The 288,358-nt window shown below is 41.5% G+C and overlaps 2 protein-coding genes and 1 long non-coding RNA gene across 3 annotated transcripts; all 3 read left to right on the top strand.

Annotated features, from left to right (window-relative positions):
* The first annotated feature begins 128,928 nt into the window (after positions 1-128,928).
* LOC144260332 (uncharacterized) lies at positions 128,929-154,483 on the top strand. The gene is made up of 3 exons (XR_013345011.1): positions 128,929-128,952; positions 129,274-129,378; positions 154,316-154,483. It is a non-coding gene; the product is annotated as an uncharacterized LOC144260332 (long non-coding RNA).
* Positions 154,484-160,781: 6,298 nt separating this feature from the next.
* Positions 160,782-199,077, top strand: RIPK2 (receptor interacting serine/threonine kinase 2). Its single transcript, XM_077808936.1, has 11 exons — positions 160,782-160,960; positions 166,332-166,485; positions 176,089-176,244; positions 180,705-180,862; positions 188,447-188,496; positions 188,700-188,861; positions 193,734-193,819; positions 193,978-194,073; positions 194,796-194,901; positions 197,137-197,316; positions 198,424-199,077. The coding sequence occupies exons 1-11, from the start codon at positions 160,782-160,784 to the stop codon at positions 198,774-198,776; spliced, it is 1,680 nt and encodes a 559-aa protein (XP_077665062.1). The 3' UTR covers positions 198,777-199,077.
* Positions 199,078-210,709: 11,632 nt separating this feature from the next.
* LOC144260330 (Y+L amino acid transporter 2-like) lies at positions 210,710-249,623 on the top strand. The gene is made up of 10 exons (XM_077808935.1): positions 210,710-210,765; positions 217,224-217,731; positions 222,490-222,615; positions 228,019-228,163; positions 229,066-229,189; positions 230,007-230,110; positions 239,427-239,523; positions 245,153-245,302; positions 247,905-248,088; positions 249,277-249,623. Exons 2-10 carry the CDS (start codon positions 217,227-217,229, stop codon positions 249,366-249,368), a joined length of 1,527 nt encoding a protein of 508 aa, XP_077665061.1. The 5' UTR covers positions 210,710-210,765; positions 217,224-217,226; the 3' UTR covers positions 249,369-249,623.
* The last annotated feature ends 38,735 nt before the right edge of the window (positions 249,624-288,358 follow it).

Genomic DNA, 288,358 nt, shown 5'->3' with positions numbered 1-288,358 from the left:
TTTGTTTGCAGTACTGATGAGTTGGATGGTAAGTTAAGACTGGATAGTATGGACAACATCCTGTTCTTGTCATACATAGTGAGGGAAGGATTAAAACGTTAGCAGTTAAGCAAAGTGTCCACAGGCAGGGCAGAATGGCCCCAGAGAACCTAAGGGCAACATGCTCTTTATAGAAAGCATCATTTTAGGGAAAAGAGCTACTCCACTCCATCTGTGGCCACTGGGTCTGGGTTCTTTTGAAGACTTTTTCCCAGTTAATTTTCAGTGAACAATAATGTGTTCTCTTTCTGTAGGCTACACTTACACATTAAGGGGCACAGTTTCAAAGTACTGCATTGAGTCTTAGCTGTTTGACTCCCATTAACATTAATTAGATTCATACAGCAAAACCCTTTTGTGCAATACTCTGAGAACATATAAGGAAGTTAGCAGAAGTTTCCCCAGTTTCACAGGCTTTCACATCTAAATCCCAGTGTAGGCACTGATGCAGAATTCTACCATTTCCAAACACATAATCAGCTTTGCAGCAAAACTATAGAAAAACAAAGCTATTTTGTGTAACACTAAGAACACCAACAGTAAGAGCAGCCTAATAATTTATACTAAGTCTGCATTTGCTTTGCATCATGTGTAGTCACTTTACATCTGTGTAAACTGGGTGTAAAATGCTACCATTTTGATTTAATAGTATCTTAAATTCAACTAACACTTGTGTAAATGACTTTATCAGGGGAACATATTAGAGAATTAGGCCCTGAATAAACATATTTGTAGAGGACTTGGATGAAGACAAAATGGTACAGTAGGATAGTGTTAATGCACTGGGGCTTCATTCAGATCTCATTCACATAGTTGTAAATCCAGAGTAACTCCACTTTCTTCTGTGAAGTTATTCCTTAAATGTGCTTAATTATTCACTTAGGAGAAATATTCTTTTGGACTTTTCCCCCATTTGACAACCACTATCCAGCTTTGTGTAATTCATCTTGGATTGGAAGTATTAACCTACACTGAATTAACAGGGGTATTGCAGATCAAGAGACATGTGCTTTTGCAGAGCTGCACAGGGAAACTTTCACATCTCCTGGCATTATGCCTTGCTTCCATCACTGTTATTGGTGTGTCACTTTCATGAGCACTTAAAATTTAGCAAGGAAATATGAATGTCATTATGGTGATATTACTGCTACCACAGAGGAGGAGAGACTGGCCTTGATCGCCATATTAATGTGCCTCCTAAAGTTCCACAAAAATGTGTGTGTGGGGGGAGGGGAAATCATGAAAGCAAAGAAGTGTACTAAAATACATTAAACAGGTCAACACTTCGTACAGTGATGTGGGCTGACTTAATTGGCTTGTGTCACTAGAGAATAAAAAAGAGCAATGCAGTTTCTGAGCAAAATACTACAGTAGGTAATTACTGTAATTGGATCCAACCTGGCCCTGAAGCAGCTTCATGAGCAAGTATATAAAATAACAATAACAGCAGGCTGTGGTAAAATAAGATAGTTTACTCAATTCCATTCTGTTTTGTTCTTCATGAGCCTGGTTGCAAAACAGACTTTAATGAACTATCAAAGGGCTATGTAAAGTTGGGTTTAACTTATGTGAAGGAGGGAAGAGTCATGCCTACTTCGTTGGAGCAGCAATAAGGGCTGTTCTTTGGTACATCATTACTGCACTGAACTAGGAGTAGTAATGTCCCAAAGTATTAGACTTTTGGTGTGCTAATGCTATTAGAGAAGTGTTATAAGAATGGCTGGAGAGTTTAGTGATTAAGTAGTGTTATTTTAATTATATATTAGATTACTGGGCATTATTAAATAGGAAGTATGGCATAATCATTGAACAAGAAAGGAACATTACATGGATGAGGCAGTATCTTTCTAGGAGTAATGGGACAGAACTTCAAGTTGAGAAATAGTGTGATTTGCTTCTGCAAGATACTTAAATGGAAGTCGCTTTCATGATCAGGGGAAAAAGAAAAGGAGTACTTGTGGCACCTTAGAGACTAACCAATTTATTTGAGCATGAGCTTTCGTGAGCTACACTTTGAGCTGTAGCTCACGAAAGCTCATGCTCAAATAAATTGGTTAGTCTCTAAGGTGCCACAAGTACTCCTTTTCTTTTTGTGAATACAGACTAACACGGCTGTTACTCTGAAATGATCAGGGGAGTAATTCTTCCAAAAATGTCTATTCAAATTAGTCAGTAATTAACCTAACAGCTCTGGAAAACAGGTCTTAGAGAACAGTTGACTAAAGGGACATGCTTGTACAAAGGATACTTAGATGCAAATATATAAAGGATCTTTAGATAAAAGATTGAGAAGAATAACCAAATGAGAAATTCTCAAGAGTCCACCTGTCAAAGCCATAGAAATACTGTGATGGGGTGGACTAGGCCCTGAGTCCCCTTGCTGCAGGCCTCTCAGCCTTGCCACATCCGGCCCCAGAAAAGGGCAGTGAAGAGAGTCCTCCAAGCTTCCTAAAGCAGCAGCATGGGATGCAGCCAATCAGAGAGGGGCTGCAGGGAGCTGTCAATCTAGGCCCAGCAAGCCCATATAAAAGGAGCTACAGTGCAGAACAGAGTTCGCTTCTTTGCTGGAGCTGGAAGATGCTGGATGGTGTGCCTGGCGGGCTGATGGAGCCACAGGGCCTTGGACAGAGCAGTGATGGCAGAGACCAGTGGAAGTGAAAAGGAGCTCCAAGCTGGTGGCTGGGACTCAGCCAGGACAAGGCCCTTAGGTAATGGTGAAGAATTTGCTGGGGCTGCAGGGAAGTGGCCCAGGGAATCATAGTAGCAACTCAACTTAGTTAAAGGGATATGGTGGGTGGCTGCTATCTTTAGCACCCTCCCCCCACTAGCCATTGATGGAAGTGGCCTGGAATTTGATGAACCCTGGAAGAGGAACTGACCTGTTTAAGTGGCCCAGCTGGAGAGCTTGGGCCAGAAAGGCCCAGAGAGGCAAAGAGTCTCCTGGGAGGGAGCCCTTGATGATGTGGCCCCACACCAGGGCCAGAAGTGCTTGAAGAGATAGGACAATTTGAGAGCCCCGAAGGAGCTGAGAGACAGTCCGAACCAGGGTACTGGGATAAGTCCTGCTAGGCAGGTTGAGGTTCGAGCCTAGGGATAGGGCTGCAGATAAAGGGACCTTATAGAGGGCAATGAGGTAGGTCCCCTGTTGGACTTATACCCTGGGAGGGGTTTCATTTCTTTCTCCCATACAGACTGTGACTTGGCCAGAGGACTGAGTTGCTGAAGCCTCCATGGAAGGCCAGAGAGAATGTGAAGGCACGTGCACTCGGCCTACGGGGTGTTCACAAGAGAGGAGTGCCAACCAGTTACACAGGCCCATGACTATTTGCAATGAGTGCCCTTTTTAGAATGGCTTGTGCTGAACTATTTTGCTCAGGCATTACAGTGCTCCTGTAAAGGATGACATGGGAGAGGTTGAGGGATGGCTCAAGATTTCTTCCCTTCCTTCTTACTGCCACCTAGCTATTTGGAATCCTGGTGAGTGGGATAATTGCAGCCTACAAAAGGTCAATTTAGCCCTTGTTACAGGGCACAAAAGCAGCATGTTGCTCTGGAAAATAAGTGGATTGTAGAGTACAGTCAGGAGAATTCATCAGACTGTCAAAGTAGAGCAAAACTACTGTGGCTAAGAGTTTCATCATGTTGGTAGGTAATGCAGTAGTAAGTCAGGTCTGGTTAAAATGTGCATAGAGCAAAATGTCAACTGTAGGATACAACACAAGTAGCAGAAGCTGAGAAAGTCAAGCTGCGGCAGCAGAAGAAGGAAAAGTGTTTAGGAAAATGGGGCAGATTTAGTGAAGGCAGCCAAAAGGATTAGGACATCCAAAAATAGTCCTGAAACAGGTCCCAGTTGGGAAAATTTCTTAAAGATACAAGGATACCAAAAGACTAGAGGGGAATTTTTTAAATGTAATCATACAGAGCTTTTATCTTTCAAAGTAGCATAGCATATAAAACAAACGAAAATCAACCCACTTTATGTTCACCACTTACATCCTTGGACACTTAGGACTTCATTCAGTCCCTGTATGGGAATAACCTGAATAGAAGAGTGGAGACCTCAGGAGTTTCAATTCATACTTTCTTTTGAATTCCATTGGGGGGATAATGTTTATTTTCCCAGTAGAAAAAGTGGGACGCCCTGATCCAGAAAAGCATTTCAGTGGGTCAAGTGGATGGGATTATTCAATGCGACTGTGCACGGGATTTTCAAAAGCACCTACGTGATTTTATTCTTTAGTAGGACAGAAATTGATTTATTTTCCCATTGACATCAAGGGGGGTCTTTCCACAGATTTCAGTGGACTTTGGGTCAGGCCCAAATCTGGATCCAAACTTTGTCAAGGTGCTAAGTGCTCATATCTAGAGATTTGTGGCAGAGACTGGAGCCAGCCACAAAGTTTAATTCCAATTTGGATATGACTTTCCTTGCAGGTCAGGGATATTTTGATTCATAGGTTTTATTTTGGTTTGTCTTTAATTCTTAGACTTTAATCAGAAAGAAATCCGGACTAATATGATTCAGACTTAATATCAAGTATAAAGGTTGGCTAGATCAGAAGAGTCAACAGTTAATGTAATCTTTCCAAGGTGGAAAAGTTCTTGGATGTTTCATGAAAGAGTACAATATTATGTTTACCTATGTCAATGCCTCCTTATTTCAATAGTTGTTGTTTAAAAAAAAGTAAAAAATTTATGAGCTTTGTTTGAAAAACGAGTATTATCTCTGGCAGGTAACTCTCACACTCATGCCAGCAATAGTGGGTGTCATTTAAAAAACATATTTATAGCTCTGGGGCACTTTCAGAAGAAAAACTGGTCTAATTACCTTAATTTATTTTTCCCTGGAGTTTGAGATAATTTTAGCTCCTATTATTCTGATAAAATAGTAAGAATCATTTGTTACTTGCTTTTCACTACCAGATATAATTTAGACTGCCACCTAAATAAAAAAGAGAGCAAGGGGATGATCCTAGCCTGTCCTCCGCCTTTCCTCCCACCTGCACACCCAGCTTTCCCCTTGATTATTCTGTAAAGAGAGCAGAAATTCTTTCTGGGGAAATAAGCAGAAATGTGGTCTGAAAAACCTACAGATCCTGGAGGAATGTGCCAGAGGCCAGGACTATCTGTACTGGATCTTCTCTGCCTCCAGACCCATCACCCTTTCTTGCACAGAGTTGTGCTGCAAAAAGATTCTCCTGCCTGCATTATTGCTCCGAATACTTCTTTCCTCAAATGGCATTCTCCTGCCTGGAGGAGGTGAATGCCATAGTTAATCCAGACAGCGACAATATTACTTTGGGGAATCCCTGCAGTGAGAGTAGGGGGATGATGCACTAGAAAAGAATGGCTGCTGCACTAAGCAGCTTCCACAGCTCATGTCACACCTTCATCTCCCTACACTGATCCCCATCTATGCAGCATCTCCCAGCAAGGAGGGGGGGAAAGCACCACGGACTCAGAGTTCCTCTGCAAATTCATAGATAGTGTTGGTGAAAATGCTGATAAAAAAAAAAACAACATAAATCTGACACCACATTTACGTGAAGCCAATCTGAAAGCATTTGTCTTTTGTTAACATTAAGAGGATTAGCTTAAATTAAGTTTGGTGTTTGAGAAAGATAGTCCAGACTGAGATGTTGGACAAGTTTCTTTCTAGAGTGAATTCTTTCAGATTCAGTTATAACCCTTGATAATAAAATGCTGACAGACCTTTAATCAAAAGGCGCAGTGCTAGGAGGTGATGTTGTAATGCAGTAGTATTCTAATACGATTTTCTCTGTTATCTCCTCTTTCTTCTCTTCTGAAATATAAGCCAGATCCTACCCTGGCTGACATCTGATGCAACATCTTAGGATACATCTATACTACTGTAAGTGGGGTTTCGATAAGCTCTCTTTTGACATCTAGTGATGAACAAAGGGGAAAGACTTCAGGAACACACCATGTTTGCATGGACATGCCTACTCTGCCTAGGTGCACAGCATGATGGAGCTGCTTTGCCAAAATGATCACTCTTGGCTGGTGTTGGGTTACAAATCATTTAACTATAAAGTGCAGAGGTTATGAAATGTTGTTATCCTGATTGTATGAGTAAAGGGAAACAGAACTGTACTTAACCTTCCCTGATTGAGGGGTCAACTGAACCCTGCCAAGGGGTGGGAATGCCAAATTCCAGTGAAAGAGTGTGCGGGGTGGGGAGGGGGCAGGTGTTCCTATCTGATGGTGTGGCCTGTGCCCAAGGAGTCCTAGACACCATTTGACCTTCCCCTCTCCAGTGTTTAAAGACAGAGTTAATTACTCTCAATTGAGACTCGTTGTTTCTGTTCGGTGATTACCAGAGCTGAATCACTGAGAAGCATGTCCAGGGGCTATGCCTTAGAGCCGGTATCGGCACAGTGGTGAGAGGAAAAATGATGCAAAGGCTGTACTGACAGTGAGATTCCCTGCTAGCCAGTGAATTCACAAAGAAGACCTGGGTTAAGTGGTGGAACCTCAGAACATGGCCTTGCAGAAGAGCCAATAAGTATCCAATGGTGGCAGCAGGCAACCAGCAGCAGCTGAGTAAAGCAACAGAAGCCCATGGCCAGCAGCAGCAGCAGAGAAAAGCAGCAGAAGCAGTGGCAAACAGCCAGTTGCAGAGGCGCACAGTGACCCCAGAGACATTGTTCAATTGCCTCCCCCCTTTATGGGATGGAAGGTTAACCCCTGTGAACTCACCTCTGGGCTAACCAAGGACAGCCAGCTGTCAGTGGGGTGCAGCAGAGGGAGAGGGAAGTGATGTGTTCATTTGTTGGACTTTCCCACTGCAAGGTGGGAAATTGAAGCAAAGGACACTGCCCAGTGCACTGTGGGTTTGGTTTTTGCTTATGGTCACATGCTTTTAATGTGGTTGTGGTGTTTTCCCAAACTAATTCTTGGTTCCCTTTCCCTTTAGTAAACATTTTCATTTGTTATACACACTCAGTGCTTGCAAGTGGGGAAGTATTGCCTCTTAGGTGCTCCCAGAGGTGTTAAGTTTTCCCAGATCAGTGGGAGGGAGGCTCGAGATGGTTCTCTTTTGTATTGTTAAGAGGAACCCCTAGATATTGAACCCAGCCCTTGTTGCTGCTGAGTCCCCCTGGCAGAAGGGTGACATTGAAGTCAAAGATTTGATTGAAGCTCAGGTACCGATACCTGCTCTAACAGTAATCTACCTAGCACTGCTAAAAATAGCAGTGAAGTCACAACAGTGTGGGCTTCAGTGCAGGCTAGGAATGCAAAAACATACCCAGGGTTTCAGGTGGGCTTCTACAGTCCACACTGAAGTCTGTGTCACCATGGCTTCAACACTATTGGTACTCAAATTAGCTAGATTAAAGCTGGAGTGGCAGTGCCTACCTGAGCTATACTCCCACCTTCAATTGCAGTGTAGACATATCCTTAGTTATACTAGATGGGGCCAAAATCTGACCCTAGGATTTCAATGCGTTAAGGCCCAAATTTTCAAAAGCAGGTACTTATTTTGAATGCCCCAGATTTTGAGAACACAACTTATGACGCTGAGGACCTGATCGTCAGAGGTGCTCAGCACCCACAGCTCCATTTGTTGTTATTAGAAGCTGCAGGTTGGAGCACTTAAAAATCAGGCCAAAGATGTCACATACTGGGTGCTCTAGAGTGGAAGCATCCAAAATTAGATAGTGCTTTCGAAAATGTAGCCTCTTAATAACAAAGTAACGAGTCTCTTGCCAGTTAGAGCCACATGTTCACCTGTTTTTGGGAAAAAAATCAATTCTGCCAGTCTTTTTTAAATCTTTTAGTCTGATTCTAATCACAAGAAATCAGTCTTTATTCTGTTCAGATTTGTACTGGCTAGTGATATACCTGACAAGCAAATATGCATGCAGTTTCTAAGAGACGTTGGTACTAGTTCAGGAAATGTTAACTCAGATATTTAAATGCCTATTGTGTATTGTTAATTTTCCACAAAAGGCTTGGGGCACAGAAAACCAAATGTGAACTATTTTATTTTTAATAACCAATCAAATGTGTTTCTAACTGCAATTTAAAAAAAAACCATCAAAGTCCAAGGTCTGATATCATGTACAATCCTATATTTCCTTTATGCCAGTAACTCCATTCCCTTTAGTGACACTCATATAACTGAGAGCAGAATCTGATGTAGATCTCTTTTCTTTGATGAATTCCCTGGAAAAAATTATATTGTGAGTCAGATAATTTTGTTATATGACATTCTTGTTAAGCAGTAACATCTGATGCAACGTGATATTAGTGAACAGTTTGAAAATCTAAATTACAACCAAAGAGACAGTTATTAGAGCACACCAAAATAGCTCTTTAAAATATCAGACCAGTTTCATATACTGACAACATCATGTCACTAGTGAAAGTGGACACTTCTGAATTAGTCGTTTTCTCCCCTTATAGGCAATAACCTTTCATTTTTAGTTGGCTAAACAATTAGACAACTGAAAATTCTATATGGGCCTATTCTGACTCATTTATAAGGCAGAGAAAATAGATATCTGAGTTCTTCTTCCTTATGTTATGGACACATTTGAGAAACTAAGAATGAGCTATTGTTACTGGCTTTTCCCCCCACTTTCTGGGTTATTTGTCCCTGATACAAGCAGAAGATTGGGGAACCTACCCCAGAATGCTCTATAGCCCACTTACTTGCAATGTGGCTGCAAATTCAAATCACTACTCTGAATCAAGCAGAATGGAGGCTTGAACCTGGATTTTCTACATCCCCAGGGAGTACTCTAATCATGGGTCTATAGAGTCTAAGTCGGGGAGAGCACAACCTCCTACATCATTTAAGAGGTGGTGGTGGAGCCATACCTTCTTTATTTTTTAATAGTATTTCAAGTTTCCTCTGCTTTTAATTTAAAAAGGTAAAAAGTGACCAAAATTTAAACAAATGTTTTGTTCAACTCAGAATGACTTTTTCCAGCTTTTTTCCCTGAGAAAACTAAAATTTTCTGTGTCAGGTTGATCTGAATTTTTTTTCCATTTGACCAGTAAACTGGAAAATCCATTATCCACACAGCTGTTTGAGTATCGATAATACACACAAAAGAATCATTGCATGAAGTAACTGTCTGTATCATGAAGCAAAGGAAAATGGATAAGCTGCGTGCTATTACATTGCTCTTTTTAGTAGTTCAAAGCCTCCTCGCTGACAAACTTCCATGTTCCCAATTAAGATTTGAATTTAATTTCTCTTGTAACGCCTGGTACGTGTACCTATTACTTTTTCTTTTCTAGCTTTGACATAGTCCTGAAGCTCTCGCTATTACTATGTAGTGGCTTTGAAATGTAGTTATTGTTCGGAATCATTGCACATGTTCCCCCATGTAATTCAAACTAAATGAATATAGAATTAAATTACCAGTCCAAAGCTTGTGCAAGTAGCAGTAAAATGGTAAATTATTCTCCTCCTTTAAAGCAAACTATCCAAAAATTCAATAGGGAGTTTAGTATGCATTATGTCTTACTGCATCTTAGAAGATTTAAAAGGGGTTATCAAACGTTATAGCTGAATGACTTGATATATTGGCCCCACTCAAGAGACGTAACTGTAAACTATTGTTATTCTATTACTTCTATTTGGGGCAGATTAATAAAAATGTGACTCATTGCTTTACAGTTTATTAGATTTTAAGACATTTCACTATCTAGATAGAGTGTGTGGGTTTTTTTTAATTTATTCTTTGACTTGTAGGATTTTTCAAACTCAGTGTTGTCTGGCCCGAGCCTCTTAGAAAGTTCTAAAGGACCTTAGACCATTCAATATTTCATCAACTATCTAACCATATATAGAAGCCTGGTACCAAACATAACATAGCCATTCTGAATTATGGGATATCAAGGCCCAGATGCTCAGCTGCTATTAATTGGCATAGTTGCATTGCCTATGCCAGCTGACGATCTGGCCTCTAGCTTTTTAATATCTTGATTATATATCCAAAACTGGGTAAATTATGTCATAATGGGCTAAACTTTCAAAGATTCTGTGCCAGATTTAATACCAAGTGTGAGTGTAATTTACATTCACTAAACATTTTCAAAGGTAATCACAGCAGTGGAACGAGTGAGTTATCCCCACAAAATGCATCACTGATGTGTGGCTATAGCAATGCATATCCTATGGAATTTTCAGACAACTGCACAATGGTACAAGTGGTCATAGAGGCCCACATTGTTCATTCCAGAATTTGTACTCATGGCCGTCTGCACATAGTGAGCAGCTCACACTCTGAAACCTATATTGCCTCATTTCCCCACTTCATTTTATGGAACAGACAGAGGCCAGCAGGAATTCAGTAAATCCATTTTCCTGAAGGGTTTGTCATTGTGAGGTTCCATAAACATTTTGGGCAATCTCAGTGATTCAATGATTGCTCTGGAGGAGGAAGAGGAAATGATGGAGGAGGCAGCCCACGGGAACCGGACATCTGTAGACTCAGAGTATACTCTGAAAATAGGGTATATATGGATGGAGCTATATGGACACATTGGTCAGAAGTCTTGAAAAGTTGCATATTTGACCCTGCACCCATCTATCCTATGTGCCTTTAAAGAGTTTTCAGTGAACAAAGTCCAAATTGGAAACAAAAATCAAAACCAGTTATTTTTTCAGTGGGTCTGCAAACACTTTTTTAATGGAAACAGTGAAATTGTGCCATGTGAGTGAAAAAGACAGGAAAAACACAACTCACTTCTCCTTAAAAGATTGCACTGAAAATTTGTAAGGCTATTTGGTTTTGTACCACAAGTACATGCAGAATGAAAATTGATAGAAAGATGTACATAACTTAATAAATCTGGATCTCTTTAAATATACTTTTTCTTGCACACCTTTCTTCCTGTAATAGCTATCCTGGCCCATTAGGGCTCCATCGTGTTCCCATTGAAGTTAAATGACAAAAATCTCATTTCTAGGGTCAGGTTCAGTGGAAGTTATTATAGTTACTAATATATCTTATTTCATTTTATTTATTCTTTGTGGGGTTTTGTTATTTAATGTTTAAGCAGCATCTATACCACCTATTATGTTTTCAGATCATGTTCAGAAAATATAAGGACAACTGGCTTACATGTTCACTGAATGATTAATTTGCATGGAAATATAAAGAAGGAAGAGAAAGCAGACAGAGTGCAATACAAGTTTTATTGTATTGCTAATTCTTCATGCTTTATCCACAGGGGCAGCAGACATAAGTCAGACCTTCAAGTCTGAACTTAACTGTTCACATTGTTTTTCTGAAGCAGTAAATGAGACACGAACGACAAATACCCTGAGAATTCTCCACAGGTCAGAGGTTGCTCTTTGATAGCTTTACTACATACCTTATTGCTCATAAAGTAACCCAGAACAACGGTAGAGGTGTCCTGGGTGCATACACCTGTCATTACATAATGAAAATCGAAGCTAAAAGGTTGGTGCAGCCTGATTTATTTATCTTAATTTATAAAAACTATACCTCAGACAATTACAATGTACAATAGGAAAAAAGTGAGAACTACTTTTCTTCATCTTTTACTAATATAATGCTCCTGATCCAAATTTCATTGTCAGATGTTAATTAAAATAACTTTAAATTCATACATACTTGAAACTAGATATTATTTTAGGCTCTGATCCTGTAAGCTACCTTGCTTAGGTGCAAGGGTCTTCCCATGCAGAAGAGCTTCATGATATGGGAGTACTTTTAATATTATGTGAGCTCCTAAAAATTGTATATGTACATCTCTATCAATTTTTATTCTGCATATACTCGTGTTACAAAACCAAATAGCCTCGCAAAGTTTCAATGTAATCTGTTAAACTGATTGAGGAGCGAGTTGTGTTTTCCTGTCTTTTTCACTCACAGGGCACAATTTCACTGTTTCCTTTAGAAAAGTGTTTGCAGCAAAGTGTTTGTTTCTAAGAAAATGTTTTTTTGTGTGGCTATGGAATGAGTGAATGTACTGGTGGCTTTGTTTTAGAGTTTCAAATTATCAGTTTCTTTCCTGCTAAACCCTCTCTTCTTCCATCCTCCCAATCATCCAAGCTCATGACTTGCATGGTTATCTTTCCCTCTCCCCTCTCATTCTCTGCTCACTTCTAGACTACATCCAAATCTCACCACATTTTCACCTTCAACACTGAAAATCTGTCTCTTCCATTATGTCCTGATGACAAAAATACCAGTCCAGGCTCAGGTCATCTTCCTCCCTTCTCTCCAGTCTCTCCCATATGTGGCTGCTAATGTTATCTTCCTTGTCTGTTATTTGACCAGGTAACACGCATCTTTGAATCACTCCATTGGCTCCACCTTAAACTTCGTATTAAGTTTAAATCTCTCAATTTCTAAGCCCTTCACAACTTATACTTTGTCTCCTAGTGTGTTGATTTGTTGGCCCCCTCCACAGGGCCAACAATGTCTGTCTTGATTCCCTGTTCATTTCCTTCCCCACTACTGCCTCTGTATCTTTTTTTCCTGTTCCACATCTAGAGCTGGGCAAAAAAGATTCAAACTTGCACTTTGCCAAAACATGCATTTTGCAGGGCACCAAAACTATGTATGAATTTGGGTTGAACTTAGTGACTAGTTTTGGCCTAAAAAGGAAATTGGGGGCAACATTCTTTTTTAAAAAAAAAGTCTAAATGGCTCATTTCAGCCATTTTGAAACAGTTTTGACTTTCCATTTTGAAACTTTTTTTGACCACTTTGAACTGAAACATTTAAAATTTTCATTTCAAAATTGAGTCTAATTTCAAATTTTAGCTTTTAAAAAACAAACTGAAAACACTGGGCAATGCCTGAAAACAACCCACAGTAAATCATGAATTGAAATGATTTTTTTCATTTCAGTGATTTTTTTATCTAACCTTTAAAGTAGCATTATTAAATAACTTGCACTGACTCAGCATTCATTAAAGCTGAGAGGAGATGTGTTTTAATAGCTCAAATTATGGGTGATGTAATAAATGTTTGGTAGAATAAAAATGAAAAAATAGAGAAAGTAACCTCCTGTAGTTCTCTGATTAAGTACATGCTGGATATCCTTTAACTAGAATAACTAGTACTTAGGGACAGATTTGTAAAGGTATTTAGGCACTTAAAGATGCTGATAGATGCCCAGTGGGATTTTTTAAATTGTCTAGGCAAGCTTCTATTTATTTCTTGGGAGCTAGGTGCTATGCAAATCCCGCTAGATGTCTAGGAACCCAAACACCTTTAAAAGGCTAGTTCTTACATGCATGCTACCATGATTGGCATCATAAGAATATCTAAAATAGATAGGACTTGATAGAATAGAAATAATCTGAGCTACTAATAAATTCATTAGAGAGCATGTCATCTGGAGGAATGAACCCAGGTTCCATCTGGAGATTTACAGATTAGCAAAGAAGAAGAAGAACGGGCATGGGCATGCTGAAGGTTGAGGAGATGATTATGAGGTACAGGAAGTTATAGGCCAGGATTTGTATTTTAAGATAAAGATATTGGGGATTGGGAGGTAAAAATGGAGGCTATAGGAAGAGAAAAACAAAATAGAAGGATATGGTTAGGGTGGAATGAGGAAAGGATTAAAAAGAAAATATTGAATAAAGGAGGGAGAAGAGGGACGATAAACATGTCATAAAGGTTGTGATGTCCATTCTGTTTTTTTTTTTCTCCTGCTGATAATAGTTCACCTTAACTGATCACTCTTGTTATAGTGGGTATGGCAACACCCATTTTTTCATGTTCTCTGTATATATTGTGGCAAATTGCCAGGACAATTATGATGGGTCACACACTTCCTCTTCCTGGGGGTGGGGGTTCAGGGCATAGTTTCCTGCCCCTGAACTAGGGTATCTACTGTCCCACTAGTAACCCAGACAAGGGTAGTGGAGAGGGAGGGACCCGGGCCCGCCCTCTACTCCGGGTCCCAGCCCAGGGGCCCTAGGGATGGTGGTAAACCACTTGAACTAGTGCTTCCTTCCCCTGGGCTACTTCCCGCTCCTGCTCTTCAGCTTGTGGGGCTTCCTGCCCTCTCTCTCTCTGCACAAGCTGGGTGTCCCTTTACCTAGGGTCTTGGTCTTCTAGCCAGCCACAGCATTTCTCCAAACTCTCCTCTACTTCAACTCCTCCCCCTGGCTGATTGAAGCAGGGGGTTTTTATCAGGTGACTAGCTTCAGGTGCTCTAATTGGCTTCACGTGCTTTTAATTAATCTATAGAAACCTTTCTTTCCTCTACAGGGAATAAGGCTTCTCCTCATCCTGGGACTTAAATATCTCTCTTATATCATTCTCCTGCTGCCTTCTAGCCATGCTGTATCACAATATATATATATATATATCTTCCAACTGTATTTTCCACTGCATGCATCTGATGAAGTGAGCTTTAGCCCATGAAAGCTTATGCTCAAATAAATTTGTTAGTCTCTAAGGTGCCACAAGTCCTCCTCTTTTTGCTAATACAGACTAACACGGCTGCTACTCTGAAACCTGCAATCATAAAGTTATTCATCCTGAAACATGCTTGTGCATTTGAGATATATTTATCTGTATTTTAATGATATCTAAGCAGGTAATCATCCCTGCCTACAGTGCTGCCAATTGAAATCGGTGCAAAAGCCACAAGTTCCAACTTTTGCATTGTAGAATCTTTTCACCTTTCAGAGCATAGAACTTGCTGAGGAACAGAAAGGGAGACATACTACAAGGGATGCACTAGATTAATGAGGGAAACACACTGTGAGGGAAAAAAGATAGCAAGCACGATGTCTTATAAATGTATTGTGAACTTCTTAAATGGTTAACGAAGACCACTTACATATCTCCCCCAGGAGAATGGGGTAGTATCTCTCTGTGGGGATTTTCTAGGTATGTGCTCTGGAAAGATCCTTTATGAAAACCAACACAACCAGTACTCTCAAGCTTGAAAACACGTGACTCTCCATTTCTTTTATGTTCCTGATTATCCTCTTAATGCACACGAAGTAGGTTTCCTGAAATAAAATGAGATGTTCGGCGTAGTTATTTATAGCAGAATGGAGTTTGAAAATACTTTTAAGTGTGGTATTGACCTTTGAATTAGTCTATTGTACACAAGTTCAAATCAGCAAGAAAGCAACCTTTTATCACACATCCTATCAAATGCAAAACAAAAGCCAGAGTACCTTAGAGGCTGCCTCTCTCTGTATGATACCAGGGTTTGAGCTAACAGCCCCAATTTAAACAGGAGGGAGCTGAATAACAGGGTGTTTTCAGTGATTATTCCTTGACACTGGAACTGCCTTCCTCCCACCAGTCTTCCAGAGCTAGAATTATGTGGCCTTCACATCACACTACATAGTTCCTCTGTTCATCCTAGTGTTTGTGAGGTGGGCTGAGTGAGTGATTAGTTGGAAAGTCCTAGACTGGACGAATTAGGAGGTGTTTACATTTAGACAATTACTATGCATGTAACTAATCAAATGTTGTGTATATATGCTGAGAGCTGTGGATAAGCACACTTTCAACATATCAAGATAAAATAAACAAGTTCTAGTTTTTTACATAGTTAGGTAGGACTGGCTAACCTGTAACACTAGAGAAAAGCAAATTGCAACAGTGATTTGCAATATGTGATTTCTCCTTACAATGTCCAGCTCATGCCAATGAATCTTGAACTGCAAACTATTGCTGTTTTTGTTAATTTCATGTTTTTCACACCTATCACTATTTAATTGTTTCTGGATTCATTGCCAGACAGAGGACCCTTCTCCTTTGTTACAAAGGAGCACAGGACATGAATGGTTCCACATAAATGCTTTTACCAGTTCCACACACATGGTCTGCACACAGTACACAAAGTCCTTCCACACCTCTTCCCTACTCCAAAATTACCTCTTACATCCCTTAAGTTTGTGGCTGGCTGGCTTCACTTGGGAAAATCTGGACACTTCCAGACAGCTACAGCGTCACAGGAGCCAGCAAACAGAGCTGTAAACAGGGAAGTTTGAGTGGGAGCTTGTAAGGGGAGTTTGTATTGCCATGCTCGTTTGGGGTTTGTTTTTGCTGTGGATGGTGGTGTTTTGGTGTGGTTTGTTTCCCAGTGGGAAGGCTATGACAGATTCAGAGGCAGCAGTGGTAATGACCCAAGTAGTGGAAGACACAATGAAGATGACTGGATGTGGAAGCTGCGGTATGTACATGATCCTGGAGTGGGTACCTGGAAAGAGTTTCGCCTGTATGAAGTGCCACCTGATAGAGCTGATGGAAGAAAAGATCCGAGGATTGGAGATGCAGGTGGAAAGTCTGGTTGAGTTTAGAAGGGGGTTCGAGGAGATTATGGAGCAAAGACAAGAGGCGGCTGATGGGTAAAGCTCAGACTTAAGATGGAAGCAAGACCAAAGAACTCTGAGGGGAGACTGCTGGGTGAAGAAAATGGACAGTGGAAGCATGTGACTAAGAGAACTAGGCAGAGGAAAAGATGGGCTAGTGAAGGAGAAATAGAGCTCAAGAACAGTTTGCAGAGTTGGAAAATGAAGAAGGGGCTCAGCAGGTGGTCACTGAAGGTGGAAGGGCAAGGAAGAAGAGAAGAGCAGCTAGCCCTATAGGAAAAGGAGAAGAGTCAATGGAGACAACACCAAATATGAGCCCCAGGAGGATACAGGATGGGATTACATTGAAGAGGATTACAAGGGAGAATAGGAATGGAAAGAACTTGCAGCCAGAGAGACAGACCAGAGAATCGCACCATCACCAGGAAAAGGCAGGTCTACATGATCGGGGACTCCTTATGAAAAGAATGGACAGGCCTGTAACCAGAGTTGATCCAGAGAATAGAAGGGTATGCTGTCTTCCAGGTGCTAAGATACGGGATGTAGACTTGAGGTTAAAAAGGATCCTAAAGGGAGCAGGAAAGAATCCTCTAATTATCCTTCATGTGGGAACAAATGATATGGCTAGATTCTCACTGGAAAGTATTAAGGGAGACTATGCTAGGCTGCGGAAGATGCTTAAGGAAATCGAGGCTCAGGTGATCTTTAGTGGGATTCTGCCTGTTCCTAGAGAAGGGCAACAAAGGTGTGACAAGATTATGACCATCAACAGATGGCTCAGGCAGTGGTGCTATAAGGAGGGCTTTGGGATGTATGGCCACTGGGAGGCATTCATGGACTTCATCTGAGTAGGGAAGGAAATAGACTTCTAGGATGGAGGCTGGCACAACTGATTAAGAGAGCTTTAAACTAGGAATTTGGGGGAGATTGTTGGGAGATGTCCAGGTAATCTCCACGCCGGATTTTAACATTGAGAGGGAAGAAAACAAAGTAAAAAAGGATACAGCCGTGGGTAGGAGAATGGACATAAGGAGGAAGGGCAGTGTGGATACCAGTCTAATAGGTCATACTGATGGTAGAATGTCTGTGCCTAATAGCGTACAGAATGTGAGCGAGGCCAAACAGCAAAAATTAAGATGTTTGTACACTAATGCAGGAGCCTAGGTAACAAAATGGAGGAACTAGAGCTACTGGTGCAGGAAGTGAAACCAGATATTATAGGGATAACAGAAACATGGTGGAATAGTAGTCATGACTGGACTACAGGTATTGAAGGGTATGTGCTGTTTAGGAAAGACAGAAATAAAGGTAAAGGTGGTGGAGTAGCATTGTATATCAGTGAGGAGGTAGAATGTAAAGAAATAAGAAGCAATAGAATGGATAAGACAGAGTCCGTCTGGGCAAAAATCACATGCCTCACCTGTGATAGTGCTTGGGGTGTGCTATAGACTGCCAGGATCTAATTTGGATATGGATAGAGCCCTTTTTAATGTTTTTAATTAAGTAAATACTAATGGAAACTGTATGATCATGGAAGACTTTAACTTCCCAGATCTGGACTGGAGGACAAGTGCTAGTAATAATAATAGGGCTCAGATTTTCCTGGATGCGATAGCTGATGGATTCCTTCACCAAGTAGTTGCTGAACCAACAAGAGGGGATGCCATTTTAGATTTGGTTTTGGTGAGTAGTGAGGACCCCATAGAAGAAATGGTTGAAGGGGACAACCTTGGTTCAAGTGATCATGAGCTAATTCAGTTCAAACTGGATGGAAGGATAAACAAAAATAAATCTGCAACTTGGGTTTTTGACTTTAAAAGGGCTGACTTTCAAAAATTAAGGAAATTAGTTAGGGAAGTGGATTGGACTGAAGAATTTATGGATCTAAAGGCAAAGGAGGCCTGGGATTACTTCACATCAAAGCTGCAGAAGCTATCGGAAGCTTGCATCCCAAGAAAGGGGAAAAAATTCATAGGAAGGAGTTGTAGACCAAGCTGGATGAGCAAGCATCTCAGAGAGGTGATTAAGAAAAAGCAGAAAGCATACAGGGAGTGGAAGATGGGAGGGATCAGCAAGGAAAGCTACCTTATTGAGGTCAGAACATGTGGGAATAAAGTGAGAAAGGCTAAAAGTCAAGTAGAGTTGGACCTTGCAAAGGGAATTAAAACCAATAGTAAAAGGTTCTGTAGCCATATAAAGCCCCAGGCCCTTTAAATTGCCTCCAGAGCCCCGCTGCTGGAGCCCTGGGGTAGCAACTGCGAGGCTCTGGCGGCTATTTAAAGGACCGGAGTGGTAGAAGCAGGGGAGCCGCGGGCCCTATAAATAGCCCCCAGAGCCCTGGGATAGCAGGGGCTCCGGGGGCTATTTAAAGGGGCAGGGCTCCAGCTGCCTTTGCCACCCCAGTCCTTTAAATAGCTGCTGGAGGCCTGCTGCTTCCCCAGGGCTCCAGCAGCTAATTAAAGGACCAGGGCAGTAGAAGCAGGGGAGCCCTAGGCCCTTTAAATAGCCCCCGGAGCCCTGGGCTGCTGTTGCTACCCCGGTTGGGAGTGGGGGAGGAAGAGAAGGGGAGGCACTTACCTTACAGGGTGGGCTGGGGCTGGCTCTGCCCCCTCTCAACCCTGCCCCTTCCACGCTAGGCCCCGCCCCTTCTGGGGGCCAGAGCTGGCCCCAGCGTACCAGTAAGTCACTCGACTTACTTTCACCCTTGGGAATGGGCCATAGTTTAGAAGGGTGAGGACAAGAGGAATCATGTCCCCACTCTATGCTCCCTCTCGTCCACACTTTCTTAATAAGACAGGAGTCTTCATGGATAAGGAAGGGGGTGCTATTCTTGCACAAGTGGGGGTAGGTACCTGTCAGCAAAGCTTGGAACTCCACTGAGTAGGCATTTTTTACTGCAAGCCACCCCACCACCACCACCATTCCACCTCCAGCTGTCTCAGTAGACCATCCATCCATCCTACGCTGCCCGCCCCCGCCAAGCTTCAACTGGCTACAACATCCCACCTCTTGGGAACTACATAATATCCTTCTGAGTGGGAGGAAAGGAACTCGACTACACACAGCAAATCTGTAAAAAAGGGGCTCCCTGTCTCACCAGGAGGTGAAGGGAAGAGTTCTTCTCCTCTAGAACTTACAAAAGTTCACTGGAAAGGAGGCCTTCCCCTGCTGCATGTTAGGAACTCAGCTTTAGGAGGACCTTGCAATACACAAAGGGCCTGAGATAATTGACAGGGGCTGTTTGCTTGCCCCAATTCCGTTTCCTGCCTCCATCCATTTCAGCAAGAGAGTGCAATGATTTTCTCTGAAAAAGAGTGCAGTGGGTATTTTTATGTTCATAATACTACTTTTCATTCTCCTCATGCTCCAAAGTGGCTGAACAGCTTATACACAAATCTCCATAAAGACCATGCCTGTAAAATATCAGACCAAAAGGTAAAAGGTTCATCAATTTATGAGCAACTGAAAACAGGGCCTTAGACTGGAGTCATACATGCAGCGGTTTCTTTCACTCTCTCAAATAAACTGATCTACATTATGTTTAGCATTCTGTTACCAGGTAGCATAAATGGTAGGAATGTTATTACAGAAATTGCTGTAAAACACTGCAGGATATATTTGTTATAACAGTAGCTGTTAGTGCCCATAAAATTGTGTCTGTCAGCATTTCCATGACGAACCTCTTCTTTTCTGGAGTATGACAGAAAAAATGTCTGTCTGCCAGTTTGTGATCTATCCTTGCATTTCAATATTTCAAAAACAGATTCAATTTTCACGTTAAAAAATTCAAGCTATTAGTGCAGGATTTGAACTATTGTATGTGTTTTTATTTACCTTTGTACATGTAAAATTGAAATATTTTTTCCATGACACATTGAATACCCATCTTTCAAAATGCTGCTATAAAAATATACCAGGATTTAAAGAAAATGAGCATTAGGGTCTCTAAAACGCATTTCAGTTAGAGGACTACTCCAAAACATGTAACCTAATAGAATATCACTAAAAGTGCTCCATCAAAAAAAGCAGATTAACTACAAAAAGGGATTAAAAATGTTTTCCTGTCAAATCAACGAGCCTTAGTTGGATGGCAATCAGAAATTATGCTGGCTAAATGTCACTGAATAATACAATAAAGAATGCATTGGTAAACAACTATTTAAAATCTGTGCACCGGGGAACCAGAAGCTAATCTCAATTCTTTAAAAGCAGACATAAATGATAATTTTTTAACATGGAAGTCAAGAAACCAGCAGTGAATTTTAAGAATTGATACTTGTACACTAAGGGCCTAATACTACACAATTAAAATCAATGGGAACTTAGTCATTAACTTCAGAATGTCAGGATCAGGCCCTAAAGGATGAGGTTAAATCAGTGAACAAATCGTTACTATGGGAAAGGGTGTATTCCCTCCATAGTTAAGGTTGAAACGTGCTTTTCATTAAATGCCAGATTTTGACTCTCTTCTATAATCCTCAAAAAAGGTAATTTCTACTTTAGATTTTGCATGGATGGCCTATGCTTAGCTGACAGTGTAATCCCTCCCCCGCAAATCTCAGCTAATTATAAAACAGATGTTGAACTAATTGCGAATTCTGTTCTTGAAAACTTCTCTACTTTATTTTTGCCATGACTTGTTGCACAACTGCCTTGTCCTAGAAACATTTGAAAGATATGATGAGATGTAGTGCCTAGGGCCTTTTTAGAGATGGGAATGTACCCCTTCTGCCAAATGGAGTCGGCAGCAACAAGGACTGGGTTCAATATCTAGGCGTTCCTTTTAACAATACAAAATAGAACAGGCTCAAGCCCCCAACCCATAATCTGGAAAAATTTAACACCACCCCCGTCTGCTTCTAAGAGGCAATACTTCCCCACTGCAAGCAGGGAGTCTGTGTATAACGAAAGAGAAAGGGAACCAAGCATTAGTTTGAGAAAACGCTACAAACACATTCAAAAGCATGTTTCAGAGTAACAGCCGTGTTAGTCTGTATTTGCAAAAAGAAAAGGAGTACTTGTGGCACCTTGGAGACTAACCAATTTATTTGAGCATAAGCTTTCGTGAGCTACAGCTCACTTCAAAGTGAGCTGTAGCTCACGAAAGCTTATGCTCAAATAAATTGGTTAGTCTCTAAGGTGCCACAAGTACTCCTTTTCCTTATTCAAAAGCATGCAATCATAAGCAAAACCCAACCCCACACTACATTTGTCTTTTCCCGCAGTTTCCCATCTTGCAGTGGGAAAGTCCGACAAATGAATGTCCCTTTAACATGTTACTCCCTTCTTGCTCCACTGCACCCTACTCATGGTTGGCTGTCCTTGGTTGGTGAAGACCCAGAGTTCAGAGGTGTGTTTCCAAGGGTTCGCCTCCCACCCCAGAAAAAGGGGGGGAGCATCGAGCAACATCTCTGTGGTTGCTATGCTCCTCTACAACTAGCTGTTTGCTGCTGCCACTGCTTTACTCTACTGACGCTGGTCACAGGCTGCCACTTGACTTTCACTGCCACTTCTGCAATGCCACGTTCTGAGGTTCCACTGCTTAACCCAAGTTGTTAGTGATTTCAGCTCTTAGTGAATTCACCGGTAACAGGGAACCTCCCTGCCAGCACAGCCTCTGCATCGTTTTTCCTTTCACCCCTGTCCCAGCACCAGGTCTAAGGTGTAGCCCCTATACCTGCTTATCAGTGATGCCACTCTGGTAATCGCTGAACAGAAACAATGACCCTCAATTCAGTCTAATTAGCTCTGTCTTTAAACACTGGAGAGAAGGAGGTCAAATGCTGTCTAGGACTCTTTAGGCAGAACCCACTACCCCTTCCCTCCTCTGGCATCCCTACCCCTTGCTTAGCAAGTAAGGTTTAGTTGACCCCTTAATAAGGGCAGGCTAAGTACAGTTCTGCTGCCCTTTACTCACACAGTCATTACCCCTGCACTCTACTAAAGTGATTTGTAACCCAACACCAGCCAAAAGTGATCATTTTGGCAAAACAGCTCCATCATGCTGTGCACCTAGGCAGAGTAGGCGTGTCTATGCAAACACAGTCTGTGGTTGAAGTCTTTTCCCCCAGTTCATCACTAGATGTCAGAGAGAGCTCATTCAGACCCTGCTTTCATCAAAAATCCTTGTGGAAAAGAAATTTGCTCATGAATTAGGAACAGTCACTCTGGCCCAGATCCACACAAGTAATTAGGTGCCTAACTCCCATTAAAATCAATTTCCCTGTACTTCCCTCTGGGGAAATGAAGACTTAGTAATGCAATGTCTCCTGGGTGCTCAGAAGATTCCAGGAAATAAACTCCTGCACACATATCGCATTCCACATGGAGAGGGTGTGGAGGGAAGTTGATATTCTGTAGTTCTTTTCTCCCATAGTTCTTCAAAGGGCCCCCTTGGGCAGAGAATCGAATAAGCTGGTGTGGCCCTCCCTGCATCAGGAGAGAGGGAATGGGGAATATAAGAATGGCCGTACTGGGTCAGAACAAAGGTCCATCTAGCTCAGTATTCTGTCTTCTAACTGTGGCCAATGCCAGGTGCCCCAGAGGGAATGAACAGAACAGGTAATCACCAAGTGATCCATCCCGTATCGCCCATTCCCAGCTTCTTGAGTTTAGAGCTCAAGGTGATCTTTTTGGCCATGACTCTCCCTGTTACCCCAATCTCCCTTTTACCCCACGCAGCTATTGTAGGAGCAGGATTTTATAATTGTACTATAAGAATAGAGGTACTAATGTATGTCTTGATTTCATTTTACCAGCCACCCTTTTTGAATAGCAGAAAGGAATGACCCTCTGGGACATTGGTAGGAATTCATCTGACACACTGCCAGTGTCTGTACTGATGTTAAGGCAGGGACAGACCAGAACAATCCTTATGACTGATTATGGTCACCCTTTTGTTTTAGAGTAGCAGCCGTGTTAGGCTGTATCCACAAAAAGAAAAGGAGTACTTGTGGATTTGTTAGTGTCATAAATATAAAGGGAAGGATAAACACCTTTAAAATCCCTCCTGGCCAGAGGAAAAATTCTTTCACCTGTAAAGGGTTAAGAAGCTAGGATAACCTCGCTGGCACCTGACCAAAATGACCAATGAGGAGACAAGATACTTTCAAAAGCTGGGGGGAGGGAAAAAACAAAGCTCTCTCCGTCTGTCTGTGTGATGCTTTTGCCAGGGACAGAACAGGAATGGAGTCTTAGAATTTAGTAAGTAATCTAGCTAGATATGCATTAGATTATGATTTCTTTAAATGGCTGAGAAAATAAGCTGTGCCGAATAGAATGAATATTCCTGTCTGTGTGTCTTTTTGTAACTTAAGGTTTTGCCTAGAGGGATTCTCTATGTTTTGAATCTAATTACCCTGTAAGGTATTTACCATCCTGATTTTACAGAGGTGATTCTTTTTATTGTTACTTCTATTAAAATTCTTCTTTCCAAGAACTGAATGCTTTTTTCATTGTTCTTAAGATCCAAGGGTTGGGTCTGTGATCACCTATGCAAATTGGTGAGGATTTTTACCAAACCTGACCCTGAGGGGAAGGCTGGCACCCCTAAAGACAGGACAATTGATTAAATCGGAACCAGGACAGGATAACCCTCTCGGAGGTGTTTTGGAATGTTTACATCAAAAGATACACCAGTTAAGGAGTAACCTGTCACAAAGTGACACAGCAAAATCCATAGACTTCAACAGAGAAAAAGAACTATAAGTACAGGGTGCTTTGCCATGGAATTTTGGGTTCGTCTTGCCACTACTCCAAGAGCATCAGATCGCGACCAACAAAGCCCGGCTCCCCTCTGAGACAATCTGGCTGGCCACTAGATTGATCCAGACTCCAGAATGGTAACTATAAAAACATCAACTGGTAGGATGGTATGCATGATGTGTATGTGTGTATGACTGAAAAGCATATGCTAACTGTTGTATTTTCAATAAATATGGCCTATTTGCCTTCTCTCTTATAAAAGATCCCATGTGCTTTGTGTAGCATAACACTGTCATTTCTGGGTTAGTTCCTACTGAGTGTCACTTCCCCTTCCAAGACAAGCAGTGCTCCCTGTACACCTTACTTGTCTCTGATGGCAACTACTTCCACCCCTCAGTGGATTCCTTCATGTAAGAAGGAAGACAGTACTGGAGCCTGGCCCTCACTTCTATCAGTCTGACTCTTCCTCTACTAATGCTGCTGTGAGGGAATCCTGGACTCTCCCTCTCAGATGTCGGAGCAGGTGACAGGATTTATTCCCGTTTTGGGGGAGAGGCTGATGGTGATTCCTATAAAAATAATAGCACTTAAATTACATTCATATCAGGCATTTACTGAGCCTGACCCCCCCTCCCCCCCCGCACACACACACACACACTTTTTGCAGGGTGAAGGTCTGGGATAAAATACTTTCAGGGGGAGATTTTTTCAAAGGCGCAAATGGAAGTTAGGAACCCAAGTCCCATTGAGTCTCAGTGACCACCAGGTGTCTAATTGCCTGCCCTTTGTGTCACTGCAATCCCCCCTTCCTCCCAAAAAATTAGAAATTGTTGTTTTGTTCTGTTAGCAGAGGAGATAGCCACATCCTGCTCTTAAAGCTGGACTGATAATTCAAGAAATGAGTGCTGTATTCGTGGAGAGGGGAGTGTGTCACAATGCCTTAACACTGCACAAGCCCCAATATTTAATTTCCAGCAAATCTCTAATTAACATTCATATCTGAGGAATTAGCAACCAGATCGGTGCCATTCATACAATTTTTATCTTTTCTGTGCAGGTGAAACAAAATCAGTTCAGTTTTACATTCCAATTTTGAGCTTATTACATAGAGTACACCACTCACTCCATCTGCTATTGGGAGACCATGATACTTGAGTCATAATGAGGAGTGTGTTAAAAAGGATACACTTAGAATTAATGGATGTCGGTGGAGGTAGGAGCCCAGGGTCCTGTAGCTTTATTATAATAGTGCTATTTGTACCTTTGTATATGACAGATATGTATATGACTATTCAGACACATGGAAGAATTTCTCAGAGCTGCTTTTTTAAGATCTCTGGTCTCAGGGATTTATAATGTAGCCATTAAAAGTGTCTTGCAAAGTTTGCGTTTAGGATCCTGCCGCGATTTAAAAAAATAAAAATAAATAAAAACTTTTTTGTCAAAAGTTATATATAAAAATAATTTCTGTATACAGTTGTATAGCATAGGAACTGCGTTGAGCCCTGCCTTCAGGCCCAGCAGCTGCATCTATGCAATAGAGAAGAATGTTTCTGCTGGAGCAAGTTGAGATCTATCATATGAGGAATCCACAAGGCAATGGAGTTCAGATAAAGCAGTCGCAAGGGGGCCTGAGCCTGGAAAACATGGGATAGATTGTACTTTGTGTGGAGAAAGAAACAGAGAGAGGCAGATGGCCAGATCCTCCATGGCAGGAGCTACAGCGTAGTTCCCTGGCAAGTTACAGGAGCTAAGGAAGCATGATCTGCAGATTTATATCTTTACTGATCCTGATCTTCTTTGTTATGTTCAAACTACAGCTAAAGGAACAATATAGAAACAATATTTTAACTTGGATTTTTTCTCTTCCCATTTCCCCCCCCAGGAATTTTCAGTTATTTTGGCAAAACCACATATACTTCTCTTGTTCCATGTCTGCAGCTTCTGTTGGAAGGAGTGGGCTACTATGTATGGAACATGGGGAAAGGAGACAGAAACCAGATTTTAAATCCTGGCACCACTGACTTCAGTGGAACTGGGATTTCACCCATAGTGTCCAGACACAGCTTGACCATTGACTTTCTGGGTCACACAGAACAAGTAATTTAGGGCCAGATTTTCAAAGTTAAGCACATGCAAACATTTGTAGATGCCAACAAATTTCTAAATATGTGCCAGCAAATCAAATATCTGTGTGGAGACAGGTGGGCAGTCAGGCACCTGAAGGCTATGTGTGCACACAAATCTGACCCTTAATCTGAACAATTTCTCTGAGCCAAGTATTAATATTAGTGGCTGTGGGAGTTCTCTGAATGTATTAAGAGTACTATATGGACCCTAACTCTCTAGCCCTCTTTTTCTGTTAGGGAAGAGAGAAGCATTGGTTTAGTAAGTAGCTTTTGATAATTAAACTTTAACTCCTCCTTTTTCCCTCAGATCTTCACCCCCTACTGTATCTTGCAGTTTGCTGCATTTTTTATTCTTCCCTTGCTTTTAGCTTTAATTAAGTGAAGGGGAGAGAAAGTGAACAAATGCTTAGCCTCAAACATTTTGTAAATTCCAAACTACAAGAATACCGATCATGCCAAGTTTGTGGCAATTGCTTTTAGCAGCTTTAATTTATGGACTGTATGTAATTGGAATGTGAACAACACGGTCTGTCCCACTGGAATATTACACAGATGAAAAATGTGCTGTAATAATAACAGGATAAATAGAACAAAAGAGTAGTGGAAGAATAGCTGCAGTGAACAGATTATTATGTAGTATAGTTATATGCCATGTAGCAACAAAACCATTTATATTCCCTTATGAGTTTGTAGAAATGCTGGGGAGAGGGAGAGAAGGGGAGAGTAATTTATGCACATGTTGCAGTTTTAATTGTCAGTAGATGATGACATCCATTGAGAGGAATAGCTGTAGACAGATAAACCTGATTAATGATCAGTCACTTTCAGTGTCAATTTTCTTTATCATGGTCTTTGCACCAGTTAAAGCTATCACTAGTTATCATCATGACTATTTGAATCATAAGTAGGAGAATAGTAACCCTCCCATTAGATAGTGTATAATTTCAGTGACCATAGAACAAAATGTTACTTTTGCCACCTTATCCAAATGAAAAAATAAGAAAAAGGACCGAACCAGACCTTAAGTGTGTAGAGGAATCTTTCCTGGGATGATGGGATGCCTAGATAGAAGGTGGAGGTCAGTTCTATTGAATAAAGGGGAAATAAGACAGAAATTAGTTTGTGTTAATGCTTTCTAAGACATGCATTTATATATTAGGGGTGCTATATAGTCAGAACTGATTATTAAAAGTATGCATGCTGCATACCATGATCACTCAGAACGTCACAGCAGTACTGGGGAGAGAACTCAGGTACTCTTGTTCCCACAACACAGGCTGTAGTATTTGTAATGAACACTTCAGGACCCATTTATACTCTGAAAACACTGTCTGAGCTATGAAATACTTATGACTATTCAATACATTCCCCAAATCAGGAAAGTTATGTGACTTTTTTTTTTTTGCAGACAAATATTTGCTTAAATTAATATATTCATAAATATTCTCAGCTCATAAATAATTGGATCCAGAACAAGTTCTAGTTGGACTAAAGTAAAATGGGAAAATATTGTAAAATGTGATCCTGAACTGCTTAATTTCAATGAATAATTTGGTAGTATTGGAATAACAGATACATGGTTGAACCCAGAAAATAACTGAAGGTCAAATTTTGCTGTCACACACACCTCTGTAGCCCCATTGATTTTAAAGAAGTAGAATTTGGCAATAAACTACCAAGAGACAGGGGTTCAGACAAAATGAAGCAGGAAAAGAAACAGCAACAGTACTGATGAGGGGAAATGTTAATAAATAAATTATACAAGCATTATGGTTGGCATAACAGAGACAGTTTGACTGAAAATTAAGGACAATTTAAAGGCGAGCAGCTAGAGAAAATAGACTGGGAAATAGCTATGAGGTAAAGAGAAGCCTATAAGGCCATCAACAATTTTGGTTTACATCATTCTTTATCAGACCAAGATATATCACTGTGATCTCTTCAGAAAGGCTAGAACTCTGATTAGGGGAGCTTGATTAGTTTAGACTTAATTTTGACAAATTTGATTGTAATAAGAATTATCCAGAGACAAAGGATGGGACAATTTAGAGGAAGTATAGCCCAGAGTGCAGGGATAAGGTTTTTTAAACAGTATTTATTAAATAGACAGTATAGACAGAGGTTACTCTGGACCTTTACTTAAGAAATGATAAATAAGACTAAAAAGACAGTACATGAAGTTAGCAACCTAAATACCTTTGTGGATCTGGGCCTTAATGACTATTTTTATTATATTAAATACTAAAATAGTGGAAACAGAACAAAAATTTGACTGTTGAAAAGCAGATTTAGCGAAATGTGTCATTAGGCACCATTTTAACTTGCCATGGATTGAACTAATCATATGGGGCCACATTGTACCTGAGATGGCCTTGGAAATGCCATGAGGTGAACCCTATGACATTAACTTCATATGATCCTTGGGTGAGAATGGGAAGTTTGGGGAGAAGTCAGCGGCCATAGGCCTGCAACCTAATGAAAGCCAAATATCTGTGGGGAGCTATCCTCAGGCCCACAGATCACAAAGCCTTTGTTCTGCTTTTCACGCCCTCCATGCTGAGTTTGGCTTAAATTCCCATCCCCGTGACTGCATTGCAGCAGCTGTGGTGGAACCAACCGGAGTTAACTCTCTGTGTGTGTGGTGAGGAGAAATACATGAATGCATTTGGAATTCTAAGATTTTCATGTACCGTTGCTGATAATTTAATGAACTATAATTTTCCTCTAATAACTTATTGCAGAATTGTGATTTGGCTGCCATTGCTATTACTCTTGGTTGGTTTCCCCGAGTGTTGATAATCATGAGCAATTTCATTTTTCACATAGATCTGCAGATACTGCCTCTACCCCACCTTCAGCAGTGTTACTTTCTTGTGGTAAAATTTTGGAAAGACAGAGGATATTTTAATTGGGTCTCCTGAGCAGTTCTAATAACAATCTCATACTCATGCTTATTAACACTTATTATAGCGAAATCAGTCAGTTCTGTATCTGCTCTGTTTCTAAGACAACACAGTACTGCACATCCACTGTCTAAATCCCATGAGATCATATCCTTATGTAGATGCTGATGCTATTACCTTGTGTGTACCTCTGTTTCTCGCAGGATTGATTATGGTTTGGGGTTTTTTTTTATAATCTGGACTTCCTAAAACTGCCTGGCTAAATTATAGTCCCTTATGCTTCCACAGGTCATGTTCTTAAAGCAGTGATGTGTATTCCTGTTTTACAGTGGAGAAAGGGAGTATAATGAATTCTGGAAGGATATTATTGCTAGGTAGCTCTGGGGCTATGTGAGCACAGCAAGCACTACCAACCCACCACAGCTCCTATCCTACCTTCAGATCCCTGCCTTTGCATCTTGTGTGGCCTACTGACCAGTGATTTATGAAACTCAAGATGTTCCAAATAAAGAACATTGCTCATGTACACACACACACAAATAAAATGCATTAAAAATGAAATGCACATCTGAATCTTGTTCGGACCCAAATGATAGGTCACAGAGTGTGGGAAAGGGAACTATCTTGCAGCTTCCACTTCCATATATAAGCACACATATATAGGCTTCTTTCTCTTTGCAGTCATGTCAACAAGCAGTTATCAAGCCCATGGCTTGGCTGCACAGAACCCCATGCACTTTGACCCTCTCCCCAGGCTCTTAACAATCCTCTCTCCAACACTCCTATTCATCCAGCCAGGCTCCCAACTATCCCTAAAGAATCTAACCTTTGATGCTGATGCTGTGGGGGGCCTAGCAAATATTTCAATGCCCGCTTGACTCCAGGGCCAGTCTGCACTGAAATCTTATTCACCTTAAATCACAATGAACTGTGTCAATATTAGATCATGTTGTAGTGAATAGCTTTGGGTCTTTCTTTGATGTGAAAGGTGCTATACAAATTTAAATTGCTGTAATATCTTCAACTAGCAGTTTTGTTGGTTGTGGGTAATCATCCACAGTCAACTGCTGTCCCTGGAGCCTCTCCAGCATATAATGCTCTACATAGAATTCAGCTTCCTGGCAACATCTTTTTTTCCCCAGCTAGCTTTCTGTGAGAGATTTCCACTCCAACAGAGCTTTTAGTGTTTTTATTGGCTTTTACTATGTGAGAAAAGTGTCAGCAGATTTTTTTGACAATGCCAATTAGGTCAACCTACTCGTGTTGAGAGAGTCCCTGACCAACAGGTTTGTGCAATATGCACAGCGAGACATCGCTCTCCTCACTGAAAACTGTCAAAGTATTCCTACTTCTCTCTGTAAGAAAGAAGCCTGGTGTCATGCTGCTTGCTGTGAACCACTTATTAAACGGCTTCTGGCTGCCAAGCCGTAGGTACTGGTTTGTGTGCTCATTTTTAAAACCAAGTGACACAGTGCTGTCTTTGTCCTGGGTCTTGTGAGAGCATGGCCTCCTAAGCTCAGAAGAATGAAAGCACATCCAGTAAGTAAGCAGCAACAACAGGGGGTTCATGTTCACCTGACTGTGGCTATATGACTTGCAGCCTAAGTTATGCAATATAAAAGGTACTTCTGAGTAAAAAATGACATATGAAGGTGGTGTGCCTGCATGCTGTAAATGCACTCTTCTATTCTTTCATTTGTACTGAGCTGTGATGGGGTGCCTATGCCACACAGGCATAGAAGGGGTTAATCATGCCCTGCCCCAGAGGCAGCAATGGAGGTGAGTCCTTCTAGCAGCCCAGAGAGGCTGCATAAAGCACAGCCAGTCAGGAACAAGTTGCAAAAAGCAACCAATCCAGGCCCAGCAGGCTTAGGTAAAAGTGAGCTGCAGGGTAGAATAGGATCAGTTGCTGCTGGGAGCCCAGTGAGTAAGAACTGCATCCCTGGAGGACTGAGAGTACTATAAGCACCTTGGACAGAGCCATGGCTGGCTCCTGGGACTGAGTAGCTGAGTGCTCTGCGGTGAGGGCAAAGAAGGTGCTGAGGCAGTGAAGTGGCCCAGGGAAATAGAGCAGCATTGACAGAGGTTTCTGAGGAGTAGCAAGAGGTTGTTATTTACAGGGTCCTTGGGCTGGGGCCCAGTGTGGTGGGCAGGCCTGGGTCCTCCCAACTTGCTGCTGGGGAAGTGGCTGGACTGTTGGGCAGATGCCTTTCCCCACACCCACCCTCTTTTGGGTGCTCCATAGGGATGGAAAAGATTGCGATGTTGCCTGATACTTATGTGAACAGCACAAGCAGAGAATGCTTCCTTCTGGAGCACCTGTGCAATAGCCACCCAGAGTGGAACCCTACATGTGCTTGTGGCTCACTGTGGAATTTACCAACCCCATTACGAAGCTATTAGGGGTCCCTCTTTCAAGTCCAGGTGACTCCCTTCAGAATTAAAAATCTACCCAAATCAAGGTAGAAATGACAGCTCCATATAGAAAACTATATATTTACAAACACTTGAAACAATTTCAAAGGAAGAATAATTCCCCCCCCACACACACACACACACTATACTGTAAATTGTGAATGTGTGAATCATTTTGACACTTCCTACCAATAGCAATAGCACTTTCTACTTTTTTCTACAACAGGCCAAAGTCATCCCTGAATAATAGAATTTAATGACAATGTAATTACTCCAGAGGTGAATTTGGACCATTATATTTAAACATTTTGAGGTGTTTCCTGTTGAAGTGAACAATTCCTCCATGCCATTCATTTAAATTATTTCTCTTTCTCACTTATGCACATGGCCTGAATCTATCATTCTGATTCTACCAGAGTAGTGTCAAGTGGTGGCCTTAGTATAAATTAGAATCAGGCCCACACAGAGAGGGATCAGCAATCATATGTGATAATCAAAATTAGATATCTTGGAATTTTGAAAGTGTTTTCAAAAATTTCAAAACAAATGAAGACCCATCTGTACTGTACCTATAATCAAATCAAGGGATAATTCATGGCTAAAGGGCTGGCTGAGACTGTAAATTCTTCAGAGCAGTGATTTTGTCTGTCACATTCATGTAACACTTTGCAAAAAGAAAATCTGGTTGGGTCTCTTACCATTATGGGAATATAAATATTAAATGAGGATGGATAGGGCGTAACCATGCCTCTAACAGAGTTAAAACTTTTGGGCAGTCCAAAGTTCATCCTAGTTATGAGGGTGTAATTAGTTACTAACTAGACTACCATTTTTAACCATGTTGTAACTAGATCACCTGACATCCTGCAGTGAGTTCCAGGTTGGCAAATTTCTGCATCCATGTGGAGCCCCATTGATTTCATGGGCTTTTTTGCAAGATCAGGGCCTAAAGGCAAGGAAAGAAACTCAGAGGGTCTAAAATTTCCCTCTATGATCCACTGAGTCATATAATTAAAATATATATATATTTCTCTGCCATCTTTGGAGATGTTGTTAAAATGTTTAAAAATTTAATAAACAGCTTCACATGGTATCAACACAGTTTAGTTTAAAAGCTTCAGATCTTTCAGTCCTGCATACAGAGACATCAGAACTTGAAATAAACATATTAAAAGAAATGCAGGGACACTACAGTAGTGAATGCAGAAAACTATTTGTACACAATCAAGTTAGGTAATGATGCAAAAAATTGCTCCATAAATCAATCAGCCCTCTATGCATGTTTCATTAAGGGATAATATAACTGTGCTATCATTTCACTAAAATTGGCAAGGCTTCTCAGATTTTATTTCCATCCAATTTTTTTTAGCAGAACTCAGCACTTTAGAAACAAAGGAAAGAGAAAATCCAATGCAGATGTACGTTTTCATGATGTTTAATGCATAGCAGCAAGGTTGCAGTACATTAGTCATCATGGCAAGCAGCCTATATAGAATGTTAACTAAACTTTGAAGACAAGCTGTATTTCTTCTAAATGCTCATGCAGATCATTCAGAGTGGGCTAAATATTCCAAAGAACTGCTTATGTGAGCAAGTCCTTGTTAGTACACTATAGGCCAAAGTTTGCCCTAAGTATGTGCAGCTCCCAGTGAGACTAAAATATAAATGTACATTCATACTGAAGGGCAACGTTTTGCCCTATGTGCACGTATTGCCTGTCCACACTGACTTGTATGACAGGAATTCTTTATTTCCAAAGGCTGTAATGATTGTGCAGAAGGTAGTGAACTTAGCAAGTAATACCCACTAGTAGTGCATATTTTCACCTCACTTCTGACTACCACTGTGCAGTGTGAACTTGATCCTTTGAGGTACTGAGCCCCTTATGGAACGTGCTAAGCTTCCTCAGCTTGCACTGATTTCAGTAGGGTGACACCAAAGGTGATTGTGCAGACACACTGGGCCAGAATCTGTCACTTTCAAGATCTTTCATGGTGGGAGTGAGATGAGATTCTAAATTGGCACAAATAATTTTTAAAAAATCATGTAGCACTCCAAATTGTGACCTACTACACTTTTAAAAAAAATCTTTACAAGGCAGAGTAAAATCCACAAAAGAGCCAGTGATATAACCATCTTACAGGTCCCTCACTGAATTACTACAGAACTCTTTGCAGCAAAATCCTAGTGACTTTTCTCAAAGATGCAAAAATACTATTGCCACAGAATGAATCATTTCCATTTCAGCTCTTGGTAGATACTGGAACTGATGAAAATAAGCAATTGACGTGATTATGCTTTTAACACTATATAAGCTAACAGTTCTACACTAATTTTTGCCACTGATGCCTTGTTATTTGTCAAGTTAAAGGAATAGGTTATTTAGTCACATGTTTTTAAACATTGTGTTCCCTTTCTGTAATCATCATCTTTTTCATTCTCTGGAACTGATCGTATCTTCCTCTGTTCTTTATTCCAGTTCTACAATAAATATATTGTTTTTTTCTTCTATTGAGAGCTGGTTGGAATTTTTCTGACAGAACACTGTTTCATCAGAAAATGTTGATTCGATGGAATTGACATGTTACATGGGAACATGTTGATTCCATCGGAACTTTCAATAGAAACTAGGCAGGCAGGCTGGCCAGCTTGTCCAGAAAGCTGCCTACTTACACTGCCCAGGGCATAAGGCAGTCCCAGGAGGCTGCTGCATGGAGGCAGAGCATGCAGAGTTGGGCAGCTGGGAGCATGGAAAAATTCTGTTTTGGTTCTTCTGAAATGTAATTTAAGATTTTTTTCCTCTCTTGAAGTTTTGAATGTTTGGCTTTTTTTCCTGTTCTACAAGACTTCTTTCCAAAAAAAATTGAATTTTTTGCAACAGAGGAATTCCATTTTCCAGCCAGCTCTACTTCTATTTCTGTTTGTTCCTCTACATTTGTTCACTTCCTTTCTGTATTGTCTACCTGTCTTGTTCTGTCATGCACGTCTTCTTCTTTCCTGTTATCCTGGGAGTGACTTCTTTTTTCATAACCCCATCTGTACTGCAGCTCATCTTCTCCTCTTTCTTGTTCCTTTTTCCCCCTTTGATAACTTTCTTGCTCCTGATTCTGCTTTAACTATGGGTATATCTACTGCAGTAATTTAGGCATACCTAACCTAGCTTTGATCTAGTAGATCAGAGCTAGCTTAAGTAACAATAGCAATGCATATGTGACAGAATGGGTGGCTAACCACCTGAGTAGGTACCCAGGGTGCTCAGAAGTGTTGTGCTCAAGAGGCTAGCCCATGTTGCAAACCCTGCTGTGAGGGCTGATAGTGTTACCCAAGATAGCTTGAGTAACACTATGCCTACAGAAGCTGAAATTACACCTCCTGATTGCAGTGTAGATGTACCCTATGTCTCAACTTGTACGTGGATGGGACATTCCAAGGAATACCCAAAATGCTGTAGAAAGTGGTGCTGAAGATTCCGTAGATTCAGATTCTCAGCCAGTACTGAACAAAGGAACCAGTATGATACTAGGGACAATATGCCCCCTGGAGATGTTTTTTAGATGATATATAAAATTGAAGATCTGATCATCTATGGCCAGTAAGGGCCCAATTTCTACAAATAAGTGTCAGTGTTATGCCCACAATATATGTCCATTCAGGCTTCAGATCTAGTAGCACCTTTTGCAAGAACAGGGATTTCCCCTCCAATGTCCAGAGCATGTTCCAAGTTGGATGAATATATTTTGCCTAACTAAATTCCCTGTGATAGGATATGTTTAACTTCTTGTCCTAAGTAAACATTTCATGAGTAGTGTTCTAGCCATGTGAAGAGTGAGAAGAGTCTCTGGAATTTTCCAGCACTTCATCCCACCTACCAAGGGTCCAACTCCCCAGCTATGACTTGCCAGGATAGTTGTGCTCCTCTGGGAAAATGCAGCTAATCAGAAGTGTGCTGCAAAATGCCTCAGGAATGGAACTAGAAGAGATGGGGATAGTACGGTAGGGGACAAAGATAAGAAAATGGAAGGTGTTCGAATAGATGTAGACAAGATATAGGCAAGTATGTGAAAAGAAGTGGGGGGAATGGAGCAATAATGGGTATAAGTAAGACAAAGGGAAATAGAAGGCGAAGAGCTATGGACAAAATACAGAAGATGGGCATGGGGAGGGAATAGATGAAAATAGAAGCTATAAATCTGATTTTTTTTCTTAAAGTGGAATTATTTTATGGCCATACTGAAAGTAAATGGAAAGCCTTCCATTGATTTTGGGGGGAGATGGATAGGACCCTTAATATCCTTGGAACTGTTGTAAAGCACTGATGTAACCAGTCATCTGGATAGTAAAGGTACTGCTCCACTGATAGGCAGCATTGCCAAAAGAGTTAATTAAGACTATTCCAGTTCAGAATAGTAAATTGTCAGCTTTCAATTATCCCCATGTTCTGGCCTAAACCCTTCTTTCCATGGACAACTATAAAATAGTTGGACAAGCACTGTACATATTTTGATATTACAGATGAACAATTTCTTCTTTCTAAGATTAGGATTATTCTCATCAATTATTCACAAGAACTTGTTGGTGATATTTAGCATTGTAATACACAGAGAATACTAAAGCCAACTGCTGACTCAATAGTGAAGAAATAAAACTGGGACATATATAACCCAGACCAATATATTAAGTATGCTGCTTTCGAGGGAACTACCTGCAAGATAAGGAAAAAGATGTTGGGAAATTTCCTGTAATTATAGTCTTAGCTGAGAAGGAGGTTTGACAGAATCAAGGGTTACTCCAAGGAACTGGGAAAAAAAGAACAGAAATGATACAGGTAAACTTCTTAGGTATCCTTCCAAGGTCGGCTATGAATCAAGAAAGAAAAGGACTAATCCTGTTGACCAACCACTAATTCTTTCCTCTCTGAATACCAAAACCTTCTCTGAATGTGATGAGGATCCTTGCTTGAACAGAAGGGTTAGCAACTTTTCAGGATCAAAAATGACTGGGTTTGTAAGAAGAGCTTTAAATTGTGAAGAAACAAGTAACTGAAGGAGACTTCATTTTTTTTAATGCTCAAACAACCAGAGTTCATACAGACAAAAAGATAAGGATCGTGATGGTCCTGTGGGCTAAAAGAGAACAATGGGAAGTAAAAGCAGCCCTCAGTGGTGAAAGAACAGGTAAAGGACTATTTAGAAAAGCTGGACATGCACAAGTCCATGGGTCCAGATCTAATGCATCCAAGGATGCTGAGGGAGTTGGCTGATGTGACTGCAGAGCGACTGGCCGTTATCTTTGAAAATTTGTGGTGATCGGGGAGGTCCCAGATGATTGGAAAAATGTAAATATAGTGCCCATATTTAAAAAAGGAATGAAAGAGAACCTGGGGAACTACAGACCATTCAGCCTCACTTCAGTCCCTGGCAAAATCATAGGTTTCAGAGTAACAGCCGTGTTAGTCTGTATTCGCAAAAAGAACAGGAGTACTTGTGGCACCTTAGAGACTAACCAATTTATTTGAGCATAAGCTTTCGTGAGCTTTATGCTTATGCTCAAATAAATTGGTTAGTCTCTAAGGTGGCAAAATCATGGAGCAGGTCCTCAAGGAATCCATTTTGAAGCACTTGGAGGAGAGGAAGGTGATCAGGAAGAGTCAATATGGATTCACCAAGGGTAAGTCATGCCTGACCAACCTGATTGCCTTCTATGATGAGATAACTGGCTCTGTGGATATGGGGAAAGCAGTGGATGTGATATATTTTGACTTTAGCAAAGCTTTTTATATGGTCTCCCACAGTATTCTTGCCAGCAAGTTAAAAAAGTATGAATTGGATGAATGGACTATAAGGTGGAGAGAAAGCTGGCTAGATTGTTGGGCTCAACGGGTGGTGAGCGACGATTTGATGTCTGGTTGGCAGCCGGTATCAAGTGGTGTGCCGCAGGGGTCGGTCCTGGGGCCGGTTTTGTTCAACATCTTTATCAATGATTTGGATGATGGGATGAATTGCACCCCCAGCAAGTTCACAGATGACACTAAGATGGGGGGAGAAGTAGATACGATGGAGGGTAGAGATACGGTACAGAGTGACCTAGACAAATTGGAGGATTGGGCCAAAAGAAATCAGAGGTTCAATAAGAACAAGTGCAGAGTCCTGCACTTAGGAAGGAAGAACCTCATGCACTGCTACAGGCTGAGGACTGATTGGCTAAGCAGCCGTTCTGCAGAAAAGGACCTGGGGATTACAGTGGACAAGAAGCTGGATATGAGTCAGCAGTGTGCCCTCATTGCCAAGAAGGCCAATGGCATATTGGTCTGTATTAGTAGGAGCGTTGCCAGCAGATGGAGGGAAGTGATTATTCCCTTCTATTCGGCACTGGTGAGGCCACACCTGGAGTATTGCGTCCAGTTTTGGTCCCCCCACTACAGAAGGGATGTGGACAAATTGGAGCGAGACCAGCAGAGGGCAATAAAAATGATTAGGGGCTGGGGCACATGACTTACAAGGAGAGGCTGAGGGAACTGGGGTTATTTAGTCTGCAGAAGAGAAGAGTGAGGGGGGATTTGATAGCAGCCTTCAACTACCTGAAGAGGGGTTCCAAAGAGGCTAGAGCTCGGCTGTTCTCAGTGGTGGCAGATGACAGAACAAGAAGCAATTGTCTCAAGTTGCAGTGGGGGAGGTCTAGGTTGGATATTAGGAAGCACTATTTCACTAGGAGGGTATGAAGCACTGGAATGGATTACTTAAGGAGGTGGTGGAATCTCAATCCTTAGAGGTTTTTAAGGCCCGGCTTGACAAAGCCTTTGCTGGGATGATTTAGTTGGTGTTGGTCCTGCTTTGAGCAGGGGATTGGACTAGATGACCTCCTTAGGTCTCTTACAACCCTAATCTTCTATGATTCAATGGGAAGGCTCTGTGGAAGGCTGTTCTTACTCCAAATGCTATAAGAAAAAGTGAGGAGATGGGACAAAGAATGGGATAAATGTGTTTTGCAAATGCTAGGAACATATATAGCAAGGTTGCTGAATTAGAAACATATGTTGAGGGAGAAGTGTGATTTAATTGAAATGACAGACTTAGTTAAGCCAACTTATCAGTTGGAAGATTAAATTACCAACATATAGAGTTTACAGACAGGCTGGGTAAAATAAAAGTAGGTGGAGGGACAGCAATATGAGTAGGGGGAATACTGAGTAAACAAAAATAAACGGTACTAGGATTTTGGCCAACACAGCAGGGACCATATGGAGCAAAGTGAAGAATTAAATATGAAAAAGTTGGTCTGTAGCTGTAACCAGAGACTTTCTGGAAAGGATGAGAAAGCACACCAGGAAATGTTTGCAGATAAAGGAAGTCTACAACAATGCCAATGCAGTGATCATGTTAGGAGTTCAATTACCTAAATGTTGACTGGGAAGACAGTGGGAAACCTAAGGAAGGAAGCATGACCTGAAGGGGAGTGCAGGATTGCTTCTTTACAGAGTATGTGTCAAATACCAGCCAGGCCAGATGACAGGATATACTGGATGTAGTAGCTGGAAATGAGCCAGACGTGACAAATATTGTGAAAGTTAGGGATCCTAGAAGATTTAATGATCACAATATCAGGTCTGAAGTGCTGATAAGGCTTTGTAGAATGGGCAATAACAAAGATACAGTACTGCATTTTAGAAAATCAGACTCCTAAGGAATGTGAAATAAGTTAAAGAAAACTGGTGTGACTTTAGTACCACCTTGGGAGGTGGGGGTGGGAGGGATATAGAGAAGTATTTAAAAGACATTTAGCAAGGATAAAATCAAAATACAGACCTGAAAAGAAATCAGACAGGAAAACAGAAAACAATGTGGCTAAGTAGGAGAAGTACAAACCAGTGTATCTATGCTGGGGCATAATTTAAAAAAATGTTCTCTGCTAACACATTTGTGCATGTGGATGGGATAAAATTTAGTCAAAATTTATTCACAAGACTAAGTGTAGCCTAGGAGAGCCATTGTTTATTACTCTCTGGAATCACACGGGGTAGCCCTGCTAGCATTACCTGGCTGGGCAGTAAAGAGAAGCTATATTCTGAGGATCCTTAGAGCAGAGAACAGAGACAGTCTGGATGCTCCTCACCCCTGCATCAGGAATAGAGGCATCATCCCCCAGTTACTCTGGGTATAATGAAACTCCACTCTAAGTGAAGTCAATCTATGAAAAACTGATTTCATAAGAGAGTTTACTTACACCAGAATATCAATGAATACAAGAGAAAGTCAGGTCAAATATTTAGCTACTAACTATTCTTAATCATAATTCAAGGAAGCAAGACCATATATCTCAAAAACTCAGCATTACCTGATGAAATGTGCTCTGCATTATCCAGATGACTTACTGCTAATAACCATTCTGCAGATTTCTTCAATTATTAGCTGTTCTCCAGTCTTGCACAATCAACCCCTTAGCCATAATACTGTTTTTTAACAAGAATATTTTATGTGCCTTGCATAGATCTGGCAAGTCAATTTCCCTCCAGCCTTGTTCCTGCCTCTCATTTTGGGCCTACAAATTTTGCAAGTATGCCACATTCCCTCTCACCCAAATAATGCCATCTTTAACGCTTTTTCAAGTGACTAGATTTTGAGTTGGTATTGTCCCTTATACCTGAAGAACTGTACAGTTGTTACAAGGGCATACAGTGACAGAGCTAAGGGGAGTTCACTGTCTCGCAGTGGCTTTAGGTGTCTGGTGCCTTTTCAAGCTAACAGGTATAATTGAAGGTGGCAACACCAATGATCCATTGCCTCCCAAGCACTCTGTGCTGGGGTATGCTGAGCCCTTTGAGGCCCCCTGCTGCAGACCTCATGGTCCTACTGCACCCTGCCCCAGAAAAGGAACAGTGAAGATGGGTCCTCCAAGCCTACCTAGAAAACTTGCAGGGAAGCAGCCAATCAGTGCACAGAAGGCTCAGATAAAAGGAGTTGCAAGGGTTGAGCAGGTTAGTTGCTGGCTGGGACCAGAAGGGTGAGGAAGAACTGGAAGACTCTGAAACTCTCCAGGTGAGGACACCTGCGGGGAGACCTTGCTCAAGCAGGGAACAGACAATGAACCTAAGGACCATAATCCTAAGGTAACAGATGGAGGTGATGGGACAGAATGGGAAGCAGCCCAGGTAAAGCAGCAGCAACTATCAAAGGAAGCAGCACATGGCTGCTATTTGTAGGATCCCTGGGCTGAGACCCAGAGTAGTGGGCAGGCACAGATCCTTCCACTGGTGAAATGGCAAAAGCCCTGAGAAGGAGACAAGTTTCTTTTGGGAGCACAAGAAAGGGGCTGTGAGTTTAAACAAGCCCAGGGACGGGGCTGAAGACCCTGAAGAAGGTCAACCCTTTGTTGAACTTTGTTACCCCCAGAAGGGGACTGAAGTTAAGAAGTGGCCTGTCTGGAAAGTTGGGAAATTACAAAAGGCAAAGAGTCTCCATGGAGAAAGCTCTGGGGGCACTGCTCTATAACAGGGTAGGGACAGACTTAAAGCTAGCCCAAAGGGGCTGAGAACTGAGCCCAGAGACAGGACCTCAGATATCAACAAGGGCTCAGTGATAGTCCTGGCTGGACCTTTGTTACCCTGAAAGGGGGTTGTTTGTACATATTGACTGTGTCTGACTTGGCTGGAGGGCTGGGCCACCAAAGACCCACCTGATGAGGTTAACAGCTGACAGGGGGCACCGGGAGCAGAGAGAGAGGGGGAGTGCAGGTTTGCATCCAGCCAACAAGAGGTGCTCATGAGAGTGTCCTTTATCACACTCTGCCACTGTGGTATCCTCCTGCTTGGCAATATCTAAGGTGCCAGTCTGATCTTACTCTCATATCGAAGTTAATGTGGCTACAAGCATTCACAAGAGTTTGCCTGCACAGACCAGATTAGAGAACCAGGACTATAATCATTTCCAAACTCTACAACACATTTATATTCCAAAGTCAACCCTAGAACTTCATTTTCTGCTTACATTTAAGCATGGAAATTAATCATTTGGGACCGTAATTATACATATGATGCTTGGGGAAAGCATAATAAAATTCAAAGTACCGCATCTTTAGCCTGCATTTTGGGTTTAGACATGTTAGATAATACTTAATGAAGCATTTTATATCCTATTAAAGCTTTATGGTACACAGTACCTCATACTTCAAAGAAGCTTAGCGCCAGTATGTAATTGTAACTTAAAAAGTTACTTATGCAATGTAAACACCTTCTATAATTCCCTTTCTAAATAATAAAGTGGATATTCTAAAAATATACACATCACTGTATGGCAAGTGCATGTTTGTGAAATATGGTCAGCAGGCTGCATGCACATATAGATACAGCTGTTCACAGAATGTTGATATATGACCTGCACAAAAGTCTCCGTATGCAATATCTTTGTCACATAAAGCACCAGGATTGATCATATGCCAGATAACAGATTTTTCTATATTTATTAATGTACAAAAAACAGATTTCCTATTTGTAATTTCTGCCATCAACACATTAGCACCATTTGTCAATGAAGTATTTTTTTTCTTATGCAATTTAACAAAATTATTTCAAAAGCCTTGGGGCCCAAACTCAGACTGTGCTCAGTTAGGTGCAAGGATTGTATCTTTACTCCAGGAGCATGGTATGTAGCTCAAGTTCTCGTCGCAGTAAAACACTTGTGCACATGCTTACGTCTTATTGGAGCTGATGTAGCAACACATCTTTACACCAGCTGAGGATGTCGCTCAGGGCAGGTCTGTACAAACACTTAGTTCATGGCAGGCTGGGGTGTAAATCTTACATGCACTAGGCTGTCATGCACTAAGTGTCTAGGTGGACTCTGGTGTTGTACACTAAAAATTCCCTGGTGCACTTTGATCTACCCTCCTTTGAAATGGAAGTAGATAAAAGCACACTAGATAACTTTTAGTATATAGCAGCAGGGTCCACCTGGTTAGTGCATGTGGTAGATTTACACCTCAGCTTCCCATGAACTATGTTCATATAGACAAACCCTCAGAGGCTCAAGCAAATGCAGAAAGTACAGGGGGGCCAATGGAGGAAGGAAGGGCAAGAGTTGTGCCAGTATAACATATTTGCTTATAGATGCTGTTAGGTGGGGAATAATTTTTGTTTTATTTATTTGATTAAAACTTATGACCTCACTAGGTCACTTGCAACTGATAGCAATAGTAGGCTGCCATCCTCTGAGGGCCAAACACTAATGGGAGATGAGGCATATATTTTGGCAGTAGGTTTCACAGCTATTTATTGATGGCAGATGGAATGTCTATTCCAGGATCTGAGTGGAGAATGTACTCTAGAGTGTATTTTCTGCCCTGCTCCTGCCTGCCCTTTTTTGCCTTAGCCCCTCCAATCTGTCCTAGTCATAGTTCACAACCCCCAACCGGTCCACTTCCTAGCTCCAGTTTTCCTGCACTTCCATCCCCTTGTCCCAGACTCTACTCCCTGTTCCTTATCCCAGTCTGTTTCCTGTCCCCTCGCATGTCCCAATTCCCTTATTCCAGACACTTCCTCTCAGCACCCCCGCACCCTGGCATTCCACTGACACTACTTTCTCTTCCTCCTTGTTGCTGCCTGGGCACCAGCAGTGGGAGCATTAAGAACACACAAGAGAGCCGCACTACTACTTTCTGTTCCTCACTCCAGTGCCACACCTGTCTCTGGCTGCCAGGAGCAGCAATTGCAGGACAAGTCCTTCTCAGAACCTGCAGTCCTGGTCTGGAGCATACTCAGTGTAGAGGGAATCTTTAGGGAATTTTGCTGCCACAGTCTAACAAATCTCTACTGAGCATGTGTGAACTGAGATTTTCAGAGATTTATAACTTGGGCTAAGTTTCACAGGGATGACAAAAGGCACATCCTTAACATCAGGGCAATCCCCCTGTGAAATTTAGTCCTTGCTCCAAAGCATGAAGATGCTAAAGGTTCTCAATGTGATGTTTATAGGGATTTTTAGCATTGGCAAAACAACTTATTTTTCCCTAACCTTGTTCTGAGAAACAGATGAATGCTTTTGGCTGAAACTTTCTTAAAACTTAAGCCTGAGGCAGACAGATGGTGTGGGGAACTTCTGCCCAAATGTTATGTTTATAAGTAAATTAAAACAGGGTCTTATAATGGACAGTACTGGACAACCTTAGCTGTCAGCATTACTACAAGCTCCACCTGTAATATATATATTACAGTTATATATTATTATATATATATATATACAGTTATATATATAACTGAAAAGATATTTTAATTTTAAAATATCTCCCTCTTTATGCCACATAGAGGTACCTAAGTGTACATAACTGGTGCTCTTGCTCTGATATAAGAATTCTGCCTCAATCACACCTTATAGTAGATGCCAGTTGTCATAAAGATAAAGGGAAGGGTAAACCCCTTTAAAATCCCTCCTGGCCAGAGGAAAACTCCTCTCACCTGTAAAGGGTTAAGAAGCTAAAGGAAACCTCGCTGGCACCTGACCAAAATGACCAATGAGGAGACAAGATACTTTCAAAAGCTGGGAGGAGGGAGAGAAACAAAGGGTCTGTGTGGCTGTCTATATGCTGCTTTTGTCGGGGATAGACCAGGAATGGAGTCTTAGAACTTTTAGTAAGTAATCTAGCTAGGTATGTGTTAGATTATGATTTCTTTAAATGGCTGAGAAAAGAATTGTGCTGAATAGAATAACTATTTCTGTCTGTGTATCTTTTTTGTAACTTAAGGTTTTGCCTAGAGGGATTCTCTATGTTTTGAATTTAATTACCCTGTAAGGTATCTACCATCCTGATTTTACAGAGGGGATTTCTTTACTTCTATTTACTCCTATTTCTATTAAAAGTCTTCTTGTAAGAAAACTGAATGCTTTTTCATTGTTCTCAGATCCAAGGGTCTGGGTCTGTGGTCACCTAGGCAAATTGGTGAGGCTTTTTACCAAACCTTGCCCAGTAAGTGGGGGTGCAAGGTTTTGGGAAGTATTTTGGGGGGAAAGACGTGTCCAAACAGCTCTTCCCCAGTAACCAGTATTTGTTTGGTGGTGGTAGCAGCCAATCCAAGGACAAATGGTGGAATATTTTGTACCTTGGGGAAGTTTTGACCTAAGCTGGTAAAGATAAGCTTAGGAGGTTTTCATGCCGGTCCCCACATCTGTACCCTAGCGTTCAGAGTGGGGAAGGAACCTTGACACCAGTATTACTCAGCTTTCTTTCCCTGGGAGGGAGGGATAGCTCAGTGGTTTGAGCATTACCTGCAGCAAACCCAGGGTTGTGAGTTCAATCCTTGAGGGGGCCATTTAGGGATATGGGGCAAATATTGGGGATTGGTCCTGCTTTGAGCAGGGGGTTGGACTAGATGACCTCCTGAGGTCCCTTCCAACCCTGATATTCTATGATTCACCATTCTCTCTTGAGGTGATACTCTAGCATAGAGTCTGAATCTGCAGCCCCCGCCCCCATACAATAATTACCAGTTACTCAGGAGAGTAGTCCTAATGACCTCAGGCCTATAATAGGCATCATCTATGGCACATAGGTTGGTCTAATAACTTCTTGTAGTAAAACAACCAGAAAATAAATGTCTTTGCACAGTCACTTGACAGGCTCATTTTGGACCAAATGTTGAAGTTCTAATTTTTATTTGGCCCTAGTCAGGTAAAAGTTCCAGTGAACTCATTACTAGAGGTAGTTCTCAATTGGGGCTTTTGCCTGAATAAGGACTAAGTAGACACTGAAGGTGAAATTCCCCCTGATACAAAGGGTGAGCATAAGCCAAGCACCACCTAATCTCTAAATAAAATACATAGGCTTCTCAGATATTTTACTATCTTTTTAAACTTGCATCCTATGGGACTAAGCATTTTAAGTGCTATAAAGAAAGTAGTATGAAGGTTACTGGGATTCATCAAACTATTGATTCATCTAACCTTCAGCAAAGGCCAGTACCTGATGTGTCCGACAAAAACTTCCAGAGTCCACCTAATGATGAGCTCATAATGAGATTTTATCTACGTCAGCTGGAAGCAAGATCAGAGGACTTTTACATCAAGTGTTATAAAGGGTATTTAATGAATACAGAAGGTGGATGGTTTCTTGTTTAATTACTGTTAGAAAATTGTTCTTTTCAGGATGTTTGTTTCTGTCCACACCATACATTTTACAGAAAAAAGTCATTTAATTTGCATCTCCCCTTTGTATCTATGCATTCCTGGTCCTCTTCAATATCTTCAGCTGCAGGCAGATCAGCCTCAGTGACATTGCCATCACAAACAATGAAAACAAAATCCAGTGAAGCACCTATGTGCAAAATTCAGGAACCAAGGCTTCAGGCTGATGGAAGTAAATGCTGAGAGAAAGTGTTCTGTTTCTTTAAATGAGCTGCTCTTTCAACAGTTGGACACAATTATAGCATTGTCTTTCCACAGAGTAAAGCAGAGCAACCTAAGTCACCTGAGAATTCATCTATCCTAATTGTGTGTGTCAACTGAGAAAGACTAGGATTGAGGGATGGAAAAGCATGTTGCTTTGTTAAAGTAAGTGCTTTTAGTAAATATGCATGGAAAGGAAAAAGAGCTCCCGGATAGGCAGCCCTGTGCTTAAAGCAGGGGCCTGGGAGGCAGGAGACAAGTTTCAATTCCTGACTCTGATTTGATGTGTGCCCTTAGGCAAGTCTCCTAGGAATACATTTTCAAAGACCTTGCACCAGCCCACAGCAAAGCTTTCTGATGCTTCTCTCAGAAAATAGTCTAGACAAGAGTATAGCCACAGATTTTTGGAGTGCATCCCCTGCCTTTTCAACTCTGACCACCACTAATCTGACTGTCGGTCTCCCTCTCTCCTATAAACTTGATTCTTTCCCTGAAGCCCTTCCTCTGTCTCTCTTGCTCCAGTAAACTGGGTGTGGGGCTAGAGTTCCATTCCTCAGCTGCTGCCTATTTTGAGCAGTAGTTCCTGTTCAGTCCTCCTGCTGCTGGGCTCTCTCCTCACGTGCCTCTTAGCTTACACCTGACTTGGCCACAAGTAGCTGCTGTACTCCTAAATTCAACTGGGTAGCCCCCTCACAATTCTGAAGGCAAGTACCTATCCTGTGGCCCAGACCATTTGTGCATGCCCAAAGCTCACCCTTCTATGCCCTTTTGAAAATCTCATGCAAGCCCCTCCCCCTCCTGCACTATAAAACAAGGTCTCATGTAGGATTTGTGTCTAAAGTTTTTGAAAATTTAGGTTTTAAGCTCTGCCTGAGTTTCCCCGTCCATAAAATCGAAAAGCTTTAAAATGATCAAATAAAAGATAAGTGCATCCTGTGCTAATTATGATTATTTTGTAGCATTCAAGCTCTATTTATTTTAGGTTAACAGCGTTCTTGGAGGATCCGTATGTGATGTTAGTTGTGTCTAAATAAAATGGAGGTATCTTTCTAGTCAAATTCTAACAGAAATGGCTGTGCCTGACAAAGGATTGGGATGATTCATAATTCCTAGTAACCTCTTGCCGACTAACATCCTCTTTGTGCAATCACCAAGGAAAATCAAACTAATGAACTACTGAAAAATAAAGCAAAGGCACTCCTAGCAATTCCTGCTCAATGCGTTTAAATTAGAGATGGACCTGAGCTGCATAATTTGGATACAGATTTTAAACCTTATTTCAAAATGTGGAGGCATTTGTAACTTGGGTTTTGATTCAGGCTCTTTTCTTATTTCAACAATTTCATTTATTAATCCCTGCTACTAAATGATTTGGACCTCTCATTATCAGAGTCACATTGCTATAACTGGTGATAGCTAATAGCTACACTCATTAGGGTCGTATGATGGTTTTGTTCAGAAGCACTTACATTTTTGTAAGAAAAATTGACAGTAGCTGAACATTATCCTGCATGAATCATTCACTTAAACCTTTCATATTTCACATGTAGCTGTTGCGTGAGGAGCTAATCTGTACTTTCCCCCTTATTTGTGGTAGTAACTAGAGCTGATCAGAAAAATTCAATGGAACCATTTTCCATCAGAAAATGCAGTTCCACCTAAATCAAAACACTTCATGAAATTGTGTTGATTTTGTGGAGCAGAAAAACTGGTAAAAGGTTCCAATAATGTCAAAATGTCCCATGTTTGATATTTCTGGAATGAAATATTGCAATTTTTGATTTGTTTTGAAATGACTTTTTGTTTTGAATTTTATTTTATGCTATACTAAATACTGTAAAATTTTAAAAAGTCAAAATCAAAATGTTTAGATTCTGTTGAAATGAAACATTTTGGTTTATCTAAAATTTAATGGGGGGGGGATTTTCCTGTGGGAGGAAAAAATTCAAAATGTTAAGATTTGGGGGGGTTATTCTTACTCAAAATGAAACCAAATTTTGAAATCCTTTGTGAAACAGGATTTCTGTGCTCCACAGAGCTCTAGTAGTAACTCCAATGTGAACATTTTAGATGGTGGCTCTCCTCAATGCTGTTGGATGTTTTCATGGCAGAAAAACAACTTCCATATGTGGCTGGCCCAAAGATTCTGTCCACCTTATCAGGCACAAATCTGGACAGATCAGTAGCTACCAGTAAGAGGTCCAGATATTATGGTGATATGCTTACTTGGCTCCCATAACAAGAAAGATTCCCCCTCTCCGTCCATGACTATGGCCACCCTGGACAGCTATGCTTCACTGGAACTGTGAAATTATTGATCGGTGAATGGGATGTAAGAGACCTTTTGCAGGACCAAGATTCAAGTTGTGTCTACACTGGAACTAGAATGAATAATTTGCAGCTTGAGTTGACATACCTGCACAAGCTCTGATCGAGCTAGCACACTAAAAATAAAAGTGTAACCACAGCGGCAGCCATAGGGCAGTCTAGTCACCCCATGTACATATCTAGAGTCTTGGATGGGATCGTCCTCACAGTGACTAGCTGTTCTGCTATTCACTTAGCTATGGCTACATTTCCATTCTTAGAGCGCTAGCTCAATTAAAGCTAGCATAGTATGTCTACTCAAGTGGGAAATTACACCCTCAGTTCCAGTATTAGACCTACTCTTAGACAATAGAGATTATCCGCACAAGGGAAAAAGAGGACCCTGGATTTCACCACTTTCAGAACTAAATGTAAAACTTAGCTTGCCCTTAGTAACTTCTTCACAAATCCATGCACAATGAACCCACATCCTTACACAAGCAGAAACAAAGAAGCCAAAAGTACATAAACTAATCAAGCTATTTCTCCTGCAGGTTGGGGGAAAAAGAAAGTGTGAGCAATTGTTGATGTTTCTAGTTTCAGATACCTTGTAGGTAGCAACTACACAAGCCTAGAACTATGCAACTCTCTTCCGGCTTGCTGCTTTCATTGTTTCATCCACTTTTCCATTCATTTTCCTTTTTCTATAATCCCATTCATTTGCTTTTCCACCACTCTAACATTCCCTTCCATCTGTTTAATCTCTTCTATTGTATGTCCTTAATATAATAGCCTTACCCATATAGACAAAAGTACACATTTTCACCTACAAGTCTTATTGCTTCCATGGACATATCCGTTTTCAATCAGGTAAGATGGTTAAATCATGACTTATGAATATTTATAGACCTATTTAATTGTATATCTCATCACTTTTTACAACTTAGTCAACATTTGACATTCACTTCTTGCATCTTTACATTACAGCAACTCACCCAATCAACCTGTAAGTATCAATTTTAATTCCTGCCCCCACAATAAAAAAAAATATGGAGGTGCTCTAAAGAGTGCACTGCTGAGATAATGGTAACTGCAAATTCTCCATCAACATGAACTTTCTATTGATAGGATGCTGATGGGCCCAACAAAATGCCTTCTCTCAGTCTCAGTAGTAAATATAGCATTAACTGTGTGTTAATACAAGCGTGTTATGATGGGTCTCTAGCTTTCAGATCATTCTTGATACTAATCTTTCCAAATTCTTACATCAGCTTTCCTTACCTTGAAACCTATTTTAAGAATGCCAGATTGACTAATGTAAAATCTCTACACTTGACAAGGTCAAACTTTTCATGATTCCCTCTACATTTATTCTGATGATGTATCTCAGTGCTGCAAATGAATTCCATGCCTAAACGCTTGTACTCTGCTTCAGAAGATTCCATCCTTGTATACTAAACAAGAGATATGGACAATTTTTATGATCTCCACTATCTTACTTGGGGGGGGAAAGAGAGATCGGGAGTGAAATCCTTGCTTCTCTGAAGTCAGTGGTAGCTTTGCCATTGACTTCAGTGGGCCATTATTTCATCCCTAGAATCAATCACTGCCAAATCTCTAGCAGCATTTACTTTCCTGTATGTATTAAGCAATTTTAATTTACCCCTTTACAGAATAACATCACATAAAAATGGTCAAAATGGGGCATGACAATAAAGGAAGATTTTATTTGGCATCCAACAATACTGGCTCATGAACTTGTCAAGAAATACAACCTTCCACTTTCCCACTGTTTACATTGCCAGAATTTAGAACCTTTGTTACTGTACCTTAATGAGTTATTTAGATTATTTGATTTGAAACATTAGCTGGTCAAGGTCAGATTTGGTTTATTAATCATAAGACTAGGCATCTACAATCAAAGAGCACAAACAGAAAAGACTAATTTACCAGTTCGGGGGTTCTAGACCTGCCCCCACACTCATCCAAGGGCAATGACCCTGAGAATTTACATAGACTTTCTTCTTTGTTTATCCCACACCACAATTTTTGTGGTTCGTCCAATTACAATTGTATGTTTACCTTGCAGTTAATTGTCTAGACAGTTTGACACTGAGCCAGCGAGCGTTAAACAACCAGCAGGCTAAGTGACCCAAAATCAACTTTTAAGGACATATTAGAGAAGTATTAAAATGGTAAACATCTACAAGAAATGGCCCTAAGTATCAAAGCCAAGTTAAATAGACGAGAGTTCTGTATTGTTAGAGAATTAGAGGTAAATACTAATTGTATTTGTCTGTGTTTACCTATATCTTGTTAGATGTTATTAACAATGTAACCAGATTAACTTGTGGATGCTAATTCCCTTTCATGTCTTAATTACATTATATTATGCACGTGGGTGATTCAGTTAACCTTAAGATCAAAGATGTAAAATATTGCAGGAAATATTACTTGCATTGTCTTGTGCTTAAATGGTCTGTGCCATAATGGAGTGCCTTGAGAGTTTGAATGGATAATTGCCTTATGTTAATTAATACTACTAGTTTATCTGTGTATACATAGGAAATAGAAGTTTAGCTTCAAAGCAACAATATTCACTGCCACTTCATCTGGAAAGGCCCCTCCAGTGATCTTGCTGTCAAGAGGCTATTAGCCCACTAGAGAACTATAAAGGAAGCTTCAGGCCTGATCCTTGCCATCTCAGATCTGCTTAAACTTTGTCCGAGGAAGTTCAAGCTGCAGACTGAGGTCTCCAAGTCAATTTGGATTACCCTAATAATTCTCATGGAAGAATTTGAACAAACTCTACACATGGACTGGCTACTGGACCGTAACTTACTAAATTGATTCTGGAAGAACTCTTACAAAATCAGCTGCTCACCATTTCTGCTATGAAACTGACCTAAGAATTTTATTCATATCTGTATGCATAATCTTTTAACCACAGTAACTTTCTTTTTTTTAAATAAATCTTACTTCAGTTAATAAGACTTGGCTGTAAATATGTATTTGGGTAAGATCTGAAATATTCATTGACCTGCTGGGTAATGTATCTGATCTCTTGGGATTGACAGAACTTTGTGAACAAGATTTTAAGTAATCCTCACCATATTTGACTTGGCTGTTTGGGTGGGAGCCAAAGGCTGGGTTGCTTAATGGAAAATGTAATTTTGGGCTTCGTGGTAACCAGTAAGGCATTACAGAAACTATTTTGTGACTGGCTTGGTGAATCTAATTATAAGAATAAGGCACCAGTTTGAGGGATCATCTAGCCCATTCTTTGCAGTTTGGCCTGACTGAGCATTCTCAGGATGGCCCCTCCAGTGATCATGGTCACACAGTTATATTTTGATTATGCCTTAATAAAATCCAAATTTCCAGTGTACAAAAGGTCACAACAGGTTGTTTTACCTACTTTAACATGGTTTTTTTTCTCTTTATAATGGTTTTTATCTACTTATCCCTTTCTTGAGGTTTTAATGAAAACCTCTAACTTGTAATTCATGCTGCTTAGCCAAACATGTTTTACCTAGCAAGCACATATATTATTAAAAACTTTAGACAATTATTACAAAAGGTTATGCTCTTAAACATATTTCCACTTAACAAGCAGTTTAGCTCTTCTTTGATAATTTTATATCTGCTCTTAAAGCTTTGCACAAAGCAATGCTAAATGGCAGTTTTCTTTTTAGCATAGCCATGATAAATGCTTAGGTTGTAGGCCTCCATATAGCAACATTACAAAACACATAGGCCTTACAGAGAACAACCTGAGAAGCATCCTCTCCTCCTATTGCTTAAAAGGGGCTGCCCTGCTCATTTTTTATTAATGCAATTTATGCCACTATAAATGCACTGTGGATAAGTCCCCTATGGCCAGAGTAAGGCATAAGTAAGAAACAATGACATAGGTTCTCCCTCAGAAAATGAGCAATAAAGTAAAATGTATACAGGAGGCTCAAACTGCACTTGGAAATACATAATTTACTGACCTAGAATATAATTTATCTTTAGTGCTGTCGATTAATTGCAGTTAACTCATGCAATTAACTCAAAAAAATTAATTGGGGGAAAAAAATTAATCCCGATCAATCGCAGTTTTAATTGCACTGTTAAACAATAGAATTCTAATTGAAATTTATTAAATATTTGGGATGTTTTTCTACATTTTCAAATATTGATTTCAATTACAACACAGAATACAAAGTGTACAGTGATCACTTTATATTTTTTTTACAAATATTTGCACTGTAAAAATGATAAAATAGTATTTTTCAGTTCACCTCATACAAGTACCATAGTGCAATCTCTTTATCGTGAAAGCACAACTTAGAAATAGAGACTTTTTTTTTGTTACATAACTGTTTTGTTTTTGAGTGCAATCTAAAACTTTAGAGCCTATAAGTCTATCAGTCCTACTTCTTGTTCAGCCAATCGCTAAGAGAAGCAAGTTTAACATTTACTTGTTAATTACACTGTCATTTGAAAGTGAGAACAGACGTTCACATGACACTTTTGTAGCCAGAACTGCAAGGTATTTCTGTGCCAGATATGCTGAACATTCGTATGCCCCTTCATGCTTAGGCCACCATTCAAGAGGACATACTTCCATGCTGATGATGCTCATGGAAAAAAATAATGTGTTAATTACATTTGTGACTGAACTCCTTGGGGGAGAATTGTATGTCTCCTGCTCTGCATTTTACCTGCATTCTGCCATATATTTCATGTTATAGCAGTCTCGGATGATGACCCAGCATATGTTGTTCATTTTAAGAACACTTTCACAGCAGATTTGACAAAATGCAAAGAAAGTACCAGTCTGAGATTTCTAAAGATAGCTACAGCACTAGATCCAAGGTTTAAGAATCTGAAGTGCCTTCCAAAATCTGAGAGGGACGAGATGTGGAGCATGCTTTCAGAAGTCTTAAAAGAACAACACTCCAATGCAGAAACTACAGAACCCAAAAACCACCAAAAAAGAAAATCAACCTTCTGCTGGTGACACCTGATTCAGCTGATGAAAATGAACATGTGTTGGTCTGCACTGCTTTGGATCGGTATCGAGCAGAACCCATCTTCAGCATGGACACATGTCCTCCAGCTACAACAGTGCAATGCAAATGCTTGTTCCCACTTTCAGGTGACATTGTAAAAAAGAAGTGGGCAGCATTATGTCCTGCAAATGTAAACAAACTTGTTTGTCTGAGCAATTGGCTGAACAAGAAGTAGGACTGAGTGGACTTTGTTTTAATTTTGAATGCAGTTATTTTTTGTACATACCTCTACATTTGTGAGTTCAACTTTCATGATAAAAAGATTGCACTACATACTTGTATTAAGTGAATTGTAAATATAAAAGAAATAATATTTTTCAGTGCAAATATTTATAATAAAAATAAATATAAAGTGAACACTGTAAACTTTGTATTCTGTGTTGAATTTGAAATCAGTATATTTGAAAATGTGGAAAACATTCAAAAATATTTATAAAAGTGGGATTCTTTTATTAGCAGTATGATTAATCATGCGGTTAATCATGATTAATTTTTTAAATCATGCAATTAATCACACTTAATTTTTTAATTGCTTGACATCCCCATTTATCTTCTAGACTTCATTGGCCAGATTCTGCTCACAGGTACATCAGTGTAACAGTGGTAATTTGCAGGGGTTCATATGCACAAAAACAAATAGATGAAATAAAAGCCTGATTAGCCCAGTGTAAACTATTATTGTCTCTATTTCTTCACATAAGTGCTGCATCAGACCTTCCCCTGTCTCCCTTCCTCTTTAGATATGTTTGTATCTGTGTATAGAATAAATAGCTGTGGGAGCTTAGGGTGGGATTTTCAAAGGAACATAAAGTGATAAGCACCTAAATCCCAACTGGATTGAAAAACCTCATCCTGAATATTAGTTGTGATTTAAGTACTAATGAGTTATATCTCCCAGTTGTTGGCCAGATGGGAGGCTACATTTTAGCTGTTTATCTATTTCAACTGGGGGCTGGACTGATGTATGCTTATTAGCACAACTGAGACTTGAACCAAGAATCCTGTAGTCTAATGGCAGAAACCAGAAGCCAAATGGCAACCTACCTGTGCAGATTGGAGCTGTTATTTAGTTTGTCTCAGCTGAAAGTCTCTCTTTCCATATCTTACAGAAAGAAAGACTTGTTAAGTGTGTCCTCCATTTTTGTTATTTCAGACACTGTAGGCTGCGGTTAAGAATTCAAGGAGAATCTTCAGAGTGAAGCTAATGATTCTGATGGGGATTTCAATGTGAATATGAATTCTGCTGTTATAGACACAGAAAAAAAGACTAGTTAAATGCTGATGAACTCAGCAGGATTCTGATGATGTAACTTATGGGTTACCACAGGGTTACAGTATTGTGCGGTACCATCTATTGAAACTGGATACAGCACTGAACTAATTAGGATAAATTACTCAGCACTGTTGGAGCTAAAAGGTCAGAGCAGCATACTTTCCTGACTGAAACTGAGGTGTGGTTAGTGAGTGAAACAGGAAGGAGCAGAATTTGCTGGTACACAAAAGGATTTATAATCTCTGCTGTCCGTCATAGGAGATACTCTTAACTGTCTGCATTGTGATGCTATAAGGCTGGTAAAGTACCTGCTGCGGCTATCTCCCCTTATAAGCTTTAGCCCAGTGATTAGGGCACTTACATGGGATGTGGGAGATGCAGGCTTAGTTCCTCTCTGCCTGATATGGAGCAAGGAATTGACTTGTGTCTCCCACATCCCAGGTGAGTGCTCTAAGTGCAGGGCAGTAGAGTCAGTCTCACTCATTCCCTGGCCTAATTGCTATTTGTTGTCATGAATGACCATGGGCTTCTCCATACAGCAAGTTAGTGTGTGGCAAGTTAAGATGTCAATATACAGCACATGAGTTTGCAGAGCAGTAACATCTCATGTGGACCCTGCTAAAGCACACCAAAATTTCTGTAGTGTGCTTTGACATATTCCCACTTCAAAAAGCAGTAGGTCAAAGAGCACAATGATACTTTAATGTGCTGTAGTACAATCCACGTGGTGAGTTGGTGGATAGCAAGCTAGTGATCTGTAGATTTACACCTTGGCTTGCTGTTCGCTAACTCATTGTGTAGACAAGCCCTTTGAATTGCCACTATGAATGAAAAGAAAAATAAGATACTTTAAATAACTGGAGGTTTTCCAAACTCTTAAGCTTTGTCTTCTGGACTCTTGTAGAGTAGGAGCTGGAACTGCAAACAAGGTCCCAGACAGCAGTGTTTTGCTGGCTTTGCATTTCTTGCCAATGGACATTCTTTGGGTGCAAGGAAACTAGTCAAAGGTTGGCACAGGCTGTTTTTTTATGTTATGACTTCCTCTCCCCAAGGTGATCAGTCTTGGAGATTCTGGAACATCAGGAGTCCCTCATGTGGCTTGTTGACCTGAAAGGTGAGGCTTCTTGGGACTTCTAGTTTCCAAATTCACTTACTCCACCTTTCAGTGCCTCCTGCTAAGGTCTTTGGACAAATCAGGTGTGAGACATACCTTGGAGCCATGCAGGTTGGTCCAATCATGTTCAAATTAGGTCATCCTTAGCTAGTGTTAATTTTGGAGAAGTCTTGCTTAAATCAGCAATTTTAAGACTATTTAGTATTTTATATACCACAGAGCCTGTCACTCACATCAAAAGTACAAACACATTAGATGAATACATTAGGACACTGGCATGGTCTTATCCAGGCAAAAGGGTCTTGAGATGACAATATGCCACTTGTTTACAGAAACCTCAATATCATCTAAACACAGCTGAATGAAAGAAGAGCTCTAGTAACAATCAGCTGCACAACATCCATCCATCCATCAGCAAAAATAAAGTAAGTTTGTTCAAACTTATGATCACTTTTATCACCTCCAGTTTCTTCTTAGAAATAGAGATTTACAAGTAACTTCCCTATTTTGGAAGTGACCTAGCAGTCAAACAGCTTCTCTTCTGCAAGCTTCATCCTGATAGATGAAAGTTACTTTAAAACTCATCAACATGAAAGCTGGACAGAAATTTTTCCAGTGGAATGTTTTTTTTTTTTCTTTCAGAAAATGGCAGTTCATCAGAAATGAAACATTCCACAGAAATGCGTTGATTTTGATTAGTCTTCTAGTGGAACCCTGCATAGCAGGAGACCAGGCTTTCAGCCATGGAGCTGGAAGCTGAGAAACCTTAGACTGTCTCAAGGATTCCAGGCTCCCTTCTGTAGATCTGGGCTTTCAGGCAGAATTTTGTTTTGAAATTTTCAAAATGAAACATTTCTATCACTTGGAAATGACATTTTTTGGATTTTCTCTTCCACAGGAAATTTTGAAACTAAACTTTTTCATTCCAAAACACATTTTAAAAAAAATTAGAATTTCTCTTGGAGCAGAAATTCCAACTTTCATCTAATCAACTTGAAACCCACTTTAAACATAAAATTGTAATATTCCCATATAAGCTATTCCTTACACACTTTCTAGGTGGGATTCCAAGAGTCTCACATGCCCCATTTACATTTGGGGTCCTAGGCAGCCAGATATCCACTTTCTCTACTTGCCACTTCTGTTTCTCCTTCTTCCCTATAATTCATAATCATTATATTATGGTGGCACCCACAGGCAAACCACGATTGGGACTTGATTGTGCTGGGTGCTGTACAAACATGAGAAGAGTCTCAGACACAACGAGAAGTCTGTCAGCTACATTTGAAGTACCAGCACCTACTTACAGCCCACTACCAGGATTTTCCCAGTGAACTCCATCAAGGGCCTGAACAGATTCCACACAGCCTATTCCCCATTGCCCCTTTGGGGTTATATAAAATTAGAAGTTTATGATCCCACCACCAAAAGGAAAAAATAATTTAAGCTATGTTTCAACGAATCCAAGGTGGTCTGTCCTCTACTACAGCAAGAACCAAATACAAGAGGAATTTTTGGCACTTAGAAAGCTGACAATAAGAGATAAGATGTATTGTTTCTTGTTAAACTGTATTTAACGGTAAGCAATATGTATCACTAAACTGAGAAAGCTAGGAGCTTGATCTATTCTATTTTGGAACTGAATAAGGAGTGTTTTTTAGGTCCAAGTTCCTGAAACGGTCTGCCTTTTTACATAAGGCACTATTAATTTTCATTCAGATCTTTTTTTGACCATTCAGCTGCAGTGGAAATAAATCATGTTGTTATTCAGATATGAAAACAAGATTTATCTACCTGGGGCATAATAAATCTTGGTTAAAATAGAAATTTTCTTTTTTTTAACTTAATGATTCTGTGTTTGAAAAATGTTGAAAAATGACAAAAATCAACAAAAGCCATATAATGTTGATAATGTCCATAAAGCACCTCATTAAGCCTAGTAATTGCATCCCATATGGTACTGACTGTGGGATTGTATAGTTTCCAGAGACATCTGCAATTGCTCATGTTAGGGGGCTTATTCCTTCACCCACTTACTTCCCTGGTCCTTCTCACATGAACAGAGAGCAACAATACCCGAAGTCCAAAGGTGCAAACAATTCGATGTTTATTGGGGTGAACTTCCAGCAAGCATGATTCCAGTTTCCTTCCTCAATGTCCCCCTTCCCAGCTCTGACACCACAGAGCCTTACACCTGTGTCCCTGTTCCCATTCCTGCCCTTAGCCAAACATGATTCCAATTTCCCCACCCCCATTTCCCCCTTTAGCAAAACATGATTTCAATTTCCCCACCCCCATTCCCTGTTCCCATTCCCCCCACACACACACCCACTCACTTCCTGATTGACTGTAGACTATATAGTAAAACTTGAGTTCTGCTTAGCTATACCTTAACCAATCATTTTACTGAAATTTAACTAACCAATCCTAACATATTGTAACATGATTATTTAACCAATTATATCCCACCACCTTAATTAGTTTACACCCAGCAAAATTAATTATACAGCAGATAGAAACAATCACAGAACCAGACAGAGATTATACAGACAAACAATAGGGAAATGGGGGCTACAGTGATAGAACAACAAACAAATGAGGATTTCACATCCCAGCTATTGATAAGTGAGTTCTTGTCAGACAGGATGCTATCAAACTAAGTTTCCTTTTACATCTTCTAGGCACTTCCCTTTCTCTGGAGGTGATAGGCATGATCAGGACAGGATTGTATTCCTAACAGCCCAATAGCACCTTATTTCAATGTGACTAGTTTGGAATGTGAGGATCTGACCATTCGCTTCCCAACTTATGGCTGCCTCTGCTGCTTAGCCAAAGGCCTTAGCCTAAGAACAGGGCCTCAGACTGTCACAGTAAGAGAAGGCCCTTACACCGGCACACAGTGATTTTGATTCTTTCTTTCTTTTATACCTCTATAACTAGCTAAGTGATAAGAATACACCTAAATTCTTAGAGTATAGGCCTTTACAGACGGGCCTGAATATCTATATCCCAACAGCTTGCATAAACAGGGCATGTTGAGGACAGAATTTCAGTCAGTCGTCCTGATCTAGCGCAAAATAATTCTTTGCTTTCCAAGCTCCATAAAGAAGCTTGTTCCACGTGGACCAACCTAAGAAACTAAGTGAAACAGGTCAGCTAGCATAGATGCCTCAAAGAAACAACCAAAAAAATCTTGGTTAGGAGTTGGTGCAGGTAAGTTTGGTGGGGATGGAATGAGGAGAATTAATGCAAATAGGCTCCATACTTCCTATATCCTGATATTTGATCCATGTATATTGGCCCACATTTTCAAAAGTGACTGTTGAGTTAGCTTGTCTCATTTTTGTGGGGGAGCAATAAGACACCATAAAAGGCCCTGCTTTGGGGAAAATTCTGAGCAACCACCCTCTGAAAATCAGGACCCTTTAACATGTTTAAAGTTCAGCATCCTAAAACTGAGCTATCCAAAATCATTTGTCACTTTTGAAAGTTTAGGTCATCATCTTCTCTCCTTCCCACCTCCATCAGCCAGGGCAAATTCAGTTTGATCTATCGGCCCTTTAAATGCTGACTTAGTCTGTCAGAGATGAACCAACTCCCATGTTAGACTACTAGAAACCACCAGGCTATTCTGTTTGGCTTGCTTCCCCTCCCCCTTCAGGCCTTCAGAATCAGTAGCTCCATGGCTGCAGAGCCTAGAAAGCTTCTTTGAGAAAGCAGTCACAAAGGCAGCCTTTATGGGATACAGTTTGATACATTAACATTTTCTCAAGGGACACTGTCAAGTGGCTCAAGCCCAGAATTCAACCTATCTATAAAATTCACAACAGGACGATCCCTATTTGATCCCCCAACCCTCATGTCCCAGTTGAAGGGCAGTTTGCCCCAGGGTTCCAAAGCAATGTTGCAACCTTGGTACATGGGTTCACAGCATCACTTATGTTTGGTCTGGCTACCCCTCCATCTCCAGAGGGGCGATGGGCCAAAACTGGGCGGAGCTGTGTCTTGCTTTAGCCATTGCAAATGTTGGGAGTTATACTAATATGGGGGGGGGAGAAATTCTACAGAAACAGTAGAACTACTATTGTATGAACTAATTGGGGCTTGAGTGGCTAATAAAATTGAAAAGTAAATAAAACTGAACATCTCAAGATTATAGGGGGTATAGTGTGTAAGTTAATATATAAATCACTCAGTGGACATACCAAATGGTCACAAATATATATAGCAATGTGCGTGATTATTCTTTGTTTGACAGAACTGCAACTCTTCTTTGCTGCCAAATCTCTGTCTTTTCAAACCTGTACATCCACTTGAACATTGGCTAAAGTCACATTTGGTGGCATAAGATCAATGTTCATAAGACTGGGGTTCTACTGTACTTAAGTGCTATCAGTCTAATCCTGATTTTACTTACACCGATGTAATTCCATTGTCTGCAGCTGAGGTTACTTCTGATTCATGCCAATATAAGCAAGATCAGAAACAAACATTTTAAGTATTTCAAATGTATTGTCTTCTCCCAGGAAAACAAATTAAATAAATGTAAGGCCCATATTTTTAAACCTGGTTGTCTGAAGTTAAACACCCACATTTGTATTTAAGCACCTACATAAAAGTGGCCTTATTTTCAGAGGTGATGAGTTCCCACAACACCCACTGAAATCAATTCATACCTTTTCAGGTACTTAGAAGAATGTACATTCAATCAAGGTCAAGAATGAATACATCAATCTCCTATTTGTACTCCTATAGGTGAAGTTAAACCAGCATTTGTAGTTGCAGACTTTACGGGGTGTTAGGCTCAACACCCCTGAAAATCAGACCACTTTTAATTAGGTGCCTAAATATGGAGTTAGATGCCTAACTATAGACACTTAGATTTGAAAGTGTTGGTCACAATTGTCTCTGTTTGGCTCAGGAATAGACTGATATATATTATTCCTGTGTGTTCAGTGACAACATTGATACTTTTCAGAGTAGAGCCATGTTAGCCTGTATCCGCAAAAAGAAAAGGAGTACTTGTGGCACCTTAGAGACTAACCAATTTATTTGAGCATAAGCTTTCGTGAGCTACAGCTCACTTCATCGGATGCATTCAGTGGAAATTGATACTGTGGCATTGATACTGTGGCAGTAAAAACAAAAGAATATATAGAGACAACTGTGCTAATTACAGCTGAGTTTAATGTTTATTAGCTCAATTACAATTTCTGCAATCTGATTCTGATTTGACTACATTGAAAACTGGTGAAAGATACTGTGAGCATTTCAGCAATACTTGCTAACTAAAACATAATCGCTTGGAAAAGAAAGCTACTAGAAAGGCACTTACAAACAGGAGTGACTGGAAGAATTCAAAATAATAAAAAGCTGGCTATGTCCTTTTAAACATATAGTAGATGTCTGCATTTGCTGTACCATAATTATGTTTCTCAAAAACATGTTTATGGAAAGTGATAAACATGATCCTTACTTAATATACTAGGGAAGCTGTGAAATGGAGTACAAATCTCTTAGGTGATCTTGTATTTGCATGTTAAGAATAGGACTATTACTATATATCATTATATTTCCATTTTTACTACCTGAACTCCTCTTTTAGTTCAATATAGTCTTTGTTCCCTGTCCTAAAATGTTGTATAGGGCAGTTGTATGCTGCTAAACAGCTGCTGTGTTCCACCTCAGAAAGGGTTGTATTTCAGTGGTAGGTGAAATTCTTCTATCTACAGTTCAGTGGGTTAAAATGCTTTGGGATCCTCAGGGATGAAGTGATGAAGACATGTGCAGAAGCTATTATTTCAAGGATACAACTTTATTTGCCAGGTATTAAGCTGAGACTGAATCTTTACAGCTGAGTTGTTAACCTTTGAAAATATGAATTTAAACTGCAAGCACTGACTTAACCTTGCCTATAGGAGAGCAACTGATACTGCAGTAATAAAGAATTACGTGGCCTTCGCCTCCCCTCACAAGGCAAGGCAAGCATTTTATGCTTCAGTCTGTGTTTTTGTTCTATTTCTTTAGATTTGACTGTAGGCAAAACAGTAATTCTAGTGCAGGGGTTCTCAAACTGGGGGTCGGGACCCCTCAGGGGGTTGTGAGGTTATTACATGGGAGGTCACGAGCTGTCAGTCTCCACCCCAAACCTCACTTTGCCTTCAGCATTTATAATGGAGTTAAATATGTAAGAAAGTGGTTTTAATTTATAAGGGGGGGGTCACACTCAGAGGCTTGCTATGTGAAAGGGGTCACCAGAACAAAAGTTTGAGAACTACTGTTCTAGTGGTTAGTTAAATAATACTTCAATCCCTTTGTACCCTCCCCCGCCCACAAAAGACTGTCAGTGGGATAGGTCCCTCCTAGCCTTGTTGTCCTGACTTGTGAAGGATCTCCCTCCAATAGCCTCTTGTCATTCATTCATCGTAAATCAGCAAACACAGGAGCATGACCAGGAAACCCACAGAATCCACTTTGTGGGGAAAACACAGAGAAACACACAGACATGGAGACCAAAGGCAAAAAGGCAGGTAGACAAGCTGAGGAGCTGGAAGATGGCAGGAAAATGACCATTTCTGTGGATTTCAGCAGTGCAATCAGATTTATGTGGTATCTTTGCAAAAAAAAAAAAAGGAGACTTTGCAGCCTTTACACAGCGGCATAACAGCAGTGTATATGGAGCCTGGGGCGTGGTGTTGGAGCAACCAGAGAGGAAAAGGGAGAACTAATTTAAAACAACCTGAAATGTTCACAAACATTCGGTGTTGGGGTTGGGGGCAAAGCAAAAGTGGGGCTCTTCATCCAGGCTACTTGATGGACTCATACCGTGCTATCTCCTACCAGCTCCAGGGTCAAGAGACAAGTCCAAAGCAAACATGAGCTTTAAAACACATGATTGCTAATGGCCTGTCTGCTGTTGCATTTTATTCTTTGAGTTGGGAGACCTCAAAAGGTTAGTCTAAGTATCCAACCTCTTCTGGGCTTGTCTGAATTCAGCCTGATAAAGTTCATCCATCATCAGTAGGGGAAAAATAAGTTGTTTAGCTGGTTTACTGGGGTGACTATTGTGATATATGATTAAAAACAAAGACTCAGATCTGCCCTTATTTACCCAGATGAAATTCCAATGGGAGTTTTGTCATAGAATCATAGAATATCAGGGTTGGAAGGGACCTCAGGAGGTCATCTAGTCCAACCCCCTGCTCAAAGCAGGACCAATCCCCAACTAAATCATCCCAGCCAGGGCTTTGTCAAGCCTGACCTTAAAAACCTCTAAGAAAGGAGATTCCACCACCTCCCTACATAACCCATTCTAGTGCTTCACCACCCTCCTAGTGAAAAGTTTTTCCTAATATCTAACCTAAACCTCCACCACTGCAACTTGAGATCATTACTCCTTGTTCTGTCATCTGCTACCACTGAGAACAGTCTAGATCCATCCTCTTTGGAACCCCCTTTCAGGTAGTTGAAAGCAGCTATCAAATTCCCCCTCATTCTTCTCTTCTACAGACTAAACAATCCCAGTTCCCTCAGCCTCTCCTCATAAGTCATGTGTTCCAGCCCCCTAATCATTTTTGTTACCCTCCGCTGGACTTGTTCCAATTTTTCCACATCCTTCTTGTAGTGTGGGGCCCATGTATCAGAGGGGAGAATCCAGCCTTATTAAGTGGTTTGTGTTTGACTTTTTTATTTTTTATAATGCAAAATAAAATACATTTCAAAACAAAGTCATTTTGAAAACAAAAGGTTGAAATGTTCTGTTCTGAAAATGTCAAAATGGAACATTATTGAAACACTGTCATTTTTTGGAGGGAGGGTTTTTTTCTAAATGAAATTTTGTCAGAATTGAGACAAAATCGAAATCCTATGGAATGTTTCAATTTTGAAATTGCAGAAGTTCCTGCAAAATGGAAATTCAGTTCCTGCACAGCACTGCTCTCCGTGTGTAATATACATGATCGTATGTGTGTTTTACATGCATCTGTCTGAAGTTTCTTTTTAAGTTATTTATTTTCCTAATCCAGTAAAATAAATACAATGAACAGTCTGGCACTTATCCATATTGTATTATTGTTTTAATAAAAATATAAGGTTTTCCCTTCAAATAATGTATAATGCTTCATAACTAATTCCAATAGCACAGCATATCAGATCTGAAAATAAAGTAGTCGAGAACACAAGCACCACCTCCAATATATATATTTATAGAATCATTTTATAAAAATAAGGAAATCTGCCATAGTCTAAAGAGATGTGGGACGAAACCTTGGTTTCATAGAAATCAGTGGCAAAACTCTCTTTGACTTCAATAGGGCAAAAATTCACCTCTGAACTAGCAGTCTTGTTATTGGTTTTGGTATCTTTATCCTTATTAGATCCAATCCTGGGTCCTGATTATCTTTTAGTTGTACATGTAACTCCCACTGACTTTGGCGGTAGCTTCATCTACATATTTGATGAATTTGGGCTCCAAGTTTTGGCCTAAAATATGCAAAACAAAGTATCAAAAGTAAATATTTTTATCTCTTTTATATGCTGAAACAGACAGAGATAATGAGAAATCCAGCAGCAATCCTGGCTCCACCTGGAAACCTGAAAATAAGTGTTCATACTGAGCAGGTAACATTATTCATCTCTCCCTTCTACCCTACAAGTTATGATAAAGAAAACAAATACTGGATAACAAATATGCAGAGTTCTAATAATAAATATTAAAAATAAAAAAGCTTTGGAAGGGAGATAGACCCTCAAGCTTTGAGGCATAAGTCAACCTCGAACTATTGGGATTTTGGAGGAAACTTTCCCCAGGGAGAAATTATCCCATAAGATTTTTCCCATGAAGCAGCTGTTGCTAGTCACTATCAGAGACAAGACACTAGATTATATGCATCACTGGTGTGATACAATATGGCAATTCCTATGTTCTAAACTTGCACCTGAATCAGTGCAATTAAATGTGCAATGCAGGTTTAGTTATGCTGAGCTAGCAGAGACTGTAGTCTTTTCATGCCGTGCACTTCTAATCTTACAGGGTATTTGTGTATGCTAAAGTATTAAATCTAAATATTGTCACTGTTAGCTGCTGTGCTAAAAGGACAATACTTCACTGTTCTGATGAATATACGTGTGTGTGTGTGTGTGTGTGTGTGTGTATATGAAACAATACATGGTATGCTGTGAGGGGTTTTATTGGCTTGGATTCGGCATGCTCATATTACTTATAAGTGGCTACGATGCAAAAGCTATGCAGGTCATCCCAAATGAATGCCAATAAAATCTTAATATTAAGCCACACCAGCACTCACTGTAAAGAAAATGAAACTGGCCGGTTTATTTTCAGTAGCCAAGCGGAGTCAACTGTAAAAACTGAACAAAGAGTGAAAAGGAAATGAGATTTTAAAATTCTTTCAATTTTACTGATCTAAGTTGTTGTTTTTAGGAGGGTTAGGCGACTAGAATAGTAAATGAGATCACTCTGTTCTGAGAATCGATCCGGTGTGGAATATTTTAATGTTTCACCTTATCAGTCATTGCATTTGGCCACTGTTCCTCTCTGGTAGATTTGTTGTCCTGCCAGCATCTATATATTATCAGCTTTGTTAACAGCAGAACTAATATCATCCAGAGTTCCCCTAACATAGCTTTTCCATACATAATCAGGTTCAATTCTGGCTTTCTAATGGTATGAGGCACTCATTTTATGCTCCAAAGGCTAGGGAGATACTGGACCTTGCAATTTACACTAGTCCAGGACTGAATATTGCCCATCTCAGTCTTTGGGTCAGTGTCATTTAGATTGCAAAATCCATATTTGGGGGGAAGAAGGAAATATCCTCTGGCAGGATGTTTTATTTCTGAGGGTTTTTTTTTTTTCCCCGCAGGAGGAGGCGGTCATTTGATTTTAAAATGGAAGCTCTTTGCTCAGAGGTTTGGAATGTTAGAAGCAATCCTGGCAATGCAACACCCATTGAAACCAATGGGAAGTGTTCAGTGGGAGTTGGATCAGGTCCCCGGTGTATTTCTTACAGAGGAGAAAGGGCGAGAAATGGAGGTGCACTGCTTGCCAAGAATGTGGGAAAGTTCTCAGAAAAGGCGTATACCATACAGTTCCCAGAAAGACTTGCAGCTCTCTCAGGATGTCATCAGCAATGGGCAATGTTATTTTCTATAAGTATGGGGAAGATTACATTACTATTTTCTAGAACAGTTAAGGCCTGGACCTTTTCCCACTAAAGTCAACAGCAAACTCCCACTGACTTCAACAGGAAGATTGGGGCTGTGGTCATTCATTTTTTTTTTTTTTTTAATTCCTGGCAAGGAATATACAAAATTAGGACTCTTATTCACTAGATCAGTCAGATGAAAATTAGATCTAAAATATAGCACTCCTGTAGTTACTATGGCAAGTTCACTCTGGTCTAGCAGCCTATTTAAAAAAAAAAAAGTATCACTTCAGATAACTGGTTTCTTGGAGCCAGATCCTTTGCTGGCAAAAAGTTGTCCTAAAACCAGTATAAATGGCCACAGGAGGATCACCCCAGCGTAGGGAGATCCTGAACTCACATAGATCCTTCACAGGAACATAGGAACTGCTACACTAGAACAGAACCTGTGGTTCATCTAATCCAGTATTTTGTCTCTGACAGAATCCAGCACCAGATGTTTCAGAAGAAGGTGCAGGAAATGTCACATTAGGCAGATATGGGGTGATCTGCCCTCCACATTAGGTATCCTCCTAATCCCTAATAATTAGAGATTGGCTTAAACCCTGAAGCATGAAGTTTAATATCTCTTCCCTGGTCACTCAATTACAGACCTAAAAGTCGCAATATTACAACAAAAAAACTTCAGAAATAGACTCCAACTAGAGACTGCTGAATTGGAATTAATTTGCAAACTGGACACCATTAAATTAGGCTTGAATAAAGACTGGGAGTGGATGTGTCATTACACAAAGTAAAAGTATTTCCCCATGTTTATTTTTCCCCCCTACTGTTCCTCACATGCTCTTCTCAACTGCTGGAAATGGCCCATCTTGATTATCACTACAAAAGGTTTTTGTTTCGTTTTTTTCTCTCCTGCTGGTAATAGCTCACCTTAACTAATCACTCTTGTTATAGTGTGTATGGTAACACCCATTGTTTCATGTTCTCTGTTTGTATATATATCTTCCTACTGTATTTTCTACTGCATGCATCCGATGAAGTGGGTTTTAGCCCACGAAAGCTTATGCTCAAATAAATTTGTTAGTCTCTAAGGTGCCACAAGTACTCCTGTTCTTCTTCCAAATTAGGTCAGCATTAACTGTTGTAACTCTGGATATTCTTGTTGTCCATATAACTGTCTAATTCCACTTTGAAACTTGCTAAATTTTGGCTTCAAGGACTTCCTCTGGCAGTGAGTTCCACAGTTTAATTACATGTTGCATGAGAAAATATTTCATTTTATTGGGTTTGAATTTGCCACCTTTATTTTTCATTGAGTGTCCCCTTGTATTTGCATTATAAGATAGGGAGAACAGAAGCTCCTGATCTTTCTTCTCCAGACGATTTATAATTTTATATCTTTTTATCATGGTCCCTCATATTTGTCTTCATTCTTGGGTAAAGAATCCCAATCTTTTCAATCTCACTTCATATGGTAGTTTTTCCATGTCATCAGCCACTTTTGCCACCCTTCTCTCAACCCTCTCTAATTCTGTACTATCTTTTTAGAGATGGGTGACCAGTACTGCACACAGTATTCTAGCTGAGGCTGCATCATTGATTTATATAATGTCATTATTATACTCTCCATTGCAATCCCTATACGCTCTTATATCACAGTGCCTTGAGACCAGTGTAGAAGGCATGGCCTAGGGAAAAAATATATGGCTGGGGCATCCTGGTGCCCTCACAATGCCTAGCTGCTCTAGGTGCTCGAGATCAGGTGCTCTAACCAGATGGATGCAAAATGGCCCCAGGACCAGTGCTTAATTTGTGCCAGGGCTTGCAGGGCTGAGCCCCGGCACCTCTAGGCTTGGCAGTTCATAGCCCTTGCACCTCTAGGCTTGCTGCATCAGTTATGAAAGTAAAAAAAATTGCTTGATCCCATGACAAATTAAGCACTAGCCAGGACTACCTTGGCAGTGCGGGGATGGGGGTGTTAGAAACATTCATTAAAGCCACCTTTGCACCCCTTTCTGCCTCCTCTGCAAATACTGTTACAAGCCCCGCATTCCTTAGATAACAGGGTATTGTTGCTGATCAGCACTATAGCATGAAAGTGAGCAATGGTGAAGTGGGAAGTAAATCAGACATTTCAAAATTCCATCCAGTCCTTATATCTTTTGATAAGAGCAGAGATTTCATAGTTGGAATAAAAACTTTTTTCTTCTATGCCATATCACTTGCAGTTTCTAAAAACCTATTAAATTCATAGTCATTTTGTGAGGCTTTTATCCATTTAGAAGGAGATATCAAGGAACAGCAAGAAGTAGGGAACAAGGGAGATCTGAAAATATTGAGTCCTTCTCTGCACAGTAATCTGTTAGGCTCTGACCCAGCAAAAAATCCACTCTGTTTAATCTTGGGCATGCCAGCAGAAGCTCCATATAAAAGTGGAGACAGGAAGATGGAAGGATTTCTGTGCTGAAAAGGTCCCTAATTATAGTAGTAGGATTTTATATTTGTATTTTATATACTTTAAAATGAAGGATAAAGAATAATAATGTAGCATGTATTAAATGTATTGGTGTATGATTTGATCATATCCTGCCAACCACCTTTTTTGAATAACAGAAAGGAATGGCCTAATGGGCCAATGGATAGACATGCATCAGCCAAAATCTGTGTCTGGGCTGATTTCAAGGCAGTAACAGACTTTTTCAGGGTCACCAATTTGTTGTAGGTTTAGCATTTTAAAATAAGTAAAAGAATGCCATGATTGTTTTCTTTTGCATTGCGATTTGATGTTCCTGTTCAAAATGTTCTGTGCAAATTAATGTGTTTCGTGTGTGAATGAGGAATGTGTGTGTTAAGAGATAAGTGTGAAGGCCATCGCTGAACCAGATGTACAAGGGAGGAACCAGAGACAGATGCAAGGGCGCCAGGAGGCTGCAACATGCCCCTATTGAAATGTCAGAGGAATGCAGATTGCCGGCTCTAAAGACGAGACAGGCACCTATCAATCGGGACAAGATAGCTGTGATCAAAACCAGCATGGAATAACTTCCTGAGGAACTTGATGAAAGAACAAGATAAAGGATGAGAAGGACAATTTAACAAAATGCATATTGTAAAATGGGTAAAAAAAAATGCAAAAACATTACAAACTTGGTCTGTTGTATAGAAAAAAACTAAGGTACAAACTCAAACACTAACAAAAAAAGTTTGGGCTCTAATTCAAAAAATGGGGTTCAAAGTAGCCTTAAACAAGGCTCAGTTGGTGCTACCTCAGGTTACATACCTGGGCATAGTCATTAAATAAAAAAAACAAGTAAATCAAAAAATGGTAAGGGCACTGGTAAAAATGCCCGGCCCTACCAGAGCCCACTCTTTAAAAATGCTGCTAAAAAAAAGCAGCATATAAAAAAAATATTGCACAGTCAAAAAAATAAACATAAATTTACCAGTGGGTAACAAAAAACCCTTAACAGTTAAAGGTCAACATGTAAAAGCACACAGTAAAAAAACGGATATAAAGGCCACCTAAAATAATCAGGTAATAGCCCGACAGCATAACATCGCAGTTATAACCAAAAGTAAAAAAAAAAATGTCTGTGCTAACACATCTAATCCAACAAATGGCACTACAAGTCGTCCTAACCAAGTTCCAAAAAAAAAAAACCAAACCCAAAAGATACTTAATGTAGCCCATCAGTTTACACATAAAAAAGTAAAAAAAAGAAAAACTTTCAAAAGGCTAACGCAAGTAGCAAAATAAAAGTGTATACAAAATAATGGTAAAACATGGGTGCAAAATTGTGGGCGGTGCGCTCAGGACAAGGCTTGTCCTCCCCACTGACAACCCATATTGCACCAACGAAGGCTTGGGCTGTAGCACAGGGTTCAAGTTAATTTTATCATAAATTGCCAAAAAGTTCAAAAAATTTCCAGTATTTATTGGTAATAATTAAGTCCTTTGCAAAATGGGTAACGGCATTTCCTACCAAAAATAAGAGCACCAGGGTAGTGGCCAAAAAGTTCTTTAATGGGGGAGCCTTTGTTTTTTTATGACAATAATTCAAGCCTTAAAAATTAGACAAAAGCTCCAGGTACCATATACCATATACTCAGTCCTCAGGCCAAGTAAAGCACATAAATCGCACTATTAAAAAAGTGCTCCGAAAGGTAGTAAATCACACACACAAAAACTGGCCGGATAAACTGCTTCTAATTTTGGCTGCCATCCACAGCAGTAATAAACTAAAAACAAAAATTCAACCCTTCCAAATTCTGTTTAAACATCCAATGCACCTAATAATTAATCCTAGTTATCTGGTACAGGGTCAAAAAAAACCCTCTTATATGACCCAGCATAATTATTTTCAATGGCTTAAACAGTTACAAAAAACTAAAACCACCCTCCAATATAGGGTTAATCAGAACATAAACCACATAAACAACACAATTTTATATAATTTAAAATAAAAAATAATAATGTAGCATGTATTAAATGTATTGGTGTATAATTTAATCATATCCTGCCAGTCACCTTTTTTAAATAACAGAAAGGAATGGCCTAATGGGCCAATGAGTAAAAATGCATCAACCGGAATCTGTGTCTGGGCTAATTTCAAGGCAGTAACAAACCTTTTTAGGGTCACCAATTTGTTGTAGGTTAAGCATTTTAAAATAAATAAAAGAATGTCATAATTGTTTTCTTTTGCACTGCAATGTAATGTTCCTGTTAAAAATGTTCTGTGTAAATTAATTCTGTTTTGTGTGTAAATAAAAAATGTGTGTAAAAGTATAAAAACCATCGCTGAACCAAATGTACCAAAAAAACCCCGAAAACGCAAGGGTGCCAAAATGCTGCAACATGCCCCTATTATAATGTCAAAAAGGGTAAATTAACAACTCTAAAAATAAAACAAGCACCTATCAATACAAACAAAATAGCTGTAATCAAAACCAGCATAAAATAACTCCCTAAAAGACTTAATAAAAAAACAAAATAAAAAATAAAAACAACAATTTAAAAAACCAAGCATTCGTCAAACAACAATTAATGACAGCATAATGGTGCAAAACTCATTGGTCCCAATGAAAAAAAAAATCACTATATAAACAGGGTGCCTTGCCATAAAACTTTGGGCTCATCCTGCCAAGACTTCCCTGAAGCACTGTGTCACGTCTGACGAAACCCGGCTCCTCCCTACCCATGATCAATCTAGCTGGGCACTTACATTGATCCAAACTCTGAACTGATAACTATAACATCAACTGGAGGAACAGTGTATGTGTCTGTGTCTGTGTGTGTGTAATTAAATGCATATACTAATTGTTGTATCTTCAATAAACCCTGCGTATTGCCTTTTCCCCGAAAAAATCCTGTGTGCTTCTTATAAGCATAACACAAATAGCCTATTACATTCTAATGTATTAGAATATTTTCCATTGTTTGTATGCAGTGTTGTTGTAACCATGTTGGTCCCAGGATATTAGAGAGAGAAAGTGGGTGCGGTAATATCTTCAGCTTCAGAAGCTGGTCCAATAAAAGATATTATCTCACCCACCTTCTCTCTAAAATGCTTATTATTCAATAATATTTTCCAACGACAAGGGTGAATTTTGTCTTGTAATGAGGGGCAGGAGACTGGGAGTCAAACCATGCCATTAGTTTTAAGGAGAACTCCCCACTGATGTCATGGATTCTATTTCCATCTTTGTCATTAACTGAAGGCTCAAGTACACAGTTGGCAATGTGCCCCACAGGTGTGTGTTTTGTACAGCATACTAACGTGTTGCACATTAATTGTTCCATGTAGACCCTGTTGGTGTGCACTGAAGGTTCTCTAGTGTTCTTTAATGTAGTGCTGTTTCAAACAGTATTACATTAAAGTGCACTAAGGAATCCTTAGTGTGCACCAGCAGGATCTACACAGACCAACCAATTAATGTGCAGTACGTTAATACGCTATAGAAATCACATTCCCATAGAGTGCATTACTACTTGATGTAGACAAGCCCTTAATATGTGATTCAACCATATTGTGACTCAGGGTTGTTTTTTTAAAAAATGTTTGTAATATTTAATTATTCAAGAAGTCTATTGTGAGGCTTGATAAATTCATATAAATATTTTGAGATCCTCAAAGTACAATGTGACTAGAAATGTACTAATAGTAATGTATTTATGCAGAATATTCATTATTTCTTGTAGTGGATGAAATTTAGTCATATAAATGTTAACTTCTCTATGCTGTTCCCAAAGTTCAATACTCATTCAGTAAAGGTATCCATTTTAGAGAAGAAATCTTTGTCATTTCCATAGGCTCATGTTTGCTTTAAATATTTTTCTTGCTATAATTCACAGAAATATTCTTTTCCTGTTCCTTCTTTTCACAGGTTCACAGGTGGCACATAAATCGTGTTAATATGAATGTATTAATCCAGAAGGGATATTCTAATGCAGACTCCAAAAATAGACAATATTAAGGATGATTGCTGATGTAAGAAGGAACATTGTTGGTAGCAATTTGTGTGTGAAATGTCACTTGCGGTTGTAGAGTCTTGCATGTAAATAGCCCCAGGGCACACTCAAAGGTAAGTGGCATTTGAAAAGCACTAAGAATATTAGAATCAGAATTCTTCAGAAGAAGCAAATACTTTATTTCTGAGGAATCTTCCTTTGCAAAAGTGCATTAATGGACATTTTTACTCTACCATCTTATGTAATTAAAGAATTGAAATTTAGGGGAGAAAAACAGCTGGGCTGTAAACTTACTCACTGTATTATTATTAACCAGAAAACACTGCCTTTTTTTCCTTTAAAATAATAATAATAAATTGTTATTTGGAATTTCAGGAAAGTGGAGAAGGGCAGCAGAGGGGTTGGCTGGTCTGTTTGTTATATAAAATCTATACTGCAAAGGTTTCCTATTTCAGGTCTTGTCTACATAGGAAAATTGATCAGAAGGGCTATAGTAGCATAAGTTTTTGAAGTAATTAATCCAGAATAGTGTGTCCATATGAGGAGTTATTCTGGAATAGTGATAGTGGTATAGTTTATTGTGCTTTACTCTGCTGGTCAGTTTCCCCATGTAGACAAGACCTGAGATAGGAAAGCTTCATTATGTAAAAGCAGATTATACAACAAACAATTAGGCCAACCTCTCTCATCTCCATGCAATTTCTTAGAATGAAGTCAGCCCCTCTTCTTAGAAATTTCTTAGTAGCTGAATTAGAATATGCTGAATTTGTGAAATATTCTGAATCTGAAACATTTCCTTTTTATTCTTAATTTAGAAACTACAAGAATAGCAGCCTGAATGGAAAGCCCATTCAGAGATAATAGTATCTTGATTACAAGTACTTAAGATCCTGTTTGCATGCAGGTTCATCAGAGAGCCTACCAAACATAGGAAAGCATGAAATGTATTACTTTTGGAGCACTCTCTCATCATGGCAATATCAAGGTCACAATGAAATAGTAATGCACATCTGCTGTATCTATTCCATGGCTTTTAAAGCCTGGTTGACCTTTATTGTTTTTGTTTATGTATCATACCTGATCAATCCTGGGTATGTTCAGGCCAGTATGTAAGAAATGATGAAAGGAGGTATGCTTATTTATGTGGAGTTACTTGTGAGCAGAAACCTCCTTTAAATTATCTCTTCACCCACTCCACACAAATGTATTTGATGCCCTCTCCCCGCTACTCAGGTTGTGGTAGATCCCTGATAGGGGTAGGTGCTGCTATAATACAAATAATAACAACAACAGGGAATTAGGACACCATGAGTTCTAGACCTACTTCTGCTGATGGATGCTAATTATGTTCCCTTTCCAGTCATTATTAACCAATACCTCTGCAAGAGGTTACACTGGTTGGGAATAGAACCCTCACCTCTTGTCTTCAACGTAGCGTTAACTCAGTTGAGCAGCACCATGATTAGCCTAGAGCTGCTATGCTGCAAAGGTACATCTAGCAACTGGTCCTAAGTGAGTTCTTAGAACTTCTGGGACCACATCCCATGGTTTTTTGTACTGCAGTAAACTAAGTCACTCTAGAACTCTCCCCCAATGCATTGTGAGAAAACTTGCTTATCCTTCTGGGCACAAAGGGGAAATTGTGGGAAGGCATTGGAGAGCTATCAGCACTCTAATGATGTAGCCTGTATCTGAACTGCAAATCGGGTAGGTCACCAGACCAAGTGAAAAAGCTGTATTTGGGCTTTAATGCACACCCTCAGCCATGCCTAGGGTGACCAGATGTCCTGATTTTATAGGGAGAGTCCTGATTTTGGGGACTTTTTCTTATATAGGCACCTATTACCCCCCACCCTCGTCCCGATTTTTCACATTTGCTGTCTGGTCATCCTAGCCAGGCCAGTTAGCCCAGGTTGAAAGAACCACCAAAATCAGGTGAAATGAGTTTGTGTGTGTATGTGTGGGAGGATGGTCAGGAGAAAAACCTGAGTGAGAGCCCAAATTAACTCTGCCGTTAGTCCTCTTAGAATCTTTCATGTATCTGTCCTTGGCTATTCTAGCGGTAAAACGGCACTCCTCATTCACAGGTAACTCAGTTCCTGTGTGTTATGCATTCTCCTTTAGTAGCTTGTTTACACAGAATATAGCTGCCAGCTACTGTAGTTAGCCCAGTAGCTCCAGTGGTACCACTTTGTGCTGTAGTGGTGAAGATTTAGCATTCAAATTTTGATGATGGAGGGGGGAAGGGATACTAAAGTTGTGAATAGTATAATTTGTTTTTACTTCTTTTAAAAAAAAAGTGCTGAGGTGATTTCCTACTAAAAACCTTTTCTCTAATCCTGCAACTTCCCCCTGCTGACTTGGTGGGAACTGTTTATTATCCCATTAAACTCCTGTCTCTTCTCCTTGATTGAGCTAGTTCCATTTTGGTGTTCTCAGAACAGGACAGTATTTCTTGGGCTGCTCACTCCGTTAATTCTCTCCCTTCCCTGGGCCCTGACCCTTGGTGGAGGCCACTATTGCATGCGTACAGCCTCCTTTGACATCAGGACCTATTGCTTCATTGCAGTATATGTATGGTAGTCAGGCTGAAGGAATCTCAGCCTCTTGTACTAAGGAAGGGGGAAGGAGTTCATCAGCCATTTAAGACTCATGCTGAAGGCAGTCACTCCACTCCAAGCATATGCAGATATGCAGCCCTCATGGGCCAAGCAGTTCTTGCAGATCTCATGCTGCAAATGTTGCTAGTCTCAAGGTGTGGCCCCTTGTATTTTGGTCCCAGCTATTCTCTACCTTTGCTGTTTAGAATCTGTGCAGGTTTCAGATGAAATAAGTGTTCTTAATACCTGTTCTCAAATTCTCTTTTGTCAGCAAAGTGTGCACAATGTCTCTCTGCGTCTATACCATATATCTAGAGAAAGAATACATGATGGATTATTGTGCACTTGCATTTATCTTCACAATAGTGAGAAGGATAACCCTTGAGCAGTGTTCAGTAGCCAAGAAGATAAATATTACAGCAGAGCACAGTATCATGTATAAAATATACTCTGCACTCTAGATTCCATTTCATTATGAGATTTTTTTTTTAAAAAAAGAACCATTTTCTTGGTGAGCTTCCAAGTGCCAGCTACCACAAAAGCTAATTTCAAATTGCTTTAAGCCTTCAGAAACAAAGATGGTTTCACTCAAGATGGTCTGGATATTAATTAAAAACAAAAATCAGAGAAGGACCCACCCAGGCCCTTCACAGTAATGACATAGGCAAGTTGGTTTTTTTCTAAATATAATAACTTCCAGAGCTTTCTCAGAGGCATCAGCATTTTACTGGCTAACTTCCACAATGGGGAAAACTTTGGGGAGGAAAAAATAGAACATATATTTGTGTGTGTATGCAAGGGGAAAAGGGTCATTTTTCATTTGGTCAATACATGCCTTCTTTTAGTAAGAAATTTCCATAATCGCTGAGCAATACCTCTCAACGTATAACTCCTACTGCCTGCTGTGGTCAGTTTTTTGGCTGTGTGTGTGTTCTTTCAGCATGCTGTCCCAGTTCCGCACAGATAGCAGAGATAGCAGACTTTGATTGAACTGCCCAATAACCACAAAATCAGTTCATAGCGAAGGAACTTGGTCAGGTTTATTGTCAATGAAGCACAGTATTGGTGCTTTATACTTGTTACAAGTATGCTCAATGTATGTATACCCATGATAATGGACGCAGCTCAGTTAGTGGTGGGACTTTCCACTGTGCCCTCAGCTGGCCAAAGACACTCCCTCTGAGATAACTTCTTCATACACCAATACAAAAACAAATTACATATTGCTCCTCTGATGCATCTATGCGCCACCCTCTGACGTGTTTGGGTGCCACCCATTGCCTTATACTTGTTGGGTTAATCAAAACATCTCTATCCATGATGCTGTCATCCTGACCTTATCTTTAAGATGGGTCAGCATGTTCCTGTTGTCTTTGGTGAATGTGCTGGTGTTGGGGTGTTCTGGTACCACCTTTTGGAATGTGTTTTGTGTGTATAATCTTGTATCTAGCACTACTGAGGAATATGTGTTTCTGCAGTATCAGCCCTATTCTTGCCAAATTCTGTGGACAGAGCGTGCCTCTTGCTCACAACTTAACTTTATAGCAGCAAAGCTTTGACCCCCTACTTTAGCTCAGGCCTCATACCAGGGCTTTGATACAAGGCCTTATGTCTCAGGCCCTCTTTCTACTATACCTGCCATATCTATAACTGATTATGACATCACTGTCATTATTTGAGAGGAATGAATGGTTTTGTGGTTATGATACAGGAGGGTGTCTCAGGAGTTGGAAGTTCAATCCCAGGCTCTGCCACAGACTCTGTGTGACCTTTGGCAAGTCCTTTTTAATTTCTCTGGGCCTCAGATCCCCACCTATAAAATGAAGATAGTAGAACTTCGCTATTTCATGTGGCAATTGTGAGAATTATTACAATAAAGATGGTGAGGTGCTCAAATACTACACTAGTGAAGGCCATACAAGTACCTTAGATAAATATACCAGTTAGAAAGCATGAATTACTCAAGCAAGGTGCTTTTCCCTACATACCAGATCATGCATTTTCTGATATGAACAGTAGTTTGGTTGGTGGTGCAGATAGCAATTTTTGAAGCTAGGTAGTGGAGGCTGCCTAGCACCCAGAGCTGATGTAATCAGTGGATCACAGCCCAGACTGAAAGTAGGGCCCAGTCCTGTTGAAACCCTTACTTGAGTAAGTGTCATTGATTCAAGAGAACTATTAGAGTGAGTTAAGGTTGCAGGACCATAAGTCTCTTTGCTTGTAATGTATAATAATACCTAGCTTTCATAGAGTATACTTTGTCAGTACATCTCAAAGCACTTTACAGAGGATTACCCCCATTTTACAGATGTGGAAACTGAGGTACAGAGAGAGGAAATGTCTTACCCATTGTCATTGAGAGGCTGAGCCAGATCTCCTCAGTCCTACTCTAGCGCTCTATCCCCTAGGCTGCAGTGCCTGCCCTAATATACTGTAGACCTGTAATAAACTGCTTCTTTTAATCAAACATCATGAGTCACGACAAACTACAAGACTTGAGTGATTTGATCACATCCTCACACACACCACAAAAAAAGGCCATGCTTGGCAAATGTATCGTTTGATTATGGTTTCATAATTTGCTAGTCCTGAGACAAACCAAATGCTGAATGTTTATTTTACAGGAAACACTATCATAAACACAAGTCATTCTCTTACTCATAAATCAATTTTTAAAAATCTTTAGGGAGATGTGGGTGGATAGCTATTGTAAATGTTGGAATTTATTCAATCCTAAAAAATACTGCATTGGGACAAAAATACTATACAGACCATTTGTTTAGTTAGATTCGTGTTTTATGTCCAGTAAAACATATGAAGGGTCAGTCCCTGCATAACTGGTGCATACTGAATTCCCACTGTAGTCACTTGATCTTAGCCAGCAGGTGACTGAAGTGCATCACTCTGCACAGATGAGCATTGTCTTTGTAAGTCTTCCCTTGTGTTCTTTTCTGCACAATAGCCTTTGACAAAGGTTTAGTCTGCAATCTGGGAGCTGAAATTGGCCCTCTCCATTCTCTTCACTGGTTTTTTGTGTGTCTTTTTTTTTTTTTTGTAACAGTAAGGCACTTCTTAAAGTGGATTTTTTCCCCCCAACTTGAAGTTGGGAGTAGCATATGTATTTTTAACTAGGAACTATAAAAAGATGCAAGACTTAAAAATTTAGCTGAGGTGCAGTGAAAAGAAGGATACTTCATAAAATCCTCAGTAAAAGCTTGATCCAGCCCTCTGATATGAGTGTGAGTAAAGAAAAAAAGATATGCTCTTACAGATTTGATCCTAAAGCAAAGCATAGCAGTTTTGAATAACTGTCTTGCAGTACCCCTATCCCCAAGACTAGATGAAGCAGACTATTTCTCCTTCCTCATATCACACACGAGCATTTCTGCTTGAATGAAAAATGTATGGCCTATTTTGTTTATGAGGGAGTCAACATTTGTGAATTCTACATTGTTTAATGTGTTTCAGGATGTCACTAACAGACTGACCTATTCTTTCTCCTTGAGTACCTTTCACTCTCAGAATGTGCATGGTGACCATTCTCATAGCAGGAACTACCGTGTGAGGTAGATTGTTCTTCCTGGGCCTTGACATCCCCCCCCCCCCCACACACACACACACACCTTCACTCATGCTTACATGTGTGCAAAAATCTAAGCCTTCAAGAGAGTATTTGATTACTCTTTTTGATGATGATTTTTCGCCTGCTAAGTTGGATTCATGGGTCTCTTAGTTTTTGAAATCTGATGGTGTGGCCCTTTAATACAGTTCACCCTGGCCCTGACCCCCTTATTTTTCTCATATTTCTAAATACATTTCATGTTAGGTATTTCACAACCGTGCTACTTGTTTGGCTTCATTCATATTTCAGTGCTCTCATGTCATCCTCAAGGTTTATAAAGAAAAGATTAATTCTAAAACTGATTAAAATGTTCACTGGTAAAGCAAGACAAAAGAATCTGATTCACTGCCTGTCGTCATGCTACAGTACCTGGGTATATAGACATACTTCAGAGCTCAGATAGTCTGTCAAGTAGAAGAAAAATACACACTTTAAAAATTGCCATAATATGTGAGTCTTTAGTAAATGTACTTCTCCACTGTGGTACTTTGAGAACTGTCCAAAATAATGGGAATGTCTTATAAATAATCTTATAATCTTAATTATTATTATGTTTTATAATGTCTTTGTAATGTGAATGTCTTATAAATCCAATATTTCTGTAGGACTTTTTTAAAAATTCATGTCTCATCTGACAGAATCTAAACTTTCAGATGTGAGTAAAGTCTGACATCTCCCAGGTCATCACTGACATGACATATTCATTCATTTTTTTACTGACATTACTTTGAGGTAATCCTGTGCTACTATAGGATTTTCTATATAGGGATTTCAAGGTCCTTTATAAATATTATTACATGTAAAGCTTCTGAAGAAACTATTATCCCCATTTTACTGATTGAGAAACCGAAGCACAGAAAAACAGAGCCAAATTTTGATATGCTTTCTCAAGGTCAGTAGAAACTTTGAAATCCTTTGAAACAGGAGTAGATTAAAGCACACTAGGGAACTTTTAATGCATGCCAGCAGAGGCTGTATGAACACTTAAGGTTCATATACACTGCAATTAAAAAACAGTGGCTGGCCTGTCATAGGATATCAGGGTTGGAAGGGACCTCAGGAGGTCATCTAGTCCAACCCCCTGCTCAAAGCAGGACCAATTCCCAATTTTTGCCCCAGGTCCCCAAATGGCCCCCTCAAGGATTAAACTCACAACCCTGGGTTTAGCAGGGCAATACTCAAACCACTGAGCTATCCCTCCCCCCAGCTGGAGGAGGCTCAGGGGCTGTTTAATTGTGGTGTAGACGTTTGGGCTCAGGCTGGAGCCCAGGCTCTAGAAACCTGTGAGGTGGGAGGGTCCCAGGTATCCAGCCTGAGTCCTGGGACCCTCCCACCTCACAGGGTACTAGAGCCTAGGCTCCAGCCCAAGCCAGAACATCTACACCACAATTAAACAGCCCCTGAGCCCGAGCATCGTGAGCCCAAGTCAACTGGTACAGACCAGTGACAAGTGTCTAACTGCAGTATAGACTTCCTCTCAGTGTGCAACAGCCTAGTGTGAGGACTTGTACTGCAGCTTGTCACGAGCCAAATGTTCATTCAGACAGTTACTCTGAGTCAGTCCATTGCAACCAATCAGCTTTTTCGAGGCAGCTACAACTCAATGTGAGTAAAAGGTGGCAGAATGACTTGCCCAAATCCAACTGCCAGAGCAAAGAGTAGAATCCAGATCTTCTTACTTTCAGCCTTTTGCTTTACCCATTAGAGCATGTGTCCTCTCTCTATATCTCGTATGCCTCTGCGAGGATTCATTTCTTGTTACCTATAGGATGCTATATTAAGAGAACTTAATGTTTATACAGTTAGGCAGTCAAAAGTCACAAACTAACAAAGTGAAGGCAGCACATGCAAACTTAACTCTGCTCCCTTTTTTATCCATTACAAAACACTTTAGCTACATGAGCCCAGGCCTTTTCTCAAACAACGCACTATACTGTCAGCAAAAAGAACAGGAGGACTTGTGGCACCGTAGAGACTAACCAATTTATTTGAGCATGAGCTTTCGTGAGCTACAGCTCACTTCATCGGATGCATTTCGTGAGCTACAGCTTACTTCATCAGATGCATTCAATGGAAATGCATCCGATGAAGTGAGCTGTAGCTCACAAAAGCTCATGCTCAAATAAATTTGTTAGTCTCTACGGTGCCACAAGTCCTCCTTCTCTTTTTGCAAATACAGACTAACACGGCTGTTACTCTGAAACCTGTATACTGTCAGCCAGTTTTCTACTGCCTTTGAAATACACGTGGAACACCTCATAGTATTATATCATTTCTGTATTCTTACACTGTTTTCATTCTCGTGGTGCTCCAGTACATCTTTATTGACATAATCGCCTCTCTAATATATGTATTTTTTCATTAACTTTGTGACAATCCAGGTACTGTCTCCTATATTTTCTTGTCAGCCAGAAGCATAGCTATTGTTAGGTGCAAGTCAGGAGTTGAGGAAGCTATAGCACCTTAACTAGGCACACACAGCCAGTCATCTGAATGTGTGCAGAAAACCAGACTCAAAGGTGCACAAATACAAAGTGGATCATGAGTCACAAGTTAGTGAATACATTTTCCAGTTACTTTACCATCTCCTGTACAATGGGTTTTTGATGTGGCTCCTTAGTGGGGCAGGAGACTTGGGTTAGAAGCTTCAGGGAGCTAAAGGATACACAGGAAAATTTGAGGTCCAACCAGAGGCAGTCTCTCCTTATCTTTTTTTTTTTTTTTTTTGGGGGGGGGGGGTCCATAATATTTTGGGACCCAAAAGTGCTCATTGGATTGAGACAATATGACGAAAATCAAAAATTTAGAATGAAAGTGCCTTTGCCTTTAATACATCCGCATCCTTACCATAGGGCCTTAGACTGCCAATTACAGTCAGGACAAGAATATAATAAAAATAATAAAACTACTACTTAACTTATATCACTTTTCATTAGTAGAGCTCAAGTACTTTGCAAAGGAGGTCAGTATCATTATCCCCATTTTACAAGTGGGGAAACTGAGGCACATAGAGGGGAAAGTGACTTGACTAAAATCACACAGCAGACCAGTGGCAGAGCCAGGAATACAACCCAGGTCTCCCAAATCCTAGTGTAGTACTTAATTTACTAGGTCATGCTCCCTTAATGTGACCTCCATGACATCATGAATTTTTACCATTCCACCCTAAAACTGGAGCAATTTGACATTCTTGTGGGGGTCAGACAATCAAATGTGCTCACAGTAAGGGTGTTGCAAAAACTGCAAATACACCTGTTGTGCCCATGGAAAATATGGTGTCGCAGTCGTACAACCCACCCCACACACCCCTGTGTCATGTTTGTATGCAAATAGGTAGTCCGAGTTCAGTGATTTGTACGTGCAAATAACAATTTTGCACATGGAAATGTGCAGGTCTGCACATACGATGTTGCAGATGAACTCGTTATGCCCAAATTTGAAAACGTGGCCCTAGCTGGCTAATAGTGGTTCAGTTTGAGACTAGTCCTTCCATGCATGCACAACAGGGTGAGCTAATAGCATACATACAAGCTAAGAGAGGTTCTAAAGTATGCTGTCGCTCATCCAAAAAATGATGGGTTGGATTAATGAGTAAAATTCTATAGGCTGTGTCATTCCGGAGGTCAGACTAGATGATCAAATCGGTGCATTCTGGCATTAAAATCCAGGGGCGGACCCCAGGGCAGGGGGCAATGGGGGATAGCATCCTTGCAATGGAAATACTGCGGGGGTGATCTGTGTTTACACCCTTGCATGTGTGTCAAACCATTTCAACCAGGCCACTCCGGCTGGGTTCCTGCAGCTGCTGGAGAGCAGGACCCAGAGAGTCTGCAGCGGCTGCTGCGGCACCCAGGATAAAGCCAGGGAGCAGGTAGGAACCGGGGTGATTGGGTTGGGGCTAGAAACAGCTACCTTTCCCCAGCTTCCTCCCTCTGCCAGGACTCTTCCCTGCACCACCATTCCCAGCAAGCTTCCACTGCCTCTGTTAAAAATCTATGAAAAACCATAAACTAAACAAAATTAATTTACCATAGTGTCCTACTCTTGCAGGTCGGTCACTTCAGTGAGCAGCACTTATCTTTACAACAACAACTAACAGTAAAGGCGAGATGAAAATATGAGTATGCTGTACGTTTGGAATTTGCTTTGAATCGCACCCGTAACTCTCCTCCTTGAACCATAATTTTTTCACTTTAATACCTTTACAGAACCATTTTGTTTGTCTGTTAAAGAAAGACAAAAGTGTCTGACATGCTGGGGCTAAAATATTTCTTTCTAAATTAAAACACATGCGGTGCCTGAAGTGTGTGGAGTTTCTGAAGGTTGATGGGCACCTAGCAACATAACACGGCTGAGTAATTCATCATCATTATGGAACAGCAAGGAACAGCAGTTAACAAATGTGTTTATATTTTCAACCATTATTTGTGTTCTCTTCTAATTTTTTTTTCCATTTCCTTTAAATCCCCATTGTGGATTTTATTACGCTCAGCAGGGGAAAGTCTGTGGTGGTTTTCAAAGCAGAACTCAGAAACACAGGTTGCAATGCTTATTAAAGCACAATAAATACGAATAGACAGCAGATTATATAAGGTATGAAGTGATTGTGGTTGATTTGCCACAACATGGAAAGGTCAGCTTTGAAAATGCCAAAATTGGGGCTTCAACTGGCCAAGGCCAACCATGGCTCACTGGCTACGAATACAAACTAATGGAGATTACTGTGAAAGTGAGTGGAGATGAATTTACCCTTGTCACTTGGTATGTGCTAGAATATATTTTCAGTTATCCAACGTGAGATGAAAACGGTCATATATTGCTGTGAGTTTGATAGTGTTTCACCCTTGGGAAGTAGAAATCTCTGTAATTCTTTCTAAACAACATGCAGCTCATTTTTCACTCACAAATATTTGTTTCATCAGCATTATGCCTTTTAAGTAAAAGACAGCATGACAAAGATAATACACTAGGGGTGGAAAGAAGGCTATAAGAAATGTACACATTTTTCATTAAATATGGGCTATTAGGCCTAAAATTTTCTAAGATGAAATTCATCCCTGTGAAAACTCTGTCCCACTTAAATGGTGCCCTGAGCCTTGTCCTGAGCCTCTGCACAGAGATGAATTTTACTCCTGTTCTGTATTGCCATATCTTCTGGTGACATATACAAGGCTTATAAATACAGTTAAAAAAAATAGCTGCTAATAACAATTGGAACCATATTACAATAGCAGAGAATTCAAGAGGTCTGGGATGAAAGAAAAAATAGGGCCCAGATCCACAAAGGGACTTCAGTGCTTTGCCACCCACTTGAATCCACAGCCCTAAATTAGACACCCAGGCTCCCTCTGCAACGTGTGGGGAGAGTGAGGAGCTACAAATGGGATCCACAAAAGCAAACATACTGAGTAGGGAGTCACCTAAACCAGTGGTGTGCAAACTTTTCCAGTCGTGCCCGCTTACCATTCACAGAATTTGTCATGCGCCCTCTCCCGCCCCCCACATTACTTGTAATCTGTAGTAATCCCTTACTTCTGTGCTGCTGCTGGCGACAGTGCTACCTTCCGAGAGCGGCAGCTGCTGCCCGGGGCACTCATGTAGTTTGCAGCATGGGAGGAATTCTTTTTTAATCCCACTCCTGTTCCGCCCTGCAATGCCTACTCTACTGTTATCCTGCTCCCTCTATTATGGCAGAGGGTCCTGCAGGACCCACAGGATCCCAGTTTCTTCAAGCCCCCACAGCGAATCTCTTGTGCCCCCCAGTTTACACACCACTGACCTAAGCCAGTAGGAAAGGCTGAGAAGAGTGGCATGGCCTAAATCCCATCCCCTCAGGGAATCAGGCATCTAAATCCAGGCCACAGGCAAGTACCAATCTCTGCTTGGGATTCTCAGCTGTGGAGCCTTTAATGCAGCTGGGTATCTACGATATTTTTTACAAGAAACAGTGGGGAAAGTGGAGCATCCCACCCTTACAGCCTTTAGCCTTGCAGTTAGGGTACTAACCCAGAATGTGGGAGGGCTCGGTTCAATATTCCCCCTCCCCCCGCCTGAAGTGGAGGAGGGATTTGAATTTGGGTTTCCTTCTTCTTAGTCAAAAGCCCTATCCTTTGGGCTCTGGGGTACCTGGTGTGAGGCTGCCTCAGTCTCTCCTGTTGAAGCTGTTCCACTGCAGATAGATAATTAAATATACATCGTGCCAGAGAGAGCATGAGACAGACACTAGACCAGGGGTGGGCAAACTTTTTGGCCTGAGGGCCACATCAGGATTGCAAAACTGTATGGAGCGCCTGGTAGGGAAGGCTGTGCCTCCCCAAACAGCCTGCCCCCTGCCCCCATCAGCCCCCTTCCACTTCCCTCCCCCTGACTACCACCCTCAGAACCTCTGACCCATCGAACCCCCCCTGGGATTCTCCCCTGACCGCCCCCCTGGGACCTCCACCCCTAACCGCCCCCAGGGACCCCACCCCCTATCCAACCCCCCCGCCCCTGTCCCCTGACTGCCCCAACCCCTATCCGCACCCCCGTCCCTAACTGCCCCCTGGAACCCCAGCCCCATCCAACCCCCCACTCTCCCTGTCCCCTGACTGTCCCCTGGACCCCCTGCCCCTTATCCAACCTCCCCACCCTCTTACCATGCCACTCAGAGCAGCAGGAGCTTGCCACCCAGCCGGAGCCAGCCACGCCACCACGCTGCCCAGCAGGAGCAGCAAGCCAGAACGCTGGTGGCGCAGAGAGCTGAGGCTGCAGGGGAGGGGCCAGGTGCTAGCTTCACCAGACAGGAGCTCAAGGGCTGAGCAGGACGGTCCTGTGGGCCGGATGTGACCCGCGGGCTGTAGTTTGCCCACCTCTGCACTAGAGTATAATGTTAGAGGCACTTTACTAAGAGCAAGGAAACCCATATTCAACTCCCTTTTCTGCATCAGGCAGAGAGGGCAATTTGAACCCCCGGGATGAACAGCTAATCACTGAGCTAAAGGTTATAAGGGAGGCCACCACCACCTCCATCCCCATTTGTGCTCCTTCTCCTTCTCTCTCCCCCGCTCATTTTGTGTTGAGTTAAGCAGGCTCTGAGAATATTCTGCCTGCAGGGTCCATTCTGGTAGGCAGTTAGCCAGGGTTTTCCTCAGGAATTGAAATCAGAGTGGGTGTTCGAATTTACAGGGGGGTGAGAGCCAAGGGATGAGACCGTGAGGATGAAGGTTGGCTGCATCGCACCATAGTAAAAACTGAAAAATGTTTCATGACTATTTTATTAGATTTAATTCATGTTTTAAAATCATCGCTCAAATTAAAGCCTTCTTCTGGAGCAGTACATCTGCACCCTTCTTGGTTTCTTGTAATTTTGTACAACTCTGTTAATGAACTTCTCAAACGCAGTACGTTCATCTTTGGTGGCTTCTCACATGTCCAGTACTTCAATTCATACGCTCATTAGTTCATTCACATGATCAGGCAGATGGTGACTTCCTTCAGAACCCAAAATTCTATTCAATGCCAAAAAAGGATGCTCACCTATAGCTGTTGTGACTGGGAGTGGCAAGAAATGAATTCTTTATTCCCAGCAAAGATCAGGCCGAGCCACTAGTGATAAAAAAGAAGTTGAAGTCAAATCTTCTTTCATTTATCAGATGACATCCTACCCTGTGTTCAAATTCTCTAGTCTGTCCTGATCACATGGGAACCCATTGCTGGTAGTGCCTCTCTCCACTCAGCTGTCAGTATTTTATAAGACACGCTACTGTAAAAGCTCCATAGAGGCTGAGTAGAATCTAGAAGTTACTGTTGTCGATTGATAAGATCAAGTCTGTGTATGTTTTCCACTAGCTTAACAAACACTGGTTATCCTATTCATTTAAGGATTCAATACAAGTGCCTCCATTAGACAACTTCTGGACTGATGTCTTTGCTTCTCTGTGATGTTCTATGAATGAACTATGACCAAGTATATCATTGTTGCTACCACTGTTATATAATTGCAACAAATCTTGTACAAAGTATGTCATGTAAGATATCAATAGAAAAGTTACGATTTGCTGAATGACTATGCTATTTGTATGCATGTATTATTGTTACATCTGAAGTTATGAATATTGACTATTTAACTGTATTTCAAATGTATTTGCTTCTGGGGTAACATCCACAAGATAGTTTACATCCAGTCTAGCCAGCACATTATCAGTGAACCATTCAGGTTGATGGCCCGTTAAGGAAAACAATGGGTTATGGAAGAAGCTTATCCTCACGAAATGGACTTTCCTGTGGATGTTAGCCAGAATATGGACAATCGCCCTGGCTATGACTCATTGAAGCATACAAGGGCATGTGACCAGCTCATGTGACATGAGACTCCATCTTCTGCCTATACTTTTCCACAAACTGCTGGGGGCTTTGCTTGGAACAATGAGTTTCCCTCCACAAGAGGGAAGCTATAAAAGGCCCTAAAAACATCTTCATTTTGCCTCTTTCCTGCTTTGATCTCTGGGCTTTGGGCTTATACTAACAGGAGCATTACAACCAATGGACTGAGGACCTTCCAATCTTTTTAATGTTACCAGAGAGAATAAAAGCCAGCAGTTTTATTCCATCACTGTTTCAAACCTGATACAAGAACTTTGCAATTATTGTATATATTTGATTCCTTTGACCGTTTCAACATGCTCCTTTCTTTTCTCTTATAAATAAACCTTTAGATATTAGATACTAAAGGTTTGGCAATAGCGTGATTATTGGGTAAGATGTGAGTCATAGGCATTGATTTTGCAGGTGCCGTTCAGAGGCAGGCAGGAGGCACAAGAGTAAGAGGGAGAAGCGGGAAGGGACAGAGCAGGGGTGGGAGGAAGCGGGGCAGGGGTGGGGTCTTGGGGGAAAAGGTGGAGTGGGGGCAGGGCTGGAGGCAGAGTGGGGGTTGAGCACCCCCAGGGAAATCAGAAAGTCAGCTCCTGTGATGTGAGTTATACATTGACCTGGGTATGTGGCTGATCCTTTGGGATCAGAAGAACCCTTTATTTGATTAAATTTGGTTTTAAATAACCACTCATCATTAAGTCTAGTATCTGGGTGTTGAGACAAGGGCTGGGATACCTAAGGAGATTGCATTTCTGACCATTGTGGTGAGACAGAAATTTACTTTTGTTACTGATTTGGTATATCTTATGGAAGAATAACCACAAGTTTAGGGGTGAGTCTGCCCTATTTCTCAGCAACTTGTCCTGAATCTGGTATTCTCACTGAGGCACAGTGACATTCTCCAAGTACGTTTTCAATGGATATCTCTCTGATCCAAGTGAAAATGGCAATTTGTCTTCTCTAAATGTAGCAGCAAACATAGTCCTCCAGCCTCACTGCTTAGATCTGTCCCATCTTCGTAGATACTTTCCAAAGCCAGTAATAATGGTTGCGATAATTTTAAGGCAACAGCCAAAAATTGCTCATGAGAAAGCCAGCGGGTTTTCCCAGCTTGGACTAATTTGAACTTCAGTCCCAGAGCATCTTCTATTTTTTCCAAGATGTTCAGTCTTTTTGGACTCTTTTTGAAAAAAGTATAACAAAGACATTACATTTATAGATTTTAATGTCTTTTGAAAATTCTGCAGCTCATGCCAGTTGGAGTAAATGGCCTCTGCAGTGTGGTAAAGGAGAGATTAATGTTATGCTGTTCTCTGAATAAAGCTTGTACTCCACCATCTCTTCCAGAGAAATTTGCAGGTCCATCAAATGCACAAGCAGCCATCTGTTTGGGGGTACAGTTTGCAAGCATTTTACTCTTCTAAGATGTGGCTTGTCACAGATACTGCTGATGTGTCTTCTTTAACCTGAATATCTAGAAATGCAGCTACTAGCCTACCACTGACATCAAGATAGCATACACAATCACTTAATACTTGAATGCACCAATGCAAATTGGCATCCTCAGCCATGTATGCAATTTTTTTGATTGTGGTGAGAGAGTTCTTCACTTTTTCAACTGCTGAGTTCTTCAGTGTTGCACTGCATGCTTCTAACTAGTCAGCTGAATTTCTTGCAGAAAAATAGTGAGCATTTGCCGGTCGTCTTCAGAATCAGTGTCCAACTTCAGGATTAACCAGTGACAATGCATTTAACATTGGCCTCTAGTTTGTAGTGTGTGGTATTTCCTGCTTACATAGAAAGTATGATGTAACAGCCATGTTTGTTCACATAATCTGTATTGTGTCTTCAGCATTCTTAACAGCCTCATTAAGTATTTCTAAAATTGGTTTTGACAGTGACTGGCTTATAAGGCTTTCTGCATGTCTTTGCAGTCCAGAAGCTTTATGTTTTGTAGCCTTTTCACGTAGTTTGTCAGCACTGGCTTTGCTGATCAGTTTGGCAAACCAAGCTCCTCCAGTTTTACCAGTTGTAGCAGAGGGAAGCTTTCCTTCTTTGTAAGCTTTTTTTATGAGAGAGAAAAGATGGCTATAGGTGCATCTACATTCAGGAAATGAGAAAAGTTTGACTGACGAATATCAGGAACTGCCTTTAGGTTGTGGGGGACACTGTTTCTTCAGTAGGTAGCTGTATTTGTGCTTAGGGCTGTTTGGATGTAGATACACCACTTGAACCTTCAGATACCATGTTGGTACACTGCGTGTAACTAGTTAATCACTGGGGGAGGGGGCAGGAATGGGGAAGTCTAGGGGGGTGTAGGGAAATCCCTGCCAATAGTTGCAGTGGGGGAGGTTTAGGTTGGATATTAAGACAAACTTTTTCACTAGGAGGGTGGTGAAGCACTGGAATGGGTTCAAGCCTGACCTTAAAAACCTCTAAGAAAGGAGATTTCACCACCTTCCTACGTAACCCATTCCAGTGCTTCACCACCCTCCTAATGAAAAAGTTTTTCCTAATATCCAACCTAAACCACCCCCACTGCAACTTGAGACCATTACTCCTTGTTCTGTCATCTGCTACACTGAGAACAGTCTAGATCCATCCTCTTTCGAACCCACTTTCAGGCAGTTGAAAGCAGCTATCAAATCCCCCCTCATTCTTCTCTTCCGCAGACTAAACAATCCCAGTTCCCTCAGCCTCTCCTCATAAGCCATGTGTTCCAGTGCCCTAATCATTTTTGTTGCCCTCCGCTGGACACTTTCCAATTTTTCCACATCCTTCTTGTAGTGTGGGGCCCAAAACTGGACACAGTACTCCAGATGAGCCTCACCAATGTCGAATAGAAGGGAACAATCACGTCCCTCGATCTGCTGGCAATGCCCCTATTTATACATCCCAAAATGCTGTTAGGCTTCTTGGCAACAAGGCCACACTGTTGACTCATATCCAGCTTCTTGTCCACTGTAACCCCTAGGTCCTTTTCTGCAGAACTGCTGCCTAGCTATTTGGTCCCTAGTCTGTAGCAGTGCATGGGATTCTTCCGTCCTAAGTGCAGGACTCTACACTTGTCCTTGTTGAACCTCATCAGATTTCTTTTGGCTCAATCCTCTAATTTGTCTAGGTCCCTCTGTATCCTATCCCTACCCTCCAGCGTATCACTCCTCCCAGTTTAAAGTGTCATCTGCAAACTTGCTGAAGGTACAGTCCATGCCATCCTCTAGATCATTAATGAAGATATTGAACAAAACCGGCCCCAGGACCAACCCTTAGGGCACTCTGCTTGATACCGGCTGCCAACTAGACATGGAGTCATTGATCACTACCCATTGAGCCCGACGATCTAGCCAGCTTTCTATCCACCTTATAGTCCGTTCATCCAGCCCATACTTCTTTAACTTGCTAGCAAGAATACTGTGGGAGATCGTATCAAAAGCTTTACTAAAGTCAAGGAATAACACGTCCACTGCTTTCCCCTCATCCACAGAGCCAATTATCTTGTCATAGAAGGCAATTAGTCAGGCATGACTTGCCCTTGGTGAATCCATGCTGACTGTTCCTGATCATTTTCCTCTCCTCTAAGTGCTTCAGAATTGATTCCTTGAGGACCTGCTCCATGATTTTTCCAGGGACTGAGGTGAGGCTTACTGGCCTGTAGTTCCCAGGATCCTCCTTCTTCCCTTTTTTAAAGATGGGCACTACATTAGCCTTTTTCCAGTCATCCAGGACCTCCCCCGATTGTCATGAGTTTTCAAAGATAATGGCCAATGGCTCTGCAATCACATCCGCCAACTCCTTTAGCACTCTCGGATGAAGCACATCTGACCCCATGGACTTGTGCTCGTCCAGCTTTTCTAAATAGTCCCGAACCACTTCTTTCTCCACAGAGGGCTGGTCACCTCCTCCCCATGCTGTGCTGCCCAGTGCAGTAGTCTGGGAGTGACCTTGTTCGTGAAGACAGAGGCAAAAAAAGCATTGAGTAAATTAGCTTTTTCCACATCCTCTGCCTCTAGGTTGCTTCCCTCATTCAGTAAGGGGCCCACACTTTCCTTGACTTTCTTCTTGTTGCTAACATACCTGAAGAAACCCTTCTTGTTACTCTTAACATCTCTGGCTAGCTGCAACTCCAAGTGTGATTTGGCCTTCCTGATTTCACTCCTGCATGTCTGAGCAATATTTTTATACTTCTCTCTGGTCATTTGTCCAATCTTCCACTTCTTGTAAGCTTCTTTTTTGTGTTTAAGATCAACAAGGATTTCACTGTTAAGCCAAGCTGGTCGCCTGCCATATTTAATATTCTTTCTACACATCGGGATGGTTTGTTCCTGTAACCTCAATAAGGATTCTTTAAAATACAGCCAGCTCTCCTGGACTCCTTTCCCCCTGTTGTTATTCTCCCAGGGGATCCTGCCCATCAGTTCCCTGAGGGAGTCAAAGTCTGCTTTTCTGAAGTCCAGGGTCCATATTCTGCTGTTCTCCTTTCTTCCTTGTGTCAGGAGCCTGAACTCGACCATCTCATGGTCACTGCCTTCCAGGTTCCCATCCATTTTTGCTTCCCCTACTAATTCTTCCCGGTTTGTGAGCAACAGGTCAAGAAGAGCTCTGCCCCTAGTTGGTTCCTCCAGCACTTGCACCAGGAAATTGTCCCCTACACTTTCCAAAAACTTCTTGGATTGTCTGTGCACTGCTGTATTGCTTTCCCAGCAGATATCAGGGTGATTGAAGTCTCCCATGAGAACCAGGGCCTGCAATCTAGTAACTTCCGTTAGTTGCTGGAAGAAAGCCTCGTCCACCTCATTCCCCTGGTCTGGTGGTCTATAGCAGACTCCCACCACAACATCACCCTTGTTTCTCACACTTTTAAACTTAATCCAGAGACTCTCAGGTTTTTCTGCAGTTTCATACCGAAGCTCTGAGCAGTCATACTGCTCTCTTACATACAATGCAACTCCCCCACCTTTCCTACCCTGCCTGTCCTTCCTGAACAGTTTATATCCATCCATGACAGTACTCCAGTCATCTGAGTTATCCCACCCAGGAGATCTGTGTCTCCTGTCCATTTAAATTTTAAGTTCTTCAAGGGTCTCTTCCATATTCCTTTTAAATCAATGGGAGAATTTCCATTGACTTCAACAGACTTTAGAGAAAGCCCATAGGCAATAACTCTTACTAAATGATTATACAGTGCTTAACACAATGAGTTCTACTTCTTGATTGGGAGCCTGGAGGTGCTACTGTAATGCATATAATAGATCCTTCTCATCAGAGAGAGGTATAGAAGGTCATTACCTTTTCTGTTTTTGGCCAGACAGTTAATTCCCCTGTGTCCAGGGAACTGGAATTGCAATTTTCAGTATCTTAGCACATCTCCATTCAGTACGCTACAAACGAAAATATGATACGCTTTTGTATGTCTACTGTAATAGCAATGGGACTGAACTTGATTGAGACAGCTCTCTATCCGTACAATTGAAAAGCTACAGCAGGGAATTTCTGTGAAGTAGCAAGCACTGCATAAGTGAAATTGAGTTTACTGCATAGCTAGTTGACTTCTGGATGCTGAAGAAGTCACTGTTGTGACCTCCTGGATAGTATGTTCAGCTAATAAGAACACTTAGTCTACCAAACTGATTCTGAGAGGAGTATAAATGCAAGACCAGCAAGTTTACCCTCTGAATGACATCTACGTTGTCCGATACTATGTAATCATTACAACTGTAGGTGAAAGTATAGATCCAAGTCAAGTACTTGGTGCACGTTATTCTTATAATAGGATTCACACACAGCTAGTGACCACTTATTAATCTGCTGACATAATAGTTTTATCTTGCAATTTTAGTCATGATGGTAATTCTCAAATTGACAATCCAGATATCGTACATGTGGCTTCAGCCCAGCCTCCACTTGTTCGCCCTCACAATTTCAAGTGCACTTTTTGTGCCTTATCATATGTATGTACCTGATGGATTTTTCACATGACAATTTGGTGTGCACAGGTGTGATGCTATATAAAAAAAAGGTGATCATGTTTACACTAATATATTATCACTGTTGCACAATTGTGGTAAATCTTCTACAAAGTGTGCCTTGTAAAGTATCAATAGAAAAGTTAGTCTATTCTTATCCTGTTTAAATCCATGTATCATGTATCCATGTATCATCATTGTATCTGAAGTTATGAATATTTGCTATGTTTGTATCTGAAACCTGTTTGTGTTTCTGGGTAACACCTACAGGGCAGATTTACATATAGACTGGCTAGCCATGTGTTGATGGCCTATTAAGGAGTATCAACTCTTCCAGCGGTCCCCTCCTAAATAAATGGTCCCCTCCAATAAATGCCTCATGCCTCAGCAAGGCACTCATGACCCAAGACTCCATGTTTGTGCCAGTAACTTTCTATGCACCTGGACTAAGAGGTATGAATTGCAGACTGTGACATCATTCTTTATTTTCAATCCTCTGGACTGTGATTTTCTAACAGAAAGGAAGCATTGAACAAAGGACTGATGACCCCCAATTTTTTGGGTGATCCAGAGAGATTTATTGCAAGCTAGCAGAATTACCATCCCTGCTATTATCCTGACCTTCAGACTCTGAAATCAATTGTAATGTATATGATTCCTTTAACCACTTAACCACCTTCTTTTCTCTTTTTATTAATAAAATAGTTAGTTTACTAATGATTGGCTGCAGTGTGGTATTTGGTGAGATCCTGAAAGTACATGTTGACCTGGGGATGAGTGGCTGATCCTTTGGGATTGGAAAACCTAATGTGTGGTGAATTTTGCTTCTAATAACTTTCAATCACCAAGTCCGGTTGTCTGGGTGGTAATCAGGGGTTGGAGTGCCTAGGTGACTGCCGTGTGGCACTTTGTGAACAAGTGTAGTGACACAAGAGCTCACTTTTGTTACTGGCTTGGTGAAATCTTATGATAGAATATACTACCTGTTTGGGGTACATACCCTGTATTTTGGCAGTCTGACCTGAGATTGGAGCTCTTAGCTGTGTCCCATACCAGGCAACGTGACAACAGGCAGGAGTGCATAAAATATGTGCAACTGGGGCCTAATCCACTGACTTCAGTGAACATTAGATCAGGCCCTCAGCAATGTGTAAAACTGTATACATCTTCTGATAACAGCTTTACAGATTGTCAATCAAGTGCAATGAAGAAGCAATACAGTGTTCACATGTTACAAAGGCATAACAGAGATTAAAATTATCAGACTTATTTGACGCCTCAAAGCTAATGTATTAAGGATTTTTGTTACTGCAAAACTTGGAAAATATTTGTGGACATTTTCAAACGTACATAATTGTTTTAGGTGGCTAAGGGCCAGACTTTCAAAGGTATTTAGGCACCCAAAAATGCAGATTTGAGAATCCCAGTAGTTGTCTAGCTCCCTGCCCTAAGGCACTTTTGAAAAGGGACTTAGGCTCCTAAGGGTATAGCTAGCTGTGTACAATGCTGTCTGACACCCAGGCATGTATTCAGGCAGCTAGCCGTTACCAGCACTTGTGCTGCTGTGGCTACACTTCTACTTTTAGCACTCTAACTCAATCAGAGTGAGTATGGGTATGTCTACTCAGGCTGGAAATCACACCTTCCAGCCCCAGTGTAAACACGCCCCAAGACAATTTATTTAGGCAGTTTTGAAAATTCTACCCTTTCCTTCAATCTTTTTTGTTTAAGGGAAACAATACTTGATCATGTCTGCTGCAGGTTGGGAAGGAATAAGCACTACTAAATCTACTAAAGCATTTCTCAGTATAGAAATCCAAATAGCACTGAATAATTTAATAAACTTAGAAGTTACTTATGGCTTTTAGTCATTGTTACTAGAGTGGTAGTAAAAGAATTTTTAAAAGATCTACGTTTGATTAAAAAACAGGGTACTATGTGAATCCAGCATCAGTTTAGTTGAGTTGATTATGGACTTGTGTTGGGCTGCCAAGTTTTGCACAGCCTTCATGACACTCATGCATTTGTCAGACCTGTCACTCACACCTGATTGCATCTCTGCTGAGCTATGGTCAGGAGCTGTTGTCCCCTGTCAGCCACCACATGCTGCTGTGGCACCTTTCTCTCAATGCTCCTGTAGCTCCTGAATTTGATATTCCTGCATGTACCCTGGAATTTGGCAGTACTGCAGTCAGCCATCGTGTTTGTTTTCAGCCACTGCCAGCTGAAAACCAAATATCACTTAGCTAGGAATAATCTTAAGCCATGAGAGGCAAGGCCATGCAGCTGCATGTTTGCAGCTGTGCTAATCAGCATGGGAGGCTGGGACAGGGAGTTAATGGTCCATGAAAATAGAAGGAATGTTTGGACAGCTGACCTTGGTTTTAGGTGCCTCTGACATGTAAGTTTTTTGTTGTTCTGACTAGAAATGCCTTGCTGATAAGGAGAATAATTAATTTTTATTGCCTGTTGCTAGGGAAGTTGCTAGCCTATTAGGGGCTATTATGAGTTATGTGCTTTGTCTGGAGAAAAAGTATAAAACGTTTGGTTAAAAAGCGTTCTTTGGCGCAGTCTGAGAAACTTTTCTCTGGGCAAGGATCTGACACCTAAAGTTCCCTATCAGCTGAATGGAAGGAAGGGCTCCAGAAGACCAGCTGGTGATCACTCAAAACCCATTTCATGGTAAATATAAATGGTTGGAATGCTCTGAACCTACTGCTACAGCACGTGTGTGTGTGTGCATACATGTGCTTGAGAACTAATAAAGCAGTTTTAGGTAAAAGCACTCTGGTTTGTGTCAATCATAGATCAGATAGAGGAGCTGTGTCCCCACTGATTTATTCCTGACAGTGCCTTGAGAGTAACAGTAAAGTTACCACTGCTTTGGGTTCTGAAAACCCTGGGTAACACTCACCCCTCCGTCCCCCACCACCCCATGCTTCCTGCCTAAAAAGAAGCAGTGTTAAGCTGTGGTAGCGGCCAAAGGAAGCAATGTCAGCAGCGGCAAAACATCAGGGGCCCAGCACTGGTATTAGGATCCCTCAGGTCTTCCCCAGCAAGGTGCACTAGACTTCCCCAAAGCCCATCAGCAGCAACCCAGCACCAGCCAACCACTGAACTCCCAGCAGCAGTCCCAGAAGAGCAGCTTCCTCCCTTTCAGTACCAGTCACCCTAATATGCCCCTCCAAAGACAACCACCTCAGCAACCACCAAACAACATCAGGATACCTCAGCTGCCCAGGGGAACTGATACCTCCAGCATCTCCAGGCACCCCTCCACTCCTAAAAAACCCTACCACCCACTAATTATTCTGACTATGCAGGTGGAGTGGATTGCACATGAGGTGAAAAACAGGTGCTTCATTCTTCAGTAGAATTCTGAAAGAAGCAATGGAGAGATGTGCAGGCAACCAAATTTGATAATTTTACAAGTGATAGCAAGAGGTTGGGAAATGTCTTTCATTCTATGTGTATTGCTGTTTGCCACAAATACTGCAGTAAATGCGAACAATCTTGTGGTAGAAACTCATTAAGGTTCAGCTATTACTATCTTTAACTGAGACTGGTCTAATTAGTTAGGTGACCACACCAAACAAAGAAGGGATGATTAGATCAGAAAAATCCAACCAATGGTTGAAATGCACCCAGGACATAAACTAAATCTTAAATAAGTGTATAAATTGCATTTAAAATCGGCATCTTCAAACCTAAAAGTTACCTCTCTTGGCCATCAGTACAGAGCTTTCATTAGCGGTGCTGTACATATTGTTCACACTGTAGAATTACATTTAAGGCTCAGTGAAAACTACTCATTGAAGCTACTAAATCAGCAACGTTATTTTAAAAGAACGTTCTAATTATTCATATATTAAACCTCATAATAATCTCTCAAACTGTGGAACTACTATTCTGCAGATGAGGGTACAAGCATGGGGTATAATTTAGCCAAAGACCTAGGGCTGCCTTAAGTGCCTCTACAGAATATGAGTGGAACAGATATGTGATAAGTTGACTCAGACACCTCACTAAAATGCATCTGCCAGCAGGACCCACTTGCCAAACCTACTTCCTCACATTATAGGGCTGCCTTTGTTCCAGTAGCTACCTTGTCTCCTTTCCAGCTGCTACTTATACACACATTCTTCATCTCACAAGGAGCACATTTGCTATGAATTTATTATAATGGCTTACAGAGAATAACTGCTGAACCAGTTTACAAAAAAGGATTGTTCCCTAACTAGTTCTTCAATAATTTAACAACTTATCTAGTTAAAAAGTTTCACCAGGAGAAGTAGCGGGCAAAAAACACTTATCCACTACATTAGCCACAGAAGTGATTCAAAACAAGTCAGGTCCTGACTTCAGTGGAAAGTGGGGATGCACAGCATCAGCAAATCAGGCCCATAGTTTGTTAGAATCTGGATTTTAGAGGGGGGTTGTGGGGCACTCACTAGAAATACTGATAGCTCATCATTGGGTGTTCTTGAAATCACTAAAAGAAAAGGAGTACTAGTGGCACCTTAGAGACTAACCAAGGTGCCACAAATACTCCTTTTCTTTTTGCGAATACAAACTAACACGGCTGCTACTCTGAGACTTGAAATCACTGAAATTCTCAAAACTGATTATAGTTTTGCAGTTTGCCTTGCCAGAGATCAGCAGTGGGGGCTTGGCTTCACTGCAGTTACCTCATGCTACATACAGTCAGGTTGTTGTCAATTTAGCTTAGCTCAAGTGAGAGCAGCCACCTTGTGAAATAACAGTCGAGTTGTTGAGTCCACACTCACTCAACTGCTGCACTCCCCTGTGGCCACTAAGACTTCTGGAGGCACACCCCGTCGGTCTTTATGCTGAAGTAGCTGAGCCTCTTGATCAATTATTTTCCCAGTGAATTGTGGGAGAACTTGTCTGTCCTTCCTGGGCACACGGAGGGCTAGCAGCACTGGAGTGGAGCTAGCCTTCATCGACATTGTAAGGTGGTAGTCTTAGGAGCTTACAAGTTGTGCTCACTCTACCTTTAACCTATATCTCCAGCCAGCAGGCTCACCAACTTGGATTAAAAACATTATTGCCCTTAGGGTAAGTATTTTTGTGCATCAATGGGACTTGAGTTAGGGGCAACACTCAAGTTATAACTTGAGTTAACTTTGCAGTGAAGACAAGGCCTGGGACAGTCCTTAAATGTTTGCTCAGATGCTTGAGTTCCCAATCTGTAAACCCCAAGGGAACATCCCAAGTCCCAGGCTCACTGTTTCTCATTACTAGCTTGAGGGAGTGGGTTGGTGATGTTCTCTTTCTCCACCCCCACTACCTCTTGGGTCTAGTGGCATCTTCCATGGGTCTTTGGAAAATATCAACTGTCCATTTTGGGATAGAGGAGAACCACACATAGGTTTGACCAAACCCAGGGGTCTTTTGACCTACCAGAAAGGAGCCTGTAATAGCCCATTAATACTACTAATAATAAAGAAATGCAAAGAAAAGTGCAGCAGAATAGAGACTTTCTGCTAGTGAACTGAGTCTGCACTAAGCCTCTGGGGCAGGTATCATGTTGCAAGGCCTACATAAGTAACTAGGGGTTACTGAGCTTTATGTCTTAGAAGAAAGTTAATGAATTCCTGAGAACTCCCTAGTTAAGGAAAACAACAAGAAAGAACTAAAGTAAAGCCCTCAGAGAAGCAAAGAAAGCAAAGTCTTTCCCCTATAACACGCTGCCACAACTCTGAGGACAGAATACCAGCTGTCATGGCACACAGAAAAAGTTCTTACAAATCTAAAGATGCAGAACTGAGAAAACAAAAGACATTCCAATTCCATAACTACTCACACCACAGATAGAAGGTCCAGTACAAATGCAATGGCTGCCACTTAGAGACTCTGATATGGGGGATGATCATATTTACTTATCTGCTTCAGAGGTTATATGAGGATTTCCTTGATAACCCTAAAGCACTTTGAAGGTGAAAAATGCTGTACAAGTAGAATGTTGTGTCATAACCTGTATGTATTAAGCAAATGCAAGTTGCTCAGGGAGTCATTGGATATAAATGCCATAAACTCCAAATTATAACGACACACAGAAGAAAGACCATAGATCATACAAGTTCTTTATTATACCAGACAAAGTAATGATCCACTTTTGGGTTTTGCCTTGTTTTTGTTTTAACTAAAAGGATAAGCAACGTTTATTTTTGCCATGTTGTCGTCTCACTTGGTGCTATTCAGTGACCCAGTTATGCCAGGATTCAAGTATGTCCCTATGCTAAAGAAATTGCTGCAGGTAAGGCCGTTGTTAATGGGTACAAAATGGTCCTAATTGGTAAGTGTCACTGCATTCCTAATTTCAGACTTGGAGCTCTGCAAGCTGTGATGTGCCTCCTCCAGAGCCTCCTGTGAAGCCTGTGATTTCAGGTCCCCTGACCACGAGGATTCTATCAACATCACAGCTGACCTCAGTTGTCATCTAAAGAAAATGACAAGCTCTGTTTGTTGCAGAGGGAATGTCTGTCGTAGTGATTTTTCGTAACATTCATGGATTATTCTCAGCTTGCCCTACAGGCATCCAGGGCTGTCCTTTAGGGTCTGTGAAACCCATGGTTATGGGTCCCTCTATTTTTGAGAGCACCCTAAACCAGTTTGAGGATACTGGGTGCTACCAGTGGCATTAGGATGGCAGCAAGCTCTCTTCTGGTTGTTGCCTGCACTGTCCCTACACCAGGTTTAAGGTGTAGCCCTTAGGTCTGCTTATCAGTTATTCGGTTCTGGTAATCACTGAACAGAAACAGGTTTCAGAATAGCAGCCATGTTAGTCTGTACTCGCAAAAAGAAAAGGAGGACTTGTGGCACCTTAGAGACTAACAAATTTATTTGAGCATAAGCTTTCGTGAGCCACAGCTCACTTCATCGGATGCATTCAGGGGAAAATGCAGTGGAGAGATTTATACACATAGAGAACATGAAACAATGGGTAACAAATAAATTTGTTAGACTCTAAGGTGCCACAAGTACTCCTTTTCTTTTTGTGAAAAGAAACAATGACTCTCAGTTGAGTTTAATCAGCTCTGTCTTTAAACACTGGCAAGGGGAAGGTAAAATTGTACCTAATACTCTTTGGACAGAGTCCCCACAAAGTAGGAAAACCTGTCCCCGTCTGCTGGCTCTTCTTCTGAGCAGCTGCTGTAAGCTGTGGGTCACAGGAAGCATCAGCTCAACAGTGAGTCTGTATCTCTACTATGATCTAGTGAACTCAGCACAGGAATGAGTGTTCCCCTGGTTTGGTGAATTTTTTAAGTCACAGTGTCATGAGTGGTGTCCCACAGCAAAGAACTAATGGTGTACAAACTTGTAAATCATGATAATTCAAAAGACATTCCTCCAAATGTGTGGCTTTATAACTTCCAAGAGGGAAGACATACTACTTTGGGGAGTGTTAATTAACAATTTTCTTCCCAAGTTTAGTTGACAGCCTCTGTCAGAATAAAGCTTTAATGCAGAGATGTGATTTTAGTTTCTCTCTAAGTATTTCTAACATGTCCCTCAGCAAGTTTTGTCACTGCATCTAAATAACATAATGGTGCAGTAATCACTTTAAAAACACTACTATTATACAGACCGTCTACCAAAACTTTTTCAGTGCCAATTTAAACTAAGCTTAGATGATAAAATTGAGTCCAAATACTGCAATTTTCTTAGTAAAGAAGAAAAAATCTAGTCATTGCACATGCAGCCTTGAGTAGCATATTTGGGTTTTAGGCATATATTTAGCTATGAATGCATTAGTAATTTATTTCTGGGTTGCACTAACATTTCAAACTGACTTATTCTTTCGTGTATGGTAGAGGGGAGTGCATTCATGTGTAACACCAACAGACCCTGGTCATCAGCAGGCAGGATTGAACCAGTGACCTCTGAAGTTAAATGCATGAGCCTCTCCTGCGTGATCTCAAAGCCACATGCCCCTTAGCTAAGACTGTAGCAGGCTCATTAATCTCTAAGTGGTCTCGGTGCCACTACATGGGACAGAACACCAAACCCAGGTGGTGTGTGGGTTACACCTGACAGTGAAAAGAGTTCACCTACCAGCCCTAAAGACGGACGTTCTCTGCTTAGCCCAGAAAAGGTAGATCACAGGTAGTGCAGACGTCTTCAATCTTGAGCCTGAATTACTACCTCTAGGGGCGGGAGTATTAGCCTCTAATAAATATGGGCCCAACTGAATTAAGTGAGAATTATGCCTGGATGAGGAGTGCAGGAGCAAGCCCTCTGGATTGCACTCCATTGACGTGACTGACTCGTGCTACTCATCTTTTTTAACAGCGCTCTACCAGTCCCAACCCAGGCTGAACCAGGGACTGAGGGTAAAAATGAAAGAGTCCATTACCAATTCCCCTCATGTACAGAGAGTCTTTACCTTCTCACAACCGAGCTAATCTGCATCTTCAAGCTGCAGAGTTGTTTTCAAACAGTGCAGTTAGACTTCAGAAAGATGGATGTGTTAGAGTCTGAATCTGAACAAGGGCAGAGTTTAATGGCAGAAAAACCTAGTTCAGCTTTGGGATTCTTTCTTAGCACTAAACCAGACATGTCAATGATATTTTTATGTTCTTCTTATGGAAGGTCACAGAATGAAGTCATGCCCACAGGTGAAAAAATGCCCCACTTCCTTGTGCCTTTTGAGCTTGCAGCCTAGAGAGGAACCAGTACAGTGTTTAATGACTCCTGCAGCTGGACTTAAAAAAAATGATCCTCATTTGAAATAAGTCACCACCAGCCCATTGGCCTGTCAAATGAGGCAGGAATGGGTCCTGGCAGGTTCCTTCCATTGATTTGATTACAGTCAACTGACTGCCATGATTCCAGACATGGGTCCAAATTCAAAGGACATGTGCATGATGGTGAATATTATGTGCGCATAAACTGGTGTGGTTGGCATGGAAGGATAGGTTTGCAATAGGAAGTGACCTCCTCCAGGGGGTGAGAAGCAGTAAGGTAAGGTAGCAGTCCCACTTTATCTTCTGACATCCTCATGTTGTTTTTTCTCTATTATTTGTGTGCCATAACTGAGAGAAGTCAAGAACACTGACAGGTGGTTCTTTGCCAGCATCTTTGTTACCTTGCTGACAAAAGGGAGATTTGTAAACACTGGTTATTAATATGTGATGTCACTGGCACTGAATAATGGTTTCTTTAGTATTGGTTGGACTATTCATGTCTGAGGGTGGGTGGCAGAGTTTCTTCAAAGGTGTTGACAGTCTCTGCTAAAAGGGGCCCCAGATGTTCACCGCCCTTTTCCATCATTCATAAAGGACAAAGGTCAGATTCAAAGGAGGTGGCCCTGATTGCCATGAATGCTCCAGGACTACATCTCAGCAGTGGCATAGGTGTGTAGAAAAATTTTTTTTATTAAAGTCTGCTTGTAGATTGGACCAGGCAAACGACTCATGTAAGGGACCAGAAGGAGATGAAATTGGAGAAGTAGGCAAAAGTAAAGTTGTTCTGGCTCTTGAAGACTAGGACAAGGAACTTAACTTTGATACAGAATTCAAAGAGAAGCCAGTGGAGGGATTTGGAGGTTTGGACATGGCTAGAGTGGCATGCCAGTTACATAGTTTCTGCAGCAGTATTTTGGATAGATTGAAGTGGGGAAAGGTGATAGCCTGGGATGGTCAAGAGCCGGTTGGTGGTAGTTATAAAGGCAAGAAATAATCAGGTCTTGGAAAAGAGTTTTGGCAGTAGCAATGGAAGAGAATGAACAGATTTTGGAACTTTTTGTATAGAAAAAGAAGCAGGATTTACTGACAATATTTATGTGAGTAGAGCAGAAGAAAGGAGTAAATGCTGGCACCAAGGGTGTGAGCATGAGGTCAAGGAGAACAGTGATTTTGTCCAATGTGTTGGAGAAGATATGAAGAGCAAAGACTTTGATAAGAATGATGAGTTTTGGTTACTTTCCCTACTTATTCTACATTCACCCCACCCACTCTCTCTCTCTTTCTCTCTCTTCCTTTCTTCTCTTCAGAAAATAGGTGACTCCAATATAAACCAGCTTGAACTCATTCATACCATCAATTACCTCCCTTCCAAATGTAGTCCACACAGTTTGAAATGCAAAAGCATATCAAATTCAGAGACCTGTGTACTGCCTGTCATTACTTAATTGCTAACACAGTTCATATTTGCAGGATATGGAGAAAGTGGGATGAGATTGACAGTAGTGCCCCATGACAAGTGAGTGTGTGAAAATGTTTCTATTCTAACCAGTCATCTTAATTTGGTTTAAAATCTCAGCCTTGACATTACATTAACATAGGTATTTGCATATAATTGCCGCCTTTTTAAATAGGACTTTCTGCAGAAGAAAAAGGAAAATCAAAAAGGGAAGAGTTGGGCTTTTTGGTTTCTATAGCAGAATGCAACTTTTCATAAGTGTAGTTCAGACCACCAAGCTGTGACATGATTTAGGAGGCTGGGTAACGTTTTGCACAGATGATGTAGCCAACAATGAGCAGTGCACACCACTAGAGCTGGTCTAAAAATGGAGGTGGGGAAAGTTTTCACAATCCTCTAAACAAACAAACACCCCTCTTTTCTATAATAATTTTAAATTGACTTTTTTTAAAAAAACTTCATCCAACTCTAGAACTGGTTGGAAAGAAAATGAAAATGTCAGAATTTTTCTTGAACAAGTCTTAGAGCAAGGTGATTATTTTTCTCCAAAATCAACAATTTGATGGAACTTTTTATCAGAATTTTGAATTTCTAAAAATCCTGACCAGCCATCATCATCAAACTTTTGCTGCATTGCTGTTTTTAACTATTTGTTCTCTCAATTGTTACAAATTACAAGCCACCCACCCGTGAACCATCAAGCACATTAAAACTGCTGATGTATCAAGACCATCCTGGTAAAATAATCAGAGGATTATCCATCAGGAGTATTTAGCCTCAGTATAAGGCCGTCCACAGTTTCTGCATTCTACACAAATGGAAAATAAGTTTAAGTTAAGTAGCGCAGCCATATCTGTGCAACATCTGATCTCATAATTAGAATTTGTCCTGGCATGGGTGGCCCTCTCTGATTTCAAAAGATGGACACTGCTTCCTGAAAACTATGAGGGGTTGTGTTGTTGTAAGTGATATAGTTTGATTATATTTCGCAAAGAGGAACGTAAAATGGACTTCTAGCCATGTCAGGCCGCAGCATATCAAATCATGCACCATTTAAACTCACATAGGTTTATGGTACTCTGTGACTACTCTTTCTTTCCAGAGTCTCTGGTAGCTTGATAATGGACGTAGGCCTTGACATTAGTGCATATCGGCAACTGAGATATATGATCATCATTTGGTAGTTAGATGGCTCTCCATAAATTAGGAAAATGCCACATACTATGAAGATAAATCTTCTGTCTGTATCAGCAGTGGAAGAAAGTGGTGGAAAGTGTCCTTTAAATATTGATATACTGAGAACAAAAAGATTGTTTGCTGCTCTTATTGTAAAGTGCTGCTGGAGGGTTATTTTGACAGAATATGAAGAAGCAAAGACTGGGAAGCAATATTAAAATAAAAAATGAAAGAACCACTTAATGTAAAGTTTCAGATGTAAAATCTTGCATCATCCTTCCCTTCTTCCAGACAGTCCTGTGTTAGACAGTCCCACAGAAATATTATTTTAAGTGCTTCCAGACCTGAGTTGTCATTTATATTAATAGAAACATAGCACGAGTCTAGCATTTCCCCCTTCATATCAGCATAATAGCCTGTGTGTTGCTGAATGCTGGGAGAACTTTGTCATTAAGCCACACTGACCCTGTTGTGAATACCGGCAGCTAGCATTTTTCCTTTGGATGGCTGTCTTCTGGCAATTATATACTTCAAGGCATCTCTTCCCAAATGTCAGCATAAATAATTGTGATTTTGATTTTAGATACTCTGTGCTTTAGCTAGGGACAGGTTGTTTTCATGAGTCATATGTCTATATGAGTTTTGAGAAGGAGTTTTTGTTTTGTTTTAAATAAATAAAGGTCATTGCGCAGTCAAGTACATGTTGGAAATTAAGACGAACAGGAGTCATGAAAGTGAATTCCATTTGAGAATTGTTTAGGAAAGCATTGACCTTATAGAACATTGAAAAGTGTGACACAGTTGTGAATGTATGTACAGTTGTATGCTTTACTGAATTAATTTCATGTTTTTCTGTTATTCCTTACGTTAATTAGGCTGAAGTCCAGCTGCCTATGGCTCTAACGCAAAATCATAAGCCTTGATGCCCCTTTCCCTTCGCAGAAACTGTTATTTCATCCCTCAGTTGCTTTTATAATATCACTGTCAGCTTTAAAATAAGGTTAAAGGGGAAATGAGCATCTCTTTAAACATTGTTTCCAACTCTACCCACTAGTCTTTGGGGTTTTGGGGGGTTCTTTGTTTTGGTCTGGGTTGGGGTTTTTTTGAGCTCTCCTTATTACCTAACTCCCTCAGAAGAACCAATTTCACATCTTCTGAGAATAAGACAAATCCTCTGATACAGTATATTTGACTCAACTGTTGATGTAATTCGTCTTTTTGTATACTACTGTTACACTCCATTTTGTACTGTACACTAATGAAAAGATGTACAAGGAGTGCCAAGTCCAATAGCAGTTTTCCCAACCTGACAGGAATATGATATTTGACAACACCACAATGGAAACAAGCAAGAGCCCAACAAAGAGGAGTGGACAATTGAATGCTATCAACTTCAATTTCTGGAAATCTCCCCTTTGTGATGCATGGTGAGTTGAGAGGTCCACAGTGCAATAGTAATTCTTCACTCTGACTATTATTATTATATCAATTAGTGCACTCCCTTTTTTTCTCTCCCTTCTTGTTGTTTCTTTCTGCCCTCCCTTTCCTCACATAGGGCCAGACTGTGAATCCCAACTCAGGTCGGTGAGCAGTATTCACCTGAGCAGTCCATACCGACTGCAGCGGGACTGTTTAGATGAGTAACTGCACCACAGTATGACTAAGGGGATCAGACTTCAGCCCTTAGTGCTGTTTTAGGGCTTGTTCCAATGCCAGCTGAAGTCAGTATATTGACTTCATTAGGCTTTGGTTCAGTCAGACCCATAGTTACCTAGCTCAGACTTGGAAACTTGGGGGAAAGAAAAAGTAGTGGCAAATCTGACAACAGAAAAATCAGCAGATGGAGAATCATGCAAAAAAGTGAAAACCTCATTGAAACAAAGAACAGTGCCACAAATATTGTGTAAAAGCTTCCTCACATCTCACTGAAGGGCAACAAACATTTTATACATTTTGTAGCATTTTTTATTAATTTTCAAAAACAACAACAAAATATTTAAAAAACCAGTAACTCATTTGAAAAAAAAGAATGAAAAGCTTTGCTCTCATTTTCTGGGGAGCGGCTGATTATAGAGGTATCATCACTCTCAAATCCAGCTTCTTCCATTGCAAGAGCTGTCCACTATTCTTTTTTACTTTGAACCTAATGGCTTGCCCAGTCTGTGCCTGTTAGCAGATATTCTATGAGTCAGCGCAAGGATAAAGGCGGAGTCAGATTTACAGAAGACAATTAATGATGAACCCTTGATTAAGCAGATGTAAGTAATTAAAAATGACCTTAAAGGATGACGTTAAATATTGGCAAGTTAGTAGAAGGCAACTGCTGTGCTCGTTTTATAGAAACTCTACGGAAATGAAATGTGTTGAGACAGCAATAGGTATGGATTAAAAATAAGAGGTGATGGTAGATGCATGCTTCCAATAGCACCACAAACAAAGCTTAACCACGCAACTGCAAAAGGAAAAGTCAAATTTTAATTAAAGCTTACTTCTGATATCCTCTGACTTGTAGGTGAAATGTCACTGGGTGCGTAAGTCTTGGTGAGTGCTCCTTCATAGGACTGTTCATGATATATTTGTGTGCTTTCGGTTTTATTTGATCCCCTGGGAAGGATGCTCAGACACATTTTCCATTTTTGTTGAGGGCTTGATCCAAAGCCCATTGAAGTGAAGATGAGTCTTTCCATTGGCTTCAATAGCTTTGGATCACGCCCTAAGTGAATGGCTACGTATCTGTTTTGGTCTGAATTTTAAAGCCACTATACTGTTGTTAGGACTACTTTTGTTTAGAACTAACTTTTGTGCTGGACCTTGTTTTAAATTGACAGGAGCAGACATTCTTTCTGCTGAGACCAGCAGGAGATGGTGCAGTGCTAACTATGGTTTCTGTTGTTACAGTGTATTTTCCAACAGCTTCCTTTGACTCTGCAGCTGCTGTTTAAATCATCTGTCCTTATACATCATAACAATTCCTACTTCTGCTGCTTTCTGTGGTAACATCTATATCTACTTTTGCTATGCCTCTTTTAAGCTGAAGAGAAATTCATCCTCTCCAGCCCTTTCCCTCTTTCTTTTCCTTTTAACCCATTTACTCTTGTCACAATTCCAGCCTCTGATTTCATGGCCAATATTAGGGATTTAGCTGCACTAAGCAGGCATGCAAATGTCCACCTCTATCTAGCCCACTGTTACTGAGTGTTCATGCTTTGCTGCTCTAGACCACTGCTGGTTTGCCTGTATGTAAGGCCAGCCCTAGCTAATTATCTGTCCAAAACACAAACATAGGAAAGAAAAAGAACAGTCGTGACCTCCATGTCCATTCGTTCTGCGAGTTTCCTCCTCCCATTTTCCCACCAATAGACTCCAGCCCTGGAGACAACCTTCTCTTGAGGTGAAAGGAGAGTTCAACAATTTGCTGCCAATTTTTATATAATATTTGGTCATATATTTCTCTTTAGATTTCTTTTCATGCCTATGTGCCTGATCTCCCACTGTACCCACTCTACCTCCCGCATTACGAGAATGATACCAATCACACAGTAAGATTCAGCTCGCAAAAACCATGTGAAAGCATGTGGAACTTAACCCTTTGCCCACTCAGCAGTCCCTCTGCTGTGATGTGCAATTCTATGTCCTCCAATTGAAAAGCAAGTTGCCTATTGCTTATGACAATATCAGTGAAGTCCAAAAGTGATTTTTTTGAAACCACTGAAACACTAAGTAAGAAGGGAATTGGGCACAATCATTCTCTTACAACTGAGACAAGCCACCATCTTTTCTTCCCATCTCACTTATCCACATGAGTCTATTGGAAACTGCAGTTTAAGTTTCTATCAAGCCATGTCTGGAAGCCTGATTCTGAAGGTGTCCATTTTGGGTTTTGAATTTTTTTGTTTTCGATTTGTTTTATATGAGAAATAATCTGCTGCATGAAATTAATGCAGCATTATTATATCATTAAGACATTAGAATTTAGTTGGCCAGGTAGCTGATCACTTGTTCCAACCATGGTCTAGCTGACAGTGATAGCAGAGATGATTAGATATGCTCTGCCTCATCTTAAATGAGTTATGTGTACATACTTTCCTCACGCTGTGCCACAGTGAGCTTTTCTATAATATAGTACATTTATCTGAAGCTAGCATAAGTCTTTCTGCAATACAGACGTGGTGTTATCAATAATAATTTTCATTTATATGTGACCCCTCAAGATCCCATAGCACTTTACAAAAGTAAATACATTAGTCCTTACAGCTGTCCTTTGAGGAAGGGATGTATTATCCTCATGTGACCAATGAGGAAACTGTGGTGTAGATAGTATCAGAGGGGTAGCCGTGTTTGTCTGGATCTGTAAAAGCGGCAAAGAGTCCTGTGGCACCTTGTAGACTAACAGACATATTGGAGCATAAGCTTTCATGGGTGAATACCCACTTCGTCGGATGCATGTAGTGGAAATTTCCAGAGGCGGGTATAAATATGCAAGCAAGAATCAGGCTAGGGATAACGAGAGTTCCATCAGCAGTTTCTCTTTGAAGTCTGATCCTGAAGTTTTTTCGCTGCAGGATGGCTACCTTTAAATCTGCTATTGTGTGTCCAGGAAGGTTGAAGTGTTCTCCTACAGGTTTTTGTATATTGCCATTCCTAATATCTGAGAATATCTGTGATGTAGATAGTGAGTAACCCAATGTCAAATAAAAAGTCAGTGGCAGAGTTGAAGAGAGAGCCCAGATCTCCTGACAGCCAGCCCTGGGCCTTAACCACAATACTATCCTCATTCCCTAAGGATTGTTCCTTTGCAAAGGACATCAAAGATGATTTTTTGAAAATCTTAAGACTATGGGTCCCAATCCTGAATTCCTTACTGAGGCAAATCCCTCCCTCTAGGAGCTTTGTCTGACTAAGGAAGGACTTTGGGAGTAGGTCTAACAATAATAATGGTACATTCATATTTTATTAGCCAAACAATTTTATTTCTATTGAAAGGCTTTAGTTTACTTTCTCTTGACTGCAGTGACATCTACTGCTGTTTGGGAGATTTTATGAAACTGCAATAAAAATAAATGTGCCAAAATGACACTAGAAATTCATGCATGCACTATAAGAATTCAATTAGCTTTTGGAATTTTGGTTTCCGATGGTAGAGGGTACCTCCAAAATAGCCAAAATTCAATGATATATTTTCCAAATGAGTGAAGACCTCTCCCTTCTGGGGAATTCCTGCTAATTATGACTCTCAAAGGAGCAAACTGAGGGAGGATTCAGTGGAATCAAGGCTGGAAAGAGGGTTGAACTTGGGATCTTCTCCTTCTACTGTCAACTGTGAGTAACAAAAGGAGAACACTAATATTAGAGACAGCTGATGGATGTGCTGGCAGTGTACAACGCAAGGTTTTAGGCTTATGGAGCATTGAAATGAGACCTGGGTGTCACTTTTATAATGAAACCAGCCTGGGGGTAGTTAAACACCTGAAAGCCAGCCAAGAGCACAAAGCCTGAGTTTTTCTTTGATGTCTTCAGAGGGAGCTGACTATTTTTTCCCCCGTTTTCAGCTCTGTTTGGCCCCCTCCCTATCTCCTAGGATTCTATTCCCAGCTCTTCTACTGACCAGTTTTGTGACCTTAGACAAGTTCACCTGTCAGAGTTTGTTTCCGCTTGTGTAAAATAGGGGAAATATTTACCTTCCTTAGGGAAGAGCTATGAGAGCTTCAAAAGCACAGTGTAAGAGCTAATTATTATTATAAAATAACCCTGTAGATCTTTCATTTTAAATTCTGATTCCATGATACACTGACATTATATTTACCTATAACCCTGTAGGTAAAAGTGTATTAAACAAACTGTGTACTGATAACATACACATGTAAAATAACACAGAGCATCTCTCTGAACCAGTACAAATTTGAGAGTAGTGCTGTGAACTGGGGGCAAAATTGTTCCTATTTCATTGAAGGGTGATAGCAGATCTGTCATTCCTTAAGCATCAGGGTTTACTCATTTTCTATTCCAATTAAACAGGGAATGGTTACAATTCTGTTAATGTTATTCAGTCTATTTAATAATATGCACAATTAGAAAAGTTTAACAAAATGATGCCTTGGCTCAGGCCCCTACATAGACAATTCAAGGAAATAGTGTAGAAATACTCTCAAAATTAGTAAGTGAGCATGTTCAGGTATCAAAGGCTTGACAGGTCCTTCTGTGAGGAATGAGAAATTCATCAAGAACTATTGTCCAACAACAATCAAATGGTAATCTAAGTCAGAAAGCTGCATTGTATAATACATTTATTTTGCTCCCATGTGCCTTTCAGTTAAAATCAAGAAGATGTACACTAATAAGAATGTGAGCCGTCTCCCTGGACTTTATAACAATCCACATTACACATGAATATACCCTGCAGCCATTTGCAGATGCACTGGGAGCAAATGAGTGATGAGTTGTGGGAAGAAGAAGAGACATCTTTCAAATACTGGAATTAAATACAAAGGGAAATGACAAATACTGAAAGTATGAACGGCTGAACAAGCGACAGTCAAATAAGGCAAATACTGGAAATGGCAAATAATGAAAGACAAATATGTGGGGACCCAATAAAGTAAGAGAGGCATGGAGAATAAAAACAGATATAAAAATAATGGTACCGTTGATACTAAGAAACGTTGAAGGAATAAGACAAATAGTGGAAAAAGTGAAGCTCTGAGAAAAATACTTAACTAGGGTGTACTACAAAAGCCTGGAAAAAATGGGAGTAGGAAAATCTTAGTGATTAGAGCAGGAGACTCAAATTCACCATCCATGGGTTCTGTCTGTCTCTGCCAGTGATGTTTTTCTGTGACCTTGAATAAGTCATTACCTACCTGTGCATTGGTCCACCTATCTGTAAAATGAATATAGATCTACTTTTCTATCTTGTGGTTGTTTATCCCTAGTTCAGGTTTGTTTTGGAAATGTATTTGAATTAATATTTGTTTTATGATTAGATAAATATTAAAATATTAAGGGCTGCATTGTGGCTGAACGCTATAGTCATCTGAAAGAGTGGTGCAGATATGCCAACACCAGTTCTAAGAGACATTGTGTGCCACATTACAGCTGATATTATAATACTCTTTCTGTAATTGATTACTTGTGCAACTCCAGCAGCATACTAGGGGCTTGATCCTCCTGCACTAACTAATGAAATACATGAACAGGAGAGAAAACCCAAAACATTTATAATTCTTTTTCTTTTTCCATTAAAACAAGCCTTTCCACTTTGGTGTCTGCATTATGTTTCCGGCCCCTACTCTGCAAACTACTCTGTACAGACATCCCCTAGCACCACCAAGAGCCTGTTTGAAGGGATGCCCAGGTGAAGCAGCTTGTAGGATAGGGACCTCAGGCCCTGATCCTGCAAGCACACATGTGAGTAACTTTATGTATGTACCTAAAGTTAAACACATGCACAAGTGTCTGCAGACTCAGGGGCCTTAGACAGAAAATTTAGAGTATAATGTTACGTACACTGAGGACCTTACACGCTGCTCTGGCAGCATGAAGGGGCCTTAAAGTGTCTGTAAGTATAACATATTCCCATTGTAATGCCCCTTCATGCTGCCAGAGCCATTTTAAAGGGCCTTAATGTAAATAAGAATCAGGCCCTTAGTAACTTAAGTAGTTTTTTATTTCTAAAATAGAAAATGCTTGTCAAGGACAAATTGGTTTGTTTCAAAGGGAAATTTTGTTTCTTGTCAGCATGGTTTTTCAATTGAAAATGTAGTTGATTCTTGCCAGGGTTTGGGGTCCCCCCCGTTTTCTGTGTTTTTAAATTGGAAAAGGTCCAGCTTGACAACACAAGTAGGATTTTCTTTGTTTTTTTAAGGTAAAATATTTCAGTTCAACAGTGACTTCTAATTCAAAAAAATTACAGTTTGGTTTATTCTAACCAGGGGTTTCACGCACTCGCTCTCTCTCTTTTTTTTTTTTTTTTTTTTTTAGGAGAAATATTGTCGATGAATACTATAGTAATAGTAATTAGCAATTATTTCTTGTTCAAAATATTAGATATCCTGGAATTCAGAGTATTTGCCTACAATAAAATTTGTTTATGGACATCTAAAAAACAAAATATTGCTAATAAGCCCATTTTACACCTTAGGATTGTTTAATAGGACATTGCAATATGGTAGGAAACATAGAAATTGAAGTTCTTTAAATTAGTTCAACCAAATATTTCTATGATTTAATGAATAATGAACTACTTTTAGGGGATTACTAGAAACAATAGAATGAAAAATCATTAAAAACCATAAAAAGTTGACTGTCTTTTTATAATATATCCGAAATAAAAAGGATAGATTCTTTGTCAATATTTTCTCCTTTTATAATGTCATTCACTATCTGTCCAAATATTCCAAATATGTCCTCCCCAAGTTCTTAATTACCAGACACTCAGACCATTCCCCTCTGGTTCTTCATCCCCGAAGGTATGAAGCCAGCCCCCCAATTATCGGCTCAGTTTGGCATAAACACATCAGACAGTTTGCATGCCAGAGACCTGATTGGAATAAGAATAAATAAAAAGTTTATTTAATAGAAAAACCACAGATTCAAAGATGAAATGGTGAGGGAAAGCAAACATACAAGTTACGCAGAAAATAAACATATAGCCACAAACTCAGGCTTTATACTTTCACATTAGATAAAACCCCCTTTTCTACTTAGGGTTACCTATTGCCTTAAAACAGTTTCCTAGTGTATAATCTAACTATAGGAGGGATCCAGGATTAACAGACAGCATTCTACCCCAGACTGTCCCTCAAATTCTGAATGCTCTTTCTATTTTAAAAGGGTTTTCCATTTTTTAATTCAATCACTATAGATATTCAGAGGCTCTCTCTAATTAGCACTTTTGTCAGTATAACTTATGTTGCATAGGGTGTGAAAAAAAATTACCCCCTGAGCGACATAAGTTACACCAACTGATGCGCCAGTGTGGACAGCTCTAGGTTATTGAGGATGTGGCTACACAGAAGATCTTACAGCAGCACAGCTGCACCTGTACATCTGTGCCACTGTAAGGTCTCTAGTGTAGATATGGTCTTAGTTGCCAAAGGCTGGAGAAACATCGATAGCTGGGTTTGTGATGACCAGAAGAACCGTATGGTGACTTGCCTGCCTGGTGCGAAAGTTGTGGATCTCTCAAGACATCTAGATAGACTTATGTGTAGTGCTGGGGAGGAGACGGTGGTCATGGTACATGTAGGTACCAATGACATAGGGAAGGATAGGAGAGAGGTTCTAGAAGCCAAATTGAGGTAAGAAATGCTAGGTAAGAGATTGAAGTCCAGGACCTCCATGGTAGTATTCTCTGAAATGCTTCCAGTTCCACATGTAGGGCCAGTTAGACAGGCAGAACTGCAGGGTCTCAATGCTTGGATGAGACAATGGTGTAGGGAGGAGGGGTTTAGATTTATTAGGAACTGGGGAAACTTTTGGGAAAGGGGGAGCCTATACAGGAAGGATGGGCTCCCCCTAAACCAAAATGGAACCAGATTGCTGGCACTTAACATTAAAAAGGTTGTAGAACAGTTTTTAAACAAAGGGCTCGAGGAAAGCCGACAGGTGCGGAGGATCATGTGGTTCAGAGAGAGATATCCCTGAGGGATCTATTAATGGAAATTCTCTATGTCCTAGTAAGGAGGAGAGGATGGAAGATGGTAAAATACAGGTAGGAACTTATGAAAAACAGTCAAATGACAAAGAGTCTCATTCAATTACATCATGTAATGGCAAACAGCTAAAAAGTGACAAGTTTTTAAAATGATATATACAAATGGTAGAGTCTAAATAATAAGATGGGTGCCTCAGTACCGGACAAACTGGTTGAAACCATAGTAAAGAACAAAATTGTCAGACACCTAGATAAACATAATTTGTTGGGGAAGAGTTAACATGGTTTTTATAAAGGGAAATCATGCCTCACCAATCTACTAGAATTCTTTGAGGGGGTCAACAAGCATGTGGACAAGGGGGATCCAGTGGATATAGCATACTTAGATTTTCAGAAAGCCTTTGACAAGGTCCATCACTAAAGGCTCTTAAGCATGGGATAAGAGGGAAGGTCTCATGGATCAGTAACTGGTTAAAAGAGAGGAAACAAAGGGTAGGAATAAATGGATAGTTTTCAGAATGGAGAGAGGTAAATAGTAGTGTCCCCAAGGGGTCTGTACTGGGACCAGCCCTATTCATCATATTCATCAATGACCTGGAAAAAGGGGTAAACAGTGAAGTGGCAAAATTTGCAGATGATACAAAACTACACAAGATAGTTAAATCCCAGGCAGACTGTGAAGAGCTACAAAAGGATCTCACAAAACTGGATGACTGGGCAACAAAATGGCAGATGAAATTTAATGTTGATAAATGCAAAGTAATGCACATTGGAAAGCATAATCTCAACTATACATATAAAATGATGGGGTCTAAATTAGCTGTTACCACTCAAGAAAGAGATCTTGGAGTCATTGTGGATAGTTTTCTGAAAACATCCACTCAATGTGCAGCAGCTGTCAAAAAAGCGAACAGAATGCTGAGAATCATTAAGAAAGGGATAGATAATAGGACAGAAAATATCATGTTGCCTCTATATAAATCCATGGTATGCCCACATCTTGAATACTGGGTGCGGATGTGGTGGTCCCATCTCAAAAAAGATTTTTGGAATTAGAAAAGGTTCAGAAAAGGACAACAAAAATGATTGGGGATATGGAATGGCTTCCATCTGAGGAGACATTAATAAGACTCGGACTTTTCAGCTTGGAAAAGAGACAGCTAAGGGGAGATATGATTGAGGTCTATAAAATCATGATTGGTTTAGAGAAAGTAGATAAGGAAGTGTTGTTTACTCCTCATAACACAAGAACTAGGGGTCACCAAATAAAATTAATAGGCAGCAAGTTTAAAACAAACAAAAGAAAGTATTTCTTCACACAACTCAGTCTGTAGAACTCCTTGCCAGAGGAGAGGATGTTGTGAAAGCCACAACTATAACAGGGTTCAAAAAAGAACAGTAAGATAAGTTCACGGAGGATAGGTCCATCAATGGCTATTAGCCAGGATGGGCAGGGATGCAGGGCCGGCTCCAGGCATCAGCATTCCAAGCAGGTGCTTGGGGCAGCAGTTAGAAGGGGGAGAAGAGTTTCTGCAAAGGCGGCAATTCGGCGGTAGCCCCTCTATCCCACCAGCCGCAGCAGCAATTTGGTGGTAGCTTCTCTGTTCTGCTGCCCACCACGGCAAATCATCATCAGCTTCTCCCTTTTGCCGTCCGCGACAGCAGTTTTTTTCACTGCTTCGGGGGGTGGCAAAAACTGTAGAGCCGGCCCTGCAGGGATGCAAAGCCATGCTCTGAAGTGTCCCTAGCCTCTGTGTGCCAGAAGCTGGGAATGGGCAACAGGGGGTGGATCACTTGATGATTACCTGTTCTGTTCATTCCCTCTGGGGCACCTGGCATTGGCCACTGTCAGAAGACCGAATACTGGGCTAGATGGACATTTGGTCTGACCCAGTATGGCCGTTTTTATGTTATGTTAAAGAATTTCTAACAACCCCCCCTCTTCATCCTTGGAAGTGTTTCTTAGTTAATATATTTATATAAAGAGAGTACCACAGACAGTCACTATTCCTAAGTGGAATAGTGGGGGAAAAGAATAAAGGATGTGTTAATGTGTGTTTGGATGACTGCAGTAGTATACTAAAGCAAACCTCAATCCACCATGTTATCCTAACACAACTTTCAGTCAACTTATGACACACGTGACCAAGTAACGTGTCCAGCTGAAAAAAGTTTTGGGAGCATGTCACCTGTGCTGACCTTTGGCAAATGAAATGTTATATCTACAAATGAAAAATACAATTGGACAAAATAATTAAGAACAAACTAATGGATTTAAACTAAAGTGCAAAGACTTTGAAAAAGACACAAATAATTAAAGGAAACGTGACCTACTCTCAAACTATGGCTACATGTCAGAGAAACGAATGAAAGAGCTGACTCAAACACAGAATACAAAACTAAGCCCACAGAATATAAATCAGAGGTGCAATAATAAAACTCTGTAATTAATTGTAGCATTTAAAGAGGCATGGAGAAGATCAGCAGGGTTAATGTTAAAACTGTGGTATGAAGTATTATACTAAGCCAAAACAAATTAAAATTTATAAAGGCTAGGAAAATTATATTTGTGATGGGATTCAAAATATTGTATATAAAATCTGAAAGAATACGCATAATGTCAACCTTTGTCAATATTTTAGGTTAGTATAGAAGATGTTCGTACCTTAAATCAGTGTTGAAGACAGTGTAATCTAAGAAAGCAAGTTAAAATGAAAACAAAACCAGAACAGGCAGCATAAGGCATTTTTCCATTTTAATAAACCATAGATTTCTCAAGTGGCTATTAAAATCCCAATCCTGTGCTGAATCTGCTTGCTTGGAGCCCTGCAACTGTGGAGTCTTATTGAAGCCATTGGGGCTCCATGTGGGTGCAGAAGTCAGCACTAGCAGTCCTATTGCAAGACTGTGGCCTAAAGAAATAATTATCTGCTCTCTTGCCTGGTACCTGTTAATTCTGATGAGGGTTAGGCCCTTCAGTAATTCCACCTGAAGTCTTTTCCTCGGACTTGTATGTATGCATATATTGAAATGTCGATTAAGAACATACCATCTTCCATAAGGATTTTTGAGTTTGTATATTGGTATTGCTTTATCTTCTAATAATAAATATATCGATCTATCTATCTATATTTAGAGTGTATTATGCTACCGTAGGTAATCTATTTTAACTCATATTTTAGTTGTTCCTTTTTTCAATTTTACAGTAGAATATTTTACCAAATGATAATGTAAAAATATTTTAATATAATTGTACATAAAACATCTTAATAGTTTTATTTTTATACGTGATATATAAAGAGGTATATCTAATGTATGTATACAATAGTCCTATATAGCAGGAAGCATTTGGCATAAAGTTCATTAAAAACGTAAGGCCATCTATGAAGCATACACTGCTAGCATGTGGAGAAACCTATGCAGTTTCTACTCATCCTGTAAGTTTCCCTTTGAAATTTAACAGGGCTTACCTAAAATCCCATAAAATCCCAACTTAATACCTGCAACCTCTCTGCTTCCATTTTTGCATGGATGTCACTGAACATATCTGTTTAATAATTCTGGATGGGGCTTGACCAAATATGTGACTCTGTACTCCAGAGACTAACTCCACTACTTTTGATTATGCCAGGTTACTATGGACAATTTAGCTGAGTGATTTCTTTAGAAAGAATTTAACAGCAAAATATGTAGCAGGTAGTAAAATGGAACCATTTCATAGTGCTGGGTGGAAGAGCTTTCCAAAGAAAGTCTATTCATGTCAGTGCTATTAAATTTGCCACTAGCATATGGCTATATAGCAGTTAAAGGATGCAGGAAATCTGTAGTCTACTTGATACTTATTAGTGCCACTTGGCCTATGTGATCAGCCCATACATTGTGATAAAGACTATTTCAAGGGTTGGGTTGCTTGCAGGGTAAACATACAATCCAGATAAACAAGCAGGTCCCTCCAGTTATCCATCCATGTAGAAAGGTGCCATTTGCACTCTGTATTAAACTCAAGGCTGAGCTCACAAGGATGGAAACAATGCAAGTAATACAAAAAATTGAGGCACCAACAGAATGGGCGAGTGCCTTAGTCATTGTGGAGAAAAGTAAAAGCCAGGTACACATATATGCTTAGATTTGAAAGACCACAACAAGGCTATAAAAAGAGAACATGTCAAATTGCCAACTAGAGAAGAGATTATGACTCAATTTGTAAATGCACAATAGTTCAATAAACTGGATGTCTCTTCAGGATTTTGGCAGCTAAAATTAACTGAAGAAAGCTCAAAACTATGCACATTTAATACCCCATTTTTAAGATACAGATACTTATGCCTACCCTTCGGCATAGCTTCAGCACCAGCAGTGAACCACAAAATCATACTTATGGTCTATGAACATATTAACTATGTCGACACCTCAATGGATGATATCATCATCTGGGGCTCAACAAAAGAGGAGCATAATTGTAGACTTTAGGAAAGTTTGGGATTCAATTAAAGCTGCAACTAAATCAGGAGGAACATGTTTTAGAGGTTATGAAACTGATTTTTGTTGGAGATATTGTTTCCAGTGAAGATGTAAAATGATAAGAATAAGGTTTCAGCCATTGAAATGATGCTTCATTCCCAGCCAAAGAAAGTTTGAACATTTTCCAATCGTTCCTGGAAATGTTAATTATCTTGGAAAATTCATGCCTAATCTATTTACAAAAGCACTAGCTTTGAGGAAACTCCTACAAAATAGAAACAGGAGGAATCATGGGAAGGTTTGAAACAACTGATACAAGAACCAGTGTTGAAATTCTGTACATGAGACAGACATATGAAAATTTCAGGTGATGCTTCACAGTCTCATTTAGTTGCAGTGATTTTACAGAAACACAATGATTGTTAGCAAATAGTGGAGTATGCATCCAGCTCACTGACTGGTGCAGAAATCAGATATGCACCGATTGAGAAGGAGCTTTTAGGAATACTGTTTGCATGTGACTGATTCAATCAGCATATTTACGGTCAGAAAATGGATGTTGAAATGGACTACAAGCCCCTGAGAGCATTATTTGGCAAATTGCTAAATGACTGTATCTTAAGGATTCAAAGAATGATGATAAAGCTGCAAAAATAAGATCTGGTTGTGACCTAATTGCCTGGTAAATTCACATTTACTGAGTGAGGATGCACTTTCCCGAGTGGTGACTCCCAGTATGAAACCAGAAAAGACCTCAGAGATAGAGATGCAAGCATATGTAAATCTGATTGTAAAATCAGTTGTCCTCACTAACTAAAAACTTCAACAAATAAGATGGGAAACGGAGAATGATGAATCACTGGGCATCCTTAAAGAAGTGATAATTAAAAAGTGGCCTGAAGAAATAAGCAGTTGCTATCCAAGTCTAAGAGACTATTGGAATTGCAGACATGAACTTACTGTGATAGATGGGGTTATTTTCAAGGGTAGCAAGGTTGTAATACCAATGAGCCTCTGGAAAGAAATGCTACAGAAGATCCACAAAGGTCATTTAGGAATTGAGAAGTGCAAACAACAAGCATGAGAGGTGATGTATTGACCACAGATCAATCATGATGTTACTAATGTGGTAGGAAACTGCTTCTCAGCCTTGAAATACAAGCCATTCCAACAGTCAGCCACTGAGATCTTACCCAGGTCCACACAGGATTTATGAGAAGGTAGGAACTGACATTTATCTGGCAATCAAGGGTTTATTTAATAGTCACAGATTATTATTCTCTGCACCAGAAATGTGCACAGTGCACAGTACTAGTAATAAGTCAGTGACAGCTGTCATTAAGGGAATATTTTCTAGACATGGAATTCGAGATCAAGTCTTTAGCAATAATGAGTTGTAATTTTCCAGCACAGATTAAGCAATTTGCCATAATCGGGATTTTTGTCACAAAATATCGAGTCCAAATTACCCCCAATCGAATGGACATGTGTAAAGGTCTACAAAGACACTAAAGAACTTTATGAAAAAAACTTTAAACAGCAGGGGTGTTCTGCATAAAGCTTCATTAGTTTATCAAAGTACAAACCTCTGGAAAATAGCTTTTCTCCAGCTAAGCTGTTAATGGGAAGAAGGATCACATCTAATTTACTAAACACTGGTAGCTTGCTGAAATCTCATGACAATAGAGCCACACAGAAGATGAAAAACTTAGAAGTGGAAATATTATTTTGGCAAAAGGACCCACGATATCCCATCTCTTCACCCAGGTGATAGAATGTGCCTGATGGATCACACTGCTAATACGTCAGCCAAAGGAATACACCTCTACCCCGATATAATGCTGTCCGATATAATGTGAATTCAGATATAACGCGGTAAAGCAGTGTCCAGAGAGCAGGGCTACTTTACCTCATTATATCCGAATTCGTGTTACCGCAAGCAGTTCTTCTGTGCCCCCCCTTTACTTGCTGCGGCACCTCTGCCCCAGCTCACCTCCGCTCCGCCTCCTTCCATGAGCGAGCCTCAGCTCCGCTTCTCCTCCCTCCCAGGCTTGGCCACAGAGGAACTGCTCCCCGCCCCAGCTCACCTCCGGTCCGCTTCCTCCCCTGAGGGCACCGCCGCCCCTCCACTTCCCCCCCCTTCCTTCCAGGCTTCCCATGCCAAACAGCTGATTGGTGTGGCAAGCCCGGAAGGGTGGGAGGAAGGGAGGAAGAAGCGGAGTGGCGGTGGCGGACTCAGGGGAGGAGGTGGAGGCAGAGTGGAGGTGAGCTGGGGTGGGGAGCGGTTCCTCTCCCTACCCCGATATAACGCGCTTTCACCTATAAGACAGTAAGATATTTTGGTTCCTGGGACCACGTTATATCGGGGTAGAGGTGTACCATTAAAGAACTTCTGTATCCAAGACCTTGTGTAGCCCAGGCAGAACAAGAGGACACATTTTGGTGTAATTGAAGGGATCCCAGAGTAATCCCATAAATGTTAAAACATTGATAGTGGATGTGGACTCCGGCATTTATCAACCAACTAATCATTTATCATCAACAGGCAAAGGAGAAACTGGCAAGGAACAAGAGAGCAATTCAGACTCTAATGAAAGGCTGTGACTGAGAAGTTCATAAAGGGAGATCAAACAGCCTGATAAACTAATAGTGACTTGCTAATCTGCCTAGAGAAGGGGTACTTAGACGAAGTGAGTGATAAAGACTCACTCCGAAATGATGTTCTGGTAACCTCTCCTTCCTAGGTAGTTGACATGTTGGGTATTTGGATTCTAGTTCATGGAAACTTACTAGTTGGGTTGAGAATTTAATATATATGTTATTAGATAGTTATTACATGATCTTTTTTTAGGAGAGAAGAAGTAGAGAAATGTTTGTGAAAGATTACAATGTAGAAAGGCTCCCTCATAAGAGATAGTCTTATGAAATTAGGAATTCTCAGATATGCCCTGGAAGCAGGGGAGTGGATAACAAAGGATAGCTGTGTACAGAAGTTTACCACGGATATGTTCTGTTTTTTAATAAAAATGTATTCCTTTCTCATTCAGTGCTTTGTTATTTAATAAACCTCAAGAACATTAGAGGTACTAGTCAATATTTTCATTAATGATTTGGATAATGAAGTGGAGAGTATGCTTATAAAATTTGCATATGGCACCAAGCTGGGAGTGGTTGCAAGCACTATCAAATACAGGATTAGTATTCAAAATGACCTTGAGCAATTGGAGAATTGACCTGAATTCAAAAAGATGAAATTCAATAAAGAGCAGTGCAAAGTACTTCACTTAGGGAAGAAAAATCAAATGCACAACTACAAAATAGGGAATAACTGGCTAGGCAGTAGTACTGCTGAAAAGAATCTGGTTGGATGACGAAGTGAATGCATCAACAATGTGATGCAGTTGCAAAAAAGGCTAATGGCATTTTTGGGTGTATTAACAGGAGTGTCATCTGCAACATATGGGAAGTAATTGTCCTGCTCTACTTGACACAGGTGAGGCCTCAGATGGAGTACTGTGTCCAATTCTGGGTACCACACTTTAGGAAAGATGTGGACAAATTAGAGGAGAGCAACAAAAATGATAAAAAGTTGAGAGAACCTGGGCATGTTTAGTCTTGAGAAAAGAAGACTGAAAGGGGACCTGATAAGTCTTCAAATATGTTCATGGCTATTATAAAAAAGACGGTGGTAGATTGTTCTCCATGTCCACTGAAGGTAGGACAAGAAGTAAAGGGCTTAATCTGCAGCAAGGAACGTTTAGGTGAGATATTAGGAAAAACTTTCTAACTGTGGGTAGCTAAGCTCCAGAATAGGCTTCCAAGGGAAGGTTGTGGAATCTCCATCATTGGAGATTTTTAAGAACAGGTTGGACACCTACCTGGGTGGGGCTGGACACAGGAACTGAGAGCAGAGAGACTGTGTTCTTAATGACCTCCCTGCTGGCATTCAGGCAGTATGGAGGAGGGAATACCTAACTCAAATGCAGAGGGGGTAATAGCTGACTGAGGTGATGGAAAGGACTAAATTGGGAAATGGAATATAGAGGAGAAGAAAGAAACTGGGACTAGGAGCCAGATGAGACTGGGGCTAGTTGGGCAAGGAGCCATGGACTGGGAATTCTGTGGGAAAAATATTATATGATGATGTAATTGGGGATGAATCATGGTTGCATAGTGAATGAGACTATTGTCTATAGGGCCCTGGCCTCATTTATTGCAGAACTTGGAAGGTGTGTCTATTTGCAGATCTTGTAGAGGCAGGACTAGGACTGCCCAAAACAAAACGCTGGGGCCCTCAACTAAAGGGGGAAGAACAACTAAGCCCAGGCTACAAGTGAGTGCATGGGACAATGAAGGAAAAAGCAGGGAGAGAAGCGAGGGGAAAAGTTGAAAATTGGGGATCCAGAGGAAGACACTGAGCAGAGAACCATGAACAGTGCCCACTGCTCCTCAGCGGTGCCTAAGGAATTGGTGGATACCATCCAGAAGAACTCTGCCTGGAGATGTGAGAAGACTAGGGACCAGAAATAGGCTCCACAGTCGCAGAGTACCCCACACCCGCCCAGCTTTTTCCTCCAGGAGTGATGGATGGCCATAGTCAGGAGGTTGATGAGGAGATCAAAAGGTGTGGGGAAAAGTGCAGCCAGACCTCAGTAAGAGGTCCTAGAGGAACCAGCAGAGAGGCTGCAAGCTGATGCACCCTACAGGGATTTGCCCCAGGGTCTCCCTTTCACCGCAAAAGGGACAGGTGTTGGAAGAGTTCATGAACAACGGCAGGTACACACCTGTGCTCATGACTCCATGGAGGAGACACCACCTAACATTCCCGGCAGGCTGTGGAACAAGAGTTAGTTATCAGTGATTTTGGATGCTACAGGGCAGAGATGGATGGCTGCCTTGGCTAGCTATGTGTTCAGCAGTCAGTACTGATCAAGGAGACATAATGTAGATGCAGATACATTGTCCTGGTGTCCACAGGCACCAGGAAATTGCTGTGATCCCTGTGGATGGAGTGAAAGCTATTTGCAGTATGAGTCATCAATAGTCAGAGGCCCAGGAGAGTCTTTATGGTTGCAAAGCAAAAACTCTGGGCCTGTCCTCTGAAAGTGTGTCATCTGCCTCAGCGATATATTGTGTTGAACCAATCTCCATTGCCCATGCTCAACGCTGCTGACTGGCAAAAATCCTAGCTGCAAGATACTGATATTTGTGACATACTGCTTGCTAAAAGAGAGGGGTGAAACTCAGCTGCAATTATTCCTTCCACGTTTGAGGATAAACTACTACTGAGAGAATGGAGCAAACTAAAACGGATTTAGGTAGTGCTGCACCAAATCACAGCAGATCTTTTACATAATCACAAATAACTAGTGCTACCAAAGGATTACTGAGGCTTGGCCATCAGGGCCCTGTATGAAGACTTTAGACATTTGGGAATGGAGAGAACCCTGAAACTTCTTTATAGTAGGTTCTATTGGCCCTGGATGGCTGACAATATTTGCAACAAATGCAAGCTGTGCACTCGGTGTCTTCAAAGGAAAACTCTGCCCTGCAGAGTTGGAGAATATCACTAGCAGAAAACCTCACATGCACAGCTACAGACTAGGGACTGAATGGCTAGGCAGCAGTTCTGCGGAAAAGGACCTAGGGGTGACAGTGGACGAGAAGCTGGATATGAGCCAGCAGTGTGCCCTTGTTGCCAAGAAGGCCAATGGCATTTTGGGATGTATAAGTAGGGGCATAGCGAGCAGATCGAGGGACGTGATCATCCCCCTCTATTCGACATTGGTGAGGCCTCATCTGGAGTACTGTGTCCAGTTTTGGGCCCCATACTACAAGAAGGATGTGGAGAAATTGGAGAGAGTCCAGCGAGGGGCAACAAAAATGATTAGGGGTCTGGAACACATGAGTTATGAGGAGAGGCTGAGGGAACTGGGATTGTTTAGTCTGCAGAAGAGAAGAATGAGGGGGGATTTGATAGCTGCTTTCAACTACCTGAGAGGTAGTTCCAGAGAGGATGGTTCTAGACTATTCTCAGTGGTGGAAGAGGACAGGACAAGGAGTAATGGTCTCAAGTTGCAGTGGGGGAGGTTTAGGTTGGATATTAGGAAAAACTTTTTTCACTAGGAGGGTGGTGAAACACTGGAATGCGTTGCCTAGGGAGGTGGTGGAATCTCCTTCCTTAGAAGTTTTTAAGGTCAGGCTTGACAAAGCCCTGGCTGGGATGATTTAATTGGGTATGAGTCCTGCTTTTGAGCAGGGGGTTGGACTAGATGACCTCCTGAGGTCCCTTCCAACCCTGATATTCTATGATTCTATGATTCTTTGGAGCTGGTATGCACTGATTTCTTGTCTTTAGAAGTGGGCAGGAGGAATGTTGGGAACATTTTAGGAGTGACTGACCATTTTACACAGTATGCACAGGCATATCTCACATGCGACCAGAAGGCTACCACTGTTGCTCAAGTGTTGGGGGAGAAATGTTTTTCAGTGTATGAATTCCCAGTTCTGACACACTCCAACCAGGAATGGTACTTTGAGAGTGACTTTCTGAAGGAGGTGCTGAGGATGGCAGAAACTAGAAAGTCCAGTACAATTCCTTATTGAGCCACAAGGTGACCCTAAGCCAGAGCAGTTTAATCCAACTCTGTAGAATAAGATCAGGACTTTACCTGCAGAACAGAAGGCAATCTGGAGCCAGCACGGTGTAGTTTTGATGCATGACTACAATGCCATGAAGAACAATGCTATGAGAGTCACCCCAGATCTCCTGATGTTTGGACAAGAACTTAGATTACCCCTAGACTTGTGCTTTGGTGTATCAGAGGGTGGAGATAGCTATGAGATGCATCAGCAATATATCTCCTAATTAAGGGAAAATCAGGGGGATGCTTATCACTTAGCTATGGCTGCAGCCCTCAAGAACTCAGATAGTCATCATCTTCTTTCGTATGGCTTGGGTAGGTAGCAACAATTACAAATTTATATCTAGATTTGATAGCCAGCACATTGCCGCAGCAGTGAGCTGGTGAATGTCCTTCAGGCCTCCAGTGAAAGAACGAAAGGGATACTCAGATATGATGTGCTCCATCATTTGTTCCTGGTGCCCACTGTCACATACCATGTTTGCTTCATTTTCCATTTAAGAAGGGTTTGTCCACATCTCCCATGAGATGTCCTAATGCAATTCAATCTGAACCAGTCTTTCTGACATAAAATCAAAACCTGGTGGTTCCTGGGCAGGGTCAATGATGATCTGTTTGTTTTGAGCAGTCAGAATGCTCCATGTGGCTCTCCATTGAGCCTCGGTATTGAAGTTGAGTGTAAGGGTCTTGACGCAGTTCCATAGAGGGTTGCGGGATTCTGATCTGGTCTTTGGTGGATTCTGCAGGTCATGCACTGGGATCCCCGTGTTTGAGAAAGTGAAACGTCTGGGCAGCTCTTCTGATCTGAGGAGGCTGAATGTGTGATAGGACTGGTAGCCACTCGAATAGAGTCAATTTGAGCATCCCTGACATTATGCATATGGCGTTATTGAGTATCAAGGAGTTTAGTGTGACTGCCGTGAGACCACACTTGTGCACAGTCTTCAGCCTCAGAATATAGGAAGGCAATTGCTGTGGTTCATAAGATCCATGGATTAGAGCCCCATGATGTTCTGGCCAATTTTCTGATAAGTGCAACATGACACATGACCTTATCGTCGGTGTTCTCGAGGTGTTTTCCAAATGTCAAACTCTGGTCCAGTGTAATATTTTGGATTAGCCTGATGCTCTCACCACAGAACTGTGCATCAAGTTTGGTATTAGCCATTTTATTGTTCAGATGAAAAGCAGTCACCATGGGTTTTTTTGGGTTAGGCCTAAGTTTCCAGCGTTGGAAATAGTCAGCCATTGTGCTAAGATCTCAAGTTAGGGTGCAGCTGATGGTATGGAGGCTTGTGTGCTGAACAGCTAGGGCAACTCAGATAGTAACAAGCACTGGTATGATGCTAGAGTTCGTTCGCAGGAGCTCCAGCCCAGGGACAGAGTTCTGTTGTGAAATGTGGGTGTTGCTGCAAACACAAGATAGGCAACAGATGGAAAGCAATAACTACCTGGTGGTGGAAGAGCTGGGAGATCTGCTGGGCTACAAGATTAAACATGAAATGGGGCCAGGGAAAAATAAAAACAATACATAGAAACCTCTTACTACCTGTGGGGGAATTAGTTGGCGCCCCTTATGAAATGGACTATGACATGGTACACCTAAGTGGCAAAAAGGTGCAGACCTGGGGCTTATCTACCCCCTACTCAGCAAATCTAAGAGTCAGTGTGAAGAGAAGGACACTCCCACAATGTATCTTAGAATGGAGGTCAGATTCTGGCCTCGATCAGTGGGACATAGTGAGAGCACCACTTCTTTCACCCTAAACCCCATGGTGGAACCATCTAGGCCCATTGCTGGCACATCTACAAAACCAGCTTGGGACAATGAGTCTGTCCCACCATCATTCCCAGGCCTCTTTGAAGAAGGCAAACCTGTGATGACACACTTAGGTTGTTGGATATTGGTGACATACAGGTGGAAGGTGTCCCTGGTGCCTGAGACACTCCAGTACTAGAACAAGAGATATGGCGGCCTATGAAAATAGCTGAGGGACCCTCAAGGAAAAACCCTCACCATCCCTAGCCTAAGAAGTTCCCCCTTCTCCTGCAATGCCCACTTTCAATCAGCATGACAGGGTTATAAGGCCAGTAAGCAGGTTAACTTATGATGTACCTGAGGTGTCAGTGAAGAACCAATACACTTAGATCACAGACTTGTGGCTAGAGTAGGCTTCCTCAGACCCTTTGGAGACAACTAGTGGACTTGGTATAACATGGTGTGTGATTTGCCAGAACAACAAATTCTCAGCAGGGGGAGGATGTAAGCAAGGTCTGAATGAGTTCTTCCCTGACACCTAGTGATGAGCTGGGGGAAAAGACTTCAGGCACAGATTGTGTTTGCATAGACTACTCTGCCTAGGTGCACAGCATTACAGAGCTGCTTTGCCAAAATGATCACTTTTGGCAGACGTTGAGTTACAAATCACTTTAGCGTTGAGTGCAGAGGTAATTAAAAGTTTTTATCCTTATTGTATGAGTAAAGGGCAGCAGAACTATACTTAGCCAGCCCTGCTTGAAAGGCTGACCCTAAACTGAACCTCACTCGCTAAGCAGGGAGGTAGGGATGCCAAATCCCAGTAAAAGAGAGAGTGGATATGAGAGTGCACAGGTGTTCCTACCTCGTTGTGGTTGCTCTGCCTAAAGAGTCTTAGGCTATGTCTACACTGCAGCATATATCGGCATAACTTATGTCATTCAGGGATGTGAGTAAACTATCCCCCTGAGTGACATAAGTCACACCGACATAAGCGCTGCTTCTCTGGCCGACATAGCTACCGCCGCTCACAGAGGTGGTTTTATTATGCCAAGAGAGCTCTTCCCATTGGCACAGAGTATCTTCACCAGACGTGCTGCAGCACCACAGCTGCAGCGCTGTATGTGTAGACAAGCCACTAGACCGGGATGGGCAAACTTTTTGGTCCGAGGGTCACATCTGGGTGGGGAAATTGCATGCAGGACCGTGAATGCAGGGCTGGGGCAGGGGGTTGGGGTGTGGGAGGGAGAGCTGGGTGTGTGTGTGGGGGGGTGTGCCGAAGGGGCTCAGGGCAAGGGGTTGGGGTGGAGGAGGGGTGAAGAGTATATGAGGGGGCTCAGGGCAGGGGGTTGGGGTGCAGAAGGTGATGCGGAGTGCAGCAGGGGGCTCAGGGAAGGGAGCTGGGGTGCAGGAAGGGTGCAGTGGCGGGCTGGGGTGCAGGAGGGATTTGGCAGGGGGTTGGGGGGCAGGGGGCAGGAGGGGTTGGGGGTGTGGACTCCGGCCCAACACCGCTTACCTGGAGCAGCTCCAGGATAGCAGCGGCACACACCAGGGCCAGGGAAGGCTCCCTGCCTGCCTGCCATGGCTCCGCTCCACTCCTGGAAGTGGATGGCACCACACCCCTGTGGCCCCTGGGGAAGGGGGGCAGAGGGCTCCACACGCTGCCCTCCCCTTTGGGTACCTCCCCCGAATCTCCCATCTAGGAGACTAGGCCTTAGACCTGCTGTAGGGAAGTGGTGAAATGAAAGACAATGTAAAGGCTGTATAGGCAGTGAGGTTCCCAGCTACCCGGTAAAATCATTAAGAATATTAGGAAAGGATATTAGGAAACAGTATTTCACTAGGAGGGTGGTGAACCCCTGGAATGGGTTACCTAGGGAGGCAGTGGAATCTCCTTCCTTGGAGGTTTTTAAGGCCCAGCTTGACAAAGCCTTGGCTGGGATGATTTCGCTGGGGTTGGTCCTGCTTTTAGACTAGATGAGCTCCTGAGGTCTCTTCCAACCCTAACCTTCTATGATTCTATGAACCGAAATCTCTAACAACCTGGCTGGAACCTCTCCACACGGCATTGCAGAAGTGGCAGTGAGAATCCAACAGCAGCAGTGGAGTAAAGCAGCGGCAGCAAGCAACCAGCAGTAACCGAGAAAAGCAGAGGAGGAATCAGCAAATATCCAGCTGCAGAGACCCATGGTAACCAAGGAGACATTGCTTCACACCTCCCCACATCCTGTTCTTTCTGTGATGGGAAGTGAACCCCTGTGAATGCACCTCTGAACTCTGGGTCTTCACTAACGAAGAACAGCCAACTGTGAGTGAGGTGCAACAGAGGGAGAGGGGAGTGATGTGTTAAAGGGAGATTCGTTTGCTGGATTTTCCCACCACAAAGGGCACTGCCCAATACACTGTGGGGTCAGGTTAGCTTATGGTCACATGCTTTTGAATGTGGTTGTGGTGATCTCCCAAACGAATGCGTGGTTCCCTTTCTTTTTAATAAAAGTTCTTTTGCTATGCACAGACTCCGTGCTTGCCAGTAGGGAAGCATTGCCTCTTAAGGGCACCTAGGGGTGATGTTAAGTTTTCCCAGATTACTGGGTGAGGGCTTGAGCCAATTCTGTTTTGTATTATTCAGAGGAACCCTTGGATATTGAACCCAGATCTCGTTGCTGCCGGCTCCCTCTGGAAGAAGAGTGACACTCACAACATAATTTAAAATGGCAGTGCCCTCTACAGACAGGTAATTATAACAACAAAACCCCCTCACCTGTGTTACTATGTATTGCCTGGCATTGTCAAGACTGGTTTATGACACCCAAAATGTTAAGTGGATATTCATCATATTACTAATTCCTAGGCTGGCATTCAGGAAACACTGCTGTTTTGTTGACACACTATGTGCAGAAAAATTGGAAATTTTGTTTAAAAATTGGCCTCCAAACAGATATTCTGGTGCTCATCCAGTAGTAACATTACATAATTTAAACAACTTTTACACACATATAAAACATCACAGTGCAGAAAAATGTAATGCCATAATAAATAATTTAGAAACAGTTCCTTGCATGAGCATTCTGTTAGCAATTTAGTTCTGTCTCTTCTGCCTGACAGATGTGGAATATTGTGTGCATGATACTAACAGCTAAAAGACATTGATACAAACAAAGCCTATTCAGCATTTTTACAGTGGTGAGATGCATTAATAATGCAGTTGTCACAAGGTAGTCTAACATGAATATATGTTAATATATATTGTCAGGCCCTCAGGCCATGGGAAGAATGGCTTACATATATAGTGTGGTTCTATTCTGCAAAGTGAATACGTAAACTTGGTGCCTTCTTTCTCAACAAGGTTGAAATAGATTTCAGCCTACATCTGTGGATTCAGTCATATCTCCTCACTTTAGTGCTGAAAGTCAGTTTTTAACTGCATTTTGCTCCTGCCAGCACTGCACAGCCAACACAGCTAAGGGAGAGCTGCCAAAGTGTTTTGCTAGCAGCCTGTAACACGTGTTGGAAGTGCCATTTGGGGGATTTAAAGGTTTTGTTCTGTTAAGTTATAGTACATGCATATTATTTTGTACTGCATCGGTGAGTTCAATATCAACTGAAGTTCTTCAATGAAAAAAATAATTTCAAGATTTTATTTTTTTTTTTAAAAAAAGAAGACAGGAAAGGGAAGTGTTACACCTGCAGAAATTAGACTGCAGAATCAGGGCCTACACTTCCTTCCCTAAAAAGAAAAGGAGTACTTGTGGCACCTTAGAGACTAATTAATTTATTTAAGCATAAGCTTTCGTGAGCTACAGCTCACTTCATTGGATGCATACTGTGGAAAATACAGAAGATGTTTGTTTTTATACACACAAATCATGAAAAAATGGGTGTTTATCACTACAAAAGGTTTTCTCTCCCCCCACCCCACTCTCCTGCTGGTAATAGCTTATGTAAAGTGATCACTCTCCTTACAATGTGTATGATAATCAAGGTGGGCCATTTCCAGCACAAATCCAGGGTTTAACAAGAACGTCGGGGAGGGGGGGTAGGAAAACAAGGGGAAATAGGCTTGAATAGAGACTGGGAATGGCTAAGTCATTATGCAAGGTAACCTAAGTTAATTGTATCCAATTTGCAAATGAATTCCAATTCAGCAGTCTCTCGCTGGAGTCTGGATTTGAAGTTTTTCTGTTGTAATATCGCAACTTTCATGTCTGTAATCACGTGACCAGAGAGACTGAAGTGTTCTCCAACTGGTTTATGAATGTTATAATTCTTGACATCTGATTTGTGTCCATTTATTCTTTTACATAGAGACTGTCCAGTTTGACCAATGTACATGGCAGAGGGGCATTGCTGGCACATGATGGCATCTATCACATTGGTAGATGTGCAGGTGAACGCGCCTCTGATAGTGTGGCTGATGTTATTAGGCCCTGTGATGGTGTCCCCTGAATAGATATGTGGGCACAGCCGGCAACGGGCTTTGTTGCAAGGATAGGTTCGTGGGTTAGTGGTTCTGTTGTGTGGTATGTAGTTGCTGGTGAGTATTTGCTTCAGGTTGGGGGGCTGTCTGTAGGCAAGGACTGGCCTGTCTCCCAAGATTTGTGAGAGTGTTGGGTCGTCCTTCAGGATAGGTTGTAGATCCTTGATAATGCGTTGGAGGGGTTTTAGTTGAGGGCTGAAGGTGACGGCTAGTGGCGTTCTGTTATTTTCTTTGTTAGGTCTGTCCTGTAGTAGGTGACTTCTGAGAACTCTTCTGGCTCTATCAATCTGTTTCTTCACTTCTGCAGGTGGGTACTGTAGTTGTAAGAATGCTTGATAGAGATCTTGTAGGTGTTTGTCTCTGTCTGAGGGGTTGGAGCAAATGCGGTTGCATCGCAGAGCTTGGCTGTAGACAATGGATCGTGTGGTGTGGTCAGGGTGAAAGCTGGAGGCATCGTGGTCAGTAGGTTTCCGGTATAGGGTGGTGTTCATGTGACCATTGTTTATTAGCACTGTAGTGTCCAGGAAGTGGATCTCTTGGGTGGACTGGACCAGGCTGCGGTTGATGGTGGGATGGAAATTGTTGAAATCATGGTGGAATTCCTCAAGAGCTTCTTTTCCATGGGTCCCGATGATGAAGATGTCATCAATATAGTGCAAGTAGAATAGGGATATTAGGGGACGAAAGCTGAGGAAGCGTTGTTCTAAGTCAGCCATAAAAATGTTGGCATATTGTGGGGCCATGCGGGTACCCATAGCAGTGCTGCTGATTTGAAGGTATACATTGTCCCCAAATGTAAAATAGTTATGGGTAAGGACAAAGTCACGAACTTCAGCCACCAGGTTAGCCGTGACATTATCAGGGATAGTGTTCTTGACGGCTTGTAGTCCATCTTTGTGTGGAATGTTGGTGTAGAGGGCTTCTACATCCATAGTGGCCAGGATGGTGTTATCAGGAAGATCACCGATGGATTGTAGTTTCCTCAGGAAGTCAGTGGTGTCTCGAAGGTAGCTGGGAGTGCTGGTAGCATAGGGCCTGAGGAGGCAGTCTACATAGCCAGACAATCCTGCTGCCAGGGTGCCAATGCCTGAGATGATGGGGTGCCCAGGATTTCCAGGTTTATGGATCTTGGGTAGTAGACAGAATATCCCAGGTCGGGGTTCCAGGGGTGTGACTGTGCGGATTTGATCTTGTGCTTTTTCAGGGAGTTTCTTGAGCAAATGCTGTAGTTTCTTTTGGTAACTCTCAGTGGGATCAGAGGGTAATGGCTTGTATAAAGTGGTGTTGGAGAGCAGCTTCTTGTTCATATTCCGACCTATTCATGATGACAACAGCCTTTGTCAGCCTTTGTCCTTTGTCAGCCTTTTTGATTATGATATCAGAGTTGTTTCTGGGGCTGTGGATGGCATTGTGTTCTGCATGGCTGAGATTGTGGGGCAAGTGATGCTGCTTTTCCACAATTTCTGCCCGTGCACGTCGGCAAAAGCACTCTATGTAGAAGTCCAGTCTGCTGTTTCGACCTTCAGGAGGAGTCCACCTAGAATCCTTCTTTTTGTAGTGTTCGTAGGGAGGTCTCTGTGGATTAGTATGTTGTTCAGAGGTGTGTTGGAAATATTCCTTGAGTCGGAGACGTCGAAAATAGGATTCTAGGTCACCACAGAACTGTATCATGTTCGTGATGAGAGAAGGAGAGGATAGGAAATATTTCCCAGGATAGGAAAGCTGCTTCTGCTGGGCTAAGAGTATAGTTGGATAGGTTAACAATATTGCTGGGTGGGTTGAGGGAACCATTGCTGTTGCCTCTTGTGGCATGTAGTAGTTTAGAAAGTTTAGTGTCCTTTTTCTTTTGTAGAGAAGCAAAGTGTGTGTTGTAAATGGCTTGTCTAGTTTTAGTAAAGTCTAGCCACGAGGAAGTTTGTGTGGAAGGTTGTTTTTTATGAGAGTATCCATTTTTGAGAGCTCATTCTTTATCTTTCCCTGTTTGCTGTAGAGGATGTTGATCAAGTGGTTCTGCAGTTTCTTTGCGAGCGTGTGGCACAAGCTGTCAGCATAGTCTGTGAATAGAGACTGGGAGTGGCTAAGTCATTATGCAAGGTAACCTATTTCCCCTTGTATTCCTAAACCCCCCCCCACACACACACACACACACACACCCTCCTCAGATGTTCTTGTTAAACCCTGGATTTGTGTTGGAAATGGCCCACCTTGATTATCATACACATTGTAAGGAGAAGGAGTACTTGTGGCACCTTAGAGACTAACCAGTTTATCTGATGAAGTGAGCTGTAGCTCACGAAAGCTCATGCTCAAATAAACTGGTTAGTCTCTAAGGTGCCACAAGTACTCCTTTTCTTTTTGCGAATACAGACTAACACGGCTGTTACTCTGAAACCTGTCATTGTAAGGAGAGTGATCACTTTAGATAAGCTATTACCAACAGGAGAGTGGGTTTGTTTGGAAGGGGATGGGGGGGGAGAAAACCTGGATTTGTGCTGGAAATGGCCCACCTTGATTATCATACACATTGTAAGAAGAGTGATCACTTTAGATACGCTATTACCAGCAGGAGAGTGGGGTGGGGGGAGAGAAAACCTTTTGTAGTGATAAACACCCGTTTTTTCATGATTTGTGTGTATAAAAACAAACATCTTCTGTATTTTCCACAGCATGCATCCGATGAAGTGAGCTGTAGCTCACGAAAGCTTATGCTCAAATAAATTGGTTAGTCTCTAAGGTGCCACAAGGACTCCTTTTCTTTTTGCGAATACAGACTAATACGGCTGTTACTCTGAAACCTGTCATTATGCAAAGCGCTTCATTTAGCCGTATGGAGTGGAAATCTATCAACTGCATGAAAAAACTTGTACAGATACAGACAGACATCATCTTCCTTTCCAAATGCAAACAGATGGACATCGTACCAAAAGGACTGAAGGTAAAAAATCCATTACAATCCACATACCACATAGACTATGCTGACAGGTTTTTCTAAGTAATCTGGCCATTCCCCTGTATAAAAACTAGTCTGCTCTGTAGCTACCATTCATGCTCTTCTATGCCTTGCATGACATCAGAACAGCACCCTACCTCCTCATAGGTTGAAACTTACTAAGAACATTTATTTGAAAATAAAACAAAAAAAGTATAATTTGCTGCTCTAAAATGTAGAAAAGAATCACTTTTATATAATAAATGTGTGTGAGAACCGTACTCCTATGGGTATCACATCCCTGACTTATGCTGGTATAACTGCGTTGCTCAGGGGTGTGCACCTAACTCCCAGTATAGACAGAACTATGTTGACAAGAGGGTTGGGGGGCGGGGAGAGGGTTTCTGGCTTTTCCCATCAACATAGGCAGCATCTTCACTAAGCACTACAGCAATTTAGAAAGGTTTTGAACTATCAAATTGCACATATAGCTAGCACATGATGTTGCTGTTCCCTTTATCTTCCGTTCCTCCTTTTGCTCCTATTCTTTGTCACTCTCACTTGTCTTAAATTAGATTGAGAGCACTTTAGGGAAGGGAGCATATCTTTCTCTGAGTTTTTTGTACCGTGTTGAGTACATCGGTCCATAAGTCCAACTGGAGCCTTTGAATACTACAAATAATAAGGGTTTAGAAACATTTCAAAACTAGTAGCTGTAGAGAAAGATCAAAACAAACATGGAATCTGAAGTCCCATCACCCCAAGATTTCAGGGTGGAGGTTAGCTTCAAATGTCTGATCTGAATCCACCTCCTAAGGTTTTGGTCAAAATGCTAACTGTTTTCTGGTTCTAGTTCAGAAAGGGTCCCAGGTTGCCAAAAAAAAGTCTCATGAGAATTTCTGATCTTATAAGATTTAAAGCATTCCAAGATGAATGATGACATCAGCATTCTTTCAAGATCTATCATTTGGAGTGAACATCTCATGACACCAACTCACAGAATTTCAGTGTCACTGAATCAAAGCCATTGACCTTGAACCTGAACAATGGATTTAATTCTATTACAGATCTAACAGGTCCTAGGGAATTTTTTGTTGTGTTTTTTTAATTTGGAGGGATTTATACCTGCAGATTTTATCTGCTACTCCTTTCATGTTTTGCCTTTCTTTAACAGCACAAAGATTGCTATAGCATATCTTGTATCATGAGAATAGATTGCAGGTCTAAACTAATCCTGATTTGATATGGAAAACATCTAAGGTTTTAAGAACCTTGCTGGAATCTGACCATGTTTAAGTTTTTCACGTTTCATACGTCCCTAGATGTAATTTTTATTGCATAATCTTTCCTGTATGTCGAGTCTGATAAATGGAATATGCCTCATTTTAGTTAATAACCACAAGGTGGCATGCAATACATATAGAAATACTTACCAGGAAGAACACAGTACAAATAGTTGATGGTATGTACTTCCTCTACAGTGACTGGAAGTTTAAAGAATTTTGTAATATTAAGTCTAAATACGTCAAGCTAAGTATCTTGGGAGTGTCAGCCTATTCCAGTCCTACTTTCTCAAATAAGACAAGGAATAAAATGGACTGTATACCTCTTAGCATGGTTTTATATTCTCACTCACTTAATCACCACAGTCAGATCAGAAGTTTTAAAAAAACCTTTAAAAGTTTTAAAATACACAGAGAAACTGTTTCAAACAGAAACCAAGCTTCTACAGCAGCTCTTTGTATGTAGTGGAAATCCCTGTGGCAAACTTAGAACTTTTAAAAGCTTCCTTTTAATAAAAAATGGTACTTTGTGTATTCTAACCCAGCCACAGGGATTTGTTCTACTCAGATAGATGGAGTTCAGAACAGTCAATGGAAACCTCAGAAAATTTCTCCTGTATGGCCCACAGAACTACAACAATTTTAGCTGCCTTGCTCTGCATGATATATGCACCTGTGATGGGTGACCCTCCAATTTAGTTTAAACTACTAATCTCCATTGCAAACTTTTTAAATTAAACCTAAAGCATTCCCCTTTTTCATACAAATGTAGTTGATATGACAGGTGTGTACTGTTGTTGCCTAGCATCTGAGGCCTGAGTCCATTCATGCTGAAGACCACAACGCATGGAGAAAGTGAGTTTGAATATTTCTGCATTTTTTCAGTTGAAGGTGGTTACAGGAAAGCTTAACTTAAAGCCAATCTCTATTCTTATGAAGTATTCAATGACCCTATGACAGGAGGTTCGGGGCGTTGGTGGCCTAGTAGTTAACACACACAACTTCCAGGCCTTTGCCTCTCTGTCAGGGTTGTAGAGGCTTTGGCTTTCTACTTGCATCTAGGCCTTAGCCATCAAGGGGGTATTGTTGGGGACCTGGGCCTTCCCTCTCCATCAGGTCCCAGCCCAGGGACCTGTGGGAAGGAACACAGGCAGGGTCTTTCCTGCAGCAAATCTAAGTTTGTTTCTCTGGGCTACTTCCTACCTTTTCTGTTTGGGGCATGGTCCATATAGTCCAAACACTCAGTCACTCAACAACAACAAAGGGAGTCCAAAGGAGGTTCTCAAAGGGGGGATGGTGGCTAGAGAAGGTACTGCCCAAGAGTCTTACTCACCCTGTAATCCCCTCTCAGGCATCAGCCTCCTGTCTGACTTCCTGGAGAAGGCTTCCTCTCTGCTGCAACCTGTCCACCACCCTTTTCCTGGACTTCTGAGCCCCCCCTTTAATCAGCTCCTCCAGTCAGAGCATGCTTGGCAGGCCCAGACAGGTGGAGCTATGTGGGCCTAGTATTGCCCCCTTACCGCTTGGGGCACCATGGGGTTTGTATACCCATCACAGATCTTACGATATCTCACCACTTAGTTGTGCGAGAGGTATGGGATCATAGTAGAAAATGTGTGGCCAGTGGTTTTAAATCTCTGAATGCATCATTCTTCAGATTTTCTGAATCTGGGACCTGTTGGGGTCCACTTGTCCAAAAAATATCTAACCTCATATAGATAGTGACCTAGACTTATGTTTATTCCCTGCAATACTATTCACCAAAAAATATTCCTATTTCTACTTGTTTTTTCTCAGGATCTTTTATTGAATGTACCCTAATCAAAACAGTTATGCTGTAAATGCTGAAAACATCATCTACAGATGACAAGGCATTAATTATACTTGCATATGACAAGAAGAGATAACTATGCTTGTCTTTTGAAAACCAAAGAAACAATTAACACGGTTGCTTAATGTCGGTTGACTGAAAATTCCTTAACATTAAGGAGAAGTGCTAATTGCTAAAATTCTTAGATGTATTACATATTATTAAAGTCCAAAATGACCTACATCTAAATTAATGAGGATGAACTACAATAAAAAGATAAAATTGCTAATGAGATTGTGAAAGGCAGGGTTATCAAAATATATGTTAATGCATAGGGTTGACAGCAAACACCTGTATACTTGTCATGTTTAAAAAAGTAAATTTTGACATACAAACCTTATTATATATAGTGCAGCAACAGAGTAAATGATATCCCACTATATAAGAGGGTTTCTGTGGAGATGGCCCTGAGTCACAAAGTTGGGACCAGATCTGAACTTCCTTGAAGTTTGAAGGGGTACAAATCCAAAGTTCCAGTGTGAGACCCACAGTCTCATCAGGGGCTCAGTCCTGCAAGGTGCTAAGTACCCCCAACTCCCACAGAAGCAAACAGACATTGAGGGTATTGAGTGCCTCACAGGATCAGTTCCGAGTAGTCTTACCCCTGCAGTTCATACTTGTTAATTTAGATGTAGGCCATATTGGAGTTTAACATCATGGCACATAGACCTATAGGTTTTGGTAACTAAACTCTAGTTTCTGATGACATTATAAATTATAAAATGAAGAATGAATAGTTTGTACATGTCACTAGATTCCAGCCTCCAATGATAAAAATATAGCGAGAGTTTGGTCGTGCTTTATTTTTTAAATAATTAAGTGCCAATATAAAACATGGAAAGCAAATATGAATGCTTATTAACATTTGTGTCCCATACCTCACCTTTTGTCTTAATGTACTTGTTTTATTATCTAGACATTTTCCCACTAGACTTGTGATAATATGGCAAAAAATAATGTTCTACATCACATCCACAACAATTCTGCTCCATTGGGGTAACAAATTAAAAGAGAGAGAGAGAGATTGGACTGAAAAGATGTTTTAGCGCATCCCTAACGGGAAATTTTCTGTCCAGGCTAATACTGGCTTAAATTAAAATCAAGTTATCAGCCTCCTCGGATGTGGTGTTATAAAAGCAATGGCATTTTAGAGATTTAAAATATAGAGGGTCACATTACCCACCCCAGGTTGAACACTGTGGGGGGCGGGGGGGACACCCCTGTGCACAGATCTAGTGGGGGGCCAATCTGGTCCATAGATATCAAAATGATTAAAATGCAGGATGGCTTTGTTATGAACATTCACAACTGATGAGACACAATTACTGGAGTTTCAGAGAGCCACCAACTAGCCATGGTACCTTACCCTGATACTCTATTGTGATATTTGTATTATGATGTATCATCAGAACTTAGCATCATCACAGTGCAAAACAATGTAACCCAATGTTAGGATGTAGTACTGAGAATATTATGTGACTCAAGTCTGCTAAACACATTACCTTCTCCTTTTCTCCTCTCCTCCTCTCACTTCATCACTACTGGATAGGAGCCTGGCAACTTTGGCCTGTTTATTCAGTGCTTTCTGTGGTGCCGTTGTGTTGCAATAGTTGAATACATATATATTCACTCATGTCTGCTAACAATGTTTCAAATGTAAAAGAACACTCACCAAAACATTATGAAGACTTCAGGTAATTCCTAAAAGATCTTAGGTCTTTAAAAACCATGTAGTGATTTGGGACAAGTATAGTCTTGCTCCTATGTACCTCATGCTAATTAAAAAAGAAGCTGTACCAAGGAGTACTTTAGGCACACAGGCTAATGAGGCAGCCTCTTAGGGTTCCAATTTTCACCAAATTCCACTGTTGTAGCTGCCATTGTCCAAACAAACCAGATTTGTGTGTGTGTTTCCTCACGATACAACTGCTGAAGTTTAAGCCAGAGTTTAAGCCAGGGGATGAATGCGGCAAACATGGAGAGGTTTCTCACCTTGTATAGTAACTTGAGATCTTCAAGATGTGTCCCTCTATAGGTGCTCTACCTGAGCAGGATATGCACTCACCTGAGCAATCTTAATCAAAAATTTTTGTCAGCAGTGTACGTGGGTCTGCACCTGCACCCTAGACACCCTCGTAACCTTCATATCAGGTATATAGACAGAGGACGGACCAACCAGCACTCCAGTTCCTTCTCAACCTCAAAGTCCCATGAAAGAGACTCTGAGGCAGAGGGGAGGAAGGTGAGTAATGGAGGACCCATAGGGATACACACCTTGAAGAACTCCAGTTACTGTCCTTCTTTGAGTAGTGTCCCTATGGGCACTCCAGGTCAGGAGATGCCCAAGCAGTACCTCTACCATGGAGGAGGGTGCCAAGGAGGCGGATTCTGTACAGATTGTAGGATAGTATCTCCGAAGGCCACATCAGTCCTGGAAGTGGGCATGCCGGTAAAACATGTGCAGCAAAACCAGGTGCCTACCCTGCAGATGTTTGAGATGGGTACATTTTTGAGAAGTGTTACTGAGATAGATTGAGCCCTGGTGGAATAAGCAATAACTCTTGAAGGGGAATGAACCCCTGCCCTGAGGCTTCAAAGCATGGCAGGACACAACCTGCAATCCATTTGGACAGTCTGTGGGTGGAGATTGGATGTCCCTTCATTTGTTCTGCAATAAAGATGAAGAGTCTAAGGGAAACCCAAAAGGGCCTACACTCCTGTTGAGGTAAAAATCAAGAGCTCTTTTAATATCCAGTGCATGGAGGCTTGCTGTCAGGCTCTGTGTTCTAGATGGTCAGGCCTGGTGGTTGGATCAGTGGTCAAAGCCAGAGGTAGGGTTGGAGCGGGCCGAGGTGGGGGCAGTGCTGAAACCAGGCTATATTTCAGAACCAGGGTTAGACTCCATGGACAAGCCAAATCAGGATTGAATTCAGAATCAGGTAGAAGACAGGTTGGCGTAAGTCCAAGAGTGCGGGGGTCAAGAGTTGGGTGCAAAGTTGGAGAGGGTCAGGAACAGGGCTGGAGCAGGAGCAGGATAGGGCAAAGACAAGGCAGAAGTGGGCTGGAACCAATCTTGGCCAAGGCTGGGGCAGGCACAGGAAATGGCTCAAGGGCAGGCTGGAACCCTAGGGAGTCTGACACTGTGAGGCAGAAGGAGTATTTCTGGCCAAGCAGTGCTGTTGCTCAGACTAACTTGCAACTCTTGAAGGGTCAGTGAAATACCTGTACCTCAGGGTAATCTGATGCAGGCCCTGCTCAGGGATAGGCTGCTGCAGCATGACTGAGGACTGAGTCACTCAGACTCTGCTGGAGAGATGAGTCATGGCAGCTGAGTGAGCAGCCCTGATCTAGCTGTGGTCCAACCTCACACTTCTTCTCTAGAAAAGGGAGGTGTGGGGTAAAATACTGGTAGGCGACTCTCCTGATTAATGTGGAATTCAGAAGATACTTTAGGAAGGAGGAAAGGATGTGGATGTAGAGTCTCAGAATCTCAGACTTTAAGGCCAGAAGGAAACATCGTGATCATCTAGTCTGACTTCCTGCACATCACAGACCACAGAACCCACGCTCTCCTGTAATAGACCCATAACCTCTGGCTGAGTAACTGAAGACCTCAAATCATGATTTAAAGACTTCAGGTTACAGAGACTCCACCATTTACACTAGTTTAAACCTGCAAGTGACCCAGGGTGCACATTATAGAGGAAGGTGAAAAATTCCCCAAAACAGGTTACCTGCCAATCTGACCTGGAGGAAAACTCCTTTCTGAACCCAAATATGGTAGCCGGCTGAACCTTGAGTATGTTAGCAAGAACCACCAGCCACACACCTGGGAAATAATTCTCTGTGGTACTCTCAGCCCTCCCTATCTAGTTCCCCATCTACAGCCGTTGGGGATTTTTGCTACTAGCAGTCACAGATGGGCCACACACCATGGTAGGCAGTCTCCTCATACCATCCTCTCCATAAACTTATCAAGCTCAGTCTTGAAACAAGTAAGGTTTTTTGCCCCCACTGCACCTCTTGGAAGGTTGTTCCAGAACTTCACTCTTCTGATGATTAGAAATCTTCATCTAATTTCATACCTAAACTTGTTGATGGCTAGTTTATATCCATTTGTTCCCATGTCAACATTGGCACTTAACTTAAATAACTCTCCCTCACTGGTATTTATCCCTCTTATGTATTTACAGAGAGCAATCATATCTCCCCTGAGCCTTCTTTTGGTTAAGTTAAACAAGCCAAACTCTCTGAGTCTCCTCTCAAAAGGTAGGTTTTCTATTCCTCAGATCACCTTAGTAGCCCTTCTCTGCACCTGTTTCAGTTTGAATTCATCTTTCTTAAACATGGGAGACCAGAACTGCATACAGTATTCCAGACGAGGTCTCACCAGTGCCTTGTATAATGGCAATAACAATTCCCTATTTTTACTGGAAATACCTCGCCTGATTCATCCGAGGATTGCATTAGCCTTTTTCATAGCCACATCACAGTGGCGGCTCATAGTCATCCTGAGATCAGTCGATACACCAAGGTCTTTCTCCTCCTCTGTTGCTTCCAACTGATACATCCCCAGCTTATACCAAATATTCTTTTTGATAATCCCTAAGTGAATGACCTTGCACTGTGCACTTGTCAGGGTTCCTTCGCCACTCTGAACTCTAGGGTACAGATGTGGGGACCCGTGGACTCAGGGCTTAATCTTTTGCAGATTTACTGGGTCTTTTCCCAGTGAAAGAGCCTTACACAGTAATATACTACATAACCACTACTTATTAACATCACCAACCACAGAATGCACATGCTACACAAACAGTGCTCACCACTCCCAATAAGACAGATAAACTTTTCTTGATGGCCAGTCAGGATCAGGTCCATCTGGGGGACTCCAGTTTCTGCACGGTGTCATTGGCAGAGTGTTGAGGCCTGGCAGCTCTGATCTTTGGGGCTGTGTCCTGGAGTTGTTTCCCAAAGAACTCCCTTTTTTGACCCCAGTTTATATAGTAAAATTTGAGCCCTTTTTAACTATACCTTAACCAATCATTATACTAAAATTTTACTAACCAATCCTACGCTAGTGTAACAAAATTCTTTAACCAATCCTACCCCACCACCTTAATTAATTTACACCTAGCAAAATTAATTATGTAACAGACAAAAACAATTAAAGAACCAGAGACCATACAGATAAACAATTGGGAAAGAGGGACCATAATGACAAAATAATGAAGAAATGAGGATTTCACATTATGATAAGTGATTTCTTGACAGACAGAATGCTATCAAACTAAGTTTTCTTTAACCATCTTAAGATCTGTTTCTTTATCTGGTGATAGTGGGTGCCATTAGGATGGGGTCTCCTTCTTAACAGCCTGATATTACATTGTTTTAATGTAATTTAGATGGAATGTGAGGATGTGACTTCCTGCTTCTCATAATGGCTACTGGTTGGTTGCTCTTTGAATCTGGCTGCACATGAAGGCCTTATCCTTACAGTTCTTGATGTGTGATAGGAAGTGTGGACAAGTGTAGCTGGCTGTTCTGAGCTCCAATATGTTGATATAAAGATTGTCTCCTGAAGGGTCCATTTTCCCTGAGCTATGAAGTTTTGGAAGCATGCACCCCAACCTATTAGAAAGGCATCTATAATCCTTGTGGGAAGAGGTTGTACAAATGGAACTCCCATGCACTTTGGGGGTCCTTCCACCAGTTCAGAAAGAATCGAGGCTCCTCAGAGGTACGGTTACCTGCTTGGATAGATAGCGTCTGTTAGGCGTGTAGAACTGTAGACTGTTCTCAACCATGTTTGAAGACTTCCAAGAGTGAAGTCTTGCTAGGGAAGTCACAAACGTACAGGCTGCCATATGGCCCATATGCCATATGGTTGTAGGCAAGCCCTTGCAGTGGCTTGTGGACTCTGTTGGTTGTTGAAACAGCGCTTGACATTGTGGTGAATCTATCCCTGTGCTGTGGCAGAAGAGGAATACCAGAGTGGCACCAATGAAGTCTATACACTGTGTGCATTTTAGGGTAAACTTCTCCACATTAATGTGGAGACCCAGAGAATGAAACAAAGACAAGACCTTATTGGTTGCTGGCTGTGCTTCAGAAGTGAGCAGCCTTGCAGGAGCAAGTCATCCAAGTAGGGAAAGATGATAATGCCAGTCTGGCAAAGATAAGCTGCTGCGGTTGACCAAACTTTGATAAAGACCCTTGGGGCAATGGAAATGGCTCTACTTGGCTTCTCAATGCACAACATGGTCTTCTTAGTTGGTACCATGGTTATGGTACCAAAAGGAATGGGAGCCTCAGCAGTACCCATATTAGGACATGAAGTCTCCTGAGACCCAGATCAAGGAGATGACTTTCCCTATTTCTTTTCTCATTCCAGCGAATGGGGTCTCTTCTTCTTGTAGGGGCTGGAGAGTACCCCAGAGCCTCCAGGTCGTTGCTTACCATGGAAGCAGAGGTGGTCAACAGAACCAAAGGGCCTCAGAGTGCACTCCACAAGTAGGAGTTCAACTCATATTTTTAGATCTTCTTTTAAATCCTAAGTAGATCTTACATCTAGAAGGAGTATGGGTTTCTTCTAAGCAGCAGAGGCAGTGTGAATGTCTGTTGCTGAGAGGAAAAGACCTGTGGCAGGTCTGGCAGGGTTTGAAGCCCAGGGTCTTGGGCAATAACCTGCACTCGATGCTGCCACAAACCTGGGGTTAGCACAGCGGAATCCACAAGCCAAGAAGAAATAAAAGGGATAAACCTAATCACATCTTCCTAGACATTTCCTGATTTACTTATATATCTGGGATTTTAAATTAGTAGTTTCTAGGTATGATACTGATGATATTTTTTTATACCTGGCCCAAGCTTCTTACAGCATCGGTGCTGCCCTGTCTGCCTCTCCCCGGGAGAAGAACAACAGACAGACAAAAGGGAGTCTTTTCTTAATTTTAAAAAGTTATGGCCTTCCCACTGGCTTTTTTGGCAGGTGCCCACTCCCTTCCTTTTACCTATGCATAGCAATGAGATTTTTTAACCCTTTTCAGGTAGAACAATTAGAGAACAGCTACTAAGAGGGATTTTATAGCTACTGGCTTGCTGGGTGTCCATAAAAGGGAACTACCCCCCCTTCATTTATCATAGTGTACATTTAGGGTGGGGCATAATGATTTCCCAAATATTCTTCCTTCAATTTAAAAGAAAAAAACAACTTTCATACTTTTAACAGAAAAAGAAGTCTTACCTCTAGAAAATTCAATATATGAAGCTAAACAGTCTTGCAAATCAAAATGCATCATTCAGATGTAGCTTGATAATATCCAGGTGAGTATGCCAATATGTACATTTCACCAAACCAGTCTGGCTACTTCATCTGATCTGAGGTTTGTACAAATCTGAAACACATGCGTAGGCTGTTCCCTGGGAATTCCCTACACCAGCAGAAGTGGTATAAAAACTAGACAAAATATATGCACATACAAACTCTTGTCTTTCACTTGCTGTATAATCCCAACTGCACCCCATACAGGTAAGTAACTGAATAGCAAACAAAAAGCCACATGGTCCTCTTTGTAATAAAAAAAAGTACAGCAAGGGCAAAGAGCCCCAAAATTATATTGCAGAGAATAGCTGCATCTGTATCATATGATACAGTCATGAGAACAAAATGTAGCAAACAATGGGTGTGACTAAAAACACCCACTGAAGAAATTTTAAAGAAAACCTTTTAGACTATGTGTTGGAGAAGATACAGAGAACTGCTCTGGAACTGAGCATATAGTTCATAACATGACAAATAACTGGTTCAATTTCATATCTTTTTCTGTTCCCTTAACAGGCAGATTGTGAAATTCTTCAATTTCATTAACATTTTTGCCTATTTGATAGTCTAGCAAAACAGTTCATTGCAAATATTTAAACCCTGAAGAAATTTATGCTGTGTTAATTAGCTATATAAAGTATGTTCTATGATTGGATTATTATCTAACAGACATGAATTTTGATTATAACTGAAAATACAAATTGAAATTTGCTTACCATGAATTTTTGAACACTTAAACTTAACATTCTCTTTCCATTGATATGTGTTAGTTAAGCTCAAAAGTTCATGGAGAGCAAACACAAAAGAATTGCAGTCATGGTTAAACTTAACATATTTTCAGATTTAATAGAGAAGAGTCAGGTCAGTCTTCCATCTACCAGTAAAATTGGTGTTATAAGCATCAGCAGCTTAATACAGAAGAGGGCTGTGTTCTGAGTGCTTGACATACTTTGGTGATGCCTCATATGCTCTTGTAAATAGTCTTATCTAGATGAGCTAGATTAGCTGCATTTAAGATTAACATTTGTTTATTCTTATGTTAGTCATAAGTCGTAAATCGTGATAAAGATTACTTGAGTTTACATATTTAATATAAAGTTTATTTAGCAGTAAATTATTTTAACAAAATACAACCACCTTTACCACTTGATTTTAATCACTGAGTCATGAAGTTCCTGAGTGATATGCCAAAACTGTAGCAGTTTACTATACGGTCTGCCACAAAATTCTACACACAAGCTAAAAATTCTCAGTTATTGTACTGTCATACCAAAGTCCAGCACAAAAATGATTCCACTCAGAATACTTCCAAAACATCTGCAAACTCCACAAAAGAAGGTGTGGTTCAAAGAAACGTGGGAGGAGTCAGGACAAAGCCAAAGTACTGAGAGCCTGATTCTGCTCATTATTTTGATAATTATAGTTTAAATTATTTATAATATCTTTGTAGATTCATAGATTTTAAGGTCAGAAGGGACCTTTATGATCATCTGCTTTGACCTCTTGCATAACGTAGGCCACAGAATTTCAGTAAGTGATTACTTCATCAAGCTCACACCTTCTGGTGAAACTAGAGCATATTTTATAGAAAAACATCCAATCTTGTGTGCTGTAAAATTAATAAAATCTTGTCTGTGACGTCCTTAAGTTTGCAGTTACTAAATTTTTGTGGAGAGGAGGAGCAAGGTTGTCAGTTCTGTGGGCTTATTAGTGAAGTATGGATCAGCAAAGTTTCTACCATGAATTATTAAAGGAAAGTGACAGCCTTGCTATCAGCAGAAATATGTATGTCAGAGTGCCAAAATGTAAGTGTCAGTAGATGCCTAAGCATACAGATGACACCAGTGGACTGAAAGCATGTGTGTAATCAGTCTCCGACTTCAGGGTACTCAGAAAAGGACATTACACATTTCCATATTGTGTGCCCTCTTTCTACCATATGAGTAGTTACTTAATTAAATGGGAAACCTAACAGGTCTTTGAAGTTCACATTGCTCATAGGGAAGGATGTCAGGAGTGACACTGACCTGAATTCTTACTTATGTGACTGCAGTAATGGGAAACTTCTGAAAACCTCAGTTGTTATTATATTTATTAATGATCATGTAGAGAGAGATATAACGTGTGCACTCCATTTTGAATATTGATTTCATGACATACTGAGAATATAATAGCTGTCCTGCATGACCTCACAAGCTTAAGGCATGCCTAGGAACAGTGCTATATATTATTTATAATATGAACAACTGCCAGGTAAACAATCACAGAAGAGGCGGGTAGTCAGCACAGGTGAAAGTGCTTCTCAGAATAGTTCATTTCTGTGACGGTTTGGGGAAACTGCCCAATTTATTAATTCTGGGTGGTGTTTATGAAGTTATAAAATACTGTATTTTTAGTGCTTCTATGTGAATGCAGAATCCATGATTTGCTGACAAGACCTGTAGCATGTACCCATCAGACTAGGGACAACAGAGAGTGATTAAAATTGGCAACTGCGCTCTCCGCCAAACAATGAGTATGCTAAGGAGGGTAACTGAGTTGGGAAACCAATGTGACCAAGTGTCTCTGCAGGGGGCTGTTGGAGTGAAGAGAGTAGAAAATTCTCACACAGGACATAGTCAGAAATAACAAAGCAGGTATTTAAAAAGGACTCATTGGGAAGGCTTTAGGAGAAACAGGAAGCTTTGGACAAGAGAGGGAAGAGATGACCTTGCTTTCATAGCCAGGGGGAGAGGGCTAGTTTAGCTGTGTGACTAACCAAGTTAAAAACCAGCTAACCTAGTTCAGAAGACAAGCCATGAGCTGCAGGAGATGGGTCCTGGATGCCCCTAGAGGACTCTGATCCCAGTCGAAAGAATGCTCTGAAGCGGTGAGAAAACTGAGGCAGATAAATGCATGTAAGGTTTTATTATTTTTGTCTAGAGCTGGGTATTTCTCAAGATCAATGCTGTTCTAGAATCCTGTGTAAAGTTTGTGTGTGTTATGTAAAAAGAAAAGGAGTACTTGTGGCACCTTAGAGACTAACCAATTTATTTGAGCATAAGCTTTCGTGAGCTACAGCTCACTTCATCGGATGCATACTGTGGAAACTGCAGAAGACATTATATACACAGAGACCATATTGTTTCAAGCTCACGAAAGCTTATGCTCAAATAAATTGGTTAGTCTCTAAGGTGCCACAAATACTCCTTTTCTTTTTGCGAATACAGACTAACACAGCTGTTACTCTGAAACCTGTGTGGTATGTGTTACACTTACATCATGCCCCTGAAGAGGAAACTGTAAACCCAAAGGCTGTGTTTAAGCTACAGGAGAGTTTGAGGGGTCAGCACTAGTCTCAGAGGCTAGGCAGTTGGACCATATGGTTTAAGATCTCAGGGGGTGATGCTCGAGAGAGGATCTAAGCTCGCAGGAAGGGGTGCTAGACAGAGGATCTGCACATTTATTAGTATAAAGGGTTAATTTACTGGATGTGGTTTATCTTCTCTACCGCAAAGTTTAATAGTCTGTGTTTTGCCAGAAGTTTTAGTTGGACATTTATAAAGCTGGGCTGCTCTAACTTGTGCTTGAGGCCAGGCCCAGGATCAGAGAGTGGACATAAAGCCACTTTTGTCCTTGTTCAGTTTTTGCACTCAGCATAATTCAACATAATCCAAGGATTGGGGACCAAGTCTCATGCTGCTGGGCTAAAAGCATGTGCATGTTCCCTTACATCAGAAATAATCAGGCGACGGTCACATCCTACTGAAATGAGGGGTTGGGAAAGCTAAGCTTTTATTTTAAGTATTGAAATATTTCCAGAGGAAGTTTGTATGAGATCAAACATCTAACAAGTTGCTTGCTTGCAGCTTTAAGACCTTCTGCAACTTTAACTCCTCACTTTGATGTCTGAAAGCAGTTTCCTAAAATTAGGAAATTCCAGTTCCTTGAAACACAAATAAGTTTTAACTAGGAAAGCAAAATTTCTTATTAGCAATATCACATAGGCACCAAGTTACCCCAGGGATGGGAATTTGACTAGCTATCACCTCAAGCACTCACTAGCTCTTGTAATCCAGGCTGGTTACTTTGCACTTCTGATTAGAGCCATTGACTTGGGAAGTCTAATGCCTACTATCCACTCATAAGGTATTTATATTCCCGTACAGTGTGACCCAAGTTTGAAAACAAAGGCTGCACTGCTGCTGTTGAACAAAATGACAGAAGTATGGATTCTTGCATGCAAAGTTTTGGACAGGAATACCCAATTTTGCAGGTGTTCTTCAGCCTTTAAAATTCCAAAGAGCAGAATCATTTCTAGTCAGCTTAGTAAGAAAATCAGTTGTTACTGATCACCACTGAATCTAGTATTTACTTTTTGCTGCAGGTGGTTTTGCACCTACTAGAGCTCAATGATCCTTCTTACAGTAAAAACAATCAAAGAGAATTTAAGTAAATCTGGGGGCCTTAAAAGCTAAGTGTTTTTCACATGTGAAATGTTTGAGACAGATAATGAATGAGGAAAGAACAAATGAATATCAATGGAATTCTCAATTGATGATCAAAAGAAGAAGGATTTTAAAAAGCCCCAACATTAACAGATGTTGTGATGTGGCATACCAGTCTTTCAGATCTTGTTGCAATTACTATTAGGAAAGACAGACAACATAGTCATCATAAATGTTTGGATAGCAGTGATTTGTTTGATTGGAGGATTGTTACGAAAGGCTGTAATATCCTGTATTAGCTATATGCAATTAAGTTTACTGGTATATACAAAAATATACAGGTGTGTGTATAATTCAGGGTTTTTCCCCTTTTGTGCCTTAAATTATACAGATACATAATTGAAAAAAAATAACACAATGTATTATTTAATATGCCATAATCTTTCAATATAAGACCAGTATTTACCACTATTTATAAGTACAATATTTAAATACAAACTTAGCAACTTATCTTGTCCACTCCACTCAAATACATTTGTCAACACTTCCCCCCATCCACCCCTTATGCTCTGAGCCCTATCTTGTAATATGATATTTGAGGACACTCATCTCCTCACAAGATTAGGTCCTTGCTCAAAGTTTGTTTCTGCTCAACTTGCCCAAGACACTATTGCTTTCTCTGCACTTGCATTTTTCTTCTAATTTCCCATTGTTGCCCTGTCACCTGTGCAGCCAGTGATAGCAATGGTGGGAGCACCAGTGTAGACAGGCTGACGGTAGTTGCTGACATCATCAGACAGTCTAGACCTCTTTGAGCAGCGTTATACAGGATGGTGGGTAACACATGGGACTGTCTATGCTGGTGCTCCCTCTATTTTTATCACAAGTAGTGCAGTGCTAGAAAATTTTGAGGAACAATACTCGGGTGGACACAGCCTATGGGCCCAATTCTGTCCTGATATACACTGTGCAATTCTGCTGAATTTGAATGGGTTCCATGAGCATAACTGCAGTCAAAATTTAGCAGTGTGCCACATTCCTGCATAATGTGAAATCCTGGCTCCATTGATGCTAATAGCAAAACTCATTGATTTTGATGAGTCCAGGATTTCACCTATTATTTTGAATGGTGACTCTCACAAAACTGACAATGTCCTTTAATATCACAGTCCACCCAGAACATATCCTCAATCTTTGCTGCTTAGACTTTGCAAAAATAGGTGTCAGCATTAATGGTGTCTTGAAACAAAATATTTTAAAAATTCAGTTTGCAGCATTCCGTAACTTCTTGGATGCAAAACTATCACTTTGTTTTCCAGCAGCAGTTAATGCCACACATCTTAAATTTACAGTGATGTGAAACCCAAAGCCTTTCAAATTACTTGGTATGATGCCAAATAAAATACCAAAGAAGGATAGGATTTTCCACAATCAGTTGCAGATTCTTCTAAATTTTCCCTGTGTAACCAGACATTACTCACTCCTGCCTGGGGAATTCCCACTACATTACAAAACTTTTTTTTTCTCTTTTTAAAATACATTTAAATATGAATTGAACTGTTGGTTTCAGTTCATCAAATAAAATACATAGCTACTGCCACAGAACTTGAATCAAATGGAAAAACTGCTTTCCTTCCGTCTTATATTTTAACAAGCGGAAGTGCTATTTGGTTCAAGCCCGAATTGTCATTTAAAAAAAAAAAAAAAAGTAGTCAGCAGCAACTGGCTACTACTTCCTATCACCCATTTGTTTTCCTTTTATTTATTGTTACCAAAGTGGGGCAAATTCTGCTCACACCCAACAGGCAGGAGTTGGGAAGGCTATCATTGACTTCAGTGGATTTTGGATCAGGCTCTAAGTGTAATTTACTGTACTTCTGGAGTAAAATCCTGGCTCCTTTGAAGTCAATGGGAGTTTGACACCCAGGATAAAACTCTCATTGGCTTCAACTTGGCCAAGATTTCATCTGTGGTTAACAAAACAGGTATGCAGCATGTTTTGCACAGCCTTACAAACTGTGAAAATAATCTATAATATTAACAGACTTCAGACCATAGTGCTATTGTACAGTAAGTGCTGAGCCATTGTGAAGAATATTTTTCTGCTACTCTACTGTTTCTTTTTTGTTTGTTTGTTTTAAAATGTAATGCTCTTTTGCCACCTTTAATCTCTATCGTTTTGCAAGTTTACATTTTACATAACACAAAAATATCAATACAAAAAATACCAAGATATATAATATACTTTTTTGTATGGACTCCATAAATCTTCAAAAGTGATATTTATAATTTGTGGTGAACAGTTATAATGGGTGCCATTAAAACTGTACATTTACCACTTAGCGTGGTTAAATTTATCACAGTATTTGAAATAGTTCCCATTCTAAGTATAACAAGTATAACAAATACCAGCATAACAGTAAATACTGCAGTGTAGTAAAGGCACATTTTTAATAGTTCCCACTGTATATTTTCATTATTAAAATATTACTCTTTTACATATTATGAGCCAGGTGAAACCTTGTTATGGGTAGAGTTAACACTGATGCATAAACATGCCCTTCAATTAACATAACTGTAAGGATAATTGCCCACCTAGAAACAAAAGGAGTATGTGAATCTGCCCTGGCTGAGTATTGTTTGTTTGTGTGTGAGAGAGAAGGCAAAACACAGAGGACCAGACAGAAACGCGAACAGCCAGAGGGAGCAGCTGAAAGCATGGAGTCTGACCCTGAAAAAAATTTGAAGGAGAGGTTTTTGGGTCAGGGCGCAGGATGAAAACATGCAAATAAGAAGGATTGTATATGCAAAAACATGCACACCTCATGGCAGATTGCATCCTTCTGGGAAAACCAAAGTGTTCTTAAACAACAGATGAAAGTGAAAGCTGAAATTAGGGGAAGCTCAGAATTACTCTATTACTTCTACAGGTTACTATGTACAATATAGTATTGAAACACGGGAAGTGAACCCTCTGAAACTCAAGAACAGAGAGGTTGCAGGTGGCAAATGCACAGAGTGAACAGAGATAGATCTAATATGGCATCTAAACAGAGAGCTGCAAATAACTGTCATGCATCACAATGTTGCAACAGTGTATAGTATAATTTTATTGCAATTTATCATCAAGTATAGATGCAATGTCAGTATCTGAAAATTTAGCATCCTCATCTTATCTTCCGACCTCCACTGGCTACTGGAAGTAAAGGGATGGACAGAAGGTATAATCACACTCCTTATTCTCTCTTGGCCATAGGTTCCATTTATGAAAGAAGGCTAGGCATTTCCCTTATTCACATTGTCCATTTGCTTAGCACTCCACTTTTTGATTAACTTGCATGAAGTCTTGCAAACACCAGTTTACTTGCTTTGTTCAGGATGAAGTAGAGCTAGTGGGACACAGAATGTACTGAAAAATTACATGTACAGCTTTGAAGAGTTGCATTCATAAGAACCACAGGTCCAGCATAACTGATCTGGACATTTTAGTCTTACTCCAATGTCCCCATCTACTTCTAGATTCTCTCATGAAATATAGAGTAGTTAATTCTTTCTAGATCATTAAGTTAATATAGTATGACTGAAAAAAGCACCTAAGGGGTTTAGGAGCATGAGCATCAGTGAAAGTTGACTTGCTCAAACCAAATTCTGATTGGCAAGTTGAGCCTTTTTGAATCGGTTACATCTTTGTAAGTCCCAATGGTGCACTGCTGGGGCATTACTAAAGAACAAAGAAACCCGTTTATCTGTTAAGTAAAGTAAGTGTTAACGCGGAAGAAAGATAGTACAGACTGAGAGGCCTTATCTACACTATAGAGTTTTGTCGACAAAACAGTGGATGCATATACACTACAATGTGACTTTGGGCATAAAAAATGCCCTGTTTTGGTGACAAAATAAAACCACCTCGATGAGAAACATAAGACTTTTTGCACAAAAGTTTTGTTGACAAAGTGCCAGTGTAGACTTTGTGCTTGATTTTATCACTTTAATTGGCCCCCAGAAGGCGTCCCACAATGCCCATCCTGACCTCTCTGGTCAGCAGTTTGAACTCTGCTGCCCTGCAGCCAGGTAAACAACCATCTGCCCCTCCCGCTTTAAAGCCCCAGGAATTTTTAAAATTCCATTTCCTGTTTGCTTGGCATGGAGAGGTCTCATCACATCTTCCCAGGTGACCATGGCAGCCTCACCCGCCAAACACTCTCACTTGGACCACTGTGGAGCTGTTGGCTCTGCTCAGTATTTGGGGACAGGAAGCTGTGCAGTCCCAGCTGCACTTCAGCCATAGGAATTTCTATATCCACAGACAGATTTCTCGAGATTTGTGCAAAAAGGGGTATGACTGGGACACAGTGCGGTACAGAGTGAAGATAAAGAAGCTGAGACTGGGGTACGAGAAAGTGAGGGAGGCAAACTGTGACTCTGGTGCGGCACCGAAGACCTGCCAGTTTTATAAGGAGCTGGATGCTATCCTCAGCAGCGACCCCACCTCCACCACTAAAAATCCCATGGATATTTCGGCGGGCCTGGAGGTGGCTGCAGAAAGAAGACCTAACCCAGAGGACAAAGTTGTTGATGAAGAGTTGGAGTTAGACAATGATTTGGAGCCCATGGCGGGATCACCCAGTGGGGAAGACAGCCAGGAACTGTTCAGCACTCCAGAAGAGACTAGCCAGTCTCAGCAGTTGCTCTCCAGCAAGCAAGAAGCAGGAGAGGAGACACCAGGAAAGTGGCTTTGCTTTGTGTATTGCAGAGGTGGGTTCAGGGTATAGAAATATACAAGGCTTGCTGTGTTTCTGTGTGTTGGACATTTCCCTGTGCAGCTAATCAGCACAGCGGAACAGAGTGTTGATGCATGCCAAGAGCTGTAGAAAACTTTCTTGGAGGTACTTGGCAATCCTCTGCCGAAGGTTGCTGGGCAGAGCTGTTTTATTCCTTCTTTCATCATAGGAAACTTTCCCATGCCACTCAGCAATCACTTGTGCAGGGACCAAAGCAGCAAAGAGGCAAGCAACATACGGACCAGGGCGGAAGCCACAAGCATGTAGTAGATAACCCTTGCTTCCCACAGCAGTGAGATATCTGCTACAATGACCCCCACGTGTGGAAAAGTGTGGGAGATTTAGAATTTTGTCCATAGTTGGCTGCACCATGACCCTTCCAGAGTGCTATTCCCCAGGTAGAGCGCCCCCACCCCAGCCAACTCGCACCATGCTTGGGGTGTTCAGCAAGATTTGTGCTTGCCAAAGGTCAGTGAGAAAGTGATTTGTTATGTTACCAGAGCTATATTTTACTGAAATGTTTCAATGCTGTGAGTGAACTTAACAATCATGCTTCTGTGTATTGTTTGTTGTGTTTATGCAGATGTGGCCTTCGGGGCACCCCCTACACACTGGCGGAGGGTCTCCGCCAGATAGAAAGCACCCAAGATGGAGCAAAGACAACCTGTTCAGGAGGTACTGCAGTGCTCCAATGCAGAGAAAAGGGAACACAGAGAGTGGAGGGAAGCTGAAAGGCAGGACAGAAAAGAAAATCAGGAGTTCATTAAGGATGCTACTGTGCAGATGATTAAAGTCATGGAGAAAACACAAATGCTGAAGTCCTTAATAATGTTGCAGATACATGCCTGCCCACCCTCCCCTGCAGCACATTCAGAACTGTTTTCCGTGCCTGTCCCCAACCTCCACCCATACATTCCTTTCCACTTTTTGGAACTTCTCAGTTTCCCATTCACTCCACCCCTCGGACAACTTTCAAAACGATAGCTGGACCTACACACAGCTCTGAAGTCTGCCCTTCCCTGGTACCTCCTTTCCCACCAACCATGTTTGTGTGTTTTCTTTTTCTTTACTTATTATGCAAAAACTTTGCTTTTAATCTTTATCTGTTTCCTACAAATTGAGATAGCAGGCACTATCAAGACACACACAGGCAGTTTAATCATTTGTTTATTGGAATTTAAGGCCCCAAAACATACAATTGCTTTCTAGGATAACTAGAAGTAATATAACACTGCAGTACCAAGCACAGGGATATACATTACTGGTTCTCATTTTCAAAGTGTTGCCTCAAAGCCTCTCTGATTCAAATTGCCCCCCTCTGTGCCCCTCTGATAACCCAGATATTTGGCTGCTCAAAATCAGCAGCCAGGCAGTCTGCCTCAGCATTCCACCCCTGAGCAAACCCTTAGCTTTACAAATATTATGCAATGTACAACACACGGCTATGACTATAGGAATATTATCCTTATTGAGGTCTAGCCTGCCATAAAAGCATCGCCAGCGCACCTTTAATCTGCCAAAGGCATATTCCATAGTCATCCGACATCTACTCAGCCTGTTGTTGAACCGCTCCTTACTCGTATCAAGGTTTCCCATGTAAGGTTTCATGAGCCATGGCTATAAAGGAGTAAGCTGGGTCTCCCAGGATCACTATGGGCATTTCAACAATCCCCACTGTAATCTTCTGGACTGGAAAGAAAATCCCCACTTGCAGCTTTCTGTACAGGCTGGAGTTACTGAAGATGCATGCATCATGACTCATCCAGGACCACCACACGTTGATGTCAGTGAAACATCCATGGTGATCCACATGTGCCTGCAACACGATGAAGAAGTACTCCCTTCCTATTGATGTACTCTGTCACAAAGTGGTCTGATGCCAAAATTGGAATGTGTGTGCCATCTATCACCCTGCTGCAGTTATGGAAACCCATTTTTGCAAAGCTGTCCACTATTTCACGCACATTTCCCAGAGTCATGGTCTTTCATAGCAGGATGTGATTAATGGCCCTGCACACTTGCATTAACGCAGACTCAACAGTTGACTTCCCAACTCCAAAGTGATTCACAACTGACTGGTAGTAGTCTGGAGTTGCCAACTTCCACACTGCGATCACCATGCGCTTCTCTACTGATAGGGCAGTTCTCATTTTGGTGTCCTTGCACTGCACTGCTGGAGTGAGCTCTGCACACAGTTCCTGAAAGGTGGCTTTCCACATCCGGAAGTTCTGTAGCCACTACTCTTCATCCCAGACCTGCATGACAATACAATCCCACCACTCAGTGCTTGTTTCCTGAGTCCAAAAGTGATGGTCCACCTTATGCAGCTGTTCCTTGAATATCAAAGGAAATCTAAAGTTCCTTCTATCCATATCATAGGAGGTCAGGCAACTGGGAGTCCTGTTCAGTTAGAAACTTTATAATTAACTGAACTGCCATCCATGATGTGTTAATGACAATAATCAGAGCATGGGAGAGCAGTGAGGGATCCATCCCTTCACACAGAGATGCCAGGGTGCCCAGCAAACAAGGGCAATTGAAAAATGCCACAAAAGAAAGCCGGAAGCCCGTGGAATCCTGGGATAGAAAACAATGCCTCATGGGACTTTGAACCCAGTCCCAAGATGTGTCGCAATCTGCTCCGCCTTCCTACAAGATCTAGCGGCAGTAGGTGTTGAGCTGGACTGTGGGATAGGTACCCACAGTACACTGCTCACACTGTCAATGTTAGTGCTCCAAATGTGAATGGGCTCTGCCAACAGAGGAAGCATAGTGTGAACATGAAATACCGATTTTTATTACAGCACTTCTTGAGTGTTGACATAACATTAGTCAACAAAACTCTGTAGTATAGACAAGACCGGAAGAAGGGAGAGAAGAGAGGTAGCTGAGGCTGTCGGACTAGAAAAGAAAGCAATCGTTTTTAAACTGATTCTCTTCCTCCAAAGTGACACACTGCCTTTTCAGTAGCAGTTTGTAGCTCTACAGCCCCTTTTAGCTCACTTTCTGTTTTAAAGACTATTGTAGGGATTATTAAATATTCCAAATTTACTTCCTTTAATAGAAAATGAAAGCATTTATTACAAACTGTAGCTGAAAGGGCAGCCAAGCTTCTTGGGGCACAGAAACACAACAAGGAGATACAAATAATCCAATGGATCAACAGAGGACCAGGGTGGTGGGGGAAGTTGAAAAATATTGAGCAGATATTAAAAACAGCACTTTTTGTCATCTATTTATTCGAAACCACTTTTCATAGGAGGACACTTAGAATCTTTCTCCTCTTCCTTTACCTCAACTTCCCAGCTTATTGAAGTTTTAGGGATAGGGTTGCCAACTTTCTAACTGCAGAAAACCAAACACCCTTGCCCCTCCCTCTACCCCACCCCTTCCCCGAGGCCCTGTCTATTCTCCAAGGCCCTGCCCTTGCTCACTCCATACCCCCGCCCCCCGTCCCATCGCTTGCTCTCCCCCACCTTCACTCACTTTCACTGGGCTGGGTCACGGGGTTCGGGCATGTGATGGAGTGAGAGCTCTGAGTTGGGGCCAGGGATGAAGGGTTTGGGGTGCAAGAGGGGCTGAAGGGTTCAGAGTGTGGGAGGGCACTGCAGGCTGGGGCAGGAGGTTGCGAGGGTGAGACCTTTGTCTGCGGGTGTCGGTGCTGGGTGGGGCCAAGAATGAGGGACTTGGGGTGCAGGAGGGGGCTCCAGGCTGAGGAAGGGGGCTGGGGGTGGGCTTCTGGAGTTTAGGTGCAGAAGGGGTGCCAAGCTGGGACAGGGGGTTGGGGCACAGAAGGGGGTTCGGGGTGCAGGCTCCACAGAGCACTGACCTCAGACGGCTCCCAGGAAGTGGCGAAATGTCCCTCCAGCTCCTAGGCAGAGAGGCAGCCAGGGGTCTCCGCATGCTGCCCCCACCCACAGGCACCATCCCCGTAGCTACCATTGGCCGTGGTTCCCAGCTGGCATTCAGGGTGGGGGCAGCACACACAGCCCCTGGCTCTGCCTAGGACCCAGACAGACATGACAGCCACTTCCTGGGAGCTGTGCAGAGCCAGTCAGGGAGCCTGCCAGCCCCACTGCGCTGCCAACTGGACTTTTAACGGCCTGGTCAGCGCTGCTGACTGGAGCCTCCAGGGTCCCTTTTTGACTGGGTGTTCTGGTAAAAACTGGATACCTGGCAACACTATGTAAGGATCTTTTTAAAATGAAATTGAAATATAATGGTCCTTTAATGGAAATAAAACCACAACAGGAGAAATGAAGTAAATAGTAGGCTACTGCCATATTCTCCAGATGGTGTTGCATATGGCCTTCAGTTTCAACATGTGACAGATAGGCCTATGATCATGACTTAATTGAGTGTCTGTCAATTTTGTTTGAAAAATTATATTTTAAACTTTAAACTTCTTCATCACAATAGAAGAACTATATCTGGTAAATATGCAAATACTGGTCCTGATCCTACAATGATGTACACAGGAGTCAAGTTAAGCATCTGTATAAAGAGAATCAGGTAAATAAATTTTTGCAGAGTTGGGGCCACTGGGAGTTAACTAATTGCTACTTTTAAAATAGCAGTACAGAGAAAAATCCCTAAGAAACAAAAATCTAAATAATACAAGAGATGCCATATTGGCAAATATTTTAATCTGGTCTATCTACCCTGGTACTTTATGTCAGAGAGAAAAATATAAGTGGAAGTGAGATTCAGAAAAAGCCAACAACCCACAGCTTTCAATTACTGGATTCATTTCTCACTATTTACATAGTAGAAATGAAGATTCTATTCTGTTGATGTTCTTATACCACACCCATTACCATACCTGAGCAACTGAAGGGGGCAAAGGGAAGAACTTTTAGTATTAGGAAACTCAGCACATGTTACTTAGGGCTTGGCTACACTTGCAAGTTAAAGTGCATTACAGCAGTCCCGGGCGCTCTAGCTCACTACCCATCCACACTGGCAAGACACATGAGCACTCTGACTTCGTGGCTAGAGCACTCCTGGTACTCCACCTCGGTGAGAAGATTAACGCTTGGTGCGCCTTGGCTGAAACACCCAGGCGTCAGTGTGAACGGGGTGTTGCATTACTGCACTCTGATCAGCCTCTGGAAACGTCCCATAATCCCCTTAAATCAAGTGGCCACTCTTGTCATGGTTTTGGAATTGCTGTAAGAATGCAGATATGCCCTTTGAAACCTCCATTTCTGACAGCTGGCATGCTTATCTGCTCTGAGACAAAGCAACCATTAGTGTGGAATGCTATGTGTGTGTGTGTGTGAGAGAGAGAGGGGCGGGGGGGGGGGGAGGGAGTCCGCTGCTGTCTGAACTTACAAGATAGCATGCTGACATGCTCTCAGGCCCCCCAAAACCCACTCTCTCTCCCCCCACATACACACAACACACTCCCTGTCACACTCCACCCCATCCCCACCTCCCATTTGAAAAGCAGGTTGCAGCCACTTGCATGCAGGGATAGCTACCACAATGCACTGTTTTCTGTAGCCCTTGCAAGAGCTGCTAATGTGGCCAAGCCAGTGAACTTGCAGCTGGCAGTATGGACAGACTGCAGCGCCTTCCCTACTGCTCTCTATGAAGGCTGGTTTAACTCAAAGCACTCTACACCTGCAAGTGTAGCCATGCCCCTAATAAGGTTAGTGAGCTTGATGTTTGCAGGAGCTCAACATGCAGAAAGTAGCTGAACGTTACAAGGAAGAGTTCACGCTCCTGGTTCCTGGGTTCACTGACTCCTCTCAAACGCATCACCTCTAAAGTCACTTTGAAAGTAAGCACTTACCCGATTTTTCATGTTCTAAAGCCCACTTGCAAGGCAACAAGGGTAACAAAAAAAAAAAAAAAATCTGTCAAGGAAAAACGGCAAATTATGAACTGCGTTTATAGAGAAAGAAATGCGAAGTCTTTAAAAGCTTTATTTTAATGTTTCCTTCCAAACAGCGCACTCCTCCCTTGCTTGGCATTTACACGTGATCAAAACTAGTTACAAGACAGTAACACCCTTGCCACTGAGACTTATGACAGTTACCAAAGCGTTGCTACTATAATGACGCACTCGCGCTGCAGCGCTCACCTCGCTTGTACTCCGAGAAAGGACGTGGGAAAGCAGAGACAGCACCAGTGAACACTCTGCGGACACTGCTCCCCTCTTGCTCCCCTCCCGCAAGCCACCGCTCCCAGCCCCAGCCCCAGCCCCAGCCCGCCGGGGTTTCACGCACCGCTCTGCTTCGGACTTTCCGGATTACAAGCCGCGATTTCCCGGAAGAGGTGCGTGAGGTCTGACGCCTCCACGTCCGCCAGGAGCAGCTGAGATTGGAGGCTGCCTGTGCGTGCGGCTCCCTGGAGGAGGCGGCTAGGCTGGGCGCGGCGCTCTTGGCAGGAGTGGGGCTCTCCTTACTTTTGATCTTTGAGGCTCGGGTGTGCGCGCCTGCCCCCCTCCCTCACCCCAGGCTGGTAGGAGGCTCCCCGAGGGGAGCGGGGCGGGAGGCCCGTCCGCCGCCGCGTGCGATGATGCTTCCGGGGGGCTCTTTTGGCTGCAAGACCAAGCGCCCGGAGACGGGGAAGCGGGGGGACGAGTCCTAGCCTCTGGCGGCTAAGCCCGGAGCCGGGAAGGAGCTGAAACCGCAGCCGCGCTTTGTCGCTGGACGGGGGTTTAGCGGGCTGTGGGGAGATCCCGGCGGCTGGAGGGGAGGCGTGGGGGGGTCCACGTGGCTGGAGGGAGGTCCACGTGGCTGGAAGGGGGGTTCAAGGGGCTGGGGGAGGTCCCGGTGGCTGGAGGGGGGGTTAAGGAGCTGGGGGCGGAGGTCCTGGCGGCTGGAGGGAGGCGGTCCCTAGACAGGGTTTTTAGGGGGACCCCCTGACGAGGCTGGTGACGCGGGGCTGGGGTGGGGGGGGAGAGGCGAAGCCGGCCGGGGGGCGCTCTGGACACGTCCCCCCGCCCTTCGCCGGTGCGTGGGGGCAGGGAGAGGCCGGAGCCAGCCAACGCGGAACCCGCCTTCCTGCGAGTCCCTCGGGCGGCCTCCCAGAGCGCCAGCATGAGCAGCGGCGGCTTGTCCAGCAGCATTAACTGCGCGCTGCCCACCATCCCCTCCAGCAAGCTGCCCGACCTGCGCTTCCTCAGCCGGGGCGCCTACGGCACCGTGTCCTCAGCGCGACACGCCGACTGGAGGGTCCCGGTGGCCGTCAAGTGCCTGCAGGGGCCGCTGCTAGACAGGTAACTGGGGGGCGCGGGCCGGGCCGGCTCCAGGGGAGTTTTGCTCCTGACTCTTCAGCCCCCGGAACGGGGCCTTCCCGCCCCCCACAGGGATCCCCTCCCCCCCAGTCTGGTCCAGGGAGCTTCGCTGGGGCTGCCAGTCCCCCTGCACCCATGGCCCTCCTGATCCTTCTCCCGGGCTCGGGGTGCCCATGGGGTACCAGCAGGTGCCGCTCGCAGACTCGCCCCTGGCAGCTGATCCTACCTTAATCTTTCTGTGGCTTTGGCCCACTTCAAAGGTCTGGCTTGTTGCCCAGGTTCCCTGTGAAGGGCAATGGGAGCTAGTGGCTACTCTTCGAGGGCCCAGGTCTGTTAGGTGATGAGCGCTTTTTCGGCCCCAGTGAGGTCCAGAGCAAGGATCAGGGTGAGATGGAGGGTGTATAGTGCGAGCAGATGATCCTGCCAGTGTGCCCAGTCTGACCTACAGAACCCCAGCTTCTTTCAGCCCTCCACTTTTTCTTAATAATTACCATGTACAGAGAAGTAGCACATGGAGGCCTACATCTTCCCCATTGTTCCAAGCACTGTCAAACACACAGTGACAAGCAAAGAAAGCCCTGCCCCAAATCGATTACAGTCTGGTTTAATCAGAAGTGAGTATGCTGGCTGTATTGAATTTATTGATGGAGTTTGTGATTTGAGGTTTCAGAGTGATAGCTGTGTTAGTCTACATCAGCAAAAATAACAAGGAATCCTTGTGGCACCTTAGAGCCTAACACATTTATTTGGGCATAAGCTTCTGTGGGCTAACACCCACTTCATCAGATGCATGGAGTGAAAAATACAGAAAGAAGAACATATATGATAGCACATGAAAAGATGGGAGTTGCCTTACCAAGTGGGGGGTCAGTGCTAACAAGCCAATTCAATTAAGGTGGAAGTGGCCTATTCTCAATAGTTGACAAGAAGGGGTGAATACCAAGGGAGGTAAAATTACTTTTGTAGTGCTAACAAGGCCAATGCAATCAAGGTGGCCCATTTCCAGAAGTTGACAAGAAGGTGTGAGTATCAGCAGTAGGAAAATTACTTTTTGTAGTGACCCATCCACTCCCAGCCTTTATTCAGGCCAAATTTGATGGTGTCCAGTTTGCAAATTAACTCCAGTTCTGCAGTTTCTCATTGGAGTCTGTTTTTGAAGTTTTTTTGTTGAAGAATTGCCACTTTTAAGTCTGTTATTGCATGTCCAGAGAGATTGAAGTGTTCTCCTACCGGTTTTTGAACATTACAATTCTTGATGTCTCATTTGTGTCCGTTTATTCTTTTGCGTAGAGACCGTTTGGCCAATGTACATGGCACAGGGGCATTGCTGGCACATTGGTAGATGTGCAGGTGAACGTGCTCCTGATGGTGTGGCTGATGTGGTTAGGTCCTATTGTGGTGTCCCTTGAACAGATATGTGGACAGAGTTGGCAATGGGGTTTGTTGCAGGGATTGGTTCCTGGATTAGTGTTTTTGTTATGTGGTGTGTGGTTGCTGGTGAGTATTTGCTTCAGGTTGGGGGGCTGTCTGTAAGCAAGGGCTGGCCTGTCTCCCAAGGTCTCTGAGAGTGAGGGATCGTCCTTCAGGATAGATTGTAGATCCTTGATGATGCGCTGGAGAGGTTTTGGTTGGGGACTGTAGGTGACAGCTAATGGCATTCTGTTACTTTCTTTGTTGGGCCTGTCCTGTAGTAGATGACTTCCGGGTACCCTTCTGGCGCTGTCAATCTGTTTCTTCACTTCAGCAGGTGGGTATTGTAGTTTTAAGAACGCTTGATAGAGATCCTGTAGGTGTTTGTCTCTGTCTGAGGGATTGGAGCAAATGTGGTTGTATCTTAGAGCTTGGCTGTAGACAATGGATCATACGATGTGGTCTGGATGAAAGCTGGAGGCATGTAGGTAAGTATAGCAGTTAGTAGGTTTCCAGTGTCGGATGGTGTTTATGTGACCATCACTTATTTGCCCTGTAGTGTCCAGGAAGTGGATCTCTTGTGTGGACTGGTCAAGGCTGAGGTTGATGGTGGGGTGGAAATTGTTGAAATCCTGGTGGAATTCCTCAAGGGCCTCCTTCTCATGGGTCCAGATGATGAAGATGTAATCAATGTAGTGCAAGTAGAGTAGGGGCACTAGGGGACGAGAGCTGAGGAAGTGTTGTTCTAAGTCAGCCATAAAAATGTTGGCATAATCTGGGGCCATGCAGGTACCCAGAGCAGTGCCGCTGACTTGAAGGTATAAATTGTTCCCAAATCTGAAATAGTTGTGGGTGAGGACAAAGTTCAGCCACCAGGTTTGCTGTGACATTATTGGGGATACTGTTCCTGATGGCTTGTAGTCCATCTTTGTGTGGAATGTTGGTGTAGAGAGCTTCTACATCCATAGTGGTTAGGATTGTGTTTTCTGGAAGATCACCAATGATGACACAGTTACTTGCTAATAGGAGGTCATCAAATCCATTTTCATTTGTATATCAACCTCCCCTGTGTTCCAGATGCATTCATAGGCTGACAGTATATCCTCATGAACTTTTAAGATAGTGTTTTCACATACGATGAAGTTGTGATTTTTAGCACTGGAAAACAAATTCCAAAGGGCGACAACCCCAAATATTTCAGGGTAGCTCTCTTAATCAGAAGTTGATCAGAGTAATGATCATTGTCTTTGACAACAGAACTTTGACCAAGATATGGCAAAAAAGCCAGTCGGTTTATTATTTTTTAAAATTGAATTGCCAAATTCAAAATATTGATCTTTGAGTTTTTCCTATTTCAGCTACTGAAGAGTAGTGGCTGCCAAGAGAAGGTGTTTACTCGTGTTAGTCTTGGCATCCGCAAGAGTAAATGTAAGGCTTTCAAAAAGATGAGAAATCCTTCTGCTGAAATTAGATAAAATTTAGCAAAGAAGGGAACTCCAAATGCTGCTAAGTAATATGGTAAATTTTAAAATATAAGGACAAGTTGTTTAGTGTCTTTTGCTTCTCATCCACCAGGTGTAAATATGTTTTATTGTTGCCTTGGAAAACTTACCGCCATGAAGCATCAGATTCTCAACCAATTTTGTGGCAGACTCTTATTCATGTCTTCATCCTTTCTACCTGACCACTACAATTCTCTTCTTTTTAATGTCTTCTTCAATTCCAGATCATCCAGAATGAGCTGTCTCATCCTGTCAACTTTCCTAGAAACAAGTACACATCACTTCCTCCCTCTAGAAATTTACACTGATTTCCTGTTTACATCAGAGTGCAGTAAGGCATGAATATTCCTTATGGAGTTAGGCTGGGTAAACCCCTACTCATATCGCTCTCAGATTTAGTCATTTATGGATTTTCCAGATTTTTCCCCATACTTCAAACTGCTTTTTAATTTTCATTTTCTGTAGTGTCTAGTAGCAAGATCCTGCCTTCTTGCAACATCAGGAACAACTCCTCCTTCTCTATACCTATTTGACTTCAAGGTCTGATGGCTACACTTCTTTTCTAAAGACCCTATTTTGTCTCCCAGGCCTATAGAGTCTAACCTTCTCTGTAATAAAATAAAATAAAATAATCTTAGTTTCCAAAACACTCCCTTCTCCCCTCCCCAATCCCCGAACCTAATGGGCTCTTACCCTTTAGTTCTCTCAACCTTTCCAGACTACTGTACCCCTTTCAGGAGTCTGATTTGTCTTGCATACCCCCAAATTTCACCACACTTAAACTAGTTGCTTTCAAGATTAGACATAAAAATACAAAAGTGTCCCATCACACTGTTACTGAAAAATTGCTTACTTTCTCATTTTTACCATATAATTATAAAATAAATGAATTAGAATGTAAATATTTTACTTACATTTCAGCATATAGTATATAGAGGAGTATAAACAAGTCATTATCTGTATGAAATTTTCATTTCTACTGACTTTGCTAGTACTTTTTATGTAGCCTGTTGTAAAACTAGGCAAATATCTAGATGAGTTGATGTATCCCCTGCAAGATCTCTGCATATGCCCAGCAATACACTTACCCCTGGTTGAGAACCATTGCGTTAGGGTTCCAAATCCTGCAGTCAGATATCATGGGAAGATCCTTGCGCTTGTGCAGAGCCCCATTGACCTAGAGTCTGGGTTTAGTTTCTTTTCATTGCTCTAGCTATGTAAACACTACAGTTTACGTTGGTATAAGTTATGTCTCAGTCAGTGTTGCCACAGGTTTTTTAATATTTTAATACTTTTTTAAAGAGATCAGCCTCCAAAAATTGATTTGTTTTAAATATTATGATATTGAAAACAACCTCCTCCCATATTTTGGGTTTTTTACCCTCTACCTCTTTTTTTTTAAAAAATGTAGGTCCACTCAGATCACATTATCAAGCTTTTCCCTGCAATCTTGAAGGCAAGAAACTTAGTTTTCTTAATTTTGTTCCCTGGAATTAAAAACCAATATTAAACTGTTCCAAAATGCCTCTTCCAAACAGCACAGACAGTATATCTCCAGCCTAAAAACGTATCTTCACGTACAGCTGAAAAGTGTCTCCTGTGCGGGGTGTTGCTTTTGATGTCTTTCAGGGCCATAACCAGTCTTGAGTGATATTTTTTTATTTGATAAGCAAGATTGGAAGACTTTTCTTGATAATCAAAAATAGTTAATTTGAGCCATTTCTCTTTTCCCCTCTTTGGATAATTATATTTTCACTGGATGTATTTATCTTAACTTGTATTTTCCTAGGGTGCACTGGTGTCTGCTCAGTCAAAGACGCTAGAAACCTTTTGAATGCCATTAGCTCTGGCTCATGAGATGGATATGGAAATTTCCCACTTTACACTAAACAAGGAGTGGATATAATTGAAAATTCCCATTTGTAGTTATGGTGGTACCACAATATACCAAAAATACAAGGAGATACTAATTGTCACTAGAGTGATAAATTTGGAAATGTTAATGGCACCCATTATATTACCCATGTTTCAAGTATTCTAGTAATATGCCCAAGAGTATAAATACCAGAAAAACAACCTGCCACAGCAAGGCCCAATTATTCTTGCTGAAAAATTGAATTCCTGTTGTGGCATATCTATCAATGCTACTGTGTAGTAAAACGTAACCTGTGTGGTTTACATGTGTTTGCATCTATATATAGTAAGTAATCTGTTGTGAAGCATTTCGTGATAATTGTATACAACAGTCCAGTAAAAAATAAATTGTAGTGTTGTCAATGTTTTCGTATAGTGAGATCTTAATTTTGTGAAGCTAATTCAGTGCACCTTTCATCTGTGTTTCTTTTCTTACCTTAAAAGTAAACATAATATATTTAAATGAACTAAATCATAATTGCAGGCTTCTTAGCACTGATTTAGTCATTTAATTTTTTTTCTTGCAGTGAAAGAACCAATCTCTTAAAAGAAGCAGAGATTTTACACAAAGCCAGGTTCAGTTACATTCTACCAATTTTGGGAATTTGCAATGAGCCTGAGTTTCTGGGAATAGTGACTGAATACATGACAAATGGATCATTAAACCAACTTTTACATGGGGTAAGTATATAGTGTTTTTCTAAAGCCTTTTGTTTGTCACTTCTAGTTGTTGCCGTTAAATGGTCTGTTTTGCGTGCATGAGGAAATCAAGTAGTAACCATTTTTTTAATGGAAAAAAGTATTGGGCCCTAGCCTGCAATTTACTCTGCTCAGGCAGACTGCTATATCTTTGAAGAGCCTCGGAGCAGCAGCCTACCCCCATTAAGACCGTTGCAGTATTTGGGGCTTTAGAGAAATTACAGGGAAATGTTTTTAACTCACCATTCAATCAGCTGTGATTTGCAAATAATTAGAAACTCAATGAGAGCTCAAATAGTTGAACTCATTTCTGTACTGGTTTCAGAATCTTTGGTCTTTACTGTGCATGCATGCGTTTATTCATTACTCCTAGGGGAATCCTGTGCCACTGCGCATGTGCAGAATTCATGCCCTCGTCTCTCTCCCCTCCCTCCCCCCATCAGATTTTTTATCTCCGCAGAATATAGATTCTGCCGGAGAGGCTCTGCAGTTATGCCTTTTGCCCACCAGGCGCTGCTATGGCACCAGAAGACAGGGCAATCGGCTGGCAGGTGAGGGCAGTTCTTTACCGCGACGCCAGGAGGCACGGGCAGGACAGAGCACGGCACACAGGGTTGCTGGAGGTCACAGACTGGGGTTCAGAAGGGCTAATGGGGCGGGGTAGGAAACAGACTGGGACGCAGGCTCAGGAGCTAGTATAGTGACAGCTTTGAGCCAGGGAATGAATGGGAGGGAAGCTGCAGGGCCACATGAGGATGAGGCATGGGGATTGCATGGCCACATGGGGACAGGACGTAGGGGCCGTACAGGGACGGGCAGATGTGCCTGACTGATTGGGAGAGGCTAGGGGTCAGCCAGGGTCTGCATGAGGGAGGCTCCTAACAATCCCTCCCCCCCCCCCCCCCCCCGCAAAAAAACAACACTTCTATCACCACACCCAACAACCCTCCAGGTTCACTCCCAGGCTCTTTCCCACTCTCTCAGCTCCTCCATTACCCCTGACTTCTTTGTCAACCCTTTGCACTGCTTCAGTGGGATGTGGGAAATATGTTTCTGTAGTCTAGTTTAAATGAATTACTCAAAGTTCTGTTTTTATATGCCTAGTAAGGAATCTACTTGTAAAAAAAAAACATTTCCTAAATTTTGTTGTTCTTGTCTGTATTGTTTCAGACATGCTTCCTGATAGGTATTTTGACATAAATTACCAAAATAATTGAAACCGGTGTAGTTATATTGTGTTGTTTTGACAAAATAAAATATCCAGAATTTTAAAATATTGTGCGCAGAGTTTAATTTTTCGGTGTGGAATTTAATTAATTTTTTGACAGGAGTAATTCATTCATGTGAATAATTTGCATTCATTTTCTTTTTACTGTGAATAGTCTTTTAAAAGAAGATTATGACTCAAACTGATAAGTCAGAAATTGCAAAACTAAAACAGGCACGCAGTTGTGCTTTTTTAAAATGAAGGACTGAACTTTCATATTCAGTTTGTGAAACATACCCACAAAAGCTGAGAAATTCAATCATAACATTTTTAAAAGATAGTGTTTGTGTTTAGTTTTAGTGTAATCTAGCATCACTGGGAGGCAGTATTGTCTGGTGGACAGGGCATTCGATTGGGACTTAGAGGACCTTGATTCTCTTTTTGCAACTGCCAGTGGCCTGCTGGGTGACCTTGGACATGTCATTTTGTCTGTGTGTTCCCCTGTTTTCCCATTTGTAAAATGGGGATATTATGCTTGCCTTTACGAGTAGGACATCTCTTCTTGGGATATTATGTATTATTTTCTGTAGCCACAAGTAGAAATTTTCTTTTTCCTCTTGGCTAGCTTGATTTGTTGGAGCACAAAACATTGAATAATGGACACTTTCTGGAACTTTGGTGTAAATAGTACTGTTATCATCCTTTCCAGAACTTGTGCCCATTCTGTCATGCTTTTGGTTGCCTTCTTTTGATAATATAAAACCTTTGCCATCTCTGTGTATGTCACTGGCATTTGGTAGCTCAGAATGTAATAAGATGTGTTCAATTGACAAAAGATATTTGTCCTAATGTTGCCTAACTCATTTCCCTTAGACCTAGTATATCTAGTTTATATCTGTCAAGTTCTGTTATTTGGATCACTTTTCTAGGCTTATATAGTGTCCACATGTAGGAGGGGTAGCACTCCCTAGACACATTTTCCCTCCTCCTCCAGGTCCCACTGTCCTTCGTTTACTCTCTCTACTTCCCCCAGTGGATGCACTTAGGGGAGTTTTCTGGGAGTAATTGCTCCCTGGCAGAGGGCTGGTAATTCTTTCTCCCTGCCCCTTGTTAGAGGAGGGTCTGGCTGAAACAGTGGTCAGCCTCTCAGACCGTCCCTGGATAGGTCTTTACAGGCTCAGTTTCTGAAAGTTTATTGCGCCTACATAGGGTTTACATCCCCCACCCTTCTTTCTGGAGTGAGTTACTTGGCTGTCAGCTGGGGCTGCTCTGGAAGCAGTGTGTTCTGTGGCTGTCTGTTCCTCACCCGGCCTGCCTCAGTTATTCATAGCCTCTTCCTGGTCACCGCCCCTTCCTATGGTATGCTTCCCCAAATAAGCTCCTTCTCCTCTAGGAGGAACAGGGGTACCTCATTAGTGCTGCACAGGCCCAGAATAGCTTGTTAGCCTCCTTGCAGCTGGTGGAAGGGCATGTCCCTTCACACCGCATATTCTGCATACCAATTTAGGAGACAGCAAATTCATCAGCAGAGTAGCTTCCTTGTGTGTTTGGCCATTTCTCATCATCATCTCTCATAAGTCTATTTGAATGGAGTTGAGTTGGATTGAGTTTTTGAACTGCGGGGTAGTGCAGATTTCCCTAACAACTTTGTTTCTTACAGTAGTGGCTTACTAGCAGGTGGGCCGGTGGACTGCCTTAAGTCTGGCTCCTACCCTTTGACCTAGACATGGATGCTAAAGTAGGGAGCAATAACACTGTCAGGGAAGCTATTATAGGGAAACAAGGCATCAATGGAAAGAAAGTGGTAAAATGTTTGCTGATTTTTGTGGAACAAATGGCCTGATCATTGGAGGAAATATCTTCCTTCACCGTAGTATTCCTAAGATAACTTGGAGGTCACAGGTCACAGAACAGGAAAACAAATGTATCACATCATAGTGTGGCTCAAATGAAGAAGAACATTCGAAGATGTACATAGAAGGAACGGGGCAGATATAGGGACAGACCGTGCATTAATGGTAGATATTTTGAGAATAAAAATAAAGATGACTGAACAACAGAGATGCCTACATAGTAACATCACCAACCTAACACAGATGACAATGCAATCAGAGTTTAGAATTGCATTAACAGGTGCTTGAAGATGATGGAACAGTAGAAGGCAAATGGAAATGGGTAAAGGAAGCTATCACTAAAACTTCTGAAGAAATTCTGGGATTCAGGAAGAAACACCACAGTGAATGGTTATCTGAGGATATGACAGGAAATAAAAGATACCAAATTAAATAAACTAAATCAAGCAAGACCAAGAAAACAGACACATACACTCTCTCTCTCTCTCTCTCAGAGGAATATACCATAAAGAGTACAGGGGCCAAAATGAGTGCTACGAAAGACCAATAAGAACTTATAAAGTGGCAATTGATGCACAGACCACTGCAGCACAAAATGATATGAAGACAGTATACCAACCGACCAATTCAAGACAGCAAGAGCAACATAATGATAAAGACATCAAAACAATTAAATATATAGAGGCAGTATTTTATTCAACTACTGAATGGAAAGCCAGTGGACATTCCCCCCGGATATAGAGGAAGGAGAAGATCTGGACATCAAACTAGAACCTGTCACCAGTGTAGAAGTAGAGAGGGCAGTCAATCAGTTAAAAACGGAAAAGCACCAGGTCCAGGTAACATTCCAACAGAGGTTCTTAAGGCAGACTTGAGGAAAACAGTAGACATTTTGATAGGCCCTTTACAAAATATATGGAAAGAAGAAAAGTTACCAAATCAGTGGAAAAGGAGTCATGTAGTGAAGCTGCCAAAGAAAGAAGACTTCAGTCAGTGTAAAAACTGGAGGGGCATAGAACAGATGTCTCTTGCAGGTAAGGTGTTTACAAGTATTATTCTAGGCAAAATCAAGAAATCCGTGCATAAGAACAGCCATACTGGGTTAGACCAATGGTTCGTCTAGCTTAGTATCCTGTTTTCCAACAGTGGCCAATGCCAGATGCTTAAGAGGGAATGAACAGAACAGGCAATAATTCATCCCCTGTCATCCACTCCCTCCTTCTGGCAATCAGATGCTAATAATACCCAGAGCATGGGATTGCATCATTGGCCATCTTGGCTAATAGCCATTGATGGACCCATACTCCATGAATTTATCTAGTTCTTTTTGAACTTAATTATAGTTTTAGACTTCACAACGTCCCCTGGCATGGAGTTCCACAGGTTGATTCTGTGTTGTGTGAAGTACTTCCTTGTTTGTTTTAAACCTCCTGCTTATCAATTTCATTGGGTGACCGCTGGTTTTTGTGTTATGTGATGGGATTAATAACATTTCGTTATTCACTTTCTCCACAGTCACGATTTCATAGACCTTGATCATATCCCCCCTCAGTCGTCTCTTTTCCGAGCTGAAAAGTCCCAGTCTTTTTAATCTCTCTTCATATGGAAACTGTTCCATAACCCTCATCATTTTTGTTGCCTTTCTCTGTACCTTTTCCAATTCTAATATATCTTTTTGAGATGGGGTGACCAGAACTACAGGCAGTATTCAAGGTCTGGATGTATCATGGATTTAAATAGTGGCATTATGATTTCGTGTTTTATTATCTGTCCCTTTCGCAATGGTCCCTAACATTCTGTTAGTTTTTTGTTTTGTTTTGTTTTTTGACTGAGGCTGCCATTAAGCAGATGTTTTCAGAGAACTATCCACGATGGCTCCAAGACCTTTCTTGAGTGTAACAGCTAATTTAGACACCACCGTTTTGTACGTGTTCTTAGGGTTGTTTTCTAATGTTCATTATTTTGCATTTATCAATGCTGAATTTCATCTGCCATTTTGTTACCCAGTCACCCAGTTCTGTGAGGTCCCTTTATAACTCTTCACAGTCTGCTTTGGACTTGAGTAATTTTGTATCATCTGCAAAATTTGCCACCTCCCCGTTTTACCACCTTTTCCAGATCATTTATGAATATATTGAGCAGCGCTGGATCCTTAGAGAACACTTCTATTTACCTCTCTCCATTCTGACATCTGTCCATTTATTCCTACCCTTTGTTTTCTATATTTTAACCAGTTACTGATCCATAAGAGGACCTTCCCTCTTATCCCATGACTGCTTACTTTGCTTAAGAGCCTTTGGTGAGGGGCCTTGTCAAAGGCTTTCTGAAAATCTAAATGCACTATATCCACTAGATCCCTCTTGTCCACATGCTTGTTGACCCCCTCAAAGAGTTCTAGTTGATTGGTGAGGCATGACTTCCCTTTACAAAAGCCATGTTGACTCTCCTCAACAAAGTGTATTTATGTATGTCTCTGATAATTCAGTTATTTACTATAGTTTCACTCAATTTGTGAGGTACTGAATTTAGACTTACCGGCTTGTAATTGCCAGGATAGCCTCTGGAGCCTTTTTTTTAAAATTGGTGTAACGTTACTATCCTCCTGTCGTCTGGTACAGAAACTGATTTAAATGATAGGTTACATCCCACAGTTAGTAGTTCTGCAATTTCGTATTTCAGTTCCTTCAAAACTTTTGGGTGAATACTATCTCATTCTGGCAACTTACTATTTTATAGAGCTATCCATTAATCACAGTTAACTCAAGCAATTAATTCAAAACAAATTAACTCACTGAAAAATATTAATCGCACTATTAAACCATAATAGAATGCCAACTGGTTTTTTATAAATATTTTTCTACATTTTCAAATATATTGATTTCAGTTACAACACAGAATACAAAGTGTACAGTGATCATTTTATATTTTTGATCATAAATATTTGCACTGTAAAAGAAACAAATTATATTTTTGAATTCACCTCATACAAGTACTGTAGTGCAATCTCTATCGTGAATGTGCAATTTACAAATGTAGAATTGTTACATAACTGCACTCAAAAACTCCTAAAATTTTAGAGTTTACAAGTCCTCTCAATCCTGCTTCTTGTTCAGTCAATCACTAAGACAAACAAGTTTGTTTATATTTATGGGAGATAATGCTGCCTGCTTCTTATTTACAATGTCACCTGAAAGTGAGAACAGGTATTCACGTGGCACTTTTGTAGCCGGTATTGAAAGGTATTTACGTGTCAGATATGCTAAACATTTGTATGCCCTTTCATGCTTTGACCACCATTCCAGAGGACGTGCTTCCATGCTGATGACTCTCATTAAAAAAATAATGCATTAATTAAATTTGTGACTGAACTCTTTGGGGGAGAATTGTATGTCTCCTACTCCATGATTTTACCTGCATTCTGCCATATATTTCATGTTATGCCAGTCTCGGGTGATGATCCAACGTATGTTGTTTGATTTAAGAACACTTTCATTGCAGATTTGACAAAACGCAAAGATGGTATCAATATGAGATTTCTAAAGACAGCTATAGCACTCAACCCAAAGTTTAAGAATCTGAAGTGCCTTCCAAAAATCTGAGAGAGACGAAGTGCAGAACATGCTGTCAGAAGTCTTAAAAGAGCAACACTTCGATTTGGAAACTACAAAACCAGAACTACCAAAAAAGAAAAATCAACCTTCAATTGGTGGCATTTGATTCAGATGATGAAAATGAACGTGCATTGGTCCGCACTGCTTTGGATTGTTATCAAGCAGAACCTGTTAGCAGCATGGTAGTGTCCTCTGGAATGGTAGTTGAAGCAGGAAGGGGCATAGGATTGTTTAGCAAATCTGGCATGTAAATACCTTGCAATGGTGGCTACAATAATACACTTTGTATTCTGTGTTGTAATTTAAATCGATATATTTGAAAATGTAGAAAACATCCACAAATATTTAAATAAATGATATTCTATTATTTAACAGTGTGATTAAAACTGCGATTAATCACAATTTTGTTTTAATCTTGGTTAATTGAGATTTTTTTAAATCATTTGACAGCTCTACTATTTAATTTATCAATCTGTTCCAAAACCTCCTCTATTGACATCTGGGACAGTTCTGCAGATTTGTCACCTAAAAGCTGACATCCTCTGTAGATTCAAGATATAGGCACTGTTCAGACAGGATAAATCAGTTACATATCAAATAATAATCTTATGTATCAACATAGAACTGTTGATTGTACGACAGTCACCACTTTATATGAATTTATTAGATTTCCAAAAATCTTTTGGTATAATGGATAGAACTATTTTATGAACATGATTACACCACTATGGAATCCTTCCAAAATTTGTGGGGATCATTCAGAGCTTCTATGAAAATATGAGGTGCCAAGTAGTACGTAATAGTGAACTGACTAAACCATTCAAAGTCACTCTGGGCATCAGGCGAGGATTTCTTATGTCACCCAGGATCTTTTTACAGATAGTGGATTGGGTAGTGAGAGGGAGCACAGAACAATGAAAGGACATACAATGAATTTTCAAACAGAAATTAGACCAACTTGACTTTGTGCATGACATCAACATGCTATCACTTACCCATAGAGACATGAAAGCCAAAACAAATGATCTCCAGGCTTATGCACAATTAATAAGGTTGAAAATCAACACTAAGAAAACTTCAACCGTAAGAATCAACACACAACACCAATAACATTTTCTGGGCCTGACACAAAAGAGGTCTGATATTTCACATATCTTGACAGCATTGTAAATACAACATGCGACGGACTGACAGTATCCGGCACAATCCTTATGGAATTAGGATAAGGTTTAACTTAATTGTGTAAACTTTATTGGATTAGGTTTAATACTTTGGGGGTCCATTGTATTAAAAATGCAGTTGTGCATATTTATTATGTAATTGTAGGTCACTCCTCTAGGAGGATGGGGATGCTATTGTAATTCCTCAGGTTATGAGCCCCTTTGAAGTCGCCCCTTAGTGAGATCTGTATATATTAGTTCAAAATGGATTCTCCATGGACTAACAGACAAAGAAAAGACTTTTGGATGACTATCCTGGTGCAGGTCCTTCTTGCTGGCCCAGCAGATGGACAGGATCTCTGGTCCATAGAGGCCCCCGTCCTTTAAGGAAGGATTAGATGGACTTCGCCTACTGAGGTCCCATAAGACTGTGTGCTTGTTCTGAGCTGAAGCTATGATGAACTTGAAACAAAAGGGAAACCGCTTTGGGGGGTTGGTGAATGCCAGAACCCATGTTAGGGTGATCTCTGGTAATTGTATTAGCGTGCATGTAGTTGTATTATTAACATATTCTCTGTAATGTTTTTTTACCTTAAGAATAAAATATCCTTGCTTAAAAAGAACTGTGTGGTAAATTACAACCACGGGCAGTCACTCTGCTGGGAATAACACAGCTAAGGCAGGGAACTTCTCAGCATGGAAATACCCAAGTGAGAAGAGAGTGAGATATAGGTCTCCACCCAAGAAAGGCAGTGGCTGGGGAGCTGCAAGCCTGACAGTGGGTACCCTGGCTGGACCACTGAGAGGGAACAGGGAAATGCCCTGATCTGTGACACAACAAAGTAGAGCAGATGAAAACATTAAAATCAGAGTACCAAAAGCCAGACATGCCTTTGAAACTCTAAAGCCAATCTGGAGAAACAGAAATCTTGCTTCCAAACTAAAAACTTTGAATATTTAACACTGTTCTAAAGTTGATCTTACTATATTGTGCTGAAACTTGGAGACTCAAGACTTCACTATCTAAACTCCAAGTTTTAATAAACAGCTGACAGAATAATCCTCAGTGTCTGATGGCTGGGGGAAAAAGAGTCACAAATAAAGAATTCTGGAGAAGGATAAAACAGAAGCCACTAGGACAAGAAATTCTGGAACGAAAATGGAGATAGCTAGTAGTATATAGAGTTAGAAAACTAAATGACGTAAGACAGGAATTGGATTGGAACCCCTAGGGCAAGAGGCAGGCAATAAGGTAGACCAACGATAACACTGAACTACATAATATAAGCAGAATTGAAAACTAAGACTGCAGGAGGAGACCAGCAAAGATGAAAGGCAGTGGTGAAGACCCTGTGTTCTGCAATGGAATAGAGAGGGTTAAGAAGATACTTGCCCACTTTTGTAAAGCACTCTGAGTCTGTTGATGATAATATCTAAATCTTATCTAGAACTTTATCATCACAAGGTCATAAAGTATGTGTATTAGTAACAGTGTATATAATGATCATGAATTGATAGAGTATAATTGCTAAAGAACAGGAGCACAGTAATGAGTGTTTAAACAGTTCATAATGTTAAAACAAATATATAAATTAACACCAATCACAATGATTTGTCACTTTTTAAATTTGTGAATACAAGATGTAAAAAAACCTCTTCTCAAACTATGTCTCCTCTAACTCATAGATTTTTGTTAGAATATTTAAATGGATGATGATATTGTGATTTTTCTGGTTTTCTTTTTTCTTTGGTAGAAAAATGTGTATCCTGACATTGCGTGGTCACTGCGATTCCGGGTTTTGTATGAAATTGCTTTGGGAGTGAATTATCTGCACAACATGAGTCCTCCATTGCTGCACCATGATTTGAAGACCCAAAATATTTTACTGGATAGCGAGTTTCATGTTAAGGTAAGGTCCTGGTTATTTTAGTCCCTATATTCCTCTTCAGCGAGCACATGTAAGCAGGGGAATGGTTTCACCATTGTGGGGAACTTTCCTGGCTTATACACTATCCTGGTGAACTGGGCTAGCGAAAGGATCTGAGTCCTCACTCCCGCTTCCTTTACCTGGAGGTCTGCCTGACCTCAAGGGCTCCCCTCCACAATCCTGTCTGGCAGAGTCCTCGTAACCCCAACAAGGCTGGGCCCAGGATTCCTGGGGGGCTCGACCCCCAACCTTGTTGTGGTCACTTAGGGCAGGAGCTGGGTGTCCCCACTCCGGGGTGCTCTCTCTGCACTGGATGCTTCCCTAACCCATAGATCATTACATACAGTTCAAAGCAAATACAATGTATTAAACAGCAATCAATTTAAAAAAAATAAGGAAAAAATGGGAAAGGTTAAAGGAAAACACATCACCCCACTCTGTGGGATGGGGACATCACAACCAGCATCTCTGGAATGTAAGGGAAGTTCAGTCTGTTCCTCACAAGTCCCAGGCCTCCTTGTGAGGCCTGGCTGTGCTACAGGAATGCTGCGGGTCGGACACTTTTTCTGGCGGTGGCCGCAGCTCAGGCTTTAGGTGGCAGGACCCTTCTTCCCAGCGTTGCCCCCGGCCCGTCAGGGTTACGATCCCCCTCCAAGTCTGTCCTGTAAGGCGTCTTGGCTGGGGGCGTCTCCCTGCGCTGGGCCCGCTGCCCAGGGTCCCACTCGCTCTCTGCAGCTACTCGCTGTATCTGGCTCCAGACTGTTCCAGCTCCACTCTGTCTGACCCAGGCAATTCCAGTTCACACGAAGGATGGGATCCCCTGGCTTCCTGACTCCCTGATTAGCCTGCCCGCCCTGTCGATCAGGCTGACCTGGAGCATTGGCCTCTCTCCATTGTTCCTGGGGACTGTCAGTCTCAGGGTCCTGATTTCCCATCGACCCTTCCCCTTACCTTTGGGGAAGCCAACCAGCCAACCAAAACACTCCCACTGAGTTCTAGTAAGGGGACAACAGTCCCCTTACACATAGCAGAACTGAAGTGTGTTTAATATTTCAGACAAGGAGTGGGGATAGGAAGGGACAAACTTATACTTCTGTTCTGCAGTTGTGTCTTTGCAGGCAGAGCCCCATCTTCTTCAGTGAGGTTCCACACAGAAACAGGGATTGACTTGCACCAATCCAATTGCAGATTCCTGGCCTTTAGCAGCATACTGGCTTTTCATAATGTTGGCCTATGCAGTATGCCATACAGATGAAATAAATCAAAGTTAGTAGATAAGAAATTCAACTGACATGAACCTGTGGATATCTGAAGGCATTATACCTAGGGAAGAAAACCAAATTCTCAGCAAAATTAACATAAAAGTAGTTGTGATTTCACAGGTTTAGTTACAGAGAAGGGGGGTTAGAGGTACTATGATAAGATAGTGTTAAGATAAGCATAATGTTAGTTCATGGTAACAAAATAGAGAGGAATTAGAGAAGTAATTAGGCAGTGCAAGAAATAAAAGCAGTGGCTAATATTCAGAAGTGGCAAAACTTTCTTATGAAAGTCCTTGAGGATAACCCTTAATGTGGTCCTTTCAGAGTAGAAACTCCTTCTAAAAACTACTCAAGCTCTGAAGTCAGAGGAACTCAGGTAGGCCCTGGTGGGTTTCCCATTCCCAACAACAGTGTAATATATGATGTACTGTCTTGCATCCAAATTGTCATTCTTCACTCAGCAATACTTAATGTAGCCTTAGAACATCTCTTCAAATATGCACGCTCTGGGTTTGGATAGTATGGGAAGGCAAGAAACCTACCTGGCAGATAATTCCTGAAGGAGAATTGATGAGGGAATGATCAAAGCCTTGGTTGCCTGTTAGGCTTTATATTCACCTTAAAATAGAACAAAACACACGTGAAATTGTTTCTCAGCCATCTTAACTTTAATGGTTTATTATGGACCTTTAATTCAGAGGCAAAGAAGAGGAAGTATTGGTGATGAAGAATCCATTTGTTAAGAAAACTGTTAGTCACTTTTAGAATTTGAATAGAAATAAAGACAGTTTGATAAAGTTTTGTTTCCTTTCATCAACAGTTTTAAAATTTGAAATGGAGGTTATGGAATATTTAGTATTACAGTAGTTGAGGGAGATGCTTTGCATTAAATTTGGATGGTTAATGCTTTAAGATTAATTTTTTACAGATGCTTTACATGGGGGTTAATTGCTCATTGCTTATTAACTAGCTCTCTTATTATTTGAGCTGCCTTTGGGTGGAGTGAAATGAAGATTTTGATAACTGGCAAAAAATGGAAGGAGCAATATTAGATACATCTGTATATTATAAAAAAGGAAGTAGTGAATATATGTAAAATATGCAGTCATAGAGTGTGTCTGATTGCATCAGAAATCTGCTAAATGAGTAAGATTTCTAAAGGGTTGAATTACAATGAGACCAAACACACACAAGTGCAGTATGCAGATTGGTTTTAAAAGCAGTCCCTCCTCCCCCAATGACCTCAAAAGCTAGTCAGGAGAAAGCACTTGCAGACAGGCCGTGTACTCCATGACACAATGAAATCAAGTGCATTACAAGCACCTTATTTTATTCTGTTCTCATGAAATATTCTTCCTTCGCTTCCACCTGTCCTACGTAAATACACACAACTATGGCCCAGTCAGTGACATAACACGAGTCAATAATTATTTTTGACTTTTGTTTTCATGTATTGTCCAGGAGGCTCATATCCATAGATCTTACTTGTTGCAATGTTGTCCAGGCAGCCTTGCCCAGAGCCCTTTTTTCCTCTCATGTGTGTACCAGGAAAGTGGGGAGTTTGTAGTTCGCTTCATCTCCTTGGATTCCCACCCATTGGCCACTGTGAGGAATTCTAGGCATCCCAACTGGCCAGCCTACACTTCTGGTTCCCTCTCCCCCATTCTGGAAGCTAGATTCCAGCTTTTGCTCCCTGATCCCCTGCTGCCTGGTTCCATGGAACAGTGTGGGATGCTGTGACAGGTTGCTATACTCACTGCTGGATGATGCCACCTCTTAGCGGTTCTGGGGATTACCTCGGTCACGGAAACGCCCATTCTAGTGGTTAAACCCCATCAGTTTCTCCTCTGCAGCTGTTCTTGCTCTCAGGAGCTACAGCTGTCCTCTCTGTGATTCGGCCTCTGACCAGGTCGCTCAGCATTCCCCCCTTCTGGGGTATAGTCCTTCAAAGTCTCTGTTACTCCCATAGTGACCAAGGCAAAATTCCATTTCAGTACCTTGCCAGTGCCACTTTCCCAGTGTCAGATAGAAGAACATGGGCCTACTCTCTACTCCGGGTTCCAGCCCAGGGACCCTACAAGCAACCTTGCTGCTTATTCCCTGAGCTGCTTCCAATCCTGGCATTCCCCCACTCTCTGGGGTTTGTCAGTCTCTCTACTCCCAGGGAACAATAGTGGGCTACTTGTCGATAGCCCCCCAACACATCTCCCTTCTCCCACGGAGTGACTGTAGACTCCCTCCCTGCAGTCCTTCCTGCTATCAGCTCCCTGGCTTTAGAACCCCTGCCTGTTCCCATACAGGTTCACTTTCCTCTCAGACTAAAAGGTTATTTGGCCCATCTGGCTTCCATTAACCCCTTCAGGGAAAGTGTAGAGGGTAGAAACCCCATCACAGGTGCATGCATTGCAAACCAATTAACTCTTAGCTTGTAGGGAACGACAGAGAGTAAGAAGCAATTTCAGACACGTCCCAGCCAGACATGGAAACAGCAAACAAAATATTGGATGCCTGTCTGCAGCAAAATGGCAAATTTCACAGCCAAAATTATGAATTCTATGGCATCTTGGAAAAACACTAGATTCCATAGCTGGGGAACTGTAAGGTCCAAGGAGCTCTGATTGAGATGATATGAACTGCATCAGTCTCTGAGTTGTTGTTTTTGGATAGTGCTGCATCGTTTTACACTTAATTAATGTTTTCAAGATTTTTGTTCCCAACCATAAGGGCTAGAAACATAAGTGTTTTGTCTTTAGAAATGAAAGCTAATATTCTGAAATGCGGTTTTTTTAGCAAGGGTGAATCCACAGCCAAATCTCAGACTACATGGGGGTGTTTCCCACAGGGAGCAATGGGAGGGAACATCTTTTTATTCTATTTATTTTGTACACCACTTATCACAGTGAGGTCCTGGTCCATAACTAGGGCCATTAAGTGCTATGTTAATTCAAATAATAATAATAATGTGCGTGACAACATGAACCCTGATTTGGGAACATTTTCTGAATCAAGGTTGATGTTTTTTGTAGCTAGCAGAACACCATAGCTGCTTTCATTTCAAGTGGGATGGAGGGTTTTAAACAAACTCTTCAATCAGTTCTATTTTTGACAACTTGCACTAACATCAGTGCATAGATGGGACCTGTTGTATTCTCAGAATGACAGATTTTTGTTCTTTACCAGATTGCGGATTTTGGTTTATCGAAATGGCGCATGGTGTCCACATCACAATCACGAGGTGACAAATCCCTGCCAGAGGGAGGGACTATTATCTACATGCCACCCGAAGACTATAATCCCAGTCAGAAAACCCGTGCAAGTATAAAGCATGATATATACAGGTACTGCCTGTTATCCTACAGTGAGCACTGCAAACTGAAAAGTAAAAATTGTCAAAGAAACTCGATTATAATGAATCAGAACACGTTATTTTGGGGCACTAAATGGATAAAGTAAAATTTTTGAAAATCTCTTTCCCTAGCAAACATTAGGACAAATATAATGCCCTAGAAATTAGGGGAAAACCAGGATAACTAGACAAAGGGGATTGGTTGGAGTTAACCCAATGTTGTTTAATTTTGTGAACATCCCACAGATCAGGCTTGCAGGGAATAGAATTACCCTGCTGAAAATATGATGGATGGGGGGAGAGAGAGAATAGGTAGCAAAACAAAGTGCAAGCATCCAGATGAACAAACTGTACACACCTACTTGAGAGATCTCTGTGGTTAATGTCCAGAGATTAATGTAATTTGCAAGACAAACATGGAGTGAGAGAAGAAGCATTAACTTAGAAAAGGTCAGGAGAAAAGACAGGCAAAAACAGAGTATACATCAAATAGAAATTAATATAGGAGTATACATCAAATAGGGACAGGCAAAAACAGAATATACATCATATAGAAATCCAGGGAGAGCTACTCCAGTAAGCTCTTGAATGGCGCATATAGAGGAATGGCACATATAGAGTAATAGTAGCTATAAAAGAAACAACAGAAGTTGCTGTCTACGTGTAAGAGATACAGTAACTCCTCGCTTAACCTTGTAGTTATGTTCCTGAAAAGTGTGACTTTAAGCGAAATGATATTAAGCAAATCCAATTTCCCCATAAGAATTAATGTAAATGGGGGGGTTAGGTTCCAGGAAAAAAATTTTCACCAGACAAAAGATTATATATATATATATATATATATATGTTTGTATGTATATACACAATATAAGTTTTAAATAAACAATTTAATATTGTACACAGCAATGATGATTGTGCAGCTTGGTTGAGGTGGTGAAGTAAGAGGGTGGGATGTTTCCCAGGGAATGCCTTTCTGCGAAATGATGAACTAGCACTCAGCTGAGCCCTCAAGGGTTAACACGTTGTTAATGTAGCCTCACACTCTACAAGGCAACACAAATGGAGGGAGGGGAGACAGCGTGGCAGACAGAGACACACACCCTGTGTGTGAGAGAGATGTGCATTGCTCCTTTAAGTACGCTGACCAACTCAAGTACATTGCCTCTTTAAGTAGATCAGCAAGTTGAGACAGAAGGTGCTGCCAGCAAGCTCTCTCCTTCCTGAGCCCTGTTGTGTCTTGGTCGTTCGTCCCCCCCCCGCCCCCCTCACCCGCTCTATGGAGATGGGGTAAGTGGGGAGGCAGGAGCAGGGGGGAGGGGGACACCTTGACATTAGCCCCCCTCTTCCCCCACCCCTGCACAGCAAGCAGGAGCGTCCCAGGAGCAGCTCCAAGGCAGAGGGCAGGAGCAGCACATGGCAGTGCGGGGGGAGGGACAGCTGAACTGCCAGCAACTGATAGCCTGCTGGGCAGCTGCTGCACAGGGAACTTACATGAGCGGGGAGCTGATAGGGAGGCTGCCGGTCCAAGCTCCCACCAGTTAGCTCCGATGGGCTGTTTTTTCTGTGAGCAGTGGACAAAGCAGGCAGTTGCCAAACAATGTTATAAGGGAGCATTGTGCAACTTTAAATGAGCGTGTTCTTTAATTGAGCAGCAATGTAACAATGTTAACCAGGACAACTTTAAGTGAGGAGTTACTGTACGGAACAAGCTAGCAGAGAAGGGTACCACCTTAAAACCTGCCTAAACAATCAAGGAGGGGATTGAGTGGAGGAAGTGGATGGATAACAGTTGACAGATGGCCTATTACAGTCAAGCGTAGTTTTTAAGAATATCTATTAAGGTTGCATTTTTGCTACTTGAGTCATGGATTCCATGATTTTCATATATTTTAAAAATATCTAGGAGTTCTGACACTTTGGGACTCCTACATGTAGGTGTCAGAGTAGCAGCCATGTTAGTCTATATCCGCAAAAAGAACAGGAGTACTTGTGTCACCTTAAAGACTAACAAATTTATTTGAGCATAAGCTTTTGTGGGCTGCAGCCCACTTCATCGGATGCATAGAATGGAACATAGAAGAAAAAGATTGATATATATATATACACACACACATACAGAGAAGGTGGAAGTTGCCATACAAACTGTAAGAGACTAATTAATTAAGATGAGCTATTATCAGCAGGAGAAAAAAACTTTTGTAGTGATAATCAAGATGGCCCATTTGGACAGTAGACAAAAAGGTGTGAGGATACTTAACTTAGGGAAATAGATTCAATATGTGTAATGACCCAGCCACTCCGTCTCTGTTCAAACCCAAGTTAATGGTATCTAGTTTGCATATTAATTCAAGCTCTGCAGTTTCTCGCTGGAGTCTGTTTTGGGGGCTTTTCTGTTGCAAAATTGCCACTCTTAAATCTTTTACTGAGTGGCCAGAGAGGTTGAAGTGTTCTCCTACCAGTTTTTGAATGTTACAATTCTTGCTGTCAGATTTGTGTCTATTTATTCTTTTGCGTAGAGACGGTTTGGCCAATGTACACGGCAGAGGGGCATTGCTGGCACATGATGGCATATATCACATTGGTAGATGTGCAGGTGAACGAGCCCCTGATGGCGTGGCTAATGTGATGAGGCCCTATGATGGTGTCATTTGAATAAATATGTGGACAGAGTTGGCATTAGGCTTTGTTTCAAAGATAGGTTCCTGGGTTAGTGTTTTTGTTCTGTGGTGTGTGGTTGCTGGAGACTATTTGCTTCAGGTTGGGGAGCTGTCTATAAGCAAGGACTGGTCTGTCTCCCAAGATCTCTGAGAGAGTGAGGGATCATTTTTCAGGATAGGTTGTAGATCTTTGATGATGCGCTGGAGAGGTTTTAGTTGGGGGCTGAAGGTGACAGGTAATGGTGTTCTGTTATTTTCTTTGTTGGGCCTGTCCTGTAGTAGGTGGCTTCTGGGTACTCTTCTGGCTCTGTCAGTCTGTTTTTTCACTTCGACGGTGGTGTCAAGGTTCCTTCCCCACTCTGAACTCTAGGGTACAAATGCGGGGACCTGCATGAAAACCCCCTAAGCTTATTTTTACCAGCTTAGATTAAAATTTCCCCAAGGAACAAACTATTTTCCTTTTTTCCTTGGACTTTATTGCCGCTACCACCAAGTGTCTAACAGATCTATAACCGGGAAAGAACCCGTTTGGAAATGTCTTTCCCCAAAAAATCCTCCCCAAACCCTACACCCCCTTTCCTGGAGAAGGCTAAATAAAAATCCTCACCAATTTGCATAGGTGAACACAGACCCAAACCCTTGGATTTTAAGAACAATGAAAAAGCGATCAGTTTCTTAAAGGAAGAATTTTAATTGAAGAAAAAAAGTAAAAGAATCACCTCTGTAAAATCAGGATGGTAAATACCTTACAGGGTAATCAGATTCAAAACATAGAGAATCCCTCTAGGCAAAACCTTAAGTTACAAAAAGTCACAAAAACAGGAATCTACATTCCATTCAGCACAGCTTATTTTTTTAGCCGTTTAAACAAAACAGAATTTAACGCATATCTAGCTAGATTACTTTCTAAGCTTTAAGATTCCATTTCTGTTCTGTCCCCAGCAAAAGCATCACACAGACACAGAGAACCTTTGTTTCTTGCCCCCCCACCCAGCTTTGAAAATATCTTGTCTCCTCATTGGTCATTTTGGTCAGGTGCCAGGGAGGTTATCCTAGCTTCTTAACCCTTTACAGGTGAAAAGGTTTTTCCTCTGGCCAGGAGGGATTTTAAAGGTGTTTACCCTTCCCTTTATATTTATGACAGGTGAGTATTGTAGTTTTAAGAATGCTTGATAGAGATCTTGTAGGTATTTGTCTCTGTCTGAGGGATTGGAGCAAATGCAGTTGTATCGTAGAGCTTAGCTATAGACAATGGATCGTGCAGTGTGTCCTGGATGGAAGCTGGAGGCATGTAGGTAAGTATAGTGGTCAGTAGATTTCTGGTATAGGGTGGTGGTTATGTGACCATCGCTTATTAGCACAGTAGTGTCCAGGAAATGGACCGCTTGTGTGGATTGGTCCAGACGGAGGTTGATGGTGGGATGGAAATGCTATGGGTACCCGCATGGCCTCACAGTATGCCAACATTTTTATGGCTGACTTAGAACAACGCTTCCTTAGCTCTCGTCCCCTAACGCGCATACTCTACTTGCGCTACATTGATGACATCTTCATCATCTGGACCCATGGAAAAGAAGCCCTTGAGGAATTCAACCATGATTTCAACAATTTCCATCCCACCATCAGCCTGTCCTTGCAACAAAGCCCGATGTCTCTACGCAAAAGAATAAATGGACACAAATCTGACATCAAGAATTGTAACATTCAAAAACCGGTAGGAGAACACTTCAACCTCTCTGGCCACTCAGTAAAAGACATAAGGATGGCAATTTTGCAACAGAAAAGCTTCAAAAACAGACTCCAGCGAGAAATTGCAGAGCTTGAATTAATATGCAAACTAGATACCATTACCTTGGGTTTGAACAGAGACTGGGAATGGCTGGGTCATTACACATATTGAATCTATTTCCCCATGTTAAGTATCCTCACACCTTCTTGTCAACTGTCTGAATGGGCCATCTTGATTATCACTACAAAAGTTTTTTTCTCCTGCTGATAATAGCTCATCTTAATTAATTAGCCTCTTGCAGTTTGTATGGAAACTTCCAACTTCCACCTTCTCTCTCTGTGTGTGTGTGTGTGTGTGTGTGTGTGTACACACACACACACACACATCTTCTTACTATATGTTCCATTCTATGCATCCGATGAAGTGGGCTGAAGCCCACAAAAGCTTATGCGCTAATAAATTTGTTAGTCTCTAAGGTGCCACAAGTACTCCTGTTCTTATTACATATAGGTGTATGGATGCAGTGGTAGGAAATGAACCAGTTTCAGAGACTTAGATGCCAAGCCGAAGCCTGGGCTTCCAGGAAGAGAGAAAGCACTAACTTCTATAATTAGCTCTTCCCCTTGAGGTGCAGAGGAAGCACCTGGCATTCCTAGCAAGAGGTCAGGGAGAGAGAATGTTCCTGTGACTCTCACCTTTTGAGAGGTGTGACTGGGTGGGACAAGAAAGAAAAATCAGGAGCTCCTCCATTGGAGGAGCAAGAGAGGGAGTGAATATTGCAGCAGGCCCCATCTATGCCTATGGTTTTTAGAAGGATGTGGCAGTATTGGTTAGGAGTGGGGAAGAGCCGGAAGAAGTTGGTTAGGAGAGATAGGAGAGAGAGAGAAAGAAAGAGTAAGTTTAGAGGGAAACTGGACTGAAAAAGAGGTTTGGAATGAGGGAACAAGGAAAGAGGGAGAGATTGTCCAGAAAGAAAGGAAGAAGAAATTGAGAACATGGGTGGAAAGAAGGGAGAGAACCCAAAGCAAAGGAGGAGAGAAGAAGACAGATGAAGGGAGAAAGAAGACAGGAGAAGAGAACATCCATTGAAAAAGAGAGACAAGGTGGAGGAAGTAATATTTTATTGGACCAACTTCTGCTGGTGAGAGAGACAAGTTTTCCAACTACAAAGAGCTCTTCTTTGGGTCTGAGAAAGGTCCTCTGAGCGTCACAGCTAAATAAATAAACAAACAGATTGTTTAGCATAGGTAGGTAGTAGTTAAACAATCTGTTCCACTTTGTATTTAGCTATGATGCTCAGAGTACCTTTTCCAGACATGAAGAAGAGCTCTGTGTAGCTCGAAAGCTTGTCTCTCTCACCAACAGAAGTTGGTCCAATAAAAGATATTACCTCACACACCTTATCTTTCTAATATCCTGGGCCCAACACAGCTACAACGCTGCATACTAAAGAAGAAAACAGAAGCAAATCAAGCTATACAATGGAAGGAAAGAGAAAGGTGTGGTGAGGGAAAGAAGAACATGAGCCAAAGGAAAACAAATAAGAAGTTGCAGACTACAATGTCACAGAAGAGATGATAGTGTTTAATTATATCATATCTCAGATTGAATGGGAGAGTGATGTTGGGGGTTTCCCAGGCTCTGGCAGAGTTCATTCACCTCTGTGAATGCTCTTAGGCCTTCCTGTCAGGGATGAGTCTTTGTGACTTCTGTACCAGTTTGACTCAGTTACTCTTGTTGAAAAGCAGAATTTTTGCCTTTAAAATCCACTGCTTTGTACCAAATGTCTGGGACAGCGAACTCTCTCTTAAGTCACTACTCAGGGGACCAACAACAAAGGGTTGCTGCATATAAGTAGTGTTCTGCTCCACCTTTATTAAAACTGTAGTTATGAGCCTATTTCTGCTCCCATTGAGATTAGTGGGCCCATTGATTTATATATTAACACGATTAGGTTTAGTAAATTTGGAGTTATTTCCACATGGTCTCCTGAAGATTCTTCTCTGCAGAGTGAATATGGCATGTATGACACCTAACCCAACCAATCTCTGTTTATGTTCGGAGTCCCAACAGCCATACTTTATGGACAAAAATATTTATTGAATTACTTTTCACTCCTGTTAGCACTGCACCGGTAACACAGCTCTGGAGAGGGAGCTAGATTCTATTTTGACTTACCCATAATTAATAGAATTATTAACTGAGTTCCAATTGCAGGACCACATTTTTTCCTTTGTTTACCCTTCACAGTCTGTTTAAAGGCTTTGCACAGATGTAACTAAGGATAGATGGTGGCCTGCTGAACTAATATTACTTTAGGCATGTCTGTGCTGCAAAATTAAGTCAACTTATGTTAGGTCAGCCTACAGCCACCGTGGTAATTAAATCTGCTCTTCCTGTCCACACTATACTCCTTCTGTTGGTGTGCATCCTCGCCAGCAGCGCATGCACCAACTTAAGTGGAGCACTGTGGGGCAATGAAAGCCAGATCCCCAGCCCCGCCGCCCCGAGGCCTGACCCCCCGAGCTGTGAGCCCCACCACCCTGGGGCAGCAGGACTCTGACAGTCAGCCCTGGGTCGGCGGGGATCCAGCTACCAAAGACAGCAACAAGCGATGTAAGCAACTCAGTGTCTACATGGACACTGCGTCGATCTAACTACATCAGCCTAATCACTATGCCTCTCCTGGAGGTGGAGTTATTAGGTTGGCCTAGTGCGTGAGTTAAATCAGCGGGAGGAACATTGTAGTGTAGACGCTTCTTTAGTTAGGTTGACGTAAGCTGCCTTATGTGGACCTACTCAGAGGTGTAGACCGGGCCTGTGAAAGAAAGCCCTCTTAACACTGAGAGCCCAGGATGAGAAGGGCTAGCCGTTAGAAAAAAAACTCTCGACTTATAAACGGATTTTTTTTATGTGAAATCAGTGAGGTCCTTAACATAGAACCCCAGTTCTTTGGTTTTTCAAAGGCACATATGGCCACCATAAATAAAGTTAGCTCTAGCACATTGTTCTTTACTCAGTACTTTCCCTGTTGTTGGTTTTCATAACATGTATGAAGGGGTACATCACTATAGTCAGCCGTTTAAGTTGGTGTTGTGCAAGTTTATTTTAATGTTTTGTATGATGCTGAGTGCATTGTCAGCATAAATCATAAAGTGTTCTAAAGTAATGCACATTTTTACTTTAATAGCTATGCCATTATTATGTGGGAAGTGATGTCAAGAAAACAGCCCTTTGAAGGTGAGAATGTGTTCTTTAGTTTTCTTTTATAGCCTTATTTACTTTTAGCTAAAGCCTATGTACAGTAATCTGAAAACAATTATTTTGGCATAATTACAACATCCCTAATTATTGTCTGCGATTTTAATGTATCCTCCTATAGTAAACGATAACTATTTATAGTACATATATTTATAATAAATGCTTGATATCTATTTTGACAGAAGTTATAAACCCCTTGCAGATTATGTATAGTGTGTCACAAGGACAGCGACCAGACACTAGTGAAGAAACTTTATCAATAGACATACCCCACCGAGTGCTGATAGTAACATTAATGGCAAGTGGATGGGCACAAAATCCAGATGAAAGACCTTCTTTTTCAAGTGAGTTTACTTGCTTTGTATAGATTAAGTGAAAAACCATACCCCCAAAAATACCTGTATGTTAATACAATATTGAGATTGCTTAGTTGCAAACACAAAAAGGAAATGTGAACAGCTGTATCCAAAACAGCTTTAACTCAGCCTTGTCAAATATCCTATAGAATTTACAGTTTACATTTAACAGCATATACAGTAACATTAAGCTACTCATGCGAGAAGTCAAACTGTAATAAAAAATGGAACATATACAATGCTGCCAGGTTTATATAGTAGTTGGAATCTTCAATTTTATATTTCCTGTCTTTTTGTGATTAATTGTACAACCTTAATATTTATTTGCACTTAATTTACTGTTTGTTTTTGAAGGGGTGGGAGTTTTAAAGAGGAAAATAATTAGAGAAAAACAGATAAAATAAGGCTAGTGGAACTTGTAAGCAATCAGAGGTGTTTTGTTTGCTGAACTAACAGTGAGCCCTGGATTATAAATTCCTCTTGAACAAAACTGAACCAGCCTTTTACAAATAAACTTTTAACCTTTCATAAACAAATGTGTGTGTTCCTGGAACACACCCATGTTCGGGGGAAGCCATGCGAAAACACTGCCCCACCTTCCAGAATGAGGGGCTGCTGTTGCAAAAACCTGTTCAGCCCACTTCACATCTAGCTCATCAGCTCCATTGCACAGTAGTTCTGCTGCCAGTGAGATTTCATGGCTATGGAATTGGCAGCTGGTTCTGCCCCTAAGTGCACCCATAGAATTAAAAATGTCTATTATGCAGGCTCAGTACACAACTCCCAAAGTCTTAGTTTTTGCTAAATGTAAACCAGTTTGTTACAGTTCATGCAAGACACTAGTGCCAACTTGCAGACCACCAGCATATTGCTACGGCAGTGTTCAAAAAGTTGTGGCTAGATTTATTATATTTTTAAAACACTGGAAACAATGCTTTCTGGGTTTCCCCCCTCCTCCCTCACTCATTTTGCTTATACATTTCCCTCCAAATCACCATTAGGTAGAGAGCTGAGACTAGGTGCAAATGAGCCTAAAAGGTGAATATTGTGTGGAGAAATATAGGAAACTATAATGTAAAAACATGTTGTAGTCTTTACTAGATCAGTCCCTACCACCAATTGCAGTGATAATTGGAAACTAATTGTATATTTAAGACTTAAAGTGGCATTTGACAGATGTTAAATGTTTATCAAACTGACTAGATGACTCACTCTAGTTATAAATATCTTCTATGTTTCTCCCTTTAATGCTGTCAGGTTTTACTATGAAATCCTATCTTAATGCTTTTAGCTCTTTTACAGTGAGTCCTATAACCTGCAACACTACATTCAGAAGGCAAACATGACATTAAACATATATATTAGAGAGGGACAAAGCGAGGAGGAGTTTGGTTTTGATTTTGCAAATCCTTGTTTATCAGGTTTCTATCTTACAAAAAAAAAAAAAAGATCAGGGGGATGGGGGGAGTTATACCTGGGTCCCATTTTATCCATTGTCATCTCAGTTCAACATAGAGTTCTTCCCCCACACACATTTTTAGTTTTAGCCCATTCCTAACATTGATTACAGCCAGATTGTGTAATTACATGCGTACTTGTATCACCTGACTGTCCATCTTGTGAATGTGAAAGCTGAGAGCACACTTTTAACTCCCATCTTTGGAAAATCTGATCCTAAATGTCCAAGGGAGATGCCAGATTATCTTGTAAAAGCTTAAAAGTAGCAATCTTTAATTGTTCAAAATTTAAAAGCCTTGATGCTTTTCTTCTCCCCTCCCAATTGGTGGTGTAGAATGAAGACGGTAAGATTGTGCTGGGGTAGAAAATTGTGTTTTAGAGGCTCTGTGACAGTTTACATGCCTAGACTTGCAGTTTTCCTTTAAAAAGAAAAGTGCTTTCTTTTTTAAAACTTCCCCAATATGAAACTCTAAACCTTTATCTCTCAAACTGAGGGTTGCAGCAAATTTAACATTTCAATTTCTAGGGTGGTTGGGTTGCACAGTTGCTTCATTTCTCTAAAAGTGTTGCTGGTTCTGTTCTTTTGAGCTGGAAAGTGTTTAGAAAGTTCCTTTCCAAAGAGCTCAGAAAGCAGACTGTTTTGACAATTTCAGTTCCTTCATTGAAGCTGGCAGGAGAGAAAAATGAGGCATACTTATGTCCTTAATCTGAACACACACACGCAGCATACTAGTGGATGGTTTAATGGGTAACTCAGTCTAGTATTTGGGATTTACAACCCTTTGTTTGGATTATAGACAAGTCTTTGAATGGTCTTTTAATATTGGTGGATGTTCTGAAATTAAATGTCTGTTTTAGACAGAATCCAGTTTGGGGCCTATGAACTTTTACCTTGTCTCTTGTTTTAACCCAAAACAAGAAATACGTCATATCACAGCTTTTTATAAAAGCAGAGAAATGTTTCTATGCTTTTATACTACTTGGGTATTCTTATTTTGTAATGAATTGCATCAGCTAAAATGTAGTTTGTAGTGATAGCACAATGTTAGAACTGTAAGGATTGTTTAATTAATGTTATAATTATATTTATCTAGGTTACATAATCAAAGTAGTATGTATCTTATGTGCCTTCATAACAATAAGTAACCTCACTTTGTTTTGTAATAAAAGGAAGAAAACAGGTGGTTTTATTTAAGGGGAAAGCTTTTTCTGCTGTCTTATGGTGAAAGCAGAATTTTCTGCCCAGTTTACTTTTACTTCCCTTCATTTTGGATTGATCCTTGTAAGTGTTGAAATGTCTACTTTTTTGCTTCCTCTTTATATTTCTGTCATACTCCTTGATAGTAAATTTGGAGAATTAGTGATGCCTAGATAATTGGTTACCTTTTCTCTGACTGCATCCTCACCATTTTTAGAGTATCTTGCTCGGTTTCTGGAAAGAGCTTTTCAGTTTGAAAGAGAAAATTGAGAAGCAATTTTGCTCATAATCTGTCGGTAATATGTGGGGATGTATTTTTTGTTCACTCAATATGTTTTCCTCTTAGTGCATCCTTGTAATGCTCACTATTGTTCATAGGAATTGTGTGTGCATCAAATATCATATCTCTTTGTTTCTACAAATTCCTGCCTTAAAACACAGTGTGCATGATCAGAAATAGCTTCTTATCTTCCTTATTTTAACTTTTAAATGGTTCTATGGATCATTTTGCAAGTTTTCTGTAAAATATTTTTCTCTATTGATTGTTCTATAATTGTTTTGAAATATTGATAATTATATGCTGTCAAATGGACTCTGAGTTTTGACATGTTATATCATGAATATCTGCCCTGAAGGGATACAGTAGTTTAAACTCAAAATTTGACCCATCTTGAAGCTTTTGATAAGGAATATCTCCAAATTCTAAATATCTTTGTTGTTCTAGATTAGAGAGTTCACCACACTATTGCAAAGGAGGTGAAGGGTTGTTTTGTTTTAAACCAGCTACTGTTTACATTATGTTGGCCTTATACCAGAGAGGCACTTCATGATGTTTTACTCCCTCTGGCGACTGTTCAGAAGCAGTCAACTACAGAACGTTATTCTTGAGAATGCCATTGCTCAAAGAAGGAAATATTTTTTTTAAAAATGTAAATTTGGTCTCCATTAGAAAAGCCAGGGGGAAAGTAAAAGACATAATAATTAGAGGGGAAAATTGGTTGTAAGCTTTCAACAAGTATCACCAAAAAAATAGAGACTAAATTAGAAAAGACAAAGAGCTAGATTATCAGTGTAAATCAGCACAGCAGTGTCAGTTAGGTTTTGCTTAGTCATGCCAGTTGAGGATCTGGTTCCAAGTATTTAATAGTTCCCTTTTAACAAAATTATGCAGTATATGGTAAGATGGTTGTAGAAGTTGTGGGGTTTCTCAGGCCCTTCTGTTTGCTTTTTGTAGCCGAGCTCAACTTAAATTAGACATTTCTACAAGTAACAGTCATCCAGAAATTTTAAAAATAAGTTACGTAAGCCTTACATCAACACACACATGCTGGGATGGAGTAGTTGAACTTCCTGCCATTTAATTATTAAAATGACACAAAATCACTAGATAAATAGGTGGCATTAATCTCCTAGGGATGTCAATCTACCACTTTTTAATGAGCATGAGAAAAATAGCAGATGGATATGTTGGATGTTGTGGGACGTTATATTCATTATGTTACATTCCTTTCTGGTCTGGCTTCAGAGCCACCAATCTCTGCATAGGGGAAAGAAAAGGTAACGGTGGGGAAAGAATCAGCATTTTGTTGTGGGTGATGTGCCAACCCTAAAACTTTCACCCTTTAGAATCTGATCATTGTTTCTTCCTTCTTGCACCTCACCCACTCTCTATATTATTGTTCATAGGGTCTCCCTTCATAGGATCTCCTAACTTATTTTGGATACTGCTGATTTCATTCTAGACTTCTCAGTGGTGGTCTAAGGATAGAGTTGTTTCTCCAGTGGAGTGGGGAGGCAGCATTCTTCTCCAAGGCCAGTGCTGCTTCATGGCCCAGCTAGTAAATTATGCCCTGGGATGAACGCTCCACACTAGAACTATGTCTTGTTTTTAAGGGTGTGATCTCCACATCCCAGGGATCCCAAGACTTAGTCTCTCTCCGAGTCAGGTCTCCCTTGATAGAGCATTCAGTGTTGGTGCTGCCAATCCTCTAGGCCACACTGAAAATTGTTTTTAATAGATTAACTTTTTTTTTTTTTTTAATGATTGCAAGAAGTGTTTCTTTAGCAGCCTAAATTCTCTAATTACTGTGTGTTGGTGGAAGCAATATTTTCATAATTGCAAGATAAGTAGCTCAAACAACTTAAAAATTGTAATTACTGTTATTAAAAGTTAATGTTTAACTGAATATTCTTTTCTTATTTAGAATGCTTAATAGATCTTGAACCAGTGCTGAGAACATTTGATGAGATATCTATGCTTGAAGCCGTAATGCTCTTGAAGAGAGATAAGGTAAATAGCATTTATTACAATATGAATGTAATATGAAAATACACTGAAATGGCAACTTGTGCTTGTCACAGTGTAACTAACCTAAGAATTAAGTCCCTGCTGTCCTGGCCTGGTAGATTTATAATGCACAACTAATAAGAATACCAATGTTTTTTCAGTCACGATATGAGTCACAGTGTATTCGCGTCAGTCACAAGACATCCGATGTGGAGTTGACATCTGTAAATATACCTCTGAATCTTAGTCCACAGGAGGTAAATCTTTTTCTTTTTAATTTTGAATTCAAGTTCTTTTCCAAATGTGTTGGGATAACTAAAACATTTTGAAACAGTTTTTAGTTCAGGATGGGGAAAACTTTTCTCCCGCTCCTCTTCTGCAGTTGCACAGCCATGAATGCAATGGAACTAGCAGTGGGGCACACAGCAGCAGGGAAGTCTGTTTCTATCTTCTGCACATCAGAGTGCAGTGCTTTTCAGTATTTGCATAACAGTATGGATGGAGTTAGTTGTGGGTGGCCCACATGAGCTGGATGACATGACCATATTATCTACTGAATACAGGGAGCACACACATACCTGTACAGAGAGTGTAGCAGACCACAAATTCTGCAACAGACTGTTGTTTGCCACACAGTGGGTGCTTTCGGGGTTGGAAGAGAGGATTTCATCCCCCACTCCCACTGATGTTGCTCATGGAAAGTACTGTGGATTTTTTTTTTTTTTAAATTACTGTGTCCCTTAGTGCTGCTGCTTTTCATTCTCTCTACTAATAATTAAAATAGCACATAAAATCTTGGTCAGATGGTGGAAGAACATTTTCATTTGGTTTTTAACTTTTTAATGTCTGTCTTATTTTAATTGTGAAGTAACTTGAGCATCTTAGTAACAAGGAAAAGACAACAAAAGGAAAGAACTTTAGAAATTACTAAACCATTCCAAAAATGTACATCTTCACTATATAACTGAATTCATTTCAGGAAACGTGTGCTCCCTTCCTACAAAGTCATGTACTCCCACTCCGGAGCATGTCACCTGAATTATCAAGACTCAAGTCTATACCAAAGTATAATATCCTCTCAACAGGTATGTAACCTTGCTGCACAGTATTGATTCACGATACTTAGTTATTATTGAACTGCAACTTTATTCTCTATTTGTGGTACTACATTTGTACAGGAGTACTCACCCTACACTGAGATCCCTGCTCTATTTAAGTAGTCCTCTGCAGCTGGAGTAAATCACTCTAACTCCATGACACCCCATAGGGACAACTAATTGCCCTCTACGTGGCCGGATCATGGGCAAGGGTGAGGAATAGCTGCTAGGTCACTGGCCATACTGAGCCACGACAGTCCATTTATGAATACTTTCAGAGTAGAAACAAAAGAGATGGAGAAGGATTGTTTAGAGTGATACAGAGTAGTTTAGCTAGAAGTATGTGGTGAAACTGACATGGGAAAATTAGGCTGAGTATGAAGGATGGGTATGAATGTGACTGGATAAGACACTGGTGAGTCTCAAAACCTCTTGACATTGACTATGTACTACCATGTATAGAATCTCCCACTGTGGGGAATGTTCATTGGTGATGGTATGTGGAGTCTTCTGTCAGACTTCAAGCTTCCATCTATAGGACGGAAGCTCTGCTGTTTACATTGGCCAGTGATATTCATCTAGCCATGAAGATTAAATGCCAGTAATGATTCTTTTGGCTCTGTTCTCTGTCACACAGCTGACTGTGTTCTCTATGGGGTGTGTATGAAGTCTTCCAAGTGGCTCTGATCCTTTCTTTGTGAAAAGTCACAGAAGATAGTTTTGAACAATTATTATTTATTCTGTTAGTACCCAGAGGCACTGGTCTGGATCAGAGTCGGATTGTGTTAGGTACCAGGCAAACATAGAAGTAGGAACAGTGTCAGGCCTGAAAATCTGACAATCTACGAAGACAAGAAACGTGGTGGGGAGACAATCAAATATACTTCATAAACACATCAAAAATAAAAATTGACTTCCACCAGCTGCCCTTAAATGTTAGCTGATCTATTTTAGGACGCACAGCAGAAAGATGATGTTAGTCCTTGGCTGCCATGAGCAAGTAATTCTGCCAATGTGGTTTTTGTTTTTGTTTTTGTTTTTTTTAAGTGTTGCACATAAAACATGCAGCTATTTTACTGCTTTCCCCTGATTGAGTAATCAATACAGACTGTGTTTTAACCTTTTGTATATGATCAATTTCAACTCTCAGGTTTTCATGCACTGGCACAATGTTGCAAATATTTGGGTTTTGTTCTGTTTGTACAGTGCCTAGCAAAAGGGGACCCTGGTCCATAACTAGAGTTCCTAGGCACTGTGTATATTATTATACAAATAATAAAATACAAACACTGCAGGCAATGTTTGTGTTAAGACTGTTTCTTTTTGAAATTACACTTTTGTTAAAAAATGGAAACATATCTGTTGTTTTGGGTTTTGTCAAAATGTCTGGGTACAAACTTGGCCAAAAGGGTCTTTTAAGTGACATACAGTTTTAGGCTTACACTGTTAATGTGTCCATATAAATTCTATGATTTTATTGTCTATCAGGCCCTGTATCAAGGTAAATCTATTACCATACTGCTGCATCTCTTTCACAATGTCATTTGTTCTTCTATTCAGTCAGTTCTGCAGTTGAATGAATTGTCTATCCATGAATTAAGTTAGACATAGTTAGTATTCAAACCTCTATTGCCACATAAGAAGATTTCATTTGAAATTTTTATTAAAGCTATAGGGAATCCTCACAAGAGATAGCTAATAGAACAGATAAGAAAGCAGCATTTTCCATTGGACTTCCAATAAAGATCACTGTTAGTCTTCGAGATGCTTCCATTCTACTTGAGTCTCTTTTAGGAAGGTTTAGCCCCTTCACATTTGTTGTGCTAAAATAAATAAAAGGCACTAAAATAAATCTGATAAGAAATAATTGACAACATGAAAGTTGGAAGTCAGAGCTCTGGTTGATCTTGCCACTTTGGAATTTTCTTTTGCTTAAGACTTTTTAAAGTTGGAACAGACCAAACCTGGTTTTCTCAACCATGTTTTGCCAAAAAAATAAATAAATAAATAAATAAATCCTCCAAAGCTGACAGAAAATAAGAAAAAATGTAAAAGTGCTGTGAACATCACCTTCATGAGAAATCTGCATGTTGTTTGTACAGAGCAGACATGAAAGGCATGCAACTAACAACTTTTCTGTAAAGGTGCTGTAAATAATTTCTAACATGTTTTTGTTTCTTTCCTGAACCCGAAAGTAATATGATTCTTCATCTTTTATTTAAGGTAAAGACAACAGTTCTGAAGGACCATGCTCTCTTGTTAGCATGGATGAAAATATCTCTCCAACCCAGAGTGCTAAATTGTATGTGCCCTACCACAGCTACCCTTCCTCATTTGGTGCAGATCATTCAGATGCATCAAATCCTATGACACACATGCTGCAGTCATCAGCACTTACTTCAGGTACAACACAAACTGATGGAGTTTTAAGTCCCACTAACATCACAGGGAAACAATGAATGGTCATTGAGATGCCTGCTGTTAGGTTTATTCACAATCTTGAAAAATGTGCAACTACCAATTTGTGTGTGTGTCTGAAGGGAAGACTAGGCCTATTTTTATTTACTAAGCACTAACAAAGCAATACAAAACACCAATATGTAGGCAATAGTGCTCTGAAGAATTTACAGTTTAGGGTAAGGAATATTGCACATACAGTGTGACTGTGGTGTGTATGATGGTTCTGCTTCAGTGTGGTATTCGTTAAAGGGGTATAACGATGCAGAATGGTACAATTACAAACACTTACCAGGGATGGTCAAGGTATAACTAATCCTGTCTTTCTCCTACAGACATAGGGTAGGAGAAAGGAAATGTTATATTTCTATTCTGCAAATGAGGAATTGAGGCACTGAGAAATTGTGTCTTGCCCAAGATTACACAGGAAGTCTGTGGCAGAGCTTGAGTTTGAACGCTGGTCTTGAATCCCAGTCCAGTGCCTTAACCAAATATTATTCTTCTGTCTGTAGTGTGGTAGTTTTGATCCTAATATAGCCGTGTTAATTGTAAGCAAAGCCAACTTTGAGTATAAGAAACATAAGAAGGGGATAATAGGGCAAGCCAGAAAAGGTGAGAGGAATGACATTGTTTTAATAGGGAAAAAAAGCATCATCACAGCTTGTGATCCATGCCTGCAGCTGTTTCCGAAGGAGGTGGGTTTGTGTGGGACGGAAGCGTTGATGGTGGGGATGGTTGAAAGGATTGAGTTTGTTTCAGAATAATGGTGGCATTTTAGGGAGAGCAGCTGTATTTGTAACTTTTATTTCCCCTAAGAAATAAAGACCCAGCATTAGAATAACTAAAGAGAAATGTTTTAAATAATAGTTAGTACAGTTAACAGAGTTTTAATCTGGATTAATGTAGCAACATTTTGGCAGAGTGTTACGAGGCTGTCATTTTAACTACAGGTATGGTTTTGGACCATTCTTTCTCAACTCACTCTTCATTTTATAGCACTATAAATTCACTTTAACTATGATACTAGATTTTTTAATCTTTCTTCAATTCTAGATTTTGCTGTGGAATCCATACAACAGGATGTAGCTCACCAGTGGATCCAAATTAGGAGAGAGGACATTGTCAGCCAGATGACTGAAGCATGTCTGAACCAGTCTCTGGATGCCCTCCTATCAAGGGATTTAATCATGAAAGAAGACTATGAACTTATCAGCACCAAACCTACAAGGACATCAAAAGTCCGACAACTGCTTGATACTACTGACAGCCAAGGAGAGGAGTTTGCTAAAGTTATAATACAAAAGTTGAAAGACAATAAACAGATGGGCCTTCAGCCTTACCCAGATATGTCATCTGCTTCTAAGACTGCATCTTTAAATTTATCATATCAATATAAAGCCATGTAAATGTTTCCTTACTAGTAGGTTCCTGTTTCTGAAAGGTTACTTTATATCTTTATTGCTTTGGTCTTTATTGCACTTATATAAGGCTGGTAAGCCAAAGAATTAGATGTAACTAAGGTTACATTGTAAGGTTAAAACTAGTCATTTTGAAGAGCAACTGGAAAGTCAAATACTTCATTAGAGTGTATTTAAGTATTTTGTTTATACATAAAAAGAGAAAATGTTCCCTATTTTCTATTTTAAATAATCATAATTATTCCATTTATAAATATCCTTTAAGTTGTAACTGTCTTAAAATGATGGGGATGCTGCTTACTCACTGTCATGGTAGGATTGATATAAAAGGAAAAACCCTACAACAAAACCTGTAGAGTTGTGCCAATGTTTATTTCTGTTGTAAGCTATTTTCACATTACCCTTCTGGGTAGATTTGTTCCTTCCTAAAGAACATGCCATATGCCTGTATTTAGATTTTAATTTTGCCTCTCCACTCAAGTAGCTAGTAGTGGTAAATGTAATGATACAAGAACTGCACCTGCTCCCATTTCAGTCAAAGGGAGTGTGACGGGATCCACAGACCAGCATGTGATCTGGTACAACATTGCTGTCTAACTCATCTCTTACCTCCACAAGCTTGATACACAATCACATCTGAAATGTAAAATGTTGCATTTGATCCATCAAGCTTCTAATTCCAGTTCATTTTTAATGTCTACATAACCTGCAGTAAGCACTGATTTTATGTGGTGTATAAAGATCAAGTATATGCTGCCCAGGTGAGTTAGCAGTAACACAAAAAACACACATGACCTCCTTTGACACGCAAGCACTGAGAGAGCTAATGTCCTTACTTCCTGGAGGAAAAGTGTGGTGTGCTGATCTGTAGCAATCCCCTTTGGACAGAGTAAATATCAGCACTGAAAACAGTGGCGTTCAGCACTTCTGTAGCTGAGAGGGTAGCTCCAGTCAGGCCAATGGGGCCGTGCGGGTGGCGGGGGGGATTCTGTGCCTGCTTGAGGCTTTCAGTTTGGCGGGCAATGCCCCTTCTTACCCCCATTTCCCCTCAAACAACACCCTTGATGTTCTGCCTTTCTTGTCTGAGGGAAGGCCATTGTTGAGGGAGTGTGGCCAGTCTGACAGGAGGAATCTGATTTTTGTTTTAATTCTCTTTAGCACATTTAATACAGTGAACAGTTATAAATCCAATTTATAGCTTTTTAATTTTCTTGGGTGCAGCATATACACACCATCTACATTTTACAGCAGTAAGAAGTTGAGTTCAGTTATGCTGTGCACTGAATGCCATTGGCACTAATAAGAATTTTGCAATTGAAAATTCCACCTCCCCATCCACAAGGGTTACAAGTAGCATGAGTAGTTTCCTGCCCTTGTCATAAAAGCCAAATCAATTAAGAATCCAAATTATTGATATTTGAAAATCTTGGAGGATGAGCCAGGGACTGATCCATTTCAAACTAGTTCAAGGTTTAAATTGCACATCACTGCTTGCTTATGTGTTTAAACATTGCAGTGATATTTTAGTATCTGTCTTAACTTGTTTTGTGAACTCAGTCACTAGAATGTGATGCATAATTTACTGTAAGCTTTTGCAGACTTTACTAGGTAAATTCACATTTTTGCAGTAAATTGGAATTTTGCATTTCAACCCTGTTTCTGTACAGATATTTAAACTTGTTACCAATGTAAAAGTTCTAACTGGCGCACAGACAGCACATCACAGGACAATGCCAAGCTCCCATGTGCATGCTTTTTATAGAATAGATTTGAAGATGACCTGGTGGAATATGGCCATAGTGAGCTCTGCCAGTCTTGCCTAGTGATGCCAGACGTACATAATGTCCATGCAATGTGCTTTTTTTTAAATGCAAGACAGTTGTACCAATAAATAATTGCAAATCCTCTTTTTTTAGGTTCATCCTATACCAGGGGTAGGCAACCTATGGCACGCATGCCAAAGGCGGCATGTGAGCGGATTTTCAGTGGCACTCTCACTGCCCGGGTCCTGGCCACCGGTCTGGGGGGCTCTGCATTTTAATTTAATTTTAAATGAAGCCTCTTAAACATTTTAAAAACCTTATTTACTTTACATACAATAATACATACAGACTTATAGAAAGAGACCTTCTAAAAACTTTAAAATGTATTACTGGCACGCGAAACCTTAAATTAGAGTGAAAAAATGAAGACTTGGCACACCACTTCTGAAAGACTGCCGACCCCTGTCCTATACTATAAAATTGTGATAGGGACCCAGCAGCACTTCAGACACAGAGATGAGCAGTGCCAAATATCTAGAAAAATCAGTAATTGACTGTACCGGATATATTGCTTTCAAATTCAAGAGCAAGGTTGAGGACAGTGCTAAATGATAATGAGTAAATTCAAAATGGACTGGAACAGTAAAGTGAGAAAAGAAATATTGTAACCCTAGGTGTCACCTGCATGCCTGGATATTGCTTCCATTTTTCCATCCCCGGCTCCTTCCCATTCATTCGTTAATGGTTTTACCTCTGGGTCTCAGTCTTGTCCTCTGAAATGATGCAGGATGTCTTGATTTTTATAAAATAAATTCCATGAATGGGCATTGCTAAATAAATGGTAAAAACAGTATCTGCTTATGGGATTGTGTTCTCTTGTGGCACATTAATACAGAAGTACCTTAATGTACCTTTTACAATACTATATAAGTATTCACTGTGAAAATATGGATGACATGTTCATATTTGGGGGAGAGGAAAAGAATTTAATTTATAACTACCCATTTATGGCAGATTCTACTTGTGTGGGTCTGTGGATCTACATTCATCTTGTTCATGGGTTTTGCTGAAAGGGAATAAATGGGGAAGAGTCTTAAAAACCCTGCTGGGCACATTTCCTGACAAAGGAACTAGTCCTGGCCCCTGTGACAGACAAGAACTTCACCCTAGGGCATTTCTAGAACCAAAGTAAACTAGTGTGCCACTTGCAAACTTTGTAACTTTTTCCCCCTTTTAATTCTTAACTATATATTTTAATGCATAAAAGGAAATGAATTGCACAGAGTAGCTAGGAGTCTATGATCTTGTAATCAGTAGTCTGATATACTATGTGACACATGGACAGGAGAAGTTTCGGGTACAGCTCTTGTCCTACTGTGAAGTTATACTGGAGCAGCCTGAGTGTACCAAACTGGGAAGTAGGTACTCATTTATTGCTGCTGACCTGTTCTTTCAAATGTCAGCTTCTTTTCATGAGAAGGCTGGTAACTAATGAGTCATCAAAAGTAACCAATACAAAATTTCCAGCTCTTGATTGAAAATTGAATATGCAAAGAGTTTTGGGGCATGTAGTCAGCTGTGCAGTGATGAAATAACTGGTAATCCAGTTAACCATCCAAATAGGAATCCAAATAACCATCTTCCTGATGCTCCCAAAATCCCAGGCCTGGCCCTGTGCAAATGGGATTCTGTTGTCTAGAATATAAAGGTCCTAAAAAATAATTAAACACCAAGACCAGCTCTTCAGGTGAGCATTTGTCAGCCTCAAGGACAACAAAGAGGACAGAGGGCTGTGAGGAAAGCTCCTAGGAGTTTGGAAAGCATCCAGAACAAGGGTAGTACTGCCATAAACTCTGCAAATGATCATTTTAATTGAGGTTTGTAAAATAGATTTTTCTCATAAACCAAAGCCGGAGCTGTGATGGAATTAGAGCTGCTCTGTAAAAAAAAAAAAAAATTATGAATTCGGTATGTTGACCTGGTTATTGGTATGTTTATTGTATGAGTATATTGATTTGGTTTAATAGGGGCCTGTAAGGAAAAACAAGCAGGAAGGGGAAAAGCATGGCTCAAGATAAGCCACTTCTCCCCAGACACTTGAGGATTGTTAAGAGGCAATGTCAGGATAGGGAAAAGCGGAGACAGAGAACTGCCAAGTTTAAAAAGAAACCCCTCTCAAGGTTAGGGCAGTTGTTAGGAGGAATAAGTCTGAGATACAGGCACTCACTGTGGGGGGTCTGAAGAAGTCTGGCCTGTCTAGGGTATCATTAAGGAAGGGTAAGTCTTTGGGTAAGATAGACATGTAAACTCTGGTGTGGAAGTCCTTTTTTCTCTAAATGTTTTTTTCCTACTGTGAAAATAAACAATACTTTGGTTTGAAGAAGGCTGTTTTGTCACTGGATACCACTGGTCACAGACTCCCAAAGGGAAGAACTGCAGATGCTGAACTCAGTTGGACCCACTAGGTAAGCATGATTATTGCCCAGGGGCTGTGCAGAGAGTGGCAGGATTGTGAACCCCGCTCCAGGAGAGGTAAAAGCCCAAGACATGACACATGAGGGGGTGTCCTCAGAGACACACAGGAGCTCTCAGTTGGCATCACCTATTGCTCAGCATCTTGAAAATAAGAGACCATTAGGCTATGCCACACTTATGCTGGGGGGTAAAGTACAGGTACATGGCTACATGCTGCAGTGTAAAGCAGGCTGCATGCTCACTTGTCACTACGGGGTGTGGCTACATGTGGCAGTGAAAGACTCCAGCAGCTCCATGGTGCCGGAGTCTTTCCTCGCTACCTCACCTCCTGCTTGGGCCTTTACCTGCAGCAGAGAAAGGCTTGGTTAGTGGGGAGACAGCCTGATGCTGCGCTGCTAAAAATAGTACTGTTTACCTGGGAGCTACTGCTTGGGCTGTAGAGAGCCATAGCCTGGGCAGTCAGACATGTAGGGCACTCTGTTCTACTCTACTCAAGCTGTGCTTCACTGTCTGTGTGTACCCATGCTAGCTGGGTGAGCAGTGCCTGTACTCTATACGCTGCCACCAGGGTAGACATATTTTAAGATGCTGTTGCAATGCTTCCTGGGGTATCCAGCGCTTTGAGGCACTCATTACCACCTGCCCTCAGAGGAAGCCGTGTCTGTGCCTGCCAGGGGTTGGCTCCCCAACACCACTGGCCACAGGCAGCACAAGCACTCCCATCTAGGCCTATACAGGTCCCGCCCTCTCTACAAGTTAGTCATATTGGGATCCAGGAAGTGGGCGGGCAAAGCCCGCCCACTGCTAAAGGATCCCCCCCGCAGCCTAAGGGGAGGTCCACAGGACCTGGAAAGCCAAATAATTACGGGGGACAACTAATGAATAACAGGGACAGGAGTGCGGTCAAAGGGTCAAACGAAGGGAACCGGACGGGGACACTGAGCAGAGAACCCCAGACAGCGCCCACTGCTCCTCAAAGGCGTCAAGGGAGTCAGTGGACGCCGCCCAGAGGAGCCTTGCCTGGAGGCATGAACAGACGGAGGATCGGAAATAGGCCCCACAGTCACAGGAGACTCCATCGGCCACCCTCCTCACCCTGGTTTTATAGATGGCCACTTTAGCCAGGGCCAGGAGGAGGTTGACCAGGAGGTCCCGCGACTTAGTGGGGCCACGGACAGGGAGTGCATAGATAAAGAGGTGAGGGGAAAAGTGCAACCAAAATCTTAACAAAATATTCGTGAGGAGTTGGAGTAGGGGCTGCAGCCTGGCACACTCCAGGTAGATGAGCGCCAGGGTTTCCCTCACGCTGCAGAAGGGGCAAGTGTCCAGGATTGGGGTGAACAGCACCAAGTACACGCCCATGCTCACGGCCCCGTGAAGGAGCCACCAACTGATATCCCCGGAGGGCCTCGGAGCCAAGGTGGAATATAGGCCAGCCCATCGGGGCTCCTCACCCTCTAGAGGTGGCAGGAGGTCCCGCCACTTTGTGTCAGGGCGGGACGCGAGGGTGAGGATGTGAAGGGTGTGGAGCACAAGCATATATAGATGTTTCCTTGGCGCGGTCTGAAAACGGACCGGCTGCAGCTCGTGTAGCCGGCTCACGGTGAAGGGGCGGGGGGTCTACAAGTTAGCAATAGGCACGCTCCAACGCCCAAGTCCTCCAATCATCTCCCTGAAGGCCACTGTATTTGCAGATTCACTGCTGCCAAAGAAGCCGTACTTCCCAGCTTACCAGTTACACCTGTGATGGGGCAAGGCCAGATGGCTATAGAAAAGTAGTGGGAGATAGATATATTAGCTCCAGGCTAAACAAATCCCTGGTACCAGGATAAGTGAAATGGCAGATGCTTCAGGTCAATTAAGACACCTGGGGCCAATTAAGAACTTTCCAGAAGGAAGGGAGAATACTAGGTTGATTGGGACACCTGAAGTCAATCAGGGGCTGGCTGAAACTAGTTAAAAGCCTCCCAGTTGGTCAGGTGGGTGTGCATGTCAGGAACTGTGGGAGGAAGTTGTGCTGTTGGAGAGACTGAGTAGTACACACCATATCAGGCACAAAAAAGGAGGCCCTGAGGTAAGGGTGAAGTGGAGCTTGAGGAAGTGAGGGCTGCTGTGGGGGAAGTAGCCCAGGGAATTGTACATGTCCTGTTTCTAAAAGGTCAGCTACCGTAGCTGATACTATTAGGGTCCCTGGGCTGGAGCCCGGAGTAGAGGGTAGGCCTGGGCTCCCACCCCTTTGCCCCCTGATTAATCACTGAGACTGGGAGACAACAGAGACTGTGCAAGGAAGGATAGCTTCTCCTCACCTCCCTCGCTTATGATGAAAATGGCTCAGTAGACTGTGACCCTTGTCTCTAGAGAGAGAAGGGTTACGTAGAGGATCACAGTGAGCCTCTGAAGTTAGTGAAATCTGCCAGGAAACGCGGGACCCACAGAGGCAAGGACAGAGCTTTGTCACAAACCTCAGATCACTGCTCCACTTAACACATAGCACTTAGATATGTTTATAGTGAAACAAGTGAAAGTTTCCTTAAAGTACAGATATTCAAGTAATGGCAAGTAAAAATATTGTAAACAAATAATTACATATAAAATCATAAGATGCATTCTAGAACCTAGACTTATTTAACTTGATGCTTTCATATTTTAGTAGAGCAATGCTCACCCAAAGTCCCTCCAACGTTTGACAGCCAGGCAGTGACCCTCCATTCATAAGACAGATTCATAGATACTAAGGTCAGAAGGGACCATTATGATCATCTAGTCTGACCTGCACAACACAAGCCACAGAATCTCACCCACCCACTCCTGCGAAAAACCTCTCACCTATGTCTAAGCTATTGAAGTCCTCAAATTGCGGTTTAAAGACTTCAAGGAGCAGAGAATCCTCCAGCAAGTGACCCGTGCCCCATGCTACAGAGGAAGGCGAAAAACCTCCAGGGCTTCTTCCAATCTGCCCTGGAGGAAAATTCCTTCCCTACCCCAAATATGGCGATCAGCTAAACCCTGAACATATGGGCAAGATTCACCACCCAGATACCCAGGAAAGAATTTTCTGTAGCAACTCCGATCCCATCCCATCACAGGCCATTGGGCCTATTTACCATGAATATTTAAAGATCAATTAATTACCAAAATTATGTTATCCCATCATATCATCTCCTCCATAAACTTATCGAGTTTAATCTTAAAGCCAGATAGGTCTTTTGCCCCCACTGCTTCCCTTGGAAGGCCTCCTCAGTGAAGGAGCTGGGCGGGGGGGGACGTGAGCCCCCAGATATACCCCAAAAATCCATTGTCTTTAAACAGGACCCCAGATATACCCCAACGATCCATCGTTTTTACTCTAAAGGCAGGATCCCCTCCTGCTATTCATTTCTTCCTGTAAATGTCCTCTTTTGAAGATTTCACAAACACTTTATTAGTATTTGGCTCACTGTGCAAACAGGCATCTGCTGAGTCAGACAATGCCCGATGCCCCCATGATCAGACAGAGCAATAAACTTCTATTACCTCCTGCTTGAAAGGAACCTGTCCAAGATACGTCACCTTCTGGTTACTTGCCTTAAGGATATAATTTTCAGTATAAACATGTAACTTCTTAAATATTATATGTACATGTATTTTTGCAGTAATTATGATGGGATACTGGCTCTAGGTAGCGACCTCATCCTTTAGTGAATTATTATGCATACATCCAGTCCAAGGAATTCCTGTAAAATGCTATGCACCTCTGTGCTCTCTGCCAGTTGGCACAAAGAGGTTCGTGAGTCACAGCTGTCTTGAAAATGTAACATTTTAAAAAATATTGCTCATGTAACAAAGCCAGTACAGTATAATGTAAGATAGGTGAGGGGTTACCTTTTTGTTATATATTTTGAAAATACCTGGGAGAACAAGTTGATAGCAGGTTTTTAGCTTGGATATTCAATGTCTTATATTTCTCCTGGCTCTTAAATTAAAAATCCTGAATAACCTGGAAGAGGTACTAGGATTTTATTCCCCCTCCTCTTCTTCCTTGGAATGTGCTCTCGTAATGTTCTAGCACGAAATAGTACCAGATAACATTCGGTGACTTTTCTGAATGAAGATCTGAAATCTCTGGTAACTAACTGCTCTGGAGCCAAACCCTGATAGTCTCACTAAAACAAAACTTCTATTGACATCTGTGGGTGCTTGCTATGAGATATTGTTGATTCAGTGGGACTGGGATCAAAAGAACAACTTATTCCTGCACTTTTCATTCAGACCACTACCACTAACGTCCTGGGGAGATAGGCCTTGTCTGCTCCATTGGGGCTAATCCTGAATGCAGTTGGCACAGCTGCAGTGGTGCTGACCCCGAAGGTAAACAAGGACATCTTGATAAATGCAATCCCTGGCTTGCTGTTGTCTACACTTTAGACGTAAGCACTGGTGCAACTACATCACTTGCACCAAAGCTCTGATTCAGCATATGGACAAGGCCATAGACACACAAGGAGAGCAATGTGACCTGAGAACTCTTGGCTCCAGAAACAGAGTATAAAAAGAGCCCTTCTGAGTAGTACAAGGAGGAGAATAGAAAATGTGGGGGCAGGGGGGAATAGTTTTTAATTCAGACAGGTATTATTCTCTCCCTCATCCCTCCAAAATCAAATACATATTTGTGTAGCTATAACGCACAGAAGAATAGCCAAGTGCATTCTTCTGGCATGGGAGAAACGTGTTCTATAACTATCAGTTTATCCATCAAATTCTGCAGACCTATAAATGAATGAGGAAAACATATACATTATTAAGGAACTCTACATACTGATTTACAATCTCCTTTCTAACCCCCACACTCCTTATGTCTGTGGGGGGGTGGAGAAATGCAGAAAACGAGTATGAGCTAAACAAAATGTAAAATAAATCCTCTCCCCCTTTTTTCAAATGAATTATAAATGGATTCTTGTTCCTTGGCAAACTGTGAACAATTGCTTAAGATTTTGAGATCGTGCAGCATCGCAGACCCCGGTGATATTAGTATGATCATCAGCTGTGTGTCTGACTGAACTTGCTGGATTATTGTTGGTTGCAAATACAAGGGAAATAGTCTTGTCTTACATTCTTTATTGTTTGATTTTATTTTCTCTCCATGTTGACCTAAGCACTTTTCCTTGTAGATATTTGTGAAATTTTGACTACTGTTTGAGCAGGAATGTTCTAACAGTAATATAAAAGACATTTTTACTGAGTCAAAATGGAAGGCAGAATTTGGCAAATTGATATTTGGCTCATGGTATGGTATGAGCAATTAATATTTTCCAGCTAAATATGCAAAAAGTACCTACACAGGAATAAGAATCTGATAATAGAGGGCTCTTTAACCTAGCAGACAGAGGCATAACAAGATCCAGGGGCTGCAAGCTAAAGTTAGACAAATTCAAAGTGGAAATTAGGTGCAATTTAAAAAAAATAATAAGAATAGTTAATTGTTCTTTAAATCAAGAACAGGGGGCCTGTTTCTCAGTTACACTTAGGCCCATTTACACTTGTACTATGGAGTGCAGCAGCATGGAAAGGCCTTTAAGTGACCATAAGGGTCTGTCTGGAGTCCAGGCTCTGGGGTTCTCCCCCATTGCAGGGTACCAGAGTTCAGGCTCCAGCCTGAGCCCAAAGGGCTACACTGCAATTTTACAGCCCCACAGCCCGAGCCAGCTGACATGGGCCAGTTGCAGGTGTTTAACTGCAGTATAGGCATACCGTAAATATAACAAAAGTTTTGCCTGATTGAGGCATGCAAGGCAGGACCTATCGTACTTTCAAACAGAGTAACATGCCTTCAGAACAATTTTGTTGCCAAAAAGCCTCTTGATATGTTATAATTTACCTAATCACAGATTTGTGTAACTCTAAAGAGATGCAGCCAGCTAACGTTGTACAATCCAAGTATTAAACATACATATTCCTAACTAAATTTAGAAAACTTAGTGCATAAATACCTGCCGTCCATGGGCAAAAATAGCTTGAGGAGTGTTTAACTAAAATGCCTTGCATAGTCTTGTTTCCTTTAATACTGCTTTTAAAAAAGCATAGCCATTACTACATTACATTAAGTATTGACTTTCTCAGACCTGTATCGTCCTTTTCTTTTTAAGAAACGTGCCCCAATATGTAATAAACAATTTTTACAAGATGGTATTTGAAAAGTAACAAATAGCACTACCAGATCTGTTCTAGATGCTTCTTGTTTTGCAATTCATTTTTAACCCTTTTATGGTGTTGTAACTTACTGTACAGTGAAAAGAAAAGGAGGACTTGTGGCACCTTAGAGACTAACAAATTTATTTGAGCATAAGCTTTCATGAGCTACAGCTCACTTCATCGGATGCATTCTGTGGAAAATACAGTGGGGAGATTTATATACCCAGAGAACATGAAACAATGGGTGTTACCATACACACTGTAATGAGAGTGATCAGGTAAGGTGAGCTATTACCAGCTGGAAGGCGGGGGGGGGGGGTGAAGGAAACCTTTCGTAGTGATAATCAAGGTGGGCCAATTACTGTACAGTGACATTTTAATACTATGTTGCAACTTGCTTTCCTTGGGTCTGGGATCAGTGGAGGAATGGGAAAACATCTATATTAATTAAACATATTTTTATCTTTTTGACTAGTTGCTTTCCTATTAAGTCCCATTGTCAGATGTCTTGACACAGTCCAGTGGCCAAAAACTCTTGACCTGCTTGATCAGCTCTTTCGACACACCCTTTGATTTCTGAGCGTAAACTCTTTTACTCACACTGGCTTCTCATTTCATTTCATTGCACATCATGGAAAACAAGGATGCTAAATTAGTGTTCTTGCATTCATTAACTTATTTTTCTGCTCTCCAGAGATTATTTCCTGGTTTGCCCTCTTTGGCTTGATATTGTACCTTGCTTCATCCTGGCCTTTGTTTTCCAAGAGCACTTTATAAAGAGGGTACTATATAATTTCAGAAGTCAAATTCAAGCACCTTGGTAAGTCCTCCTTTGCTTTACTTATTTTTAAATCTTAGTTGAAACAAAAGCACATATAATTGAAATAAGATTTACACAGATTGCCAGCATGCTTTTCAAATAATGAATAACTGTTATAAACTGTTAGGTGGACTACAGAGATACTTTTCTGCATCAGAAAAGTAACAGGATAGCTAAATATAAATAAATGTACTTGGAGTAAAGTGAGATCTGTTGTTTTCATTTAACCAGCTGTCTTGTGTTAGTTAGCAAAGTGGCTCATGTTGTGATCATTGCAGTGATGGGGAGATTACATTAGTTTTGAAAATGTTTACTTGTCACCTGGGACACTATCTTTGAGTTCAATAGTGACTGTGGATAAATGCATTAAAATAAGTAAACAAACTTCCATTGGTCTAGATAAACATGCCTTTCTAAGATATTGTAATAGGGCTTCTGACTTTTGCACTGTCTCTTCCAGTTCACTTGGGTTGTTTGGAGACACCCGATTTCACAGAAGCCTCAGATCCTCTTTTTTGGTAGCTGCTGCTGGTTTTTATATTCCTACTAAAAATAGCAGCTGACAGCAAAGCTAAATTGAACCTCTGGGAGACAGAGAGAGAGAGAGGGTTATGCATATTCATATTCATATCACTTACCATTCCTAGTGAACCAGCTGCTTGTTTATCTAGACACAGAAGGAAGTTAAAGGGTCACTGTTCAGCTGCTTAAGTTACGGCAGCCTTTCTCCTAAAAGAAGCAGTGTCAACTGGTAAGCTTCTACTTTCTCTTTTTAATACCACTCTTAAATTTGGAGTACAGTAGCTTCTTCTTTTATTTCATCAGTAATGACATGCTTTATGGTGGTAATGATAAACTGTGGGACTGAGTGTGTCTGTAATATAGGAACCCACAAACATTTTGAGCACAGTAACCAAGCAGACCAACACTAGGTATTATTTTGCTGCATATTTTTAAAAACATAAAAGTAAGAACAACAATCTGCGGGACTGATAAGTTTCTGTTGAATAATTATTTATTCCCTTCAAAGAAGATAAAGTTTTGCTTCACAGCAAAGTGTTTTCGTTGCTGTTGCTTCTTCACAATGCATAATCTTGTTTTGTTCGCCTGGCCTGTTCTTGCACTGGAATGTGTTCAGTGGCATGATCATGCCATAAGTGCTCTATTTAGAGTCTGCTGTAGCTCATGCTCAGTGTCAGTCTTCTGAAGCTTGAGCCACACAGCAGGACTTCCTAAGGTACAATGGTGACCTTCGGCTCATCTATTCTTTGCACGTCCAACCAAGCATATTCATCTAAATGTGTGTGCCTTAAAGATGCGTTGCTATTTTTTTCAATCATTACCTCTACTGTAAATATGTTGTTACTGTTTGTTTACTTTAAGGACAGAATGTGATGGATGATAGTCCTTAAAACAGCTTTTTAAACTTGCATTTGTTCCTGATAATCACAGGGGAAATGTGAAAATAGATTTCATTTTTAAATGGCATTTGTCTTCATTGACACCACTCCCTTTATGTGTGAAACTGGAAAGCCCTTGTTTACCTTGATTCTACAGCCTAGTTCATGGGCGCTGGATTCAGTGATGATGACATAGCAGAAGTCTCTGATCTGGGACTCCATGATGGTGGGCAGCTTATCGTCCCATGTAAGAGATTTTTCCCCCAAATGGCCTAAAATACAAGAATAAGACTGATGCATGTTCGATGCATTTCATCTGTATTTCATCTTTATTAAGGTCTGACCTTCCAAGGTGCTTGTGCTCTCAATTTCCACTAAAGTCAATAGGAGCTGGGGGTTCTCAACACCTCATAGGAAGTACTCAGCATCTTAATCTTTATTTAGTATTGTCTGCATAAAAGGCTGGGGATTTCGAAGGTCCCTAAGGAGTTAAGTTAGTAACTCCCATTGAACCAAACTTTCAAGGCCCTTTGAAAATTCCAGGCTGAATGATTAGCTCTTAGCTGAAAAGTTCACACCTTTTAAACCCCTGGCCGAGCATTGCTTATCACTTGGCACTAGTTGAATATGTCTCCATGATGCAAGTTATAATTTATTGTTATATAGGGTAAATCTACACAACAAAGAGAGGCGTGACTGCATCACATGTAGACATGTAGCTAGCTCAGACAACAATGGGTATGTCTACCCTGGAGTTGGAGGTGTAATTTCCAGATCCAGTACACCCAGCTGTACTAGTTGTGATCAAGCTAATACATTAAAAAAAAATGTGAGGACCGCTCCAAGTGTATATCTAGGGTTTCAGGTGGGATTGTACTCAGGCTAGTCCATTCCACCACCCATGCAGCTGTGGCTACATACTTATTTTTAGATTGCTAGCTCAATCAAAGCTAGCATGGGTATTTCTCCTGGAGATGGAATTCCACCTCCTGGATTGCACTGTAGAGAGAGTCAGTAGGATGATAACCGTAGCGTTGGGGTGTCCAGCATTTAGAGATGAGGGGGAATCATTCACACCTGGTCAAAGATGAAAACTGGCCCACCCCAAACTGAAATGTCCTGGAACAAATTAGGCCAGGCACAGCAAGAAGGGTAAAGACAGTGAGGGAATGCGTATTTAGCCCTTGATACACCTAATATAAAATATTACATAGAATCATAGAATCATAGAATATCAGGGTTGGAAGGGACCCCTGAAGGTCATCTAGTCCAACCCCCTGCTCGAAGCAGGACCAATTCCCAGTTAAATCATCCCAGCCAGGGCTATGTCAAGCCTGACCTTAAAAACTTCCAAGGAAGGAGATTCCACCACCTCCCTAGGCAACGCATTCCAGTGTTTCACCACCCTCTTAGTGAAAAAGTTTTTCCTAATATCCAATCTAAACCTCCCCCACTGCAACTTGAGACCATTACTCCTCGTTCTGTCATCTGCTACCATTGAGAACAGTCTAGAGCCATCCTCTTTGGAACCCCCTTTCAGGTAGTTGAAAGCAGCTATCAAATCCCCCCTCATTCTTCTCTTCTGCAGGCTAAACAATCCCAGCTCCCTCAGCCTTTCCTCATAAGTCATGTGTTCCAGGCCCCTAATCATTTTTGTTGCCCTCCACTGGACTCTTTCCAACTTGTCCACATCCTTCTTGTAGTGTGGGGCCCAAAACTGGACACAGTACTCCAGATGAGGCCTCACCAATGACGAATAGAGGGGGACAATCACGTCCCTCGATCTGCTCGCTATGCCCCTACTTATACATCCCAAAATGCCATTGGCCTTCTTGGCAACAAGGGCACACTGCTGACTCATATCCAGCTTCTCGTCCACTGTCACCCCTAGGTCCTTTTCCACAGAACTGCTGCCTAGCCATTCGGTCCCTAGTCTGTAGCGGTGCATTGGATTCTTCCGTCCTAAGTGCAGGACCCTGCACTTATCCTTATTGAACCTCATCAGATTTCTTTTGGCCCAATCCTCCAATTTGTCTAGATCCATAAAAGCTACAGTAAAAGAACATTAAGTTTGCAAAGTCAAGCATTCAAATGTTAGGAGGTGCCAGAATTAAGGTTGCCTGTGCAACCTCAATTTGATGTTCTTGTGCATATACATTATGAGGCTTTTTTTTTAAACAACTAACAAAATCATCCAAAGCTCAGGACTTGGTGGTGATGGGGGATTTCAACTGCCCAGACATCTGTTGGGAAAATAACACAACAGGGCACAGATTATCCAACAAGTTCTTGGAATATATTGGAGACAATTTTTTGTTTCAGAAGGTGGAGAAAACTACTAGGGGGGCTGTTCTAGATTTGACAAATAGGGAAGAACTGGTTGAGAATGTGAAAGTGGAAGGCAACTTGGGTGAAAGTGATCATAAAATGGTAGAGTTCACGATTCTAAGGAGGGAGAACAGCACAATAAAAACAATGGATTTCAAGAAGGCAGACTTCAGCAAACTCAGGGAGTTGGTAGATAAAATCCCATGGGAAGCAAGTCTAAGGGGAAAAACAATTGAAGACAGTTGGGAGTTTTTCAAAGAGACATTATTAAGGGCACAAGAGTAAACTATCCCACTGTGTTGGAAAGATAGGAAGTATGGCAAGAGACCACCCTGGCTTAACCAGGAGATTATCAGTGATCTAAAACTCAAAAAAAGAGTCCTACAAAAAGTAGAAACTCAGTCAAATTACAAAGGATGAATATAAACAAATATGTAGGGACAAAATTAGAAAAGTCAAGGCACAAAATGAAATCAAACTAGCTAGGAACATAAAAGGAAACAAGAAAACATTCTACAAATACATTAGAAGCAAGAGGAAGACCAAGGACAGAGTAGGCCCATTACTCAATCATGGGGGGGGGGGGGGGGAACAATAACAGAAAATGTGGAAATGGCAGAGGTGCTTAATGACTTCTTTGCTTCGGTTTTCACCAAGAAGGTTGGTGACGAGTGGATGTCTAACATAGTGAATGCCAGTGAAAATCTGATAAGATCAGAGTCTAAAATAGGGAAAGAACAAATCAAAAATTACTTAGACAAGTTAGACATCTTCAAATCACCACGGCCTGATAAAATGCATGCTAGACTACTCAAGGAGCTGACTGATGAGATATCTGAGCCATTAGCAATTATCTTTGAAAACTCATGGAAGATGGGAGACCTTCCAGAAGACTGGAAAAGGGCAAATATAGTGCCCAACTATAAAAAGGGAAATAAGGACAACCCAGGAAATTACAGATCAGTCAGCTTAACTTCTATACCCGGAAAGATAATGGAGCAAATAATAAAGCAATCAATTTGCAAACACCAAGAAGATAATAAGGTGAAAAATAACAGTCAGCATGGAATTGTCAAGAATAAATCGTGTCAAACCAAACTGATAGCTTTTTTTGACAGGGTAACAAGCCTTGTGGATGGGGGGAAGCAGTAAATATGGTTTATCTTGACTTTAGTAAGGCTTTTGATACTGTCTCGCGTAACCTTCTCATAAACAAACTACAGGTTTCAGAGTAGCAGCCGTGTTAGTCTGTATCTGCAAAAAGAACAGGAGTACTTGTGGCAACTTAGAGACGAACAAATTTATTAGAGAATAAGCTTTCGTGGGCTACAGCCCACTTCATCGGATGCTTAGAATGGAACATAAAGTAAGAAGATCTATCTATCTATCTATATCTATATCTATATACGTACAAATAAGTTGGAAGTAGCCATACAAATTGTGAGAAGTTAATTAGTTAAGATGAGCTATTATCAGCAGGAGAAAAAAACTTTTGTAGTGATAATCAAGATGGCCCATTTAGACAGTTGACAAGAAGGTGTGAGGATACTTAACATGGGGAAATAGATTCAATATGTGTAATGACCCAGCCACTCCCAGTCTGTATTCAAACCCAAGTTAATGGTATCTAGTTTGCATATTAATTCAAGCTCAGCAGTTTCTCGTTGGAGTCTATTTTTGAAGCTTTTCTGTTGCAAAATTGCCACCCTTAAATCTTTTACTGAGTGGCCAGAGAGGTTGAAGTGTTCTCCTACCGGTTTTTGAATGCTATCATTCCTGATGTCAGATTTGTATCCATTTATTCTTTTGCATAGAGACTGTCCGGTTTGGCCAATGTACATGGCAGAGGATAATTGTTGGCACATGATGGCATATACCACACTGGTAGATCTGCAGGTGAACGAGCCCCTGATGGCGTAGCTAATGTGACTAGGTCCTATGATGGTGTCACTTAAATAAATATATGGACAGAGTTGGCACTGGGCTTTGTTGCAAGGATAGATTCCTGGGTTAGTGTTTTTGTTGTGTGATGTGTGGTTGTTGGAGAGTATTTGCTTCAGGTTGGGGGACTATCTGTAAGCAAGGACTGGCCTGTCTCCCAAGATCTGGGAGAGTGAGGGATCATTTTTCAGGATAGGTTGTAAATCTTTGATGATGCTCTGGAGAGGTTTTAGTTGGGGGCTGAAGGTGGTGGCTAGTGGCATTCTGCTATTTTCTTTGTTGGGCCTGTCCTGTAGTAGGTGACTTCTGGATACTCTTCTGGCTCTGTCAATCTGTTTTTTCACTTCAGCAGGTGGGTATTGTAGTTTTAAGAATGCTTGATAGAGATCTTGTAGGTGTTTGTCTCTGTCTGAGGGATTGGAGCAAAAGTGGTTGTATCGTAGAGCTTGGCTGTAGACACTGGATCGTGTGGTGTGTCCTGGATGGAAGCTGGAGGCATGTAGGTAAGTATAGTGGTCAGTAGATTTCTGGTATAGGGTGGTGGTTATGTGACCATCGCTTATTAGCACAGTAGTGTCCAGGAAATGGACCGCTTGTGTGGATTGGTCCAGGCTGAGGTTGATGGTGAGATGCAAATTGTTGAAATCATGGTGGAGTTCCTCAAGGGCTTCTTTTCCATGGGGCTCGTTCACCTGCACATCTACCAATGTGATATATGCCATCATGTGCCAGCAATGATCCTCTGCCATATACATTGGCCAAACCGGACAGTCTCTATGCAAAAGAATAAATGGACACAAATCTGACATCAGGAATCATAACATTCAAAAACCGGTAGGAGAACACTTCAACCTCTCTGGCCACTCAGTAAAAGATTTAAGGGTGGCAATTTTATTTTAACACAGGCCAAACAATTGTTTGTTTTTTGTTTTCTTAATTTCATTCTCAGAAACAATTGTACTTTTTAGCTGAAACTTTCCAGAAATCAGAGTGAGTCAGGCACCCGACATGGAAAATTTTAGCCCAAATGGTTGAAGTTTGACAAAATTATAAGCAACTGAAGATAGGATCTTATAACAGAAAGTGTTTAGGCATCTTCAGTATAGGCAAAGCAACCCTCTCCACCTATATTTGTCAACTTACAAGTCAATAGACATTGACAGTCTTGAGCAGCATAACACGTATATGTGTAATTAAATCTTGGTGGGAGCACTTTCAAAAAAGCCAGGTGCTCTGCATTTTCTGATAGCAATCAAAAGCTCTGGTCATTTTATCAGATTATGCTGTGCAAAACTAGTAAATATATTATTGAAGTGGCACTGTGTTGCTGATGGAAGAGAGACAGAATCTGAAATTTCACAGTGTTGTAATTGTTGGAGTCCTACCAATAAGGTAGATTTTGTTTTTTAATCAAAATTAGCCAACCAATAAGGCCCTATCAATCAGTACTGATCATGATGGTGGAGTCTGTTAATCACACAGTTAATCCCATATGTGATAGGCATTAAAAAACTGTCTCTTTCTCATTACACATTTTCAGGTAATGTCAGGCTCCTGCATCATATGCTGTAATAAAAAAAACTCATCCAAGAATGGAGTACATGAAACGGACACAGCGGCTGAAAATGTGCAAGAAAAAATGAAGATGAAACAACAAATTACTTTGCTTAATGGCGTTTCTTTAATAGTAGGGAACATGATTGGTTCTGGGATATTTGTGTCACCCAAAGGTGTTTTGATGTATAGTGCCTCCTATGGACTCTCACTATTCATTTGGGCCCTTGGTGGGATCTTTTCGTTGTTTGGAGCTTTGTGTTATGCTGAACTTGGAACATCCATTGTTAAATCAGGAGCTAGCTATGCCTATATACTGGAAGCTTTTGGTGGATTCACAGCCTTTATCAGACTGTGGTCTTCCTTGCTAATTATTGAACCAACAACTCAGGCTGTAATAGCAATTACATTTGCTAATTATATTGTTCAACCAATTTTTCCATCCTGTGAGCCGCCATATGAAGCAGTCAGGTTAATTGCAGCTGGTTGCATCTGTAAGTAAAGTTATGATTGGTAGAAATGAATTAATTTAATGCATGTACTCATAAAAGCCTTGTCAGATTACCCTCCCCCTTAATTTTCTGTGAAAATAACAATTTTTTACCTACGACAAATTCATAAGAATGTATTCTCTCTCTTCCAGATTGCATTTTTGTCGGATGAGGGAGTGGTAGTGGGAGTTGGAGGGTGGGGAGGGACGGTTTCCAACATTTTGACTGAGAGACACTATCATTGGTGATAGAAAAGAAAACATTTTGCTATGGATCAAGAGCCTAACCCAAAGCCTGCATTGAAGTCCATGGTAAAATTCCCTTTGGCTTCAATGGGCTTTTAAATGTTCACATATCCTCAGATAAATCAGTAACTGCTTGTGAGTGAAAACTGGTGAAACACTGACATTCCTTCCTTAACCCCTATCAACCAACCAAAGAAATAATAAAATGTTAAAAAAAGAAAAAATCAAAACCAAAAGCTCTACCTCAAGCAGAGTTTTGACCCCCAAAAGGTAGAAGTGCCAGACACTCCATGAAGTCCACTAGGGCCTTTGCTGTTGCTATGGATTTTACGTGGAAGCCTGGAAGGTAAATGTAAGTACATAGGGCTGGAAGGGACCAGCATTGAGTCCTGTCCTCTGCTATCCAGGTGCTCAGATACTACAGTGGTGGATGGCGGTATAAAACCTATTGACCCACATATACAGAACTGTGTATAATCTATGTGCTGTTCTTGGTATATGCAACAGCATGATTAATTGTCCATGAGGCAAGATATAGCATTCCCTAAAAGACACCTGACACAACTAGTGTATCCTGAGTAGTGAGTATAACAGAGTAGTGTATACTGTGAATTCTGAGAAAATGTCTCCTCTGTAATTAATCCTGTTTATACTTCTAACACTCCCCACTGAGGCAGACAGGAAGTTAACTTCTGAAAAACAGAGACCATGATTTAAACTGCCGTCCTCATCATTCTGCAGTATTCTAAACATCTAATGTATTAAAAAGTAGATCAATTCTAATATATTTTAGTAGCTTAACTGTGATTTAGATCATCTCCCTACTTGCATATACATGGAAACTATTTCTCTCTCCCCAGCTGACCTGGTATTGTTCCATAAACTACTAGACTTCGGAGGGAATGGTGTTTAATTACAGCAGTTTCTTGAAGCATTCATTTTGGAGTCTGTCTGAGTGATTTTTGCTGTGTTCCTCATGTGGATCAGTTGCTTTGTTTTGTAACACCATTAGTTACAGTGTGCTGCTATCTCACACTCTACATGGGTTTTAAATAAAATATAAGATCCTGAAAGTGAAAGGATACATCAACAATCCAAAATCAAATATTTTTCAGTGGTAAAATAATTTCAAGTCGGGGGGGGGGGGGAGACTCTTTAGTCACTTGAGCTAACTCAAAAAGCTACAATTTTTCACCTAGAGCAGCCTCCTTTTTCCTTTTTGGGCAATTACGTTCATAGGAATCTACAGCTCTGCCTCTCAGTGCTAGAGGGTATTAAAAGAATGAGAAGGCTCTAATTGCTTTCTCTGCTGAAACAAAGGGAGATGGTAAAGGAATAAAATTTATTTTCTAGATCTTTCCCAAAACAGTTGTATTAGAGTCGGTGGCTTTCACAGTATTTAATCTGTCCATATGCAAATACAGGACCCTGGAATTTAAATTATGTCCCAGATACTAAGGCCCTGTTGCAATGCCCATTGAAGCCAATGGGAGTTCATCCATTCACTTCATCCAACATTGGATCAGTTCGAAATGAGGAATTCATTTTTTAAAATAGCAAAACTTTGGGGGTTCAGTTCCTTACTCTGAAAATTTTCATACCCTGATCAAGTAGAGTTCCTGATTCCACTCATTTACAGACATAAAAAGGGAGAACATAATGTGTGAAAGCATTATATTTGGATCTAAAATATGGGACAGTTGAGAGGGATGTTTGGTTTGGCAGTTGAAATATATAATTTGACGCTTGGCATTGTCATGGTCTTAGCTACAAACTCTGACAAAGCAAATGTTCTCTTCTAGGAATAAGGAATAGTGTAAGTTACCAGTGCCTAGATGGTGATTTTAGATTATAGAGAATGGAATCTTATTTTAATGTGCACACCACATTTGTTAATAGAGTGGGCTTTATAGAAATCACTCAGATAGCAGGTACATTTCAAATGAGACCCTACTCTGATATTAAAAAGGTGTTTGTCTTAGAACAATTCACTGTAAAATCTAATATTTTTTAGACCAAGAGCCTGTTACCACTGCAAAAAGAAAAGGAGTACTTGTGGCACCTTAGAGACTAACCAATTTATTTGAGCATGAGCTTTCGTGAGCTACAGCTCACTTCATCGGATGCATACCGTGGAAACTGCAGCAGACTTTATATATACACAGAGAATATGAAACAATACCTCCTCCCACCCCACTGTCCTGCTGGTAATAGCTTATCTAAAGTAATCATCAGGTTAGGCCATTTCCAGCACAAATCCAGGTTTTCTCACCCTCCACCCCCCCACACAAATTCACTCTCCTGCTGGTGATAGCCCATCCAAAGTGACAACTCTTTACACAATGTGCATGATAATCAAGTTAGGCCATTTCCTGCACAAATCCAGGTTCTCTCACTCCCTCACCCCCCTCCAAAAACCCACCCCCATACACACACAAACTCACTCTCCTGCTGGTAATAGCTCATCCAAACTGACCACTCTCCAAGTTTAAATCCAAGTTAAACCAGAACATCTGGGGGGGGAGGGGTAGGAAAAAACAAGAGGAAATAGGCTACCTTGCATATATATATATATATACATGTATACATATATATATGTATATATAAAGTCTGCTGCAGTTTCCACGGTATGCATCCAATGAAGTGAGCTGTAGCTCACGAAAGCTCATGCTCAAATAAATTGGTTAGTCTCTTTATGCAAGGTATACCCAAGCAGTCACACACTGTTCCTTGTTCTGAGAAGGAAGTAGGTTACTAAGTTTCTAATAGGACTTGTCAGCTAATAGCTTCTAAATGATCTTTGGATATTGCTACAGCAGGTTACTCCTTCCTGAGATCCAGTCTGAAGTTCTAAGGACCAAATGCTTTGCTGACTTGCAACTTCAGACACTCCCCACACAGTCCATGTGGTTGCACAAGTCAGTGTAGAATCTGACCCCAAAGGAGAAGCATTTCCATGTTGTAGTTTCTTTTTTCCTTCCCTCTGTAAACGTAAGGTGAGCATTAGGAAAAGCATCCTAACAGTGCGATCTGTTATATTATGAAAATCTCTCTCAAAGAAAGTGAGGGCAGTCCCATTGTTCATCTAATTTTAAATGTCTCAAGCAAAGAATTGGAGAACATACTGAAGTGGAAAATTCTGCATTGACAAGCACCGACTGGATGAGTTAAATGGATGACCTAATAGGTAACTGCACATCCACCCACCCACCTCACAAATATTGTGTCTCTGATCTCTGCCTCCTTCCTAGATCATTGTCCCAGATGGTAGGTTGGCCATAGTGCTGAGGTCAAGCTGGAGGGTCGGAGGAAAGATTGTCAGGGCTGAATAAGGCAGGACAAGGGGACGTTTCCCAAAAAGGAGTGTGCACATTCGTTCTCCATCTGAAATTCCTAGGCACTGGCAAGCAGAGCTGACAGGAGGACTGTTCCATTTCCTGGCAACATTTGAGATTTCAAATTTTGTTTTTGTTCTGCATTGGAATGAAAACAAAACCTTCTGAATGTTTTCACAAAAACCACTGGAGTACACGTGTAGGCTGGTGGTTAAGGCCCTGTTCTGGGAGACCAAACTCACTGTTTAGAGTTTTTCATCCCAGATCACTCCAAACAGGTAGAGTAAAGACTTAAACCCCCTTCTTTCCGCTTCAAGGCTAATACCCTAGCCAACAGGATACCGAGTCTCTCTCTTTGCTCAGCCTCAACCTGGACCAGGAATGTTTTGGCTTTGACAAAACAGCATATTGTGGGGTGAAAATGTTCCAACCAGCCCTACTGGCTAGCAACAAAGAAATACAAGTGAGGGCCCAAAAGAAGAAAATTGGACTTGTGATTAAGGATGAGTTAAATGGATGACCTAATAGATGAGTGGAATGTGGAATGTGGATTCAAATCCACTCAGGGAATGTGGATTCAAATCCCAACTCTGCTACAGGCTTTCTTGTATGACCATGGAACAGCAACATAATTTCAGTTCTCCTTGTGCAAAATGTAGTTTCCTTTCTTGCATTCTTTGTCTATTTAGACTGCAAAGTCTTTGAGGCAGGGACTGTCTCAGAGCCAATCACAATGGAGCCTTAATCTCCATTGTGGACTTTAGGCACTACTGTAATCCAAATAAATAATATTAAGAATCCTGCCTGCCTTATGTGAGTAGCCCCACTGAAATCAATGAGATTACTCAAATATAATAAACACTGGTTGGTCCTAAAATCAAAACCCAGTGCTTTCCACTGATTTCAATGCAGAATGTCTTCCTTCCTCTCCTAATTTCTCTTTCTTCCAGCCTATTACCAGAAAATGGCAGCCTCCATGCAGTAAGTTTTACTTCATTTTAAAATATAAAAAATAAAAACTGACAAAAATTAACGAGAGAGTCAATTTCTATTGCTTTCAGTAAAAGTCTAGATAATTCTGAAGTATTGACAGAGTTTTTCTTTACTGGTAACTTTCATTTTCTTGAAAGATGTATTATTTAAGAAAGCACCTATCTCATTTGTATTCCTTTTCTCAATAGGCACCTTAACATTTATTAACTGTGTCAATGTGAAGTGGGGAACCAGAGTACAAGATCTGTTCACATATGCAAAAGTTATGGCCCTTATCATGATCATCTCAGTGGGTCTTTACAAAATTAGTAAAGGTAAGAATATAGTTCATTTTACAGACTTTTTTTAAAAAACTGAACAGTATCTGAGAGTCAAAATACAGAAGTATCAGAATCCACAGCACTTTAATATAAAATGTTATGCACTGGGAAATAGCTGTTAACGTCCTGAAAAAGAGGTGACAGCTATATTGCTTTGTAGGACGCTTTAAGCTCCATCTACACTGCAATAAAAGACCCTCGGCACACCTGGACACTGGTCTGCAGGGCTATAAAATGTCAGTGTAGACATTTGCGCCACCCAAATGTAAACCCAGGGTTCAAACTCAAGTTCAAGGCTAGCCCCCTTCCTTCTACTCACAAATCACACTAACCCAGGGCTTGGACCCAGTGTCTCAATAGTTCGCAATATGGGGCCAAATATTTTCATGAGAACAGGACATGTTTTCAGTGCCCGCAAATCTGAACCCTAGTCTTCATACAACCTTGAAACCACACCTTAGCCTAAACTGCCTTAGTCTACCCTTGTCCATTTTTAGCTGTAGAGGATGAATAGGGATTACAACATGGTTATACTCTAATAAATTAGGTTTCAGAGTAACAGCCGTGTTAGTCTGTATTCGCAAAAAGAAAAGGGTACTTGTGGCACCTTAGAGACTAACCAATTTATTTGAGCATAAGCTTTCGTGAGCTACAGCTCACTTCATCGGATGCATACACACACACAAACCTACTCTCTTGCTAGCGAGTGGGTTTGTGTGTGTGGGGGGGGAGAAAACCTGGATTTGTGCTGGAAATGGCCCAACTTAATTATCATACACATTGTAAGGAGAGTGATCACTTTAGATAAGCTATTACCAGCAGGAGAGTGGGGTGGGGGGAGGTATTTTTTCATGCTTTGTGTGTATAAAAGGATCTTCTACACTTTCCACAGTATGCATCCAATGAAGTGAGCTGTAGCTCATGAAAGTTTATGCTCAAATAAATTGGTTAGTCTTTAAGGTGCCACAAGTACTTCTTTTCTTTTAACTAAATGCTGTTTGCAGAATCTTTACTGCTAGTGATGATGTGTGAATCAGAAAGAGGACTGCTCAAATTTCAGATCCCAGGTTCATTTTGCAGACTTGCTCTCACACAGATAAAACTCTGCAATGCTAACAAATGTAAAAAAAAATAGTAAAAATTATTTTTGTCAGAAAAGTAAGCAGCCATAAATTTGTCAATATCAGGGCTGTCAAGTGATTAAAAAAATTAATCTAGATTAATTGCACAATTAAAAAACTTAATTGCAATTAATTGTGTGATTAATCCACTGTTAAACAATAATAGAATACCATTTATTTAACTATTTTTGAGTGTTTTCTACATTTTCAAATATATTGATTTCAATTACAACACAGAATACAAAGTGTACAGTTTTCACTTTATATTTATTTTTGATTACAAGTATTTGCCCTGTAAAAAAACCAAACAAATGTATTTTTAAATTCACCTAATACAAGTTCTGTAGTTCAATTGATTTATCATGAAAGTTTAACTTACAAATATAGAATTATGTAAAAAAAAAACTGCATTCAAAAATAAAACAATGTAAAATTTTAGAGCCTGCAAGTCCACTCAGTCCCATTTCTTGTTCAGCCAAATTGCTCAGACAAACAAGTTTGTTTATATTTGTGGGAGTTAATGCTGCCCTCTTCTTGTTTACGACACCTGAAAGTGAGAACAGCCATTCTCATGGCACTGCTGTAGCCAGTGTCGCAAGATATTTACATGCCAGATGCGCTAAAGATTCATATGTCCCTTCATGCTGATGATGGGTTCTGCTCAATAACAATCCAAAGCAGTGCAGACCAACACGTGTTCACTTTCATTATCTGAGTCAGATGCCACCAGCAGAAGGTTGATTTTCTTTTTTGATGGTTTGGGTTCAGTAGTTTCCGCATTGGAAAGTTGTTCTTTTAAGACTTCTGAAAGCATGCTCCACACCTCATCCCACTCAGATTTTGGAAGGCACTTCAGGTTCTTAATCCTTGGATTGAGTGCTGTAGCTATCTTTAGAAATCTTACACTGGTACCTTCTTTGCGTTTTGTCAAATCTCCTGTGAAAATGTTCTTAAAACGAACAACATGTGCTGGGTCATCATCTGAGACTGCTATAACATGAAATATATGGCAGAATGCACGTAAAATAGCAGGGGACATACAGTTCTCCCCCAAGGAGTTCAGTCATAAATTTAATTACCTCATTATATTTTAGCATTATTTTTTTAACAAACGTCATCAGCATGGAAGCATGTCCTCTGGAATGGTGGCCAAAGCATGAAGGGGCATATGAATGTTTAGCATATCTGGCTCTTAAATACCTTGCAGTGCCAGCTACAAAAGTGCTATGTGAACATCTGTTCTCACTTTCAGGTGACACTGTAAATAGGAAGCGGGCAGCATTATCTCCTATAAATGTAAACTTAGCAATTGGCTAAACAAGAAGTAGGACTACGTGGACTTGTAGGCTTTGAAGTTTTACATTGTTTTGTTTTTGAGTGCAGTTATGTAACAAAAATCTACATTTGTAAATTGCACTTTCATGAGAAAGAGATTGCGCTATATTTCTTGTATGAGGTGAATTGAAAAATCCTATTTCTTTTGTTTATCATGTTTGCAGTGCAAATATTTGTAATAAAAATAATATACACTTTGATTTCAATTACAACACAGAATACAATATATATGAAAATGTAGAAAAACATCCAAAATATTTAACAAATTTCAAGTGGTATGCTACTGTTTGACAGTGCAATTCAAACTGTGATTAATTGTGATGAAATTTTTTAATCATAATTAACCTTTTTGAGTTAATTGCATGAGTTAACTGCGATTAATCGACAGCCCTAGTCAATATGTACAAGGAACAATCTTGTGGGATATGTAGGGACCATTTTATGTGGTCACTTTTTTGACCATAATGTAGTTAGGACTGAGGAGTTTCCGTTTAATAGAAGAGAAAATGCTATTGGAGAGAGGCCTATAGTAAAGACAGGGTTTAGGATGGTATTTTATTGTCTGGGAGAACCAGGGTCCAACCAGGGTCCAGGGTCCAACCAGGATTATAAACTCCATTGTGCTCGCCACTGCATTACCACATAATAAAAGACAGCCTCACTCTTGAAGAGCTAGCACTGTAAAAGGCAAGGCAGACTAATAAAAATAGATAGGCAATAAATAAGTAATTCATTGTTCCTGTTCATAAATAAGCTACACTGGCATAAACACCTTTATACTGATATTACTGTGCCCATCCTCAGGGAGCTATACTATTTATACCAGTGTAGGAAAAATAGTATAGCTTTTGTGTGTAAACAGGCCTTAGTAGGTCAGATAATGTGAGTTGTCTTTGACCTGTCAGCTCTGATCAGAAGCAAACTGCTGAACATAGCGATAAGGACAAGGAGTGAGAATGGGGGAGGAGAACATTGCTGATTGTCATTCTCTATTATATTTTCTAATCTGGCTAGGAAAACAGAGATGGAGGGGTGGCAAATGTTTTTGTTGTGAATGAAGACTGCTAAGAGCTTTCAGTGGGAGTCAAGTCATCTGATAAGCCCTAGTCTATGCTATGAACTTATGTCTGTATAACTATGGTCTCTCAAGGGTATGGAAAATCCACACACCGAGCGATGCATTATACCGACCAAACTCCCAGTGTAGACAGCGCTATGTCGATGGAAGGGTGTATCCTGTCGATATAGCTACTGCCTCTCAGGAAGGTGGAGTACCTACACCAACAGGAGACACTCCCATAGGAGTAGGTAGCATCTTCACTAATCATTGCAACTGCTGCAGTGCTGTAAGTGTAGACAAGCCCTAAACTAGTAGGGGATAAGCGCAACCTAATCTGTATTATATTTAAATAGATTCAGGGTATTAAAATGGGGAAGCAATAGGAAGCTGGGGAGAAGGATGAAGGAAACTCAGAGGAATTTTTGATCGGGTTAGGGTGACCAGATGTCCTGATTTTATAGGGACCGTCCCAATTTTTGCGTCTTTTTCTTATATAGGCTCCTATTACCCTCCACTCCCTGTCCTGATTTTTCTCATTTGCTGTCTGGTAACCCTAGATCGGGTCAACACTCTTTCACTCAGCAGTTATTTTACTGAGAACAGTTATGTTTTTCCCTAGCTTCGGTATTCCTGATTGATATAGTCAAATGTGTTTATTTTTTGGACATTATGAATGCTTGTGATTTTGAAACCATGCTGTTTTTAGAAGGTAAGTTTCTCAGCCCTGTCACTCTGTTTTGATACCACTAAAGTCAGAGGTGTCTCTCTTTGTCAGCACAGACCCCCATCTGCAGTCCCTCTCCATGGAGTGTAGATGGATCCTATGATTTAACTCCACCTATCCCAATTCTAACAGTAACTGGGTATGAGATTTTGTTACAAAGGTGAAACACTAGTAGCTGCAAACTTTACGCTGTCGGTCTCCATAGCTTACTGCTTGTGTGTAACCCATGAATTCCCCATATTTAACTACCTTCTTAGTGTCCAGGGTGACTTTATAAAGAAGTCCTCCCTTTGTTCATAACTGAGTAAAGTGTCTGAATGCTCATCTCACTCATAATACATAATTCCATTTCTATTTATAAGTGATTTTTCAATTTCCTTCTGCATATCTGGTCATTTTAAAAGTCTTTCCTCCACTTCCACTTTCCCTGCATATTTGAGGTAAACATTTTTATTCAAATCAGTTTCTTTAGCATGCTAATGAAAACCTGGACCCCAGGAGTTCTTCCCCTGCTGGATACTTAAAGAAATCTACACAGATACCTGTAGATAATTAGAATTACATCATATCAGATTTCACATTAATAAATGCATTACAGAAATTAACTTATAAAAATGACAATATTATGCTTTTATATAGCAATTTTATCCCTAGAATTCAAAGTGCTTTAAAAAAGAAAGTAACTATAATTAACCCCATTTTATAAATGGGGAAACTGCCATGACGTGAGTCGCACAGCAAGTCAGAGAAGGAGCCAGGAATAGAACTCTAGCCTCCTGATTCCCATCCAATCCACTGGTCACACTCTCCTGGGCTTTTAACAGAGTGTGTGGATGGTCCCACTGAAGTCAATGGCAGTACCTTATTAATCAAGTCAGAACTAGTCCCATAATAGTCAGACAACAAATATGGAAAAACATTACTTACATGTGTAGTTCCATATCACAATTTGTGAATGTTCTGATGTCTCTAACTGACTAAGCTTTTTTATATCTCCAATGCTATGAAAATATCTATATATTTTAAAAAGGTTTTATTATGGTCTGAGAACAGTAGCTTTTGTTTTATTTTGTTTAGCTGAAGTGTATATACTTAAATTAGATAAGACCGAAAAACATTTAAACATAACTTATAACTGTGTTATAATATTTACATAGGAGAAACAGAAAATCTTAAAACTCCATTTGAAGGTTCAACAACTGATATAGGATGTATAGCACTTGCTCTGTATTCAGCCCTCTTTTCCTACTCTGGATGGGATACCCTGAATTATGTCACTGAGGAGATGAGGAATCCTGAAAGGTTTGTGCATACTCTCAAATCCTCCAAAGTGTTACAAAGATTATGAAAACATGACCATGTGACAAGATAGATTGTTCAATGACCCAATGGATGAGTTCAGTTTGTTGTGGGGGGGCGGGGTTGTCCTAATTTTGAAATTAATCAAACTACTATCCATAAAAAAATTCTAGCTTTTGAAAAGACCTACTAAGCACCTTACCCCTATGTGATTTCCCTTTTTCTCTTCAGATTATTATATCAAAAAGTCAATAGCTCCATATGTGACATTATTTTCTTTACTTTTTAGGATGGGATTTTCAAAGGTACCTAAGGAATTAGGGCATCCAACTTCCACTGAAAATGAATAGGATCTGGGTGCCTAACTTCCACAGGCCCTTTCAAATTCCCACTTTTTTTTTTTTTTTTTTTTTGTGGTCAGCCAGTGCTGTATTTTACCTTCGAGGAAATGAGCCAAAATCAAGGGTAATAATAAACTGGGGCAAAAGTGAGAGACAAGGGAGTTATACTAGTGTTCTGGAAACATGTTCATTTCCAAGGCCTGGTCTACACCTAACAGTTAAAAGGTTCAAATTCTTAGGGGTAATATTCGATACTAAATTACTTTGGAAAGTGTAGACGTAGCCTCAATCAGCATGGAGAGGCACATACATTGACAGGAGCCAAATTTAAGTGAAGGCACTTCTGGAGCTAGGTTGGCAGCTTATATCGACCTAACCCTGTAATGTAGAGCAGGCCTGAATAAGTTCCCACACCTGAAGAAAAGTTCTGTGTAAGCACGAAAGCTTGTCCCCTTCACCAACAGAAGCTGGGCCAATAAAAGATATTACCCCACGCACTTGTATTTGGGAGGAGCATTTCTCATTTCAATATGATGCAATACCATTTTCTCTCTCTCTTTGTAGGAATCTACCCCTCTCAATTGCAATTTCAATGCCTATTGTGACCATTATTTACTTGCTGACTAACATAGCATACTATGTAGTGTTGGACATGCCAGCTCTCCTAACAAGCGACGCAGTGGCAGTGGTAAGTTGTGTGAAGTTTATTAAGGCAAATGTTTACAATATATATAATTCTGTGGAAGATTCTCATGTCGTCCCTTTACAGCAGATATCTTACCCTACCAATTAAAGTATTTCCTCTGTATGTGTGTTTAATAGCAATAACTACTTGTTCCTGTGTAATACCACCAGTACACTGTGATGACTCAGGCATAATGCATATCTCTGTGAACTGATGCTTATTAAACCATTTAATAATCTCTGCAAATACTGATCCTAACAATGACCTAGATGTAGCGTTTTTTTTAAATAAACCCAGAGAATAAGGAGTAGAAAGTTTGGATTGCTTTAGGGTCCAATTTTGCTGTAGTTCTACTTCATGGTGTTCAGTATTGTCACTGCACACTCTATACTGACAAAAATAGGTTTGAGACAAATTTATGCTGAACCCTGCTCAAACTTTTATTAGCATTTCACCCCCCCAAAATACAAACAAATATAGTCAGCATATTATACAATATGGAAAGTCTATAGTTATTAACACACAATTCAACCATAGATTTATATATCCTAATCTGCATGACAACCACTATTTCAAACCCAATTTACAGAAATTAACAAAAATCCAGTTTTGATTTAATGCAAATGTAGGACTTATCTTAGCATTGATCAGCCTTTCAAAATTCCAATCACCCGCTCAGCAGGAGTAATTTTCATTATCATCATGGTAAAGAATGGGCTAAGAGACTCTGTGCTTGGACTGATAAATTTTCCTGACAGTTTTGCAGACTGTCATTGTATATTTAATGTAATTAGCCTCATGCTCTTTCTTTCTATTGCAGACATTTGGTAATGAAACCCTTAGTTATGCTAAGTGGATAATTCCTATTGCAGTGGCCATGTCCTGTTATGGTGGCTTAAACTCATCAACTATTGCAGCTTCCAGGTATGAAACATCAAACATGTCAAAAGCAGCCGGTACTCCAAGGGCAATCAATAGCACTTCGTAGTAAGTGGCATCATTTAATAATACATTGCAGTGGGACTTGCTGAAGTTAAGAATCTGTGACTATCTCCCTTTCAGGTGTTTAGTATTGTAGGATAAATAATACATTCTATAATGTTAAGAATGCAGTCTAAAGGTAGCAGTAGAATGTTAACAGGAGTGACTGTTGAGTTTCTTTGGTCTAACTTGACTGGCAGACTTGCTACAAGAAGATGTGGCTGGTCTAGGAAGTGAGGGTCTAAGACGCCCATGCATGGTTGACACGGATTGCATTCCTGGTGCACAAAGAATGTTCCCTATTAGTGCCACCTGGGGAATGAACCATCCCAAAAGAAATGAGGAATGATAGGGAGAAGGCCTTGTAAAATTGTACATCTGTGTATACTGCCCCTCCTAGTTAGTGATACAGCAGATTCACTACCCTTTCCTGGTGGGGTGCTTTGGGAGGCATTGTATGAGGTACACTTGTGTCTTGGCACAATGTTTCCAGAACAGCTCAGCACGGCCTCCTTTGCCAAGCAGTAATTAGCTGCCATAGTGTGGCCCTATGATTGTAGGCCACTCAGGGCTTGCGCCTCGCTTCTTTTATTTGTAGGTAAAACCCAATGCAAAACTCTGTGGCTCAGAAAGCTTGTAGGGTAAAATCTGAGTAAATAAAACAAAGGGTATGTCTACACTACGAAATTAGGTCGAATTTATAGAAGTCGGTTTTTTTAGAAATTGGTTTTATATATTCGAATGTGTGTGTCCCCACAGAAAATGCTCTAAGTGCATTAAGTGCATTAACTTGGCGGAGTGCTTCCACAGTACCGAGGCTAGAGTCGACTTCCGGGGTGTTGCACTGTGGGTAGCTATCCCACAGTTCCCGCAGTCTCCACCGCCCACTGGAATTCTGGGTTGAGATCCCAGTGCCTGATGGGGCTAAAACATTGTCGCAGGTGGTTCTGGGTACATATCGTCAGGCCCCCGTTCCCTCCCCCCGTCCGTGAAAGCAAGGGCAGACAATCGTTCCGCGCCTTTTTTCCTGAGTTACCTGTGCAGACGCCATACCACGGCAAGCATGGAGCCCGCTCAGGTAACCATCACTGTATGTCTCCTGAGTGCTGGCAGACGTGGTACTGCATTGCTACACAGCAGCAGCAACCCATTGCCTTGTGGCAGCAGACGGTACAGTACGACTGGTAGCCATCATCGTCATGTCCAAGGTGCTCCTGGCCACATCGGCCAGGAGCGCCTGGGCAGACATGGGCGCAGGGACTAAATTTGGAGTGACTTGACCAGGTCATTCTCTTTAGTCCTGCAGTCAGTCCTATTGAACCATCTTATGGTGAGCAGGCAGGCGATACGGATTGCTAGCAGTCCTACTGTACCATCTTCTGCCAGGCAGGCAAGAGATGAGGATGGCTAGCAGTCCTACTGCACCGTCTTCTGCCAAGCAGCCATGAGATGTGGATGGCTTGCAGTCCTTCTGCACCGTCTGCTGCCAGCCAAAGATGTAAAAGATTGATGGAGTGGATCAAAACAAGAAATAGACCAGATTTGTTTTGTACTAATTTTCTTCCCCCTCTCCCCCGTCTAGGGGACTCATTCCTCTAGGTCACACTGCAGTCACTCACAGAGAAGGTGCAGTGAGGTAAATCTAGCCACGTATCAATCAGAGGCCAGACCAACCTGCTTGTTCCAATAAGAACAATTACTTAGGTGCACCATTTCTTATTTGAACCCTCCGTGAAGTCCTGCCTGAAATACTCCTTGATGTAAAGCCACCCCCGTTGTTGATTTTAATTCCCTGTAAGCCAACCCTGTAAGCCATGTCGTCAGTCACCCCTCGCTCCGTCAGAGCAATGGCAGACAATCGTTCCGCCCCTTTTTTCTGTGCGGAGCCATACCAAGGCAAGCATGGAGGCCGCTCAGCTCACTTTGGCAATTAGGAGCACATTAAACACCACACGCATTATCCAGCAGTATATGCAGCACCAGAACCTGGCAGAGCGATACCGGGCGAGGAGGCGACGTCAGCGAGGTCACGTGAGTGATCAGGACATGGACACAGATTTCTCTGAAAGCATGGGCCCTGCCAATGCATGCATCATGGTGCTAATAGGGCAGGTTCATGCCATGGAACGCCGATTCTGGGCTCGGGAAACAAGCACAGACTGGTGGGACCGCATAGTGTTGCAGGTCTGGGACGATTCCCAGTGGCTGCGAAACTTTCGCATGCGTAAGGGCACTTTCATGGAACTTTGTGACTTGCTTTCCCCTGCCCTGAAGCACATGAATACCAAGATGAGAGCAGCCCTCATAGTTGAGAAGCGAGTGGCGATAGCCCTGGGGAAGCTTGTAACACCAGACAGCTACCAGTCAGTTGAGAATCAATTTGGAGTGGGCAAATCTACTGTGGGGGCTGCTGTGATGCAAGTAGCCCACGCAATCAAAGATCTGCTGATATCAAGGGTAGTGACCCTGGGAAATGTGCAGGTCATAGTGGATGGCTTTGCTGCAATGGGATTCTCTAACTGTGGTGGGGCCATAGACGGAACCCATATCCCTATCTTGCCACCGGAGCACCAAGCCGGCGAGTACATAAACCACAAGGGGTACTTTTCAGTAGTGCTGCAAGCTCTGGTGGATCACAAGGGACGTTTCACCAACATCAACGTAGGATGGCCGGGAAAGGTACATGACGCTCGCATCTTCAGGAACTCTGATCTGTTTCAAAAGCTGCAGGAAGGGACTTTATTCCGAGACCAGAAAATAACTGTTGGGGATGTTGAAATGCCTATAGTTATCCTTGGGGACCCAGCCTACCCCTTAATGCCATGGCTCATGAAGCCGTACACAGGCACCCTGGACAGTAGTCAGGAGCTGTTCAACTACAGGCTGAGCAAGTGCAGAATGGTGGTAGAATGTGCATTTGGACATTTAAAGGCACGCTGGCGCAGTTTACTGACTCGCTTAGACCTCAGCGAAACCAATATTCCCACTGTTATTACTGCTTGCTGTGCGCTCCACAATATCTGTGAGAGTAAGGGGGAGATGTTTATGGCGGGGTGGGAGGTTGAGGCAAATCGTCTGGCTGCTGGTTACGCGCAGCCAGACACCAGGGCGGTTAGAAGAGCACAGGAGGGCGTGGTACGCATCAGAGAAGCTTTGAAAACCAGTTTCATGACTGCCCAGGCTACGGTGTGAAAGCTCTGTTTGTTTCTCCTTGATGAAACCCCCCCGCCCCTTGGTTCACTCTACTTTCCTGTAAGCTAACCACCCTCCCCTCCTCCCTTCGGTTACCACTTACAGAGGCAATAAAGTCACTGTTGCTTCACATTCATGCATTCTTTATTCATTCATCACACAAATAGGGGAATGACTACCAAGGTAGCCCAGGAGGGGTGGTGGAGGAGGGAAGGAAAATGCCACACAGCACTTTAAAAGTTTACAACTTTAAAATTTATTGAATGCCAGTCTTCTGTTTTTTGGGCAATCCTCTGTGGTGGAGTGGCTGGTTGGCCAGAGGCCCCCCCAACTGCGTTCTTGGGCGTCTGGGTGTGGAGGCTATGTAACTTGGGGAGGAGGGTGGTTGGTTACACAGGGGCTGTAGTGGCAGTCTGTGTTCCAGCTGCCTTTGCTGCAGCTCAACCATACACTGGAGCATACTAGTTTGATCCTCCAGCAGCGTCAGCATTGAATCCTGCCTCCTCTCATCACGCTGCTGCCACATTTGAGCTTCAGCCCTCTCTTCAGTCTGCCACTTACTCTCTTCAGCTCGCCACCTCTCCTCCCAGTCATTTTGTGCTTTCCTGCACTCTGACATTATTTGCCTCCACGCATTTGTCTGTGCTCTGTCAGTGTGGGAGGACAGCATGAGCTCAGAGAACATTTCATCACGAGTGCGTTTTTTTTTTTCTTTCTAATCTTCACTAGCCTCTGGGAAGGAGAAGATCCTGTGATCATTGAAACACATGCAGCTGGTGGAGAAAAAAAAAGGGACAGCGGTATTTAAAAAGACACATTTTATAAAACAGTGGCTACACTCTTTCAGGATAAACCTTGCTGTTAACATTACATACATAGCACATGTCCTTTCATTACAAGGTTGCATTTTGCCTCCCTCCACCGCGTGGCTACCCCCTCAACCGTCCCCGTGGCTAACAGCGGGGAACATTTCTGTTCAGCCACAGGCAAACAGCCCAGCAGGAACGGGCACCTCTGAATGTCCCCTGAAGAAAAACACGCTATTTCAACCAGGTGACCATGAATGATATCTCACTCTCCTGAGGATAACACAGAGAGATAAAGAACGGATGTTGTTTGAACGCCAGCAAACATACACTGCAATGCTTTGCTCTACAATGATTCCCGAGTACATGCTACTGGCCTGGAGTGGTAAAGTGTCCTACCATGGTGGACCGAATAAGGCTGCCCTCTCCAGAAACCTTTTGCAAAGTCTTTGGGAGTACATCCAGGAGAGCCGCGAATGCCAGGGCAAATTAATCCTTTCACATGCTTGCCTTTAAACCATGTATAGTATTTTAAAAGGTACACTCACCAGAGGTCCCTTCTCTGCCTGCTGGGTCCAGGAGGCAGCCTTGGGTGGGTTCGGGGGGTACTGGCTCCAGGTCCAGGGTGAGAAACAGTTCCTGGCTGTCGGGAAAACCGGTTTCTCCGCTTGCTTGCTGTGAGCTATCTACAACCTCATCATCGTCACCATCTTCTTCGTCCCCAAAACCTGCTTCCGTGTTGCCTCCATCTCCATTGAAGGAGTCAGACAACACGGCTGGGGTAGTGGTGGCTGAACCCCCTAAAATGGCATGCAGCTCATCATAGAAGCGGCATGTTTGGGGCTCTAACCTGGAGCAGCCTTTCGCCTCTCTGGTTTTCTGGTAGGCTTGCCTCAGCTCCTTAAGTTTCATGCGGCACTGCTTCGGGTCCCTGTTATGGCCTCTGTCCTTCGTGCCCTGGGAGATTTTGACAAAGGTTTTGGCATTTCGAAAACTGGAACGGAGTTCTGATAGCATGGATTCCTCTCCCCATACAGCGATCAGATCCCGTACCTCCCGTTCAGTCCATGCTGGAGCTCTTTTGCGATTCTGGGACTCCATCATGGTCACCTCTGCTGATGAGCTCTGCATGGTCACCTGCAGCTTGCCACACTGGCCAAACAGGAAATGAGATTCAAAAGTTTGCGGTTCTTTTCCTGTCTACCTGGCCAGTGCATCTGAGTTGAGAGTGCTGTCCAGAGCAGTCACAATGGAGCACTCTGGGATAGCTCCCGGAGGCCAATACCGTCAAATTGTGTCCACAGTACCCCAAATTCGACCCGGCAAGGCCGATTTAAGCGCTAATCCACTTGTCAGGGGTGGAGTAAGGAAATTGATTTTAAGAGCCCTTTAAGTCAAAATAAAGGGCTTCCTTGTGTGGACGGGTGCAGGTTTACATCGATTTAATGCTGCTAAATTCGACCTAAAGTCCTTGTGTACACCAGGGCAAAGTGATCTCTGAGCACACCTCCAGATTCTAATGAGAAATAGCACAACTGGATAGAGGTGTTATTTTAGAGTCAATTAATAGTCCAATTTTATTTGCATTATACTGAAGAATATTTGTGTTCTTCCTTTTTCATCTGTCAAAGAATATTGCTATACTGTGATATTTGAAACTGATCCAATAATAGTTCCTGTTGATAACTCATAAATAATAAACAGAATTGGAACTGCTTTAAACAGAAAAACAAGGCCCAACAAAGGGAAAAAAAATTCCTTTCAGTCAAGCCAGAATTGAACTTTCATAGATATAAACCATCAATCTCACCATAAATTTGACACAGATCCTATTCAACAGAATTGAAAGTCTGCTAATGTTGCCATGTGCATGAATACATTAGAAGTACCAAACCTGAAGGAATGCCACAATCCGAGGATAAAAGGTCATCATTTAGCACCATCTTTGTCCTATAATATCATATAGTTCCATGATTATCTTTCTGTAATGCCAAAGCAAAATAATTCAGAATATGCAAGTGCAGTGTGGAGTTATTATTCATTTGTGGGGAGCAACACTGCCCTTGGCCTAACAAATGTGGTGAATTTGTTGTATATAGCTGCAAGTTAATCTGAATCTAAATAAAGCTTTTAATATTTTGGGTTAATAAATATTTATTTCAGTGCTAATAGTTCATGCTTTATAGCTAAGTATTTAGCATAATTTCATGTTGTCTGTGGACAGGTATATACTTGAGACACTGGAAGAAAACCAAAACACTTAAAACCAAGATGCAGCTATAATCCTGTAGGTCTCACCTTCTGTGTCTACAGCTATAAGTATGAAAGAACCAAATTCAGGAGAAAAGTCCAGCACATTCCAGTACTGTTTGTTTGAAGCTTACATTATCCCTCCCACTGCTATCCACAGTGCATTATTTAGTTAATTACGGTAGTTAGTTAAAAGAAAAGGAATACTTGTGGCACCGTAGAGACTAACAAATTTATCTGAGCATAAGCTTTCGTGAGCTACAGCTCACTTCATTGGATGCATTCAGTGGAAAATACAGTGTGGAGATTTATATACATAGAGAACATGAAACAATGGGTGTTACCATACACACTGTAACCAGAGTGATCACTTAAGGTGAGCTATTACCAGCAGGAGAGCCGGGGGGAGAGGGAAACCTTTTGTAGGGATAACCAAGGTGGGCCATTTCCAGCAGTTGACAAGAACGTCTGAGGAACAGTGGAGGGTGGGTGTGTGAGGGGGCGATAAACATGGGGAAATAATTTTCCTTTGTGTAATGATCCATCCACTCCCAGTCTCTATTCAAGCCTAAGTTAATTGTATCCAGTTTGCAGATTAATTCCAATTCAGCAGTCTCTCGTTGGAGTCTGTGGCTGACTTAGAACAACGCTTCCTCAGCTCTCATCCCCTAATGCCCCTGCTCTACTTGCGCTACATTGATGACATCTTCATCATCTGGACCCATGGAAAAGAAGCCCTTGAGGAATTCCACCATGATTTCAACAATTTCCATCCCAACATCAACCTCAGCCTGGACCAGTCCACACAAGAGATCCACTTCTTGGACACTACAGTGCTCATAAGTGGTGGTCACATAAACACCACCCTATACCAGAAACCTACTGACCACTATTCCTAGCTACATGCCTCCAACTTTCATCCAGACCACACCACGCGATCCATTGTCTACAGCCAAGCTCTACGATACAACCGCATTTGCGCCAACCCCTCAGACAGAGACAAACACCTATAAGATCTCTATCAAGCATTCTTACAACTACAATGCCCACCTGCTGAAGTGAAGAAACAGATTGACAGAGCCAGAAGACTACCCAGAAGCTACCTACTACGGGACAAAGCCCTGGCTGGGATGATTTAGTCGGGGATCGGTCCTGCTTTGAGCAGGGGGTTGGACTAGATGACCTCCTGAGGTCCCTTCCAATCCTGATATTCTGTGATTCTATGATTCTATGACAGGCCCAACAAAGAAAATAACAGAACGCCACTAGCCATCACCTTCAGCCCCCAATTAAAACATCTCCAATGCATCATCAAGGATCTACAACCTATCCTGAAGGATGACCCATCACTCTCACAGATCTTGGGAGACAGGCCAGTCCTTGCTTACAGACAGCCCCCCAACCTGAAGCAAATACTCACCAGCAACCACACACCACACAACAGAACCACTAACCCAGGAACCTATCCTTGCAACAAAGCCCATTGCCAACTGTATCCACATATCTATTCAGGGGACACCATCATAGGGCCTAATCACATCAGCCAGACTATCAGAGGCTTGTTGACCTGCACATCTACCAATGTGATATATGCCAACATGTGCCAGCAATGCCCCTCTGCCATGTACATTGGTCAAACTGAACAGGCTCTACGTAAAAGAATAAATGGACACAAATCAGACTTCAAGAATTATAACATTCAAAAACCAGTTGGAGAACACTTCAATCTCTCTGGTCACTCGATTACAAACCTAAAAGTGGCAATACTTCAACAAAAAAACTTCAGAAACAGACTCCAACGAGAGACTGCTGAATTGGAATTAATTTGCAAACTGGATACAATTAACTTAGGCTTGAATAGAGACTGGGAATGGATGGGTCATTACACAAAGTAAATCTATTTCCCCATGTTTATCCCCCCCGCTATCTCCACCCTCCACTGTTCCTCAGATGTTCTTGTCAACTGCTGGAAATGGCCCACCTTGATTATCACTACAAAAGGTCCCCCCCCACACACACACTCGCCTGCTGGTAATAGCTCACCTTACGTGATCACTCTGGTTACAGTTGTATGGTAACACCCATTGTTTCATGTTCTCTATGTATATAAATCTCCCCACTGTATTTCCCACTGAATGCATCCGATGAAGTGAGCTGTAGCTCACGAAAGCTCGTGCTCAAATAAATTGGTTAGTCTCTACGGTGCCACAAGTCCTCCTTTTCTTTTTGCGAATACAGACTAACACGGCTGCTACCCTGAAACCAGCAGATAGTTAGTTAAACGTTGTGCTCGTGACTAGAGGCAAACAAGGTCAAAGCTCCTTTGTGCTAGTGCTGTGCAAACATATAGTAAATGATTATTCCAGTCCCAAAGAGCTTGCAATCTAAAAGACTGCATGGAGCTTCTCCAGCTATGCAAAGGTGCAGATATGGCTCCTCTCCCCTAAAAAGAAAGCATGCTCAGCACAGAGGATTGGACTGGACTATATAGTTTTTTGCTGGCAAATTGCCCCCTCTCTAAGCATTGTTCTGGCTTTTGATAGTCCTGGTAGGGACTTTTGACATTTTAGGAGCAATAGCATTCTGCATATTTCAGGCTACAGGAAGTTCTTTCAGTGAAATGTGCAATGTTTCTACAGTAAACGTCTGCTTGCAGTGAAGTACGATTGTCAGTAGTACAGATTTTATTATAGGAACTCTCAAATGAAGAGCTACTTAAAATGGGGCAAGTGCAGTCTTCTGATTACCTAGTAGTCTGATCTACATTTGTCACATTAAGTCAAATCATTTCTTAATGATGGAGGCGTTTTTGTGCCCTGGCATGTACATTAGCGCTGTCTATTATTCAGTGAAAGGCAAAGGTGGACAAAAGAATGGTACTTACAACAGAAAAGCATTTTTCTCCATAAATGTTTACAACAACAAAAAATAAGATAATTGGTTCTGCCTTTGTGGAAAAGCAGAAGGACTCTGCTTGGCTAATTAGACTTTTTTCTCTCCTTTTGTGTTAGGCTTTTTTATGTTGGAGCCAGAGAAGGACACCTTCCTGACAGTTTGAGTTTGATTCATATAAAGTGTTTCACACCAATCCCTGCTCTTTTCTTTAATGTAAGTAATAGTACTTCCCCACTTCTTCCCTCACTATTTTAGGAATCGCAAAATGGTAAAGTATTAAGAATCCCCTTTACACTCAATTTCTCCAGGCCTGTCCCCAAAATGGCTAGTTGAACTAAATTGTTTTTTAAAACAGTTGGAACCACACGGCCTGATTCTCGTTTACACTAAGGCCACCCAGGTAAAGTGATCTCAGTGTGAATGAGAATTAGGCCCGGAGGACAGGGTTAATCAGCCCAAACTAGTTATAAAATCATCTGTAGGGGTTTATCTGAATCAGTTTTAAAAATAGTTTGAATTTTTGTTGCAATATCCCCAGTTTATACCAGATTTAACGTTAATTAGTCTGTGTATTCTGATCGAGGTTAGAAAAAAGAGAAGGTTTAAAATGCATAACAACATAGAGAGCAGTTGTTCTAGAGCTGCACCACAGCGCTTACAGCTGCGCAACTGCAGCACGGCTAGTGCAGACGCTCTATGGCGGCAGGAGGGAGATCTCCCATTGACTGAATTACTCCAGGCCCTGCAAACGGCGGTAGCTACGTTGGCGAGTGAAACTCTCCCGCCGACATTGCGCTGTCCACTCCGGCGCTTAGGTCGGTGTAACTTGCACCGCTCAGGGAGGTGGCTTATTCACACTCTTGACAAAACTAATATGGACGTAAGCTGTAGTACGTACATAGCCTAAGTCTTTGTGTGGATTTGCATATTCACAAAGCCACATACCTGAAATTCTCAGGTGAATACCACACGCTAAAAAGAGAATGAGTTTAGTTAGCTTTGGGTAAGAGGAAGATTGACTCACAATGAAATGCTACCAGCTTCCCAATGAAGAATGGTTTATGTAGTCATGGGCTAAAGTATATAAGAATTTTAAAACAATATATACACACATTTGTCACAGCACTTAAAGTACTTGGATCAAAGTATTTAAAATTGGGTTCCTAAAGCTAGACTTTTACATCCATATTTACTTTGTTCTTCTCTAATTGCACAAAGGAATCTTCTTTGTGATGAGCACTTGTAGATATTTTTAAAATCTTATTTAGAAATTAAAATGAGATGTTATGGAGCAAGATTGACATTTCCTTGTAAACGAGATTGTGGGACACAGGGACAAGGAGCTGTAAGATACAAAATTAGAACAAATGATTGCAAGTACTAATCCAGAAATCGAATAGATTAAAGTGAAGGGGCACAAGCCAATATAAAGCATTTATTGTTGTTTATTAAAGTATTCATTTCACTTGGTGAAATTCTTTAGCCTGTCTTATGCAGATGATCAAAGTGCCTTTTTGCCTTAATGTAGGAATCTAGGAATGAGTCATTTGAGTCTGAATATTCCCACTAGTGGGAATTACATTTGTATCAGAGGGAAGGGTTTGTTCTCTTAACATGTGAACATAATTCCTATTTATCAGAATAGAAGTTTTCTGTGTTTATTAAGGGAAGAATGCACTCCTTCAGTTGAACTCTTTAATAAATCAGTGGTTAAGATTCAGAGATTTTAGGCTTAATCACATCTGGACTCAGTTCTGCAGTCTTTTGGGCTAAATACCATAACTTTCATTGAAGTCCAATTGTTTGTAGAAAGCTCAAAAAGAGGAGCATTCTAGTACAAGGAAGAGAATCTTTGCTTAATTGTTCTCAGTGCACAGGAATACAATGTACTATACAGTGTTTGTTCCAAGGCAGATATTTAAAAGTTAAAATTGTTGTATTGTGTTGTCCGGTGGACTTGAGCCAAGGAATGTGAGCTAGGAGTTCCTCAGTTCTAATTATGGCTCTGATATTGACTCCTCTTCTAGCTTTGGGCAAATCAGTTGAACATCTTCGCCTCAGTTTCCTCATCCGTAAAGGAGGAAAACAATACATATTTGCCTACCTTACCAGAGAGATGTGAAGACTGACTAATATTTGTAAAGTGCTTTGAACACAAAATAATTATATAAATATTGGTGGTGTTATTATTGTTACTATTAAACTTAACTGATGTCATAACTCCCATTGACTTCAGTGGGGCAGGATCAAGCCCTAGATAAGTAAAGTACATTAGATAAAATGAGTAAAGTTTGCAAATTTGACAAATCTAACAGTCCAAAGGAGAAAAGAAAGAAAGAATGAGTGATGACATTGAACTCTGTGTTCAGTAGCCACCCAGAGGACTGACTAAGTTTTTTCATAAAGGTTGCCTTACAGTTCACTTGAACAATTCCATGACAAAGCTCCTGGGGTAACTTCAAGCCCAGGCTATTCCTCAGAGAAGCATTCATGAAGGGGAGCAAGGGGCGTGACAGAAAGATACTGTAGGAAGTTGTAGTTGTGCTCATGTGAGTACAGGCCTGCCTGGGTAGCCTATTTTAATATGCTCTTAAAATATACCCAAGGCCAGTAGCACTGACTGTTACTGAGGTTGCCTAACGCTCCCGATTATGACGCTTAGTTTAGTATTGCTTATAACTTTGCCAAAATGTAACCACTTGGGCTAAAATTTTACATGCCAGATGTCTGCCTCAGGCATCAATATTTTGGAAAATTTCCACCAAAACAGTCCAGCAACCTCTGAGAATGAGGCTAGGGAATGATAATGTTTTGCCCAATTTAAAAAATCTTGGTGATTTTTAAAAAAATTTATTTTGAACAGCTCTGGTGCCCATGTGCTTTGGAATAATTATCTGAAATTCAGAAGAGGATTGAGTGGCCTTTGTGTCAGGGATGTGCCTTTTGCTGACCTTGTGAAAATCTGCCCAAATTTGGCCAAGAGATAAGCCTTTTCAGAGTCTCCATTAACACATGCTTAGGAGAGACTTTTTCAGTTTTTAGCTGCTAAAATCTCTGAAAATTCAGTACTCACTGTGCATATTCCATCCCTTCAGAGCTCCTACTGTTGATCAAATTGACTGTCCCCATCGAGCAATTGCCCATGCTTCCACCAGCCCAGAGCAACAGGGACGAAGCAGAACTTTCCTGTTAGGGGCTGCTCCCAGCTCTTCTGGGCTGGGGCTGGGCTAGGCACTAGAATAGAGAGCAGGGAGTGTCTCTCTCCTGTGCTCGAAGGGTACATCTACACAGGGATAAAAGACCCACGCCATGGCTGTGGCTGTCCTGGATCAGCTGACTTGGGCTTGTAGGACTCAGACTGTGGGGCTAAAAAAAAAAAAAAAATTGCTGTGTAGATGATCAGGGTCAGTCTGAAGCCCAAGCTCCCGTATCTCCACTCTTGCAGCCCAAGGCCAAGTGTCTTTTATTCCTGTGTAGACATAGCCTCCATGACACCCCCGCCCCCTCAAACTGCTGGCACCCAGGCAGAATGGAGGTGGAAGCCTCCGGACTCAAATGCAGAGAGGACAAGAGGTGGGCCTGGGAGCAGGTTGTTGTTTGTTGGGTCCTTGCCTAATTTAGAAGTTGGAAGGGGAGTCATGAATGAGCCAGGGAATTTCAGGTAGAGAAAGGATGGCCTCGTCGTTAAGGCAGCTGAATGTCACCTTGGAGAACTGGATTCTGGGGGGAGGGAATAGATTGGATAAGGAGTCTCATGAGACTGGGGCTGGAGGGCAGAAGAGGGGAGAGGAAAGAGGGAAGAGAAAATAGGATTAGCTGGGCCAGGAGACTTGGACAGTGAACCAGTGGGGTGGAGAGGCTGGGAATGATTGGGAGCCAAGAAGAGACTGGGACGAGAAGCCTGAGGAGTGGAGACTGGGACTGGATAGGCAAAGAGAAGGATCCAGAGACAAGGACTGGAACAGTTAAAGATTGGAGGGGCTGGGAAAACAGGAGTCAAGCTTGGCAGTGTGGGGGGAGGGCAGGCAGAAGGCTCTGTGACCACTAGAGTACACTCCCTTCCATCACCTAGAATGGAACTCAAGATTCCTGAGTCTCACCATTCCTCTGCTGGCAGCATATCTGTAAAATCCACTGGCAAAGTGGATGTCTCATCCATAGGGGCCAACTTTTCCCAGTGCTGGTGGAAGCTCGCGCCTCCTCCCACCCCAGCCCCGCCCCAACTCTGCCCCTGCCCTGCCCCCAAAGTCCCCGCCCCAACTCCACCCCCTCCCTGCACCTATTGGAATCCTTCCCCAAATCCCCGCCCCGGCCCTGCCTCTTCCCCAAGCGCGCCGCATTCCCTCTCCTCCCCCTTCCCTCCCAGCACTTGCCGCCACAAAACAGCTGTTTTGCGGTGGGAAGAGGTGGGAGCTAAGGGAAGAAGCGGTGCGCTCAGAGGAGGAGGCGGAGGTGCGCTGGGGTGGGGCGGGCAGGGAGTTGCCGGTGTGTGCAGAGCACCCACCGATTTTTCCCCGGGGGTGCTTCAGCCCCGGAGCACCCACGGAGTCGGCACCTATGGGCTCATCCCCCTCTAGTGCTGGTCTACAGAGAAAATGACAAACTACTATTGCTACCAGTTACTCTGCTAGTTCAAGGGGCAGAGGTCTGTGAAGTGGGTCCAAAGATTCCAATGTGGCTGATGAACCATGTGGGTGTCAGTATGATGCCACATGATGGAATTTTTTTTCAGTTTGCTTCTTTTAAAAATGAGGAAATTACACATAAAGTACATCAAAAGAACATTATTAAGGTTGCATAGTCAAGTACTCAAAAGCTAGGCCAAGCCAGAAAAACTGGCTGTGCCCCTTTGTGTGCATTATGAAACAGTCATTAATTGCATGATCACATACTATTTTTAACTACTGGACCCTACCTAATTCAGTGCCCACAATGGATCTGCTCTGGGGATAGATCAGGGCTGTGTTCTGAATGAGGTTGTTGTTTGTTGGGTCCTTGCCTAATTTAGAAGTTGGAAGGGGAGTCATGAATGAGCCAGAGAATTTCAGGAAGAGAAAGGATGGCCTCATCGTTAAGGCAGCTGAATGTCACCCTGGAGAACTGGATTCTGTCCCTGCCTCTCTCAGATATTCCACTGTGATGCTAGGCAAGTCCCTAGACCATACTATTCACAGGTGGTCACTAATTATCTGTTCTTCTTTTTCTGGGTTCCTGACTTGAGACCCTGGATGTGATTTGCAGTAGTGTTGAGCACTCACTGATGTAACTGAAGTCAATGAGAGCCATGCTTTATATAGAGCACTGTATAATGTTCAGAACTCTGACAACACAGGTTCTAGGTGTCTCAAGTTAGACACCACATAGGTGGAAATTTTTGACCTGTAGTCCCTCTATGCCTCAGTTTCCCATATGTAAAATGGGGATATGACCCCCTCACCTCATGTGGGTGTTGTGATGATAAACTAATGTTTGTGAAGCACTCAGATAGTATGCTGATGAGCACCATAGACAAGCCCATGAGGAAATCAATGGTTCTGTCTTCAGAGCAGGATTTGACTGGTGTGAGGTAAATAAGGTATGGGACCACACTTTGAGCAGTGAGGAGAAAACAAAATACAGAACAGCTGCTCATTCCCTGAGCACTGTCCACCAATGCACTTATAGATTTCTTAGCGGTTCTGAGACCACAGCTCCCAGTGATTTCAGTTGGAACTTAAGAGCTCACCACCACTAAAAATCAGGCCTTTGATATATAGTAATTAATATATAGTATGTTTTTGTTTCATAAGAAAACTATTTTGTTACTTAAAAAGGCTCCCCCCCCCCCTTTTTATGTCTGTAGGGTTTCATGACTTTGCTCTACCTCCTTGTGGAAGATGTCTTTCTCCTCATTAATTACTACAGCTTCAACTACTGGCTGTATGTTGGGCTGTCTATTGCAGGATTAATATACCTGAGACATACTCAGCCTGATAGGCCACGGCCTATTAAAGTAAGTACATTACAGAAGGAAATAAAACATAATATACAGTCAATGCATCTGTTTGTATATACATTACAGTATATATCCTTAGTACTAAGGATGTGTCAGCACTTCCCTTATATGCTACTCTTTTTAGCCACATAAGTCCTTTTAACATACATTGTCACAAGTTAAGGAGCAAATTGTATTCCAGCTTTCAGAAGGATATCTATTATGGCATTTTTGCTATATACAGTATAAAAATTGACATTTATTGATTTTGTGACTCATTTTTGCTTCTTTCAGAGTAGCAGCCGTGTTAGTCTGTATTCGCAAAAAGAAAATGAGGACTTGTGGTACCTTAGAGACTAACCAATTTATTTGAGCATAAGCTTTCGTGAGCTACAGCTCACTTCATCAGATAAAACCCTCTTTGTTTTTAAAATGAAATTGTCTAGGCTCCTTAATCCATCGTGTGTAAGCTGGATGGGCCCTTATTTTTGTTTAATAATTTTTTCTCATAGTGGATCTCTACATTGCCATAGTTACAGCCAGGGTGCCTAGGACTCTGACACAGTTCGATATTCAGGTTGGATTATACCTCTCATAGTTTGGGAAATTCTGAGCTGCCAGACAATAGTTCCACCTCTCCTTCTTTTGTAGGACTAGTACTTTACTTCCTCTTCCCTTCATCCATATATATTTTGCCATCCAAGATACATATGGTAGTGGGGGAGTGAGGTATATTAATGCTACTTGGGTCCTCCAGGAAATGGTATCCTGTACACTCTTCAAGTACAGAGGAGTGTTACGCAGTAACATTCAGTCAGACAAGTGAATATAGAATACAAATTAATACCCCTTCACGAGCTTTTCCAAAGACCTTTTTATTTTTGACTCTGTCTTGTCACAGTCTCCTGCACCATCCTTACCAGCATCAGTTTTTGTCTCTGTGTTATTAAAGAGCGCAATGTTTTGATTCCTATCCAGCATCTACCACAAAAGTAGAACTCCTGTGTACAATCAGCATTGAAGTACATTCTCTAAAGCTAGTCAACTTTCTAATTCTCCAAAGCTAGTCAATTTTTTTTAATGTCAAGTTTGAAAATTTCATTCAAATTTTGAATGTAAAAAACACAACAAAAAACCACACAACACAACAAGCAATAGAGGAAACTTTTGCTCAAATTTTTCCTGTTTTTTGACCAGCCAGCTCTGCTTTCTGTTGGATATCAGACCGACAAAACATAAGCTGCTCATCGGTCTGCTGCAGCCCACAAAAAGTTGTAAAAATGAACTATTGGATTCCACACTTTACTATATGCAGCCCTGCTTGACAACAAATAGCCTTGATAAAATTTATTGTCTTCACACTTAATTTACAAACTCTCCAGCTAATAGGCAGAAGAGAGGAGAGAGAGTGAAATCCTGACCGTATTCAAATCAATGGGAATTTTGCCATAGACTTCAGTACACCCAAGAGTGCATGCAGAGAGTTTATCTAAGCTGACTATGGGTGCCAATTTATCAATTTCTGTTACTCTTTGCCTGCTTAGCTGACCTCATATTTTTGCATGGAATTTTGTGCACTCACAGTGTATTGTTTTCCTCAATTTACATTTTATTTACATAAAAATAATATTTATACAAAACCTCTTTCTCTGTCTTATACATTACAGCTAGCTCTTAAAATGTCATGATGTTGTGAAAGGCTGTTCTTGAGAACAGTGGCGAGGTATCAGTGTGGTTCTACTTTGAGAAATGAATCTGTAAAAAAGTTTATTATGGGCTTCCCTATTTGTTTTCCAGTTATTTCCATATCAGATTTGCTGATTTTACAAGCAAAATTATGTGTTTCTAACTGTCAACTCTGCAAACTCTAGACTCTTGAAAGTCAAGCTGGGTTCATTCAAGTTCTGACATACAAATGATAAAAATTCTGCACTCAAAGCTTAGAGAAAAAATTCCCTACATGGTAGTGCTCAGCTTCAGTGCTCTGCTCTTACTGCATTTGTGGATCTCTGATAAATGGCAATTGGAGCTGAGTTTGTGCCATCCTGGAAACAGGATGGACAGATACAGACACACACATGCATTTACACCTGGGGGGCAGAGGTGATCCCCCAATTCTCCTCCAGACTCTTCAAGTCATTTATAATGTCCTTCCCCCCACTTTGTAGTATATGAAGGGTCCTCAAGTTAAACCAAAAAAGAGGCAAAAGAAAGGTCCTTCCAAGTGAAGGGAAAGGTGGCCTGTCTCTAGCCCATCTTTCTAGATTCAGCTTTTTGGGCTTGGCCTATTAATAGGTCTATTGTCTTTTATTAGGATCTAACTCCAGCCCCTCCTCTTGGGGCATCTTGCTTCACAGCTGGTCGGTGCAGCTTTAGGGACAGTGTCTTCCTCTTGGCTGATGTGTCTCTGTTGTCAGTAGTCTATGAGGTGAAGCAACCCACCTCTTCTTCACCACTCCTTCCTGTAACAGCTTTCCCTTTTTTAGCTTCCCTCCCTCTTCCAGGCTGAGCAAGCCTTACAGGCAAGCCTCATTAGCATTTCAGTGTGTAAGGCCTCACATTTTTCAACAGTATGTTTGATTGCTTCTTTTAATTCACATTGATCTTTTTGTATCTGCAGCTCAGCCTCTTCTTTCCTGTAGTATACTGTTTATGTTCCATCTTCCTCGTCATGGTTCCTCTCTATAGCAACACAATCCATGCTCTCATTGGAATTGGCATAGCCCTCTCTGGAATTCCTGCATATTATTTGGGAGTCTATTTACCATCTGAAAAGAAACCTAAATGTCTTCAGTGGCTCTCTGGTAAGCAATGTAGGTTTACATTAGTATGTGAATATGTACATCTCTACGTGCAGGCACCTGTAAATATAAATTGTGAGAATCTTGTCAGAAAACATAAAAAAAACTTAGCTATTTTTTCTGGATTTTTGTAAAATTTGTTCCCTCTGAGATTTTTAATATATATCACATAACATGTCTAGGAAGTTTTACTGAGTTTGTGAAATGTTTTAGAGGAAAAAATAACCTGAACCATGCAACTTTACAGAATTTTCCTTCATGTAGATACAATAAAAATATTACAATACATTAATTATAAGTCATTATGAAGGAATAATTTACGTTGGCTCAGTCAAAAGTCCTCCTAGTGTTGAAGACAGAAGAAGAGCTCTGTGTAAGCTCAAAAGCTTGTGTCTCACCAACAGAAGTTGGTCCAGCAAGATATTACCTCACCCACCTTGTCTCTAAAGACTAAACTCATTCATGTTTGGTCTCCTGGAGGGCTGAAAGTACCACATCACTGTATTGTTTCACTGACTGACCAATTAGTATAGTATCTGAGTTAGAGGAGACCACCTTTTTTGGTACCCAGTTAAAATGTGAATTCTGCTATAATGATGGATATTTGAGATTGGTAAGGGGCTAACATTTGCATTGGGGAAAAAATTGGTGGTCCTGTAGGGCTGTACATATACTTATTTCTGGGTGCTCTCTTCCAGGAACAATTGAAAAAGTGTGTGTGTGTGTGTGTAGGATGGGACAGATGCCATAACTTGTATAAATAAGCTGATGTGAGGTTTTGAGCTTGTAAACATCAGCAGAAAGTTTCCTAAATTATTAAATCATTAATTTAGTGGACTCAGGTTCAGAAACTAGTGGCTGCAGAGGATTATGCATATCTCTGCTACTGACTCACAGACTAGTCTTGAAAGGCTCAGTCCTGAGCTCCTTGTTCAGTTTGATCCCAGCTCTTACAAATTTCCATTAAATTCAGTGAAGGGCTGATTAAAAAGTAAGAATTTCAAAGTTGGGCTTTGATGTCTCTGTGAATGATTTACCCATTGGAAACATGGATTTAATCCGCTTCACAGAGGGGTTGCAAAGCTTAACTAATGTTTGTAAAGTGCTTTGATATCCTTGGACACAAAGTTTATAAAAGATCAAAGTTCTATTGTAACTTTGTCTCATTAATGTGTTTTTTTTATCTTGCAGCCACAACAACAAAATATGTTCAGATGTTGTTCTACTGTTGTCTGACAGACTTGGACATTCAAGTGGATCAGACAGAAGCTAAAGCCAGATAGGGTTGTCTGGACATTTTCATACTTGAAGCATTTTTAGAGTCTGAAATTCTTTGTGTAGGGTTGGTTACACAAAAGCACCAACAATTACACTGTGCATCAGTTTGATGTTAAATATTTCTGTGCTTATTTTATTAGCCCCTTCACTGCCAAGGGTATTTACCAATCCCTGTTCAACAGGATTTTTTTCTAACTTTGTTCATTAATGCTGATGATTAGCTGATGATTGTGAAGTGCTTTGAAAATATAAAGCACTGTATGAATAAGCACTTCATGTTACATAAGTGTTAGTTTTTGTAAGCCTTTTGGAATAAATCTATCCAGTGCAAAGCAGAAGCTTGAGAAATAAAAAGACAAATGAAAGAATATAATGCAAATCAGACACTTACTAGATTTACATTTCTAAAGCTGAGGTGGGAGAATAATAGAATCATAGAATATCAGGGTTGGAAGGGACCTCAGGAGGTCATCTAGTCCAACCCCCTGCTCAAAGCAGGCACAATCCCCAATATTGTTTTTGTTTTTTTGCCCCAGATCCCTAAATGGCCCCCTCAAGGATTGAACTCACAACCCTGGGTTTAGCAGGCCAATGCTCAGAAAGTCACAATATAAATTTAAGAATTGTATTGCAGTTAGAAATTTTTCTCAGCAAAAAAGTTTAAATAGGCAGGCAAGCATTTTCAAAGTATAAATGCATCTCTAGAACAAAAAAAAAAAATCTAATCCATGTTCCCCTAAGTAGATCCCAGCAGACACATTTAATTTGGTTACAAGAAGAACACAAGGGAAGTGGACTATCTGAAAAATAAAAGCTCTGTGCTATACCTTGTGTGAGGACATGCAACAATTATCATCTTTTTGCAGTAGAAGCATTTCAGGTGACAAATTAGTTCACATAGTTGTTGTCACAGGTATGCTAGATCTCTTGCAGATCAACTTGTTGTGGAATAGGATAAAAAGACTGCAAGTTCCACGTCAGTATATACACATTCAGGGGTAAGCGCATCACCTTTCTATGGTGTGCCTGTGTTTGGCTATAAACATCAAAAATTGTGGCCTCATAAACCATAGTAGGTATGCTGACTGACTTTCATTTAGGAAGGAACTAAGCATCTATCTCCTGAAAACATAGAAGAGAAAATAAACATCCTGAAAGAAATATCTGGGAATTAGGCCCCAGAGGTGATTCCTCTAGCCTTTCTTGATATACACTATACTTTGTCATCCTGTAGGATGTATTACGCTTACTTTCCATAATGCTATTGGAATATATATAATATTCTGTCTGTAGCTTCATTATCAGTATTCCTTTCAGTAGCTCCAATTAATCTAAGACATCTGATCCTAAATTGATCTCTGTAGCTTTTAGCTTGGGTGGTACAACATTATCCTTCATTATTGCCTGCTTGGAGAGAGCTGTGTGAGGGAGGGGGAATAGGATTGTAATGGGGCGGGGTTACTCACAGCAGGTGCCACCTCTTTGAGAGCTGATCCCCCAGAGCAGTCACATCCCACCTGGCATCCTCTTCTGTCATCATTTGCATACCCTGCCATCTCTCTCTCCCTGCAATTCAGGATGCTCTCTCTTCCTGTCTTGGCCCTCCAGCCATGTCTATATGTGCAGAGAACATCTTCACTGAAGGCAAGTTCACCCTCCCAAGGTGGACCCCAGAGTTGCTGAAGGGGGCTGACAAACAGCAAAGGGAAGAAGGCATCTATACCCCCGAGGGAAGCAGTCCTGTGTGAGGTGGCAGGGAATGGGTTAATGGTTGCCCCAATACAAGAGGAGTGTAAGAATTTGAAAGAGTGAAGAAACTGGGAAAGAAGGACAATGAACTACTTCATTGTCCTTCTTTCCCAGTTTCTTCACTCTTTCAAATTCTTACACTCCTCTTGTATTGGGGCAACCATTAACTACAGTCAGTCACTCACACTCCCCTTGTGCCAGGGTCATGCCCGTATTCTCCACCAAAATTGTAACTGAGCTGACTCACCACAGGTGGCGCCTCCTTGTGCCTGCCATGGGGATCAGCTCTTGCCTGGTCTGGCACCCTCTTCTGTCAGTTGTTCCCATTCCCTGCCACCTCTCTCCCTGTGACTCAGGGTGCTCTCTCTCTCGGTGACTTGGCCCTCTGGCCAGGTTGCTATAGTCCTTCTGGGGGATCAAAGTCCCACTGGACGACTGTCCTAGGCAGTCTGCTGTCTCACTTCCCCAGTGGCTGGCAGGGGAACCCAGATCCGCCCACTACTCTCTGTTCCAGCCCAGGGACCCTACTATCAGCAGCCAGGGTTTGCACAGGGCCAAACCTTGCTGCTGTTTCCCTGGGCTACTTCTACTTTGCCTCTATAAGGCTCTTTGCCTCTATCAAGCTCTTGCTCTACCCTCCTCTGGATATGCCCTTCCATCAGGGCCAGGACCTCAGGGCTCCTATTCTCCCCCTGCTTTCCTCCTTTCGCTAAGGCCAGAGAGTGCCTGCAGGCTGCCTCACTGCAGCCCAATTCCCCCTTTTTTCCTTTTTTCTTTTTTATGGTGAAGCAGACTTAACTGTATAGTCTATAGCACCACCAACTATTCTTCCTCAATACTTACTGGTTTATATCCTCTCACTCTGCCTTGTGTCTTTCAGGTAATGCAACAGCGCTTTTAACAATACTCCATTTCCCCGATGTTTTTACTACATAACAATGTAATTTTTTTTTACCTTAAGATGTTTGAATTGCTCAAAAAGCTTTTCCCTTTCTTTATCAAAGCCCTTACATACCATAAAAGGGGATCAACTGTTTTTTCCACCTTACGGAGTGCACGTAGTCCATCTTTGTGTCTAGTTATTTGACAAAGATTTGTGTTTAAACCACAACGGTCAGTTAGTACTCTAAACAAAAAAACTTCACTAGTCCTACCCAGACTCTGAAGTATGTCATAATCCTCAACTTTAGGTCACAATTCAAAAACATCATCTTCCTCTTTTTTCATTAATCCAAATTTTTTTAAAATGTTTCTGTACTAGGCTTTTGAATTCCTGTTTACTCAAGGGTATTTCTATGTCAATCCCTCCATTTCTTACATCATTTTGAGCCGCTTTGTCTGCCATTTCATTCCCAGTTGTCCCCAAATGTGCTGGGATCCAAGCTAATGCATATATCCCAAACTGTACTAATTCTTATTAGAAATATAATTTCATTGATTAAATTACTTTTACATTCTGAGACACCGTTTATCACCATCAGGCCTGACACTGAATCTGAAAAAATAACCACTGCTGCTGGGCATACATCCCAGATCCAATTCAATGCTAGCATTATTGCTACTAGTTTGGCTGTCATGATACCTACATAGTCAGATATTCTTTTAGTTGTACAAATTCCCTATTTCGATATATGATGAGTGACAGGGTCAGGCCAGATGGCTACAGGAGAGTGATAGAAGACATATATTAGCCCCAGGTTAAGCAGGTCCCTTTTCCCTGGGTAAGGTAACAGAGGCAGTTCCAGAACAATCAGGAACTTGCTGGAACCAATTAAGGCAGGCTAATTAGGACACCTGGAGCCAATTAAGAAGCTGCTAGAATCAAGACAGGCAGGCTAATCAGGGAACTTGGTTTAAAAAGGACCTCACTTCAGTCAGTGAGGGGTATGCAAGGAGCTGAGAGTGAGAGGGCGTGCTGCTGGAGGACTGAGGAGAACAAACGCCGCTATCTGGCATGAAGAGGAGAAGGCCAGGGGGAAGTATCCCAGGGAGTTGTAGCTGTCACACAGGTGTTACACAAAACACTGTAGACAGCTATGATCCACAGGACCCTGGGCTGGAACCCGGAGTAGAGAGTGGGCCCGGGTTCCACCCATTCCCTCAACTCCCTATTGGATACAGGAGTAGTTGACCTGGACTGTGGGTCCCACCAGAGGGGAAGGTCCCTAGCTTGTCCCCCGACCCACTAGGTGGACCGCAGGGATTGTTCTCCTTCCTTTTCCCCATGCTGGCCAGTGATGAGGTTAGCTGAGTGAACGGCAGGTTTGAGCCACTAGCAAAAGTGGCCAAACTGAGGGCTGCCATGAATCTCTGAGGTGAGCAAATCCGCCAAAAATTGCAGGACCCACCAAGGCAGAGGAGGAACCTTGTCACAGATGATATGCCCTCCCTACTCTTCCTGTTTTTTTTTTTTTCTTTTCTGCACCCATCTGTATGTATTTGACAAAACCAACTTTACTTTCCATTTATATACTGGTTCATTTTTAATACCTACTGTATCTTTTTTACCCTCATGTTTATATAATAAATCTAAATCCATGTATGGCCATGCAACTTTCCACCCATAACTAATTTTCCCATGACTAAAAGTTTTGACTTTGTTCAACTTTTCCTTGTCTTTCAACTCCTGCATCCACACTTTAACTCAAATGGCATGTGGAGTTCCAACGTCATGATGCTATAGTTCTCTTACCTAATTCCCAACAATCCTCATATATATATGTTTGATACTTTCATCATTGCAGTTCCCATTAATTTTGTTCCAGAAAGATAGATCCAATAGTTTTGTTCATAGCTTTTCGTGACATGCCACTTACACTATCTGTAGCACTTATAGGTGTTGTAATAAATGCACCACACAGAAGTCATAGCACCTGGGCTTGTATTAAATCTCTTTTCTGTAAGTTCTGATTTTGATGCTGACCCAAAAGCATGGCAGATATAATCAACAACTGGTTCTGATTACCACCAACAGTGTTTTCTTATCCACCCCGCAATTAGTCATACAAAGACTTTTTTTAACCGGTTAATCCTTCCTGTACATTTGTCTGTAACATAGCTTATATGATCTTTCCAAAGTAATTTAGTATGCGATATTATCCCTAAGAATTCAAACCTTTTAACCATATCTATTTACTGTCTTCTCCATACGGACACAGTTTACATTCCTTTGTAACTTTCCTTTTTGTAAAGCTCAATCCTTTGGTTTTAGCAGTGGAGAATTTGAAACTCCATGCATTTCCTCAGTCAGAGGTCTCTGATAATGCTTTGTTGATTCTCTTTTCTGCCACCTCGGTATTCCTGCTCCTAACCCACAGAGCACAATCATCTGTGAATAGAGTGACACCTACCCCAGCACTTATGTGTTTTGGGAGATCATTTATCATAATAGTAAATAAAGTTGGGCTGATAACACTTCTCTGTGGTGTACCATTTTTAATATTATATATATTCAACATAACTTTCCCAACTCTGACCTGCATGGTCCTTTACTCAAAAATTCTCTAATACACTCATACATTCTTCCCCTGATGCTAGTGCCCCTACTTTGTACAATAAGCCTTTTCTCCATGGCATGGCATATGCCTTTTCAATATCTGGAAAGACAGCTATCATGAAACCCTTGTGTCTCATACTTTTTTGTATTTCAGCTTCTAATTTAGCAATGTGATACATGGTGCATCTTCCTTGCCTAAAACCACTGTGCACCTTATCTATAATGCCATTGTTTTCCAAATAGGCAGCCAATCTTTCATTCACCCTTCTGTCCATAATTTTACCAGACAGGATGTAAGGGCAATTGGTCTATAGGCATCCACTTTTGTGGATAGTTTGCCTAGTTTTCATATTGGAATTACTATTGCATGTTTCCACCCTTCCAGTATCACTCCTTTCTCCCATATAATTGGTTCCAAGATAGCACTCAAAGTGCTTTCAGAGAGATATGTGAATATTATCTTACATAATAGATCATGACTCTCTTCAGTGAATTGTCTTTTAACCTTGAGGAAAACTTCACTTTGATCATTACTCATCCCTTGGTAAGTTTCTGCTAAAACTCCTCTTTTCTCATTATCAGAACTTCTAACTATGTTGTCACTCCCCATAAGACCTGGGATGTGGCTACTCTCAGTCTGAATTCCATTCATTGTAATTTGCCTGTATACTTCTGATATCTTGGTATCTTTGTTCATCTACCCACAGTACTTCCTTCAACACTCTTTCTTTGCTTTTTTATAATTATTTGTACTATTGCCCTACTACTTTTATACTTCATTAGATCTTCACTATTCATTGTATTTTTGTTGGGTTTTTTTAATAGGCTTTTTTCCTTCCTTTAAATGCCATTTTGCACTTCTCGTTCCACCTGGAAATGAGTTTGAACTTTTGGGATACTTCAATATCCTAGATATGGCTACAGTAGCAGTAGCTATTAATCCCTTTATTATATTACCATTGAAATTGTCTATGTCATCACTCACAAATTCAGTACATTTACATGTAAACAGCTCTCAGTTAGCTTTCTTAAAATTACAGGTAGGTACTTTTCCATTACCTTCAACCTTACCTTGCCCTTGAAAAGTAATAAGTAAGTCCCTACTTGAATTGCAGGATGATCTTCAAATAATTGCGGCTGAGTTGCAGACAAGACATAGAAAATCAGGGGAAAATAATAATGGACTTTTATTAATAATGGTAATTTGGAAAAGCCAAAGTAGACCTATTTGTTTAAGAAAAATTTCCTGGAATGATATAAATACTCAAGTATGTTATGCTTGCTAAAAAAAATTTCTATATAACCAGATATTTTTGCTGCAACTATTCACTAAAACAAAAAAAGTGAGTGGTACAATATAAAATTCAGAAGACTAAAAGTCTTAACACAACTGCTGTAGAAATTGAGTCCAGCCACTTTAGCCTTTTACATCTTACAGGCATTGAATGTTAGTGCAGTACTAATTGCATACTCAACATGTATGCAAAATTATGGACTGTGCAAAGTAAGCCAATTTAAATAAAAATTGCAGTGGAAGCCTAATATTGTGGGATCTGCAATTTTGCAATATCATGAATGAGGTAGAGCCTTAGTAATAAGTATAGGGAAATGATTACTGCCCATTCCTTCTTCCTTATATATTTCCCAGTTGCATTTCTTTGCAATAACTGCTATTATAATTCCCAGCTCTAAGCAGGAAAAACTACCATCTGCTGCATTTAATTTAGTTGGGGTGCCATTGTTTAAACCACTAGATTGTTTTCATCAGTGAACTTTTCTAAACATGCACCATTTTTATCAGCTGTCTTACTTCCCCATAATTTATTATGACTGTTTAGGTCATCATGTGATATATGGTATTTTAGCATTCTTCACTATTTCTTGTCACTCTAGACTTTCTAGATTCCCACATGGATTACAGCTATCATAAATCCTTAAAGAAGTATTACTCTTCCGCATTGAGATCTCACCAGCATTATATTCTAGGCTTCTTCATTCATTTCTTCATTCTCTACTGCTATGTAGTTTAATTTTTTCCTTATGAAATTATAAATGTCTCCTCCTCTTCCTAGTTTTCAGTTTTGCCTAAAGACAATATACCCTGGAATTTTAAAAGTAAGCTTTTCAACCAACCCTGTGTCCTGGATACATATGACATCTGATTTAGTTTTCATTTTCAGACTATTTTCTTTTAGTTCTTGACTATGTGCTATCAAAAAGTGTGCATTCCAACAAAAGATTGAGATCCCCATACTAGTCATATATCACCATTAATTTCATTCAAAATTGCATGAATATAGTCCACTGCTAAGTTGATGATGTATAGGTATTTTCCCCACTGCCCTTCTTATACTTTTCATTGTTTCTGATTTTTCCCCAGTTTGTGATGTAAAATTTATCATTATCATAAATGAAACAAACCTTTCTTTTTTCATTACTAGTATATAATTGGCTATTCCTAGTATATCATTGGCTATTCCTTCTACCATCTTACAGTCTCCTAACTCTTACAATAACCCCTATGGATTTTTTTTAATCCAGTCAGCTATTTTCATAGGGGTAACATCACCTACTCTTATTTCTTTGGCTAGGGATCTTACAATTATAACATTTTGGTTTATTTCCTTCCTTGGCTTTGTTTTTTTTGCTGAAATCATCATCTACTTCTGCTTCTACTCTTTTTTCCCTCTACTTTGTATCCATTCTCCCTCTCTAACAGACTCTTCTTCAGTTTCCAGAGTGACTTCACTGGGGACCAGAAAATCTTCCAGCCATCCCAGCCCCCCTCTGCTGCCAACTTCCTGGCTTTATCATAGCATTGCCTGTCCCTTCTCAGGTGGGCTCTACTCCTAAACAGAGGTTGCTTAGCCAGCATAATTCACCTCAGGTGTGGCCTATCAAGTTAGTTGGCCCCCTTCTCAGCTTCATTAATCCTTTCAAGGCTGGTATGCAGTGAACATCCCATCACAGGGGGTAAAGGGAGTGACTGGTAGCTTATTCCACTCAACCTCCGTCCTCCCCCACTATGCCAAGGCCACTGGTATATTCTGATTAGTGCAACTCCTGGACAGCCTTTGCTGACAGGGCTCCTATGGAGCCTTAGGCAGAGGCTAATGCTGCATTTGCCCAGCAAAAACTCCAAGGGAGAGCAACCATGATATTGCTCCCTGCCCTCATCTGTGACTGAGTCTCCTTTCCCCTCTGATTTACTGTGGGCAAAGAGGTGTGACAATAAAAATACACTACATTTAGGTAAATAAGAACGTCAGAAGTGGATATTGATCTGCCTAGCAGTGGCAGCATTAAAGTCTGCACATTACTAAATTCACTTAAATATACTAAACACCTTTTTTGATCATTTGGTCCAGCCAGCCCAGAGTGCCCCAACATCTCCGGATATGTAGAAGGTGACACAAAGTCTAGAATGGTGGTTCTCAAACTTTTGTACTGGTGACCCCTTTCACATAGCAAGCCTCTGAGTGTGACCCCCCCCTTATAAATTAAAAACACTTTTTAATATATTTAACACCATTATAAATGCTGGAATCAAAGTGGGGTTTGGGGTGGAGACTGACAGCTCACGACCCCCCCCCATGTAATAACCTCATGACCCCTGAGGGGTCCCAACCCCCAGTTTGAGAACCCCTGGTTTAGAATGTGTGTCCTCAAAGGCCTGCTCTGCTATCACACATCAGGATGTTGTTCACGCCTCTAACTTCAGCTATAACAGGTCATCTGTAACCTACAGAGAGCCCAAGTCCCCAGACATTTTGAGCTGGACCCTAGGCTTAACCACAACCAACAGGCACAATTTAAATTATGACAGGCCCTGCCTACACAGAGTGCTATGTCATGTTTGATGTTAAGCTGTATGTCCTTGTCATGGTTCCTTCCCCATTCTGAACTCTAGGGTATAGATGTGGGGACCTGCATGAAAGACCCCCTAAGCTCATTCTTACTAGCTTAAATTAAATTTCCCTGAGGTACAAACTATTTTACCTTTTGTGCCTGGACCTTTTGCTGCCACCACCAAAGTGTCTAACAAAAATAACAGGGGAAGTGCCCACTTGGAAACGTCTCCCCCCAAAAAATATCCCCCCAAGCATTACACCCCCTGGTGAAGGCTTGATAAAAATCCTCACCAATTTGCATAGGTGAACACAGACCCAAACCCTTGGATCTTAAGAACAATGAAAAACAATCAGGTTCTTAAAAGAGAATTTTAATTAAAGTAAAAGAAAAACCTCTGTAAAATCAGTAATGGTAAATACCTTACCATTCAAAGCATTCAAAACATAGAGAATCCCTCTAGGCAAAACCTTAAGTTACAAAAAGACACAGAAACAGGAATATACATCCCATTCAGCACAACTTATTTTATCAGCAATTTAAACAAAACAGAATCTAACGCATATCTAACTAGATTGCTTATTAACTCTGTACAGGAGTTCTGACCTGCATTCCTGCTCTGGTCCCAGCAAAGGCAACACACAGACAGAGAGGACCTTTGTTCCCTCCCCAGCTTTGAAAGTATCTTGTCTCCTCATTGGTCATTTTGGTCAGGTGCCAGAGAGGTTATCTTAGCTTCTTAACCTTTTACAGGTGAAAGGGTTTTTCCTCTGGCCAGGAGGGATTTAAAGGTGGTTACCCTTCCCTTTGTATTTATGACAGTCCTGCAGAACACATTATGCCAGTGCTCTGTAGTCTGAAGTGGTTACCTGGCAGCTCCCTATAAACTGTTTCCCTATGGGAATACAAACACAAGGAAGCACTAAATGGTTTGAAACTTGGGTACCTGAGATACTGTCTCAGCAGTGGAGATGGCAAAGCTAAAGGCATCTTGGCAGGATGATTCCTGCAAAGGATCCTTAACTACAAAACTTGCTTCCCTCCCATTGTCTGGTAAGATCCTGAATTTGTTAAACTTCTGGATGTTCTGCAAAGAAGCTTGTCTTTTCTTTCAGGATTTTTGGCAGGAGCTGGGTTGAGGGATGTAAGTGATCAGATATGAAGTTATGAGGACAGGCAATATTACTGAGCTATATGGATAGTTGACTCTCTATTTTGTTAATATTTACTTTGTTGATATTATTCCTTGAAATTTTTATATTTTATGTATTGTATAGAACCTAGGGCTAAGCATAATTGTCTAAATAATATTTGATCTTTGCAAAGTGCTAGGGAGTTGTTTGTATGTTTAGTCTACATGCAGAACAGATAACAAACCACACAACCTTCCACTCCAAGTGTAAGGTGCTCTTTTTTACTCTTTCTTCTCAAACATGAATACATTGCAACATGTGTATTTATTTATTTTTTAAATATAAAAACAAAACATTCCACTGCACATGCGTCTCCCCCAGGAGAGAACAAACAACACATGAAATATATTAGTCATTTTACTTATGTACTACTAGGCGCTTGGATACTGTGGCGATGAGCACAGTACAAGAACCTATCTAGAACAGAATAGGGTCAGAACATTGCAAGCCAAATTTGCATTTTTAGACTACCCTGACGTGTCTGTTTTCTACAACTTGACAAAATGAGAATGTATGGGATAAAAGGGATACCTGCTTCAGATTAAAGCCCTTGCTCAATCCAGTAATGAGCATTCCACTTTTTGAATACTTAAAATCACATTTCCCTACAGCACTTAGGCTACCAAACGCATTAAATTTTTCAGAAAAAGTCCTGGGGCCGAAGACAACAAGCACCATTTGCTTTTTTCACACAAAGATGTGGAGTAGGATACTTGCCACCCAGTCCCACATGCCACATCAGTGGCTGAACAGTGAGAGAGAATGACACATGTATAGCAGTGCTCAAAGGTGTAGCAAATTACAATTCTAGGGATGCACATTCTTTTTTCAAGGCCCTTTAAGGCCAAGGATTCGGGAACATGCAGCTTCTGGGAATTGTAGGCAAGGTTGCAATGCATGATGGGAGATGAAATAGCATATAACGCAGTCTTTCATCATTCTGTAAGATGCCCTGGAGGTAGCAGCTACTTCTTAGGGGAAGGTCTTCAGAAATCTTAGATCTGTTGTGATGGCTCTCTGTCACACTGGAGAGCACTGAGCCCAGTGGGTGCTATGAAAAGATGTGTCAAGAGGCAGGTGGGAAGCAAAAGGCTTGGGGCAGTATAATACTGCTATGCGCTGAAGGCCCAGTGTCAGTAGTGGTTCTTGTTTAGAATCTCTGACTGGAGCTTCTGAAGAGGGAGGGAGGAAGCATCCCCTTCAGCCCATGCAGCAACAGAGAAGAAAAGCAGGCAGACCCTGGTGGGGAAAGGACTATTTGATTTTCTGCCTAGGATGGCAGCAGAAACTGTTGGATTGAGTCTTGTATGAACAGGGCCAGCGAGTGAACCTGGCTTCACCGTTCTTTTCAATCTGTGCATCCTGTCAGGTTGTATATGTCAGGCCTCGGTCTCCCCTTTGTGTCCCCTCTTCACTGCTTCAGGATTCTGTCATGACAGAGTAGAGCAGGAGATGGAGACCCAGGCCCTCACCCTCCATCAGGTGAGATCAGGGCCCTAAAGGGGAGTTGCAGTGTGTGGACAACACAATGTTCCATCCCAAGTTACACAGTTCCAGGCATCAGCCTCACTCCTTGGTGCAGCCTGTAACTCCTTCCCCCTTCTGACTTGGCTACCATTGCCCTTTTAAACCGTCCCTTCCCATGGAGCATGCCCTGCAGCTGTTGAGGGGCAGGGCCTCCATGGCGAGGCTCAGTACTGCTCCATAACTTGCTCTGATTTAGTGTTGGGCCTGAAAAGCCCATCACACATCCTCCCCTTTAGCTCCAGAGTCGCCAAGTGGACTTGTGTTGACAGACCCCACCCCTAGTCATTTTTATGATCTCTGCTAGCTCAGTGTAGGTTCAGGAGTTTTGGTCTTTCATGGACTGTAGCCATTGTAGGGGTGTTTAGTCAGTCACCAGCCAGACCAGGTGACCCCATAGGTAGTAGGGTAGGGCATCTATAGCCCCCTTTACTGCTTGGGCCTCCTTCTTGATCACCAAATAGGCAACTTCCTTGGGGAACAACTTCCTGCTAAGATAAAGGACAGGATATTCCTCTCCCCGCACTTCTTGTGACAGTGTGGTTCCAAGGCCAGGATCAGATGCAAAATAAAAGGCCTCAGGAAGTCAGGGTGAAACAAAACAGGTTCCTGAATCAGTCACCTAGAAGGTTTTAATACCCAGAAGGCTTTGTCATGGGCTTCAGTTCAGTGGATCCTCCTTGGTGAGGCATCTTTCACCAGAGCTGTTAAAGGGGCAGCAATTGTGGCAAAGTCAGGGATTAAACGTCTATAATATCCTGCAAGCCCCAAGAAGCGGTGTACCTGTTCTTCTGCAGAGGGAATCAGCCATTCTGATCAGGTCTTCATCTTTGGCCTTCACCAGTGGGCATAACAGTCTCCCTGACAACGGTGTATCCCAGCTAGTTCACTTCATGGTTGGCCAAACGACATTTAGCGGGGTTGTCTGTCAGTCCAGCTTTCTGGAGTGCCTGTAGGGCTATTGTGAGGTTTTTATGTGGTCAGCCTAGGTCTCCCTATAAATGACAATGTAATTGATATAAATTGCCACAAATGCCTGCGTGGTGGTAACACTTTGTCCATTAACATCTGGAATGTGGCAGTGGTCCCATGCCACCTGAGGGCATGGTTTTAAATGAATAAGCCTATGGGTATACAGAAGGCAGTCTTCTCCTGGGATTTGGGAGTGAGGGGGATCTGCCAGTAATCCGTTGGTCAGATCAAGGGTGAATAAATACCTGGCAGCCCCCAACCTCTTCAGCAATTCATTCACTCGAAGAATGAGATAAGTGTCAAACTTGGATACTGCATTCAGTTTTCAAAAGTCAATGCACAACCTTGTTGAACCTTCTGGTTTGGGCACGATAACGATTGGACTTCACCACTTGCTGTGTGACTCCTCAGTGACACCCATGCTCAACATGCTCTGCAGTTCATGCTGCGCCATCTCCCACGTTTTCCTGGTTGCTGTCGCACATTCTCTCACCCTTTTCATCCAGGTTCAGTTTCTATAGGGTGGGACACCAGACAAATCCAGCCTGGGTTTGCCAAAAATATGGATGGGAAGGTGCTGATGAGTTAATGTAACTGCCAGTCTGTTCTGGTTGTATCCCTTCTTTGATTGGCACTATCTGTGGGTTGGGAACCAACATAGCCTGGGCCAGGCTGTGCTGAGCTCAGGCTCAGGACGGAACAGAGTGAGGAGTGACAAGGAGTCCCGCCTGTTCTTTCCACACTGTCAGAAGGTTAACATGATCTATCTAAGCAGCCTTTCTCTTCCCTGGCTGGCAAATTTTCTGAAACTGGGGTCCGTGGGCCCTGCTTATCAACTCCTCCCCCTCCCTCCCTCCCTCTCTCCCCCTCCCTCCCAGCTCCTTCTGCACACTAAAAGTCCAGTGGTGCAGCAGGGCTAAGGCAGGCTTCCTACCTGGCTCCGCGCCACTCCTGGAAGCAGACAGCATGTCCCTGCAGCCCCCGGGGGGGATAGTAGGTCTGTGCACGCTGCCCCTGCCCTGAGTGCTGAGTCCATAGCTCACATTGGCCAGGAACTGTGGCCAATGGGAGCTGCGGGGCGGTGCCTGAGGGCAGGGCCACCATGTGGAGCTCCCTGACCCTCCCCTGCCTAGGAGCCACTGCCAGAGGGATGTGCCTGGTCGCTTTCAAGAGTTGCTCGAGGTAAATGCTACCCAGCCGGAGCCCACACCCCTCACCCCCTCCTGCACCGCAACCCACAGCCCGCACCCCGCACCCAAACTCCCTCCCCCTCTTGTACCCAAACTCCCTCTCAGAGCCCGCCCCCTGGCCCAGCCTGGTGAAAGTGAGTGAGGGTGGGGGAGAGTGAGCGATGGAGGGAGGGGAGTGGAGTGAGCAGGGCCAGGGCCTCAGAGAAGTGGTGGAGCAGGGGCATGGCCTCAGGGAAGGGGGCAGGGCAAAGGCTGAGCGGGGAGGTTGGGGGTCCCTGAAAAATTTTAAATCAAAATGGCGGTCCTCAGGTTGCTAAAGTTTGAGAACTGCTGTCATAATCTACAGTCCTAACCCGTTTTATTATTTAGAAGGGATCTTGGCACCAGGCAAGTCTGGTATGCAAGTTGCTAACAATGCTACTGAGTTTATTGGAACTACGTACCCTAAAAAGTAACACTTTGTTGGCTCTGCAGACAACTTTTAGTAATGTAGCTGCTGCTCCTCATGTATCAACTCAACCAGATGCAGTCTCCAGGTCCTCAGCTGGTGTAAATGTATATAGCTCCAGCATAGTCAATAAAGCTATTGAGATTTACGGCAGCTGAGACACTGGTCACTCGCTTCTCTTTTGTATTTGTCCTGCTTAAGTATTTGTCCTCTTTTTAGCCTTTGCTCACTCTCTCTGTTCCTGCCTTCTTACTTTCTAGGGTACATTGGCAGAACAAGAACTACAAGCTTACTAACTGCACTCTCACAGTACATGTTATTTTTATAAAGAGTCAGTGAATTTCTAATCGGTACCAGTCTGTGACTTGACTGTGCCCTGGATTATGCCTTGCCAGCAATGACAAATTCTGCTGTTTTCCGAAATGAGATACCATTCAAAGAAGCAGACTGAGTTTATTTACTGGAGATTTTTTTCAAGGTGGTCTTCAAGGCTCCCTTTTCTTCTTTCTACTCTCCTCAAGCCCACACCTTGTAATAGGCCTGCTCCAGTGAAGATGGACTGAATACATCACCCTGTGAAGTCCATCAGTACTAATCTTAACTGTTGATAAGAGGGAATTACTTGAATTGTTGTCTTTTGTCTTGTTGTCTTTTGCTCTTTACATAAAAGTAACAGCTGGATCCAAAATAATCCTGTTTCATGACTGTATACAAACATGAAAAGTCTAGCTGTACATACTGCTGATTTGACTAGGTTCTAGCAGCTTCTCAAATATCTAACACGGTGAGTGCTCAAGCAGACTCAATTTATTTCAAGGGATACCCCTACACCACAAGAACAATACAAAGCCACTTTTTGACTAATAGGATCTGATCATACCATCTCTGCTTCATGCACAGCCTTGGCTGACCTGAAAGCTCAACACCTAAACTCAGATATCTGAACAGCAGTATGTTGCACTGATTGCCAAGCTAGAGCAGGGAAAGTAAAACATTATTATATTTGGGCCAGCAGGAAATGCCTTGACCAGAAATACACAAATTAGGTCACATTTGATTTAATGGAGAAAGAGAATATAATGCTCCTGGTTTGGGTATTGGATCCATGGGCAGCTAAGGGAGAGACACTGCCAAGGAGGTTCCAACAAAGACCTTAATTGCATTTTACCTGGAGATTCCTCGGTATGCAAACTGATTGGATCCAGCCAGTTGTACTTTCCAATGTGGGTCATTAATAGTTCTCTTAAAGACAGCCTGTTACAGGGAAAATGTCATTGTTTTCTTGTCCAGTCTCCCTCTCCCCCGCCCCCTTTATCCCCACCACAAGTCTGTCTGTATCAACCTGGTGTCTATACTTAAACTTTACTTCTTCGGGGCATGGGTCATTCTTTGTTATGCTTGTTCTAGAGTACAAGGATGGTTTAGTGGTTAGGTGCTAACTTATCTGGGACTTGTGAGAGCTAGGTTCAGTACCCTGTTCAACCACAGATGGTCTGTGTACCCTTGGGCAAGTCATCAAATCTCTCTGTGCCTCCATTTCCCTAATCTGTAAAACGGGGATAGACACACTTCCGTATGTCATGGGGAGTTGTGAAGATAAATGCAATAAAGATTCTGTGGAGAGCTCAGATACTTCTGTAATGGAAGCCATTTAAGTACATTAGCTAAATTTGTACAGCCCCTAACACACTGGTGCCCTGGCCTCTAGATTCTACTGTGATACAACTAATAATAAAATAGCCCATTCTAAACCTGCCTATACAAGCCTATAGTAAGGATATAGTTTTTATTACATTCCACAGGATGGCTGAACAATTTTACAGAAAGGTTATCATTTTTTGTTTAGTTCCAAATGTTTTAGAGTAACTTCTATAAAAACCTATTAGCCTTATCCCTATTAAGTTCTCTAGAATGATTCAAGAAGGTGCATGAGTTCTTGGCTGCTTGTAATGCATGCGTAATTTAGCACACATGCTTTTGAAAGTTTGATCCTTTCTGTCTTTAAGCCAGTTGATCAAGAGGACATTGCAGAGTATGTAGACTTTGTGCAAAATAAGTACACAGCATCTCAAGATTTGTAAGGTATGAAAATTACGTACCAGAAAAGGAGCCTCAGCACTTAAGGATCAGTTCTAGAGCCAAACTTCCCCAAATCCCAATGGAATTTGGATCCAAATGTCTGCTTCAGCCCATTTCTACTGATGGATTAAAAGCAAATGCCCTCCTCCCCCAGAACACACACACACACACACACAAGAGAGAGAGCTACTGCTATTTTTTCAACCACTGGAAAAACTAAATAATTAACTGTTAAAATACTGTGTCCTTCAAATTTATGCCCAGATTGTTTATTTATTGACACATTTATTACATATATACTATATAGAAGCCTTATAAAGAAGGATAACTACTGTAAATGGTGCAGTACGTAAACTGAAAGCAGTTCATGTGATGATGTCCTGAATCATTATCCGATGAAGTGAGCTGTAGCTCACGAAAGCTTATGCTCAAATAAATTGGTTAGTCTCTAAGGTGCCACAAGTCCTTCTTTTCTTTTTGCGAATACAGACTAACACGGCTGCTACTCTGAAACCTGAATCATAGTGTAATCAATCTACCACAAGAGGGAGCCAAGCACTCTTTCGTTTTGCACTGAAGGAATACGTATTCACTAAACCACCAGTACACTGTACCGTACATTCCTTTCCACCCTTTAGCATTCATTAATGGAGAGCTCTGCAGGCAGACATAGCCACATTTGCCATAGTGAAGGCTGGCTTGTGCTGTTGCTCTTAACATCTATGAGGCATTGTGTGAAGTTTAGTAAACTGTCCAAACTTGTCCATATCATACGAGTGGGTGGGGTGGCACCAGCACAATTCCTGGAGGGCAGATACCCATATTGCAGGCACTAAGTGGCCCTTGGGAGAGGCTAGGGATCAAAAGACTGTTGGAGACTGAACTACCTCCTGGAAGTGATTCCTTCATAGGAGGGCTCAGGCAGGTTGGAGGAGAGATGCAATGAAGTCTGTGCTGCCATTACCTATGTTGTTCCCACTGGACAGAAAGCTGAATTCAGTCTCCAACAGCAGCAGGAATTTTAAGGTAATTTGAGGTATCATTTTATTAGAGGACCTGCCCAACTCCCGCTGTAATTTAGAGAAATCCTCAGGCTGCTCTAACTTATACTCAGCCGCTTCACAGACATTCTGCCAACCCCAAGCATTAATTATCATGGGTTTGGCCTCAGAAAAATATAAGACTGACTTAAAAATCAGGAGATTTTTTAGAAAATAATGAATTTCTGAGTTCTTTTTATTTTTCTTTTGGTTTCTAGATCTTTAGGTCACACTTGGGTCACATTTTCAAGCTTTCCTCTGCAAAAGAAAAGGGATAGAAACTTTTTTTAAAAAATGAAAACTGAGATTCTCATATAATCCCAAGATTTCAAAACTGGGCTTCAGACAGCATAAAAGCAGCCAAAAAAATTTCAACACATCTGCTTCTGGCCTCAGTATGCAAATCATGCTAGTGTAAAACGCTGAAAACATGATAAAATAAAGTTAGCCAAACATTTTGGAACCTCAAAAAAGGCCTTAGTTCAAGTTTTGATGATTAGTTCTTCCTTTATTTGACCTCTTCTTCTTTCTTGCCACTTCCCTATTCAGGGTAGGTGACTTCTTTAACCTTTCTCCAAAACTCGTGATCATATCTAGGTTGTTATATAGACTGGTCTCTCCGATGTGCACTGATATCTGGTCCATCTATCAAGCCTTTGGTCTCCCCCTTGGTTATCTTCCATCCACTATCACTGCAAGAGGCATTCTAACAATATAGCTCTTAGATCTCCACTAGATATGTCCTTACCAACATATCTTAGCCTACCTCAACTTGTCTTCAATTGAAGCAACTTACATTAGGTCCCTTACAACCTTATTTTGTGTCCTATCTAACCATTGGTTAGAGATTGTCTAACCATTTGACCATCTCAGAAACTTTGTCTATTATGGAGAGCATAACACAATTTCCTTTCTTGTGTCTAGCCAAGACTCTCTTCTGTACGTTATGGGTCAAATTACCGTTTTATACACTCTAACTTTTAACTTTATTGGCATATTTTTGTCACAGATAACTGGGATCAGCTCCCAACATTTGCATCCAGGTTTAGAATGATTGTAGCCCCCCTTGTCAGCAACAATCTGTCCTAGGTATTTAAATTATTTCACTCTTCTAAGCTCTCTGCCTGTGATATTCTTTATGGTGAGTCCTCCCTTAGTTATCACAGCCTCAGTCTTACCACCCTTCACTCTAAGTCCAGCTCCCTCAAAACTATGTTGCCACTGTTCAGAATTGGCTTCCAGGGTCTCCAGATCTTCCACATATATCATTAAGTCATCCGCAAACAGCATGTTCCCAGAGACTGCTTTTTGTATGCTCTCGCTTATCACATCCATGACTCCTGCAAACAAAAGGGGGCACAACACTGACCCCTGATCCAGGCCAGTGTTTACTGGAAAGTCATATAGTGGCCCCATTTAGTTTTGACTACAGCAGTCACTTCATCATATATTTCCTGGATATTTCTGGCACACAACTTCATTGCAAACTTGGTCAAACTTGTTCTCTTGGTGCACAATTGTATGCCTTCTCCAGGTCCATAAAGCCCATCCCCAGTTGCCATCTATTTTCTCGGAACTACTTTTCCATGAGGGTTTAGGGCACACATATGACATTAATTGTACTCCTTTCTGGCATGAATCCATATTGACACTTCAAAATTCCAATCATTCCATGCAGATGCTTTTCTTCTCCCATACAGTCTTAGAATGTGACATCAGCTTAATTGGGCAATAATTAGCACACATTGTGTGTGCTACTTTTTGTTTAAAAGCAGGCACCACACATTTTTTATGCCATTCATCCAGCATTTTCTCTTGCTTATGAATATCATGAAATAGATTTGTAAGATACTTGATGCCTTCCCTTCCCAATAATTTCATGGTATTCACTGATACTTTGTGGCCCAGGTGCTTTCTCCTTTGGTTAGGGTCTCTAGTCACAACTGTAATACTCCTTCTGCTAATGTGTAGGAGCTAAAACACACTATTTTAAAATGTATTAGTTCTTTTATTCATTTGCATATTAATTAATTTTCTGTTAGAAAACATTTCTGATCATTAGCCTAGCTATGACTGCTCACACTGGAACTAAGCAATGACCACAGCTGAGCTGCAGCAGAATAACTGTTTCTTTTTGTGATTATGCTATTTCAAAGAACAGAGAGACCCTGCTGTGATACACAGTATGTTATGGTTAGATAAACTTAGCATAGTAATACTATAGCCAATGCCAAACATCTCACAATGGACATAGTACTAAAATAATAAAAATAAGATACTGGAGCATGAGGTCTGCTGAAAAGGTTATTTTAGCTGTTGTTATCAAAGTAGCAGCCTAAGTACGGGAATCAGTAACCCTCAGTGGCTCTGGTGAAATTTCTCCCACAAACACTGGCAAAAGTGCTGAAAGTTCCCTTTGTAATAGAGGAGAGGTTAACTACTGGGAAAAGATGAAAGGCAACTGTTGGCAGAGAGCTGGCTGGAAAGAGTTCAAAACCAAACACACACAGGCCTAGGGATAACAAATTCCCAGGAGGGAACAATATGTTGACATTCCATTCTTGGGTGCAACTTGGAGACCATGTTTTTCCAGGTGAGGGCATTCAGAAAGGATTTGTGTCCACTGTAAATTACTGCGTGCCAAAAATACTTAAAAATTAATGGAGCAAGAATTGTAAGAAACAAACAAAAACCAAACTCAAAGCCCAAATCTAATTCAGCCAGTGCTTCAGCCAGCATGTACATAGTACAGCTTCCTTCACAAAGAATATGGTTGCAAGGTCAGGGAGTTTGGTTCATATATTGCACTGCTGTTGGGTTACTCAACTAATTAAAATGCTTATTAATAATCTTAACTGGAAATCTGCTATATTCAGGTCCGACACCTGCCTGCATTCATTTGTATGGTCCTGTGATTCAAGCACAGGACTGAACATCAGGAGAGCTGTCTTCTATTCCTAGCTACGTCACAGTTTCCTGTTTCAGGGTAGCAGCCGTGTTAGTCTGTATTCACAAAAAGAAAAGGAGTACTTGTGGCACCTTAGAGACTAACCAATTTATTTGAGCATAAGCTTTCATGAGCTACAAAAAGCTTATGCTCAAATAAATTGGTTAGTCTCTAATGTGCCACAAGTACTCCTTTTCCTTTTACAGTTTGCTGTGTGACCTTGGCAAATGATTTCATCGCGCTATGCTCTAGCTTGCCCGTTATAAGAATGTTTCACAGGGGTTTGGAGGCTTAAGTCACTAATGTTTTTAAAGTTCTTTGAGATCCTGGGGTATAAGGTTCTAGAGAAAAATGTGGAGTATTTTCAAAAACCTGTTCATCTACTTGACCAGTATTTATGTGAGCAAATGAGGTCGCTGGATGACAGTTCAGAAGGCTTTAGTTTCATCCTGGAAAGGCTTTAATGGGCAAAGCTAAAGTAGCACTCTGTAGCCAACCACAGAAGCATTAACAAAAGTGTAATGGAGATGTCTGGCATAGTCAATCGTACTATTCTGTACAGCCAGCACAGTCTTAATAAATCAAAAGAAGGATGTTGCACTTTTGAGCTTTACAGGACTACAAATTCCAAAAACTGAAAACCTCTGTCTGACTTTTCCCAGAGAACCCTGCCAAAATATTTTTGCCTCTGATCACTTTAAAGGCCCTATTCAACACTTCCTGCTATTTAGCTAATCTGTTTACGGTACTGTATTTTTAAGGTGCCTAGCATTTTGGTATCTAAGCACTCATTGCTATTAACAGGGGGTTGAGGAAAGAGTAAAAACAGCCAAATATGAATCTTAAGATTTCACTCCATCAAGCCTGACTAGCTGGCCTTGGAACAAGTACCTTCTTTGGGGATGCTGTGACATGCAAGGGAGAGCTGGTCAAAGAACAGAATGAACTTTTCATTTCAAATTTTTCAACTGGCTCTAACGTATGGGCTTTTTGCAGCCCTGGTGCTAGCTCCCCAAATCCTGTCCCTTTCGTGCAGTAGAGCCACTCCTTAGAGACAGGGATCCCCGCGCTTTGCGCTCAGCTTCTGTTTGTGCAGATGCCATTTTCTCCCAGTGTATTTTGTATAGCATGAGCTTCTAGTCAGTTCTGTTTTCTCAGTTCTGTTTCCAAGTGCAATTTTTTAAACTATTATTTCTTGTTAAGCACCAACCACCTGATAGGTGCTGTATAGGTTATAAAGTCCCTGCTTAAGTGGCTTGTTTGAGCTCATGGAAATGTTAAAACATTTTTAACATTTTAAAAAAATATATTTTTATTAAAAAGTTTGTAAAGTAAATATGGCAAAAAGCCTAATATAATGGGCCACATTCTCTGCTGAATAAATTGTTGAAGCTGTGCGGTTTTCTAACACCATCGGACAGCTAAGGTTGTCGTCTTTGTCTTGTGAGTGTGTACAGCCTCAGCACCCCAAGAACCAGAGTGACACCTGGGATATACAGTTTAAACCACAATTCTCTTTATCAGATACCTAACACCTAAAAAAATGGCTGCTTCAGACCCTGAGTGTCTGCATCCCGTGAAACATCTCACAATCAAAAGCCCCCTGGTAGCAGCATATGACTCATTTTAAAGAGACAGTACACAATATACTGTACTACAGAAATTCCATTGAAATTAATAGCATTGTACCTGTTTCTACCAACAAACAAAAGCTCTTCAACTCCTCCCCTCCCACCAGACACTCCTTCCTATTAATTTTAAAACAAGTTTAAATCTGGGGGCTAGGACAAGCTGATGGCTTTTGTCTTTGAAACAAAAACTCGGCCCTCCTCATCTTTTGGCCTATGTAATCATTAGGCCAATAAGGTGTTGCTGTCTGCTTCCTTCTTTAACCTTCATCCAAATGACCAGAAAAGCAATACACCATTGAGCTTACCATGAGTTTTAAATTTCCATATGGCCATTCACATGTTGCCTTTTTAAACACTGACAGGGTCCTAATTATCCATTGCTGCTAATTTCCTCTTACAATTTTTGGGGAAACTGTGTCAGGAAGGCACAACGCATTCAAGATTTCACCAGCCTATAGAGAGAATGTGCTGCAGCCTTTCCAGGAGTGCATCATACTCCTCTCCATGTGTCTAGTCAATTCTGGGAGCACAGAGATTGCATTTTCGCCCGGTTGCTGTGCAGATATGTCAGAGGTGGGAAGGCTCCTAGCACTTGTGAAGCAACCAGGCAGAATGTGGGCTTGACTGTTTAATTAGATAGGGCTCTTTTGGAGCTGTAAAGTCCTGCATCTGGAAGATGATACATGGGGAGGAGCAGTTCTCAGGAGAATGCTGTCTAAAGGAGAGACGTGGGCAGAATGCTTCCACTACTCTCTGTAACAGAGTCTCCATCCAAAGCCAGCCAAGTCCACTAGCCCAAACAGCAAAGGGCATAAACCTTGGCTCCACCAAGGTGTCCCGGGCTGCTGCCAGAGCCACAGTTTCCCTGCTGTCTGCTCTCAGGTAATGCTTATTTTCCGATCCTTTGATTTTATTCATTATGAATTCTTCTCATTTCATATGACGGGTTATTAAACATGCATAAATGTCCCTCTAAAACTGTCATCTCATATGAACTATTTGTCCTCTTTCCCATTTGAAAAGAATGAGACACGTCTGCACTGACCAGACGTGTCAATTTGTGGAAGAAGCCATTTGAAGTTCTAGCAGATCAAATGGAACGTAATTTGAGAACAAACACGAGTGCTAAAAGAGGATGGCACTGCCAGATCAGACGGCATGCTACTAAGCCTTTAGAGCGCCACAAACCTCACTTTCCTTCTCTGGGTGACAATCTTTCATCAAGTGCTGGCAACACACCTATATGTAGAATACAGTAGCAGTAGTAGGCTCTGCAGTGGTTGAGCCCTGCTTATAGTAGTGAGTGACATACACTTTAGAGATCTTCAAAATGGGACATCACTAGCTCGTGTAACCTAATTTTCCTGTGAGCTGGTGACTTTCCCACCTTTCCGAACACCTGCTCCACCTAATCTGCCTAGAGTCAAAATTCATCTCTTTCCTGGGTTTGAGTTTAGAGTCCTGTCGAAATCTTGTCCCCAGGCTTGGCAGCTCCTTCATATACTATTTGAGCGCTGCTCAGACATTCTCTCTGCCTCAAAACAAAGACTGTCAGGGCAGCCGAGCTCTCACTTTTTATTTCATCCTGCAGAAGAGGCCTCATTCCAGGCTTGATATTGCTGTCCGATATTACAGGGAAAGGCCAGCTTCATTCCCTGTCTCCACGACAACCCATTAACCCCTTCTTGCCGGGCTCCATTATGTGTTTGTCTAGCCCATCAAAGGTCCCTAATCAAGCATTGCTACGCCCCAAACAATCAAAAATCATGAGTCGGGTCCTTCACAATCCTTGAGATTGGCCTAGAAATCAGGTGATGTTTTTAAAAAAATCATAAAATGGAGGTTCTTTTTATTTGCCTTCTGGGTTTTGAGGCATTCGCAGTCATGTTTTCAAGTCATTCTCTGCAACCATGTTGGCCAGAAAATTATATATAAAAGAAGAAGCTGAGATTATCATGCAGTATTATGACTCCAGAAGCTGGACATTTTTAAAAAACAAAACCCGCTATGTTGTGAGCCTTATGATAAGAATTGCACCAGCTGGCAATGCTGTCTAGAATACTTTACACCTTCAGACATTAACTAGCCAATCCTCACACCATTTGTTTGATATTAATAAGTAAATATTGTTACCCTCATTTTACAGATGGAGAAACAGAGAAAGAGAGAGGTTAGTGACTTCCCCAGGCTGCACTATGAGTGAGATCAGAGTCAGGGGTGCTGGAACAATTTTTATAGTTGCTGACGATGGAAACTATGTATTTGGTGATTGTTGTTACTACTTCAAGCCAGGTGCTGTGGCAGCACCCCCAGCATCCTTGGTTCCAGCACCACTGATCAGAGTTAGGATTAGAGCTCAGGAGTTCCCATTTGCCTAATCAAATTGTTAAAGTATATTGGGAGAAGCGAACTGGACTTGGAATGTTGTATAAATCAGCTACATACACCTTATATACAAATGTAATATGCAAAGCAAGGAAAATATGGGAGCTGGAAACATTTGCATATGCAGGAAAGTACATCTGGGTACAAGTGAAATTTGGTTAGAAAATAGATTATCCACAACAACTATAACAAAAGAGTAAAACATCTTTCTACTTTTAATTGACTCGAGACCAGTGAAGTGAACTAAACAATCTATTCCAGAGTCTGAGTAGCAACTTTGATGGTGAGCAGAGTACAGAAAGCAGATTTCACATTGTATGAAACAAGAAAGCAACATAAAGCAACTAGCTGCACTTAAACTATAAAGATGTATTCCATTAAAACTTCTGTACTTGTTGTCTTTCAACCACAAAAAATGCATATTACATTGTTTTCTATATGCAAAGTAACCCTACTGAGTCAAACTATTCCATGGTAGAGAGCTGGTTCGTATGAGAGTGTGACATTATTTGTGATAGACTATTGAATATCTTTAAAGAGAACATTTAGCAGAAACTGGATTGGTGGGAAATTATTATGGGTTGAGGAAGAAGGACAATATTATAGATTTGCTGAGAAGAGAAAGGCAACAGGATTATAAATCATTGCACTGATGTAAAAGGCACACAGTCTAGGAAGGCCAAAATACTAACTATAGTTAACTAATTATTTGGACGCTGGATGGATTATTTCAAGTAGAGGTGACAATGTGGGCTATTGGTATAAATGGGATGGGATTGAATCCTAATCCATCATGTGCAGCAGCCAAAGAGCCTGACTGTAACTAACAAAAGGGCCAGCATTAAAGATTTAAATGCAGGGGAGAATCTGGTAAACACCAACCATGGATTTAGGATTAGAACCAAACAGAAAGATAAAGGGAGGAAGGTAAAAAACACAACACTGGAATGACAAATCCTTCTCTTCAGTCTTATTCAGTCCACTACACAAAGACTGTTGGACCACAGTGTAATCAACATCCCTGACACAGTCAAAATGTGACAATATAGATCACACAAAGCCAACTGTTGGTATCTCTTGCTTTCCATTCTACCCATCGGGCTCCATTCTGTTATATGCAAAGACCTATTCTTTTTGTGACACAGTCAGCCCACTGATATTTTAATTTCTTCTCTTTGATTTGCTCTCTTGCTCATGTAGTTGTTCTGCTGGCTCGCTGCATGATATCAATGATTAATATGTACCAAATATGAGTATCCATTCTTATGCCCTTTTGAGATCCTTTAGATTTAAAGCAGTGCATAATTTCCCTAAGGAACTTTTACTTTGACAGTATTCTTTTGGTGTCATACTCTAAGCATCATCTCTAACTTCTGAGCAGAAGCTGATATCCAAAGCTAATGTTACAGGAAAGTGCTGTCCTTCTTTCAGTTACATTTTGTCTGGAGGCTCCATGTTGCCTGATGACTGTGCAGGTAGAAATGAATGATTCCATGGCACTCTTCAAAAAGAGCAGGGAATAACTCTTGTATCCTTTGCTATTCCTGATGGGTTTTTTTCCTCCTGTAGCTTCTTGGTCATTATCAAATAAACAGAGAGTACTCTTAAATTATTATTACTATGCTCTCCATTTCATCTCCCCAAGCTAGTATCCTTGTACTCTGATAGACTCCTATCTTCCCGTCTATACATTCGCTACAAAAGAAAACTACTGACCTCCCTCTTCACTCTGTCAGCTCCTTTTATTTTTCCCAATAGTTCCCCATCTCTGCCTCCTTGCCTCTAGTGGAAGACTTAGTGATACCTTGGATACCACCTTGCCAGGAATTGTTTTGTATACCACTGGGAAAAAAATTTATAATTAGAAATTATTCATAAGATAGAAGAATTAAAGTATTTAGATTGATGGCCCAGAAAGAATAAGAAAGTGCTTCAAGCAATACCTTTAGCCTAATCAATAGAAGATTAATTAGCATCCAAAAGAATTTCAGCCCGGAAAGGTGGTGATGGACAGAATCTTAGTTTCAGCAGGGATGAGAGAGATGCAACAAAACTTCATTCAGAGCCCAGAGAAAGCTCAGGTCAGAGATATGTGCTTAGGTGATGCCTCTCTAAGGGCAAATAAACTCTTGAAATTAAGCTGGGAAAAGGAAGAATGCAGATTACATGAGGAAAGAAGCTCCATATAATGCTGAATAAAAATGGATGTATACAGTCACTTTAACATCCAGGATACACTGGTTAAGGCTCAGATCTTCAGGCAGGTAGTTTTACTTTGACTTCCAGGTTTTCTTTCCTACCTTTGGTTTTACAGGCTGAGGTGTGGTAGAAGTGTATTTCGAGGAAGGACTCAAGTGAGATGAGAGAGCAGTCATTTGGCAAACAAAGAAGGAGAGGAAATTCAGATACAACAGTGCTGAGGCTGGTATAAGGAGCATAATGTTCAGTACAGATAGCACCTCCACCAATGGATGCTACTATATATTAGTGTTAAAATGTTGTCTTGTATGCTCTTGTTGTTGTATCTGATCTGGGGGTGGGGCAGTAGCAGGAAATTCAGTCCTTCCTTTGTGTGCTGGAGTTGTAACTTGCAGTGTTCCAGTAAACCCTTGTGATTCTATCAGCTAGTGTTACAGAACCTGTATAAACTAGAAATGCCAAACGTAGGGTGAGAATGCACATAAATGGGAGTGAGGGGGACACAAAAGAGGCAGCCAAGTGGGATGCTTGGGATGAGCATGGGCAGCAGGAGCAGGAGTAGGAAAAAGCAGAGGTGTAGGTATTGTGCAGAGCCTGGAAGTGAGGATAAGGGACAGCAGGATAAGGAACAGCTGGAGTCCTACCTACTATAGGATGGGTGCACAACTTGTTGGAAAAACATACTCAGAAAATATTTATCAATAGTTCACAGTCAAGCTGGAAGGGCATATCGAATGGGGTCCCACAGGGGTCTGTCCTGAGTCCGATTCTATTTAAGCTTCATAAAGGATTTTGTTAATGGCATAGAGAAGATGGCATAAACTTTGCAGATGATGCCAAGCTGCGAGGGGTTTCAAGCACTTTGGAGGACAGGATTAGAAATCAAAATGATCTGGACAAACTGGAGAAATGGCCTAAAATAAATAGGATGAAATTCAATAAGGACAAATGCAAAGTACTCCACTTAGGAACGAACAATCAATTGCACAAAAGCAAAATGGGAAATGACTGCCTCGGAAGGAATTCTGTGGAAAAGGATCAGGGGTTATAGTGGATCACAAACTAAATGTGAATCAACAATGTCATACTGTTGCAAAAAAGAATTGAACATCATGTTCATGGCACTGTTAAGGGGCAGTGAGAGGAAAGACTGCCTGGGTCAGTGGGTCCTGAGAGACTTTGAAGGGGAGGACTGTAGTGACCTTGCCGGAGGGCCAAGCCATGAAGTGGGAGCAGTTAAGTCCCACGACTGTGAGAGTGATGGAGTGCAACCACAGGAAGGATCGTAGGCTTAGCAGAGCTAATCCCCAGTTGCAGCCAGAAAGAGGTACTCCAGCCATAAGTAGAACACCCTGTGACAGTTAGACATTAGGAGAAACCTCCTAACTGTAGGGATAGTTAAGCACTGGACCTAATTACCTAGGGAGGTTGTGGGATCTCCATCATTGGAGTTTTTAACAGCAGGTTAGTCAAACAAGTGTCAGGGATGATCTAAACAATACTTAGTCCTGCCTCAGTGCAGGGGACTGGACTAGATAACCTATCAAGATCCTTTCCAGTCCTATATTTCTATTTATTTCTGTGTAGACGGTGAAGGGAAGATGATTTTTGTAATACTATTAGGACTTTATTGCAAGGTCATATAATCAAACAAGAGAAGATGAAGAAGTCTCTTGTTCAAGCAAAAATTGTTTTGCTAATGATCAAACAGTAAAGGAAATTTGGGGAAATTCAAGCCAAGTAAATTGCTTCATTATTTAATCTGCCCTACTGGAAAATATATTCGCTTTAATATCCTGTTTTTACACCCCAAAGGCCCAAGACTTTTATTTACAAATCAGACTGCTTACCTCATCTTGTTCACATTAATTTTTAACCACACACTCCAGGTATTATGTGTAATCAGGTGTTAGATGAGGTCTCCTTTACATTATCCTGCTTTCAGTGCTGCTACACATCTCATTTCACCCTTTTATTGTTTTTTCACCTGATAATTCTGTTTCCAATTTTTCAGGTCAGTTTGCTTTATTAAGTGCCTCATGTATTTAAAATAAAACACACATTGCAAACAGTCTATACAAAGTAAGACAAATATTGCTGTCTTCTTTCACTGATTACAGTATTGTTTTAGACTGTGTAAAGGAGACCTTTGATTAAAAAATCATTTACTCTAAACAGGCTGTTTTCTTAAAGAGGTGAGTGAAGTGCCTCATATAGCTTAGTATTCAGAGGGGAGGGATTAAAATATAGAGTAAAAATTATCAGGACTCTGGCAGCTTATACTATGGTCCAAGAAATATGAAAGGATAAGGGACAGCAGGATAAGGAACAGCTGGAGCCAATGGCATTAAAATAAATTCTGACCTTGGATAGGCATTGAATTCAATGGAAACCTCATGCCTCTGTGTAAGGGCAGGTTTTGACCCTTAGAAGAGAAATGTCAACTACATGAAAGGTGCTATATTAAGACTTGATTTTTTTAAAATGGTCTTGACTTAGTTGCTCTTTTCCTTTTTCTTTCCCCCACCCCACCTTTTTGTTATAGGTTTTCAGCCACAAAAATGGAGGTTTGTGCTGAATCTGAATGTGAATGTCCACTCAGAGCAGACAAAACTGAAGGTCTTGTGGAAAGAATACAGTATGTACTGAGTACTGTATGGTATTCAGTTTATCTGCTTCTGAAAGATGAAGAATGGAATAAAAACTTGTATAGATAGAGCTACAAACTATGTATAGGAATCATTTCACTCATCCCTTTAAGAAAGCAGCTTATTTGGAGTAACTGATTTTTTGAGTAAAAACAGGTTTCCATTGTACAGTATAAAACAATAATATAATCGGTAACAAAAAAGAAGGTAATGTATAGCATGTGTGTGCGCACAACATCAATTTCTATTACTACTTTTGGTGAGCTGTTCTACATATTCGTTTGTCTGTGTTCTAAAGTTATTTGGCCTAATTCTCTTGTAGTCCATTTCTTTCTCAGTTCCAGTTATGATAAGTCTTGTCTTTGAGCTTGTTACCTTCTCTATTAAATACCCAGAAACTTCATTAATGTGGTGTTAAGATTGCCTGGTAGTGCTCCGTGCCCTTTCAAAATGTCAAGTTCAGCTACACTTGGACCTCTGACAACCAGGAAATCCATGGCCACTCTCACAAAGCAACCTTAACTCTGCCCCCTGGAACCAGCAATAGCCCCTGGGAATGGTTCAGTGAGGGAGCATACCATAATAAGTAGCATGAGGACATTCTAAGAGAATGTGCCATTTTGTGCGTGACGTTTGTGTTCCATAGATTTGAATTCCGGCGTTCACTGCATGCATTGCAGCTGTGCTCAGTGTGTTTGGTATAGTTGTATTGAATGGGGGAAGGATTAACTGGAATTCTGTAGGTTTTGTCAGTAGCTGTGCACAGGAGTCTTGTCAGGAAAATTAACAGCAGTAGGGTGGTGTGCATGACAGTGGTCTCTAGGGTTTTGTCAGGGTAAGTGAAGCTAATGGTTTCAGGTGGAATCTTCAAGGCAAGCGTGAAGAGTCTGTAACATTTAGCAAGTTTGGAGTGATTTCTGTGGAGTAGGCACAATGTTTGAGTGTAGGCCAAATGTAGGTAGCTCCTGTTTGCCAGGCCTGACCTAAACCCAAGTGTTGCCTTAACAAAGAGAAGTTATTAGCCTTTGTCCTACCGTACTCATGTGCTCTGTTCCCAGAGTGCTCTGTAGCACACACACTGATCTGAGCATCCCAGGCACACACAGCTCCACCCTTCTCCTTGCCATGCCATGCCCCTGGTAAGTGTGGTAGGGGCAGGCTTTGAGGAGTATGTGCACTAGCTAGAAGTTGAATCATTGCAGGTATTGATGTCTGTTATAAAGCCTCTGGTAATCCCCTTTCCTCCACTCTTCCCACCCTAACTTTCCCATAAGCAGGTGGAGTCACCCCCCCCCATACCCTTCTCCAAAATTATACCCTCAGAACCCCCCCAGATCCCTTCTGGGGGATCAAGTATATTAACAAAAAGTAACTTCAAAATAAGACCACCTGAAGCCCCAGCCATAGTCTTGTCATACAATCATAGAATATCAGGGTTGGAAGGGACCTCAGGAGGTCATCTAGTCCAACCCCCTGCTCAAAGCAGGACCAATCCCCAATTAAATCATCCCAGCCAGGGCTTTGTTAAGCCTGATCTTAAAAACCTCAAAGGAAGGAGATTCCACCACCTCCCTAGGTAACGCATTCCAGTGCTTCACCACCCTCCTAGTGAAAAAGTTTTTCCTAATATCCAACCTAAACCTCCCACAGTGCAACTTGAGACTGTTACTCCTTGTTCTGTCATCTGCTACCACTGAGAACAGTCTAGATCCATCCTCTTTGGAACCCCCTTTCAGGTAGTTGAAAGCAGCTATCAAATTCCCCCTCATTCTTCTCTTCTGCAGACTAAACAATCTCAGTTCCCTCAGCCTCTCCTCATAAGTCATGTGTTCCAGCCCCCTGATCATTTTTGTTGCCCTCCGCTGGACTCTTTCCTTCTTGTAGTGTGGGGCCCAAAACTGGACACAGTACTCCAGATGAGGCCTCACCAATGCCGAATAGAGGGGAATGATTACGTCCCTTGATCTGCTGGCAATGCCCCTACTTATACATCCCAAAACGCCATTGGCCTTCTTGGCAACAAGGGCATACTGTTGACTCATATCCAGCTTCTCGTCCACTGTAACCCCTGGGTCCTTTTCTGCAGAACTGCTGCCTAGCCACTTGGCCCCTAGGCTGTAGCAGTGCATGGCTAGGCTTTTCCTGAGCCTACTCCCAAGTCTTGGATGCTCCTCAGGACCCTAGCACTTAGGGTATGTCTACACTATGGAAATGATAACCTAGTTGTGCTGGTGCTATGCTGGCATAACTCTGCAGTGTAGACAGAGCCTACACTGGTGGAAGAGGTTCTCCTCAGAGCCCTTTTCTCTTAGTGTAAAAGTTTCATATCTAGCCAGCTCATTCTCCTTGGCCTAAGGGCAGCAGATAGGACCTCTGGTAACCTCCTAGGATGTTTTTATTAGGAATTCTTGTTGGATTTTATGCTACTCGGTTTTTTTGGTAATCATATTAACGAATTCTTTGGGAAGCAGCTTTTCTTCTTCAGAATAAAGTGCTAACTGAGTTCATCTGTAATCTGAACTGTGTTTTCTCAGCAACCAAAGTTTTATAAAATGGCATATTAAAATTCCAGAATCATGTGTTCAGTAATGAGTCCCTGTAATGAAGGTACAGTATCAGTAACTAGAAGTTTCAGTGTAAATACCCCCTGTCAGTCTAAAACAAAGGTTATTTCAGTGAATATTTATATATAACTCTTAGCAGCAGCTATCGGAGGTTTTATAACAGATGTCCTTTGCCAGAGGACAACCATCTAATGTAAAAATATGAACAAGATAGTCCTTGGCTGCTTTAAAAATAAACTATTAATATCTACAATTTAATCACCTTTCTTGCCTTGATCTGAAGTTTCATCAACTGAACAAGTTCATCCATTTTATATCAAAGGGAAATATTTATAAAACCTGTATATGAGAATGTTCATAGATAGGAGTTCTGCTGATATTACAAATATATTAATTTTTTTAATATTCTCATAGTTTATATATTTTTAAACTGTAACTCGCAATCTGATTGGTTCAGACAATGGCCAAAAAGGTTTGTTCTGATACCCAGTAAGTGGTCAGTGCTCCTAAAAGCTGTTGCTCACTTGCCACCCCTTCTTTCCATGACTTAAACGTGAGAATTGTTAATATGGAAGGCATATCTTCTCAAAATGACAATAAGCTAATAAGCTAGACTGTACTTGGTCTCTCCTACCTGTTCAATCTTTGAGTTGAAAGATAGGCCCCCTTCTGTGTAAACCTTGCTATGAAAAAACTAGGCCAAGCTTTTTTTGGCAAGCAATGCCTGGTCAGGCTGTCATACCACTTTGTGGGGTCAAATGAAAGTAGCACCGCGTTCTCTCGAGGACATAAGTGGAAAGCTATTGTCTGTCATTTGGAAAAGTCACTTGCCATGGGAAACTGCTCATGGTCATTTCTCATTCTAAAATGGAACACTAGTGATACTTGCAAAGGTACCGCTATATTTATGCATCCTGCAATTTCTCCTCCAGCAGAGTTCTCATGAGCTTGTATGGGACTTTTACGTAAGTAAGAACTGCAGGACAAGGCCTTTGTCTACACATACACACATTCATATTAAACCAATAACAGATGCTGCTATCAATATTCTCATGGTAACCTTGTAATCACACTTTACACTTCACCACTCATTGGCAAAATAGACTGTGTAGTAATGTAGCAATTAATTCATGCTATATTTTTTACTTTAAACATACTGTAATTTCTTTTCCTACAATAAAAGAAAACACTGTGTGTGTGTGTGTGTGTGTGTATATACACATTTTTTCAAGTAGGTGAGAAGCAGTAAACTATACACAAATAACACTGCAAATGAAATTGTTCAAAGGTCACAGAAGTATATTGAAAACATTTTAGCTATTAAAATTGGTAAGCACTGTGATAATCTAGCTGCTTAGACCAGCAAAGTGTATACGTTGGATAGCATCATAGATAGGGCCCTACCAAATTCACAGCCATGAAAAATGTATCATGGACTGCGAAATCTGGGCTTTGTGTACTTGTACGCTACGCTATACAGATTTCATGGGGGAGACCAGTGTTTCTCAAACTGGGGGTCCCAACCCAAAAAAGGGCTGTGGAAGGAGGTGGCAAGGGGAGGGACGGGGTTTATGGTATTGCCACCTTTACTTCTGTGCTGCCTTCAGAGCTGGGTAGCTGGAGAGTAGCTGATGCTGACCGACCACCTAGCTCTGAAGCCCGTGCCGCAGCCGGCAGCCGTGCAGAAGTAAAGGAGGCAATACCATACCGTGACACCCTTATTTCTCTACTGCTGCTGGCAGTGTCGCTGCCCTCAGAGCTGGGTCCCCAGCCAACAGCCACAGAGTCTCTTGCAGCCAGGGGAGGTTCCTAGAGGTGGGTCTGACCTGGCCCCAGGAGCGGCCCCGGATGGGGAAGAGGAAGTCCTGTCCCTCACCAGCCCAGCCAGGACCAGCAGCTGGAGCGTGGTGTACAGTAGGAGCCCTCAGTCATGGCGCCACCAGCCCTGCCCCTCCCCAGCTCTGGGCCCAGTACCCCGGTGCTCCGGGGTTAGAGGCCTTGCGATGGCTGGGGAGGGGGTGACCACAGGAAAAAACCCACAACCACGGTACCCTGGGTGGTCGTGCACATTGTCCACCCGTAAGGCCAGCCCTGCCCCCCTGCAAAAGTGAGGACCTTCCCATACCATGCCACCCTCACTTCTGCACTGATGCTGGTGGCGGTTCTGCCCTCAGAGCTGGGTGCCTGGCCAGCAGACACTTCTCTCCGGCTGCCCAGCTCTGAAGACAGCTGCCAGCAACAGTGCAGATGTAAGGGTGGCTGTACCATGACCCCTTTGTGACCCCTTTTGGGTTGGGGGCCCCCCACAGTTACTTAAGTCTGAAATTTCACTGTGTTGTAGCTGAAATCATGAAACTTACCATTTTTAAAAAATCCTATGATAGTGAAATTGACCAAAATCAACCCTGAATTTGGTAGGGCCCTAATCGTAGTGTTGGACTGGAAGGGACCTCAATAGGTCATCTGTTCCAGTCCCCTGCACTCATGGCAGGACTAAGTAACAATTAGACCATTCCTCACAGGTATTTGTCTAACCTGTTCTTAAAACCTCCAATGACAGAGATTTCACAATCTCCCAAGGCAATTTACTCCAGTGCTTAACCACCCTGACAGTTAGGAAGCTTAAACCACCCTTGCTGCAATTTAAGCCCATTGCTCCTATTCTCAGAGGCGAATGAGAACAATTTTTCACCCTCCTCTTTGCAACAACCTTTAATCATTTTTGTTGCTCTGCTCTGGACTTTCTCCAGTTTGTCCATATCTTTCCTGAAATGTGGTGCCCACAACTGAACGCCTTGCTCCAACTGACTCCTTATCAGCATGGAGTAAAGAGGAAGAATCACTTCACATGTCTTGCTTACCACACTCCTGCTAATACATCTCAGAATGATGTTCAGTGTGTGTGTGGGGGGGGGGGGGGATGGGTTGGGTGTGTGTTTTGGTTTTATTTTTCTGGTTTTTGTGCAACAATATTACGCTGTTGATTCTAATCCACTGTAACCATCAGATCCCTTTCCACCGTTTTCCTTCTCAAGCAGTCATTTCAGTTACAATCTTTGTAATATCCATTTGATTTTATTTCAGGCTATGTCTACACTAGAGACCTTACTGTGGCACAGCTGTACTGATGCAGTTGCACCCCTGTAAGAGCTCTCATGTAGCTGCTCTATGCCAAATGGAGAGAGTGCTCCCATCGACATAATAAAACCACCTCCAATGAGCAGCGGTAGCTGAGTCGGGGGGAGAAGCTCTCCTGCGAACATAGCACTGTGCATACTACCACTTATGCCGAAATTTATGTCGCTCAGGGATGTGGGTTTTTTCACACCGGTGAAGGACATAGGTTTTGTCCACATAAGTGGTAGTGTAGACATGGCCTTAGGCAAGCAAATGCAAGTTGTTTTAACTCAGATATATATAAAAGACAGTTTCAATCCCTGGAACAGGAATTTTCCAGCAGCAGGCATTCTATATCATCTGTAAACCTGTCATCTGACTGAATGTAATCATATACCAGTTTTGGTTATTTTGCTTGTCAAGTCATATCACCATCTAGGCTGTTTGCATGTTATATTTCTCCATTGTGACTGTCCCATTTTCGTGGTTGTTCTCAGTTCATAGAACAGCAAGTTTTAGGAAAAGCAAATTCCAACGGTTTCCAGCAAAAGAAGGAATGGAATGAGGAGATCAACCCATCTACTAAACACTTTCTGCCATCCCCAGCTTTGCTGATGGAATTGGTGCTCCGCTGACTTGCATGAAACAACAAATTGCCTTCCTGGCTGACCAATTTGGCAAATCAAGGCCAGTTTTGAAAAGTACAGTTCATGTGCTTTTGGTTGACTTGTCTGGGCTGGTTTAGCACAGGAATAGCTTTTCAGTGGAAAACCACATGTGTGTCTTATGAGTAGAGCAGGTGGGAATTTTGTGATGAAATATTTTTTTTCCTTAAAAATGCTGATCTGTTGAAACCATCACGTTTCGTGGAAACATATTGGTTTCAACCAGTCTTTCTCAGGTCCAGGATGGGATGGACAGACAGACTTTCCGCTCCTTTCCTCCCCCAAATAGCCTGGAGGTTGGGGCCCTCTCCTGGGATGAGCAAGACCAATCTTCAAGACCTTGCTCTGTAATCAAACGATGCTGGATAAATCTTTACTTTCTTTCTCATGATGCCTGAAATCCTTTTCCTTACTGGTTAAGTAAATGCTTGCCTTCTGGCCCAGTCAGCTGAAGGGCCCTGTTATCATGAGACCATGAGATTATTCCGTTATTTGAGTCTTAATCACAACCTCAGCTAATTAAGCAATTTTAAAAGGCTCAAACTGCTTACAAATTAAAAAGTGTCTGTACACAGAGAACGATTGTTTTGTTCCATTCCCCTATTGATAGTGGTACATAAAAGCATCTATTGTTGAAGCTGTAAAATGGTTAGAGGGTTATTTTTGGAATGACAGACAGTGGCTGAATCTTTCTTCAGTGGCCTGATTGTCTTTGTCACTGAGCATAGAATGTAAGGTCTGATCCTGAAAGGTGCCTAATGCCCTCAACTCTGGTGAAGTGGGGGTCTGAACTGCACAGAAACACACCCAAAATGCCGAGAACTACGTAGCTGCTATAGGGATATTATTACCTCTCTGCTGTCTTTCTAGAGAACCCCATCTACTGCTCTTGGTTTTTGTAAAAGCAAAATAATGATGGCTAGAACTACTTTGAAAACTTTGTCATATCCCTCTATATGGGGGACTGTCTGTTGCTGTGTAAGGTTTCATGTGCCAAGTGGCTCTGGAAGTTTGCCAAACACCTCACTGTCTTGTGCATGGTGATATCTCCTGTGGCTGCTAGGAGACATTTCAGTTTGCTTTGGACTTTGATACTGGCAATACTGAGTGCATGATACTAGCCACAAACAAAGCATTCTCTGTCTAGGGGATCCAACCGGGGAATGGACTTTCAGAGGCGATTAGATGAGTGCAAAGGGTGACCTTGCATAATGCGTTTATCTCTGATCAAGCTTTTCCACCATAACAGGAAGGAAATCCGCAACACCAGCTCTGCTATCTTCCCCTCAAGCAAAAAACACCAACTTCCCAGAAATCCCATCCCAAGAAGTTACCAGTCTATTGTACAGCACTCAGAAACTACAGTAAAAGGCAGCCATGCAAAATTTTTCTTTAAGAAAGAAAATCTTACTAATATAATTGAAAACTTGTTAAAAGAACTTTAGAATTGTACATATTAAAATATGTTTGAATTATGATTCTAATGCAAAGCCCCTGGATGTCAATGGAAGGACTCCGATTAACTTCAAGGGGGGTTGGTTCAGGCTACTTATATGCAAAAATCAACCAAATCCTGAAGTCTTTATTCTGGGCTTGATCACAAGAAATAGTGAAGTCAGTGGATTTTTGTGAGTGCATAGTGCATCTCAGTATCCATCACACCATCCTTACTCAGGAAGAACTACTATTGTCTCTGATGGGAGTTTTACCTAAATGGAGTAATTACCCCATGTAGTAGTAGGCATCCTTGAGTCTTGAGAGACCATGGGTATGTGCCCCTGGGGGGTAAAGGATTTACTCAGTTGGTTTTATGGCAGCTGTGGCTGAAGAGACCCACGTGAGAGAGACAATCTCCGCCACATCCGTCACATTTAAAGGTGATGTTTCGACTCTTTGGGCTCTGCCTCTGTGAGCCCTTTTCTCCTCTGTTAAGCTGGACGGCTTCCTCTCATAACTCCAGAGAGCTTTGTTAAGCTCTTGTTTCCAAAGGCTGCAGTCTTGAGTTGTCCACATCCAGGTTCATTTCTTGGAGGTTTCGCTTGCACACATCCTTGAAACACAATTTTGGGCACCCTTTGGGTCTTTTTCTAGATGCCAATTCACTGTCGAAGAGGTCCTTTGGGATGCAGCCATCGTTCATCTGGCACACATGCCCAAGCCAGTGGAGGCATCTCTATTTGAGGAGTGTTTACATCCTGGGTATGCTGGAGCACGTGAGCACCTCAGTGTTGGTGACTCTGCCCCTCTAGGAGATGCCAAAGATTTAATAAAGGCAACGCATATGACAGCTCTTGAGCCTCTTTTCCTGAGAAGAGTATAAAGTCCATGCTTCACTCCTGTAAAAAAGTGTGCTTGAAAATTACCCCGTGCTTAGTGCATTATTATTATGTGGTGGGTGAAAGCTTGTTATGGCTTGAGTCAAATCCTCATTATGAGTGATGGAGGCACAGGTACTGACTTGTATTTTTCCTGGTGGGTTCTCCACCCCTAAGACACCACCCTCACTCTGTCCCCGCCCCCAAAGGCCCCCGCCTGCCACTTGCTGCTCTCCACCCTCCTTTGAGCACCTCCCACTAGCCCGGCCGAGCAGCTGTGGCTGGTGGGTGCTGAGCACCCCCTATTTTTTTTCCATGGGTGCTTGAGCCCCCAATTACCCATGGAGTTGGTGCCTGTGGATGAAGGAGAACTATAGCCTTGACACCTGACCTAACCTGATGGAAGCCAGCGGCAAGTGGGGTCAGGTCTGAAAACAGCCTCACCCTCTCCTCTCAGGCTCCAGTCAGGTCGTCTCTGATCATCTCCTGTTGCTCCTGGGTTTGGGGTGGTTGTGGCTGCATGCCCCACTCCTGCCAGCTGCCCCCTCCTGGCAGTGCTCTGAGTGTGCGGCAGAGCGAGTGTGCTGGCAAGCAGCAGTGTCTCTCACTCTGCAGCACACACAGCACAGCGAGGAGGTGGAGGTTGGCAGAAATGGGTTATGCAGCCACCACTGCGCCATCCCTGCAGGCAGGAGACAACCAGAAACGGATCATGGGCACATGGCATTGGGAGCGAGAAGCCCCTACCAGGCCAGCATGATGGCAGAGGTGATGGGGCTGTTACAGGTTCGGGGGAAGTGTTGGGTCTGGATTGGGTCAGGTTTGAAAAGACTCTCAGGTCTGGTTTGTGTCAGCTGTGCCCGGGTGACGGTTTCAAATTAGACCTAAGCAGACGTCTTTACGGGCAGAGGGGTTTTTGCTGAGTATTGATTTGGGTATGGAGGAGGACGGATAGCAAGAAAGCAAAACAGCTGCCGTAAGCAC

This window comes from Eretmochelys imbricata, chromosome 2 (genome assembly GCF_965152235.1).
Source record: "Eretmochelys imbricata isolate rEreImb1 chromosome 2, rEreImb1.hap1, whole genome shotgun sequence".
Taxonomy (NCBI): Eukaryota; Metazoa; Chordata; order Testudines; family Cheloniidae; genus Eretmochelys; species Eretmochelys imbricata.
The sequence above is the reverse complement of the archived record's forward strand: the minus strand, read 5'-3'. Positions and strand labels throughout refer to the sequence as shown.

What these genes read in the sequence shown, in the direction of transcription:
- RIPK2 (XM_077808936.1), top strand. Translation starts at nt 160,782, where the DNA reads ATGAGCAGCGGCGGCTTGTCCAGCAGCATTAACTGCGCGCTGCCCACC. An exon ending in AAGAAAACAGCCCTTTGAAG is followed by an intron (nt 188,497 to 188,699) that starts GTGAGAATGTGT and finishes CTATTTTGACAG; the next exon opens with AAGTTATAAACCCCTTGCAG. An exon ending in TGAAAGACCTTCTTTTTCAA is followed by an intron (nt 188,862 to 193,733) that starts GTGAGTTTACTT and finishes TTTCTTATTTAG; the next exon opens with AATGCTTAATAGATCTTGAA.
- LOC144260330 (XM_077808935.1), top strand. Translation starts at nt 217,227, where the DNA reads ATGTCAGGCTCCTGCATCATATGCTGTAATAAAAAAAACTCATCCAAG. An exon ending in TCAACTATTGCAGCTTCCAG is followed by an intron (nt 230,111 to 239,426) that starts GTATGAAACATC and finishes CTTTTGTGTTAG; the next exon opens with GCTTTTTTATGTTGGAGCCA. An exon ending in TCCCTGCTCTTTTCTTTAAT is followed by an intron (nt 239,524 to 245,152) that starts GTAAGTAATAGT and finishes TTATGTCTGTAG; the next exon opens with GGTTTCATGACTTTGCTCTA.